The 288,358-nt window shown below is 36.4% G+C and overlaps 1 non-coding gene and 1 pseudogene across 1 annotated transcript; one reads left to right on the forward strand and one right to left on the reverse strand.

The window, feature by feature from the left end:
* Positions 1–11,034: 11,034 nt before the first annotated feature.
* On the reverse strand, positions 11,035–177,296 carry LOC110134022 (heterogeneous nuclear ribonucleoprotein K pseudogene; annotated as a pseudogene).
* Positions 177,297–229,755: 52,459 nt separating this feature from the next.
* TRNAC-ACA (transfer RNA cysteine (anticodon ACA)) lies at positions 229,756–229,827 on the forward strand. The gene has a single exon. It is a non-coding gene; the product is annotated as a tRNA-Cys (tRNA).
* Positions 229,828–288,358: the final 58,531 nt, after the last annotated feature.

Raw genomic sequence — 288,358 nt, forward strand, 5'->3', positions numbered from 1 at the left:
TATAATCTGATACAGTCTGGATTATAAAGTAGGTTTGTGTGGCTCAAATACTTTATTCTTTGCACTATATAATTAAATAAATATATATATAAATCAGGGACTTTTTATTACTAAAAGTTGGCTTTGTAATATTTTCATGACCCACATAACCACAATGTTGTGATCACACACCCAGAACTAGACATCCTGGAATGTGAAGTCACGTGGATTTTAGGAGCATCACTATAAACAAAGCTAGTGGAGGTGATGGAATTCCAGTTGAGCTATTTTAAATCCCAAAAGATGACACTGTTAAAGTGCTGCACTCAATATGCCAGCAATTCTGGAAAACTCAGGAGTGGCCACAGGACTGGAAAAAGTCCATTTTCATTCCAATCCCAAAGAAAGACAATGTTAAAGAAGGTTAAAACTATTGCACATTTGCACTCATCTCGCATGCTGGCAAAGCCATGCTTGAAATTTTACAAGTTGGGCTTCAACATTACGTGAAATGTTAAATTCCAGATGATCAGCCTGGAGTTAGAAAAGGCAGAGGAACCAGAGATCAAATAACCAATATCTGCTGGATCATCAAAAAAGCAAGAGAGAATGGGAAGGACTAGAGATCTCTTCAAGAAAATTAGAGATTACAGGAACATTTCATGCAAAGATGGGCTCAATAAAGGGCAGAAATGGTATAGACCTGACAGAAGCAGAAGATATTAAGAGGTGGCAAGAATACACAGAAGAACTGTACAAAAAAGATCTTCATGACCCAGATAATTATGATGGTGAGATCACTCACCTAAAGCCAGACATCCTGGAATGTGAAGTCAAATGGGCCTTAGGAAGCATCACTATGAATAAAGCTAGTGGAGAGGATGGAATTCCAGTTGAACTATTTCAAATCCTAAAAGATGATGCTGTGAAAGTACTGCACTCAATATGCCAGCAAATTTGGAAAACTCAGCAGTGGCCACAGGACTGGAAAATGTCAGTTTTCATTCCAATCCCAAAGAATGGAAATGCCAAAGAATGCTCAAACTACTGCACAATTGCACTCATCTCACAGGCTAGTAAAGTAATGCTCAAAGTTCTCCAAGCCAGGCTTTAGCAATACATGAACTGTGAGCTTCCAGATGTTCAAGCTGGTTTTAGAAAAGGCAGAGGAACCAGAGATCAAATTGCCAACATCCACTGGATAATCAAAAAAGCAAGAGAGTTTCAGAAAAACATCTATTTCTGCTTTATTGACTATGCCAAAGCCTTTGACTGTATAGATCACAATAAACTGTGGAAAATTCTGAAAGAGATGGGAATACCAGACCATCTATCTGCCTCTTGAGAAACTTATATGCAGGTCAGGAAGCAACAGTTAGAACTGGATATGGAACAACAGACTGGTTCCAAATAGGTAAAGGAGTACGTCAAGGCTGTATATTTTCACCCTGATTATTTATTATTATTTAACTTATATGCAGAGTACATCATGAAAAATGCTGGGCTGGATGGAGCACAAGCTGGAATCAAGATTGCTGAGAGAACTATCAATAACCTCAGATATGCAGATGACACCACCCTTACCGCAGAAAGTGAAGAGGAGCTAAAAAACCTCTTGATGAAAGTGAAAGAGGAGAGTGAAAAAGTTGGCTTAAAGCTCAACATTCAGAAAACTAAGATCAAGGCATCTGGTCCCATCACTTCATGGCAAATAGACAGATAAACAGTGGAAACAGTGGCAGAATTTATTTTGGGGGGCTCAAAAATCACTGCAGATGGTGACTGCAGCCATGAAATTAAAAGACACTTGCTCCTTGGAAGGAAAGTTATGAACAACTTAGATAGCATATCAAAAAGCAGAGACATTACTTTGCCAACAAAGTCCATCTAGTCTAGGCTATGATTTTTCCAGTGGTCATGTATGGATGTGAAAGTTGGACTATACAGAGGGCTGAGTGCAAAAGAATTGATGCTTTTGAACTGTGGTAGATCCAACCAGTCCATCCTAAAGGAGATCAGTCTTGGGTGTTCATTGGAAGGTCTGATGTTGAAGCTGAAACTCCAATACTTTGGGCACCTGATGTGAAGAACTGACTCATTTGAAAAGACCCTGATGCTGGGAAAGATTGGGGGCAGAAGGAGAAGGGGATGATACAGAGTGAGATGGTTGGATGGCATCACCGACTCAATGGACATGAGTTTGGGTAGGCTCTGAGAGTTGGTGTTGTACAGGGAGGCCTGGCATGCTGCAGCTCATGGGGTCATAAAGAGTTGGACACGACTGAGTGACTGAACTGAACTGAACTGAACTACTCCTTGAAAGAAAAACTATGGCAAGCCTAGACTGCACATTAAAAGTGGAGACTTTACTTTGCCAACAAATGTCCATCTAGTCAAAGCTATGGTTTTTCCAGCAGTCATGTGTGGATGTGAGTGTTGAACCATAAAGAAAGCTGAGCACCAAAGAACTGATTCTTTTAAATTGTGGTGCTGGAGAAGACTCTTGCAAATCCCTTGGACAGCAAAGAAATCAAAGCAATCAATCCTAAAAGAAATCAGTACTGAATATTCATTGCTGAGGCTGAAGCTCCAATATTTTGGCCACCTGACAGGAAGAGCTGACTCATTGTAAAAGATCCTGATGGCGGAAAAGGCTGAGGGCAAGATAAAGGGGCAACAGAGGACAAGATGGTTGGGTGGCATCACTGACTCAGTAGACATGCATTTGAGCAAACTCAGGGAAATAGTGAAGGGCAGGGAAGTCTGGAGTGCTGAATTTTGTCATGAAGAGTCAGGTAAGACTCTTGCCTGACAAATGAACTACAACAAATGCTCTTGTCAGCATCTATAAGATCCACTGAGGGGCTTCCCAGGTGACACAAGGGGTAAAGAACCTGCCTGTCAATGCTGGAGACATAAGAAACATGATTTCCATCCCTGGGCTACGAAATTCTCTAGATAAGTCAATGGCAACCCACTTTTGTATACTTGCCTGGAGAATCCCATGGACAGATGAGCCTGGTGGGCTACAGTCCATGGAGTTGCAAAGAGCCAGACAGCACTGAACCAGCTTAGTATGCAGGCACACAGAGTGGTCGAAGAATGAACACTGGAGGGATGAAGTTTTTCCATATCCACTTTAAAATTGATTAAGAGAAAATTCTGCTTGTCTAAAGGCAAGGCAGGAGCTTTTCAGCATGCTGCCTCCATTTGCAAGTCTTAAAAATGTATAATTTCTTATATACCACTATTAGTCATATTTTGTCCAATTATCACAAAACTCCAGACTTACAGTGATTCACAATGTCCCAAAAAAGCAATTTCCATACAAACTGTCATGTCTCCTTCTATAGCTGTGATTTTCCATCTCTTTCAAATTATGGAATAGCAGTAGGTCATAACGATCCCGTTTCCCTAGAATAGTCTCTGAACATTTCTGTCATCTTTGTTATAGAGAAAGGTTGCTCTCTTCTGAGATCTCTGATTATTAACCTTCGATTTTCTCATGAAGTGCCTGTTCTCTCTACCTTTGGCCACAGAAAGAGTAAAAGTAGCCTATGGCTCCTCCTTTGTTAGAAGCCAATAATCTGAATGCTATGCTCATTTCTCTATCATATTCTTCTAGTACCCAGATTGCTCTCACATAACAACCTGCAAAAGCTATTAATTACCTTTTTCACTGTTATTCATTCCACTCAAATCATCTTCCATTCCTCCCCGGATTAAATTTCACAGTCAATCATTATATTCATTCTTTTATATACACCATCATTACCCTTAACTGACTGCCTTTTTAAACTCTGTCCTCAAGAACAGAACTGCAGGTAACCCTTCTCAAACATCAAAACCAGCCACCTTCTATCTTCTCCCTCTGATCTATATACTTTGTGTAATATCATGATTTATAGTAAGAAATATATATGTTCTCTTTGCCTGTGGTTCCTGGCTTGTAGCTTCCAAAACCTTGGAATTTCCTGAGCAATAAGAGCAACAGGGACACCTTTTATAATAAAATTCAATCTCTTGCTGTATGTTCCTAAAATTGCTTTGGTGCCAAAAAGGTGAAATAGGCGTTTTGTTAATAAAAATCAGCTCCCTTCCACCACACATTGGATTTCTGTCAATGAGGTGAACTTTGGAAAGCAAAGTAAGGGAGTTGACTTTCAGGAGATCCAACCTCATGATTTGAGCATTGAAACTTTGTGTCTGGCTCTCCTGACCTCTGAAGAAAGGAGGGGAGCTGTAAATTGAATCAACTGCAAATGGCCAGTGATTTAATTTAATCAAATATGCTTAGGTAATGAAGCCTCCATAAAAATTAAACAAAACTGAAATTGGAGAGCCTCTGGGTTTGTAAATATGTTTTGAGATGAGAGAGTAACACTCTCAGAGAGAACAAGGAAGCTCTGCATTCTTTCCCAACACTTTGTCCTATGCATTTCTTCCATCAGGCTGGTCCTTAAGTACACTCTACAATACTAAGCTGGAAATCTAGTAAGTGAAATGTTTCTCTGAGTTCTGTGAGCCTTTCTAGGAAATTTCTAAGAAATCAATTGAACCAAAGGAAGGGACATCATTTGAACTTCCAATCTACAGCACAGGTTGCACAGGTGACAACATGGATTTGTGACTGGCATGTGAAGTGTGGAGAAGGAGAGCAGTTTTGTGGGGCTGAGTCTTTACCTGTGAGACTGACACTGTCTTGGGATACATAGTATGAGAATTGAGTTGAATTACTGAACACTCAGGTGGTGATGGAAAATGGCTTGATGGTTTGATAGAAACTTTCCTTCCCCCACACACATTGGAATTAGTGACCAGAATCTTTATTTTGTTTAGAAGTAGTCTTTTTAAGACTCAATACTTAAAGCAGACTACAGTTTCTTACATTGTGACTTCTATATTATGCTCTTTCCTACTTCCTTTCTTCATTTAAAGGAAGCTGCAATGATCCCTTGGTATAAAAAGAAATACAGTTTAGATAGGAAGGTAACACCTTGAATTTCATCAATGCCTGAAGGCATTGGCATTTTTGCTTTGTTGGGGCAAAAATTCTAAAGGGAGATTTCTCCAAAATTTTCAGGCTATAGTCTCCATCTCCTGCTAAGATTGCTACTTCAGTCATTGGTTGTAACTGATTGAATATAGAAAGTAGGAAAAAAGCTTTTCTTCTTTCAGCCCTACAAGTTTGTGTTAGGTTGATTCTTATGGATGGTGATAGAAGAAGTGAATTCTCCTTCTCTGCTTTTAGGCTTTCTAGCTCTAGATTGAGTTCATCTTACTCTTTAAACATGTGAAGAATAAAAGAATTTGAGTTTCTGACTAGTATTATTGCTTCAGGACTATCTACTTAAGTGTACTGCAGAAATAGGCAACATACTCAGTTTCTGAAAAAGGACCTAACACTACAGCTTTAGTTGACAAGTGGAATCCTTCTAAAAAAAAACAAAGGTAAAATTTTCCAAGTCTTTTATATCACACTAACAGTTTCTGAGTGTACAATATCTAAGCAATTTGCTGGTCACTCCTACTAAACCTATGATATATGTCTTTTCTTTTAGAGACAACACAACAATTCAAGATCAAATTCATTAACAATTAGGCTTCAATTTGTCTTTGAATGATGTAACTCCCCTATAATAGTATTAAACAAGATGAGTTTTATTCCTTTCTCATACAAATGTTTTGAGTTAGGTAATTTTTATTTTTTAAATTTTCTTGCTTTTTTGCGCTTGACATGCTTCACAATGGTTATCTTATTTTTCAAAATGGCTTACTCAATGACTTATAAAACACAAACACTTTCTCACAATTACTGAAACTTGTATACATCACTTTTGCTCACATTCCCAATAAAATAAATCAGTGTTATCACCACTTATAGCTGCAAGAGTGCCTAGGGAATGTAGTCTTGATTTTAGCAGTTATGTTCACGGCTACATATTGATTTGTCATAGAATTTGAGAAAACATATTGAATAAAAATAACCTGACTCTGCCCATTGTTTTTGTGGAATGTCTAAATTTATCATTTGTTAGATACAGAGCTTTTGAAAAGTTCCTTAACCTTTGCTAAACTCAGTTTTACTGCTTACAAAATAATTAAGGTGATAATTCAAAAGAATTTATTTTAATATAAATAGTGTCAACTTAAAAAAAAATCCAAATCTAAAGTTTGAGATTTATGTTTTATTTGGTGGGAATTTTTAGGGCTTAAAGGCCAGAATACAGCATTTCAAGTAACCCTGAGAGAAGTGCTCTGAGGCAGTGGTGGGAAGAGTCAGGTTATATAGAAGTTTGCAACAAAGGGCAAGTAGACTGAACATCAGAAGATCATTGCTAATTAAGAAAAAAATCAGATATCTCAAGTTAAGAAATTTAGTTCTTTCTGTGTATGGGAAGATTCAAGAGTCTAGGCTCAGTGAAATCATTACATTCATATGTATCTCAGTTAACTGGGGCCAGTATCCTGCATTTTTCCTATCCCCAAGCTTGACAAGAAGTGGCTATAGACTGATGGCTACTAGATAGCAGATATTATTCTCGCTGCTGGGTAATCTCTGGGCTCAGAAATTTACATTTGGAGGGCCAGGATCACTGATGGCTGTGGCATCCTTGTTTATTGGCATGGCAGGAAATACTCCATTTTTCAGTCTCTCCTCATGGTAAAGAAATTTGACCAGTTAGGGAGATATTTTATGACTAATTTTTGTCCTATGGTGCTGGGATGTTCATCCTAGATCAGCTGAAAGTTCTGCCACTCCAGGTGTTAATTTGTGGATAAGACCTATTGATAGATAATAAAAGATTTTCTGGATCTTCTATCTTCTAACCTATTAGGATCCAGGAGATACTTCCCTTGTTGTTCTTCTTGTACTTATAATCACATCATTATAATTATTGATTGTATAGAGATCTATATATTTGATTAATTACTTTAAGTCATCTAGTCACCATTACATTTGTTGGAGGCCTGGATACATAGTGTAAGAGATGATAATCTTATTAAAAAGAAGAAGAAGAAGAAGAAGTAATGTAGTTAGTAACATTGACAAAGTCATAGTGTAGTGGGGAGACAATGGCATAAACAATTTGGAAACAAAGAGCAAATTAAAACAGTTATTAGTATAACTAGTTGCAATCTAGTTGTAGTAAACCATAAGTCCATAGGAGAACCAGCTGGAGAAGCCAAATTTTGGCAGGATCAGGTAGAGGGGAAAAGATAACTGCTTTAATTTTGTTTACAGAGACATACTTTATCAACTTTTAGGTCAAGGCATAAGGGAGAAAACGTTACTGGGAAACAGATTTAAGCTAGTATATTTTTCAAAGTCAAAGTTATTAATCACATTTATCAGTTTGCTTAGTCCCATCTAATTGATTTCTGTCAATTTGCTGTAATCAGGTTTTTTATTAGTTTGTCATTTATTATCCAGCTCAATGACATTACTTAAAGGCTCTCAGAAACTTACATTTGTTTAAATAATTCTTTTAATTTTTAATGAGTCTTTTTGAAAACCTCCATTTTGTAAAAACAGTGTAAAATTGTGATAGTTTATAAAGGACAAAATGTAAAGTAGCGTGGTTAAAAATTTGAGAACAATGCAATTAACAGGAAATGGATATTTCTGAAACATATAACATTTTAGGATAATCACTGCAATTATGACTGATAACATTATATCAGGACATATCAGATGTTAGGGATTTCATGTAAATTTTGGATTTATCTTAATGACCTTTATCCATACATTGCAGCCTAAAGCTTACCTCCAATCATTTGACCATGTTTCTAAATTAAAAATATGAAATAAACTTAGTTTACCATTCTTTTCTGGAATGTCGCACAGATGTTTCTTTGAAGTAGCCCAGAGTTAAAGAAGACTAAAACAGCTTAGTAAAACTTTGATATTTGGGAAGTTAGTTAGAAGTATCAAAAATGTTTTAAAACACAACAGGATCATAGATCAGTGAAAGAATACTTATTTAACCAGCTATAAAAACAAAACAAAACAAAACAGAAAACAAGTGTAGATCACTTAAGAGTGCAAAAACACACAGTTTGTTATCAAAAAGGAGCACTTCTAACAGAGAGAAAACAAATTGTAATCCTGCACTAGTTCATTCAACAAAATCCATTTGATTAACTTTAATCTAAATTTAGTTAATCCTGAGTATATATAAAGCTTTTTTTCTCTTTCCACAATCTTCCATCACTTTCTGTATCTAGTTTGTCTCTCATTTTCCATCAAATAAGACTAACTCATTCCTTCTTTTTCTTAAAAAAAAAAAAAGTAATGCCATTCCTCAAACTTTTTTTACTGAAAACACACATTCTACTTTGCCCTGTTTACTGAGATGCTACTATATTGTTTTTAGTAGTTTTAAATTATATGTTTAAATTGGAATCCTCAACTCTTAAAACCCTAATCTTTTTGTAAAAATTAAGAAGTAAGCAATTATGAACAGTTTTTCACATGCATTCTATAGATTGGTGAGCATAAACACCAGTAAAATTTTTTAAAACAATTGCCTTTTTTATAGAGAACATCTCAGGGTGACACCAAATATTTCTATTAATAGTCCTAAATACCTTTAATTTCTCTGTTTAGTAACTGATATCTCTGAGTCTTTTAGCTATTTAACAAATGTCCATCACTTAAATTAACACAGTTTTAGAACTTTAAGTTACCAAATATCTAAAGAGATCATTTTGAGTAGGCATTTCTAAGATATAATTATTTTAAAGAGTTTATCCCAAAGTTCTTATATCATATTTACTTTAGTTTATGTTATTTTCCTTGTAACAGATATAGTAAGTCTTATTTATTAAGCCTGAGTAAACTGAAGTATTATGCTTAGTTTTTGATGACTTTTAATGACATGTCTTATATTCATTAGATCAACAAACATTAGGAATAGATATCAATTTAATATTGAATAGTTCTCAGTTCACATGAATTTGAAAGCTGTTTTGGCCAGTTTCTTTAAATGTAAGCACTTTTTATTAAAAATAAATAGAGCTCTTTATAAATCCAATTTTGATAATAACTTTTAGAAGTAGAGATATCTCATATGTAAAATTTGTACACAGACACAAGCAGTCAAAGCTAGGGATCTCATGGCTTCACTTAAAAGCTAGTTATGAGTCAGGTATTAGGGTATACACTTACTAGCTTACAAACAGTTGGAGTACATTAAAGTTGTTTGTTCAGATGACTAAAGCTTACTATCTGTGCTGAGGGATCATTCCCAGCGATTTGAATTTTAAAACTGCCACTTTCCCCCTCTTCGTTTCAGGTCCTGTCTGATTGAGTTAAATAAGGCCTTGTAGCCTATATTTACATTTCTGGCTTTTAGAGATTTGCAAGAGAAAGTCAGTTGTTTTTAGTTTCCCAAAGAATGATTCTTTCAGCTAAAGATACTAGTATCAATGACAAGATTCTAATGAAACAAATTTGTTTTGCTGGTATTATGTTTTAGAATTTTAGAGCTTAATTTATCATGTTTTCAAAGGTTTGTATGAGGCACTCAGCAAACATCTTTCTAAGGCTACAAATTAAACCCAAAGTAAAATCACTATCTTTATCTTATTAGCCCTTGTATGTTAATTTCTATTTTTTTTAACATAATTTAAGATTATTTTATTTCCTTACAAGAGGAACTTTTTAACAAACATTGCAGGTGTCAATCAACCCTTGTTCAAAATAGGGCACACATCAAATCTAGCATTATGGGTTTTCTTTGGCAGTGAACTTTTAACTATTTATACAAAAGCCAAGAGATGCCACACAAAACATCCACGGGAATTCTTTTCATCTTTTTTGGAATTGTTCACAAACATTTCCTACATTACCCAACATACAACAGAGGAATGGTACATCTTTTTCTTTCAATGTGCATACGGTGGAAAAACAAGAATACATACATACATATGTATATATTTTACAAAGTTTAGCTAAGAGACACAACTAATCTGATAGTTTAAATCTATAAGTGAGAAATTATCTAATAAAAGCAATCAGAGTTTAGAATCAGTTACTTCCATAACCAAGTATTATTCTGATTAATAAAACTTGCTATTAAGCTTCTGGTATATACTTATACTACTATTCCATCAATTATGTTGCTCCCCACCTTGGTTCTTCACAAACAGAAAATCATTGCAAAGTAGGGGCAAGTATTTGTAAAAACAAACAAAAATCCCCAGCTTATTATAAGCATGAATGTGTGGTGGAATTTCCTCCCAAGCAATGGGCTTTCAAATTGTTAAGAATCACAAGAACTGAGTGTATCAAGACATTTTGCCTAAGTTCAAGAAGAGATGCTATTTATTTATATCCAACAGAGGACTGATAATTAAACTTAGTGTTCCATTTGAGGGTAGGTTGGGGGGAATTCAGCCATTTGAAAATGACCATCTTAAAAAAAATGACCACCAAAAATAAGTTCACTAAATTTATTTTAAAAATCATAAAATGTTTCTTACAAAAGAGCATTACATTCTGCACACTGCTCTGAATAGAAGCCAGAAACATATGGACTACTGTTACTTTTCCTCCCTGCCCCACCACCTCAAATGTTACAGTGACCACAAAGCAAAATGTTCACAATAATTACATGGGCGGGGATGGGGACCTCTTTAAACTACCAACAATGAACAAAAACTAAAATTCACACACTCTGCTGCTGTTTCAAAATTTCAATGTTAGTTTTTGGACACCCTCCCCCACCCCCAATCCTGTTTGTAAGGAACTAAAACATTACATCTGGTGAATAGCAAAGATTTTACTACATCTCAAATGCAGAACACCTATGAAGCAGAGGAATATTGGCTTTTTAAACAGAAGCAGATTAAAAAAAAAAAAAAAAAAAGATGCAGGACTCCTTCAGATCTTCACTGCTGCTGCTGCTGCTGCTGCTAAGTCGCTTCAGTCTGTCTGGCTCTGTGCGACCCCATGGAGGGCAGCCCGCCAGGCTCCTCTGTCCGCAGGTTTCTCTAGGCAAGTGTACTGGAGTGGGTTGCCATTTCCCTCCCATCAGTTCTTCACTAGTCTTAGAAAAACTTTCCAGAATACTGCTTCACACTGATCTGCAGCAAATACTGTGCGTTCTGTATCTGGTCCTGTGTTCCTGTAAAGGTAATGATCTGATCTTTGGATCCTTCTAAAGGCTTGTCAATTTTGATCAAAGCTTTTGACTCATGATGGATTTGTTTACTCCGCTTACCACCTTTGCCAATAAGATCCAGCCAAATCTTTGGGAATATTTACTTGTGTAGTAATAATAGGTCCACCAAGATCACCATATGAGGCACGACCCCCTTCATAGGAATAATCATATCCAGAGCCACCCTGTGGTTCGGAAGCCATTTGCCACTCTGGTGGTCTCCATGTATCTATTGCAGAGTCCCAGGTTTCATCAGCACTGAGACCAATCATTCCATGATAACGGTCTTCAGGTCTCCCTCTTCTGTAATAGGCCATTAGATCTCCTCCTTTAGGTGGTGGTGGTGGTGGAAGAGGAAAATTCTGAGCTCTACTACCAGCCCTACCACCTCCTTCAGGAGCGGGTGGTGGAGGTCCTTGATGAGGTCTCATATCATCATAATCTCCTATGGAGGGAGGCATGGGACACCCACTCAGACCAGGTGGCATTCCATCAAAGCCACCTCTTCCCTGAATGGGGACTCCCACAGAACATCCATGGCGGTCATCAAACATCATTGTAAAATCACCGTAGTCACAGGTTTCATCATAAAAATTGGGATGGTGAGGCTGAGTGTGTCCTTTGATGGGAAACTCAGATACAAGATCAAGGATGATCTTTATGCACTCTCCAAACCTATCAGGTTTTCCTCCGATAAGAATGACTCTGTCAGTAGATTGAGGACAACATTCCTGGAAAAGCTTGATTGTTGTCTGAGTGTTCTCTCGAAGTTCTTTGATTTTAGCACCTTTGACTCCTGCAGGGCTCTGATGAATCAACAGTCTCATCTCACAGTCAAAGTCGCTTCCTTTATAGTGTTGGCAATTTAAGCATTCCACATCAGATTCGAGCGGGAGCTGGCTGGTTGCAGTGGATGATGGCAACTGCAGGCTGTCTTCCAAGGTAGGGATGACTTTCTTCAGAATTTCTCCAATCATTTCAATATCAGCACTGATACTCAATATGCGTTGGGGGTCACTGCCATCTGGGACTGAAACACTGGCATTGTAGTCTATACGAAGAGCCTTAATATTCTTGTTCCCTTTTTCTATCACTGCTGCAGCATTCTTGCTCTGAAGCAGAATGCATAATTCAACCATCTCATCAGTGTTTCTAGATCTTTTAATAGCTTGTTCCCCTTCCATATCTTCAGCAGGGCATTTACCAAATTCAATACTGGTTTTGGTAAAGGTTTCCTCTTTTCATTTTCCATTCTCTTGTATTCAAGGGAAACACCAGTCAGTCATTAAATATATCTTTTCAGAGAACTGGTCTGGGCGGGACCAATTGATACCCTAGTGCTGTAGTATCCCTGCAAGGCTGCTGTCCCTATGCCACAGTGCTTCCTCAGCCGGTCACAGTGAGACAGGGAACATAGTTTCTAGTTTTTATTTACTTTATATAGCTCAGATAACTCTCTGATAAACCTAGACAGTGTATTAAAAAGCAGAGATATCACTTTGTCAACAAAGGTCTATATAATCAAAGATTTTTTTTTTTTTTCTAATAGTCGTGTATGGATGTGAGAGTTGAACCATAAAGAAAGCTGAGTGCCTAAGAACTGATGCTTTCAAATTGTGGTTCTGGAGAAGACTCTTGAGAGTCCCTTGGACAGCAAGGAGATCAAAACAATCAATCTTAAAGGAAATCAGTCCTTAATATTCATTGGAAGGACTGATGCTGAAGCTGAAATTCTAATAATTTGGGGACCTGATAGGAAGAGCTGATTCATTGTGAAAGACCCTGATGCTGGGAAAAATTGAGGGCAAGAAGAGAAGGAAGCAACAGAGGACAAGATGGTTGGGTGGCATCACTGACTCAATAGACATGAGTTTGAGCAAACTCAGGGAGATAGTGAAGGACAGGGAAGCCTGGAGTGCTGCAGTTCATGAGTCACAGACAGTCAGACCAGAGTTAGCAACTTTGCAACAGGAAATGCTCTTATTGACATCTGTAAGACACATTGAGGGGCTTTGCAGGTGGCACTAGTGGTAAAGAACCCACCTATCAATGCTGAAGACATAAGAGACATAGGTTTGATCCTGGGTTGGGAAGACTCCCTGGAGAAGGAAATGGCAACCCACTTCAGTATACTTGCCTGGAGAATCCCATGGACAAGGAGCCTGGTGGGTTACAGTCCATGGAGTAGCAAAGTCAGGCATTACTGAGCAACTAACACTGACACTGTCAAGACCAATTGAGGGGAAGCCAAGACCACAAAGGAAGCTTTGCAAATGAGTTTTCTTACTCTTAAACAATAGAAGGATTTTTTGTTTGTTTGTTTTGTTTTTGAAATGCAGCTGTTTATAATGTGAGCACTCTAGATTCACTAATTGGTTTCTCCAGTTTTAAAGGGTCCATCACTTATTTATCAATAAAACATACATCAATAGTGATTTAAATAATTAAGACACAAAAGATTGCTCCATAGGAGAGTCAGGGAGGATGTAACCTAAATCCAGGGAATTTACTCTCAAAAATAGTATGGCAAAAGCCAAGTTTTCAAAACATAAACAAACAAAACACACAAATATAAAATGTTCTGGAAAGATCAGTTAGAACATTTTCATCTCAGAGACACCAAGAAATGGAAGTTTCCCCCAGAAGGTCTTTGTTTAAGGTTTTATTGGCTTTTAGCCTTAATTGCACAGGCAACAAAAGAGTCCACTTAAGTTTTAGGGTGAGAGTTCCTTTAATTTCCAATTGAGTAAAAAGTTGTAAGTTTTGGATGTACATTTACTTAGCTGGGGTATTGCCAATTTCTTGTTCCTTTTTCTTTTATTTAGACACCTTGATTTCCCATCTGAAATCAGTTTGTGGAGATAAAATTGCTAGTGACAACAGTGTGGTGGGCCAGTGTGTGCTGCTTGAGAGCTTAACTTCTCTGCTTTTGCCCCAGAGTTGTTTTAGCCCTGTTACATGCCTTGGGTCTCCCAGTAGAGTATAAGGCCTCCATGGTCAGTCCTTATGTGCATTTCTTGTTGAGTAGTTTGTTAATTATATCAGTGAGTTTCCCTATAGGAACAAGCCAAGCCATGTGAGGGCTTGCCTCTACCAAGTTTCTCAGACACCTGAGACAGCCATTGCCAGTCAGGAGGAGAGAATCCCTTCTTCAGAGATCAGAAGGTCTCATAAGATTTCAGTTTTATTTTAACAAACTCTATTAAGGTAGCCAACTCAAGGAAAAATGGCAGGCAAGTCTTCCCCCAAATAACTCAGTCCAAACTTGCTCAGTGTTTAACTGGGCAAGTCTTCCCAGTTTCTAAACTAAGGCTAACCACTAAGTATCCAAACTGAATCTTCCCAGTGCCTTAGCCCTGAGGAACATCTGGGCAGCTCCTAAACTGAGCAGGACTTCCCTGTCCTTCAACTGAGGATATCCAACCCACTGTCTATACTGAGAAATCTAGATACCATTTCTCAAAAACAGGTTTCTAGGATAACTGATTCCCCCACTGAATAAAACTCAGGATCATCAACCAATATAGGAAATCCAAGAACTAGGAGAGACTCACTCAAATCCTTCTGGATTCCCTAAGGTGATGTATGGGCACAAGAAGCCTCTGCTGGTACCAAGGCTCTGGATCTTCAGAGAGTTCACAGAGAGGGGAGGAGTCTACTCTGGGTCCCTTCATGGTCACCAAAAATGTTGACTTAAAAACAGAAAGTTATGGGTTTTTTTGGTGGGAATTTTTATGACTTTAAGTCTGAGAGATAGCATTTCAAATAACCCTGAGATAACTTCTCCAAGGAGGCATGGGGAAGAGTCAGATTATATAGAGGATTGCAATCACAAGTAATCCAAACATCAAAAGATTATTGTTAATTAATGAAACCTCTATGCAGGACAAGAAGCAATAGTTAGATATAGATGTGGAACAAGGCTATATATTATAACCCTGCTTATTTAACTTATATGCAGAATATATCATGTGAAATGTCAAGTTGGATGACTCACAAACTGGAATCAACATTGCTGGGAGAAATATCAACAACCTCAGATATGCATATGATATCACTAATGGCAGAAAGTGAAGAGAAACTAAAGAGACTCCTGATGGAGGTTAAAGAGGAGAGTGAAAAGGCTGGCTTAAAATGCTACTTTCAAAATATGGAGATCATGACATCTGGTCCCATCACTTCATGGCAAAGATTTTGGGAAAAGTGACATACTTTATTTTCTTGGGCTCCAAAATCAATATGTATAGTGACTGCAGACACAAAATTTAAAGACACTTGTTCCTTGGAAAAAATTTAGGACAAAACTAAACAGTGTATTAAAAAGCAGAAACATCACTTTGCCAACAAAAGTCCACCTAGTCAAAGCTACGATTTTTCAGTAGTCATGTGTGGATATGAGAGTTGAACCATAAAGAAGGCTGAGTGAGTGAGTGAGTGAAAGTCACTCAGTCATGTCCGACTCTTTGTGACCCCATGGACTATACACAGAATTCTCCAGGCCAGAAAACTGGAGTGGGTTGCCTTTTCCTTCTCCAGGGGATCTTCCCAACCCGGGATCAAACCCAGGCCTCCTGCATTGCAGGTAGATTATTCACCAGATGAGCCACAAGAGAAGAAAGCTGAGCACCTAAGAATTGATGCTTTAGAATAGTGGTGCTGGAGAAGCCTCTTGAGAATCCCTTGAACAGCAAGGAGCTCAGTCAATCCTAAAGGAAATCAACCCTGAATATTCATTTCAAGGAGTGATGCTGAAGCTGAAACTAAAGCTCCAATACTTTGGCCACCTGATGCAAAGAGACCTGACTAATTGGAAAAGACCCTGATTCTGGAAAAGACTGAAAGCAGGAGGAGAAGGGAGTGACAGAGGAGCAGAGTGTTGGATGACATCACTGACTCAATGGATATGAGTTTGAGCAAGCTCCAGAGTTGATGAGGGACAGAGAAGCCTGGTGTGCTACAGTCCATGGGGTTGCAAAGTGTCAGGCACAGCTTAGTGACTGAAACACATCAACAGCAACAAAAGGAAAACCAGGTATCTCAAATTGAAAAATTTGGCACTTTCTATGTATGGCAAGATGCAAGAGTCTAAGATCAGTGTAATCATTCCTTTCTTAAGTATCTCAAGCTATCCTGCATTTTTCACATCCTCCCAAGCTAAATAGGGAGTGGCTGCAGCTAAATGGTTGCTGGATAGCAGATATTATTCTCCCAACTGGGCATCCTCTGGACTCAGAAATTCACCTTTTGAGACATAGGATCACTGATGGCTGTGACATACTTGTTTACTGGCATGACAAGAATTACTCCATTTCTCAATGGTTTCAAATACTGTGAAATATTAATGTCAATATAGTGGCTTTCCTGACAGCTCAGCTGGTAAATAATCCACCTGCAATGCAGGAGACCTCACATCGATTGCTGGGTTGGGAAGATCCACTGGAGAAGGGATAGGCTACCCACTCAACTAATCTTGGCCTTCCTTTGTGGTTCAGCTGGTAAAGACTCTGCCTGCAGTGTGGGAGACCTGGGTTCGATCCCTGGGTTAGGAAGATCCCCTGGAAAAGGGAAAGTCTACCCACTCCAATATTCTGGCCTAGAGAACTCCATGGGCTGTATAGTCCATGGTGTTGCAAAGAGTCAGACACTTCACTTCATGTGTATTTTCATATAATTCTCACACCATATATATATATATATATATATATATATATATATATATATATAATATTATTGCATGATTCAAACAATATATATACATATATATATACACACAACCTCTATAATGATATATATATCAACCCCAGTCTTACACCTATGTTTTCCTGATTCCCACTTGTTCTCTATAATCAAAGATATTTCCAAAATCAAAATTTTGATCTCTGTTCATTCTTATTTTTTCTTTTTTTAAAAATTTATTTATTTATTTCCATTTATTTTTATTAGTTGGAGGCTAATTACCCTACAATATTGTAGTGGTTTCTGCCATACATTGACACGAAATCAGCCATGGATTCACATGTGTTCCGCATCCTGAACCACCCTCCCACCCCTTCCCCATCGCATCCCCCTGGGTCATCCCAGTGCACCAGTCCCAAGCACTTGTTTCCTGCATCCAACCTGGACTGGTGATCTGTTTCACACTTGATAATATAAGACTTCCAAATCCCTGTTAATCCTGGTTAAGGCAAATTATGTAGTATGTCTTATATCCAAATGAAAATCCATTTAATTTGTTTTGCACACACACACACACACACACACACATACACACACATATATGTATGTATATATAATTTCAGTTTCTAGAAAAGACATTATTTGATTTTCTGTGTCCCTTTACTACTCTTTCATTTTGCTGGAAATACCTGTCTGTTTCCATTCAGGTTTTACATATTAGTCTAATATCCCTTGCCATTATTGGTCCTACATTGGTAAGTAAAGCAAATATCATTCTTGTTCTCATGGAATTTCTATTCTCACAATTAAGTAAGACTTAGGAGTAATAAACAAACAGACAAAATCATTCTTTTTAAATAGGAGATATTCAAAAATAATATTATTAAGTGCAAAATAAGGTGATAGTAGTTAAGGAATAACTTCTGGTAGAGATAACCTAAATTATGACCTGAAGAATGAAAGGATAAAGAAAATCAGACGTAAAGTATCTGAAATGGGAAAGAACATAGCATATACTAGAGTCAATCAGAGAACTACTGACTCTAGAAAATAGTGAGTCATGGAGAGAGTAAAGTGACAGTAGAGAAGCAAAAATAGGCCAGACAAGAGTCAGTCCCATTGTCTATTTTAGTCTAAGTCAATGAGAGATATTGGACAGATAAGTGGCATGACCTCATGTTTTGGTGTTTTGAAGAGAGTAGTTTGGAGAAGAGCAAGAATGGCAGAGGAGTCAAATGTGGGTAGAAGAGTCATACTTGATAGAAAATATATATATATTAAAGTGCTTGTTTCAGCTAGTTTAAGACCTGGATTTTGTGTTCATGCAGTTAATGGTGATTTAGCCATCTCTTTCTGTGATTTGATTTTTTTTTTCCTAAGAAAATTTAGCTGTCCAAGTTTTGAGTTTCAGCAATCATTAAAAAAAAAAAAAAAGGCACTGTTAAAGATAGACAAAAATGCTTGATAAAGAAAGATATTTGAGTTTGAATGTTGGAATATTTTCAGTCACATATAAATTAAGATGTAGAAGTGTAAGGAATTAACTATATTTGCAGTACACTTATGAAAATGATCATGGAACATAGAATCTATGCTATAGAAGGTTAGGCTAATGGAATTTATATATTAGGTGAATGAAATGATGGGCTTGATGGATTAGATATTGATGAATTCAAAGTTTTGTAGCACTGAAAATCCAAAGCACATGAACTTGAGTACTGAGTGATGGTTCTCAAAGAGTGTGTGCATGCTCTTAGTTGCTCAGTCATATCCAACTCTTCACAGCACAATGAACTGCAGCCTTCCAGGCTCCTCTGATCATGTGAAATACTTGAATCATACAATCCTAGGTGGTATTGTTATTAGTGATCATGGGCTCTGTGGTTTGTAACTGAGGGTGAGTGGTTATATATAGGAAAAACTGGAAATGAAAAATATAAACTCTTGGATGAATCCTCCACATTGAAGTTGAAGACATTGATGTCACAGGAATAGTGGAAGAGAAGAATAATGAATAAAGTATTCTTAAATCTCCCATGTAAAGATTACAGAGGGATCAATAGATCCCTGAACTCCTGCATTGGAGAGAGGAAGAGAAAACAGATCTTTAAATAAAAGATAACATTTTAAGCACACAGTTTTAGAGAATGGAGTTAGAGAAATGGTTTGGGTATCATAACTGATATCAAGGAGAACAGATATCTCAATTGTTGGCTATGATATGTTTAAGACAAAAAAGACTCCATGGAAAGAGTTGCAAGGAATTCTTATCATTTTTTTCTAATTACTCTGCATTTTATTTAGAGTTATAAAATCTATTAAATGTTTCAGTTTGCAAATTGTTATTTGAATAAAGAGCATATTTTATACATTTTACCAAGATTGTTGGTCAGCTTGTTTTATTTTTTGTCTACAATTTTAAAACTCAGATAAAACTTTGTTTTCAGTCATATTTTTAATAGAGGATAAAAGCGGAGTTGCACTGTGTATTTTTTCACTAATGTTAGTTCGTTCCTCTCTTAATTCACAATTCTCAATAAAATGACCTTCTTCTCATTGTTTTATTGTATTGTGTTTTGCTTCAGATAATTTATTATTCAAAGCATATCCTATTAAACATAATTCTTTGTAACCTGGGTTGCCTTTCATGTGAAAAGTTTCATTCATCTTACAAGAAATGATGATTTTGTACTTATTGCATGTAAAGCATTATATTACATTCAACCAGCTGAGGAAAAGACAAAAGCACTGCTCTGTGGTGAAAGAGCCTACAGTGTAACTTGCCTCATCTTTAAACCTTCTTTCTTTGAAAGAACTTAAGTGCTTTATTCCAATTTTCATAATTAGAGTTAGAATATCATGATTAGAATTTTGACTGACAGAGAATGTCCCAGAGACATTATTGATAATAAAATAGTTCTTACCAGGTACTAGGGACTAGGCTAAATATTTCTCATTTGTTATGACAAAAACATCATACTTATAACAGCAGTATTAGTGGGGTGCTACTAGTCAAATCACTATTTTAGCTATGAAATTACTAATTCTTAATGATGTAATATGTCCAAAATAAAGTCAGTAAGTGACTCAGGTCACACAAACAACATAAGTCTGTTAAAAAACTCCTCATATCTAACAATTATTCTCAATAACTACTTGTAGTTATTTCTACTTTCCTGTATTCACTTGGTAGAATCATCTCTATTTGTTGTGCTTTAATATTTGGTCCATTTTAATATACATGTGTAAGGGTTTTAAAAATATGTGTCATTTTCATATATATTTTTCAAAATTAAGTATGACAATGATAATATACATTCAATTAATTTATAAAATTAGGGACCAAATGATAAAAAGCAAATAGAACATCAAGGTGTTGAACATGAGCTTTGTGACATATTTCTTTCTTCTCTTTCTCTCTCACTTATTTCAATTTTTGCCTCAGATACTTGATCTCAACTAGCCTAGCATTCATTTGCCTGCAAAAGATATAATTAAAACTCAAGTGTTAATCATTAATTATGTGTGTGTGTGTGCTCAGTTGTGTCCAACTCTTTGAGATCCAATGTACTGTAACCTGCCAGGCTCCTCTGTCCATGGAATTTTCCAGGCAAGAATACTGAAGTAGGTTGCCATTTCCTACTCCAAGGTATCTTCCTGATCTAGAGATCAAAACTTCATCTCTTGTGTCTCCTGCGTTGACAGGCAGATTCTTTACTACAGTGTCACACAGGAAGCCCATTAATCACTATATTACTACTTAATTAAATGCCAAGATAATTGTGACAACTAAGTTTCATAAACTCTATACTGAATGAGTAGTTTGCTAATGGTAGTATTGTGTCTAGTGGTAGTAGAAGCAGTAATGTGTGTATGCACTGGGCGGCAGTGTGGGGTTAGTGTAGTTACACTCTCCCTTTGTCCTACATTTCTGTTCTTCTCTTTCTAGTTGTCGTAGTTACTAGCACACCAAGTTAAATTCTTTTGAGTAGGAGATTTTTGTAGAAGTGTTCCCTTGGGATTTGAAATCTGATTTTTAAAAGAAAAGGAATAGTTTGCAAAAGAAACAAACAGGTATAACATGGATATATAATAATATTATATATATATTATATATATATTATATATAATATATATATATATATTATATATTATATTATTATATATAATTTATTTAGAGGCACAAATAGTTTAAAAAGCAATTTCTCCATAACAGTTGTAGAGGACTGAGGTCCCCTTTAAAAATAAAGAATAGCAATGCCCTTTGAAAAGTATGAAGCTAACTTTGCTATGTCTATAAATTTTTCTTTGATTTTACTAAAACATGCTGTATTTCTTGGGAAATTTATTTGCTTTTCCTCTGAAATTCCATTTCACCTTTTAATTATATGGTAAATTTTGAACTAGATATTTAATGTAGTAACTAAATAGCAACTCTGGCTGACAAAAAAATAGATGAAAGCCAGAGTTATCCAACATGCACAACATAAATAATTCATTTTTATAACTCAAAGAGGCAAGGAAAGTTGCTAGTAAGTGTTTTGTACTGATTATCAGAAGAACTGATGATTGGAAAAAGCTTTCTAAAAATGTAGGACACTACAACCTAAATATTGCCATGGAGACAGTAGCTGGCATAGCAAAAGAATAATTGCAAAGAAAAATATGCCAGAGTTTATGGGGGGAAAGATGGAAGGACTATTATATGAAGTAAAGTAATTAGAAAAAATGTGTGATTTTCACTTAAAGAAAGGTAAGGAATAATAGCAAAGCTAGAGTGGTAACATATTTGTAGTATCATGGTTAAACAAAGTTAGAGAGCATAGAAAGAAATGCTAGAGATATGAGAAATTTAAGGTGATAAATGAATGATGTAATGTTAATACATTCAAAGTTATGAGTGATAAAATATTGAAAGGACTATATCGAAAATAATATGCACTATGTTTTAAAAACTGTTGACCAGCATATTGTAAAATAAAGATTGAAGGAGCTCTAAAGGACTTATGAAGTTTGTTAAAATTCTTCAAGCATGTGAATTCTAATTTGCTCTTGAAGTTGTCTGGTAAATATTAACTCCTTATACATTGTTATCTTTATATTGTTGTTTTTCTAAGTGATCACACCTAAATTAAGATTGAAATGTTAACTTTTAAAAGAACTTATGACTTAAAATGCATTTCTTACTGAAAAAACATGCCATTTATGATGAAGTCAATTCATTAGAAGTCATTTGGTCAAGGACAGTTTGCTTAGCTCTTTAAGAAACACAGTCCATGGTGTCTCGCGGAGTTGGACATTACTGATCAACTAACATTTTCACTTTAAAAAACATGGGCCAAATCTCTTCATTTTCTCAACTTCATGAATATTTCTAACAGCATGTGAAAATATAGAAAAGAGATTCATTATTCTTTAAAACTTACTTTGCTGTGTTTGATAGGCTTGACATTTTTTTCAGTACTCAAAAATATATGGGATAGAAAAACATTCCTTTTTTCTGAAAGAGTTGAAAATTGTATCAGAATGTAGTTGACTCTGCTCTAAAGAAGCCTACAATTACCTAATGTTGGCTACCAGAAGTCATGACCAAGTTAACATAAAGTAGAAGAAGAAGAAAAAGAAGAAAAAAAAAGCTTTCTTTCTAAATGTATCCTGAAATCTCAGTTGTTTTTTTTTTTTTTTTATCTGCAGTATATATATTTACTTTATCAAAACATCATTCAAAATTGTGGAAATGTCATTGACAAAAGCATGGAGGGAAATATTATGCTATTTGTGAGTAACATGTTTTTATTTTCCTTCACTTGTGGCTCATATGTGAAGAATCTGCCTGCAATGTAGGAGACCTTGCTTCAATTCCTGGGTCAGGAAGACCCCCTGGAGGAGGAAATGACAACCCACTCCAGTATTCTTATCTGGAGAATCCCATGGACAGAGGAGCCTGGCAGGTTACAGTCCATGGGGTTGCAAGAGTCAGAACTACCACTATTCCCTGTATAATCACCCACACAATAAAGTAGGATATGTGGAACCATGCTATGGTAAATAGAAATATAGATTTGAATGGTGAAGTTCCATGGCACTCCCCAGCTACAAAGTGGCCATCTGGTAAATTCCATATGTGATTATGTATATACTTGTATTATCTTTAAAGTGAGAGCCAAATATCCATTTAAAGGATGTATAAGTTAAACTATTAAAATATTTTATTACAATGTTTTATGAGTTATAATCCTATAAACTACAATGCTTAACAGTCATGTTCTTATTTATAATTATTCCCTTACTCCCAAATATGTAAGAATGTCTTGCCTTTTATATCACTTGAAAATATCCCTTCTTCTTTCTATTTAATTAATAATGTCAAAGAGAAAAAAAATAGTAACTTACTTTTAAACAGTAATTATTTATTCTTTGAAGCAGTATTTATTCCTGCAAAGATCACTGCTTTGGTACATGATTTTGTTGTAGGAAAAGAAGGCACATGAGGAACAAATTGACTGACTTTTTCTTTACAAGCTCAGTCAAGTTTTTGATTAAAAAAAGCAAAACAGAACAGAATCTAAGTCCCATGACTGTCTATGTAAACAATAAATATGTATTGAAGTCCAACTAAAACCTTTCTAAGGATTAAGTACATTAAATTATCAAGATGACATTGCATCCACAGTCACTATCATCTTTATTTCAGAATAAGAATAAATTATATTTATGCTATATTCTCCCAAATATTTCTTAAGAACATCTGCTTATATCAAGACTGTTTGTTTTGGTTCTTGCTAGCTTATACATTAATTTCCACAAAATATATTTTTAAAGTCAAATGAAATTTTAAAATTATCTCAGTGGAAAAGATATATATAGGTATAGTTGAGTATCAACACGTTGCAGATTTCAGTCTCATTAAAATCCTCTGATGCTCTTTTACAGCTGTTAGTGTGGTTTCTATATATGAAACTTGCTGGTAATGAATTTATGTTATAGGATGAAAGATTCCCAGGTTGTAAGTTAGCATTTTGCAGCTTCACTCAGGTTTCCCCCCACCCTTCTTAATAAACCATCTGAGTATCTCATAATTATACCACAAACAGTGGCACCCCTTCAATTTTGATTACTCATGGTTTTGAAATATGTTTAAAATGAAGAATATAGCACACAACTAAATAGAAAACATAGAGAGTAAAAAAAAAAAAAAAAAACTAACTGAAACATAAACCTGCAATTTAAGCTTGAAGTAGCAACAATGATTAAAAGTAAATGGAAGACTACAACTAGAAGCATTTATCAACTTATTTTGATTGTACAATGATAAATGATTTTATAAATGACGAGTCATTGTTGTTTTTAAGCTGTCATGTAGCTCTTTAATAAGAATCTGAGAAATGTATGGGATATTTATGACAAATTACACTGAAATAATGCATATGTATTAAGCACCTACTCTGTTGCCCTCACTATTTAATTTTATGATATCAAATCTCCCTATTAGAATGAAGACATAACATGGCTGAGGTATAGCTCACACTTTTTTCTCTGAGTCACAAACCCATCCAGTATACATTTCCCTTGTCCCCAATGGTTTAAAAATAATGCAAATACTTGGGAATTGTCAGAATTCCCACATTGATTACTTGGCCTATGGAGTAAGAATCCCTATGATAAAGAAGGCATCATGGAAGCCTATGATACTTCTTTCACCCTGGCCAGGATATTGAATTAAAAACACTATACTGGCATGAATGACAATGCACCCATAAGATGCAGGGTACATGTTTCCCATCATGACCGAATTTAATCACTGTCTTTCCCCTCAGAAAAGCAAGATGGATGCTGGAAGGTAAGAGTGGACTTCTGGACACTCAACCAATTAGTAACCCTAATTGCAATTATAAATATATTACTTTATTAGACTAGGATAATGTGGCCTCTGGTACAGATAAAAGATATTTTATCAAACAAATATGCTTTGTAATATTCTATAAGGGAGAAGAAAACTGAGTTTTGATTAACAAAAGACAGCCTGTAGTATGCATTGATAGTCTTCTCTAAGGGTTATGTTATTTCTCATCTTATGTAAATTATCACCCAAAGGGATGTGAACTATCTGTATGTTCTGAAGGCACCATGTTAATTGACAATGAACAAATGTTAACAAGTAATCTTGGAAGCCTTGTTGAAGAATGTATACTTTCAGTCAGTTCATCAGTCGCTCACTTGTATCCGACTCTTTGCAACCCCAAATATCGCAGCACTCCAGGCCTCCCTGTCGATCACCAACTCCTGGAGTTTACTCAGACTCATGTCCATCGAGTCGGTGATGCCATCCAGCCATCTCATCCTCTGTCGTTCCCTTCTCCTCCTGCCCCCAATCCCTCCCATCATCAGGGTCTTTTCCAATGAGTCAACTCTTCACCATGAGATGGTCAAAGTATTGGAGTTTCAGCTTCAGCATCAGTCCTTCTAATGAACACCCAGGACTGATCTCTTTTAGAATGGACTGGTTGGATCGCCCTGCAGTCCAAGGGACTCTCAAGCATCTTCTCCCACACCATAGTTCAAAAGCATCGATTTTTCAGCTCTCAGCTTTCTTAAGAGTCCAACTCTCACATCCATACATGACCACTGGAAAAACCATAACCTTGACTAGACAGACCTTTGTTGGCAATGTAATGTCTCTGCTTTTTAATATACTATCTAAGTTGGTCATAACTTTCCTTCCAAAGAGTAACCGTCTTTTAATTTCATGGCTGCAATAACCATCTGCAGTGATTTTGGAGCTCAAAAAATAAAGTCTGATACTGTTTCCACTGTTTCCCTATCTATTTGCCATGAAGTAATGGGACCAGATGCCATGATATTAGTTTTCTGAATGTTGAGCTTTAAGCCAACTTTCTCACTTTCCTCTTTCAGTTTCATCAAGAGGCTTTTTAGTTCCTCTTCACTTTCTGCCATAAGGGTGGTGTCATCTGCATATCTGAGGCTATTGATATTTCTCCCAGCAATCCTGATTCCACCTTGGGCTTCTTCCAGCCCAGCATTTCACATGATGTACTCTGCATATAAGTTAAACTAGGAGGATGACAATATACAGCCTTTACAGGGTGGAAAATGAAAATATAAAAGATCAAGAGTAATATTTAAAGGTTAGTAATTTAGGTCATGCTAGGCATTCACTGTTGGTAAAATTGTAGAACTAGGAATATTCTACATTGCTAGTGAGATTGTGAGTTGGTACAACCACCCTAACGATTAGCTAAGTTTCTTGTAAACATAATTTCTGCTTGACCTTGATATTCCACTCCTGGGTATTTACTCTAGAGAAATGGAAAATTCACACAAAAACCTGAAAACAAGTATTTACAGCAGTTCTATTTAAGAGTGAAAGAAAGTGAAAGTGAAGTTTTTCAGTCGTGTCCTACTCTTTGCGACCCTGTGGACTGTAGCCTACCAAGCTCCTCCGTCCTTGGGATTCTTCAGGCAAGAATACTGAAGTGGGTTGTCATTTCCTTCTCCAACTGTACCAAATTCACTGGAAATTGCCCCCAAATTCTTCAATTGATGAATGAATAAACAAACTGTAACATATCCATACAGTGAAACTTTTCTTGGCAATTAAATGGAATGAACTATTTAAAACTGGGACAGTTTGGATAAATCTCAAAGACATTATCCTGATTGGAAGAAGTCAATCTCAAAGGTTACATGCTGTATAATTCCATTTATATGACATTCTCAAAAAGACAAAATCATGGTGCTGAAAAGCATATGGTGCTATATATTATGGATCAGGGGAAACTTTAGTAAAGGAATTTGGGGTAAGTGATGAAACTGTTCTGTAAACTGACTTTGATGTTTATCACACAAATATTAGGGCTTTCCTGGTGGTTCAGCTGGTAAAGAATCCACCTGCAATGCAGGAGACCTGGGTTTAACCTCTGGCCTGGGTTGGGAAGAGCCCCTGGTAAAGAGAATGGCTAACCTCTCCAGTATTCTGGCTTGGAGAATTGCATGGACTGAATAGTCCATGAGGTCACAAAGAATCAGACATGACTGACTTTCACTTTTCACTTTCACACAAATATTAAAGTTCATAGACCAAAATAAGTAGGAAGAAGCTGAAACTCCAATACTTTAGCCACCTCATGTGAAGAGTTGACTCATTGAAAAAGACCCTGATTCTGGGAGGGATTGGGAGCAGGAGGAAAAGGGAATGACAGAGCATGAGATGGCTGGATGGCATCACCGACTCAATGGACTTGAGTTTGAGTAGACTCCGGGGGTTTGTAATGGACAGGGAGGCCTGGCATGCTGTGATTCATGGGGTCGCAAAGAGTCAGACACGACTGAGTGACTGAACTGAACTGAATCATCAAAAATGTTTTTTAGTTAAAAAGAAAATTATAAATTGTGTCTCTCCCTCAAACTGGTAAGAATTTAGCTCAAGCCTGAACATCCTCTTTCACTTCTGGAGGAAGCATGCTCCACATAAGAACATGCACCACAACTGATCTGGCCTACCACAAAGTGATAAGCAAAGCTGCCAACTTTGAATTTTACTTATTACAGGAAAGAACACTGAAGCAAGCCTATTTTATGATATAAGCAACTTCTCTACTTGGGCTATATTACCTGACACAGTTTAAGGTACTAGAAGATAAGCTTCTAATGCATATGGTTAGATAATTTGTAGAATTTATGGCAAGGTCTTAGAGGAAGGAGTGTCTGGAGACCCTTCCTCCAGTGGACCTTGGTTCTTGGTAAGGACACCAAGAAGAATCTAAGGTCTTCTGCATTGCGAGAAAGTTCATTAACAGTAAGGAGAGAAAGAACAATAAGGAACAAAGAGTTGGACACAACTGAGCACTTACAAAGAATGAACAAAGTGAATACCTCAAGGAGAGGCAGGCTGTGCCAAGGGACAAAAATGGCCCTGAAGGGCTGGAGTACAGTGTTTTTAAGGAAGGATTATTTGAGTAATCCAAGGGGGTAATTGACTGACAGCTTTGATTGACAGCTATAGGTTATATAACAGGATGCTCTACCACACACTTCTTCCCATAATTCTGACTATTATAATTAGATCTATGTATTCATGGGATATTTATGAGCAGTTAACGAGTACAATGATCACCAAAATTAACTTTAATACAGTATAGTGTGAAGTGTGTGCATATGTTAAAGAAGAGAAAATCCCTCCAGTTGAGGGGTAGGGATTTTATTATGGCCCTTTGACTATTTTGGGGAGCTAGTGGTAAAAGGCCCACCAGCCAATCCAGGAGACGTAAGAGACAGTGGTTGGATCCTTGGGTCAGGAAGATCCACAGAAGGGCATGTTAACCCACTCCCGCATTTTTGTCTGGAGAATTCACGGACAGAGGAGCCTGGTGGGCTACAGTCAGTAGGGTTGTAAAGAGTCAGACATGACTGAAGCAACTTAGCAAGCACTAGTATTCTTGGAGTACCAATGGACATATTAAAGGCAGGGCTGGTAAACTTCTTGGTGGGATTAGGCAGCTATTGGATGGTTAGCTGAAAGGGCCACCTTTCCTTGCTCTCAGCCAATTTCCTGCTTATCAGTTCCAACAGAAATATCATAGTGCAAAATCCCAGGTTATGGAGCAAGGCCATGCCATCTGAGGTGGATAGTTAAGTATCTTTAGAAAACAATAGTTGTCCTAGTACTAGATTTTGGCCGACATGGTGAACCTCATGGGGGTACATGAAGTATTCACACATTTAAAACTTCTCTTGATGAATTGGGATCTTTTAGACCCTAGAGTTATGAAGTTGAACTAGCCCAGCAACAATCTATAGGAAAATAGAAGTACTCTATCAGGATCAGGTATGAGCAGCGAACATCATGCATAAGCTACATGAGCAAATAGCCCAGACATCTAGGCCACTCACTACAATCTGAATTATATCAGCACTTCTTCAAAAGGTTTATGAATGAATCAGCTTGTGTGCATGCACACGTGTGTGTGTGTGTGTGTGTGTGTGACAGAGAGAGAAATGTATGTCTACGTTAGTTTTGGTATTAGAATAATGCTAGCCTCATAGTATGAGTTAGAAAGTACTTCTACTTTCTGGAAGTGTTCCTAAAGAAGTGCTGTGTTTTCTTTCAGTACTGTTTGGTAGAATCTACTAGTAAAATGATCTTGGATTCAGGTTTTCTCTTTAGAAATATTTTTAACCACAAATTTATTTATTTTTAATAAATATAGATTAACTATTCTTGAGTTAGTTTTGGTAGTTTGTAACTTTTAAGGAATTGGTCCAATTGTTTTATGTTGTAGAGTTTAATAATATAAAGTTGTTCATAATACTTCCTTATATTAATTTCAGCATCTGTGAGATCATTAGTGATGTGATATCTTCTGCCTCATTTCTAATATTGACAACTTTGATCTAAATTTTTCCTTGGTTAACTTACAAAGAGATTTATAATAATCTGTAGTCTTATATTACAAAGTTTCATGGGACATTTTGGGCAATAACATTAATTTTTAATTATAATGTGGCCTTCAAAGATCTGCTATTTCCTTCAGAGTGGTAAAAAGTGAGCTGATAAAATAATAGTCTTTTTATTTTTTTTTCTCTCTATGGAGTATTATACATGGGAGATGTCCCAGTTTACTGAGTTTTGTGATTTGAATGTCATTCTTACCATACAGGCAAAACAAATGCTTATTTTCCCTTAAAGTTTATGGTAAATGAATGAAAATATCTCAAAATAAGTGACTTTTTGATAAATCTTGACTTACTGACTGATAGTGGTAAAGGGGTTTTTGTGGCTTTGGATATGAAGCATAATGTCAGTTGTCTAATATGTTCAGATTAGATTTCTATAATATCTTATTTTTTCCTGTAAAATGTGGTTTCTATATCAATATCATGAATTTATCCTTCATCTTAATTCTTGAATACTTGTGCTCTGTAGATGTGTGTCTTCTTTTTTAACATCAGCCAATTCATGCCCTTATGGGCATGCCCTTTTCAAACCTCTTACTTCCAAATTGCATGCTAATGTAAACCATATCAATCCCCCTCTATCATTCCCTTGGTGACTCTGCTCACATTTTCAGGTCATACTTGTACAAGCATGCTTTAATTATCTATCTAGTTGCCCCTAACACATCTTACAAGGCCTGTTTCTTCTGTGTTTAGTGCAGGGATTGACTGAGAGCAAAATCAATGGGAAATTGTAAATCGATTCTATAGTCTTTGTCCTTACTAAAGTCTGAAAAAATATATTTTTTTTCCAGTGACTATTACAGAAATTCTTATGAAAAAGAAGTCACTGTGACTTTCTTATCAGTTTTGATTTATTTATTTTTTTTAATTTACAAGTAAAATTGCAAGGGGTAAGATCTTTGCTCTGTACCCATCTGTTTCAGTATTTCCTCCCCTCTCTCCCTCTTTCACCCTCTCCTTTCTCTCTTTCTCTCTAATGGATGAAATGAGATATCTATGTTCTTCTTTCAAAAATATGAAAATATATTATTACAATTTTTAGCACACTATTTTCCCTATTTCAAATCATAACTATAATTTCAATAAATCAAGGGAAAATATAATTTATAATCATTTAAAAGACAGAAAATGGAAAATCAGTATTTTGTTATGTATGTGATTTATACAAGCAAACATCTAAAATAATTGTTTATAAAATTATACATCTAGTTGGTATATGTATTAAAATCTAATTTAATAACAAAAAGTAAATGAACTTCTTAATACTCTCAAAGCTCAAAGTTTTAAAAGTCACTCATGTATATGTGTTAGTATGCTGTAATGTTCTTTATCTTTCTGGCTTATTTTACTCTGTATAATAGTCTCCAGTTTCATCCATCTCATAAAACTGATTCAAATGAATTATTTTTTTTTCATTTATTTTTATTAGTTGGAGGCTAATTACTTTACAACATTGCAGTGGTTTTTGTCATACATTGACATGAATTAGCCATGGATTTACATGTATTCCCCATCCCGGTCCCCCCTCCCACCTCCCTCTCCACCTGATCCCCCTGGGTCTTCCCAGCGCATCAGGTCTGAGCACTTATCTCATGCATCCAACCTGGGCTGGTGATCTGTTTCACCCTAGATAATATACATATTTCGATGCTGTTCTCTTGAAACATCCCACCCTTGCCTTCTCCCACAGAGTCCACAAGTCTGTTCTATACATCTGAGTCTCTTTTTCTGTTTTGCATATAGGGTTATCGTTACCATCTTTCTAAATTCCATATATATGTGTTAGTATACTGTAATGGTCTTTATCTTTCTGGCTTACTTCGCTTTGCATATAGGGTTATCGTTACCATCTTTCTAAATTCCATATATATATGTTAGTATACTGTAATGGTCTTTATCTTTCTGGCTTACTTCACTCTGTATAATGGGCTCCAGTTTCATCCATCTCATTAGAACTGATTCAAATGAATTCTGTTTAATGGCTGAGTAATATTCCATGGTGTATATGTTCTAGGAAGACTCAGAGGGATTGGGTAGAGAGGGAGGTGGGAGGGGGTATCGGGATGGGGAATACATGTAATTCCAAGGCTGATTCATGTCAATGTATGACAAAACCCACTACAATATTGTAAAATAATTAGCCTCCAACTAATAAAAATAAATGAAAAAAAAATAAATAAATAAAAGTCGCTCATGACCATTATGGGCTCAAATGATAAAGAATCTGCCTGCAATGCAGGAGACTTGGGTGGAGAAGCAAATGGCTGCTCACTCCTGTATTCTTGTGTGGAAAATTCCATGGACACTGGAGCCTGGTGGTCTATTGTCTATGCGATCACAAAGAATCAGGCACAACTGAATGACTAACACGTTCACATTTATGACCATTATGAGATCATATATTTAGTTACTCAGCTATTCACATTCAGTGCTTAAGCGGGAAGAAAGCAACAGGTTTTGTTTTGTTTTGTTTTTTATTCTTATGGATAAATCAATATTCCATTTTTCTGGGAAAAAGTTATATGCTTTAAATGTTTCAAATAAGGAAAATAGGTGTTTAAACTGAACATGATATTTTGGCTATTCATAACTTGTGTTTTGATAATGTCCTCTTCACCCTGTTGATGAAGGAAGGATTTCTGCCCTAGGGTTAGGGAATGGCCTAACCCTAACATGGCACCCAGCACCGCATAGATGAGATGGACAGCCATTCATAGTCACATGTACTCACAATCCTATGTGGAGGACACTTTATAACATGAGGGACACATGGGGGTTGCATTCTGGAGCAGACTGAACAAGCAGTTACTATGGAAACATTCTTCATAATAACTTAGCAAGAAGTGGGATGATTCCTGGTTCCAGTGGGAAGATGTGGTTTTCTTCTTTGAATAATTCAGTAGACTAGCAGGGAACTGAAGCCTGCTTTTCAACAATAAGCAGGCACTAATCATCTCCCAATCAACCCAAGGAGGCTTATTTGGTGAGAGTGTCCTTATCCATGAGGTTCAGAGGGAGAGGGAGCTTGCACTTAAGCTACCTGACACCCTCAGGATTTCATATGTCAAGGTTCAGACCTCCCACTACAACTTGCAACATGAATAGTTAGAGAGATGGAGTGATAGATATACTTTTTACTGTAATCATGTAATTTAAAAAAATCACAGCAGTTGTCTTTTTGATTGGAAATTTAGGAAATAAGTAAGAATATGTTTCTTGCCATCTAGCTTCTCCAACATTGAATTAAAAAATGTAATGCAATTGAAGTATAATTGACTTACAATGTTGTATTAATTTCTACCACCACATCAGATTTTTGTAAAGAATAATTTTGTGTATCTTTTTGAGATTTATAGCATACACATTCTATTTTTTGTCTATAATTCTGTTTAACCTCAGTTGTATATTTAAGTAAATGCAAAAATCACTAATCCTTTTAAAAGTGCTGATAAAACATGGTGATGGTGGTATAGTCACTAAGCCATGTTTGACTCTTGAGACCCCATAGACTGTAGCCCTCCAGGCTTCTCTGTCCATGGGATGTCCCAGACAAGAATACTAGACTAGGTGGCTATTTCATTTTCCAGCGTATCTTCCTAATCCAAGGGTTGGCCCTGTGTTTCCTATATTGCAGGCAGTCTCCTGCATTATAGGCTGATTCTTTACCACTGAACCACCAAGGATTCCCTGTTGACATATTGTACTAGTTCTCATTTTGATTATCATCTTCTTGTCTGGACAATATAATTGAGTTGTGTTGTGCTTGATTTTCTTTTCTTCCAAGAAGATTTCCTAAGTACTGTAATTCCTTGTCTGCTTCAGTTTGTCTTTGTTTGACATCATATTTTAATGTTTATATTTTTCCTGTATACATTATTTTCCCAACTCTTCTCTCTCAATATATTCTGCTGTAGGAGACAGGAAGAATAAAAGAAAAGCAGACCCTGGCAAGGGCCACAAAAGAAATTTATAATTATTGATAAACTGGATGCTATAAGGCATGAGACTCTTGGAACAAGTCCTGAGGGAACAGCTCATATACTTGAAAACAAGATATGATCCTGGGGTCAGAAAACTGACCCCAGACTGTTTCTTAACTGGCATCTCAGAGTCACATGTTTTATGTATCTGGAGGAAAATCTATAGATATGAATATTAGTCTTAGTTATGGATTTGTTATTGATTACTGTTTCTTGGTTCAATCAGTTCAGTTCAGTTCAGTTGCTCAGTCATGTCCAACTCATTGCGACCCCATGGATCATAGCACACCAGGCCTCCCTGTCCATCACCAACTCCTGGAATTTACTCAGACTCATGTCCATCGAATTGGTGATGCCATCCAGCCATGTCATCCTCTGTCCCCTTCCCCTCCTGCCCCCAATTCCTCCCAACATCAGGGTCTTTTCCAATGAGTCAACTCTTCACCATGAGGTGGCCAAAGTATTGGAGTTTCAGCTTCAGCATCAGTCTTTCCAATGAACACCCAGGACTGATCTCTTTTAGGATAGACTGGTTGGATCGCCTTGCAGTCCAAGGGACTCTCAAGCATCTCCAACACCACAGGTCAAAAGCATAAATTTTTTGGCACTCAGCTTTTTTCACAGTCCAACTCACACATCCATACATGACCACTGGAAAAACCATAGCCTTGACTAGACAGACCTGTGTTGGCAATGTAATGTCTTTGTTTTTTAATATGCTGTCTAGGTTGGTCATAACTTTCCTTCCAAGGAGTAAGTGTCTTTTAATTTCATGGCTGCAATCACCAACTGCAGTGATTTGTGAACCCCCCCAAAAATGAATTCTGACACTGTTTCCACTGTTTCCCCATCTATTTGCCATAAAGTGATGGGACCAGATGCCATGATCTTAGTTTTCTGAATGTTAAGCTTTAAGCCAGCTTTTTCACTCTCCTCTTTCACTTTCATCAAGAGGCTCTTTAGTTCCTATTCACTTTCTGCCATAAGGGTGGTGTCATCTGCATATCTGAGGTTATTGATATTTCTCTCGGCAATCTTGATTCCCGCTTGTGTTTCTTCCAGCCCAGCATTTCTTATGATGTACTCTGCATATAAGTTAAGCAATCAGGCTGACAATATACACCCTTGGCATACTCCTTTTCCTATTTGGAAACAGTCTGTTGTTCCATGTCCAGTTCTAACTGTTGCTTCCTGACCTGCATATAGGTTTCTCAAGAGGCAGGTCAGGTGGTTTGGTATGCCCATCTGTTTCAGACTTTTCTGCAGTTTATTGTGATCCACACAGTTAAAGCCTTTGGCAATAAAGCAGAAATAGATGTTTTTCTGGAACTCTCTTGTTGTGTTGATGATCCAGTGGATGTTGGTAATTTGATCTCTGGTTCCTCTGCCTTTTCTAAAACCAGCTTGAACATCTGGAAGTTCACAGTTCACATATTGCTGAAGCCTGGCTTGGAGAATTTTGAGCACTACTTTACTAGCGTGTGAGGTGAGGGCAATTGTGTGGTAGTTTAAGCATTTTTTGGCATTTGCTTTCTTTGAGATTGGAATGAAAACTGACCTTTTCCAGTCCTGTGGCCACTGCTGAGTTTTCCAAGTTTGCTGGCATATTGAGTGCTGCACTTTCACAGCATCATCTTTCAGGATTTGAAATAGCTCCACTAGAATTCCATCACCTCTACTAGCTTTGTTCATAGTGATCCTTCCTAAGGCCCACCTGACTTCACATTCCAGGATGTCTGGCTCTAGGTGAGTGATCACACCATCATGATTATCTGGGTTGTGAAGGTCTTTTTTGTACAGTTCTGTGTATGTCTGCCACCTCTTCTTAATATCTTCTACTTCTGTTAGGTCCATACCATTTCTGTCCTTTATTAACCCCATCTTTGCATGAAATGTTCCCTTGGTATCTCTAATTTTCTTGAAGACTCTACACATGGACATCACCAGATGATCAACACTGAAGTCAGGTTGATTATATTCTTTGCAGCCAAAGATGGAAAAGCTCTATACAGTCAGCAAAACAAGACCGGGAGCTGACTGTGGCTCAGATCATGAACTCCTTACTGCCAAATTCAAACTTAAATTGAAGAAAGTAGCAAAAATCAATAGACCATTCAGGTATGACCTAAATCAAATACCTTATGACTATATAGTGGAAGTGAGAAATAGATTTAAGGGACTAGATCTGATAGACAGAGTGTCTGATGAACTATGGACGGAGGTTCGTGACCTTGTACAGGAGACAGGGATCAAGACCATCCTCATGGAAAACAAATGCAAAAAGGCAAAACAGTTGTCTGAGGAGGTCTTACAAATAGCTGTGAAAAGAAGAGAAGTGAAAAGCAAAGGAGAAAAGGAAAGATATTTCCATTTGAATGCAGAGTTCCAAAGAATAGCAAGGAGTGATAAGAATGCCTTCCTCAGCGATCAATGCAAAGAAATAAAGGAAAACAACAGAATGGGAAAGACTAGAGATCTCTTCAAGAAAAATTAGAGATACCAAGGGAATATTTCATGCAAAGATGGGGTCAATAAAGAATAAAGGTTTCTTGGTTACTCAATGGTTAATAATCACTTTGTTCTTTGTCCCTGAAGGGGATATGAGTTATTGCTTAACTCCCTGCACATTCTTTCCTTCATGGCTGAGAGTATAATAAAGCTGGTATGGATTCAGTTTCAGCACCTTCACCTGGGAGTGGTGATGATCCCCTGATGTTCTCCTTTCACTGAACTCTTGTGTCTTCTTTCTCATTCTCTCACCACATCACACTTTTGGAAATTCTGCTTGCTGAGCTGGACTTGACATTCTGCTATCAAGTACTCATTTGCTTTTATTTTTCTTAGCAACAGCTGGTATTTATCTTGGTATCCTGAGTCCTACCTCACTCTAGTCTGAACTGGCTGGCCTGCAGTCCCTCTGTGAGGCTGTTATTCCCTGATCTTCCTTCTTATTATTTTTTGTTGTTGTTCTTGTTTTTATCTTTTTCTTGTTGGAAGAGACAAAATAAGTTGTTTCTTTTTTATTCTCAACTTACCCACTATTAAACATTCACTTAAGTGTCTTTTTTTTTTCCATTTATTTTTATTAGTTGGAGGCTAACTACTTTACAATATTGTAGTGGGTTTTGCCATACATTGACATAAATCAGCCATGGATTTACACGTGTTCCCCATCCCAATCCCCCCTCCCGCCTCACTCTCCATCCCATCCCTCTGGATGCACCAGCCCTGAGCACTTGTCTCATGCATCCAACCTGGGCTGGTGATCTGTTTCACCCTTGATAGTATACTTGTTTCAAAGCTATTCTCTCAGAACATCCCACCCTCGCCTTCTCCCACAGAGTCCCAAAGTCTGTTCTATACATCTGTGTCTCTTTTTCTGTTTTGCATATAGGGTTATCATTACCATCTTTTTAAATTCCTAATATATGCTTTAGTATACTGTATTGATGTTTATCTTAAGTGTCTTTTAATTTTGTTTTCATTATTGCCCAGCTAAGAAGGATGCTTTAAACATTTTCCACTAATCTCCCCTCAACACATAGAATTTTAATACAACAGATATAGTGTGTTTTAATCAGAAAATGAGGAAGGCATTTTTTCTTCCCCAGAACTAATTTTCACCCTCTTGGGAATGATTTTGTTCCATCACAAATGCATTATCTACTCTACTGTTGTTGTTGTTTAGTTGCTCAATCATGTCTTGACACTTTTGCAACCTCAGAGATGGCAGCCCAGCAGGATCCTCTGTCTATAGAATTTCCCAGGCAAGAATATTGGAATGGGTTGCCATTTCCTTCTCCAGGAGATCTTCTTGACTCAGGGATTGAACCTATGTCTCTTGTGTCTCCTCCAATGGCAGGAGGATTTTTTAGCACTTGGAAGCCCCCATCTATTCTATTATAATGCAATAAACCCAGAAACTTTCTGAGAAAAAAGGAATGATAATTATTTTCAATAATATATTAAAATATATAGTTTTTTTAATTTAAAAATCCTACTCTTTCCACCACCAGAAAAACTATTTAATTATCCTTACAAGTTAAGCAGATCTTTAAAAAATTTAAAAAAAAATTAAAAAAAGGAAAAGAAACATAAAAATAGATAAAGAGCAATGGAAAGGGAAATATCAGATACTTGTGGCCAAGCAGATAGTTCAAAACTATAGGTAAGGTTTTATTTCTTAATCAGGGAGACGGTTCCTTGCTCTTCACTTTATTGTTAAATTGTTATGCCACTAATCTGCTGTGTTGTAAGAAAAGGGATTTTTATATTTACTCTATAACTGACTTCAGTCTGACTTCTGCCTCCTTCATTCCGTTATGCTTGCTTAATTTCAGACTGTTATTCAACAGCTGTGCACAGCTATGTCCCTACAGTTTGCTGAAGTATTGAAAGACTGCCATACTGGGAAATACTTGCTGCTATGAGCTCAGGAGTCCCCTCCCACTGTGTGGTTTGTTCCATCACCTCTTTTAATATCCAAAGCTTTTTTTAAGTCTAGCATGTAAAGGGTTAATGCTTGGCATAATAGATGCTCTCCATGACCCTGTTCTGGGACTGGAATACTGTCTATCCTGATTGATTGCTAAACATTGCTAATATGGTTGTTAATTATGTAGAATATTATTTTGGCTTATATCCACATCACCAGCTGTGTCCATGATGCCAAATTTATGGTCCTTTTCTTTACTCCTCTAGCTTACCCTTTCAGTAATGCTTGTCACAAGTGGCTACCCACTCTGTCTTAAAGCTGTCTGCCTCCTAAACTTTGATTATGCCAACCTCTTCTGTGTTTTCCTTCTAAGGTCTGCCAGTACCTTCTCTTTCTCTTAGGCCCCAATTTTTTGGAGTTTCCTCATGACATGCATTAAGATTATTAATGATTTATCTGTCATTCATAAGACAATTTTAAACAGGATGATCAAGGAAGGACTCAGTTTAAAAATTATTATTTAAAGCAATGTTTCACCTCATTTGTTTATTCATATATATATATATACACACATATATATATGCCTTGATATTTATTGCTATGCTATACCAAATGCATTCAGATGATACTGTGCTTTTTTTAACATTTAAATTGCATTTAAATATTTTTAATTTTTTTAATTAATTTCTTCCTGCTTGCCTCCAATACTTGCCTTCACTTTAGTCATCATCCATGTTTCATTCATGAACTAACAGAACCTTTCACATTTTCCCTTGTGCTTTTACAGTGTTTAAAAATAGACACACATACACACATATACACAAGTCATAGCTTTGAAAATGATTATGGTATTATTTTCACTTATCTGATTCATGTTTTAAAATACCTTTAAAAAGGGTATTTTTTTCTAGCCTAAATGGCATAATTCTAACCCACTTATTTTAATGAATGTGTAATATTCTATGGGATAAAAATTGTCATTCATTTCCCTACTGGTAAGCACTTACTTTCCATTTTTGTGAATAAAAGAAAATGGTGTATCAAACATATTTTTAAATGAACTATGGGTGTTTGTGCTTTTCCTTATTTTTATGAGATCTATCCATGGAGGTCTTCAAAGGACCAACCTATATACATCTTTGTGGTTTAAGTAGATGTATCTGTATTCATTATAAAACAGCTGGGGCATGACATAAATCTATCAGTAGAAGAACCTTCCCTGAACATGTTTAAGAAAAGTCTTTCCTGGCCTTTTTTACTCTATATTTTACCAAGGTACTAAAAAGAGGGCATGGCAACCCATTCCAGTATTCTTGCATGGAGAATCCCCATGAACAGAGAAATCTGACAGGCTATAGTCCATGGGGTTGTAAAACGTCAGACATGACTGAAGCAACTTAGCACTCGACCGGGCACTACAGTGTCATTAAAAAAAAAAAAAATATAGGAATGAAACTTGGGAACTCTACCTTTTTGTGTCTATGACATTTGTCCACTATGTAAAGAACATATTTTTCTCTATAAATTTATTCAGTTTCCTTAATCCATAGTTTTGGATTTGACATGCATTCAGTTTTCTAGGGTGAATATATGTAAGACAGATTGTAGACACTGATGAACAATTCACGTCATTTCAAACTGCTACTAAGGAATAAGAAAAGGTCATAGTGAAAGCAAAATCAAACGATTTTCCACAATTTTCTCAATTCTTGTCTCCTGAAGTTCTTCAAATAAGGACAAAAGCATTTCTTAATAAAACTCATTTTCCAAACTTTTGGTGGCTAAGAGAAAAAGTCAGCTTCTTTCCTAATGCAGATTCCATAGTAGCCAGAATTAAAGAAAATGTGTTTTTTTTTTTTGTTTGTTTTTTTTATGACCTAGACATATGGCAGAGATTAGAAAATGGATAGGAAAAGGTTCTGATTGACTGGCTAATATTCTAATGAAGTAGATTAATCAATGTAAATCACATAGCTCCATTAAAATTGTGTTTCAAATTGCTAATTTCATTTTCTTCCAGCAGAGAAAATGCCAGTCTTTTCCCTCATAGTAAAACTGTCTTGTTATAACAACTAAGCAACTCCAGAGTTACAGTTATTGTGGAACATCTGGTAACTACAAGACGTGGCTCCTTAGAGAAAACCACATCACTGAAAAATAAGAACTTGCTCAACCTAGCTCTATTTCATGTTTTGTTATCTCTAGAGTCTGGCTGCCTCATAATATAGTAATCACTTTCCTTTGGCTCCATAAAAGAAACCACAGATGCTACAACTTGCTATAATTGGAACAGCTTATCATAAATAAATAATCAAAATAACAATATATGTATAAACTATATGCATGTTTTAAAGGTTGGATTGAAAAGAAATTACAAGATTCTTACCTAAGTCAATAAGATGATGCCTATGACATTTGTTTTTTAAGAAATCGGAGGAGAGAATGAATTCTACTCCTGACCTCATTATTTTTTCATTCAAACTGTATAACTTCTTTCAAAATTTATCCCAACAATAAAATTACAAAGAGCTGGAAGTGCAGCAATTTTTTTTTTTTTTGCATTACTGTCATCTGACTAATTTATAATGTAACTTCAGGGTAATTTAATGTTTTTCCATGTTTCTATTTTAAATAGATATTAGACATATTCCAGAATGTGATATCATCTTCTACTTCTACAACAATTCTTTTTGTATCTGATATCATGCTCCTAAAGTTTACTCAAATTTTATTTTCTTGAGTTGGACATTGCATCAGCTAAATAGAACAAATTCTATAATTTGTTCAGTAAATTCCTCTAAAGCTTAAAATTAATATTTTTGTGCATTTTTAATTTACATAATCTTATCAATTTCTTCTGAATTATAAGGACATGAAGAGTAAGGCAGTAAGCAGTTTGGATATCAAGCATCAAGGATGAGTTAATTCACTATGTGTGTGAGGAAAACAAAGTGAGAGAGAATATTTAGGGTGTAAATAATATCTGATTGGTTTAAATCCAAGAGAATCTTCTGAAACAACTGTGAAATCTAAAAAGTTCCATATCATAGTAGAACTTTCAGAAATTATATAATAATTATTGTGTACAATTATGTACTAATTATGTAATAATATTGTTTCTCATTATAATCAGATTAACTTTACCATTGGCTGGAATACATGAAGAGTTTAAATACCATACATTGAAGAAAAATCCAAGTAGAAAAGAAAATTCCAATTATCCAGTAAGATAATTAAAGCATTTGTGTTGGTTTTTTTTTTAATTTCAATATCAGTATTTATTTTTTTTTTCATTTGAGTGGTTGGCCATCAAGATACAAACAAGTATGAATATGATTATTTTTTAATTGGAGCATAATTGTTTTATAGGATTTTGTTGTTTTCTGTGTAATTGATGAAGATTTGGTACCAATATTTAACAGGCAATGTCTTTCTTTTCTATTGGTACTTCTAATCTTTATGTTGTGTTAATAATACACTTTACTTGTATTTTGTTCAGGAAAATATTTTGAAAGCCTGAATCTTAAGAGATGTAAGGCCAATCTTGAATAAGACCCCAAAGACCTAATAATGGTCAGGACCATAGTGAATGCAGCAAAATCAGTCTAGCTTTTTCTTTCTTCTCTACTGATTGGCAACTTCAGCAACGCAGATATATTTATACAAAATTGTCTTTGAAAAATAAATTTGAATAGCTCTAAATTTTGGTAAAACACCATGCTCTGATGATTTTTATAAAATACACACAGATTAAAATGCAGTTTTCCACACAAAATGTAAGAACTGCTTTCAGAATTAGCACATATCTATCACTTATTAATTTCTTCTCTACAGAATGATTCCTATATTCAAAAAGACAAATGATCAATTGCCTTTCAGGTGTATTCTTAACTGGGCTTTTGTCTTAATATCTGTCTACATGATAAATAGTAATTAGAGCTTACTTATGATTTATTTTCTTGCATTTTGAATATGCAGTAGCTGAATCACAACTAAAGCAACTTTCAAAAGAAGAGTAGAAAGATAATTTAATCTTTTATATTCTAGAGTAAAATTTGGAACAAATTCATATACTGACTCATTTTGGTTTTCTAATAATTGCCTTTTTAAAAAATTTTTAGAACTATGTGTTATCTTATAAACCCAAATTAAATGTTTGAGTATCTACAAAATCCAGCATATACTGTAATTCTGTTCCAATTACAATAATGTTCTCTTTATGCATGGAAGGGAAGAACATGTTCATCTTAGTTACTTATCTACTAAGATTTGGCCTATGTCATTAAGACTCCTTCAAAGCAAGGGTTGTAATCCTTTCAACTGATGAAGCAGATGTTGCATTAAGAGGATGTGCAATTTGTGTCATCATTTTATTGACTCAGAGCTCCTGAAGATTCAGCTAGTTATTGTAACCGCTCACAAATATCTTCTTTTTGCATTTATAATAGACCTAAAGTATCAAGTACTAAAAACTCCCAACTACAATCTAGTAGAAATATTTTGAGCCTGAAAGGTGACATCAGATTGTGGTAAGAATATAGATTATGTATTAACTGGTCTCTAAGGCCCAATCTGCCTTTTCTACCCTCTGATTAGTATAGACAGGTATTCAAGAAGGGGAAAGTTGCAAAGTGAGCTTTATTTAAATTTTAATGAAATAATTTGCTCCTCCTAGCAGTTTTTTTTATCAAATTAGTGATGTTTCTTCAATATGCATAAATATTAAATTTGCCTAATACAGTACAAAATTGTTTTATTAAGAACGCTCATGTTGCAATAATGTGAAAAGAGAACTAATGCAATATAGCACTAATTCAATTTGATGAAAGTTACTGATACAGAAAAGCAGCTCATTTTCCCATGTGGATGTCAAAAATATCTACCATGCCTCACTTCAAAGAATTTCTCCATTAAAACTAAAAATATTCTAGCCAATTGTATGACAGATTGAAGACTTCAATATAGTCTATAGAGACAAGCAGATCCAGACTTAGCTCTAATTGAGAGGGGAGCTGTTTATTTAATGATCTGAGGAATATGTAAAAGAGAGGTAAATCTGGGTAATGAATAATATAAAACAGTATTTAATGGGAGAATCATAATGAGAATGGGAAATATTTGAAAATGGAAAAGTTGCTATCTCAAGGAAAAGGAGAAATTAAATATAAGAATGCCAAAGGTAAATTTATTTTGTAATTTCACTGAAGATTGGCTGTGATAATAAAGGTCACAGATATGTACATGTCCTTATTGCTATAAGGATGTATATTTCTCAACCAGTCCTCAAATTTTTTTCTTTGTCTATTTCTATGATTAGTTGAATTGTGTCTGCAAAAAGTAATTCACATCTGCCCTTTGTCAGTCACCATTTATTTTGTCTTACAGTGCAAAATTATTCCTGCTAAATGAAAAGGATCATGTTTATCTATCATCCAAGCTAAATATCTTTCCTCATTTGAAATTCTGCTGAGTTTTTTCCTTTTCTTAAACCAGTATAGTTACAGTTTTTAGACATGAATGGAGGCACTAAGTATTGATTATTGACAGTGAATTCTTTCTATGTTTGGTTCTTAATAAATCATAGGGAAGGACTTAATATAAACTGATTATAAAAATATCATGATGATTATAAAAATATATCAAGGCTGACAAGAGTTTTAGAATTAAATCACACAGCTATACCCACATATAAAATACTCATGTGTGTTATGTTTCACCTATCTCAACTACTACAGTTGCAGATGTATCAAATATCTTTTTTTATTTTCTTTACTATGTATTGAAAAACAATCATTTCCTATTTCTTCAGCTTTCCATTATATATATATATATATTTCATTTATTTTTATTAGTTGGAGGCTAATTACTTTACAATATTGTAGTGGTTTTTGACATACATTGACTTGAATCAGCCATGGCTTTAGATGTGTTCCCCATTATGTTTTAACTTCCATTTATTCTTCCATTCATATCTAAACTTGAATTTAAATGTTATCTTCTTATATCATTTTTGAAAATCCAAAGTTGAAATATGTTCTTAATTATAAATATTCCATTTATGATAGATGCAACTTTATATTATAGCTTCTTTTCATTAGAATGCTGTTCTGTAAGATGAGACATTTCCCCCCCCTTCTCTATTAAGAAGTATCTGGCAATGTCTGATACATAATGCATGCACATTAATTGCTTTAATTTTATTTTAATTGTCAACAAGTTTACCTTAAGGTGTTTTTAATCAGAAACCTCATTTTTAACATATGATTCACTATTTTTCTTGTTTTTTGCCTTATTGAGTTATAGTTGATTTACAATGTTATGTTAGTTTCAGTTATGTCTCTATCTATTTTTCATTACAGTTTATTATAGTATATTGAATATAATTCCCTATGCTATATGAAAGGATCTTCTTGTTTATCTATTCCATATATAATAGTTTGCATCTGCTAGTCCTAAAATCCCAATGCAATCCTACCCCACTTGTCTCCCCTTTACTATATTAAATATCAATGTTGTGCTAAAATAAAACTTATTATTCTTCTTTTGGGCTTTCCTGGTGGCTCAGTCGGTAACGAATCTGCCTGCAATTCAGGAGACAACCTGCAGTGCAGGAGACTGTAGTTTGATCCCTGGGTCAGGAAGATCCGCTGAAAAGGAAATGGCAACCCGCTCCAGTATTCTTGCTTAGGAAATCTCATGGACAGAGGATCATGGAGGGTTACAGTCCCTGAGGTAACAAGAGCCAGTCACAACTGAGTGACTAAACCACAACATTCTTCTTTTAAAATTTCTAATCTTTACCTTTTCTCTGCTTCTGTTTATCACATGTAATCCTCTTTTAACAATCCTTACTTGCTTTCTACAAGGCTGGGCTCAAAAGTAATGGACATAAAACTAGTATTCCTATTTAGTTTTACAGCTTCATGCTCTTGCAAAAGAATTAGTAAGATGGCATCCTGGTGGGCTACAGTCCATGGGGTCGCAAAGAGTCAGACTCGACTGAGCGACTTCATTTCACTTCTTCATGCACATGAAGGTGTTAATAAACATCTGCTTATTAAATAAAGGATTTCTGGGTGCTTGCTTATGGGATTTGAATTTAAAGAGAAAAAAAAGAGAGAAGAGCTGACATTTCAATTGTGTACATGAATCCTATATATAAGGAAGAATCTGTGAATTATTTATTCTATATCTAAATCAAACTTGAGAATATGTTAAATCAGGATAAAGAAGATAAAATGTTTGGTTTTTACCATGCTTACTTTTACAATAGTGATCTTACAATTGTCCACTGGTCTTCTGTATCTTGTTTTACTTTGTAAGTTTATTGGACCCATTCTAATGATGAAATACTCAGTGTTTTATTGAGAGCAAATGCATAAAGTAAACATTTCATTCACAGGAAAAAATATTCCTTAAATATCTAGCACAATAAGATAAATTTGTGAGGTAATTTCTTAGGTGTTAACATAAAAAGTTAAGAAAGTAGATTTAATAAGAATTTTCTATTTTAAGAGAGACAACTCTCATTCTTTCTTATCAGGATTTTTTTTTTTTTTTGAATTGCATTCTTTGCAAATACAAATATCTTTATCTAGGTCTTCTATGTTTTGAAATACTGAAGAAAGATTGGTTTTATCCAAATGATTTCTAAAAATTTTAGTTATGCTGACTTTTACTAGGATGTGTGAAAATGGAAGTAGGAAAAATCTCATTCAGCCTCTCAATATTTAATGGCTCAAAAATTTTCTATCACATTTAGTAATGCTCATGCTAGTCTCCACACATTTTCCCCTAGTACAGATGAAAAATATTTTATAAAATTATTTTAAATCCCAAACTGTTTTTATTTAAGAATTCTAAGTTTTCTTTTCTTTAGAAAACCAAGACTTCCTCTTTTTTGTTTAAATTCAGCAAATACCTCTTTGTTAATCATGAAAAATCAGAGCTTTACATAGAACAAAGCATACATGTGCTGACTTCTGATCTCAGATACTTATAAAAATCTATTTGACTGAGATTAGACAAATAATTTATAAAAATTAAGTGCATAAGTTTAAAGAATTACATAACTAAACAAAGTTTAGCATAATTACTATTATTCCATCAGTTCAGTTCATTAGCTCAGTCGTGTCTGACTCTTTGTGACCCCATGGACTGCAACATGTCAGGCTTCCCTGTCCAACACCAACTCGTGGAGTTTACTCAAACTCATGTCCATCGAGTCTGTGATGCCATCCAACCATCTCATCTTCTGTCATCACGTTCTCCTCCTGCCTTCAATCTTTCTCAGCATCAGGGTCTTTTACAATGAGTCATTTCTTCCTGTCAGGTGGCCAAATACTAGAGTTTCAGCTTCAGCATCAGTCCTTCCGATGAATATTCAGGACTGATTTCCTTTAGGATTGACTGGTTGTATCTCCTTGCAGTCCACAGGACTCTCAAGTGTCTTCTCCAACATCACAGTTCAAAAGCATCAATTATTTCGCATTCAGTTTTGTTCACATTCCTACTCCTACATCCATATATGACTACTAGAAAAACCATAGCTTTGACTAGACAGACCTTTGTCAGCAGAGTAATGTCTCTGCTTTCTAATATGCTGTCTAGATTAGTCACAGTTTTTCTTCCAAGGAGCGGATGGCTTTTAATTTCATGGCTGCAGTCACAATCTACAGTGATTTGGGAGCCCAAGATAATAAAGTCTCTTACTGTTTTCATTTTTTCCCCAGCTATTTGCCATGAAGTGATGGGACTGGACGGTATAATCTTAGTTTTTTGAATGTTGAGTTTTAAGCCAAATTTTTCACTCTCCTCTTTCACTTTCATCAAGAAATAAACATCTTATAAAAAGATACAATTCTACCTTAACTTCCCTGAAGGATATATGTCTTCCCTACACCTATTTTATTTGTCCACTCTAATTCCACCCATCATATCTTTCAAATTACAGTTTTATCTTACTTAATTTTGAACTCCTTTTTGACTATTTCCACCCACTAATCTGAGTTTTGATCTAACAGTTGTTGTTATGAGGAGGTTATACATACATATATATATATATACATATACACACATACACACACACACACACACACATATATAATCACTGTGAAAAGATTACACAATTTTTTATTAAATTTATGTGAAAATTTTTCATTTTTGTGAAAAAATTGCATGAATCTGTCATAATCTATTTGCCCCCTGTACTTTTAATGGTAATTTTATGATTTCCTTTTTTGGCTATTATGGAAAAGTCACTTTGAATATATATTACTTGTCTCTTGGGGTACATGTGTTCAATATTTTCTGTATTATAAATGCCCAGCACTAGAACTGTTGAGGCATTAAAAAAATGAGCATGTGGAGTTTTAATAGGCTATGGTAACATTTTCTAAAATAATATTAATTTATACTTTGGAAAAAAGACTGTATTTCCTGATGTTTTTCTTTTATTTTCATAATTTTACTCTTTACCAATTGTTTTTATCTTAGTGATTATTGATAATAATATTGAACATTTATTTCCATTCAATTATTATTTAATCTTACATAAAACCTTATAGTACTGTTCATAAAGATCTTACATTCCTTTTTGGTTTTGATTTAATTGGGGCTCAAATAGGACTTTATTTATTTCAAAAATGAATAGATTTAAAATAGGGAATTAGATACTTGGTTTATATGTCCTAGTTCTTAATTCTTTATCTTATGAAAGTGTTTTTGCCATTCACCTCTATTTTTCAGGTCTCTGAATGGAGACTGTCCACTTCATGAAGTGCTAAATAAAGTTTGTTTGTATCAATTAAATTGTCTTTTTCAATAATTTTTGATATTTTTTTTTTTTTTTTTTGGCAAGAAGGAATGGAATGAAGTTGACTGCTAATAGCCTAAAGGTAATAAATTATACAGGCAAGGGGCTCACTGAACATTTTGAGCTCACTGCTTCTGGTTGCTGTTACCAAGGCTTGATGGGGTAATTCACTGATATTTGAGCTCTGCTTCCTTGTGTGTGGCTCTCCAATTCAAGCTTTTTTTTTTTTTTTTCCAAAATATAAAGTAAAATCTGAAAAGTCTCTGTGGCTTGTTAAATTTACCAGAAAGGTTTTAGGACCCTGTACAGTTTCCAGGGTAGTTATATTGGAAGTCAGTAATAGTTGCAGACTTTAGGAGACTCACATATCTTCAAGGTAAGTCCAAAGAAAAACCTAGGGGAGACTTGGGAAAATAAACTAAGACAAGAAATTCAGACTGTTTTTACCAATGGCAAATCAAAATCTAAGTAGACACAAAAGTTGGACTCTTAACCTTTAAGTTATCTGTCACTATAAAGATTTATCTTTGAGAAAGTGGTAATAAATTTATTGTTAATGATAACCTTGGAAGCCAAAGCTACAAAACTGGTGGGAGTGAGATTGAACACTTAAACCCTGTTAGAGTGCTCAGCCACTTAATTCTGACTACCTTGCTAAGATAAACTGGTCATAGAACAAGTTATAGCTACACTAAGTCACACAACTTCAAGAAAATTTTCATTTGTAAGACATCATAAAATCCCCAATCCAGTTTCACATCCTCCTTAAACATTAGTTTGGCCACAAGAGACCCAAGGCTTAGCTAAAGAAATAAGATCCTCAAGTGTCAAAGAATTAAGTGTGCTACCCTCTGACAAACTTGCTTATTTTATGTTTTAGAAGCTGCAGATCTCTACCAAAATCTTCCAAAACCTTACAAGAAAATGTAGAGCTAAAATTGCTATTATGGGGAAAATTCCAAATTGTCAAGACCATTCATTTAAGAATTGCAGTTGAAAGCAAGCTTCCTGAATTAAACAAACAGAATAAGATATCTATTGTAATTAGTGTGCAGAAGAAAGGCTTCAAAATTCTAAAATTATTTCACTGAAAGGTTTATTTGAAAAGGCTAATGAAAAAAAGAACAGCTCAACATGGCAGAATGGACTACATGAGCTCACCCCTTCTTATAAAAACATCAAAATCACAACTAGCTGCTGAACATCTATCAACAATAAAACAACAAAGATCCTGCCACCTAACAAAACAGATACACTCTTTGGTTGTAAGAAATACGTCCAAAGAGAAAGAGGAAGTCACAACAAAATGATAGAACAGGCACAATTGTGATAAAATTAATCTGATATCCACCAGATGCGAGACCTGCAAATTGAAAACAAATTATATTCCAGAAGTTATCCTACAGTAGGGAAGTTCTGAGCCCCATGTCAGGCTTTCCAGCTGAGAAGGCTGGCAATGGGAAGAGGAGCCCCTAGAGAACTGAAAGCCAACGAGTTTGATTGCAAGAATTCCAAAGACAGGGAAACAGAAAATCCATTCTTGAAGGATGCACACAAAGTGTCATGCACACCAGGAACCAAGAGAAAAAGGCAGTGACCCTATAAGAGACTGTGCCATACCTACCTCCCCTACCTTCTTGTATTGGGGGATCCCTGCAGGGTCAGAGTGTAGCTGTGGTTCATGGCATAAACAAATTGGCATCGGCAGTTTTGGGAAGTACTAATTTATTGGAGCCCTCCCAGAGGCTGCTATTAGCCCCACCAAACAACAGGTAGTCTCCAGTGGTAGGTTGCCTCAGGACAAAAAATTAACAGGGAAGAAACAAAGGCCCATTCATCATCAGAAAAGTGGCTCAAGGTCTCCCTGAGCATGGCATCACCCTCCAGAGGTAAAAGTCCCAGCTTCATCCATCACTGGGTGGGAACAATCCCTCCCATCAGGAAAGCTGCACAAATCTCTTAGAAAACGTGTGGAGCTGGAGAAGACACTTGAAAGTCCCTTGAAAAGCAAGGAGATCAAGCCAGTCAATCTTAAGGGAGATCAACTCTGAATATTCACTGGAAGGACTGATGTTGAAGCTGAAGCTTCAGTATTTTGGTCATCTGATGCAAACAGATGACTCACTGTAAAAGTCTCTGATGCTGGGAAAGATCGAGGGCATAACGAGAAGAGGGCATCAAATGAGATGGCTGGATGGCATCACTGATGCAATGGAGATTAACTTGGGCAGACTCCAGGAGATGGTGAGGGACAGGGAGGCCTTGCATGCTGCAGTCCATGGGGTTGCTGAGTCGGACATGACTGGGAGACTGAACAACAACTCCTCTGCATAGAAGTTAAATAAACAAAGTGATATAATACAGGCTTGACATACTCCTTTCCCAATTATGAACCAGCCCATTGTTCCATGTCTGATTCTAGCTAGTACATGAAGAAATATTAATATAGGTTTCTTCTTCTTGACCTGCATACAGGTTTCTCAGAAGACAGATAAGTTGGTTTGGTATTCCAATCTCTTTAAGAATTTTCCACTTTGCTGTGATCCACACAACCAAAGGCTTCCAGGTAGTCAATGAAGGAGTAGATATATTTATGAAATTCCCTTGCTCTTTCTATGACCCAATGGATGTTGGCAACTTGATCTCTGGTCCCTGTGTCTTTTCTAAATCTAGCTTGTACATCTGGAAGTTCTTGGTTCATGTACTGTTGAAACATAGTTGAAGGATTTTGAATAGTACCTTACTAGCATGTGAACTGAACTCAATTGCATGGTAGTTTGAACATTTTTTGGCATTGCCCTTCTAGGGAGTGAAAAGAAAACACAATTTCCAGTCCTGTAGCCACTGTTGAATTTTCCAATTTCGTTGGCATATTGCGTGCAGCAGTTTAACAGGATCATCTTTAGGATTTTAAGTAGCTCTATTGGAATTCCATCGCCTCCACTAGCTTTGTTCACAGTAGAGCTTCCTAAGGATCACTTGACTTCACACTCCTGGATGTCTGTCTCTATGTGAGTGATCACTTCATCATGGTAATTTAGGTCATTAAGATCCTTTCTGTAGAGCTCTTCTTTGTATTCTTGCCACTTCTTAATATCTTCTGCTTCTGTTAGGTCTATATTGTTTCTGTCCTTTTTGTGCCCATCTTTGGTATCTTCAATTTTCCTGAAGAGATCTCTGGTCTTTCCCATTCTCTTGTTTCCTCTATTTCTTTGTCCTGTTCACTGAAGAAGGTTTTCTCATCTCTCCTTGTTATTCTTTAGAACTCTGTATTCAGATGGGTATATCTTTCTTTTTCTCCTTTGCCTTTTACTTCTCTTCTTTTCTCAGTTATTTATAAGGCTTCTTCAGATGACCATTTTACCTTGCTGCGTTTCTTTTCTTGTGGATGGCTTTGATCACCAGCTCTGGTACAATGTTACTAACCTCCATCCATAGTTCCTCAGTCACTCTATCAGATCCAATACCTTGAATTTATTTGTCACTTCCACTGTGTAATCATAAGGGATTTTATTTAGGGCCTACCTGAATGGTCTAGTGGTTTTCCCTACTTTCTTAAATTTAAGACTGAATTTTGCAATAAGGAGCTCATGACTTGAGTCACAGTCAGCTCCTGGTCTTGTTTCTGCTGAATTTGTAGAGCTTCTCCATCTTTGACTGCAAATAATATAATTAATCTGATTTCAGGATTAACTATCTGGTGATGTCCATGTGTAGAGTTGTCCCTTGTGTTGCTGGAAGAAGGTGTTTTTTTATGACCAGTTTGTTCTCTTGGAAAATTCTTTTAACCTTTGCCCTGCTTCATTTTGTGCCCCAAGGTCAAAACTGCCTACTATTTCAGGTCTCTCCTGACTTCCTACTTTTGCATTCTAGTCCCCTATGGTGAAAAGGACATCTTTTTTAGGTGTTAGTTCTAGAAGGTCTTCTAGGTATTCATAGAACCATTCAAGTCACTTTCTTACACATTAGTGGTTGCAGCATAGACTTGGATTACTGTGATTAATAGGTCTCTTAGATTTAATTGAAAATAATAATCAAAGTTCTTTCTCCTTAGAACACTTAATTTCTAGTGAAAACTAAGAATTAAGCAATTGTAGGTTATCTGTTATAAGAGCATTTTGTGATTGATAAATTTTTAAACACTAATAAATTCTAAAAATATATCCTTCATTAAACTAAAAATTTTAATGTGGCATGTTGACTGAAAAGATGTACAACCTGAGAGCTGTGAATTCAATTTTATTTGGGGGCAAATGAGGACAGCAGCCTGGGAGCCAGCACCTCAAATCACTCTGAAAGACTGCTCCGAAGAGGTGATGGGGAAGATCACTATCTAAGATTTTGGTGAAGGGGGCAGTTCAGGGCAATCAAGTGCTTCATTTACAAAAGTTTTTCTGCTAGTCACGAGCAGCTGATGGCACCATGAAGACATTTGCTGATTTTCTAGATATGAAGAGATGCAAGGATTGTCATCATGAAATTAGTTCCTGAAAACACCTGTTTCACCAGTTTCCCTGAAGCACATTGTGCTCACTCCCCGTCCTGAATTCCCTTCAGGGAGCGTTGAGGGTCGGCAGTGGCAGCAGCTGAGGGTTCAGTATCTGCAGGGAAAAATGACACATACCCTTGTTGTTATTCAGTCACTGGCAAATGCTCTTGGCAAACGTTTTTAAATGAATACAGGAGGTTTGGGGATTGGTTAAAAGGATAGGTAGGCTTTTTCTGTTCTTATAAAGACTCAGTTTGTAAGACAAGAGTAGTTGTCTTTAATTTATCAGAGAATTGGGTGTCAGCCTGAATGATATCAAGGAAATGACCCATAAATCTAACTGTATTATCTTGGATTTACTTCTTTAAATCAGTGTGGTTTTCAACTGTAATGAGGACATAATGAGCAAAAGTTTACATTCAGACCCCAGAGAGTCCACCTTTCCTATCCTTCTTTGACAGCCTCTAGAACCACTGTTACATCTAGATTTATATCTTCCTGTCAGCTTGGAGGTTCCTGCTTTTCTTTGTCACCACAAGGATCCTCGCTGTTCACATATGTATGGTTTCCCCATACTTGGCCTCTGCCCCTCTTTCTTTCTTTATATCTAGCTATCTGCCTGTTTTAACACTAGGAATATTTACTATTTGTCCTGATGAAACTTTACTATTCATAAAACTATATTGTGCCTGTCAACTAAAAACTGGTACTTGCCTATCAACTAAAAATTGGCACTTGACAAGAGCATTTGCTAGTGACTGAAAAACAAGAAAGGGCAAGTGCCATCTCTGTAGAGATTGAACTAGCCATCAAGCCCTGATGCAATGACACTTCCCATTAAGGCTTAATGAGGATAAAAGGAACTCAAAGTGGATAAATCTATGTTCAGTAATTAATGTTTCAGTGTTTTATCTTATTTGGAAATGATCAAGATATTTGATGAATATCCATCATTTAATTATTACAGTATAACTTCAGGGTTTCAAGTTATCAAAAGGATTATGGAAAACACTTTTAAAAACATATATCATAAAGCATAGTAATTGCTGTATAGTTTCAATTGGTTGCAATTTACCAGACAATCCACTGGAGTCCTGTCAACCCTTGTTCATGGATCTGAAGTTTATTTTCTAAGTCTGTGAGTCTGTTTATGTTTTGTAAATAAGCTTATTTGTATCATTTTTACTTTAGATTTCACATATAAGTGATATCATGTGAAATTCATCTTTGTCCGACTTACTTCACTTAGTATGAACAATGTCTAGGTACATGCCAGGATAAAGTGAAAGTCTCTTAGTCATGTCCTACTCTTTGTGACCCCATGGACTGTAGTGCACCAGTATCCTCTATCCATGGAATTGTCTAGGCAAGAATTCTGGAGTGGGTTGCCATTCCCATCTCCAGGGGATCTTCCCAATCTGGGGATCAAACCCAGGTTTCCCACATTGCAGGCAGATTCTTTACATTATTTCACTCTTTTTGATGTCTGAGTAATATTCCATTGTATGTATGTATCACTACTCCTTTATCCATTTCTCTATGAATGCATATTTAGGTTGCTTTCATGTCTTATTTATTGTAAACCGTGTTACAAAGAACCTTGTGGTGTGTGGATACTTTGGATCATATATTTCTTTTAATATATGAACAAAATTGGGATTGCAGGGTCATAACATATCTTTATTTTTAGTTTTTGTTGTTGTTGTTGTTGTTTGAGTAACCTCCTATACTCTTTTTTTTTTTTTTTTTAACTTTCTCTGATTCTATTTTCTTTTTTTTTTTTTTAATTTTTATTAGTTGGAGGCTAATTACTTTACATCATTACAGTAGTTTTTGTTATACATTGATATGAATTAGCCATGGATTTACATGCATTCCCCATCCCAGTCCCCCCTCCCACCTCCCTCTCCACCCGATCCCTCTGGGTCTTCTTGATGGTAATGTAAGTTGGTACAGTCATTGTTATAATACCAATTTACATTCCCACCAACAGTATAGGATGGTGTCCTTCTCTCTACCCCTTGTCCAGCATATATTGTTTAAAGACTTTTTGGTGGCATTCTGACCTGTGTGAGCTGATACCTTATTGTAGTTTTGATTTACATTTCTCTAATACTTTGGCCGCCTCATACGAAGAATTGACTCATTGGAAAAGACCCTGATGCTGGGAGGGAGTGGGGGCAAGAGGAGAAGGGGACGATAGAGGATGAGATGGCTGGATGGCACCACCAACTCGATGGGCATGAGTTTGAGTAAGCTCCGGGAGTTTGTGATGGACAGGGAGGCCTGGCGTGCTATGATTCATGGGGTCACAAAGAGTCGGACACGACTGAGTGAGTGAACTAAACTGAACTGAATAATTAGCAACAAGGAACATCTTTTCATCTGCATCTTAGCCATTTGTGTGTCTTATTTGGAGAGATGCCTATTAAGGTCTTATGCGCATTTGCCCATTTTTTGTTTGTTTTTATGATATTAAACCTCATGAGTTGGTTGTAAGTTTGGAGGCAAATCTCTTATTGATTGCATAGTTTGCAAATATTTCTCCCATTCTGTGGGCTGTCTTTTCACGTTGTTTATGGTTTCCATTGCTTGCCAAAGCTTTTCAGCTTAATTAGATCCCATTTGTTTATTTTTATTTTTATTTCCATTACTTTTGAAGACAGATTGAAAAACAAAATTGATGTGATTTATGTCAAAGAGTGTTCTGTGTATGTTTCCCTTATAGAGTTGTATAGTGTCTGTTCTCACATTTAGCTCTTTAATTCATTTTGAGATTATTTTTGTATATGGTGTTTAAAAGTGTTGGAACTTCTTCTTTTTTTAAATGTAGTTTTCCAGTTTTCCAAGAAGCATTTATTGAAGAGACTGTGTTTCCTCCATTGTATGGTCTTGTCTCCTTCATCAAAGATTAATAGACCATAGATATATGGGTTTATTTCTGGACTTTCTATTATGTTCTTTTGATCTGTATTTCTATTTCTGTGCCAGAATTTTACTGTTTGGATAACTATACCTTTGTAATAGTATCTGCCTTCAGACAGCCTGATTCCTCCATTCCATTTTTATTTGTTAAGATTGCTTAGAGTATTCAGGGTCTTTTGTGTCTCCACATAATATTTTTTATTTTAGTTCTGTGAAAAATACCATTGGTAATTTTATAGAGATTGCATTGAGTCTGTAGGTTACCATACATAGTATAATCTTCTAGTCAAAGAGCATGGTATTTCTTTCCATCTGTTTCTGTTGTCTTTGATTTCTTTTATAGGCATCTTAGAGTTTTAGGGAGGACAGGTCTTTGTTTTCCTTAGTTAGGTTTATTGTTAGGTATTTTTGATTGATTGATTTTTTATGTAATTATATATGTGATTGTTTCTTTAATTTTTATTTCTCATCTGTTGTTTTTAGTGTTTAGAAATGCAACAGACTTCTGTGTATAATTTTGTAACTTGCAGCTTTATCAAATTTATTGATGAATTCTAGTAATTTTCTAGAAGTGTTTTCAGAATTTTCTTTGTGTATTATCATGTCATCTGCAAACAATGACAGTTCTTCTTTTCCAATTTTGATTCCTTTTATTTCTTTTTTCCCTCTTGTTTCCAAAGCTATGTTGAATAAAAGCAATGAGAGTGTACATGCTTGTCTTGTTCCTGATCTTAGAGGAAATGCTTTCAGCATTTTACATCAAGTATGATGTTAGCTGTCAGTTTGTCATGTAGAGTCTCTATTATATTGAGGAATGTACTCTCTATGAACACTTTCTGGGGAGTTTTTATCATAAATGTGTATTTAATTTTGTCAAAATTGTGCCTGCATCTACTGAGATGACTGTATGCTTTAGTCAATTTGTTGATGCTATATGTCACACTGATTGAGTTCTGGATACTGAAATGTACTTGCATCTCTGGGATAAATCCTACTTGATCATGGTGTATGATCCTTTTAATGTATTGTAGGATTCAGATTTCCAGTTTTTTTGAGGATTTTTGCATCTATATTCATCAGTGATATTGGCCAGTTGCTTTTATTTTTTGTGGCATTTTTTTTTTTTCCTTCTAGTTTTGGTATTTGGGCAATGGCAGCTTCTTAGAATGAGTTTGCTAGCTTTCCTTCCTCTACAATTTTTTGGAACAGTTTCAGAAGGATAGGTGTTAAATATTCCCTAAATGTTTGATAGAAACCACATGTGAAGCCCTCAGGTTCTGGACTTTCATTTGTTGTGAGTTCTTAAATCACAGTTTCAACTTCAGTACTTATGATTGGTCTGTTTTTATTTTCTGTTCCTCCCTGGTTCTGTCTTGTGAGATTAGACATTTCTAAGAATTTGTTATTTCTTCTAGATTGTCTGTTTTATTGGCATACAGTTGCTTGTACTAATCTCTTATGATCTTTTGTATTTCTGGGATGTCAATTGTAATTTTTCCTTTTCCATTTATAATTTTACTGATTTTAGTCCTCTTCCCCCCTCCCCACTTTTTTATTATGAGTCTGATTAAAGATTTATCAATTTTGTTTGCCTTTACAGAAAAATAGCTTTTGGTTTCATTGATCTTTGCTATTGATTTCTTCATCTTTATTTTACTTATTACTGCTCTGATCATTATATTATCTTTCCTTTTACTAAATTTGTATTTTTTTCATTCTTCTTTCTCTAGTTGCTCTAGGTGTAAGTTTAGGTTGTTTATTTATTTGAGATGCGTCTTTCGCCCTGAAGTAGACTTTTTAACGCTACAAACTCCCCTCTTAGATTTGCTTTTGTTGCACCCCATAGGTTTTGATTGTGGCACTTTTGTTTTCATTTGTCTCTAGGTTTTTTTTTTTTTTTAATTTCTCCTTTGATTCTTCAGTGATCCATTTGCTGTTTAGTAGCATACTATTTAGGCTCCACTGGTTCGTGGTTGTTACAGTTTTTCTTTTTCTTGTTTCTTTCTAAACTCAGTGTTGTGGTTGGAAAGGATGCTTGATATGATTTCAATTTTTTAAAATTTAATGGAGTTTGCTTTATAGTTCAGCATGTTGTCAATCCTGGAGAATGTTCCATGCACACATGAGAAGAATAAATATTCTACTTCTTTTGGATAGCATGCTCTATAAATATCAATTAAATCCATCTGGCTTAATGTGTCATTTAAGACTTGTGTTTCTTTTTTGCTTTTCTGACTGAATGATCTGTCCATTGATAAAAATAAGATGTTAAAGTCCTCCACTATTACTTGATTACTGTCAATTTCTTCCTTAATGGTTATTAGTAATAACCTTTTATATTGAGGTGCTCCTATATTGGGTGCATTTATATTTATAGTTGCTTTATCTTCTTCTTGGATTGACCCCTTGATCATTATGCAGTTTTGTCTAATATGAGTATTTTTATACTCACTTTGCTTTGATTTCCATTTGTGTGGAATATCATTTTCCATCCCCTCATTTTCAGTCTCTATTTGTTCCTAGGTCTGAAATGGATCTCTTGTAGACAGTATTTACACAGGCCTTGTTTGTGTATTCATTCATCAATTCTATGTCTTTTGTTTGGAAGATTAAATTCACTTACATTCAAGATAATGGGAGTTCCCTTGTATGTTATTTGTTGGTTTTCCATTGTTGCTTTTTTATGTTTTTTATCTTTTCTTTTTGTCAATTTGATTACTATATGTCTTGGCATTTCTTGGGTTTATCATGCCTGGGACTCTCTGTTCTTCCTGGACATAGATGATCATGTCCTTTCTTATGTTAGGAGAAAGTGGTATTAACCTTTCAAATATTTCCTCACATCCTTTTTCTCTCTTCTTCTGTGACCCTTATAATGTGAATGTTGGTGCATTTAATGTTTTCCTAGAGATCTGTTAGAATACCTTCACTTCTTTTCATCCTTTTTATTTTTATTCTGTTCTGTGGTAGACTTCTACTATTCTGTCTTCCAGTTTACTTTTCTTCTGTCTCACTTTTTCTGCTGTTAATTCCTTCAAATGTATTTTTCAATTCCATTATTGTATTGCACATCTCTGGTTGTTTGTTCTTTAGTTCTTTCCAGTCTTTTCAAAATATTTATTGCATCTTTTCAATCCTTGCCTCCATTCTTTTTCCAAGATCTTTGATCATCTTCACTATTATTATTCTGAATTATTTTTTTTTCTGGTAGATTGGCTATCTCCACTTCACTTATTTGTTCTTCTAGTGTTTCATTTTGTTCTTTCATAAGGAACATATTTCTCTGCCTTCTCATTTTGGCTAACTTTCTGTGATTGTGATCTCCACTACACAGATTGCAGGGTTGTGGTTCTCACTTTCTGTCTGCAGAGGCTTGCTTTACTATGAAGCTTTTACAAAAGTGAGATTCAAGGAAACAACCCTACCAAGTACTCTTGATCACTGGCACTTCTGCCAAGTTATAAGTTGTCAGCACCCCCTCTGGTCCTGTATAAATGTCAAAGACCTCAAAATCAAGTTGGCTAGGAAGAAAAATAGTTACAATGAGGTAGATTGCTTCATTCCAAAACATCAGATCAAGAACTTTTTTTTTTTTTCATTTCTCCTTCCCTCTGTGACCATCCTTTTCCTGATTCTTATACCATGAAGTTTTTCATAATTCTCTTTTATCCACTTTTGCCTTACCCTGGTCTGGGAAGTTGGCATTGTTCAGCATGGTCAGGTCATTTAAAAAGATACTAATCTAGCATCCAACTAACTGTTGGATTTACTGTGGTTTTGGTGATCCTATAGTCCTGCCCATTAAGAACTTCTCCCTAATTTCCAATGCCTCTATTTCCTTGAAACAAACTTGCTGGACAAACACCTCTGGGAAGATAAAGACACAGCTATGTGAAATATATAAACAGACCAACTGGCTTAAAGAAATATTCACTATTTAGGATCATATCTTTGACTTATTTGCTTCTAGGTGATTTGGGTCATGGGTAACCTGGCTCAGGAGTGCTCTCCAAACAGCAGGCATTGTTGTGTTGTTAATAATTATAACATCTCCTTAGCATGCTACATTCACTCAAAAGTTGTAAATGCATGTGTGCAGTCACTGACAAGCCAACAAAGCTTAAACAGGCAGGAAAGACCTCATTCAAGACTTATGCAATAAAGGCAAGGTATTCAATTCAATTCCACTAAGATGAAAGGGTGGAAAATATTTAATTTTAAATGCTAGGAAAAGCTAATGGCATTTTTAAGTTCTAGGATAAGCTAATAGAAAAGTGCAAGAGGATATAAGGAGAATAATTGATCAACATGATGGGGCTATCTGTATTTTCTAATTGTCACTTTTCAGAGTTAGGTTCCTACCTTCTCATAGAAAACTGGAGATGGGGTGTTATTATTCATGTCTATTCTATTTCACAGAAATGGCTCCCCTGGTCCTGAGAAAAACATTTTGGGATAGAGAAGATTAACATCTCTAAAGAGCAGTAAGAGTTTGAAATTAGAAGTTTCCTAAACTAAATGTTTTAAGAAAAGGAAGGTGAAGTAAGAAGAAAGTTTAGACAGGCTGCGGGGAAACTTAAGGCCGTCTTGGTCACTGCCTAGATCAGGATGCTTCAGGGAACTATTATCTATCTGAATTTTACAGATGAGCAACAGTGCTAAAGAAGATAATTCACAGCACTGCAAAACATGTTCTTTTTAAAGCCAGACTACTCATCTATGCTTAAAAGATTAACTTACCTGCTAAATATGTAGACTACTCATCTCTGCATAAAAGACTAACTTATCCTCTAAGTTAGTCTAAAGACAAGCTTATCCTCTAACTTGGTGCACATCACAAGTTTTGATTTGTGATATTCTTGCTGCTGTTTAATCAAAATGTTTTCTAATTATATTATGATCTTTTATTTGATGCACTAATTTTCAAAAATGAAATTTCTAGTTAACATCCTGCACTTAATTTCTAGTAAACTTTCGTTCTTCCCAAAATATGTTATTCTTATTTAAATTCTTTGCATTTATTTGCTCAAAATTTATGTTCAAATAATTGGTAAATGTTGGTAAATATTTATGCATAATTGAAAACTGTTGGAGAGTAAAATGTTCTCTGTACAGCCAATTAAAGCAAATACATTATTCTTTTATTCTTGTCAAAATCATTATTCCTACTGACATATTTTGTGCAATTTTTATATCAATTATTAAAGAAAGCCATATTACTCATGCACCCCAATGTTCATCGCAGCAATGTTTATCATAGCCAGGACATGGAAGCAACCTAGATGCCCATCAGCAGATGAATGGATAAGGAAGCTGTGGTACATATACACCATGGAATATTACTCAGCCATTAAAAAAGAATTCATTTGAATCAGTTCTAATGAGATGGATGAAACTGGAGCCCATTATACAGAGTGAAGTAAGCCAGAAAGATAAAGACCATTACAGTATACTAACACATATATATGGAATTTAGAAAGATGGTAACGATAACCCTATATGCAAAACAGAAAAGGAGACACAGATGTACAGAACAGACTTTTGGACTCTGTGGGAGAAGGCGAGGGTGGGATGTTTCAAGAGAACAGCAACGAAACGTGTATATTATCTAGGGTGAAACAGATCACCAGCCCAGGTTGGATGCATGAGACAAGTGCTTGGGCCTGGTGCACTGGGAAGACCCAGAGGGATCGGGCGGAGAGGGAGGTGGGAGGGGGGGATCGGGATGGGGAATATATGTAAGTCCATGGCTGATTCATGTCAATGTATGACAAAACCCACTACAATTAAAAAATAATAATAATAAAATAAAGAAAGCCGTGTTACTATCTCCCACTGAAGACAGATTTTTATTCTTCTTCCTGTAATTCTGTCGCGACTTGCTTTATACATTGTGAAATTATTTTATATACTCTAAGTGGATTATCATATTGGTAAATTAAATATTTCATTATATTATATTTTCTCTAACAATACTTTATATCCTTCAAGGTGTTTGCTTTAGATGAATATAGTTAAACTATTTTCTTTTGGTTGCACTTTTATTGGTGCAACTTGATCTATAGCTTGCCATTGAAATTTTGTGTATTATTTGCATTACTTGTGAAGAGTTTGGTTTTTATTAAAGTCTATTAAATTTGTCTATTATGAGAGTATTAAATACATCCCATTACACTTACTAATTAACTACATTTGATTAATACAAATATTTGTTTAATTTATTGAATGTTATCTATTTTTAAGGTTTTATAAATATTTTCATATTTCTTACACTTATTTGAATAAATTTGAATCACTCAATTATTATCACCATTATTTTCAAATTTTTCTAAATTTCAATTTATTTATGAAAGAGCTCAATAATTATAGCAAGAATAATTAACTTCAGTTCAGTTCAGTCACTCAGTCCTGTCAGACTCTGCGACCCCATGGACTGAAGCACATCAAGCTTCACTGTCCAGCACCAACTCCTGGAACTTGCTAAAACTCATGCCCATTGAGCTGGGAATGCCAACCAACCATCTCATCCTCTGTTGTCCCCTTCTCCTGCCTCTATTTTTGCCAGATCACAGTCTTTTCCAATGAGTCAGTTCTTCACATCAGGTGTCCAAAGTATTGGAGCTTCAGCCTCAGCAACAGTAATTCCAATGAATATGTAGGACTGATTTCCTTTAGGATTGACTGGTGGTTTGAACTCCTTGCAGTGTGTGGGACTCTCTAGAGTCTCCAACACCACATTTCAAAACATCAATTCTTTGGTGCTCCGCTTTCTTTATGTTTTAACTCTCACATCCATACATGACCATCGGAAAAACCATATCTTTGTCTAGATGGACTTTTATCAGCAAAGTAATGTCTCTGCTTTTTAATATGCTGTCCAGGTTGGCCATAACTTTTCAACCAAGGAGCAAGCCTGTTCTAATGTTATGGGTGCAGTCACCATCTGTAGTGATTTTGGAGCCCAAGTAAAGAAAGTCTTTCACTGTTTCCATTGTTGCCCCATTATTTTCCATGAAGTGATGAGACCAGATGCTATGATCTTTGTTTTTTTTGATGTTGAGTTTTAAGTAAGCTTTTTCACTCTCCACTTTCATTTTCATCAGAAGATTCTTTAGTTTCTCCTCGTTTTCTGCCCTAAGAGTGGTGTCATCTTCATATCTGAGGTTCTTGATATTTCTCCCTGAAATCTTGATTCCAGCTTGAGCTTCATCCAGGCCTGTATTGCATTATGTACTCTGAATATACCCACAGTCTCTCACATCAGGAAGCTTCCATAAGCCTCTTATCCTTATCCCTCAGGGAGCAGATAGAATGAAAACCACAATCACAGATAAATAATCCAACTGACCACATGGAACACAGCCTTGTCTGACTCAATGAAACTATGAGTCATACCCTGAAGGGCCATCCAAGATGGATGGGTCATGGTAGAGAGTTCATAAAAAAAAAGTGGTGCACTGGAAAAGGGAATGGTGGACCACTCCAGTATTCTTGCCTTGAGAACCCCATGAACAGTATGAAAAGGCAAAAAGATATGACACTGAAAGATGAACTAACAAGGTCAGTAGGTGCCTAATATGCTACTGAGAGAAGAGTGAAAAAATAACACCAGAAAGAATGAAGAGACTAAGCCAAAGCAACAACACCACACAGTTGTTGATGTGACTGTGATGGAAGTTAAGTCTGATGCTATAAGGAGCAATATTGCATAGGAACCTGGAATGTTAAGTCTATGAATCAAGGGAAATTAGAAGCGGTCAAACAGGAGATGGCAAGAGTGAACCTTGACATTCTAAGAAGCAGTAAACTAAAATGATCTGGAACGGGTGAATTTAACTCAGATGACCATTACACCTATTACTGTAGGCAAGAATCCCTTAGAAGAAATGGAGTAGCCATCATAGTCAACAAAAGAGTCTGAAATGCAGTACTTGGATGCAATTGCAAAAATGACAGAAATGAACTCTGTTCTTTCCCAAGGCAAACCATTCAATATCACAGTAATCCAAGTCTATGCCTCAACCACTAAAGCCAAAGAAGCAGAAGTTGAATGGTCCTATGAAGACCTAAAAGACTTTCTAAAACTAACAGCCAAAAAAAGGTTATTTTCATTATAGGGAACTGGAATGCAAAAGTAGGAAGTCAAGAGATACCTGGAGTAACAGGCAAATTTGACCTTGGAGTACAAAATGAAGCTGGGCAAAGTCTAACAGAGTTTTGCTAAGAGAACACACTGGTCATATCAAACACCTTCTTCTAACAACACAAGAGACAACTCTACACATGGACATCACCAGATTGTCAATATCAAAATCATATTGATTAAATTCTTTGTAGCCAAAGATGGAGGAGTTCTATACAGTCAGCAAAAACAAGACTGGGAGCTGACTGTGGCTCAGATCATGAACTCCTTATTGCCAAATTCAGACTAAAATTAAAGAAAGTAGAGGAATCCACTAGACCATTCAGGCATGACCTAAGTCAAATCTCTTAAGATTATACAGTGGAAGTGACAAATAGATTCAAGGTATTAGACCTGATAGAGTGCCTGAAGAACAATGAATGGAGGTTTGCAACATTGTATAGGAGGCAGTAATCAATACCATCCTCAAGAAAGATAAATGCAAAAAGGCAAAACAGTTTTCTAAGGAGCTCTTACAGATAGCGGAGAAAGGGAAAGAAGCCAAAGGTATAGGAGAAAAGAAAAGATATACCCATTTCAATGCAGAGTTTCAAAGAATAGCAAGGAGACATAAGAAAGCCTTTCTCAGTGATCAATGCAAAGAAAGAGAGGAAAACAATAGCATGGAAAAGACTAGAAATCTCTTCAAGAAAATTAGAGATACTAAGGAAACATTGCATGTAAAGATGGGCACAATAAAGAACAGAAATAAGGTGAACCTAACAGAAGCAGAAGATATTATGAAGAGGTGGCAAGAATACTCAGACTATACAAAAATGATCATCATGACCCAGATGACCACGATGATGTGATTACTCACTTAGAGCCAGAAATCCTGGAATGTGAAGTCGAATGGACCTTAGGAAGCATAACTACAAACAAAGATTGTGGAGGTAATGGAATTCCAGTTGAACTATTTCAAATGAGTCCTTGCATTGTTCACGAGGAAGATGGAGATAATTAAAAACTTTGTAGTGCAGTAAGTTAATTATTCCAGTTGAGCTAGTCCAAATCCTAAAAAAATGATGCTGTTAAAATGCTACACTCAATATGCCAGTAAATTTGGAAAACTCAGCAGTGGCCACAGGGCTGGAAAAGTTCAGTTTTTATTCCAGTCCCAAAGAAAGGCAATGCCAAAGAATGTTCAAATTACCACACAATTGCACTTGTGCCACATGATAAAGTAATGTTCAAAATTCTCCAAGCCAGGCTTCAACAGTACATGACCTGGTACATGATCACTTCTGGATGTTCAAGCTGGATTTAGAAAAGGCAGCGGACCCAGAAATCAAATTGCCAACATCTGTTGGATCACCAAAAAAGCAAGAGAGTTCCAGAAAAGCATCTATTTCTGTTTTATTGACTATGCCAAAGCCTTTGACTGTGTGGATCAAAGCAAATGGTGGAAATTCTTCAAGATATGGGAATATCAGACCACCTGATTTCCCTCTTGAGAAACCTGTATGCAGGTCAGGAAGCAACAGTTAGAACTGGACATGGAACAGCAGACTGGTTCCAAATAGGAAAAGGAGTGTGTCAAGGCTGTATATTGTCACCCTGCTTATTTAACTTATATGCAGATTACATCATGCAAAATGCTGGATGGGATGAAGCATTAGCTGGAATCAAGATTGCTGGAAGAAATACCAATAATCTCAGGTATGCAGGTGACACCACCCTTGTGGCAGAAAGTGAAGAGGAACTAAAAAGCCTCTTGATGAAAGTGAAAGAGGAGAGTGAAAAAATTGGCTTAAAGCTCAACATTCAGAAAACTAAGATCATGGCATCCGGTCCCATCCCTTCATGGGAAATAGACAGGAAAACAGTGTCAGACTGTATTTTTGGGGGCTCCAAAATCACTGCAGATGGTGATTGTAGCCATGGAATTAAAAGACGCTTACTCCTTGGAAGGAAAGTTATGACCAACCTAGACAGCACATTAAAAAGCAGAGACATCACTTTGCCAACAGAAGTCCATCTAGACAAGGCTATGATTTTTCCAGTGGTCATGTATGGATGTGAGAGTTGGACTGTAAAGAAAGCTGAGCACCGAAGAAATTGATGCTTTTGAACTGTGGTGTTGGAGAAGACTCTTGAGTGTCCCTTGGACTGCAAAGAGATCCAACCAGTCTATCCTAAAGGAGATCAGTCCTGGGTGCTCATTGGAAGGACTGATGCTGAAGCTGAAACTCCAATACTTTGGCCACCTCATGCAAAGAGTTGACTCATTGGAAAAGATCCTGAAGCTGGGAGGGAGTGGGGGCAGGAGAAGAAGGGGACGACAGAGGGTTAGATGGCTGGATGGCATCACCAACTCGACGGACAAGTGTTTAAGTAAACTAAGGGAGTTGGTGATGGACAGGGAGTCCTGGCAAGCTGCAATTCATGGGGTCGCAAAGAGTCGGACAAGACTGAGTGACTGAACTGAACTGAACTGAATCAACAGTACATAAAGTCATCATTGCCAGACTTTAAACAGCATTACAATTTTGCCAAATGGATATATCCAGGTAAATCATGCCACATTATGTCATAGAACAGTCTCTGATGACTAGAATGTCCTCATATATTTCCATTTCAGTCAATTTCTACCCAATCCCCCCACCTGCAATCCTTCCCAGGTAAGCATTGTTTTGGTATCTTTTTTTAAAAAAGTCAGACCACATAAATATATTTTATTATTGCTGTTGTTTATTTTGCCTACTTCCCAGAATAATTTCTGAGTGAAAGTGATGCCAGTTTTTTTAGTTTGAAAATTATTTTCTGAACGGCCATAATTTCTTGACATCATCGAATAGGTAACTCTCTCTCCTTTATTTAATCCCTCCTTAAGTCCTCTACCACAATTTTAAATCTTCAAAGAAGTATCCCCACTCCAGCTGTCTCGGGACATCTTCATTTCTCCAAAGATATATTTTCCTTGATATACCAAATTCATAAACCTAATTTTATTTATATATTTGGCCACTCAGTATGGCATGTGGGAACTTACTTCCCCACCAGGAATCAAGCCAGTGTCCCCTGCATTGAAAGCATGGAGTGTTAACTACTGGACAACCAAAGAAGTCAAAGCTAATTTTATTAAACATAAATGTGTTCCTAGTGGTGTTTACTTGTTGGCTTTAACAAACAAAGTAGAAAATGTGACAGAGAGCATTTAGGCATCTTCATCTTACAGTGTGATTAGGTTTTTTGATTATGTGACTGGTTTTCATACTTCCAAATTCAGTAAATATAATATAAAATAATATTTTATATATTTTATCAAAAATATTAAATAGCTTATTTTAGTAATTACTTGGTGATTTATGATGATTGGGATATTAAAATTGATAGTTCCAAGGATAAATTAATCATACTTATAAGGTACATTTATGTGACTTAAAAATGTTTGAATTTACATGAAAATTCATGCCTACCAAATCACAATTTGTTGTAATTATGTGTCTCCTTAGGGAAAACATGTGCCTACTACAAGAGGTGTTGGCAATCATTGTCAGTATTGTGATTATACCCTTTATAGTGTCCCTTCCTAATTCAGAGGGCAGGCATGATTTTTTCTTACTCTGTTAATAATTTCTCTTCAATAATCCAGAAATTTTGTTTCAATAGTTTATTTTATCATGTTGACTTTTTGGTAGTGAGATTAATCTGTCTGATTTCCTTACTTCTAGCTCAATATTATGCTCCAATAATCATATAATCATCCCCTTTAAAGTGGTAGTAAAAACCTAATTTTGCCCATATTTCTATTCTTCAAACATGGAAAAGGCTTTTTTTTTTTTTTTTAATCCATGGAAATGGAAAAGTTCCAAGTAGAGCTTTTTAAAGCCTTCTTATTTTGTTTTGTTTTGTTTACATTACTACTCACCCTATAATTGTACAACAAAAATCTCCTACCAGTACAAACACAGAAATGATGTACTATTATACTGTAGGACTATTGTAGTAAAATGTAGAATTATATATTCTTTTGAATGTGATGTGATGTAAAAATATAAAACCAAGTGAAATTTATATATTTCTTCTGTTTATTGTTGACCCAGTTCCATTTGATTCACTCCTTTCATTCATGAATTCATGTTTTATCCGCATCTCCATACCCTTTGATGAATGAACTCAAATTTTCAACCAAACGTATTTTGAAAAGTAACAGTGACTTGTTTCAGCAGTGGTTTTCAAGTTTTTCATGGTTTGGTTAGTGGTTTTAATTAATTTGTTAATCAAAGATTATTTATGTGGATGTACGCAGGAAATTATAAATACAAACATCTGTGAAACAGTTAAAACTTATTTAGTTTGAAATGTGTCAATTAAATTTTCCAAATTGTATGGCTAGATTGGTATAACAAGCAACCACCGATCCATATCTCCACAAGTTTCCGTCCTGTTGGCCAGTCTTAGAAATCTCAAATTTACCAACCCCCACAATTGTATCAATTCCTAAAAATAAAAATAACTCATCTTTCCATCTGCATCTCAGGTGCCCCTAGGTGTTCATGGGAAATTTGCTCTAGAATTCCAAAGATATCAAAATCTTCAGATACTCAAGTTGCTTATATAAAATGGCAAAGCACAATCAACCCTCAGTCTCTGTGGGTTCCATTTCTAGGGATACAGATACACACACACATACACATATTCTGTTGCTCTAGAGAATCTTTACTCAAAAAAACATGTAACTTTAAGCTAGAAACACACACTTAGAATCTGAGATTATTAATTTTTAAGACTAGGCAATATTGAGAGCCTGTTTGAGGTGTGGGTTTACTAGTTTAACATGAATTCAGTGCATACAGTATGCAGTTTTCTCCATTAATGATGCTCCGTGAAGGCACAGAAACAGCATCATAATTGCATTTCTGCCAGTTGACTTTTAAATAATGAAATCCAGAAATTTGAACTATTTATTTAAATGTCTAGTTTTCTTTATTCTTTGAGATTTTTGAACTTTGGGGAAACTGAAAAGTATATCATAGAGTAAGTAAATTCACTGTCAGTTGATTGTTAGCAATGTGGCAGAAGTGTTTTGAGATAATTTATTTAGAAGTATCTAAAAAAAAGTAGATCAAAAGCATTTCTTGAAACATCAAAAAAAGTTGGAGTTTTAGAAATAGTGAAAATAAAATTGAATTAATTGATTTCTTGTCATAATGACTTTGAGTAACAGTTTCAATGGTATGCTTAGAAATTACCAGAGATTTTGTGATTTGGGCAATTACTATTTTGGTGCTGAGAATTTGATTATGTGACTTTGGGAGCAAATGTCAACAGTGAAGAGGATAAAAATATCCTTGGAAGTTCAGAGATCAAGCAATTATGACCCCAAGTGTGTAAAATGTATACATATGGGCAATTTGAAAGCCCTTTTGTATATGATGCTTTCTGGACTTCCTTTCTTACTTAGGAAGACCTCCACACAGTACATCTTAAACTATTATTTCATGCCTTCTTTATGTTCACTTAACTTTTGTTATTTTCAATTATTAAGCATAGTTCAAGTTTATTTTCATATATGGTATGAGGTAGAGATCTAACACAAATTATTTTTACCTAATATATTTTAGAACTCTTTAAAAATTGTGGTCCTTTAGATGGTGACTACTTGTTATTTAACAAAATTTTTAAAATATATGTGCATTTATCCTTTGCAAATAGTATTTTCATTTAGGAATAAAAGTAAACTATTCAGAAATATGTGATGAATTCCTTTAGCAAAACCGCCCACCTCATGAGAAATTAGGATAGTTATATTATTTCATCAAATTTGGCTGGGACATTTTACCCAGTCACTTGCAACTGAGAACAGCTGAGACTTACTTCTGATGACAGATAGACATCCAAATAACTTGTTCTCAAAGTTGACAGTAACATTTTCTTTTTAAAAGATTACTTAAAATTATAATTTAAATAATTTGAAAGACTTATAAGACCATTATAGTTCTGCTTTCAGAAAAGATGGTTTATCTTTCAGAAGATCAACTGATCTAAAGGGAATAAGAGAATTCCATTGACAAGACAAAGTAATAAACAAATTAAATATACTTAAAGGCATCAGAAATCTTCTAAGGCAGCAAGGATTGAGAAAATACAAGTCAAGGAAAATGAGAATTGTGCTAAAATTTGGTATGGCATTCTTCAGCAGCCAGGGCTTCCAATGTGGCACTAGTCATAAAGAATCCATCTGCCAACACAGGAGACCCAAGAAACATCTTCCCTGGGTTGGGAAGATCCCTTGAAATAGGAAGTGGCAACCTACTCCAGTATTCTTGACTGGAGAACTCCATGTTCAGTACAGCCTTGGCAGGCTACAGTCCACGACTGAGTGACTGAACAAACACACTCTGTAGCAGCTATTTCCCTTAGGACATTCTTGAAATCTGAGAACACAGCAAAGTCTTATGATTTCAACAAAGTCCTGCAGGGATGATCTGATACTAAGAAATAGAAGGAAAAAATCTTGTAGCAATTTTTAAGACAAAAAAGATAACAAACCTGTACTTGAGGGACCTGAATCATAGTTCAGTTTGGATATACATCAGTGTTGCATAACACCCTAGACTCAGTTGGAACTAGTACATGGATATGCTTGATGGCTAGACATGAAACAGAATAGAGATCAATCCAAAACATAAAACACATTTTTGTTATTTTGGTCTGGATTTAATTAAGGTGATCAGTCACTCTATTTTTCTAGCAATGGTGATTTGATTTAGTTGCTTAGTCTTGTCTGACTCTTGAGAACCTATGTTGGGCTGTAGCCCACCAGGCTCCTCTGTCAATGAGATTTCCCAGGCAAGAATACTGGAACGGGTTGCCATTCCTTCTCCAAGGGGTCTTCCTGACCCAAGGTTCAAACCCAGGTCTCCTGCACTGCAGGTGGATTCTTTACCAACTGAGCTACAAGAGAAGCCATCTGTATTCCTTGCAAAGGGAAAGCTTAATTCTCTAGGTCAAAAGAAAGAATCACATTGCATAAGGGAACATCAACTAACCTAAAGCCAAAAATAAAATAAAATAAAACCAAGCAGAACTACTTTGTTGATCCAGATTTCAGAATTTTCAGACACATCTTTAAAGTGATTCAGGTCAACCTATTTACAAAAATAGAGAATAATACATTAAAAAAAAATGTTTAGTCACTCAGTCATGATTGCTTCTTTGCAACCCTATGGACTTCAGCATACCAGGTTTCTCTCAGAATTTGCTCATACTCATGTCCATTGAGTCAGTGATGCCATCCAACCATCTCATCCTCTGTCATTACTTCTCCTACTGCCCTCAGTCTTTTCCAAAATCAGGACCTTTTTCCAATGAGTCAGATATTTGCATCAGGTGGCCAAAGGATTGGAGCTTCAGTTTCATCTGTCCTTCCAATGAATATTCAGGGTTGATTTCTTGAATATTCATGGGATATGAATTTGGTGATTTTCAAACCAGGGTGTGGTTGGTCCTCATGCTGTCCTAGGGACTCTCAAGAGTCTTCAGCACCACAGTTCAAAAGTATCAATTCTTTGGTGCTCAGTCTTCTTCAGGGTACACCTGTCACATCCATACATGACTACTTGAAAAACAATGGTTTTGATTATGCAGATTTTTGTCAATAAAAAGTGAACATGAATAGCATCAGCTACTTAAAATATACCAAAAAAAAAAATTCAAATGTTCATTGTAGAAGTAGAAAATATAGTAACCAAAAGAAAATGCACAATAAATATATTTAAAAGCAAGTTAGTTGGAGCAGAACAGAAGATAGGCAAACTGAAAGATCAGAAAGACATATGGATAGAGGTCCAAATAAGGAAAGGATGCAAATAGATAGAAAGGGGGGGGGAGTGTGAGACAGAACTACAAGCCAAGGGTCCCCAATCCCCGGACCACGAACTGGTACTGTTAGGAAACAGGCCACACACCTGGAAGTGAGCAGTGTACTAGCAAGCAAACATTCATCTGTTTTTACAGACGCTCATTGCTTGTATTACTGCCTGAGCTCTGCTTCCTGTCAGACCAGGAGCAGCATTAGATTCTCATAGGAGTGTGAACCCTACTGTGAACTGCATTTATAAGGGGTCTGGGTTGAACACTATGAGAATATAATGCCTGGTGACCTGAGATGAAGCTGGGGAGTGGCTGAAAATACAAGTTATCATTAGCAGAGAAGTCTTCACAGAGACCATAATAAATCAATTGCTTGCAGATTCATATTAGAACCCTAGCAGTGAGTGGCAAGTGACAACTAAGTTGCACCTTGTGGCAGGTGTTACAGTGGCAATGAGTCTGTGTACTTCAATTGTACAAATGTATATGGTGGCAAGTATTATGTCAGAATCTGACACTTACTTTAGTCCATGCAGAGCCTACTCATTGTTTTGTTTACTTCCCATCCGTACCTCTTTCCTTCACTGAGCACTTGTCTCAGACACAGTTTTGGTAAGCTATGCTGTGCTGTGCTTAGTCACTCAGTCCTATCTGACTCTTTACAACCCCATGAACTGTAGCTCTCCAGGCTTTTCCATCCATGGGGATTCTTCAGGCAAGAATAGTAGAGTGGGTTGCCATGTCCTCCTCTTGGGGATCTTCCCGACCCAGGGATTGTATCCAGGCATTCCACATTGCAGGCAGATTCTTTACCATCTGAGAAACCAGAGAAGCCCAAGAATATAGCCCTACCCTTCTCCAGGGGATCTTCCCAACTCAGGAATCAAACTGGAGTCTCCTGGATTGCAGGTGGATTTGTTACCAGCTGAGTTACCAGGGAAGCCCCTTTGGTAAACTAGTCCTAGCCAAAATGAGCGAAAATAAATGTCTCTAGAGAGTTTCTTTGAAAAAGGAGAAAGATCCAATGATGTACTTAGCAGAGTGCTCTAAGTACAGCAGAGTACTCTGACTGCTAACAAAAAGAATATTGCATTTAAAAGGAAATGCCAAGAGTCCTACTTAAATTATGGGCTCAGTTCATTGCAACAGGTGATTCAGGATCTCCAATTTGGCTTTGTATAAAAGATGGTGACCAACTATCCAATGAAGCCATGAACCTTTCAAAACCACTTTGCCAAATTGAAGCCAAGCACCCTGCATTAAAAGACAAGCCTTTGGAATTTTTCAAAAGAAAAAATAAGTGAACATGAAGAAAAAAAAATTATTAAAGTCCTCCTTTTCATCAAATGTGTCTGTACAGAGAGCATCATTCTTCCTGGTTAACCACATAGCTAAAGTTAAGAAGCCCTTTAACATTGGTAAAGAGATGATCCTGCCTGCTGCCAAGGATATTTGCCATGAAATTTTAGGAGAGGCTGCAGTTCAAAAGGTGGCATGTGTTCCTCTTTTGGCTGGCAGCATAACTAGACAAGTTGATGAAATAGAAGAGGATATTGAGGCACAATTATTAGAGAGAATTAATGGGTCACTGTGGTACGCAATCCTGGTTGGTGAATCTACCAATGCTGACAAAAAGGCAATAATGTTTGTTTTTGTGTAATATAATTTTCAGGAAGATGTACGTGAGGATGTATTATGTTTAGTTTTGTTGCTAACCAACACCACAGCTGCAGAAATATTATTACATATCAGGAAAAGTGAACTGGTTCTTTTGTCTTGGTATATGCATGGATGGATTGGCTGTAATGACTGGATGGCTTTCTGGTTTCACAACTTGAGTCAAAAAAAGTTGTTTCTGAATGTGAATTGATGCAATCTGTCATCCATAGAGAAATCCTGGCTAGCTGAAAAGTGTCAACTGAATTTAATAATGCTTTGCAAAATGTGATTAAAATTATTAACCACATTAAAGTACATGTCTTTAACCCAGGTCTTTTCATGCAGTGAGGAGATGAACACAGAACATACATGTATTCTCTTATACAGAAGAGGGAGATGACTTTCTAAAGGTAGGTCAGTGGCCAGAGCTTTTGAGTTACCAGGGCTGCTCTAGAGATTTCTTTTAGAAGAGCAGCCACCATTGGCAGCACATTTCAGTGACACATAATGTGTCACAAAACTTCCATCATATTCAATCTCTCAATGAATTCAATCTGTCTGTTCAGGGAAGAATAACAACTGTGTCAACTCAGCAGATAAAATGGCTACTTTCAAAGCCAACTTGAAATTATGAGGGTAAAGACTAAACATTGAAATTTTTGACATGTTCCAACAAACATTAGCAGAGATTTTGAAAGAGACCAAACCGGAGTCTTCTTTTCTCCCAGGTGGTGCATAAACAAATATCTCAGCTTTCAAAATAGTTTGATACTGCTTCCCAACCACAAAAGACTCCACAAATAGGGAGGAATTGATCCCTGAACCATTTGTGAAAAAACCAGTTGAATCAACTTTGTCCATGCTAGAAGATGATCAACTGCTTGAGATCTAAATGACAGTGGTCTTAAAAGTATGTTTGAGACAACTTCAAATCTCCATACATTCTGGTCTAAACTCAGTAAAAACACTGAAAAACCTGCTTCTGTTTCCAACATTCTTTGTGAAACAGGATTTTTTGTACTGCAACAATCAAAAAAGATCATGGAATAGGCTGGATATAAGCAACCCAGTTCTGGTGTCTCTGTCTTTCATCACCTTGGAATGGGACTGTTTAGTTGTAGGAAAACAAGCTCAAGGTTCCCACTGATTCTGCATTACAGTGAGTTGCAAAATTATTTCATATCACAATGTAGTAATAATATAAATCAAGAGCACAATAAATGTAATGTGACTGAATAATCCTGAAGCCATTCTCCCTCCACCCCAGACCATGGGAAAATTATTTTCCACAAAACTGTTCCCTGGTGCCAACAATGTTGGAGACTACTGCTACCAGGGACACAGTGAGAAAATCTTTCATATTATTAAATAAAATTTCAGAAGAGGGATGGAAAGAAGGAGAAAGAGAGCAACAGACAAAATAAGACTAAAACTATATTCAAGAATGTTGCAATTGATAGGTTTCCAAAATTCACAAATGCACTCAAATCACAGAAAGAAACTGCAAATATCAATCACAATAAATACAAAGAAAACTAGAGGCAAAGGATATCTTCCAAGCAGCCAAAGGAAAAAAATATATATATATCATGTTATCTTTAAAGAAACAAAGAATAAAAATTCAAAACTAAATTTCATATATGTTGAAAATCTGAAGCTTTTGATCCCATCTTTAAAGTGACTTGTACAAAGAACTCTACAACCCGCCTCCCCAAAACAAAAGTCCTATAAAAATGAAGTCAAAATAAAGACATGCTATGCCAAACAAAATCTATACGCTTTCAACATCAGTAAACCTGCACTAAAAGAACGTCCAAAGAGAGTCATTCAGGAAGAAAGAAAATAATACTAGACTGAAATCCTGCAGGAAGGAATGAATTAAAGGTAACTAAAATTAAATATGCATATAAAGAAATACTGACTGTAAAAAGCTATTAATAAAACTAGTATGCCAAATTTAACACAAATATAGAATCAAAGAATATGGTAATTTTGGAGTGATAGCAAAAATGATCAGTAATACTTTTTAACTAACTAAATTTGCCTTTTTTTATGTTATATAAACAGGCAACAGCAAAAAATTAGATAGAAGTCTATTAATATTTTAAAAAGGAGAAAAATTGAGTAACAACAAAGACATCACCCTTATTTGACACTCAGTCACTGCTAATATTGCTGCTGCTCCTAAGTCGTTTCAGTCGTGTCTGACTCTCTGCGACCCCATAGACGGCAGCTCACGAGGCTCCCCTGTCTCTGGGATTCTCCAGATAAGAATACTGGAGTGGGTTGCCATTTCCTTCTCCAATGCATGAAAGTAAAAAGTGAAAGTGAAGTTGCTCAGTCCTGTCTGACTCCTAGTGACCCCGTGGACTGCAGCCTACCAGGCTCCTCCGTCCATGGGATTTTCCAGGCTAATACTGAAATGATTGAAAAATATAACTGGCTTTTTTGAGCCTAATAATTCATATCCATAGCAACCTCTGTAAGAATTTTTATTCTAGTCTAATAAACCTTCTATAAATATGGTTTTGTTAGACATCTTTGAACATTTACATTTGACAAGCACTTACATTTTCTCATGTATAATACTGAAAAAGGATTTTCCTCCTAAAGCCTATTTTAATCATGAAAATTATTTTTTGATCCAATGAATTCACTTTTTACACCTTTTAAGCTACATTGTTGTCTTTATTAGAATGAATAGCTAAAAATGATCCTATTATCACAAGCTTTCAGAAAATCTAACAATTGATAACTAGAGGAAGATTATATTAATTTACTTGCCATCGGCTTTTGACATAACTACTGTCTTGGGGCTTTACTTCTTATTAAAGAAAGGAAAGGCAAAGTTGAATGCTGGAACTTTCATTAATTACCACTATGAACCAATGATAAAGATACATGTGGTAATTTCCCCAGATTTTCAAAACTCATAGACTCAACTTGATATTTTCCCAAAAATCATATCTTTAATATTGAACAATGGCAATTCTATGTAGCATACCATATTATAGTAAATGATTGACTTTCCAGAGAAGCAAATTTAGTATTATTCAAAAGTTTCTTAGTATTTGCAATTAAGTAAGTTTACTTTAAAGCAAGCTTGTTATTATATTAAACACTATTCAACAGTATTTGTGGTTTTAAAAAAATACTATTAATGAGTGGGGGACTATTAATGAATATTTGCTATTTAAATAAATTTGAATAATAAATTTCAGACTTTTTTTTTTTGGCGGGGGGGCAATATCCCAAAGCAGAATATAGCTGTATTTAAATATACATGAAGGAATCGGACAGGGAGAGTCTTTCTCCCCCCCCACCAAATTCTTCAAAAGATCATTTGAATACTGAGCAACTTCCACAAAACAACTTCTGAACACTAGCAGAAGACACCAGACACCCGGAAAGGCAGCCTGTTCTCTGAAAGGAGATAGACAAAATATAAAAGACAAAAAGAGAGACAAAAGAGTCGGGGACTAGACCTGTCCTGGGGAAAGAGTCATCGAAGAGAAGTTTCCACACAGTAGGAAACCTGCTCACAGGTGGGTCTGTGGAGAGTTTTGGAATCTCATAAGGCAAAAATAAATGAGAGGGAAAAAGAAAAAAATCACAGAATACATGCCTAACTGCAACTCCAGAAAAGAACTTTCCTGCAAAAAGCTCTAACCTAACAACCTAACCACCTGTGTACCAGCTCCTGCCTGCCCAGAGGCAGAGAGGCAGGCTTGAGACAACCAGAGCCAGAGGCAAAAGACTGCTACAATCTCAGCTCCAGAGACGACATCTTCCACCAAACTGTGAGCAGGCTCCCAGCTGCTAACCACATCTTCCTGAGATCCTGGTTGGTTGATGTCTGGCAGGAGGGTCGCAACCTGAGATCAGCTCTCGAAAGGAGACATATGGCACTCCTGAGACAGTGCTCTCATGGGACACCTGAGAAACTGAGCGTCTGGGACTGGGGAGGTGATTAAGATGCATGGCCCACCTGGGACAGTGTGCTCACCAAGCACCTGGTTGCCTGAGCTGCTCAGACCTGGGAAGGGCACAAACACATGCCCAAACCACAGAGACTGAGCCAGAACTGTGTCTGAGTGTCTCCTGTGGAGGTCAGCAGTGACCTGCTGCAGGGGCTCTGGGTGCAGTAGACTTGGATAAGACATAAACCCTCCTGGGGGATGTCACTATTAACCCCACCATAGAACCACCAGACCTTACACAGGACTGGGGAAACAGACTCTTGGAGGGCACAAACAAATCCTTGTGCACACCAGGAGCCAGGAGAAAGGAGCAGTGTCCAGCAATGAGTGCATGGGACCCTTGGAAGGAGGTCCCATTATCTTCATTACCTCCACCATGGTTTGGCCTAAGGTCAAGTAACAGGGAGGGAACACAGCCCTGCCCAACAACAGAAAATTGGATTAAAGATTTACTGAACATGTCCCTGCCCATCAGAACAAGACCTAGTTTCCCTTCTGTCAGTCTCTCCCATCAGGAAGCTTCCATAAGCCTCTTATCTTTATCCATCAGATGGCAGAAAGAAAGAAAAATTACAAACACAGAAAATTAACCAAACTGCCACAGCCTTGTCTAACTTAATGAAATGCTGAGCAATGCCATGTATGGTCAACCAAGATGGATGGGTCATGGTGGAGAGTTCTGACAAACCATAGTCCACTGGAGAAGGGAATGGTGAACCACTTCTTTATTCTTGCCTTGAGAACCCCATGAACAGTATGAAAAGGCAAAATGATAGGATACTGAAAGAGGAACTCCCCAGGTCAGTAGGTGCCCAATATCCTACTGGAGCTCAGTGGAGAAATAACTCCAGAAAGAATGAGGGGATAGAGCCAACGCAACAACAATACCCAGTTGTGGATGTGACTGGTGATAAAAGCAAAGTCTGACACTGTATAAAGCAATATTGCATAAAACCTGGAATGTTAGATCTATGAATCAAGGCAAATTGAGAGTGGTTAAACAGGAGATGGCAAGAGTGAACATTGATATTTTAGAAATCGATGAACTAAAATGAACTAGAATAGGTGAACTTAACTCAGATGACCATTACATCTATTACTGTGGACAAGAATCCCTTAGAAGAAGTGGAGTAGCCATCATATTCACCAAAAGAGTCCAAAATCCTACTTGGATGCATTCTCAAAAATGAAAGAATGAAGTCTGTTCATTTCCAAGGCAAACCATTCAGTATCACAGCAATCCAAGTCTATGTACTGACAGTAATGATGAAGAAGTTTAAATTGAATGGTTCTATGAAGACTTATAAGACCTTCCAGATTTAACACCCAAAAAAGATGTCCTCTTCTTAATAGGGGCCTGGAATGCAAAAGTAGGAAGTCAAGAGCTGCCTGGAATTAGAGGCTAATTTGGCCTTGGAGTACAAAATGAAGCAGGGTGAAGACTAACAGAGTTTTGCCAAGAGAACAATCTCGTCATGGCAAACGCCCTCTTCCAACAACACAAGAGAAGACACAACACATGGGCAACAACAGATGGTCAATACTGAAATCAGGTTGATTATATTCTATGCAGCCAAAGATGGAGAAGCTCTATACAGTCAAAAGAAACAAGACTGGGAGGTGACTGTGGCTCAGACCATGAACTCCTTATTGACAAATTCAGACTTAAATTTAAAAAGGTAGAGAAAACCACTAGACCATTCAGCTATGTCCTAAATCAAATCCCTTACAATTATATAGTGGAAGTGAAAAATAGATTCAAGGGATTAGATCTGACAGACAGAGTGCCTGAAGAACTATGGATAGAGGTTTGTGACATTTTATGGGAGGCAGTGATCAAGACCATCTCCAAGAAAAAGAAATGCTAAAAGGCAAAGTAGTTGTCAGAGGAGGCCTTACAAATAGCTGAGAAAGGAAGAGAAGCTAAAGGCAAAGAAGCAAAGGAAAGATATATCCATTTGAATGCAGAGTTCCAAAGAATAACACAGAGATGTAAGAAAGCCTTCCTCAGTGAACAATGCAAAGAAAGAGAGGAAAACAATAGAATGCAAAAGGCTAGAGAGTTCTTCAAGAAAATTAGAGATACCAAGGGAACATTTCATGCAAAGATGGGCACAACAAAGGACAGAAATTGTATGGGCCTAACAGAAGCAGAACATATTAAGAGATGGCAAGAATACACAGAAGAACTGTACAAAAAAGATCTTCACCACCCAGATAATCACAATGGTGATTACCTAGAGCCAGACATCCTGGAATGTGAAGTCAAGTGGGCCTTAGAAAGTATCACTATGAACAATTCCAGTGGAGGTGATGAAATTCAAGTTGAGCTATTTCAAATCCTGAAAGATGATGCTGTGAAAATGCTGCACTCAATATGCCTGCCAATCTGAAAAACTTAAGACAGGACTGGAAAAGGTCAGTTTTCATTCCAGTCCCAAAGAAAGGCAATGCCAAAGAATGTTCAAACTACTGCACAATTGCACTCATCTCACACACTAGCAAAGTAATGCTCAAAATTCTCCATGACAGACTTTAACAGTACGTGAACGGTGAACTTCCAGATGTTCAAGCTGGTTTTAGAAAAGGCAGAGGAACCAGAGAACAAATTGCTAACATGCACTGGGTCATTGAAAAAGCAAGACAATTCCAGAAAAACATCTATTTTTGTTTTATTGACTATGCCAAATTCTTTGACTGTGAAGATCACAACAAACTGTGGAAAATTCTTAAAGTGATGAGAATACCAGACCACCTGACCTGCCTTCTGAGAAATCTGTATGCAGGTGAGGAAGCAACAGTCAGAACTCTCCATGAAACAACAGACTGATTCCAAATCGGGAAAGGAGTATGTCATGGCTGTATATTGTCACACTGCTTATTTAACTTATATGCAGAGTACCTCATGCAAAATGCTGGATGGGATGAAGCACAAACTGGCATTAAGATTGCCAGGAGAAATATCAGTAACGTCAGATATGCAGATGATACCACCCTTATGGCAGAAAGTGAAGAAGAACTAAAGGGCCTTTTGATGAAAGTGAAAGAGGACAGTGAAAAAGTTGGCTTAAAACTCAACATTCAGAAAACAAAGATCATGACATCCGGCCCCATCAATTCATGACAAATAGGTGGGATAACAATGGAAACAGTGAGAGAGTTTATTTTTTTGAGTTCCAACATCACTGAGGATGGTGACTGCAGCCTTGAAATTAAAAGACACATGCTCCTTGGAAGAAAAGTTATAGCCAACCTAGACAGCATATTAAAAAGCAGAGACAGTACTTTACCAAAAAAGGTCCCTCTAGTCAGAGCTATGATTTTTCCAGTAGTCATGTATAGATATGAGAGTTGGGCTGTAAAGAAAGCTGATTGCGAAGAACTGATGCTTTCAAACTCTGTTATTGGAGAAGACTCCTTAGAGTCCATTGGACTACAAGGAGATCCAATCAGTCACTCCTAAAGGAAATCAGTCCTGAATATTCATTTGAAAGACCAATGCTGAAGCTGAAACTTTGGTCACTAATGCGAAGAATGCACTCATTGAAAAAGGCCCCTGATGCTGGGAAAGATTCAAATAGGGATGTGAAGGGGATGACAGCGGATGAGATTGTTGGATGGCATAACTGACGCGATGGGCATGAGTTTGAGTAGGCTCCAGGATTTGGTGATGGATAGGAAGCCTAGCATTTTTCAGTCCTTGGGGTTGCAAAGAGTCAGACACGACTGAGCAACTGAACTGAGCTGATAAATATACACATATATTCCTAAATTTACTAGTCAAGCAAATAAAAATATAGGATGTAATAGATAATATTTCTAGAGCCGCCACAAGTAACTAAATGCTGCTCAAAATAAATTCCATTTCATGAGTATTTACACACAAAATTTGGTCATTGAGGCCAGCTTGTCGATACTGTTCTCAAACTATAAGCCAAGAATTCTGTGGTCTGCTTATAAGAAGGGTGTATTTGAGCATAGTAGACCAATGCTTTTACTGAAAACTAGAAATAAGTAAACAAAAATTATAGTTGTGTATAAAATTATATAAAAAGATATTGGTGACCAAAATTATAAATTGCAAATGCACATAAATGTATATATGTTTAGTAAATGTGTGTGTATTTTTATTTATGTCTATTGAGCCATCTCCAGCCAGGAGATTAAGGAGATTAATTGATATTCAGAAGGCAAAAGGTCACATCTGAGAAACTGAACATTAGAATCTGATAGATTCTGATTTAAAAACCTGAGAATACTCCATAGGAAAGAAAAAAGAGCCAGAGGTTCAGTGAGTATGATCACAACATCAGCCAAGTACAATTTAATTAAATTCATGATTAGAATGAAGTAATGTGCCTATCAGAAAAATTCAAGCATGATGAAGTATAACAAGTATAGATTATATTTAATTAAGTTATTATCAGGCTATAACTAAATGTAGGTATATAATGATAAACACTGGAAAATAATTTTTAAAGAAAACATCTTGAAATTGAAAGCATCTAGAAAAAAGGAAATATCATTATTATTTTAAGAGTAAAATTAAAACTGACAGTTTACCTTAGAAATATAAAAGCCAGAAGAAACATTTAAAAAAATATCTTTAACATGAAATAATAAAATTTTGTCAATGTAAAAATTTCATCATTTTTGAAAAAATGAACTCCAAACTAGTATGTGTTGGAAGAAAGAAAAGTTACTAGGATTTGTCAGTAGACCTATACAAAATACTAAAAAGAAGAAGTACTAAAGATAATTCTTCAAGGAATATTAAAAAGAAATTCTAAGGAAATACTAAAGAGAATTCTTCAAGATGAAAAGAAAATAATTCCAGATATACTTAAAAAAAAAAAGATAATCCTGAAAAACATATCTTTGTGGATAATTTTCTAACATGTAACTGTAATTGAATGTGAGATTCTATTAAGTATAGACCAAAATCCAACTAAATTATATACCGAAATCCAGCTAAACTATCTTGAGATCTTTCCATTTTTCATAAAGTGGTTAGAAGTAAAAATTTCAAGCAGTGACTAAGCAGTCTATGTCAATTATAGAATATAGTAATAAATTATAAATTAACATGTAACTAACAAGATACTAGGAATAATGAAATTCTTTAAAAGAAAATCTTGATTAATCCAAAATAAAACGCAAAGTAGAAACAGCAAAACAAGTTGCAACAATAGAAAGCAAAAGAAAGCTTATAGATTTAAACTAAGTATAGCAATAATTACACAATAATATAAAGAGAAAATATTCCAAGTATTATGAAAAGTAATTTTTAGTAGGGAAGTAAACAAAAATCTGTTTCTTAAGAGCAGATGTTATAAGTTAGAGTAAAGATAAGTATGTAGCATGCAAAAATGCATCAGAAAAATGCTGATGTACCTAACTCATTAGATGAAAGAGACAGCGACAAGAACCTTACCATTGTAAATGAGGTATTTCACATTATAGTCTTAAATCATGAGTCATATAAAATAATTATAAATTAATATGTTCCTAATAACATAATTTTATAAAGGAAAATTAACAAAATTTAAAAAAAGGAATTAGAAAATATGTTTTTTCACAGGAAATCAAAAAGATTTCTGTCCAAGGCTCACATCAGCATGACTGAGCATAGTGGATACTTCCAATATTATCGAAGCTTCCAATATTACTGGAGCTCAAGCTCAGTACATGGACTTCCAAGATTATAGAGGAGCATAGGAAACAAAGGGGATAATTGAGCTGTGTCTCTTAGAAACTTCCACAAAGATCTCTGTTGCTCAGAGCCTTCTTAAATTCAGTTATTCTCCTGGTAACCTTGCAACTAGAGGCTAATAGAATTCCCAGATGTGATACAGTTAGGGAAATCAAATAGTCTTGTTTAGGCTTCAGAGACAAAACAGAGTATTCCTCTGATCTTGCTTCTAACCTGCCTGGACACTGCCTTCACTGGGAGTGACTGGGAGTGACTGCCTGCTGTGAGTCCAAGACTTGTAGTACAATAGATAAGATGGGGGGGGAATCTTGAGATTACTGAGCCCCTGGAGGAAGCCTGGCCAACTAAGCCCCAGGCTTAGCAACAGTCCGAGTTTTACCAGAAAAAACAAACAGCATTAACATGAAACTAGGCTTGGAATTTGGTCACAGATTGATGATGATATCAGTTTACCTCCATCCTGGGATTATAAGAAGGAAACCCAAACTGCAATCTTTGAAGTCTCACCCATGAGGCAGACATGCTGTCTGGAACGCTTTCCCAACTGGAACTCCAGATGTGCTCTGACATGGGACTTCCCAGGGCTGTTTAACTCTGGATGCTTGTTAAAACCCAATTTGATGATATTCTCTGCTCTTCCTATTTCTCTTTTCTTTCAATGTTAGTATGTTGAAAATATGCTAGATAATTCTCTAATAAATATTTGTATTATTTGTATATGAGTGGCTTATTTTGTTAACATATCCTTTGAACCTGAGATGAAAGTGAAAACTTTAGAAACAGATACGTGATTTCTCCAGAAACCAAACATCTCAAACAATAACTTTGGAGCTTTCAAATACAACATATTTTTGGTGTCAAAATAATATTTCTATTAAAGTCAAAGTTATATAAGTAGTCTACCATTTTTGTGGGATCTGTACTTTAGTCAGGCTAATTCACACTAGCATTCAACAAACCCTATGAAATTTCTTCACAATCTTCAGCCCATTTTATCCATACTTATGCAAGTGGCCTTGGTGCACTACTGTGAGTTTCACCAAGAGATCTTTTGTTCTGTCATTTTTAATCAAAATCCTCTCCTTTACCTACACTTATTTTAATAAGCATGGATTCTAAAAGGCCTGAAGCTTCTTCTTTTATAATATCATCAGAATTAAAAGTCAGGCTAAATTAATACATTAAAATCCTTTAAAGTTTTGAGTTATTGTTGGCATAGCTAGATTACTAATGTCTTTATAGACATCTATTAGAATTATAGTATAATAATTTCACCAGTGTTCAGATTGCTGCATGTGTATGTACTAAGTTGCTTCAGGCAAGTTTGACTCTTTGCAGTGCTATGGATTGTAGCCCACCAGGTTCCTCTGTCCATGGGATTCTTCAGGCAAGAATATTGGAGTGGAGACTTCCCTGGTGGTCTAGTGGCTAGGACTGAGCTCCCATTGCAGGGAGTCCAGGTTCAATTCCCTGGTCAGGGAACCAGATCCCACATGCCACCCTAACACCACAACTAGAGAAGCCTGCATGACACAATGAAAACTCAGCACAAACTAATTTTTTTTTTTTTTTAAAGAATATGGAGTGGGTTGCCATGCCTTCCTCCAGGGAAGCTGGCCCAGGGATCAAATCTGTGTCTCTTGCATTTCCGGCATTGGCATATGGGTTTTAACACTGACACTGAAGTAGAAATTACTAGGAAGTCAATGTAGAACTTTCATACCATGTTTTCAGTAAATATATTCCTCCACTGTCCTGAATTCCTGGAATGTGTCTTTAGTCTGATAAATTATCAGCACTCAGATCCAGGGAAGGGCTGTAATTAAATTCTGTTCCATATGCTTGAGGGAAAAACAACTGGTAATCCTTAATCTTAAATCCATACATCTGGTCCATGTTAAAACGGCCAGAGGACATGAAAAATGTTGGTGACTTAATCCAAGGATCACAAAAGTCATAAAGATGTTAAGTATCTTGACCTTTAAATTGATTGGTTAGAAATAATGTGATTTAAGGAAGGATATAAAAACTGCTGTAAGTCCCACCTGGGGTGACTCTTTACCCCCTCTCAGTGCCTGTGCTGAGAGCTTTGTACTTTCCTCCTCTTTAATAAATCCTATTTGCTTGCTACCATGAGTGTTTAGGTATTTCTGGATTCCATTCTTTGGCTCTGTGGACAAGAACCCAGATTCCTGTCTCATCTTTTGGGGGCTTGTCCTGGCTTCCTCAACGCCTATTCAAGGTAAGCACAGACACTCACTTTCAATTTATCTCTTGTTACTTAAACTAACTGCATGGTCTCTTGAGCCACTCTTTGTCTCACAAGTTTGAATGAGTTCCGAATGCAGACGGAGTTAGTAAACAGTGGCCTCAGGTCTTGGTATTGGCCAGCTGATTGACCTGGAGGTGCTGAGAGAAACCTCTGCAAGCCTGCTGCCTCAGAGAGAACTACAGGACATTTACAGTTTCTCTTTCCTAACATCTAGAGGTTGTGAGATTTTTCACTTAAGGTAGGATCATTTTGGAGCATGTGTAAATACTACTAACCTTTTGCACTGCATAGCTTGCTTTAGGGGAACTCCAGTTCACGCATACCCAATGTTTAGGAGCATAGGAAGTTCACCAACCTAGGGTTTCACTCCTTCCATCTTTAAGTGGAAAGGAAGATAAGACAAGAAGAGGAGAAAGGCCCAGGGCACCCACCTAAAAGTAGTCAAGCCTGGGTGCACTCCAAAGTTGAGGGAAGCATATGTTATGGGTGCTGCTTTGCTCCCACTCCACAAGGAGGGGATGCCCTCTCTCTGAGGAACCAGAGAAAAGACAAAGAGTGCTGGAAACTGGTCTTCTCTCTTTCAAATGAGAGCAACCTCTTCGAGTCCCATACCTGACTCAAAGTGGAGGCATTTGACATGTATACTGAAGAACTGGAAGACGTTTGACCCTCAGACCCTTTTAAAGAAGCGTATGATCTTTTTCTGCACTAAGGCATGGCCTCGATATAATCTAATGGTGAAGAATACCCTACACCCACCCCCCAGGCCCAAGGTCCACTTTATTATAATACCATCATCCAACTAGACCTCTTTAGTAGACGAGAAGGAAAAGGTCACAAAGCCCATATATACAAGTTTTCTTTGTCTTGAGAAAAAAACACCCTCTTATTCAGAAGTTGTGCACTTGTTCCCTCTATGCTGCCTATAAGTTGCCCCAATGTTATGACCAACCTAGACAGCGTATTAAAAAGTAGAGACATTACTTTGCCAACAAAGGTCCATCTAGTCAAGGCTATGGTTTTTACAGTAGTCATGTATGGATGTGAGAGTTGGACTATAAAGAAAGCTGAGTGATGAAGAATTGATGCTTTTGAACTGTGGTGTTGGAGTAGACTCTTGAGTCCCTTGGATTGCAAGGCAATCCAACCAGTCCATCCTAACAGAGATAAGTCCTGAGTGTTCATTGGAAGGACTAATGCTGAAGTTGAAACTCCAATACTTTGGTCACCTGATGTGAAGAACTGACTCATTGGAAAAGACCCTGATGCTGGGAAAGGTTGAAGGCAGGAGGAGAAGGGGATGACAGAGGATAGGGAAATGAATGATATGTTACTAGCATGCAGGGTAGCTCTGACAGTGAATCAACCCAGTTACCTACAGGACTCCAGGCAGTGTCCATAGCTGATCCTAATCTGGCACACAACAAAGACAATGATGACTGTAAGAGAGTTCAGTTTATCACTTACATTAAGGAAGGCTTAAAAAAAATTACCAACTAAACCCTTAAACTACTCCAAACTAAGTGGAATGACACAGGAAAAGAAGGAAAATCCCACAGCTTTTCTGGAAAGGTTCAGGGAGGCATTGAGAAAACATACTTATTTGGATACAGATTCCCCAGAGGGCCAACTTATTCTTAAAGACAAATTTACTACTCAATCAGCTACAGATATTTGAAGGAAACTCCAGAAATTGGTCTTCTGCCCCAATATGGATTTAGAGTGTATTCTAGGAGCTGCCACAACAGTATTCTTCAAGAGAGATCAGGAGGGATGTAAGGAAAAAGAGAGGAGAGATAAGAGAAATGCCAAAGGTTTTATTATGGCCCTACATTAGCTCCAAACCTTAGGGCTCCAAAGTCGGGAGGACAATAACAAAAACCTGGAGCCTGTTTCTGTTGTGGCAAGGATGAATAATGCCCCCAAGGCAAGCATAAGCAATCACCTAGGCCTTGCCCCACTTGCAAAGGAGATCACTGGAATAGTAACTGTCCCCAGGGATGTAGGTTTCAGGGGTCAGAAACTGAGACGCAGGATCAAGACTGACAGGGTCCAGAGCTTCCCACTTTGGCTCCTGTCCTCATCGCCCCACAGGAGACTTGGCTGACTCTAATTGTAGGAGGCCATTCTTTTAACTTCCTACTCGATACAGGAGCCACTTTTTCAGCTCTCCTTTCTAATCTTGGTCGTCCTTCTACTAGGTCAGCTACTATACCTGGCATTTCTGGAAGGATGATTACAAAATTCTTTACACAACAGTTGACTTGTAACTGGGATTCCATTCTTTTTTTCTCATGCCTTTCTGATAATACCAGAAAGCCCAACCCTGATGCTAGGAAGAGATATTCTATCTAAAATGCAAGCATCAATTCATATGGAAATGGAATCTACAGAAAATTTATGCTTACCCCTGAGAGAAGTAGAAATTAACCTGAAGTCTGGGCAACCAGAGGAAAGATAGGAGGAGCCATCTCAGCTGAACTAGTAAAGATAACTCTTAAAAATCCTGATAACTTTCCTCACCAGAAACAATACCTCTATAACCAGAGGCAAAAGAGGGACTCATTCCCTTGATTGAAAACTTCAGAGTGGGTCCCAGGTCTCAGGGGTCTAGTCGTGCTGTATAGTTGGAGAAGTCTTGAGACTACTGGAAGAATAAAACTGAAATCCAGAAGCAGGAGACTTAAGCCCAAAACCTGAGAACACCAGAAAACTCCTGACTACACGGAACATTAAGTAATAAAAGACCATCCAAAAGCCTCCATACCTACACTGAAACCAACCACCACCCAAGAGCCACTAAGTTCTAGAACAAGATATACCACGCAAGTTCTCCAGCAACGCAGGAACATAGCCCTGAGCATCAATATACAAGCTGCCCAAAGTCATACCTAACACATAGACCCATCTCAAAACTCATTACTGGGCACTCCACTGCACTCCAGAGAGAAGAAATCCAGTTCCATGCACCAGAATACTGATGCAAGCTTCCCTAACCAGGAAACCTTGACAAACCAATCGTCCAACCCAACCCACTGGGTGAAACCTCTACATTAAAAAGGAACCACAGACCACCAGAATACAGAAAGCCCACTCCAGACACAGGAATCTAAAGAAGATGAAAAGGCAGAGAAATACTCAACAGGTAAAGGAACATGAAAAATGCCCACCAAGTCTAACAAAAGAGGAGGAGATAGGGAATCTACCTGAAAAATAATTTTGAATAATGATAATAAAAATGATCCAAAATCTTGAAAACAAAATGGAGTTACAGATAAATAGCCTGGAGACAAAGATTGAGAAGATGCAAGAAATGTTTAATAAGGACCTAAAAGAAAGAGTCAATTAAAAATCAATAATGCAATAAATGAGATCAAAAACACTCTGGAGGGAACCAAGAGTAGAATAACAGAGACAGAAGATAGGATAAGTGAGGTAGAAGATAAAATGGTGGAAATAAATGAAGCAGAGAGGAAAAAAGAAAAAAGAATCAAAAGAAATGAGGACAACCTCAGGGACCTCTGGGACAATGTGAAATGCCCCAACATTCTTCTAGGAGTCCCAGAAGAAGAAGACAAAAAGAAAGGCCATGAGAAAATACTCAAGGAGATAATAGCTGAAAACTTCCCTAAAATGGGGAAGGAAATAGCCACCTAAGTCCAAGAAGCCCAGAGAGTCTCAAACAGGATAAACCCAAGGTGAAACACTCCAAGACACATATTAATCAAATTAACAAAGATCAAACACAAAGAACAATTATTAAAAGCAGCAAGGGAGAAACAACAAATAACACACAAAGGGATTCCCATAAGGATAACAGCTGATCTATCAATAGAAACCTTTCAGGCCAGAAGGAAATGGCAGGACACACTTCAAATAATGAAAAGGAATAACCTACAACCTAGATTACTGTACCCAGCAAGGATCTCATTCAGATATGAAGGAGAACTCAAAAGCTTTACAGACAAGCAAAAGCTGAGAGAATTCAGCACTACCAAACCAGCTCTTCAACAAATGCTAAAGGATCTTCTCTAGACAGGAAACACAGAAAGGTTGTATAAACGTGAACCCAAAACAACAAAGTAAATGGCAACGGGACTATACTTACCAATAATTACCTTAAATGTAAATGAGTTGAATGCCCCAACCAAAAGAAAAAGACTGGCTGAATGGATATAAAAACAAGACCCCTATATATGCTGTCTTATAAGAGACCCACCTCAAAACAAGGGACACATACAGACTAAAAAGTGAAGGACTGGAAAAAAAATATTTCATGCAAATGGAGACCAAAAGAAAGCAGGAGTCACAATACTAATATCAGATAAAATAGACTTTCAAATAAAGGCTGTGAAAAGAGACAAAGAAGGACACTACATAATGATCAAAGGATCAATCCAAGAAGAAGACATAACAATTATAAATATATATGCACCCAACATAGGAGCACTCCAGTATGTAAGGCAAACGCTAATGAGTATGAAAGAGGAAATTAATAGTAACACAATAATAGTGGGAGACTTTATTACCCCACTCACAACTATGGATAGACGAACTAAACAGAAAATTAACAAGGAAACACAAACTTTAAATGACACAATGGACCAGCTAGACCTAGTCGATATCTATAGGATATTTCACCCCAAAACAATCAACTTCATCTTTTCTTCAGTGCACACGGTACCTTCTCCATAATAGATCACATCCTTGGCCATAAATCTAGCCTTGGTAAATTCAAAAACATTGAAATCATTCCAGTCATCTTTTCTGATGACAGTGCAAGATTAGATCTCAATTACGGGAAAAAAAAATATGAAAAATTCAAACATATGGAGGCTAAATAACATGCTTCTGAATAACCAACAAATCATAGAAGAAATAAAAAAAGAAATCAAAATATGCATAGAAACGAATGAAAGTGAAAACACAACAACCCAAAACCTATGGGACACTGTAAAAGCAGTGTTAAGGGGAAGGTTCATAGCATTACAGGCTTACCTCAAGAAACAAGAAAAAAGTCAAATAAATAACCTAATGTACACCTAAAGCACCTAGAGAAGAACGAAATGAAGAACCCCAGGCTTAGTAGAAGAAAAGAAATCTTAAAAATTAGGGCAGAAATAAATGCAAAAAAACACTAAACAGACCATAGCAAAAATCAACAAAGCTAAAAGCTGGTTTTATGAAAAAATAAACAAAATTGACAAACCGTTAGCAAGACTCATTAAGAAACAAAGGGAGAAGAACCAAATTACCGAAATTAGAAATGAAAAGGGAGAGATCACCACAGACAACACTGAAATACAAAGGATCATAAGAGACTGCTACCAGCAGGTCTATGCCAATAAAATGGACAATTTGGAAGAAATGGAAAAATTCTTAGAAAAGTATAACTTTCCAAAACTGAACCAGAAAGAAATAGAAGACCTTAATAGACCCATCACAAGCAAGGAAATAGAAACTGTAATTGGAGATCTTCCAGGTAACAAAAGCCCAGGACCAGATGGCTTCACAGCTGAATTCTACCAAAGATTTAGAGAAGAGCTAACACCTATCTTACTCAAACTCTTCCAGAAAATTGCAGAAGAAGGTAAATTTCCAAACTCATTTGATGAGGCCACCATCACCCTAACTCCAAAACCAGACAAAGATGCCACAAAAAAAAAAAAAAAGAAAGAAAGAAAGAAAACTACAGGCCAATATCACTGATGAACATAGATGCAAAAATCCTTAACAAAATTCTAGCAAGCAGAATCCAACAACATATTAAAAAAATCATACATCATGACCAAGTGGGCTTTATTCCAGGAATGCAAGGATTCTTCAATATCCACAAATCAATCAATGTAATACACCACATTAGCAAATTGAAAGATAAAAACCATATGATTATCTCAATAGATGCAGAAAAAGCCTTTGACAAAATTCAACATCCTTTTATGATTAAAACTCTCCAGAAAGCAGGAATAGAAGGAACATACCTCAACATAATAAAAGCTATATATGACAAACCCACAGCAAGCGTTACCCTCAATGGTGAAAAATTGAAAGTATTTCCCCTGAAATAAGGAACAAGACAAGGGTGCCCACTCTCACCACTACTATTCAACATAGTTTTGGAAGTTTTGGCCACAGCAATCAGAGCAGAAAAAGAAGTAAAAGGAATCCAGATAGGAAAAGAAGAAGTAAAACTCTCACTGTTTGTAGATGACATGATCCTCTACATAGAAAACCCTAAACACTCTACCAGAAAATTACTAGAGCTAATCAACAAATATAGTAAAGTTGCAGGATATAAAATGAACTCACAGAAATCCCTTGCGTTCCTATACACTAACATTGAGAAAACAGAAAGAGAAATTAAGGAAACAATATGATTCACCATTGCAACAAAAAGAATAAAATACTTAGGAATATGTCTACCTAAAGAAACAAAAGACCTATACATAGAAAACTATAAAACACTGATGAAAGAAATCAAAGAGGACACAAGCAGATGGAGAAATATACTGTGTTCATGGATTGGAAGAATCAATATTGTTAAAATGGCTATACTACCCGAAGAAATCTATAGATTCAATGCAATCCCTATCAAGCTACCAATGGTATTTTTTCACAGAACTAGAACAAATAATTTCACAATTCATATGAAAATACAAAAAACCTCGAATAGCCAAAGTAATCTTGAGAAAGAAGAATGGAACTGGAGGAATCAACCTGCCTGACTTCAGACTATACTACAAAGCCACAGTCATCAAGACAGTATGATACTGGCACAAAGACAGAAATATAGATCATATAGGGTTATCATTACCATCTTTCTAAATTCCATATATATGTGCTAGTATGCTGTAATGTTCTTTATCTTTCTGGCTTACTTCACTCTGTATAAAGGGCTCCAGTTTCATCCATTTCATTAGAACTGATTCAAATGAATTCTTTTTAATGGCTGAGTAATATTCCAGGGAGGGGGGATCAGGATGGGGAATACGTGTAAATCCATGGCTGATTCATGTCACTGTATGACAAAACCCACTACAATACTGTAAAGTAATTAGCTTCCAACTAATAAAAATAAATGAAAAAAAAAAAAAAAGAAATATAGATCAATGGAACAGAATAGAAAGCCCAGAGATAAATCCACGAATCCATGGACACCTTATCTTCGACAAAAGAGGCAAGAATATACAATGGAAAAAAGACAACCTCTTTAACAAGTGGTGCTGGGAAAACTGGTCAACCACTTGTAAAAGAATGAAACTAGAACACTTTCTAACACCATACACAAAAATAAGTTCAAAATGGATTAAAGATCTAAATGTAAGACCAGAGATAGGATAAAACTCCTAGAGGAGAACATAGGCAAAACCCTCTCCGACATAAATCACAGCAGGACCCTCTACGACCCACCTCCAAGAATATTGGAAATAAAAGCAAAAATAAACAAATGGGACCTAATGAAACTTAAAAAGCTTTTGCACAACAAAGGAAACTATAAGCAAGGTGAAAAGACAGCCCTCAGATTGGGAGAAAATAATAGCAAACGTAGCAATAGACAAAGGATTAATCTCAAAAATATACAAGCAACTCCTCCAGCTCAACTCCAGAAAAATAAATGACCCAATCAAAAAATGGGCCAAAGAACTAAACAGACATTTCTCCAAAGAAGACATACAGATGGCTAACAAACACATGAAAAGATGCTCAACATCACTCATTATCAGAGAAATGCAAATCAAAACCACAATGAGGTACCATTACACGCCAGTCAGGATGGCTGCTATCCAAAAGTCTACAAGCAATAATGCTGGAGAGGGTGTGGAGAAAAGGGAACCCTCTTACACTGTTGGTGGGCATGCAAACTAGTACAGCCGCTATGGAGAACAATATGGAGATTTCTTTAAAAACTGGAAATAGAACTGCCATATGACCCAGCAATCCCACTTCTGGGCATGCACACAGAGGAAACCAGATCTGAAAGAGACACGTGCACCCCAATGTTCAATGCAGCACTGTTTATCATAGCCAGGACATGGAAGCAACCTAGATGTCCATCAGCAGACGAATGGATAAGGAAGCTGTGGTACATATACACCATGGAATATTATTCAGCCATTAAAAAGAATTCATTTGAATCAGTTCTAATGAGATGGATGAAACTGGAGCCCATTATACAGAGTGAAGTAAGCCAGAAAGATAAAGACCATTACAGTAGACTAACACATATATATGGAATTTAGAAAGATGGTAATGATAACCCTATATGCAAAACAAAAAAAGAGACACAGATGTACAGAACAGACTTTTGGACTCTGTGGGAGAAGGTGAGGGTGGGATGTTTCAAGAGAACAGCATCGAAACATGTATATTATCTAGGGTGAAACAGATCACCAGCCCAGGCTGAATGCATGAGACAAGTGCTCGGACCTGGTGCACTGGGAAGACCTAGAGGAATCGGGTGGAGATGGAGGACCGGGATGGGGAATATATGTAAATCCATGGCTGATTCATGTCAATGTATGACAAAAACCACTACAATATTGTAAAGTAATTAGCCTCCAACTAATAAAAATAAATGCTAAGGAAAAAAAAAAAAAGAAGAAAACTTCAAAGGGCAGAGGCTCTTAATCAAATGAACAGTCATTGTAATACCCATATTCTGGGAGTCCAAAAGTCTATTGGGGAATGGCATCTAGTTCAGGATCTCTGCCTCATTAATGAGGCTGCAATTCCACTACATCCTGTCATTCCTAACTTCTATAATCTACTCTCCCAAATCCCATAAACAGCCACTTATTTTACCATTTTAGATTTGAAGGATGCCTTTTTATTCATACCCTTAGTTCAGAGTTCACAGGTTTTGCTTGCTTTTGAGGATCCGTTTGATCCCACTACTCAATTAACTGGGGCAGAGCTTCCATAACGATTCAGAAATAGCACTCAGTTGCTCGGGCAGGCTTTGGCCAAAGACGTAGCTGCATTTCAGACAACTGAAGCTATAGTAGTCATTCAATATGTAGATGATATTCTCCTTTGTGCTGACACAGAGAAAATACGTTACCAAGCCACCTGTGATAACCTTAGCTATCTCGCTCGATGTGGCTCTGTTAATTCAGTTGTTAAGTCATATCCGACTCTTTGTGACTGCATAGACTGCAGCAAGTCAAGCTTCCCTGTTCATCACCAACTCTTGAAGCTTGCTCAAACTCATTTCCATCAAGTCAGTCATGCCACACATCCATCTCATCCTCTATCATCCCCTTTTCCTCCTGCCTTCAATCTTTCCCAGCATAAGGGTCTTTTCCAAAGAGTCAGTTTTTGCATCAGTTAGCCAAAGTATTGGAGTTCCACCTTTAGCATCAGTCTTTCCAATGAATATTAAGGGCAGATTTTCCTTATGATTGATTGGTTTGATGTCCTTGAAGTCCAAGGGAATTTCAAGAGTCTTCTCCAACACCACAGTTCCAAAGCATCACCTCTTCAGTGCTCAGCTTTCTTTATAGTCCAACTCTCACATCCAAACATGACTACTGAAAAATCCATAGCTTTGGCTAGGTGGATCTTGTTGCAAAGTAATGTCTCTGCTTTTTAAGATGCTGTCTAGTCTTTTCATAGCTTTTCTTCCAAGTAGCTAGCATCTTTTAATTTCATGGCTACACTGTAGTCATAATCCACAGTGATTTTGGAGCCCAAAAATATAAAGTGTCTCACTATTTCTATTGTTGCCCCATCCATTTGCCATGAAGTGATGTGACTGGATGCCATGATCCTAGTTTTCTAATTGTTGATCTTTAAGCCAACTTTTTCACTCTCCTCTTTCACTTTCATCAAGAGACTCCTTATTTCTTCTTCACTTTCTGCCATGAGGGTGGTGTCATCTGTGTATCTGAGGTGATTGATATTTCTCCTGGCAATCTTGATTCCAGCTTGTGCTTATCCAGGCTGGCATTTCACCTGATGTACTCTACATATAAGTTAAATCATCAGTGCAACGATATACAACCTTGAAGTACTCTTTTCCCAATGTGCAACCAGTCTGTTGTTCCATGTTAGATTTGGACTGTTGCTTATTGAGCTGCCTACAGATTTCTCAGGAGGCAGGTAAGATGGTCTGATATTGGCATCTTTTTAAGAATTTTCCACACTTTGCTGTGATCGTCACTACCAAACGCTTTAGCATAGTCAATAAAGCAGACATAGATGTTTTTTTCTGGAACCTTCTTGCTTTTTCAATGATCTCAATTTGATCTCTGGTTTCTCTGCCTTTTCTAAATCCAGCTTGACCATTTGAAAGTTCATGGTTCATGTATTTTTGAAGCTTGGTTTAGAGAATTTTGAGCATTACTTTGCTAGATTGTGAGATGAGTATAATTGTGTGGTAGTTTGAGCATTGTTTGACACTGCTTTTATGGGGAGTTAGAATGAAGACTAACCCTTTCCAGTTCTGTGTACCCTGTTGAGTTTTCCAAATTTGCTGGTATATTGAAAGCAGCATTTTAACAGAATAATCTTATAAGATTTGAAATAGCTCAACTGGAATTCCTTCACCTCCACTAGCTTTATTTGTAGTGATGCTTCCTAAGGCCCACTTAACTTCCCATTGCTGGATATCTGGCTCTAGGTGGGTGATCACATCATCATTTTTATCTGGGTCATGAAGATCTTTTTTGTATAGTTATGTGTATTTTGCCACTTATTTTTAGTATTTTCTGCTTCTGTTAGGTCCATACCATTTCTGTCCTTTATTGTGCACATCTTTGCATGAAATTTTCCCTTAATATCTTTATTTTCCTTGAAGAGATTTCTAGGCTTTCCCATTCTATTGTTATCTTCTATCTCTTTGCATTGATCACTGAGGAAGGCTTCTTATCTCACTGTGCTATTCTTTGGGACTCTGCATTCAAATGGGTATATTTTTCCTTTTCTTTGCCTTTGGCTTTTCTTCTTTTCTTAGCTATTTGTAAGGCCTCCTCAGACAACCATTTTGCCTTTCAGTATTTCTTTTTCTTGGAGATGGTCTTGATCACTGCCTCCTGTACAATGTCACAAAACTCCATCCATAGTTCTTCAGGCACTCTATCAGGTCTAATTCTTTGAATTTATTTGTTACTTCCACTGTATAATCATATGGGATTTGATTTAGGTCATACCTGAATGGTCTAGAGGTTTCCCCTACTTTCTTCAATTTAAGTCTGAGTTTGGCAATAAGCAGTTGATGATCTGAGCCATAGTCGGCCTCCAGTCTTGTTTCTTTTGACGGTATAGAGCTTCTCCATCTTTGGCTGCAATGAATCTGATTTCACTATTGTCAATGTGTAGAGTCATCGCTTCTGTTGTTGGAAGAGGTTGTTCGTTATGACCAGTGCGTTCTCTCAGCAAGACTCTTTTAGTCTTTGCTCTGCTTCATGTTGTACTCCACAGCCAAATTTGCCTGTTACTCCAGGTACCTCTTGACTTCCTTCTTTTGCATTGCAGTCCCCTATAAAGAAAAGGACGTCTTTTTTGGGTGTTAGTTCTAGAAAGTATTGTTCAACTTCAGCTTCTTCAGCATTAATGACTGTGGCATAGACTCGGACTACTGCAATATTGAATGATTTGCCGTGGAAATGAATAGAGATCATTTTGTCATTTTTGAGATTGCAACCACGTACTGCATTTCTGACTCTTTTGTTGACTATGAGGGCTACTCCATCTCTTCTAAAGGATTCTTGCCCACAGTAGTAGATGGTCATCTGAATTAAATTTTCCCATTTCAGACCATTTAGTTCACTGATTCCTAAAATGTCAATGTTCACTCTTGCCATCTCTTGTTTTTATCACTTCCCATTTACCTTGCTTCATGGACCTAACATTTCAGTTTCCTATGCAATATTGTCCTTTACAGCACCAGACTTTACTTCCATCACCTGTTATATCCATATTTGGGCATTGTTTTTGCGTTGACTCTGTCTCTTCATTCTTTCTGGAATTATTTCTGCACTCTTCTCCAGTAGCATATTGGGCACCTACAAACCTGGGAGTTCATTTTCAGTGTCCTATCTTTTGCTTTTTTATACTGTCCTTGGGGTTCTCAAGGCAAGAATACTGAGGTTGTTTGCCATTCCCTTCTCCAGTGGACCACGTTTTTTCAGAACTCTCTGCCATGACCTGTCCATCTTGGGTAGCCCTACGTGGAATGGCTCATAGTTACATTGATGTAGCTACAAGATACCAAAATCAAAAAACTCAAATACGCCAACATGAATCAAATATTTAGGAATCAAACTCTCCCATGGAGTTTGAGTTCAGGGCAAAGAAAGAATGGAACCCATTTTACAACATCCTCTCCCTAATACTCTCAGACAGCTCCAAGGTTTCTTTCGCATAACTGGATACTGTATTCCTGGATATGGAGAGCTGGCTTGACCTTTGTATAAGTTATTAAAAGAGACTTAACAATCAGGACAAAAGGTATTACAACGGGAACCTGGAGAAATACATGTGCTTAAGACTTTAAAACAGGCTCTTTATCAGGGTCCTGCTCTCAGTCTGCCTACAGGAGACCAATTTAAACGTTTTGTAAGAGAGAAATCAGGAATAACCCTAGGAGTTCTAACTCAGACGAAAGGAAGCTCACAACAACCTGTTTCTTATTTAAGTAAAGAGCTCAATTCTATAGCCCAAGGATGGCCACATTGTCTATTAATAGTGGCCTCAGTAGCTCTATTAATTTCTGAAGCCACTAAGTCAATTATAGGCCAAGATCTGACAATCTATACTTCACATGATATCTCTGGAATTTTAAACTCTAAGGGAGAGCTATGACTTTCTGACAATCAGCTTCGTGGATACCAATCCCTTCTTTCTTAGAAGGACCCGTAATTCAGCTGAAATCTTGCTCAACCTTTAATCTCACAACATTCCTTCCTGAGTCATTACAGAAGCCAGAACATGATTACCATGAAGTCTTATCTTTAAATTACTCATCCAGGGAGGACTTAAAAGATAAGCCTTTAGAAAATCCTGATGAAACTATGTTTACAAATGGCTTCTCCTTCATGGGAAAAGGAGAATGTAAGGTAGGATATGCAATGGTTGCATTATCTAAAATTTTAGAAAGTAATCTTCTACCCTCTGGAACTAGTGCTCAATTATCTGAATTGATTGCTTTAACCAGAGCCTTAGAGATGAGTCCCGACAAGAGAATGAATATCTATGCTGACTAAATATACTTACTTAGTATTTCATGCTCATTCTGCTATCTGGAAGGAAAGAAACTTTAAGACCTCAGATGGAAGTTCTATTAAATACTGCCAAGAAATTATGCACATCTTAGATGCAATTAAACTACCCAAAGAAGTGGCAGTGATACACTGCCGGGGCCATCAAAGGGGTGATTCTGACATAACAGAGGGAAGTAGGAGAGCTGACCGACAAGCAAAAGAGGCAGCCACCCAGTCTTTTAATACTCAGGCTTCTTTCTTGTGGGATAAGTTCCCCACTGACATAAAACCCCAGTATTCTTCCAAGGAACATCAGCACTCTCTCTCTTGTGGAGATACTCTACTCCTCTCTGGATGGCTTCAAACAGAAGATGAAAAATTTGTATTGCCCATAGCACCCAATGGAAAAATTCTTAAAACTCTACATCAAACTTTCCCTTTGGAAATTGAAAATACTTACTGACTTGCTAAGAGTCCTTTCAAGGGAAAAGGATTAATAAAAACTATAAGCCAGATTGTCAAAAGATGTGAATTCTGTCAAAAGAGTAATCCCATAACAACCTGTCAGCTCTCCCTTAGAGTGTACAGGAAGATATCCTGCAGAGGACTGGCAGATAGACTTGACTCATATACCAAAACCTGAGGGACATCAATACCTACTGTTTTGGGTTGATACTTTTACCGGGTGGATAGAGGCTTTCCCTTGTAGAACAGAACAAGAAAAAGAAGTTTTTAAAACTTTAATGCATGAAATCATTCCTCACTTTTTCCTGCCACTCATGATTCAAAGTGGCAATGGCCCTTCCTTTTTAAACTTACAGTAACACAGGGCATCTCCTAGGCCCCAGGAATCTAGTTTCATTTACATTGTGCCTGGAAGCCTCAATCCTCTGAGAAGGTAGAAAAAGCTAATGATATAACTGAGACATTTATGAAAACACTTACAAGCTACTCACCTTTCCTGGACTTCATTACTTCCTTTAGCTCTAGTGAGAATAAGAAACACTCCACAGTCACTGGAACTTAAGCCTTTTGAAATGTTATATGGGAGGCCATTTCTCAAAAATGATTTACTTCTACTCCAAGAAAGGGCTGAACTAACAAAATATGTTACTTTAACTTCTTTTTGAAAACAGCTACAATCCCTAGAAAATAGGATCTCACAACCAAAAGAAAGCAAAAGGTCCTTATAGAATCCTGGGAACCTGGTATTAGTAAAGACTATTCCTGGCAATATTTCCAGCTTAGCTTCCAAATGGGAGGGGCCATTTTCTATTATTCTCTCTTCACCCACTGCTGTTAACTTATAGTTATTCATGTCTGGATTCATCACACAAAGATAAAGCCTTGGAAGTCTCCTGGAGAAAATCACAAGGACCATCCAACACCCCCAGTGGAAAATTCAAAGGAAAATTATCAGTGTTTGGAATATCAATATACCCCCTTAGAAGGATTTGAAAGGACTGTTCAAGAAATGCCCAGATAAGTAATTCTTCTAACAGAACATGCTCAGACACACATTACTCTATTTTGTTCTTCTTAATGTAATAATGGCCTGTCAAGTCCCTTTAGATTAGACACAGGATAATGTTTTCATTTCATGGGCACATTCTTATGCAATGTTCCAAAATTGATCAGACTGTTGGGTCTGTGGAGTCCTATCATTATCCTCCAATCATGGACTGCCTTGGTTAGTGTCACCCTTAGATGGATCCGATTTTCAAAAAAAATGAAGAGTCAAGTCCAGGCAATGGTTGATCCCACTTCTCCTTTTGGGACCACCCTATGGAACTGGATATCAACTTCTATGTGGTATAAACCCCTGGTTCTGATCAGATGCCTTGTTTTACTCTTATTGCTTTTTTGGCCCTTGTATTCTAAATTGCCTCTCTTGCTTTGTAATATCTCACATAGAAACTGTCAAACTTCACATGGTTATGGAAATGGAGCCTAAGATGATATACTGAGGTCCACTAGGTCATCCCACTGGTGGAGACCTGACTGCCATCCCTTAATGACACCCCTACATAGCTTGAGAAGCCAGATCAGTCATCTTTCCCCTTTACCTATAATGGCAGTTAGAGTCTCCATCTCTAGAGGGAGCGAATTGAGGTAGAAATTACTATGCAGTCAGTATAGAGCTCTGAGACCTCAGTTTTGTTTTCAGTAAGCATCCCACTCCATTGCCCTGAATTCCTGGAATGTGTCTTTAGTCTAATAAACCATCAGCACTCAGATCCAGGGAAGGGCAGTAATTAAATTCTGTTCCATATGCTTGAGCAAGTTGTGATCATTAATCTTAAATCTGCATATCTGGACCATGTTAAAATGGCCAAAGGGCATGAAAAAGTGTGGTGACTTTGTCCAAGAATCAAGAGAAGCCATAAAGATGTTAAATATCTTGACCATTAAATTGATTGAGTATAAATAATGTGATTTAAGGAAGGATATAAAAACTACTGTAAGTCCCACCTTGGTGTGACTCCTTACCCCCTCTCAGTGCCTATGCTGAGAGCTTTGTACTTTTCTCCTCTTTAATAAATCATATTTGCTTGCTATGTTGAGTGTTTGTGGATTCCATTCTTCAGCTCTGCAGATAAGAGCTCCGATTCCCATCTCAACACCATTAGCAACACAGTGAAACAAAAGTGAGTAGATAAATGAACAATATTACATGCTTTCTCATCATTCATTCCCAATGGTTGAAGCTATACCATGAGATTGGCAAAGAGGTCCACATATTACTCTCCCTAGTGTACCTCCTTATTTCCAACAGAGTCTCATAAGGAGCTGAGAATCCCTTTTAATGAAGCATCAAGTATCACTTGGGCCAAAGGCATAGAATTATAGGAAACTTTACTAGCATAATATATATATAAAAAAAAAGGTGACCACATGCTCAATATTTTACCACCCTTAGAAGAAGAGTTCACAAGTATCAAAGGAAAACTGGACAATTAAATTATTAAGGCATATTTGAACTCCATCTCTATTCCACTTAATTGTAATTTTGTCACATGTCCATATTTTTTAAAAAGCTGCATCTAACTGTGAACCCTGAGAAAGATTAAATAAACCCTTCCAATTGACAGTATCTTAATCAAGAAAGGGAGCCTCCCAGGTGGCTCAATAGTAAAGAATCTGCCTGCCAATTCAGGTGACTAAGGAAATGTGGGCTCAATCCCTGGGTTGGGAAGAACACCTGGAGTAGGAAATAGCAATACACATCAGCATTCTTGCCTGGAAAATTCCATGGACAGAGGAGCCTGGTGGGCTGCTGTCCATTGGGTCACAAAGAATCAGTTGCAACTGATTATTATCATGTTCAATAAGCATGCTCAATAATCAAGAGAAGCAGTGTTGTGGAGAAGAAATCAATTCTGATTCCATATTAGAAGCTGTTTATTTGAATTTCTTTTTGTTGCTTTTGTTCTAATGTGTGCTAAGTCACTTCAGTCATGTCTGATGCTTTGCAACCCTGTAGACTGTAGCCTACCAGGCTCCTCTGTCTGTGGGATTCTCCAGACAAGAATATTGAACTGAGTTACCAGGACCTTCCAACCCAGGGATCTAACCCACCTCTTTTATGTTTCCTGCATTGGCAAGTGAGTTCTTTACCACTAGCACCACTTGGGAAGCCTTAGATTTGCTATTATAATCATATAAAATAGCCTGCCTCAGAGGACCCTGTCCCTCTGCTTGATTGTAAAATAAAGTGACTCTGTTCAACTCATAAAGAAATAATCTAACCCTCACCACCTGTGAATAGGTACAACAAAAAGAAGATATTACACACCTCTTCCAAAGACAGGTCATTTCTGGAGATGTTTAGCAAGACTGGAGACCCTTTCACTTTACTTCCCCATTGACTCTCTCTCTCTTTGATTTTACTTCCTCACTGCTTCTCCCTCTCTATTCTAGCTTTCGACTTTAGTTCTTAACACTTCTTTCTGACTCTAAAAAAGAAAATGGCATCCAGACTCTGACAAGATGGTTACTCTGAGACACTAGTCTGCCATCTTCCCAACCAGCCACATTTCCAAAAAAGTTGTGATCCTTGTCTCAACAACTCATCTCTCAAGTTCATTGACCTGTCCTGCAGTAAGCAGAGCAAGCATGGATTTGGTAACAGTAGCTTCCTTTTCATTAATTTATAAAACCTATTTCAAAAGAGGCTCAGTAAAAGTATCCCAACAGAAGGTTGCCTAGGGAGAGCCACAAAATAATTTAACTGTTGATTGAATATTCCCATATTTCAGAAGTCTCTTGATTCCATGCAGTTGTACACTATACTGTATTTTTATTATGATACAGGTCATACTTCAATCAAAGCTCCTTTTAGGTAACATCTCTCTCCTTTTTAGACTGACCCATCAGCCATAACAAGGTGGTTCTGGAAACCTGGAGCTATTTTTTCTTTTACTTTCCAATTCACCAGAGCAGACAGAAGCAGCTAACATACTGTATTACTTGCTTATCTTATACATGTCTGATTTTTTTCTAATACTTTTAGCCATCTCCTCAACTATGAATTTGCCACCTACAAGTACCACAAATATGTTTCCATCAGTAATCACAGTTCTTGAGCAGCCTCAAAGCAAAGATTCTCAACCACTTCTTTCCTCTTTCTCTCATCCATCTCCTGAATTTTTCACTTTCCTAAACTGAGACTCTGTCCCCATAAAACACCAACTTTCCATTCCTCCTATCTACCTTCTCACCCCTGGGACCTCTGACATCTATCATTGTGCTTTCTGACTCTATGAACTTGACTATTCTAGGTATTTCATAGGTGCAGACAAATGCTGTATGATTCCAAGTGTTCTTTATTGGTCACAGAGTGTCGCCTTATTTTTGGATTATGAACCACAAAGTAATGAGCAATGTGTCCCTGTTTGAGCAACACCAAGACAGAATTTCACAAAAAGGACTTTATATCCCAATGATCACATAGTGAAAACCAGTCTATCACTAAACAATGTTGACAAGATAGTACAAAGTGCCTCTAGGAGACTTTTGATGTAAAGACTGTTCTAAAAGGACTAGGCAACCATATTCAGATTTTTACTAAGGGTCAGTTCCAGATTGCAGATATTCTTGGGGATTAAGCATAGAGCTACCTCAATCTAGATGTAAAACAGTTATATACTTACATGTGTGTTAATTTCATGCTTTGTACCCTTGCCTGGAGAATTCCATGGGCAGAGGAGCCTGGTGGGCTGGAATCCATGGGGTCACAAAGTCAGGCATGACTAAGTGACTTTCAGTTTCACTTCAACTGTATGAGAATATACCATTAGCTATATACTTTTATGTTCTCATTAGCAATGTAGATTTTTTACCAGCTGAGCTACCAGGGAAGCAACAGTTAGAACTGGACATGGAATAACAGACTGGTTCCAAATTGGGAAAAGAGTACATCAAGGCTATATATTAGTCACCCTGCTTATTTAACTTATATGCAGAACACATCATGTGAAATACTGGGCTGGATGAAACACAAATCAACCAGCTCAGATATGCAGATAGCATCATCCTCATGGCAGAAAGTGAAGAACTAAAGAGCCTCTTGATGAAAGTGAAAGAGGAGAGTGAAAAATCTGGCTTAAAACTCAACATTCAGAAAACGAAGATCATGGCATCTGGTCCCACCACTTCATAACAATCAGATGAGGAAGTAATGGAAACAGAGGGAAAGTTTATTTTTGGGGGTTCCAAAATCATTGTAGATGGTGACTGCAGCCATGAAATTAAAAGATGCTTGCTCCTTGGAAGAAAAGTTATGACCAAACGAGACAGCATATTAAAAAGCAGAAACATTACTTTGACAACAAAGATCCATTTAGTCAAAGGTATGTTGTTTCCAGTAGCCATGTATGGATGTGAGAGTTGAACTATAAAGAAAGCTGAATGCTGAAGAATTGATGCTTTTGAACTGTGGTGTTGGAGAAAACTCTTGAGAGTCCCTTGGGCTGCAAAGAGATCAAACCTGTCAATCTTAAAGGAAATCAGTCATTAATATTCATTGGAAGGATTGATGCTGAATCTGAAACTTCAACAATTTGTTCACCTGATGCAAAGAGCTGACTCATTGGAAAAGACCCTGATTCTGGTAAAGATTGAAGGCAGGAGAAGGGAACAACAGAGAATGAGATGATTGGATGTCATCACTAACTCATTGGACATGAGTTTGAGCAAGCTCTGAGAATTGGTGATGGACAGGGAAGTCTGACGTGCTACAGTCCACGGGGTCACAAAGAGTTGGACAAAACTGAGTGACTAAGCTGAGCAATGTAGAATATTCAGTTCTTTCACATCTTTGCCAATACTTTGTATTATAACTTCTTTCTTCATTTCCTTCTTTCTTTCTTTCTTTCTTTTTTTTTTTTTCTACTAGCCACTGTAATAGCTGTGCAGAGGTATTTCACAGTGAAATAAATTTGTGTTGCCCTAATCACAAAGTGGTGGAAAGTACTGAGCGACTGAACTGAACTGAATGATGAATGATGATGGTGTGTTTGTCTTACGTGCTTGTTTGCAATCCATACATCTTCTTTACTGAAATGTCGAGTCAAGTTACTTGCTCAAATGTTTTTTATTAGGTCCTTTTCCTAATATTGGGTTTCAAAATATATTTTGTTTTATTTTTATAGAAATATATTCCTGATATGAGTCATTGATAAGACATATGTTGATAAACATTTCCTTTCAATTCTGACCTTATAAACAATTTATTAATATCTTTTAAGAACAGAAATATTTTATTTTGACAAAGTTTAATGTATTATTTTCTTTTACAGCCTATGTTTTAAATTAATTATTTTAATTGGAAGATAATTACTTTGCAATATTGTGATGTTTTTTTCCATACATCAGTGGAAATCGGCCACAGAAAAACATGTTTCCCCATCCTGAACCACTCCCCCCACCATCTCCCTCCCCACTCTATCCCTCTGGGTTTTCCCAGAGCAGTATCTTTGGGTACCCTGTTTCATGAATCGAATTTACACTGGTCATCTCTTTTACATGTGGTAATGTACACGTTTCAATGCTATTCTCTCAAAGCATCCTACCCTGTATTCTCCCACTGAGTCCAACATCTGTTTTCTACATCTGTGTTTCCTTTGCTGCCCTGCATGTAGGATTTTTGTTACTGTCTTTCTAAATTCCATATATATGTATTAATATACATTATTTGCCTTTCTCTTTCTGACTTACTTTACACTGTATAATAGGCTCCAGGTTCATCCACCTTATTAGAACTGGCTCAAATGTGTTCCTTTTTATAGCTGATAATATTCCATTGTGTATATGTACCACAACTTCTTTATCCTTTCATCTGACATTGGACATTTAGGTTGGTTCCATGTCCTAACTATAGTAAATAGTGTTGCAATAAACATTGGAGTAAATGTGTCTCTTTCAATTCTTGTTTCCTTGGTGTCTATGCCCAGTAGTGGGACCCCTGGGTCATATAACAGTTCTAGACACAGGTTTTTAAGTAATAAAAACATAGTTTCTCAATAATGACTGTACCAGTGTGCCTTCCCACCAGCAGTATAAGAGGGTTCCATTTTCTCCACAACTTCTCCAGCATTTATTGTTTGTAAACATTTTGATGATGGCCATTCTGACTGGTATGAGATGATATCTCATTTTGGTTTTGATTTGCATTTCTCTAATAATGAGTGAGCATCTTTTCATGTGTTTATTAGCCATCTGTGTGTCTTCTTTGGAGAAATGGCTGTTTAGATCTTTTGCCAATTTTTTGGTTGGGTTGTTTGCTTCTCTGGTATTGAGCTACAACTTATGTATCATATATAGTTTGGAGTATATATGTATGTGTGTATATATATATATATAACCATATATATATATATATATGATTAATTGTCAGTTGTTTCATTTGCTATTATTTTTTCCCATTCTAAAGGCCGTCTTTTCACCTTGTTTGTAGTTTCCTTTTTTGTGCAAAAGCTTTTAAGTTTAATTAGGTGCCATTTTCTTATTTTTATGTTCATAACTCTGGGAGGTGATTCCTAGAAGATCTTGCTGTGATTTATGTTGGAGAGTGTTCTGCTTATGTTTTTCTCTAAGAGTTTTATAGTTTCTGGTCTTACATTTAAATCTTTAATCCAATTTGAGTTTATTTTTGTGTGTGGTGTTAGAAAGTATTCCACTTTCATTCTTTTGCACATAGTTGACCAGTTCACAGCTCCACTCGTTGAAGAGACTGTCTTTTTTCCTTTGCATAATTTTGCCTCCTTATGGATTTTTGTTCCATTATCTATGTTTTTATCTTTGTCAGTATCAAACAGTCTTGATGATTGTAAATTTGTAGTATAGTCTGAAGTCAGGAAGGTTGACTCCTTCAGTTCCATTCTTCTTTCTCAAGATTGTTTTGTCTATTTGGGGTATTTTGTGTTTCCATACAAATCGTGAAATTATTTGTTTTAGTTCTGTGAAAAATATTATTGGTAGTTTGGTAGAGATTGTGTTGAATCTATAGATTGCTTTGGGTAGTACACTAATTTTCACTATGCTGATTCTTCCAATCCATGAACATGGTTTCTATTTTTCCATCTATTTGGGTCATCTTTGATTTCTTTCATCAGTGTTTTTTAACTTTCTGTGTACAGGTCTTTTGTTTCTTAGTTAAATTTATTCCTAAGTACTTTACACTTTTCATTGCAATAGCGAATGGAATTGTTTCCTTAATTTATCTTTCTGATTTTCGATTGTTAGTGTATAGGAATGCAAGGGATTTCTGTGTATTGATTTTATATCCTGAAACTTTACTATATTCATGGACTAGTTCTAGTAACTTTCTGGTGGCATCTTTAGGATTTTCTATGTAGAGCATCTTGTCATCTGTAAAGAGTGAGAGTTCTACTTCTTTTCCAATCTGGATTCCATTTATTTCTTTTTCTTCTCTTATTGCTGTGGTTATGAATTTCAAAACTATGTTGAACAGTAGTGGTGAGAGTGGGCACAGATTTTACTGAACCCCATAAGTTTTGAGTTGTTGTGTTTTCATTATCATATCTTTCTATGCATATTTTGATTTCTTTTGATTTCAGTTTTTTTCTCTTTCATTTTTTATTTCTTCAGTGATCTGTTTGTTATTCAGAAGCATGTTGTTTAGCCTCCATATGTTTGTGCTTTATTGTTTTTTTTTCCCCTGTAGTTCTTATGTAGTTTTACAGCGTTGTGATTAGAAGAGATGCTTGAAACAATTTCAATTTATTAAAATTGAATTTAAAATTTAAATTTTAAATTTACCAAAGCGAGATTCATGATCTAGGATTTGATCTATCCAGGAGAATGCTCCATGTGCACTTCAGAAAAAGGTGAAATCCATTGTTTTTGGTTGGAATGCCCTGTAGATATAAATTAGTCTAACTTGTCCAATGTATCATTTAAAGCTTGTGTTTCCTTGTTAATTTTCTGTCTGAATGATCTGTCCATTGGTGTGAGTGGGGTATTAAATCCTCCACTATTATTGTGCTACTGTCAATATCCCCTTCAATTTTGTTAGTATTTGCCTTATGTATTGAAGTGTTCCTTTGTTGGGTGCAAACATATTTGTTATATCTTCTTCTTGTATTGATCCCTTGATCATTATGTAGTGTCCTTCTTGTCTCTAATTATGGTCTTTATTTTAAAGTCTATTTTATCTGATATGAGTGTTGCTACTCCCACTTTCTTTTGGTCTCCATTGACATGAAATATCTCATTCCAGCCCCTCATTTTCAGGCTCTGTGTGTCCCTAGGTTTGAGGTGGGTCTCTTGTAGACCAAATCTATTGGAGTCTTGTTTGTTTGTTTGTTTTTTAAATCCATTCAGCCAGTCTCTGTCTTTTGATTGGAACATTTAATCCATTCAAGTTTAAGGAAATTATTGATAAGTATGATCCTATTACCATTTACTTTATTGCTTTGGGCTCACTTTTATAAACCTTTCCTGTGTTTCCTGTCTAGAGAAGATACTTTAGCATTTGTTGAAAAGCTGGCTTGGTGTTGCTGAATTCTTTCAGCTTTTGCTTGCCTGTAAAGCTTTGATTTCTGAATCTCAGTGAGGTCCTTGCTGGGTAGAGTAATCTTGATTGTAGGCTTTTCCCTTTCATCACTTTAACTATATCCTGCCATTCCCTTCTGGCCTGGAGAGTTTCTGTTGAAAGATCAGCTGTTATCCTTATGGGGATCCACCTGTATATTATGTGTTACCTTTCCCTTGCTGCTTTTAATATTTGCACATTGTGTTTAATTTTTGTTAGTTTGACTATTATGTGCCTTGGTGTGATTTGCCTTGGGTTTATCCTGTATGGGACTCTCTGGGCTTCTTGGACTTGAGTAGCTATTTCCTTACCCATTTAGAGAAGTTTCCAACTATTATCTCCTCAAATATTTTCTCACTCCCCTTCCTTTGGTTTTCTTCTGGGATGCCTATCATTCAGATGCTAGGGTGTTTAATATTGTCCCAGAGGTCTCTGAGGCTATCTAGGCTATAAAAATAAAAGTTAAAAGAGTAATAAAGAACCATACTAGGACTGTTTGAGGGGAAAGAGAGAATGGGGAAGAAAGGGGGAAAAAAGAGAAAAAGGAATACATTTAAAAGAAATTTAAAAATAAGATTTTTAAATGTTCAAAAAACAACAATAATAATGTATCTTCCAGGTCCACCTGCTTGGATCACAAGGGCACAGTCCAAGTGGTCTGTGCATGTCCTCAGAGTAGCTGATGTCAGACTGTGACACTCCTGGCAGATATGAACCATCCAGGATCCCAGGAAGATGTGGTTAGCACCCTGCTCACCGTTGGGCAGGAGATGCATTCCCTGGGACTGAGATTGCAGCAGCCCCTTGACTTCTGCCTCTGGCTGTCGCACATCTGTCTCGCTGCCTCTGCGGAGGACTATAAATGCCAACCAGCTTGCTCTCCTTTGGTATTCACTAGGGCACAATCCTTTGTTCTGTGAGAGCTCCAGGGGTCACAATGCATTGTTAGAGCCTTCCCACAGGAAAGGTCCTTTGTTTGTCTTTCAGGCATTCCCACTGTTTGAGAGGCTATGTCACATTAGTCCCCTCACAGTGAACTCAGGGCATTCAACCACAGTCCTTATCCTAATAAGTGATGATGCCGCCACCAGTGCATTCTCACCCAGTCCCCATTTTCTGCCAGCAGATGATTTTCTTTTCTTTCCTTTTAGGTAATGCTACCCTCTGAGATCCCATTGTTCCCCACGGACCCAGCCTGTGAGAGGGTTTCCTACTGTGTGGAAACTTCTCTTCCTTTACAACTCCTTCCTCAGAGTGGGTCCCTATCCCTAAATCTTTTGTCTCTCTTTCCATCTTTATATTTTGTCCTACCTTATTTTGAAGAGGTTGGTTTGCCTTTCTGGGTATTGGGGTCCTCTGCCAATGTTCAAAAGTTGTTTTGTGGAAGTTGCGCCACATGCAAATGATCTTTCGATGTATTGGTGGGGGAAAAAGTGGTCTCCCCATCCTATTTCTCTGCTTTCTCTGGAATGTCCCCTCTACAGCTTATTTATGGTGTCACTGTCTATCAAAGATGTGCTAACTCAAATCACAAACATTTTTCTGTTATATTTTCTTCCAGAAATTTTATATCTTCTAGTTCAGTTCAGTTCAGTCGCTCAGTTGTGTCCGACTCTTTGCAACCCCATGAATCGCAGCATGCTAGGCCTCCCTGTCCATCACAAACTCCCAAAGTTTACTCAAACTCATGCCCATCGAATTGGTGATGCCATCCAGGCATCTCATCCTCTGTCGCCCCCTTCTCCTCCTGCCCCCAATCCCTCCCAGAATCAGGGTCTTTTCCAATGAGTCAGCTCTTTGCATCAGGTGGCCAAAGTATTGGAGTTTCAGCTTTAGCATCAGTCCTTCCAATGAACATCCAGGACTGATCTCCTTTAGGATGGACTGGTTGGATCTCCTTGCAGTCCAAGGGACTCTCAAGAGTCTTCTCCAACACCATAGTTCAAAAGCATCAATTTTTCAGTGCTCAGCTTTCCTCCCAGTCTAACTCTCACATCCATACATGACCGCTGGAAAAACCATAGCCTTGACCAGACAGACCTTTGTTGACAAAGTAATGTCTCCGCTTTTATATGCTATCTAGGTTGGTCATAACTTTCCTTCCAAGGAGTAAGCATCTTTTAATTTCATGGCTGCAATCACAGTCTACAGTGATTTTGGAGCCCAAAAATATAAAGTCTGACACTGTTTTCACTGTCTCCCCATCTATTTCCCATGAAGTGATGGGACCAGATTCCATGGTCTGTTTTCTGAATGCTGAACTTTAAGCCAACTTTTTCACTCTCCTCTTTCACTTTCATCAAGAGGCTTTTTAGCTCTTCTTCACTTTTTGCCATAAGCGTGGTGTCATCTGCATATCTGAAGTTATTGATATATCTCCCAGCAATCTTGATTCCAGCTTGTGCTTCTTCCAGCCCAACCTTTCTCATGATGTACTCTGCATATAAGTTAAACAAGCAGGGTGACAATATACAGCCTTGACGTACTCCTTTTCCTATTTGGAACCAGTCTGTTGTTCCATGTCCAGTTCTAACTGTTGCATCCTGACCTGCATACACATTTCTCAAGAGGCAGGTCAGGTGGTCTGGTATTCCCATCTCTTTCAGAATTTTCCTTTAGTTTTATTAAAATCTATAGACAATTTTTATCAGCTTATTTGAGAAATAATTTATGGTAATGATCCATTTTGAGTTAATGCTTCCCAGCTGGCTCAGTGCTAAAGAATTCACCTGTCAATGTAGGAGTTGAAGGGAATGCAGGTTCCATCCCTGGGTTGAGAAGATACCCTGGAGAAGGAAATGACAGCCCACTCCAGTATTCTTGCCTGGAAAATCCCATGGACAGAGGAGTCTTGTGGGCTACAATTCATGGGGTCACAATAGAGTCAGAGGTGACTTTGAAACTAAACACACATGCACACACACATGCTTATGTTATAAAGTATTAGTCAATGTATGCATACATTTTTGCTGTTCAGTCCAACTCTTTGCAACCCCATGGCCAGCAGCAAGCCAGGCTTCCCTGTCCTTCATTATCCCCTGGAGTTTGGTCAAATGTGTACATAATTATGGTTATAATTATGGGACACTTTTTGCACCAATGGTTGTCCAACTTTTTAAGTACTATTTCTTGAAGACTATACACTGCCCATTGAAATACATTTCATCTTTGTTTGAAATCAATTGACCACATACATGTGGATATATTTTTGGACTGTCTATCTCAGGGTTTAGTAAACTATGACCCATGGGCCAATTGTGGCCTAATACTTGTTTTTACCAGGAAAGCTGATTAGAACAAGGCCAAGATCATTTATTTACATAACACCTATGATTGCTTCCATGCTGCTATGTTAGAGTTGAGTTGTGAAAGAGGCTTTTGACCTACAAAACCTTTTTTTTTAATTTTAAAAATTAAAAAAAAAAAAACACCTTTTTTTAAAAATCTGACTCTTTACAGTAAAATTTTGCCAGCCATATTCTAGGGTCTTTTTAAAAAGAATTCCAAACTGCCTTGTTTGTGATTTTTTTTTTTTTTTTAGTGAATGTAAATAGTAATATTTTGAGTAATAATTTGAGTTCTCCAATTTTATTTATTTATTTATTTTTTCGAAATTTCACATATTCTTTTTTTCATTTATTTTTATTATTTATTTTTAAATTTTTATTATTATTGTAATTACTCTACAATATTGTAGTGGTTTTTGTCATACATGTTTCAATGCTGTTCTCTTGAAACATCCCACCCTTGCCTTCTCCCACAGAGTCCACAAGTCTGTTCTGTACATCTGTGTCTCTTTTTCTGTTTTGCATATAGGGTTACCGTTACCATCTTTCTAAATTCCATATATATGTGTAGGTATACTGTAATGGTCTTTATCTTTCTGGTTTATTTCACTCTGTATAATGGGCTCCAGTTTCTACAAGCAATAAATGCTGGAGAGGATGTGGAGAAAAGGGAACCCTCTTACACTGTTGGTGGGAATGCAAACTAGTACAGCCGCTATGGAGAACAGTGTGGAGATTTCTTAAAAAAACTGGAAATAGAACTGCCATATGACCCAGAAATCCCACTTCTGGGCATACACACTGAGGAAACCAGATCTGAAAGAGACACATGCACCCCAATGTTCATCGCAGCACTGTTTATCATAGCCAGGACATGGAAGCAACCTAGATGCCCATTAGCAGACGAATGGATAAGGAAGCTATGGTACATATACACCATGGAATATTACTCAGCCATTAAAAAGAATTCATTTGAATCAGTTCTAATGAGATGGATGAAAGTTTCACATATTCTTGCCCTTTCTAAGCACATTTTAAAATTAGTCTATTGATTTCTACAACAAAAATTCTGCTGTGACTTTCACTGGGATCTCAATGAGTTTATAGATCAATTTAGGGTACATTGACAATATTCTGACTCCTGATCCATGAATACAGTATGTAGCTTCTGTTCTTTGTGTATTTAAAAAGAGATTGACAATATTTTGAATTTAGACCACATATAATTTGCAAAATTTTTGTTATACTTATGTATAAATATTCTATGTTTATGGGTTCTTTTTTAATGAATAATATTTTCAAGGTGGCTTACTTGGTGGAGCGAGTGGTAAAAAATCTGCCTGCCATTGCAGGAGATGTGAAGAGATGTAGGTTCCATCTCTGGGCCAAGAAGAATGCTTGGAGGAGGAAATGACAAACTGATCCAGTATTCTTGCCTGGAGAATCCCTTGAACTGAGTCTGGTGGGTTACAGTCCATAGAGTTGCAAAGAGTTGGGCCTGACTGAAGCAAACTATCATGTAAGCACATTCTAGGTTTATGGGTATTATTTTAATGAGTAATATTTTATGTATCAGTTTCCTGTGGTTGCTTGAGCATATATAAAAATGTAGCTGATTATTGAATATTAATCTAGTATCCTCTAACCTTGCTCACTCAATCACTCTCATTAATTTTTGTGTACATTATTTGCTTTGACATGTAGAAAATCCTATGTTCTATGGATATAGGCATTTTATTTATTTATTTCAAATCTTTATATTTCTGTGTTTTCTTGCTTAGTTCACTGGTTAGGAACTCCACTACACTGTTAAATACAGTGAAAGAAAATATCCTTTCCTTATTCCTGATATACTGAATATGCTTCTAGATTTTCCTCATTTAAATATATTAGGTGGAATTGCCTTTATAAATAGTTTTTATCAAGTTAATTTCCTTTAATTCTTAATTTGTTAATAATCTGTTGTCATAGATCAATGCTGAATATATTAAAAATATTCTCTATGCACTGATGCAAGCATATGTTTTTTTCTTTAACATGTTAATGATTACATAAACATTTATAGTCAAATATTTAACCAAATTTGCATTTCTGCTTATTCTACTTGATTGATCATGATATATTATATTTTTATGTATTGCTGGATTGGATTTACTATTTTTTTATTGAACATTTTGTGCCTATGCTCATGAGGGATATTGTTTTGAAGTCAGGAGATTGGTTACCTTTGAATATTAATGGCTGGGCTAAGGCATAAATAAGTCCTCTCAAGTGCTGGTACTGTTTTGTATCTTGATCTTCATGGTAGATATATTTCTGTGTTTTCTTCTTGGAGCTCCAGTCTTATACAGTTTTTGCACTTTGCTTATGTTATACATCAACATATAATGAGAAAAAAATTTATCTGAGTAATCCATTTTGGGAATAAATTTTCATTTTCACCAGGATATTGCACAACCTCAAAAACCACTCTAACCAAGACAACAGAATTTCTACTCTTTAGGAGCCAAAGCTACTAGGTGTAGGACTTGCATTATAGTTTCTGTAAACACACATCCTGATGCACTATGTATCTAGAAAGCTCTTACTTAAAAGGCTATTTTATAAACTGAGAGGATAACAGGCAGGAAGGCCAGGGGTCTCCAAAGAGAGGAAATAGGCTGCAAGTGTCAGACATTTTTTCTCTCTTTCTTAAGCTGCAGGAAGAAACAAACTAATGTTATATTTCTTTTTTTCCCCTTCTCTATACAAATTTAAAAAGAGGTTTCTCTTAAAATTCTCTGGTGCCATAATGACACACAGTTCCACCTGAACTTAACTTTTCTCAAACTTTGAGTTAACCAATGAATTTTTCTTATGGCAATGCTTGTCTTAAGCTATGTTAATGTAAAATGTATTTACCCTAGACTCTGTTTTCAAGTTGGTTCGCCTAAAGGCTCAGAGCCTACTTGGCAAACCAGTATGTTATACTCATACATTGTTCTCCTAATCTGTGTTAGTGAAACTATATATTTGTATGGAAATCTTCCTTTCTTCAAGATTCATGTCAATCATTTTATGGCCCCGGATGATTCACCTGGTGCCAATGTTATCTCAAAATGCATGTTGTGGGTGAGGTGCCTAGTGCCATTCTCTGAGTTTTGAGAAATTTCCTTTTTTAATTAGCAGACTGCTAGTAGCTATATAACATCCAGCTAAAGACTGGATGGGGTACTTAAGGGGGATACTCTTTCTTCCTCCTTTTTATGTCTATGTCAGAAGCTTTCTCTCTTTTACTTTAACAAAACTTTATTACACAAAAGCTCTGAGCAACCAAGCCTCGTCTCTGGCCCTGGATTGAATTCTCTTCCAGGAGTCAAGAATCCCAGCATCTTTTGCCTTTCATGGTTCAGCAAGCTTTCAGAATCATCATAGATTTTCTTCTTTTCATAGCAATTAGTCAACAGGTCTTATGACTCTAGCTTTTGCTAATAGATCTATACAGACATTAAGTTTACCAGTCAGAAGGATACTGTCTCTCTCTTAAGTACAGACCATTCCTGTAAGTTATAAGCCCCTTCCTGGAGTCCACTTAGTTAACCCAAGCCAACTCTGACTCATTTCAGAGGAATAAAGATGTTCAACCAACAAACAAAAGATCCATCTGCAGTGTAGAATCTCAAGATGCAAAAGAAGAGTCCTTAGTAGTCTAAATGCCTTCTCATCTACCAGGAAAATTGTTATTCCCATTTAATTTGTTACTATTATTTAAATAAAAAATTTAAAAAAAAGAGTAAAGAATATCTAAAGTTTCAGTTATAATTGACCAAGTCAGAAGCTCCTTAATTGTATGTATTTTCATACCCTTAAATGTCCATGTGTTTAATCACTTCTGCTCCTGATCCAACATCTCAATGTCAGACTTTCATCCAATTTTATCCTATTACAAGTGCAAGAACATCTGTTGCATGACTAAGAATTATATTTACAGATGCAAACTCACTAACAATTTCCCTCAGCTTTTTACTAAGAAGCAGACACATGTTGAGATTAATGACCTTCTCAAGGGAAAGTTGTTTATTCTTTCATAGTTGTGGAAAAGGAATCTCTGGTCTTCTGCATCCTCATTGGCAATGATCTCCCCATCATGATATTATGCATCCTAATCACCATCTTTAATCCATTATACAATTTAGTCCTCACTCACTGTTCATAATATTTTTAAGATGAAGTTATTAATCATTCTTCCTGCCATTTGCCTTGACCTTCTCAATTCCCAACACTTTAGCTCAGCTGCACATTATCTTCCCAATTTTTCTATCATGTACTGACATTTTTTAATTATCCAGAATCATTGTACTTCTGAAATTAGGAAACAGTAAACTCTAGAATATAATTTTTTTCCTTGCATCTCTAATACTCATTCACTCTTATTTACCCATATCTTTTTTCTTACATATCCTGTATTGTCCAGTATCAATGTGGTCAAAATGAGAACTACATTACCCAGAAACTCCTTCTCTGTCTGACTTTTCCAATAGTCATGTATGGATGTGAGAGTTGAACCATAAAGAAGGCCAAGTGCCAAAGAACTGATGCTTTTGAACTGTGATGTTGGAGAAGACTCTTGAGAGTCCTTTGGAGGAGATCAAACCAGTCAATCCTAAAGCAAATAAATCCTGAATATCCATTGAAAGGACTGGTGCTGAAGCTGAGGCTCTAATACTTTGGCTAACTGATGCGAAGATCCAAATCATTAGAAAAGACCCTATTCATTAGAAAATACCCTGATGCTGGGAAAGATAAAGCAGTAGGAGAAGGGGATGTTAGAGAGTGAGATGGTTGGATGGCATCACCACCTCAAAGGACATGAGTTTGAGTAAGCTCGGGGAGATGGTGAAGGACAGGGAAGCCTGGTGTGTTTAGTTCATGGGATCACAAAGAGTTGGATACGACTGAGCAATTGAACAAAATGGGTTAGAGTTGAAGTGAGCTAAAGGTTGAGTGGAATTTGGAAGATAAAAGTGAAAAGACTTTACTTGTAGAAGATCATTGACATTAGATATGCTGGTGAATTGATAAAGAACTTCATCTCACTTATTCTATCACCACTTTGACTGCTTGTCCTGATTATCCACAACTGTGCCATACTCAACACCAAATACAGTAATGTTGTTATTCAGTCACTAAGTCATGTCTGACTCTATGAGACTATGGACTGCCAGGCTCCTCTGTCCTCCACTATCTTCTGGAGTTTGCTCTAATTCATGTCCATTGAGTTGGTGATGCTATCTAACCATCTCAACCTCTGTCGTCCCGTTCTTATTTTGCTTTCAATATTTCCCAGGACAGAGAAAAAGTAACATGACTAATGAAGCTAATTTTCCTGAAACTAGGGAATTTCTTCAGAAATGACACTTCCTTGATAAAACCAGTACAGTCTCTGGAAAATTGGATTATATGGTTACACCAGAAATTATTTCTCAATGACATTGTCATGGCTAGCTTGAAAATATGATCCTAGTAAATTAAGTTTATCTGTTTAATTAATAAATAAAGATCATTATACTCTTCTTAATGAGGTCTAATGCTAAATTTGAGATTTCCTCTGAGGGATTCATATAATGTTACAGAAAAATTATTGGCACTAAATGTCATCACTTCTATAATAATCAGAAGAGATTAAGAAGAGATGGCAACAATACACAGAACAACTATACAAAAAGCCTTAAAGACCTGGATAACCACAATGATGTGGCCACTCATTTACAGTCAGACATCCTGGAGTGTGAAGTCAAGTGGGCCTTAGGCAGCATTACTACTAACAAAGCTTGAGGAAGTGAAGGAATTCATTCCAGCTGAGCTATCTCAAATTCTAAAAGATGATGCTCTTAAAGTGCTACACTCAATATACTAGCATATTTGGAAAACTCAGCACTGGTCATAGGACTGGAAAAAGTCAATGTTCATTTCAATTTCAAAGAAAGGCAATGCTAAAGAAAGTTCAAACTACAGTACAACTGCGCTGATTTCATATGCTATTAAAATTATGTTCAAAGTCCTTCAAGTTAGGCTTCAGCTGTAGGTAAACTTAGAACTTCCAGATGTACAAACTGGGTTTAGAAAAGGCAGAAGAATCAAAGATCAAATTGCCAACATTTGTTGGATCGTAGAGGAAGCAAGGGAATTCCTGAAAAATATCCGCTTCTGCTTCATTGACTATGCTAAAGATTTTGATTGTATCGATCACAATAGTGAAAAACTCTTAAATCGATGATAATACCAGACCACTTTACCTATCTCCTGAAAAATTTGTATGAGGGTCAAGACACCACAGTTAGAACTTGACATGGAACAATGGACTGATTTGAAATTGGGAAAAGAGTAGGAACAGATTGTGTACTGTCACCCTGCTTATTTATCTTATATGTGGAGTACATCATGCAAAATTCCAGGCTGGATGAATCATAAGATAGAATATAGACATATCACTCTAATTGCAAAAAGAGAAGAGGAGCTAGAGGAGCCTCTTCATGAAGGTGAAAGAACAAATGAATAAGCTGGCTTGAATCTTAACATTTAAAAAACCAAGGTCATGGCATTCCATCACACTATTTCATGGCAAATGGAAAGTGAAAAAGTGGAAGCAGTGACAGATTTTATTTTCCTGGGTTCCAAAATCACTGTGGACAGTGACTAGGGCCATAAAATAAAAGACACTTACTCCTTGGAAAGAAAGCTATGACAAACCTAGAGAGCATATTAAACACTAAAGACATCACTTTGCAGACAAAGGTCTGTATAATTAAAACTGTGGTTTTTCCAGTAGACATGTACAGATGTGAGATTTGGTCCACAAAGAAGGCTAAACACAGAAGAATTGATGCTTTTGAATTGTGGTCCTGGAGAAGACTCTTGAGAGTCCCTTGGACTGCAAGGAGATCAAACCAGTCAATCCTAAAGGAAATCAGTCCTGAATATTCATTGGAAGGACTGATACTGAAGCTAAACCTCCAATACTTTGGCCACCTGATGCAAAGAGCCAACTCACTTGAAAAGACCCTGATGATGGAAAAGGTTGAAGGTAAAAGGAGAAGGAGTTGGGAGAGATGAGGATAGTTAGACATCATCACTGACTTAATGGACATGAATTTAAGAAATTCTGGGAACTAGTGAATGACATGGAGAAGGAAATGGCAGCCCACTCCAGTATTCTTGCCCAGAGAATCCTGTGGACAGAGGAGCCTGGTGGGCTGCCCTCTATGGAGTTGCACAGAGTCGGACACGACTGAAGTGACTTAGCAGCAGCAGTAAACGACAGAGGAACCTGGTGTGCTGCCATCCATAAGGTCATAAAGAGTCAGACACAACTTTGTGACTGAACAACAACAAAAACATTGATAGATTTACATACCTAATTTAATGCATACAAATTTAATTATAGGATTTATTATTGTATAACATAATTAAAGAGTATATCCCTAAATTTAGAATATTTGGAAAAATAATAATAATATAGAAAGTATGAAGAATGAGATCATGTGGAAAAAGAAAAGAAATTAATTCTCTCATAATTCATAACAGGGTTTGAATAACAATCTTAAAAATTAACAAGTGAATAAGTGTATTTTGTAAATATATTTTACAAAGGCAGAAAGGTAACTGTTAAAGGAGATTAAATGATAATACACTGAAAAAGAAATCAAAGAAAACATAAATGGGTGGCTATAAAATCCAAAGAGAATATCAGAAAATATTTAATGCAAAAGCATCAAAAGAAAGAATTTGCAAAAAGTAAAGAAGCAGGATTTAAACAAAGAATTTTACATGTAAATGTAGGTGCAGTAACCTATTGGATCTATAAAAAAATCTTTGCATTATAAGATATAATGTAGTGATTGGGAGGTTTGAATTGCAAGAACAGATGAAAAGCAGGACAACACCAAAAAGTCAAGTTAGAATTTTCTCATATAAATATAAGTTTAAATTCAAGATAACAACTGTTAAATGAAACATAGAAAGACACAGAAAATATAATCACAGGGTTAATTTGATCTCATGAAGTTTTATAAGCCAAATATCATAGTATGAAAATACATCATGAAATATTTATGTAAACTATACAAAAAAGCTAAATGATATTCAGTATTAGCATATATTTTTGTTCATCCCTCTCAAACATTGTTTTAATAGAAAAGAAGTTAGTAAAATATAAAGAATATGAATATAATATTTTTTGTTATTTAACTATCAGGGAAGTTTTAAACTCTGTTTTATATTGGAGTAATACTTTCTAGGGACAAAAGGAAGATTTATCAAATGTGACCGTATGTTTCACCAAAAACAAAGGTTACATACATTTCAAAAGGTAAATTGTTGAAGAAAACATTTTGTGGATATACTGAATAAAAATGAGCAAGAAAAAAAAAAAAAAATGAGCAAGAAACATTGAAATCAGTTATAAGTAAACATCAAAATGATCTGGAAATTGAAAACATGATTGTTATAAATTCTTTTAGATAGCCATAATGTGAAAGAGAAAAATATGAGCTGATAATCCTGAATAGCTAGAAAATAATAAAAAAAATTCTATGAGTAAATGTAAATTAGAAGATGAGATACCCCATATGATAGCCAGAATATTTCATATTTGTATTGTATATGTGTATCCACAAAATTATTCAAATATAAAAGATTTAGAGCAAACCTTATGTGTATTGTCTCTTTAAGATGTGTAAGGAACTTTTCTTGAATCAATTTGTTTAATTTATTCAACAAATATTTATTTACCAGATGATATTCTATGTACTAGGAATAAAATGATTTCATAAATGCAGAGAATGTCTGTGGTGGGGGTGGTGGGAGAGGATTGGTCTGCAAATTAAAAAAAAGAAAGGAAATTCATTAGTGATATATACTGAAAAGAAGAAAGAAAGGAGAAAGAAAAAGAAGCTGTTGATCCAGGTTGATGTGATTTACAACTGTTGGCAAGAGGAGATTAAAAGTCTGATTTTGATTTGGTGGTGATGGGAGGAGATAATTTTGAGTTTGGACTTAACTGTCAGTAAGTAGTCAACAATGATAATTCTCTAGGGCAAAGAATTACAGACTAAGGGAAAATTGCAAAGTGCGAAGATAAATAAAAGATAAATAAAATAAGCTTGAAGATTAGAAAATTAGCTTCTTTGGTGAAAATAGCTTGGAGAGAGTCAGTAGGCCCACACCATCCAGGAATTATCTTTGATAAAGCAAGTCTTGGGCACATAGAATCTCTTTCAACCTTTATAAATCATCTCACATCAAAATACATTTTATAACTTCAACATTGTACAGTCACATTATTTTCTGTATTGTTTAAAAATAAACAGCAAATGTATAATATAGTAAAGTACATAAAATGTGATAAAATTATAGGAAAGCCAGATATTAGTAATAATATAAAGCTAAGTTTGCTTATAAGTCAGTTTGTTTTACTTAGTTATGATAGTGTTCGATAAAATTTTATTTCTCAATGTTGAGGTTTCTTTAAGTGAAATCAGAGCTGCTGAAGTTACTGCACTAGAAAGCATAAAATATTTTCTGTACTTAACATGGTATTTTTAAAAGAAACATTAACTCCCAGCTTCTTCTAATTAAGAAACTGAAATACCATACTGAGTCCCTCAGGAGACTAATGTCTTTTCCATGTTCCATTTCATGCCCAAGGAACTAAAACAGGGAGCACAAAAATATAATAGTAGTTACTACCTTGATAGGGAAATCACTTTAAGAAACCCTCATGATCCTGGTTGCATTGGATGAATTATCTATTTTGTTTTTCGGGACTTTGTTCATACATAATTGCTGGAGAAAATGATGAGCTACAGATAGTCCAGGATTTTTATGGCACTAGGCAGAAAGCAAGTTTGTTTGCTTTTGCACATGCATGCAGGTAAGTTTTACAACTTAAAGAATAAAAATAACTTCTGTGCAGAGATAACACAGCTCATCTGTTAAAATATGGAGTAAAAACAAACTCAAAGAGCCTTTTGGTCTAACAAATAAGGATTTATAATAAATAATGTTACTGCCAAATGACAGATGTAGGACAATGGCAGTTTAGCTGATATGTGAACATAAAAAATGTTTTAGACTGGAAACCACAGGTCACTACTCTTTTTCATTATTTGCTTAAAATAAATTACAACTTAAAATCAGGTTGAAAGTGAAAGTGATAGTCATTTAGTCACATCCAACATTTTGCAACCCCGTGGATCAGTCTCCTCTGGCCATGGAATTCTCCAGGCAAGAATACTGGAGTGGGTTGCCATTTGCTTCTCCATGGAATCTTCTGGAGCTAGGGATTGTACCTGCATCTCCTACACTGGAGGTGGATTCTTTTTTTCATTTATTTTTTATTAGTTTCTTTACCATCTGAGCCACCAGGGAAGCCCAAAATCAAGCTAGCAAAATCAAGTCTATGTATCTGTTAATTTATGATTAGGGCTTTATCTGTTGAATTTTAGGTATAAGAAAAGTAGGTTTTAGACTGAAAAGTAAAATGTTGTCTTCCAAATTAAACAAAGTTAAAGTAAACTAATAATTGAATTAGACATATGTGAAAAACTATGGTAAGACAGCTATTTTTTTTCTTTGTATTAACTGTCATTCAAAATATTATCATAAATGAGAGGACTTGTTAATGATGGAGATTTGGTCTTGTGGGGGCCCAGAGGCAGGCCACTCCAAAATACTCTGAAGTAGCATATTGATTATTTAGAATTAAATTTACTTAAGAAACCATTTATTTAAGATGGACGCCGTCTCCCTGAGAGCAGGAAATAAATTTCTCCTGTTAAAGGTGCCCTTCTTGCATCTGGAGGTAGAGGACATCCTTATCTCCAGAGATAGGGAATTGAGGGCTCAGAAGTCTGAATAAACCTTATTACTTCTTTACTAATTTTCTATCCAAGCCCAAAATGTTTATATTCTTCACTAATTAAGCGTCTAAAACCAAAGTTACTTTTTCCTGTCAATTGCTCACAAATTTATTGCTTCTTTGTTTAAAAAAGTTTAGAATCTGCGGAATCAGAAAATATATTTTATTGAAAAGAATATATGAAAACTATGTAACCATTGGAGAGATGTTAATAGAACTTTGTTCATGTTAGTATCATGCCAATTATTATTGATTATTTATAATTTAATAATTATCAATATATATTAATGATAGCATTTATTAATATAATACACTGATAATTATTGATGCTTTATGTTACATTAATATAATGTAAGGAGTTTGAGACACAAAAGTGCATATATATTATATCCCCTGATAAAAATATGCATGGACAAAAGTAAGAAATAAAACAACCTAAAAGTTAAAACCATTTTCTCTTTGAGGTGTTTAAGAATAGTTTCCTTTTGTTTTTTTTCCTCCTGCATTATTTTTAAATTCTGCATTTCTATGAAGAGCATATGCTAAATTATATATACATGTTTTTCAACTCATGGAGATATTTAGAGTCTAATGTAATCATGGAAATCAACTAGGGAAAATATTTTAGAGTTTGCATAATAATATGCAACTTCCTATGCAAAGTGCTTTAATTTTATTTTGTTTAGCCTACATAAAATTTGAATTCTATGGGAAAATACTTAGATGTATTACATATTGTCATAAGATACATGATAGTAAAGAAATAAGAAAATGCTTGCAAAATAGCTACCTTAATTTATTAAGCTAATTGAATATAAATATTTAAGATAATTCATATGCTTTTGCCAAATATTTGGAAAGAATAAAGTTTTTAGTTACTTCTATTCTTATATTAAACATTTTTATTTTATATTCATATGAAAACCATCCATATTTCTTACAAAAAACTGAGAATTTTAAAACATAAAACATTTTCTTTTCTCACTACACTAGGTGTTGTTACTCATACTCTTAGAAGAATATGTCCTTTGGTTGCTTGTCTGAGAGCAATGATGATTTTTCTCTTCTGTCCCACTTTCTTGCAACATTTCTCTAACTGACTCAAGTATGAACTTCTTAACATTTTGGCTGTGCATAAAGGCTTAGAATGTGGCAATAATTTTAAAGTCATGCTCCCTTTCATCCCGTGAGTTGTTATTCATTATTCATTTAATGAAAAAGCATTCATTAAACCCTATTATACTTTATGTATTTGGCAGATGTAAACCCCACGCCCCCCTCCCCAGGAAATGAACCTGTACACTTGACTTCCTAAGTACAGGCTTTAATTAGCTGAGCAGCACCAGACAAATTTACAAATACCATCTACAGGTATCCGTACACTGGGATCATACTCAGAGGCATCTATCTGTTCATAATTCACATATGCAAATTAGGTCACCACTAGGAAATATACATCATACATTCTGTGAATGAGAAGTTTCTTAAATACCATCTAGCCCATGTAGGAAATAGCATCTGCAGTTTCTGGGTCAATTATCAGTTTACTTATTGGTTTCAGGATATAATATAGCCTAGCCAATTCAAACAATATTCGGGCACTACTTGATACCACAATTGAGAACAACTGTTGAGACTAAATCTTTTGTTCTCCTCAAACCTATTATTATCAGTGACTGTTGAAATATGAACCCCAACTCTTCCATCCCACATTCATACTTGACCTTACCACCATTTGCTTCCTTAGAATTGATCCAAACTTCTCTTTCTTTCCTAAACTTGGATTCATTGGTTTTGTCCCTGGGAACTATTATCACATAGTTAAGTTTCCCATATCTCTGAGCTATAAACAAAGTCCCAGTGCCTGCCTTTCTGTCTTAACTGAAATTTAGCTTACACTTCATGCGAACCTCCTTTGAGGTCCCTCCCATATACCTTTCACACTTGCTTCAAACTTCCTTTTTTAATTTTTTAATAAAGTTAATTTTTATGAAAACACAGTTGATTTATAATGTTGTGTTAGTTTCTGCTACACAGAAAAGTGGATCATCTATATGTATATATATATTTTCACTTTTTTAGATTCTTTTCCCATATAGGCCATTACAGTATATTGAGTAGAGTTCCCTGTGCTATACCATGTGCCCCTGTTTATTATATGTGCAGTATTAATAGCATGTTTATGTCAATCTGAATCTCCCCATTTTCCCCTCCACCTCCTTTCCTCCCATGGTAAGCGTAAGTTTGTTTTCTATATCTGTGACTCTAATTCTGCTTTGTAATTATTCACAAATGGTGTAATCATTTGCACCATTTTTTTAAAATTTAGATTCCACATATAAGCTATATCATGTGATATTGTCTTTCTCTGTCTTATTTACTTCATTCAGTGTGACAGTCTCTAGGTTCATCAATATTGCTGCAAATGGTATTGTTTCCTTCTTTGTTTATGGTTGAATAATATTCCATTACATATATGTACCACTTCTTCTTTATCCATTTCTCTTGTCGATGGACATTTAGGTTCCTTCCATGTCCTCGCTATTATAATCAGTGCTTCAGTGAACATGGAGGTACATGTGACCTTTTGAATTATGGCTTTCTCCAGATATATGCTCAGGAGTGGCTTCCTTTAAAACATCGTGTTTCATTGTTTCATTGAAGTCTAAACAATTGTGTCAGTTTTACCCTAAACACCTCATTGTTGTATTTACTTACTGGCATTTGACCTTAGGTAAAGGCTGTGGTTTTTCCAGAGGTCATGTATGGATGTGAGAGTTGAACTATCAGGAAAGCTGAGTGATGAAAAATTGATGCTTTTGAACTATGGTGCTGGAGAAGACTCTTGAGAGTCCCTTGGACTGCAAGGAGATCCAACCAGTCCATCCTAAAGGAGATCAGTCCTGAGTGTTCATTGGAAGGACTGATGCTGAAGGTAAACTCCAATACTTTGGCCACCTCATGCGAAGAGTTGACTCATTGGAAAATACCCTGATGCTGGGAGGGATTGGGGGCAGGAGAAGAAGGGGACGACAGAGGATGAGATGGCTGGATGGCATCACCAACTCGATGGGCATAAGTTTGAGTAAACTCAGGGAGTTTGTGATGGACAGGGAGTCCTGGCGTGCTGCGATTCATGGAGTCACAAAGAGTCGGACACGACTGAGCGACTGAACTGAACTGAACTGAAAGACATATTCTTTAAAAACCTAATAACTGGTTCACAGCTCTTATCCATAATCTATGCACTTAATTTTAGGGATGTTTTCAAAATGCATATTGACATTTCCAAAATTTCAAGCCTCTTAGCTCCTTGATGGTGAAGGAAATGGCAATCCACTCCAGTATTCTTGCCTGGAGAATTCCATGGCTAGAGGAACCTGGCAGGCTACAGTCCATGGGGTCACAAGAGTCGGACATGATTTAGCGACTAAACCACCACCACCACTAGCTCCTTGATGTCCTTTTCTTTAAAGAACTGTCCTCACTGAAGCCCACTAATCCCTGCTCACTCCTTGATGCATAGGTTTTTTTCTGTATATCTACTAAATGTTTTACTGTTTGGTCAAACTTCCTTTTTTTTTTTTTTTTAATTTCCACTAAAGCCATTTTTAAAACAATGAGTCTCAATGATTCTTTAATGTATAGATTTTAATTTATTTTATTTAAAATTCAATTTGTAAAATGAGCTATCCAACATGGCCAAGAAAATATTATAAACAGTGTGTAAAGAAACTTTGATGAATAAAAATTTGGGAAAATCAATAATAAAATAAGTGAAAAATACTACACTGTAACTAAACTGCAACTACATTTTCTCTGTTAATGCATCTGGGATTTAGCTTCTACAAACTAAGGAATCTTCTAAATAATGTCATTTTTTTCCTCCATCTCTACTGAGAGATAAATGATATATAACATTTTGTAAGTTTAAAGTTTACAAATGATGACTTGATGCGTGTATATATTGCAAAATGTTAACCACAATATGTTTAGTTAACACGTCTATTGCCTGACATAATTACAATGTTTGTTGTAGCGAAAACATTTGATATCTATGTTTTCCAAGTGTATATGCAACACAGTTAACTATATTCACTACACTGTGTGTTGTATTCTAACAACTTATTAACTAGAAGTTAATCTCTTTGATCAGTATCTCCCAATTACTCCACCTCACACACAGGCAGCTACTATTATACTTTCTGTTTCTGGAGTTTGTCTTTTTTTAAAGTTCATACACAATGACATCATATGGTATTTATCTTTTTCTATCTGACTTACTCCACTACTATAATTCTCAAAATATCCATTTTTGTTACAAGTGTCAGGATTACCTTCTTTTTCTGCTATTGTGTGTGTTTGTGTATAACACTTTCTTTATCAGTTCATTGTTAGGTGGACACTTAATTTGTATCCACATTGTAGCTATCATGAATAGTGACACAATGAGTATAAGACTGCAGATATAGTTTTGAGATCCTGATTTCATTTCTTTTTGATATATATCCAGAAGTGGGTTTGCTGCATCACATGGCAGTTCTAGTTTTAATTTTTTGAGGAAGTTCCATACTGTTTTGCAAAATGACTGCACCAATTTACTTTCCCCTCAGGGGTGCACATGTTTCTTTTTTGCATATTTTCACATTGATAATAGTCATCCAAATGGGTGTGGTTTTATTTGCAATTTCAGGATGATTAGTGATATTAAGCATCTTTGGCCATTTGAATACCTTCTTCAGAAAAATGTCTGCTCATGTTCTCTACCCACTTACAATCAGATCTTTTTATTTTTTTTTAAATTGAGTTGTGGGAGTTCATATATTTTGGATATTAACACCTTATCTGACATGGTTTGCAAATATTTTCTCCATTATATTTATATATATGTCATTTTATTTTTATTATTTCTTTGCTATGCGGAAACCTTTTAGTTTGTTGTAGTTGTAGTTGTTTGTTTTGCTTTTGTTGCTTGTGCTTTAGTTGTATACAAATAAATCATAGCTGAGATCAGGGCCAAGGAGATTTTTCTCCATATTTTCTTCTAGGAACTTTATGGTTTCAAGACTTATGTTTAAAATTTTAACCCACATCAAGTCAATTTTCATGACTGGTATAAGGGTTCAATGTCACTTCTTTTATATGAATAACATTTTCCCCACAATTTTATTGGAAAGACTATCCTGTCCCCAATTGAGAATTCTTGATTCTTTTGTGAAATATGCATGGATATATTTCTGGGCTCTCCATTCTACTTCATTAATCCATGTGTCTTGTTTTTATGTCATTGCCATACTCTTTTGATTGCAGTAGATTTGTGCTATAGTTTGGAATCAAGAAGTGTGATATCTCCAGTGTTGCATTTTTCCCTCAAGATAGTTTTAGCTATTGAGAGTTTTTCGTGAGTCCCTACAAACTTTAGGATTTTTTTGTTCTACTTCTGTGGAAAGTGTCATTGAATTTTTTAAAATGTTTGCATTGAATCTGTAAACTGCTTTGTGTAGAAAGGACATTTTAATGATATCAATTATTTTGATAATGAACATAGGACATCTTTAACTTAATTTGTCACATGAAATTTTTTTTATCAAAATCTTATAGCTTTCTTTCATTTCCTTGGCTAAATTTCTTTAGATCCTGGATAAAAGAGATGTTACAAACTTATAAAAATAATAATAAGTCCTGGGTGAAAATTCAGCTAAATATCACTCTCAAAATTCATACATACCTCATAAAAATTGAAACAAGAATATTAAGGAAAATTAGTCAGTTTGGAGAATTAGAGATGTGTATTGTCATAAAAACTTCCCAGTGGACTACTGGTAAATTACCCACCTGTCAAAGCATGAAACATGTGAGAGGTGGATTTGATCACTGAGTAGGGAAGATCCTCTGGAGGAGGGCATGGCAACTCACTCCAATATTCTTTCCTGGGAATCCCATGGACAGAGGAGCCTGGTGGGCTACAATCCATGGGGTTGCAAAGAGTTGGACATGACTGAGGCAACTTAGCATGTGTGCTAAAGCACACAAAACTAAAGCCATATGTGTGTGTGTGTGTGCGCATGAGTGAGTTTAAGAATTATACACAGATATACATTTAAATTTCTCTGTTCTTGTGTGTGTGTATGTATGTGCATGTCCACTATTTCAAAAATAGTGCTCATCTTTGGCATTAAGAGAGATGAGGACAGAGAATAGGTCATTGGATTTATCTCAAGGATGTTGTTTATTAGATCAACCCTAGTGCCTAAAATTGGGTGTAAAGAAGTCTAATTAGTGTGAGTTATGGAGAGAATAGGGAGTAAAGAAACACAGATAGAGTGTATACATTTCTACCTCATGAAAATTTGCTGTAAAGAGGAGACAAATGAAGCTGCAGCAAAAATGAACATTTTTTTAAGAAGATAAATATTTGATACATATAAATACTAACTGGGATGATGTAGTAGATAGGAGAAACTGATGTGATAAAGCAAGATAGTTATAGATGTGATACCCTCAAGAATTTATGAGAGAATAGCATCTAGAATATCAGAAATGCTTTAATTTCTTTAATTCCAGCCAGAATTCTTCTTCACTTACTAGAGACAAATGGACAGAATTGATCTGAAGATGAAGGGCGTTCCTTTTAATAAAAATAGGTCATTAGGTGAAAGTTGTGAGGACCTAGAGCTTTGAGAGAGGAAGGTATTAAATAGCCCTCTTGGAAGATATTACTGAAGGTTTTGGTAAGGTGCTATACCAAAGATCTTAAAACTTAGTGACTTGCAAAAGACAGATTAAAAACTTGTGTGGGTTATTCTTTTTTTTTTTTTTTAACTCTGTAATTTTCCTGGCAGGTAAGGGGACTCTTTTGCTCGTAGACATTCAGAACCTGAGCTAGAAGTGCAGGTCTACCACCACCAACAATAGCTTCCACTATTATTTCAATCGTTATTACTTTCTAGCCTGCCAGAAGATATAAAATAAAAGACTAAAGTTTACTTCATCACATTGTACTGTTTACAATTGACTTGTGGCTATCTCTAGCAAAGAATGCCCTCAAAACATAATCTAAGAAGTTATGTCATCACTTAAAACTTTAGGAAAGGGACTTTTAATATTTTAGGAAGTATGATCTAGGAAGATGACAAGGATTCATACAATGAGAGTTAGCTGTCTATGTCAGAAAGTACATCAGAAAGAAAACTTACTAAGGAAAACATTAAGAATATAAAGCCATATAGGAAGTCCTTTTGAACATGATAATCATAAACTGAGTCAGCTTATGTTCTTCAACTGCTCTCTTAATAATTTATTGGAGAGAAAATATAGACCAGGGGATGTTATGAGCACTAATGACAGTACAATAAATAATTCATATGATCTTTTATTTCATGGAGTCATTTAATTCCAGTAGGTAAAATATATTATACATAATATACAGTTAAACAACAAATGTATCAGAAAATAAAAAGCACAATGAAAGAAATTAAATACTAAGGGAAGAAATTCCCTTTGCTGAGAGGGTACTTATGGTGAGACTTGAAAGAACAAGAAAAAAGAAAGAAAAGATGCCAGTTGTGGAATCATAAGGTAGCAAGCAGTATATTCCTGTTAGCGACTATTTGGTACAAAGACATAAATGAGAAATAACTGTGTTAAAACTAAATAAACAAAAAAAAAAAATAGGGGGGCAATGACATTAAATCAAGTGCATTGGGGGAAGAATGATGGGACTAAAATTTCACATGTAATTGGAGACAAATCATGTAAGGATTTAAAGACTGATGGAAGCTTGGATTTTTCAGTGAAAATAAAGTTGTTTTGTAAATTATTGTTTGAATGATGTGATCCAATTTTATTTTAAAAATGTATCCAAGATTAGAGTTTTCTAAAAGTAAAGAGAAGGGTTCTACCATTCACCCATCGTTATATGGCCACCCCTCCCACAAAAACTTGAAAACATCTATAAAATATTTGTATACAAGTATTTATAGTAGTATCAATATCCTGATAGCTTTGATCTGGAAACAACCCAAATGTCTATCAGTAGGTAGTGAAAGTGTCATTCTCTCAGTCATGTCTGACTCTTTTGTTACCCCACGGACTGTAGCTTGTCAGGCTCCTCTGTCCATGAAATTCTCCAGGCAAGAATAATGGAGTGGGTAGCCATTCCCTTCTCCAGGGGACCTTCCAGACTCAGGGATTAAATGTGGGTCTCTTGCATTACAGGTAGCTTCTTTATCATATGAGTCACCAGAAAAGCCCCAAGTGTTGTATATGTATGTTCATGTGTATGTGTATGTATATGTGTATGTCAGATCCTTTTCAACCCTTTCAATTGTACCCTCAAGGGTACACTGTTCATGGTATTTTTCAAGCAAGAATACTGGAGCATCAGTAGGTAGATGGATAGACAAATTGTAGTGTATTTACCATAATACTCAGTAATAAAAAGTTATACATTATGGTGTACATACAAATTTCTCAAACTCAAAAATGTTAAATGCAAGAAGTCTGATTTAAAAGAGTTCATAGTGTTTAATTCAGTTTCATGAAATTCTCAACATATGATGTCTAATTTATGGTACTAGAAAGAAGGTCAGATATTAACTAAGTCTGCACTGTAAAAAGGAATGAATGAATATTTTGAGTTGAAAATATTCTCTGTCTTATTTGTGGTGTGGGTTACTGCTACTGCTAAGTCACTTCAGTCATGTCTGACTCTGTGTGACCCCGTAGATGGCAGCCCACCAAGCTCCTCCGTCCCTGGGATTCTCCAGGCAATAACACTGGAGTGGGTTGCCATTTCCTTCTCTAATGCATGAAACAAAAAAGTGAAAGTGAAGTCACTCAGTCGTGTCTGACTCTTGTGGTGTGGATTACATAGGGTTATATATTCATCAAAATTCACCACACTTTGCACTTTAAAATATGCATTTCATTGTAATTAAATTATATCTCATTAGAGTTTTGTGGGTTTTTTTTTTTTTTTTGCTATTGCTGTAAATGAAAAGGATCAAGGTAATTAATTATGACTGAAAGCTCATTTCCTATTTTTATTAAAATATAGTTGATTTACAATATGTATTGGTTTCACCAGGTACTACAGTGGTAAAGAATCCACCTGCCAATGCAGGAGACATAAGAGATGTGGGTTCGATCCGTGGGTCAGGAAGATTCCCTGGAGTAGAAAATAGCAACCCGCTCCAGTATTCTTGAATGAAAAATTTCATGGACGAGAGGAGTCTGGTGGGCTACAGTTCATGGGGTCACAAAGAGTCAGAAACAACTAAGTGCTAGCATTTATTGGTTTCAGGTGTAAAATATAGTGATTCAATGTTTTTATAGGCTATACTCCTTTTAAAGTTATAAAATATTAGCTGAATTCTCTTTACTGTACATTATATTCTTGTATCATATTTATTTTCTACCTAGTAGTGAGACAGCCAATTCCTTTGCAGGTTGATCAGAAGCCTGGGGTCCTGGAGGAGAGAAGGGTCTGGGGTTCTCGAGGAGAAGGAGAGGCCAAATATGTTCTTTTTTTTTTTCCTCTACATTCCTCAGTCTTAGTCACATAAAATGGTTTTTTTCTTTAAGCCCAGAACTGATGTTTACACAACAAACAACTCAGTTTAAACTCTGTACTAGGTATTATATAGCAACAATGTATCCTGCTTGAGGACAGGTTCTCCTTTCTGAAAACCTTCTAACTAATCCGAATATTTTAGAATGTATATTATGGGAGTGGGTCTGGTAGGATCTTTCTGTTGTTAAATTCTAATCCTATAAATTCTCCATGCCAGGCTTCAGCAATACATAAACCATGAGCTTCCAGATGTTCAAGCTGGTTTTAGAAAATGCAGAGGAACCAGAAATCAAATTGCCAAATTCGCTGGATCATCGAAAAAGCAAGAGTTATAGGAAAAAAAAAAAAAAACTATTTCTATTTTATTGATTATGCCAAAGCCTTTGACTGTGTGGATAGCAATACTATGTGGAAAATTCTAAAAGAGATGAAAATGCCAGATCACCTGACCTGCCTCTTGAGAAACCTGTATGCAGGTCAGGAAGCAACAGTTAGAACTGGACATAGAAGAACAGACTGGTTCCAAGTAGGAAAAGGAGTACGTCAAGGCTGTATATGGTCATCCTGCGTATTTAACTTCTATGCAGAGTACATCATGAGAAACGCTGGGCTGGAGGAAGGACATGCTGGAATCAAGATTGCCGGGAGAAATATCAATAAACTCAGATATGCAGATGGCACCATCCTTATGGCAGAAAGTGAGGAAGAACTAAAGAGCCTCTTGATGAAACTGAAAGAGGAGAGTAAAAAAGTTGACTTAAAGCTCAGCATTCAGAAAACTAAGATCATGGCATCTGGTCCCATCACTTCATGGAAAATAGATGGGGAAAGAGTGGAAACAGTGGCTGACTTTATTTTGGGGGGCTCCAAAATCTCTGCAGATGGTGATTGCAGCCATGAAATTAAAAGACACTTACTCCTTGGAAGGAAAGTTTGACCAACCTAGACATCATATTAAAAAGCAGAGACATTACTTTGTCAACAAAGGTCTGTCTAGTCAAAGCTATGGTTTTTCCAGTGGTCATGTATGGATGTAAGAGTTGGACTATAAAGAAAGCTGAGCACTGAAGAATTGATGGTTTTGAACTGTGGTGTTGGAGAAAACTCTTGAGAGGTCCTTGGACTGCAAGGAGATTCAATCAGTCCATCCTAAAGGAGATCAGTCCTGGGTATTCATTGGAAGAACTGATGTTGAAGCTGAAATTCCAATACTTTGGCCACCTGATGTGAAGAGCTGAATCATTTGAAAAAACCTTGATGCTAGGAAAGATTGAGGGCAGGGGGAGAAGGGGACGACAAAGGGTGAGATGGTTGGATGGCATCACCGACTCAATAGATATGAGTTTGGATAAACTCCCAGAGTTGGTGATGGACAGGGAGGCCTGGCATGCTGCGATTCATGGGGTTGCAAAGAGTCGGACACAACTGAGAGACTGAACTGAACTAAATCCTGTTATCCTAAAATGTAAATTGTGGTAGTGGGTCTGGTAAAATTTTTACAACTTTGAGACATTCTTTTGATTAATTTTAATAGCAAATTTTTGAAAATTTATAGAACTCCCTTGCCAACACTAGCAAGCGGGGAACTCTCTGTTCCCCTTCTGATGTCTATTTCAGAAGCTTTCTTTGTCCCTGTTTCATACTTTAATAAAACTCTCCTACACAAAAGTTCTTGAGTGATCAAACCTTGTCCCTGGTCCTGAAGTTAAATCTTCAGAGATCACAGATCCAACATTGTTTGCCCTAAGCTATCAGTAGTTTTTATCTCTTAATCCTCTTCCCCTGTCTTGCCCCACATCCTACTATTTCCTAAACAGTAACCACTAGTTTATTCTATGTATGTATGAATCTATATATTTTTTGTTTATTATATTATTCGTTGTACTTTTTAGGTTCCTCATATAAGTGAAAACATACATTATTTGTCTTTCTATTTCTCACTTTGCTAGAAATAATACCCTCCAGGTCATCAATGTTGCTGCAAATGGTAGAATTTTATTCTTTTTTTAAATAGCTGAACAGTATTCTGTTGTGTGTATGTGTGTGTCTATATCTCACATCTTCTTTTACCATTTCTTTTTTAGTGGACACTTAGTGTAGTTCCATACTATTATTACTTTTGAATCGAACTGGGGTCTCCTGCATTGAAGGCAGATTCTCTACCAACTAAACTATTAGGCAAGCCCATCTATTGAAGAGCCTATCTTTTCTGAACTGCATAATTTTGCCTTCTTTCTGTAGATTAATTGACTACATGGGCATGTGTTTACTTCTGGGCTTTCTATTCTGTCCCATTGATCTATGAGTCTGTTTTTGTGATCATGCCATACTGTTTTGATGTTTATAACTTTGTAGTATTGTCTGGAATCAAAGAGCATAATACTTCCAGCTTTTGTTTCTCTCAATATTAGTTTGGCTATTCAGGGTCTTTTGTGATTCTATGAAAAAAAACTTTAAACATCCTCTGAGCATGTGGAGCAACAGGAGCCCTTATTTATTGATGGTGTGAGTGAAAAAAAAAAATGACATTGCCACTTTGAAAGACAGTTTAGCATTTTTTACACCACTAAGCATACTCTTAGCATGCAAATAAGCAATCATGCTGCTTGGTATTTTCCTATAAAATTTCTTAACATATGTCCACACAAATCTTGCACACAATTTTATGACAGCTTTATTCATTATTGTAAAAATTTGAAAGCAACCAAGACATCCTTCAGTAAGGGAAGTGATAAGTGAATTGTGAAATATCAACACACTGAAACATTTTTCAGTGCTGAGAAATGAGCTACCAAGCAACAACAAGACATGAAAGAAACTTAAATGTATATGACTAAGTAAAGAAATCAATCTGAAAAAGCTACCCACTGTATGATTCCCACATTAAAGAAAAGGAAAACTATGGGAAAAAGTAAAAAGATCAATGGCTGCCAGAGTTTTGGGATGGGTGGGTTGCGGAAGGATAAGTAGGTAGAACACAAAGGATTTTTAGGGTAATGAAAATGTTGTATATTACTATATAATGGTAGATACATACCATTTAAACATTTTTCAAACCCATAGAATGTGTAACACTAAGAATGAATCCTAATGTAAAATTATGGACTTTGGGTGACAATGTTATGTCCATGTAGGTTCATCAGTTGTAACAAATGTACCATTCTGGTGGGGGATGTTGATAATGGAGGAGACTCTACATGTCTCATAAATGTGATTGTGTTATTTAGTCTCTAAGTCATGTACAAATGCAAACGAGTTCTAAGCCACCAGAGAAGCTTAGCTTCTTAGTTTTCCATTTAATAATTTTGTGACCTTTAGTGTCCAAAGATATATTGTGATTTTAATTTTCAGGTCTATGGAGTATAATTTTGGTTTGTTTGCTTTTTAAGATACAACACAAGTAATATGATATGCAATACCATAGTAAAGAAACAAATAAGTAAATGATTAATTCAATCAGCTTATACAGTTCAAACCCAATCTTTCTCCCTGATTGTAACATGTCTTTTTTTTTTTTTTCTAAATTTCTTGACTCACGTACATGTGTATAGGTATGTGTGTAGATCTTCAAATTGCAGTTTTTAACTATCATAGTTCTACCAAGGAGCAAGAACATTCATATCTTTTGAACATATTCTTACTGATTTTCCCCATCATTGATACCTATTTTAGATGGAAATGATAAATAAATGAACGTATTTTAGATAAACTATCTTTAAATTATTTCATTTAGACAAATTCTACCTCCTCCAGTCACATGCTGCTGTTTGTGAGTTTAAGCTCATGTGGCTTGCTGTACCACAGGCCAATAAATCAAGAGACAAGATGTTGAGGCAAGGAATAGACACTTTATTCATAAAGTCAGCAGACCAAGGATATGGTGGCCTAGAGTCCTAAAAATAATATCCTACCTGAGCTAGAATTCAGGCTGTCTTTTATATGAAAAGTAGGGTAGGAGTGTGGTTGGTTGTTACAAACTTCCTGATTCCAACCAGACCCCAGAGTGGTTGTGTTTATCATTTATTCTTGCAGATGTCCATGTAGGTCTGGTCATAATGTTTCTGCAAACCACCAACAAGACAGATGTTATTCTCTATTCTGCAGTGTTTTCAACTCCTCAACATCAGTTGTAAAAAACAAAATAATACCTGAAATAAAATTTTTGTATAAAATAAAATGTACATATCTCCCTTTAATCTATTAGCTTTTTTAAGGACAAGCTAACTCCGCTGGAAGTAAAGCATTTAGAAATTTTAATATACTACTGTATTCTTTCAAAAAGGGACTGAAAAGTGTGAGCAATGGTCCATCTCTCCTAACAATTTCTAACTCTTATAGAAAGAAAGGCAAAAGATAAGTAAGATGCTTGGCATGGTAGATTTTAAAACTAAAACAAAATGTTTATTTAATTTATGGATAAGGGCTTTTTAAAGTATGTTATTCCTTATTTTTTCAGATATAAAAAAATTTCAAAGCATTTTCAATAATTCAGATGTTAAGAAACTGCTAGAGTTCTTTATTAACATTCCAATTTACTAAGTACAAACATAGTGAATTCTTAACGTGAAGAACAATTCTCTGAATAAGCTGATTAATGCCCAACTCTCCAGTTTAAACTAATCTCCTCAAATTATTTCCTCAACCCTAGGACATTTATATAGGTTGCCACTTCTATGAGGAAGCTGTAAAAATATTTTCTCACACAGTTAATGACTACTCTTTCTTCAAATCTCACATCAGTCTTCACTTCCTTAAGGGAGTAACTCCAACTTCTCCTTATAAGAATATGTCTCATCATACATTGGCATAACTCTGATTAATGAAGGTATCCACTAAATTATCAATTCAGAGAATAAGTTTTTTATTTATTTATTTTTGTCTCCACATCATCATCAACTAATAGAGATTTGGCAATTATAAACATTTCTATGACTATCACCAGATCAAACAACACAAAGAATTGCACATCACAAGTCAGCCAATATCTCTCATAGCTCATTTATATGAACTTATATTAGAACAGAGATGGACATATTATAAAGATTTTGAATGACACACCTAGATAGTTTATTAAAAAGTAGGGACATCACTTTGCAGACAAAGGTCCGTATAGTCAAAGCTATTTTTCCAGTAGTCATGTTCACATGTGAGAGTTGGACCATAAAGAAAGCTAAGCATCAAAGAATTGATGCTTTCAAGCAATGATGCTGGAGAAGACTGTTGAGAGTCCCTTGGACAGCAAGAAGATAACACCAGTCAATCCTAAAGGAAATCAACCCTGAATAGTCATTAGGAGAACTGATACTGAAGCTGAAGCTCCAGTATTTTGGACACCTGGTATGAACAACCGACTCATTGGAAAAGATCCTGATGCTGAGAAAGACTGAAGGAAGGAGGAGAAGGGGCCAACAGAGGGTGAGATAGTTTGATGACATCACTACTCAATGGACATGAGTTTGGGCCAGCTCTGGGAAATAGAGAAGGACAGGGAAGCCTGGTGTGCTTTGGTCCATTGGGACACAAAGAGTTGGACATGACTGAATGACTGAACAGCAACAGCAACAACAATAATAATAATAATAAAACAAGGATCAGGTGATAAGTGAATACATGCTTAAGTAAAAGAAGAGCTAAGGTGAAAGTGAACAGATGTATAACTAGTTGAAAATTATAGTAGTTATATAAACTGATAAATGAAGGAAATAAATTAACAGCACTACAGAGTTTACACAATTTATCATCGCCATTTGAAATCATTGAAAAAGGGCATTTTTGAATTTATTATTTTATCAAAAGCTCTCTGTATGGTATAATTTAGAGTTACAAATATCTAAAAATAGAACAATAACTCAATTATAAAAGCACTGAGAGAAAATTTCAAGACCCTGACCCAAATCATATGCAGATTCAAGAGGAAGTAGAGTACTAAGACTTTCTAAATCATCTTACTTTACTTATCCAAGGAGAGAATATAAGGAAATAGATGGAAGTGAAATCTGGAATTGCCTTCTCAGTTTTCTTCTGGCCCTAAACTTCTAATTTCTTAGTGGTAGTTTTCAGGATACTGAAAAAAAAATCCATAAAAATAAATTATGGTATCCATGGAAACCTTTTCATGAGTTTGTTTGGAACCTGAATATGACTGTCTATATTTTTGGTAGAGGATGAACTATGCTACCTGTAAAAGCAATATTAAAAGTACCCTAGGGAGAAGGAAATAGAATGAGTGATCTTTTTGTGGTGTGATTATAGACATTAGTCTTTTAGCTGAAAATAACCATGTGTTATAGGAAGAAGAAAAGTGTGCACTCAAATAATCAGTAGCTTTGGGAAAAATTACACCAATATTTGAAGGCCAGTGTGTACATCTGATGCATCATGCCAAGTTAACTGTATTTTTCTCTTATTATTACAGTTCTTACTTATTCAGTGCTTTCTTAGTGATTCACACAGTTTTTAATATCTGTTATAACTTATAAAGTACATTTATTAAATATGCACTGTGTCATGGTGTGCTTTATTTTATGCAATATAAGTGACATAACATGAAAATTTTATTTTCAATAAACTAGGATCTAAGGTGGATATGCATATGTAGATTTATACATATGTGCATTAGGAAAATCTACATTTCAAATTTTAGTTTTATATAGGAACTTGTAACATTTAACCATGAATCAGAGTAAATTTGACATGGTAAAGTAGGAGATGGCAAGAGTGAACATCAACATCTTAGAAATCAGTGAACTAAAATGGATAGAACAGCATAATTTAATTCAGATGGACACTATATTTCCTCCTGTGGGCAAGGACCCTTTAGAAGAAATGGAGTAGCCCTCCTAGTCAATAAGAGTTTAAACTGCAATTCTTTTTTTTTTTTTTCATATACTCTTGTAGGTTATTTTATTTATTTATTTATTTTTTATTATTATTATTTTTTCCATTTATTTTTATTAGTTGGAGGCTAATTACTTTACATCATTACAGTAGTTTTTGTTATACATTGAAATGAATTAGCCATGGATTTACATGTATTCCCCATCCCAGTCCCCCCTCCCGCCTGCCTCTCCACCCGATCCCTAGTGCAATCTCAAAAGTAACAGAATGATCTCAGTTGGTTTCTAAGGCAAATCATTCATCATCACAATAATCCAAGTCTATGCCCCAACTATTAATACCAAAGAAGCTGAAGATGACTAGTTCCATAAAGACCTATGACACCTTCTAGAATTATTGATAGAACCAAAAAAGTGTCCTTTTCACCATAGGATATTGTAATGCAAAAGAAGAAAGTCAAGAAACACCCAGAAAAACAGACAAGTTTGGCATACAGTAAAAAAAAAAAAAATAAAGCAGGACAAAAACAATAAAGTTTTGTCAAGAGAACACACTGGTCACAGCAAACACCTTTTTCCAATAATCCAGGAGATGACTCTACATATGAACATCACCAGATGGTCAATATCTAAGTCAGATTGATTATGTTCTAAGCAGCCAAAGATAGAGAAGCTCTAGATAGATAGCAAAAACAAGACCTTGAACTGACTGTGGTTCAGATCATGAGCCCCTTATTGCAAGATTCAGCCTTAAACTGAAGCAAGTAAAGTAAGGAAAACCATTAGGAAATTCAGTGATGACCCAAAGCAAAGCACAAATGATTACACATTGGAGGTGACAGATAGACCCAAAGAATTACATCTTGTAAACAAGAGTGCCTGAAAAACTACGGACAGAGGTTCATAACATTGTACAGGAGAAAGAAACCAAAACCATCCCAAAGAAAAAGAAATACAAGAGAGCAAAGTGGCTATCTGTTGAGGCTTTACAAACATCTGAGGCAGAAAGAGAAGTGAAAGACAAGGGAAAGAAAGGAAAAAGTATATACCCAACTGAATGCAGAATTTCAGAGAATAGTAAGGAAGATAACAGAGCCTTCTTAAGCAAACAACACAAATAACTAGGGGAAAACAATAGGATTGGAAAGACGAGAGATTGCTCCAAGAAAACTGGAGATATCAAGGGAACATTTCATGCAAAGATGGGCACAATAAATGACAGAAACAACAAGGATCTAACAGAAGCAGAAGAGATTAAAAAGAGGTGGAAAAAATACACAGAAGAACCACACAAATAAAGGTCTTAATCTCCCAGAAAACTACAATAGTGTGGTCACTCATCTGCAGTCAGACATCCTGGAGTGTGAAGTCAACTGGGCTTAGAAAGCATTATTACCAACAAAGCTGGTAGAGGTGTTGGAATTCCAGATATTACAAATCCTAAAAGATGATGTTATTGAAGTGTTGCACTCAATATCTCAGCAAGTTTGGAAAACTCAGCAGAGGCCACAACTGGAAAAAGTCAGTTTTTGTTCCAATATGAAAGAAGCACAAGGTCAAAGATGATTCAAATTACTGCATAATTGCACTCATTTCACAAGCTAGCAAGGTCATGTTCAAAATCCTTCAAGCTAGGTTCCAGCAGTATGTGAACTGGAAAATTCCAGATGTACAAGTTAGGTTTGGAAAAGGCAGAGGAACCAGAGATCAAATTGCCAACATTTGTTGAATTATGGAGAAAGCAAGAGAGTTCCAGGAAAACATCTAATTCTGCCTTATTGACTATGCCAAAGCCTTTGACTGTGTGGATCACGACAAACTGTGGAAAATTCTTAAAGAGATGGGAATACCAGATAACCTGATCTGCCTCCTGAGAAATCTGTGTGTCAGTCAAGAAGTAACAGTTAGAACTTGACTTGGGACAACTGACTGGTTCTCAATCAGGAAAGGAGTGCATCAAGGCTGTATATTGTCATCCTGCTTATTTAACTTATATGCAGAGTACATCATGAGAAATGCTGGGCTGGAGGAAGCACAAGCTGGAATCAAGATGGCCAGGAGAAATATCAATAACCTCAGATATGAAACCTCCCTTATGGCAGAAAGCACAGAAGGACTTAAGAGTCTCTTGATGAAGGTGAAAGAGGAGAGTGAAAAATTTGACTTAAAACTCAACATTCAGAAAACTAAGATTATGGCATCTGGTCCAATCAGTTCATGTTAAATAGATGGGGAAACAATGGAAACAGTGAGAGAGAGACTTTATTTTTGAGGGCTGCAAAATCATTAAAGATGGTGACTCCAGCCATGAAATTAAAAGACACTTGCTCCTTGGAATAAAAGTTATGACCAACCTAGATATCACATTAAAAAGCAGAGACATTACTTTGGCAACAAAGGTGTGCCTAGACAAGGCTATGGTTTTTCCATTAGTCATGTATGGATGTGAGAGTTGGACTATAAAGAAAGCTGAATGTCGAAGAAATGATGCTTTTGAACTGTGGTGTGGAGACAACTCTTGAGAGTTCTTTGGACAGCAAGGTGGTCCAGCCAATCCATTCTAAAGGAAATCAGTCCTGAATATTCATTGGAAGGACTGAGGCTGAAGCTGAAACACCAATACTTGGCCACCTGATGCAAAGATCTGACTCATTTGAAAAGGCCCTCATGCTAGAAATGATTGAAGGTACAAGGAGAAGGGAATGAAAGAGGATGAGATGGTTGGATGGAATCACCAACTCAATGGAAATGAGTTTGAGTAATGGTGTGATCACTCACCTAGAGCCAGACATCCTGGAGTGTGAAGTCAAATGGGCCTTAGGAAGCATCACTATGAATAAGGCTAGTGGAGGTGATGGAATTCTAGTTGAGTTATTTCAAATCCTGAAAGATGATGCTCTGAAAGTGCTGCACTCAATTATGCCAGCAAATTTGGAAAACTCAGCAGTGGCCACAGGACTGGAAAAGATCAGTTTTCATTCCAATCCCAAAAAAAGGCAATGCCAAAGATTGCTCAAAGTACCACACAATTGCACTCATCTCACATACTAGTAAAGTGATGCTTAAAATTTTTCAAGCCAGGCTTCAACAATAGATGAACCGTGAACATCCAGGTGTTCAAGCTGGTTTTGGAAAAGGCAAGAAGAACCAGAGATCAAATTGCCAACATCCGATGGATCATCAAAAAAGCAAGAGAGTTCCGGAAAAACATCTATTTCTGCTTTATTGACTATGCCAAAGCCTTTGACTGTGTGGATCACAAGAAACTGGAAAATTCTGAAAGAGGTAGGAATACCAGACCACCTGACCTGCTTCTTGAGAAGCCTGTTTGCAGGCCAGGAAGCAACAATTAGAACTGGACATAGAACAGCATACTGGTTCCAAATAGGAAAAGGAGTATGTCAAGGCTGTATTTTGTCACCCTGCTTATTTAATTTATATGCAGAGTATATCATGAGAAACGCTGGGCTGGAGGAAGCACAAGCTGGAATCAAGATGGCTGGGAAAAATGTCAGTAACCTCAGATATGCAGATGGTACCATCCTTGTGGCAGAAAGAGAAGAACTAAAGAACCTCTTGATGAAAGTGAGAGAATGGAAATGTTGTCTTAAAGCTTAACATTCAGAAAACTAAGATCATGACATCCTATCCCATCACTTCATGGAAAATAGACGGGGAAAGAGTGGAAACAGTGGCTGACTTTATCTTTCTGGGCTCCAAAATCACTGCAGATGGTGATTGCAGCCACAAAATTAAAAGACGCTTACTCTTTGGAAGGAAAGTTATGACCAACCCAGAAAGCATATTGAAAAGCAGAGACATTAGTTTGTCCTCAAAGGTCTGTCTAGGCAAGGCTATGGTTTTTCCAGTAGTCATGTATGGTGTAAGAGTTGGACTATAAAGAAAGCTGAATGCCGAAGAATTGATGGTTTTGAACTGTGATGTTGAAGATTCTTGAGAGTCCCTTGGACTGCAAGGTGATCCAACCAGTCCATCCTAAAAGAGATCAGTTCTGGGTGTTCATTGGAAAGACTGATGTTGAATCTAAATTTCCAATACTTCGGCCACCTGATGGGAAGAGTTGACTCATTGGAAAAGACTCTGATGCTGGGGAAGATTGAGGTCAGGAGGAGAAGGGGACAACAGAGGATGAGATGTTTGGATGGCATCACCCACTCAATGGACATGGGTTTGGGTGGACTCTGGGAGTTGGTGATGAACAGGGAGACCTGGTGTCCTGCGGTTCATGGAGTCTCAATGAGTCAGACCCAACTGAGCGACTGAACTGAACTGAACTGAAGCTCCAGAGCTTGATGATGGACAGGAAAGTCTGGCATGCTGCAGTCCATGGGGTCGCAAAGAGTCAGATGTGACTGAACGATTGAACTGAACTGAACTAATATTCTATAAAGTCACTACTAAAACTGAGTTAGCAAATACTAAACCATTCCCCCTGGTGGAATGTGTATGTGTATATATATATATATTCAGAAAGAGAGATAGAGAGAGAGAGGTATATATATATTCAAATAAGTGATAATTTATAGATTATAATCTCAAATCCTAAAATCTACTCATTTTGGTAGATTATATTTTCTTTGCAAAACAGAAGGGTCTTGCTTGCAGCCACTCCAGTATCAGGTGCCAGAATTTGAATTCCAACTCCATCCAACTAGCCCCATAAATAGAGCTTTTCACATTTCACTATGCTTCTCTCTACCCATCATCTCCATTCTCTGATCATCCCGTATGAGAGCTGAAAGCCTAGCAGTGTCTTTTTGAATGTGAGCTAGGAATGTGGCATTGTGGAAGGAAACACCAAGCTTTTCATTCCTCTGTGCATGTCCCTGAAGTGTTGCAAATGTTTGTGAGTATTAATTTTAGGATAATAAACACATTTTACCAAGCCTGCAGATTTGAAAATACAGAATCTGGGAATTATGAGAATCAACTGCACCGTTATGAATTTGAATCTGTCATCATTATGGCTTACAGCAAATTATTATTCTAATAATATGGATGAAGTATATTTCATCTATATTATTAGAATAATTATCTCCTACATAGGATGTTATTCAATCCTAAATTCCTTACATATTTATTTTCTATAGGCACATCAAATCTACTTGTACCTTGAATGAAATCATTATTGCAAACTGATAAAATCTTTAGTGTTTGAAAGATTATCTGAGTGTCCCTTTATCTCTCTTACATAGATTAGTTTGAGTTTAGTGACTCTGACTCTTTAAATCTTCCACCACTGGCATGAAGCACACTGAGTTATTTTGGGGACACACATTTGTTTCATCTTTCAATTCTTCCTGTATATTAATCAGATGGTATAAATTATTAATACTCTATTATACATGCTGTATTCAGATTTTTATATAATAATTAGAGTATACAAAAAGTTTAAAACTACAAAAATACATAAATGCTTTAAAGATTAGCAGACTGAGATTGAAAAGAGGTGGGAGTTTCATTTTGTTTCATTTGATGTATATCAGTGGTAGAGATTGAAGCTTAAAGGGTTTCTTCTATCTTCCAGATTAGTGATTCAACATCACTGCACTACTCCTGGACACTTTTATTTTCCAGAAAGCAGTACATTTAATAGAAATATATTGAGAGTCAAAGAGTCTTGGAATCTATTTTTTTCTCTTAAACAACTCATCCTTAAATAATAAAATTATTTTCTTACAATAAAAGACAATCTTTAAGTGTATAGAGTTTCACAAATGACTGCACTTAAGTAAGCATGAATCCAATGAAGATACACAACATTTCTATCACTCTGGAAAGTTTTCTTATGTCATTTTTTAGTCACTTCTGCCAACAAAGATAATCATTCTTCTCATTTCCATCATCATTATTCAGTTCTGGAATATCAAGTACCTGGAATACAGAAGGGCTCTTCTTTATTATCTGTTTATTTTGTTCAGCATAATGTTTCTGGCATTCCCTAGGTTATGCATCAACAGGTGCCTTTTTTTCTCTTTATCTTCAGTTTGCATGATTTCTGTTGACCTGATCAGATTTATTGATTTTTTTCTTCTCTTGTGTCCAGCCTACTCTATATCCAAACCCGTATTTTTTTTTTAATATATGTGGATTTTTGGTTTTCAGGATTTTCATGTGATTCTACTTTTGTCAATTTATGAAGTTCCTATTTAATACATTTCAATCGATTCTTTAAAATATCTATTTAAATTATTTTCTGCCAGTTTAAATATTTGAGCTGCCTTCTGCTCTAATTTTCAGTTCAGTTCAGTTCAGTCACACAGTCATGTCCAACTCTTTTCAGCCCCATGGATTGCAGCATGCCAGGCTTCCCTGTTCATCACCAACTCCTGGAGCTTTTTCATACTCATATCCATCAAGCTGGTGATGCCATCAAATTATTTCATCCATTGTCGTCCACTTCTCCTCCTGCCTTCAATCTTCCCAGCATCAGGGTCTTTTCCAATGAGTCAGTTCTTCCATTCAGGTGTCCAAAGTATTGAAGTTACAGCTTCAGCATCAGTCCTTTGAATTACTATTCAGGGTTGATTTCCTTTCAGATTGACTGGGTTTATTTCCCTGTAGTTCAAGGGACTTTCAAGAGTCTTCTCCAACAACACAGCTAAAAAGCATCAATTCTTCTGTGCTCAGCTTTCTTTGTGGTCCAACTCTCACATCCATATATGACTACTGGAAAAACCATAGCTTTGATTAGATGGACCTTTGTCTGCCAAGTGAAGTCTTTGCTTTTTAATATGCTGTCTAGTTTGGTCATAGCTTTTTTTCCCAAGGAATAAGCATTTTTTTAATTTCATGACTGCAGTCACCATCTGCAGTGATTTTTGAGTCCAAGAAAATAAAGTCTGTCACTATTTCTGTTTTTTCTCCATCAATTTGCCATGAAGTCATGGAATGGATGCCACAATCTTCCTTTTTAGAATTTTTAGTTTTAAGCTAGCTTTTTCACTCTCTTTCATTTCCATCAAGAACTTCTTTTGTTCTTCTTTGCTTTCTTCCATGAGGGTGATGTCTTCTGTGTATCTGAGGTTATTAATATTTTTCTCAGCAATCTTGATTCCAGCTTGTGCTTCATCCAGCTTGCCTTTCACATAATGAACTCTTCCTATAAGAAAAATAAGCTGTGTGACAATATACAGTTTTGATGTACTCCTTTCCCAATTTGGAACCAGTCTGCTGTTCCATGTCAGATTCTAACTATTGCTTCTTGAGCTACCTACAGATTTCTCAGAAGTAAGGTTAGGTCATCTGGTATTTCCAACCAAGAATTTTCCAGCGTGTTGTGATCCACACAGTCAAAGACTTTGACTTAGTCAATAAAGAAGAAGTAGATGGTTTTCTGGAACTCTCTTGTTTTTTCTATGATCGGATGGATGTTGGCAATTTGACCTCTGGTTTCTCGGCCTTTCTAAATCCAGCTTGAACATCTGGAATTTCTCTGTTCACATACTATTGAAGCCTTGCTTGCAGAGTTTTGAGCATTACTGGTAGCAGGTGAGATGAGTGCAATTTTGTGGTAGTTTGAACACCCTTTGGCTTTCTTTACAATTGGAACGAATACTGAACTTTTCCAGTCCTATGACAAAAATGAGCTTTCCGAATTTGCTGGTGTGTTGAGTGGAGCAGTTTCACAGTATCATCTTTTAGAATTTGAAATAGTTCAGCTGGAATTCCATCATTTCCACTAGCTTTGTTTGTAGTGAGGTTTCCTAAGGTCCACTTGACCTCACTTTCCAGGATATCTGGCTTTAAGTGAGTGATCACATCATCGTGGTTATGTGGGTAATTAAAATCATTTTTTGTATAGATCTTCTATGAATTCTTGCCACCTCTTTTAATATCTTCTGCTTCTGTTAGGTCCATAACGTTTTTGTCCTTTCTTGTGCCCATCTTTGCATGAAATGTTCCCTCAGTATCTCTAATTTTCCTGAAGAGATCTCTAGTTTTTCCATGTTGTCATTTTCCCCTATTTCTTTCTTTTGATCATTACAATGTTCAATGAGAGATAAGATAGAGATAGATAATAAATAAGAAAAATAAGAGAGATAAGAAAGTCTCCCCTTACTATTCTTTGGAACTTTACTTTCAGATGGGTATATCATTTCTTTTCTCCTTTGCCTTTGGGTATTCATCTTTTCTCAACTATTTGTAAGGCCTCCTCAGACAACACTTTTGCCCTTTTGCATTTCTTTTTCTTGGGGATGGTCTTGATCCCTGCCTTCTGCACAATGTCAGGAACCTCTGTCCATAGTTCATCAGGCACTCTATCTATCAGATCTAATCCCTTGATCTATTTGACACTTCCACTGTACAATCATAAGGAATTTGATTTAGGTCATGGAAGAATGACCTAGTGGTTTTCACTGCTTTATTCAATTTAAGTCTGAATTTGGCAATAAGGTTTTTATGATGTGAGCCACAGTCGACTCCTAGTTTTGCTTTTGTTGACTGTATAGAGCTTCTCCATCTTTGGCTGTAAAGAATATAATCAGTCTGATTTCCATTGACCACCTGGTGATGTCCATGTGGAGAGATGACTCTTGCGTTGTTGAAAGTGGTGTTTGCTATGACCAGAGTTTTCTCTTGGCAAAACTCTGTTATCCTTTGTCCTACTTCATTTTGTACTCCAAGGCCAAACTTGCCTGTTACTCCAGGTATCTCTTGACTTCCTACTTTTCATTCCAGTCCCCTATGATGAAAGGACATCTTTTTGGGGTGTTAGTTCTAGAAGGCTTTGTAGGTCTTCCTAGAGCCATTCAACTTCAGCTTCTTCAGCATTAGTGGTTTATGCATAGACTTGGATTACTATGATATTAAATGGCTTGCCTTGGAAATGAACAGAGTTCATTCTGTCATTTTTGAGACTGCATCTAAATAATGCATTTCAGGCTCTTTGCCGACTATGCAGTCCATTTCTTCTAAGGGATTTTTGCCCATGGTAATATATATAACGGCCATTTCCTATTTGACCACTTCCAATTTAGCTGGATTCATAGACCTAAACTTCCAGGTTCCTATGCAATATTGTTGCTTACAGAATCGAACTTTACTTCCATCACCAGTCACATCCACAATTGGGTGTTGTTTTTGCTTTGGCTCTATCTCTTCCTTCTTTCTGGAGTTATATCTCCATTCTTCTCAAGTATTATACTGGGCACCTACCAACCTGGGAAGTTCATCTTTCAGTGTCATATCTTTTTTTTCCTTTTCATACTGTCTATGGGGTTCTCGAGGAAAGAATACTGAAGGGGTTTTTATCATTCCCTTCTCCAGTGGACAACCTTTTGTCAGAAGACTCCACATGACCAGTCCATCTTGGGTGTCCCTACATGGCATGGCTCAGAGTTTCACTGAGTTAGATAAGGCTGTGGTCCATATGATCAGCTTTATTAGTGTTCTGTGATTGTGGTTTTCATTCTGTCTGCTCTCTGATGGAGAAGGATAAGAGGCTTATGGAAGCTTCCTGATGGGAGAGACTGACTGTGGCTGAAACTGGGTCTTGTTCTTATGGGCAGGACCATGTTCAGTAAATCTTTAATCCAATTTTCTGTTGATGTATGGGGCTGTGTTCCCTCCTTTTTTGACCTGATACCAAACTATGGTAGGGGTAATGAAGATAATGGTCAGCTTCTTCAAAAGTATTTGTACCGGCTCAGTTGCATTCAGGGTCCCTGACCCTGCAGCAGGCCACTGTCAAACCATGTCTCTGCTGGAGACTCCTGGACACTCACAGGCAAGTCTTGGTCAGTCTCTTGCTTTATTCTATTGACTTATTTATCTTGTATGGGCCACATTTTCTTGTCTTGTCTAATAAATATATGCCATTTCACCAGTATTTAGAAATGGATATGTAATAAAGTGGGTTTTGTTGTCTTCCCCTAGAGAGTTTCATCTGTTCTAGTGAATACTTTATCAGTCCTCAGCTTTTTCCTATGTATGCTTAGTTTTATTCTTTCTTATACATGTCTCAGTTTCTTGTTTCTAGATTTCAAAGTTTTCAGTGTTCTTATAGAAAGCCTGAATGTCATCAAGCCCTTTTAACTTTCTGGGACACTAACTCCCAAGTGTCTACTTCCTTAGGGTGGAAAAAGTGAAAATGAAAGTGTTAGTCACCCAGTCATGTTCATCTTTTTGTGACCCCATAGAGCATAGGGGGATCTATGCCAGGCTCCTCTGTCAGTGGAATTCTGTAGGCAAAAATACTGGAGTGGGTAGTCATTCCCTTCTTGAGAGGATCTTCCTGAGTCTCCTGCATTGCAAGCAGATACTTTGCTATCTGAAACACCCTCCTTATGGAGGACAGCTACTTATATATCTGCTCTTCAGTCCCTTGAGCTCTTGCAGTTCTAGCTTAGTGGTAAGTGAAGGACTGAGTGGAGTTTTATACAGATTTGGGTCCATTTGGGGGGCTCTCTCTTCTGACAGTTCTGTATTAATTTCCAGTCACTCTGATGACACAAAACTCTATCCTCTGACTTCTCAGAACAAATCCTCTGATCTCTCTGACTCTCTGCTTGAAATCTAGTCATTGTTCCACATTGTGAACTTAGAAGGGCTCTCATGAAAATATACATATACATGTGGATCTCATCCAATGGGTTTCCTTCTTGGAAAGATTATATTCACTAAAGTACTGCTTACTTTTTATCTATTTTTTTAAGTACCTTCAAAATTGTTTCCTATATTTTTCCTGAGTTTACTGTTGCTACAAGTAGAAGTATTAGTCCAGTAAAAGCAAATTACTGGAAGACTAATGCATTTTTAAAGACCAAACAAATTACAACTGAACTCTTTCAGACTTCCCATCTTTGAGAAGTTGCAGCAACTTCTTCCAATTATTTTAAGTAGGACTATTTTGAGGCAAACTGAGGCAATTTATGGAGTTACACTTCAGGATACTCAGAAAAAAACTACAATCATGAAACAAAATCTCATTGCTATTCTTTTTCCAATTTGTTACTCTCCAAATAAAGGACAGAAATGGTAGGGACCTAACAGAAGCAGAAGATATTAAGAAGAGGTGGCAAGAATACACAGAAGAACTGTACAAAAAAGATCTTCATGACCCAGATAATCACAATGGTGTGATCACTCACCTAAAGCCAGACATCCTGGAATGTGAAGTCAAGTGGGCCTTAGGAAGCATCACTATGAACAAAGCTAGTGGAGGTGATGGAATTCCAGTTGAGCTATTTCAAATCCTGAAAGATGATGCTGTGAATGTGCTGCACTTAATATGCCAGGAAATATGGAAAACTCAGTAGTGGAAAAGGTCAGTTTCCATTCCAATCCCAAAAAAAGGCAATGCCAAAGAATGCTCAAACAGCACACAATTGCACTTATTTCACATGCTAGTAAAGTGATGCTTAAACTTCTCCAAGCCATGCTTCAGCAATAAGTGAACCGTGAACTTCCAAGCGTTCAAGCTGGATTTAGAAAAGGCAGAGGAACCAGAGATCAAATTGCCAACATCTGATGGATCATCAAAAAAGCAAGAGAATTCCAGAAAAAAAAAAAAAAAAAAAAAAACATCTATTTCTGCTTTATTGACTATGCCATAGCCTTTGACTGTGTGGATCACAACAAACTGTGGAAAATTCTGAAAGACATGGGAATAACAGACTGATCTGCCTCTTGAGAAACCTGTATGCAGGTCAGGAAGCAACAGTTAGAACTGGACATGGATCAACAGACTGGTTCCAAACAGGAAAAAGAGTACGTCAAGGCTATATATTTTCATCCTGCTTATTTAACTTCTATGCAGAGTACATCATGAGAAATGCTGGGCTGGAGGAAGCACAAGCTGGAATCAAGGTGGCCAGGAGAAATATCAGTAACCTCAGATATGCAGATGACACCATCTTTGTGGCAGAAAGTGAGGAAGAATTAAGGAGCCTCTTGATGAAAGTGAAAGAGGAGAGTAAAAATGTTGGCTTAAAGCTCAGCATTCAGAAAACTAAGGTCATGGCATCCGATCCCATCACTCCATGGCAGATAGATGAGGAAAGAGTGGAAACAGTGGCTGACTTTATTTTTCTGGGCTCCAAAATCACTGCAGATGGTGATTGCAACAGTGAAATTAAAAGACACTTACTCCTTGGAAGGAAGGTTATGACCAACCTAGACAACATATTAAAAAGCAGAGACATTGATTTGTCAACAAAGGTCTGTCAAATGAAGGCTATGATTTTTCTAGTAGTCATGTAAGGATGTGAGTGTTGGACTATAAAGAAAGCTGAGCACTGAGGAATGGATGATTTTGAACTGTGGTGTTGGAGAAGACTCTTGAGAGTCCCTTGGACTGCAAGGAGATCCAACCAGTCCATTTTAAAGGATATCTGTCCTGGATATTCATTGGAAAGATTGATGTTGAATCTGAAGCTCCAATACTTTGGCTACCTGGTGTGAAGAGCTGACTCATTGGAAAAGACCCTGATGCTGGGAAAGATTGAGGTCAGGAAGAGAAGGGGACGACAGAGGATGAGATGGTTGGATGGCATCATTGACTCTATGGACATGGGTTTGGGTGGACTCCAGGAATTGGTAATGGACAGGGAGGCCTGGTGTGCTGCAGTTCATGGGGACACAGAGAGTCGGACACTACCGAGCGACTGAACTGAAAGCTACAGTTGTTAAAAAAAAAATTAAAATGCTCACTTTCCTCTAAGAATATGAAAAAGCACAGTTAAACCTGTTTAAAATACTAGGGTCATATGTACAAATTGGAAGATATATTAAGAATTTGAGTCCATTTCCCTTGTGGCTCAGCTGGTAAAGAATATGCCTGCAGTGCAGGAGACCTGGGTTCAACCCATGGTTGGGAAGATCCCCTGGAAAAGGGAAAAGCTATGCTCTCCAGTATTCTGGCCTAGAGAATTCAATGGACTGTATAGTTATGGGGTCGCACATGACTGTGTAACTTTCACTTCACTTTGGCTGTTGCAGTCATGGTATGGACTTAAAAAAAAAAAAAGCCTGCATTAAATAGAAGGAAATTGTTTGTCCAATTTAAAAGCTATCAAATTTCATCATCTACTTATTTGGAAATAAACATAGTAATCCTTATCTTATTCTTATTTCACAACAGTCACTGATCTAATTTTAGAGAAGATTAACTTATTGGTAGTTAAATAACTGTACAAATACTTTATCCCACTTTCCTTGGTTTAAACTTAACTGAAGTATGTTGAATTAAATGAATCACATTGAGAAAATTATAAGGATTAGATTGGTTTAATAGTAACTCAAATTGTCTATAATATGTCATGTTTACTCAGTCATAGCTTTCAAGTTTCATAGATAATTATATAGGATTCATGGCGACATTTAGTGACATTTTGAAGCAGCAGCATTTATCATTATTTTAATAAATTAGGATCTAAAACAAGCTATTGTAACTTGACATTTGACCTGCAAAGTGAAAAGATTTCTTAATGCCAAGTCACTCAATTGATATACGATGACCCCTAAATGATCTGGGATAATTGACTAATTACTCTTATTATATGGGTACCTTTGATAAAATGAGAATTTTCATCATATAGTTCTAATTTTCTCTTAACCACTATTACTTTCTGTATACAATCTGAAACTGAGTTTTGGCCAAGATATGTTATCAATCAAAATATTATGTTTCTCTCAGATATATCTAAAAACATCTCCCACTTCATACTGTATTTTTCTACCATAATTTTGGATTCTACTACAGTTTTTTCTTCTCTCTCTTCACCAATTGTAAAGGCAGAAAATTACATTTTTGTTGGGCTTTTACAATTTCTCTTTGGTGAGAAGAGTAAAGGTCAGGCAGCATTCCATTTTAGGAAGATAGTTAAATGGCTGACATTAAAGTGTCTGCCAAAATGATGGAGTAGAATTCATTTTTACTTTTCAGTGAAACCATATGAAAACACAAATAAAAGCACTAGCTACCTTTAATGTTGTAATTAAAATTATTTTGTTTGTTTGTTTTTGCCTCCTGAGTCAAATGTATTATCAACCACTTATGTTACCTTCAATGTCTTTTTAAAATAGCTTTAAAATCTGAGGTATATAAATATAATTTTAAATACAAAACAATCTTATTTATTAGGAAAATAAATGTTTAAAGCTATGTGTTCAATATTTAACTCTTTACCTTGTTCTTTTAAATAGCTGAAAAAATTATTTAAGATGCAATTGGGTCAAATGCGACACCATCTACTTCTATAAGGCAAATGTAAGAAAACTTCTTAATCTGTAGTTTGTAGTGTGTCAAATGAAAAGAAATACACTATTCTCTGTGTTTGACATATTTTTACCTTTTTAACTGTTGGGTATTAAATCTAAATATAGGGAATAATAGCCACTATAACTGCAACGATGAAAATAATAATGAAAGTGAAAACTACCATAATAATAGTTTCCATTGATTGAATACTAATTACAGGCCAAGTACAATGATTAATTATTTAATTAAATGAGCTTTTGTATTTTAGTAGTCCAATAACTTTTAAAGACTATTATGATAACAATTTTATAACCTGGGACAAAAGTAATAATTATTTATTCATATAAAATGAATTTTAAAGTTATCAAACTGGTCTAAACTTCAATTCCAATAAGTATTCAAGGATAGCATAGAAAGTATTTACTCTGTTTCATAATTTGATGCAAATATTTTCTTGTTATAAGAAGCAGTAGATTGCACAGAGGAAAGGCCATAAATATTGAGGAAGCAAGCCTGAGTCTGAGTTGTTGTTCAGCCACATTGTGCCAAATTCTTAACTTCTTATTTTCAAATCTATTTAAAACATTTATTTCATAGAAAATAAGTTTATTGTTGGTGTTATAGCAGTAGGAAAGTCAGAAAGGCAAGCAGAATATACATTGATGTAAAACACAGCAACACTGGCTGTTGCTTTATCCGTGAAGAAAGAAGTCCATGGTCACATACCCTGGCTTTCACAGATAGTGACATCAACGCCTGCTGGGGGGCCAAAGTGAATGACTGTAAGCCTGGTGATGAAGAGAACGAGTTATTGTGAAAACAAACAAGCAAACAAATACATACTTTTTCCTAACTACATTGAAATAACTTCAGAAGTAAGATTATAATATAACCATAATTGACCATACATAACTTTGTATAATTCTCTATATATGCATATGTAAATTTTATGTATTTCCTTCACACTTTTCCATATATGTTATATTCTCTACAGCCACCAATGAACTTAGAAATATCTGAGGTATCATTCTGCAGCTGTATCAGTCATCAACTCAGTGCACCTAAGCTTTGTTTAATGCTTTGTTTTCAAAGCATGTTTTATTTCTTTTCCTTTTTCTCTGATTGAGAAATCAGTATGAGTGTTACTCTGGACCTGGAGGCAAAATGTGCTACAGAACATTTTTTTCTGCCTTTAAGAATTAAAAATTGAATCATTAAATAAAAACTTGTAAAGAAGAAAAAAAGAAATAATAAAGTTTGTATGTGACCAATTAAAATCCTTGTGTCAGACTAACAATTCCAGAGATGGAATTGAGATTGAGGGAAAGTATGGAAACACAGAGGTCAGCTGACACTTCATTGGCATTCATTAAAAATGGATTTATATGGACAAAATGATAAAAATAAATTGTTTACTACCTTATCTGCATTAGTTTTTATATTTTGCCCTACATGTCAAATCTTATAAGTCTTTTGTTTCTTGGTATATTTCTTAGGTTTTACTCCAAGTATTCTGGATTCCTGATACTTTTGAGTTTCTGGGTCTTTCCCAATGAGTCAGTTCTTTGTATCAGGTGGCCAAAGTGTTGGAGCTTCAGCATCAGTCTTTCCAATGAATATTCAGGACTGATTTCCTTTAGGATTGACTGATTTGATCTTGTAGCTGTCCAAGGGACTCCAAACAGTCTTCTCCAACACCACAGTTCAAAAGTATCCATTCTTCAGCACTCAGCTATTTTATGGTCTAACTTTTACATCCGTATATGACTACTGGAAAAAACATAGCTTTGCCTACAGGGACCTTTGTCAGCACAGCAATGTCTCTGTTTTTAATATGCTGTCTAGGTTGGTTATAGCTTTTCTTCCAAGGAGCAAGTGTCTTTTAATTTCATGGCTACAGTGATTTTGGAGCCCAAGAAAATAAAATCTGTCACTGTTTCCATTGTTTCCCCATCTATTTTCCATGAGTGATGAGACCAGATGCCATGATCTTTGTTTTTTGAATGTTGAGTTTTAAGTCAGCTTTTTCACTCTTCTCTTTCACTTTCATCAAGAGGCTTTTTAGTTCTTCTTCGCTTTCTGTCATGTGTGTTATCATCTGCATATCTGAAGTTATTGATATTTCTCCCTGCAATCTTGATTCCTGCTTGTGTAGTATATATATAGCATAATATATATTATACATATTATTTATATATATGTATACAAAGGCATACATTGTATGCCTTGATACACTTAGTAAAGGGTGAGAAAGAACATCAAAAAAAAAAAAAAAAGAAGAGATGGACAAATTGCAAAACATAAACTAAATGAAATGCAGGTACTGAATATGAAATAGCAAAATTAAAAAAAAAAAACTAGATATACATAAAAAATTTTCATATAGTCCATTTGTTTTTAAATATGGCTGGTGCACTGGGAAGACCCAGAGGGATGGGATGGAGAGGGAGGCGGGAGGGGGGATCGGGATGAGGAACACATGTAAATCCATGGCTGATTCATGCCAATGTATGGCAAAAACCACTACAATATTGTAAAGTAATTAGCCTCCAACTAATAAAAATAAATGGAAAAATAAATAAATAAATATGGATACTCATTGGAAACATATCTGGAGCCCTGGCAAAAAAAAAAAGAAAAAAGAAAAATGTAATACCTGGACATTTGTATTTTCAAAACATTTCAAGGTGATTCTGATATGCATATGGATTTTGAAAACTAATTACAGGTTTTTCTATTAAATGACAGTTTGGTTGACATAGAATTCTATAATTTTTTCTGTTGACCAATTGTGATACAATAGTATTGAGTAATAGTTACCTAATCACAACAGTAAAAGATGTATATGAGTTTTCACTATCAATAGCCAACAAAAAATAAAAGGTAATTACAATTGTAAGCCCTAACAGTAACATGATTAACTAACAATGTAAAGTAATTACATAAGATTTGGGGGTCAAACAGTGATGTGGTAAGTGGAATTGCAAATATACACATGTTTTCATCTGTTCAGCCAGTGTATGTCTTTTGGTTGGTGCATTTAATCCATGTATATTTAAGGTAATTATCAATATCTATGATCCTATTATCATTTTCTTACTTGCTTTGGGTTTATTTTCTGTAGGTAAGGCTTTTCCTTTTCTTGTTTTCTGCCTAAAGAAGCTTCATTCCACATTGGTTGTAAAGCTGGTTTGGTGGTGCTAAATTCTATTAACTTTTGACTCATTGGAAAAGACCCAGCAACAGGAGAGTATCAGTAAACCAGAATAATTATAGTAAAATTTAAAAAAAAATGTACCCACAAGAAACAAAAGATATATAAGGATTGACATGTAGGGCAAAAATTTAAAACAAATGCAGATAAATAATAAAAAATTTATCTTTATCATTTTATTTTGTCCATATAAATCTACTTTTAATGAATGCCAATGAAGTGTCAGCTGACCTCCATGTCTCCATACTTTCCCTCAATCTCAATTCCATCTCTGGAATTGTTAGTCTGACACAAGGATTTTAATTGGTCACATACAAACTTTATTATTTCTTTTTTTTCTTCTTTACAAGTTTTTATTTTATGATTCAATTTTTAATTCTTAGAGGCAAAAAAATGTTCTGTAGCACATTTTACCTCTAGGTCCGGAGTAACATTCTTAACCCTTGCTTGTTTGGAAATCTTTTGATTTCTCCATCAAATCTGAAGGAGATTCTTGCTGGGTAGAGTATTCTTGTTTGTAGGTTCTTCCCTTTCATCACTTTAAATATGTCATACCATTTCCTTCTGGGTTGTAGAGTTTATGTTGAGAAATCAGCTGATAACTTGATGGAAGTTCCCTTGTATGGTATTTGTCATTTTCACTTGCTGCTTTTAATAGTTTATCTAACACTTTTATTAAGTCTAGCAATTTACACAAATGACTTCATTTAATTCTCCAAAACAAAAGACAGAGGTTGAATATTCTCACAATGAAGCTTTTGTGGAAAACTAATGCTTCATTAATTTTCCCTTAGAAATTATAGAAATTCATACTTAAACATATACTTTTTGTAATGCTTGATTTCAGAGGCCATATACATTACTTAATAATAACTTGGTGTCTGGAATCAGATAGGTATGGATTTGAAAGCTGTTTCAACTTACTTCAAATTTAGCAAGGTATTTAATTTCTCTAAGCTTCAACTTCTGTAACTTAAAAATAAAGATAATAATGAAACCTACCAAAGAAACTTGCCATGATGACTGAGTTAGATAGCATTTAATGCATAATCTGCCATATACTAAGTGCTCAATAAATATAATCTGTTTCTATAAAACATCATTAGACTAAATTTTCCTCTGTGCTGGGCTGCCAAACTACAATGATATAACCTCAGCCTGAATTTAAAAAGAAAAAGTCAAGATAATACATATAAATGTATTGATCAAAGGCTTTTTAAGACTTATGCCTCAAGAATCAATCTATAAACAATTTTAGTTAATATTATCCCTAGAACAAATAAAACCTTATGTGCTTCAGGACACAGGAAAGAAGCAGTGCTTCATTGAGTATTCTAAAGCCTTTAATTGCATGGATCACAACAAAAATATGTCAGCAAATTTGGAAAATTCAGCAGTGGCCACAGGACTAGAAAAAGTCAGTTTTCATCCCAATCCCAAAGAAAGGCAATACCAAAGAATGTTCAAACTATCACACAACACACTTGCACTCATCTCACATGCTAGCAAAGTAATGTTCAAAGTTCTTCAAGCTAGGCTTCAACAATATGTAAACTGAAAACTTCCAGATGTTTGAGCTGGATTTAGAAAAGGCAGGGGAACCAGAGATCAAATTGCCAGGATCCTTTGGATCATTGGAAAAGCAAGAGAGTTCCAGAAAGACATCTACTTCTGCTTTATTGATCACATCAAAGCCTTTGACTGTGTGCATCACAACGCACTGTGGCAAATTCTTAAAGAGATGGGAATACCAGACCACCAGACCACCTGACCTGCCTCCTGAGAAATCTGCTTGCAGGTCAAGAAGCATCAGCTAAAGCCAGATATGGAACAAGGGACTGGTTCCAAATTGGGAAAGGAGTACATCAAGACTGTATATTGTCACACTGTTTATTTAAATTATATGCAGAGTGTATCATGTGAAATGCCAGGCTGGATGAAGCACAGGCTGGAATCAAGCTTGCTGGGAGAAATATCAATAACCTCAAATGACACCACCCTCATCACAGAAAGTGAAGAGGAACTAAAGAGTCTCTTGATGAAAATGAAAGAGGAGAGTGAAAAAGCTGGCTGAAATCTCAACATTCAAAAAATGAAGATCATGGCATCTGGTCCCATCACTTCATGGAAAATAGATGGGGAAACAATGGAAACAGTGACAAATTTTATTTTGGACGTCTCCAAAATCACTGCAGATGGTGGTTGCAACAATGAAATTAAAAGATGCTTGCTCCTTGGAAGGAAAATTATGACCAACCTAGACAGCATATTGAGAAGCAGAGACATTGCTTTACCGACAAAGGTCTATCTAGACTAAGCTATGTTTTTTTTTCAGTAGTCATGTATGGATGTGTGAGTTGGTCTATAAAGAAAGCTGAGCACCAAAGAATTGATGTTTTTGAACTGTGTTGTTGAATAAGACTCTTGAGAGTTCATTGGACTGCAAGTAGATCCAGCCAGTCAATCCTAAAGGAAATCAGTACTGAATATTTATTAGAGGGACTGATGCTGCAGCTGAAGCTCCAATACTTTGGCCACCAAATGTGAAAAACTGAATTATTGGAAAATACCCTAATGTTGGGAAAGATTGAGGACAGGAAGATAAGAGAAGGACAGAGGATGAGAGGGTTGGATGGCATCACTGACTAATGGACATGAATTTGAGCAAGCTCTGTGAGTTGGTGATGGACAGGGAAGTCTGGTGTGCTGCAGTCATTGTCTTAAACAGTCAGACACGATTGAGCAACTGAACTGATGATATATATATATATAGATAAAGATTTAAGGTTTATATATATATCTATATATAAGGTTTACGAATTTTTGCCTAACTAAAAATTTTATGAAATTTGAAATCCACTTGTTTTTCTTAGTATGCATAGAATGGCAGATATCCAATTAAAAAGAAAAAAAAAGATTTGCAACAAGCTAGAAAGGTTTATTGTGTAGCAAAGGAACAATAATCAATGTCTTGTAATAACCTCTAATGGTAAATAAATTCAAATATTATATGTTTTTATGCATAACTGAATCCCACACTTATAAATAATTCTACTCTTTGAAATTTCATAATGTCTATCTTTTTGAAAGTTTTTCTAAATATCTGATGGATATCTAATAACAATTTATGAAATACAAAATTTTAAATATATTTTTGTAGGATATGATTAATATAGGTTAATTAAATATAAAACTATTATATTTAAACTATTAATGATATCATTCAAAATGTGCCCATTCTTATTTTTTCTGCACTTGATAAAATATTCTCAGAGAAATTCTAGTATGTCACTATGATTATATATTTTTTCTTTTCAATTATATTCCTTCTGATTTTTGCTTTATGTATCTTTGTTTTTTGTTGTTATGTGTCTAAGGGTTTACAATGTATAGTTTCTTTGTGAACTGTACCTTTTATCATTAAAAATATTTATCTTTTCTTCATTTAAAATAAATAAGTTTTTAAAAAGAAAGTAGAAAATCTAGACCATTCTCAGAAAACATTGATTGGAAAACAGGAAATGGTTTCAGTATTTGCCTCAGAAACTTCTTCAAAATTCATTTATCTGAAAAACAGTTTGCTGAACTAGCCCTCTTATCAAGAAAGTAGGTTGCCTAATTAATAGGTCAGCCTCTGATAATTTTTGCTCAGTGGTTCAAGTTTTTTTTTTTTTTTTCCAACTATTTATTCATTAAGACTTGTCTTGACCAGAGACTTTATTAAGAATCTTTTCAATGATGCTCAGGAGATGATTCTGATCATAGCAACATGATGCAGTAGAACATGAACTTGCCTCCTTCTTAAAGAAACACCAAAATCACAACTAACTGCTGAAAAAAATCAACAAGAACAACAGCAACAAAAAAATGCTAGAGCTTACCATAAAGGGATACTCTACATTCAAATGTAAACAGAAGATTATAGTGAGATGGTTCAGTTCAGTTCATTGCAGGGGCATAATTGCAAGGACTTAAATCCCTTACTTGCTGGGTGGGCAACTCACAAACTGAAAAAAATTATACCACAGCGGTTATCATATAGGAGTGAAACTTCTGAGCTCCATGTCAGGCTTCTTAGCCTAGGGGTCTGGCAACATGATGAGGAATCCCCAGAGAAGCTAGATCTATAGCCCAGTGGGACTTCCACAGTATTGAGGGAAATAAAGACTCCACTGTTGGAGGGTGCACACAAAGTCTCATGATCACCAGGATCCATGGGGAAAAAAGTAGTGAGCCCATAGGATACTGTGCCAGACCTATGTGCTAGTATTGAAAGGCCTCATTCAGGAGAGTGGGGAAACGATGGCTCACTGAGGGTTCAAAGACACTGGCAGCAACAGTTCAGGGAGGTGCCTATTGATGTGAGCCTTCCTTGAGGGTGACATTAACCCCAGAAAACAGCTGTTAGGGTCCAGTGTTCGGTCACCTCAGGCCAAACAACCAACAGAATGGGTACATAACTCCACTCATCAGCAGACAAGAGGATTAAATTTTTACTGAGCATAGCCCTGCCCACCAGAGGGACAAGACCCACTCTTACTCACTCCATCAGGAGGCTTGCACAAACTGCTTAGAAAGCCTGATCCACCAGGGTGTAGATAGAAGAGGATAGAAGAACTATAATGCTGCAGCCCATAGAACAGAATCCACAATTACAGAAAATTAAACAAAATGGAATGGCAAGGGTATATGTCAGAGATGAAGTAACAATATAAAACTCCAGAAAACAAATTAAGTGAATTGAGGATAAACAGCCATTCAGAAAAAGAATTCAGAGTAGTGAGAGTGAAGATGATCCAGATTTTGGGGGGAAATTGAGGCAAGAATTGAGAAGAGGAGGAAACGGCAACCCATTCCAGTATTCTTGCCTGGAAAACTTCATGGATGCAGGTGTTTGGCTGGCTACAGTACATGTAGTCACAAAGAGTCAGACACAACTGAGCATCTGAGCACCAAGAACTGAGAAGATGCAAGAAGGATTTAACAACAACCCAGAACAACTCAAAAACAAGCAAGGATAAACAATATAGTAACGGAAATGAGAAATACACTGGAAGGGATCAATAGCAGAATATTTGGAGTAGAAAAATGGATAAGTGACCTGGAAGACATAATGGTGGAAACCAGTGCCATGGAACAGAATGAAGAAAAAAGAATGAAAAGAACTGAAAACAGTAACAGATCTCTGGGACAACATCAAATACACCAAAATTCACATTATAGAGATGCCAGGAAAAGAAGAGAGAGAGATAATTGCTGATAACTTGGCTAACATGAGAAAAGAAACCCAAGTCTGGGAAGGGTAGCGACTCCCAGGAAAGGTAAACGGAAGGAGGAACATGATGGGACAAATAGTAATCAAACTGACAAAAACTAAAGACAAAGGAAAAAAATACTTAAAGTAACAAGGAAAAACTGATAAATAACATACAAGAGAATTCCCATGAATTTATTAGCTCATTTCTCAGCAGAAATTCTGCTGAATTGAAAGTGATGAAAGGGAAGAACCTCCAACAAAACACTCTAGCCAGCAAGGCTCTCAATCAGATTTGATGAAGAAAATAAAGGCTCCATAGACAGGCGAAAGAGAATTCAGCAACACCAGATTTGTTTTTCAATAAATGCTAAAGGAATTTCCCTAAGAGTGTAAGAGGCCACCAACTCAAGCTCCTGCATATATACATTGCTATATCAAAACTTCATAGGAACAACAAACCCACAAAATGCCAAACACACACACACAAAGCAACCCCAAAACAAGTCTAAAAACAGTCATTAAACCACAGGAGAACAAGAAAGGAAGTGAAGAAAAGAGACCTACAAAAACAAACCCCAAACAATTAAGAAAATGGTAATAGGAACTTACATATTGATAATTACCTCAAATGTGAGTAGATTAAATGTCCCAACATAAAGACATAGACTGGCTGAATACAAAAAACAAATCCGTATAAATACTGTCTGCAAGAGACACATATCAGATGTAGGAAAACATACAAACTGAAAGTGAGAGAATGGAAAAATCTATTCCTTGCTAATGGAGATCAAAAGTAACGTGGAGTAGCAGTATTCCTATCAGGAAAAAGGACTTTAAAATAACAATTGCTATAAGATACAAAGAAGGACACCATGTAATTATCAAGAAATCAGTCCAAGAAATAGCTATAACAATTATAAATATATATTAACCCAACAGAGGAACACCTCAATATATAAGACAAAATTATGCCATAAAGAGACAAATTGGTCTTCCCTGGTGGTACAGTGCTAAAGAACCTGACTTCAATATGGAAGATGCAGGTTCAAGCCCTGGGTGGAAAGGCCCCCTGGAAGTAAGCATGGCAACATACTCCAGGATTCTTGACTGGAGAAACCCATGGACTGAGGAGCCTGGCAGACTACAGTCCATGGGGTTGCAAAGAGTCAGCCATGACTAAAGTGACTGAGCACACACAACAGTACATAATGACAGTAGGAGATCTTAATATCCAATTTTCATCAATTGACATGTCATCCAGAAAATCAAAAAAGAAACACAAGTCTTAAATGACACATTTATCACAGTTGGCCTTAACTGATGCATATATAGAGAGCAATGGATAGCAGCAGAATACATATTCTTCTCACGTGCACGTGGAACATTCTCCAGGACTGACCAAATGTTGGACCACAAAGAAGCCTCAGGAAATTTAAGAAAATTGTAATAATGTCAAACATCATTTCTTTTTTTTTTTTTCAAACATCATTTCTGACCACAACACTGAGATTAGAAATAAACTCCAAGCAAAAGAAAGCAAAACAAACAAACAAAAAAAACCTATGAAACTATGAGGATAAACAATATGCTACTAAACACCCAGTGGATCACTGAAGAGAACAAAGAGGAAATTTAAAAAATTCCAACATAAAAATGAAAATGAAAACACAATCCAAAACTGATGGGATGCATCAAAAACAGTTCTAAAAGGGATGCTTATAGCAGTGCAATTTTACCGAAAGAAAAAAGAACACTTAAATAACCTAATATTACAAATAATACAAATAATATTACAAATAATAAAACTAATAGAGAAAGAAAAACAAACAAAACCTAAAGTCAACAGAAGGAAAAAAAAAAAAAATACTAGAACAGAAGTAAATGAAATAGACACAAAGTACATGATAACAAGGATCAATGAAACTAAAAGCTGGTTCTTTGTAAATATAAAAAAAATTGATAAACCTTTAGCTGGACCTATCAAGAAAAATAGCAAGAGGACTCAAATCAATAAAATTAGAAATGTAAAAGGAGAAGTTACAAATGACATCACAGCAATAGAAAAAAATCGTGAGACTACTACAAACAACTATATGCCAAGACTGAACCAGAAAGAGATTGAAAATATGAACTGACCAGTCACAAATATTGAAATTGAAACTGATTAAAAACTTCTAACAAACTCAAGTCCAGTGCTAGATGACTTCACATTTGAATTTCATCAAACACTTAGAAAAGAGTTTAATCAAGCCTTCTGAAACTCTTCCAAAAAACTGTAGAGGAGGTAGCACTCCCAAACTTAGTATGTTAGTCCATCATCACCCTGATACCAAAATCATACAAACACACCACATGAAAAAGAAAATTATAGCCCAATATCACTGATTAGCATAGATGAAGACACAATAAAATACTAGCAATCCAAATTCAAAAATACATTAAAATACATCATGATCAAGTAGGTTTTATCCCAGGGATGCAAGGATTTTTCAATATCTGTAAATCAATCAATGTGATACACCATATCAACAAATTTAACAGTAAAAATAAAATCATCTCAATACTTACAGAAAAAGATTTTGAGAAAATTCATACCTATTTATGACAAAACCTCTCCAGAAAGTGAGCATAGAGAAAACATACTCAAAATAATAAAGGTCATATACAACAAACCTACAGCTAACATCATACTCAATGGTGAAAAACTAAAAGCATTCCTTTAAAATCACCAACAAGATAAGGATGTCCACTCTTGCCACTTCCATTCAACATAGCTTGCAAGTCCTAACTACAACAATGAGAGAAGAAAAAGCCATATATGGGTTCCAAATAGGAAAAGAAGATGATAAACTCCCACTGTTTGCAGATAACATAATACTATATACATAGAAAACCCAGAAGACACCACTATAAAGCTACTAGAGCTCATCAATTTGACAAAGTTTCAGGTTTCAAATTAATTTACAGAAATATGTTGCATTTCTATATGCTAACAACGAAAGAACAGAAAGGGAAATTCAAGAAGCAATCCAGTTTACCCTCACGTCAGAAAGAATAAAGGACTTGGAATAATCTGTACTCCAAAAACTATAATACAGTGATGAAAGAAACTGAAGATGACACGAACATGAAAAGATACACTATGTTCTTGGGTTAGAAGAATCAATATTATGAAAATGAATATATTACCCAAAGAGATCTGCAGATTCAATGCAACCCTTATTTAATTATCAATTGCATTCTCCACTTAACAAGAACAAATAATCTAAAAAGTTGTATGAATACATAAAAAAACCCCAATGGCCAGAACAATCTTGAGAAAGAAAAATGGAGCTGGAGGAGTCAAGCTCCCTGACTTCAGACTTTACTGTAATACTACAGTAATTAAGACAGTAAGCTACTTGCACAAATATAGAAATATAGATAAATGGAACAGGATAAAAAGACCAGAGATAAATCCATACACCTATGGTCAATTAATCTACAACAAAGGAGGCAACACTATACAAGACAACAAAGACAGTATCTTCAATAAATGATACTGGAAAAATTGGACAACAATAAAAAAGCAGTAAAAATAGAAAACTCTTTAACATCATACACAAAAATAAACTCAAAATGGATTAAAGACTTAAATGAGAGAGTAGATATTATAAAAGTCTTAGAGAAAGACATAATCAGAACACCCTCTGACAAAAATCACAGCAAGATCTTTTTACCCACCTTTTTACTCCTACTTTCTCAGTTCAGTTCAATTCAGTTGCTCAGTCACGTCTAACTCTTTGAAACCCCATGGACTGCAATGTGTCAGGCTTTCCTGACCAACATCACTACTGGAGCTTGCTCAAGTTCTTGTCCATTGATTCAGTGATGCCATGCAACCATCTCATCCTCTGTTGTCCCTTTCTCCTCCTGCCTTCAATCTTTCCCAGCATCATAGTCTTTTCCAATGAGTCAGTTCTTTGCATCAGGTGGCCAAAGTAATGCAGTTTCAGCTTCAGCCTAAGTCCTTCCAATGAATATTCAGGACTGATTTCCTTCAGGATTGACTGATTTGCTCTCCTTGCAGTTCAAGGGACTCTCAAGAGTCATCTCCAACACCACAGCTCAAAAGCATCAATTCTTCGGTGCTCAGCTTTCTCTATAATCCAATTCTCACATCCACACATGACTACTGGAAAAACCATAGCTTGACTAGAAGGATCTTTGTTGGAAAAGTAATATCTCTGCTTTTTAACATGTTGTCTAGGTTGGTCATAGCTTTTCTACCAAGAAGTAAGTGTCCTTTAATCTCATGGCTGCAGTCACCATCCTTCAGTGGTGGAGCCCCAAAAAATAAAGTGTCACTGTTTCCATTGTTTCCCGATCTAGTTGCCATGAAGTGATGTGACCGGATGCCATGATCTTAGTTTTCTGAATGTTGAGTTTTAAGCCAGCTTTTTCACTCTCCTCTTTCACTTTCATCAAGAGGCTATTTAGTTCCTCTTTGCTTTCTGCCATAATGGTGGTGTCATCTGTGTATGTGATGTTATTAATATTTCTCCCAGGAGTCTTGATTCCAGCTTGTGCTTTATCCAGCCTCGCATCTCGTATGATATACTCTGCATATAATTTAAATATGCAGCGTGGTACTATACAGCCTTGATGTATTCAATTCCCAATTCGGAAATAGTCTGTTGTTCCCTGTCCAGTTCTAACTGTTGCTTCTTGACCTGCATACAGATTTCTCAGGAGGCAGGTAGGGTGGTCTGGTATTCCTATCTCTTGAAGAATTTTCCACAGTTCATAGTGAACTACACAGGCAAAGGCTTTAACATAATCAATAAAGCATTAGATGTTCTTCTAGTTTTTTCTTCTTCTTCTTTTTCTTTCTTTTTTTTTTTTTTTTTTTTTTTATGATCCAATGGATGCTGGCTATTTGATCTCTGATTCTTCTGCCTTTTCTAACTCCAGCTTGAACATCTCAAATTTCATGGTTCACCAACAGTTGAAGTCTGGCTTGGAAAATTTGAGCATTACTTTGCTAGCATGTGAGATGAGTGCAATTGTGTGGTAGCTGGAGCATTTTTTGTCATTGCCTTTCTTTGGAATTGGAATGAATATTGACCTTTTCCATTCCTGTAGCCACTTCTGATTTTTCCAAACTGGCTGGCATATTGAATGCAGCACTTTAACAACATCATCATTTAGGATTTTATATTGGGCTTCCCTGGTGGCTCAGAGGTTAAGGTGTCTGCCTGCAATCTAGGAGACCGTGGTTCAATCTCTGGGTTGGGAAGCTCCCCTGGAGAAGGAAATGGCAACCCACTCCAGTATTATTGCCTGGAGAATCCAATGGACGGAGGAGCCTGGTGGGTCCACAGGGTCGCAAAGAGTCAGACACGACTGAGCGACTTCACTTTTACTTTTCACTTTTTCTATTGCTCAACTGGAATTCCATCACCTCCATTACCTTTATTTACAGTGATACTTCCTAAGTCCCATTTGACTTTTTCTTCCAGGATGTCTGGCTCTGGGTGAGTGATCCTACCATCGTGGGTATCTGGGCCATGAAGATCTTTTTTTATAAGTTCTTCTGTGGATTATTGCCACCTCTTCTTAATACTTTCTGCTTCTGTTAGGCCCATACCATTTCTGTCCTTTACTGTACTCATCTTGCATAAAATATTCCCTTGGTACCTCTGATTTTCTTGAGGATAACTCTAGTGTTTCCTATCCTTATTGTTTTTCTCTATTTCTTTGCACTGATCCCTGAGGAAGTCTTTCTTATCTCTCCTTGCTATTTTTTGGAACTCTGCATTCAAATGGGTATATCTTTCCTTTTCTCCTTTGCCTTTAACTTCTCTTCTTTTCTTAGCTATCTGTAAGGCCTCCTCAGACAACCTTTTTGCCTTTTTGCATTTCGTTTTCTTGGGGGTGGTCTTGATCACTGCCTCCTGTACAATGTCATGAACCTCTGTCCATATATCTTCTGGCACTCTGTCTATCAGATGTAACCCCTTGATTCTATTTGTAACTTCCACTGTATAATCATAAGGGTTTTGATTTAGGTCATAACTGAATGGTCTAGTGATTTTCCATAGTTCCTTCAATTTAAGTCTGAATTTGACAATAGGGAATTCATGATCAGATTTTTGCTGACTATATAGAGCTTCTCCATTTTTGGCTGCTAAGAATATAATCAATCTGATTTCGGTAATGACCATCTAGTGATGTCCACGTGTAGAGTCTTCTCCTGTGCTGTTGAAAGAGGGTGTCTGCTATGACTAGTGCATTCTCTTGAAGAACTCTGTTAGCCTTTTCCCTGCTTGACTGTGTATTCGAAGGCTAAACTTGCCTTTTACTCCAGGCATCTCTTGACTCCCTACTTTTGCATTCCAGTCCCCTATGATGAAAAAGACACCTTTGGGGTGTTCTAGAAGGTCTTCTTCTTTACAGAAACATTCAGCTTCAGCTTCTTCAGCTACTAGTTGTGGCATAGACTTGGATTACTGTGATATTGAGTGGTTTGCCTTGGAAATGAAAAGAGACCATTCTTTCTTTTTTGAGAATACACCCGAGTACTGCATTTATCACTCTTTTGTTGAGTATGAGGGCTACTCCATATCTTCTAAGGGATCCTTGCCCAGATTAGTAGATATAGTGGTCATTTGAATTAAATCCACCCATTTCAGTCCACTGATTCCTAAAATGTTGATGTTCACTCTTGAAATCTTCTGTTTGACCACTTCAAATTTGCCTTGATTCATTTACCTAACATTGCAGGTCCCTATGCAATATTGCTCTTTACAGCATAGAACTTTACTTCCATCACCAGTCACATACACAACTTGGTGTTGTTTTTGCTTTGGCTTCATTTTTTCTGGATTTATTTCTACACTGATCTCCAGTAGCATATCAGGCACCTACCAACCTGGGGAGTTCATCTTTCAGTGCCATATCTTTTTGCCTTTTCATACTATTCATGGGGTTCCCAAGGCAAGAATACTGAAGTAAACATACAGAAGGCCGTGATCCTACCTCCTAGAGTACTGATAACAGAAACCAACGTAATCAAATGGTACCTATTTAAACTCAGATGCTTTTTCAAAGCAAATGAAGACATAAACAAAATGAAAAGACATCCACAGAATGGAACAGGAAATATTTGGAAATGATGTGACTGACAAGGGACTACCTCCAAACTTAAGAAATAGTTCATGTGACTTAATACCATCAAAACAAAAGCCTAATAAAAAAAAATGGGCAGAAGACCTAAGCATACATTTCTCCAAAGAGGACAGACAGATGACCAAGATGCACATTGAATGATGTTCAAAATCACTTATTGTTAACAAAACGCAAATCAAAGCTATAATATGATATTATCTCACACCAGTTAGAATGATGATCATCAAAAAATCTGCAAAAAAAAAAAAAATATTGGAATGGGTGTGAAGAGAATGGGACCCTCCTATATTGTTGGTGAAAATGTATATTTGTGCAGCCAGTATGGAAGACAATATGGAAGCTCCTTAAGATACTAAAAATGAAGCTACCATCACATTCCTGAACATATACTTGGAAAAAAGCATGGTCCAAAGTGATACATGCATCCTGATGTTCATTGCACTATTTTTTTTTTTTTACAACAGCCAAGACCTATAAGCAATCTAAATGTCCATCAACAGAAGAATGAATAAAGAAGATGCAGTATTTGCATATATAGTACCACAATGGAATATTACTCAGCCATTAAAAAGAATGAAATAATGCCTTTAACAGCAACATGGAGGCACCTACAGACTGTCACAGTGAGTGAAGTAAGTCAGACAGAGAAAGAGAAGTATCATACAATATTTTCTATATTGTGTTCAATTGTATATTGGAATAAAAAAATTGATTAAAAAAAATCGATTCAAATAAACTTTTTACCAAACAGAAACAGACTTACAGACTTAGATAATGAACTTATGGTTGTCAGTGAGGAAGAGTGAGGGGGGGAGATAGTTAGAGATTTGGGGCTTGACATATACACTCTGCTGTATTTAAATAGATAACCAACGTGTTAGCAAGTACAATAGCACAGGGAACTCTATTCAATATTTTGTAATAACCTAATTAGGAAAAGAATTTGAAAAATAAATACATATGTATATGTATAATTTAAGCACTTGGTATACATTTGAAACTAACAAAACATTGTTAATAAACAGTACTCCAATATAAGGCAATGAGTTTTAAAAATGGAAGATAATTCCTAGTACACTGAAATAATAGTATCTGTGAGTCTCCTGTAAAATATGAATAAACAAAATCTAATCAAGAGATAGCATCAGACAAATCCACATTGTAGATTTTCCCATAAAATAACTCATTGGTGCTCCCCAAAATTTCAAGGATAATGTTAAGTCAAGAAAGTCAGTGAAAGTAGATGAAGTTTTTCAATTTAGGGCACCAGATTGAAATGGCATGGAGGTGGTGTTCTTTTCATGGCATAAACATGAAATTTCAATGCCTTTAATATGTATCTTTGATACCAGCATGGTCTCAACATTAATTTTGCAATTTTGACAATTTTAATGTGGTTACATAAGAGCATATCCTTGATTTTAGGAAAAAAACAAACAAACAAGCAAACAAGAATTTAGGGATCAAGTGGTACCATGTTTGCCTCTTACTCTCTCAGATCAGAATATCTCTGTGTACTTATGTGGAGAAGAGAGAAGTACAGAGGGAAGCAGAGAAATCAAATGTGGTAAAATACAAACATGCAGAGTCTGAGTGTTTGACAAATATTTGGACAACTTTTCTGTATACCCCAAATTATTTCAAAACATGTTAAAAAAAAAAAAAACCTTGTTCCAAGACCCTCACTTTATGTATCCACAGACAAAGAAAAATCACTGAATAAAATTTTGGCTTAGCTGTGAAAAATACAAAGGGTATGATTACACATATTTTATGTTTAAGTTGAAAGACAGTAGATATTTTAACCATGTGATTATATGTTATGTTATAATATCACAAATAATATGAAGAAAAAGGACCCTGGGAAAGCCTATCGGTGGGACATTGCAGTTATAGTGAGGTCAAAGCAGTCTTCGCTGAGAAGATAGCACTTGAACAATAGCCTAAGAAAGTTAAAATCATAGTGATTTTCAGAGTATATCATTACAGGCAGAGCAATACAGCAGTGCAATATCAGAATGGCTATCTAGGGGATCCAAGTTAGTAAGAAGGCCATTGAGACTAGAATGGAGGTACAGAATTTAGTTGAATAAATTTCCTGTGGTTGATATTGAAAACGAACAATGAGAATATCAATGAAAGTATTTTCTAGACCATTAAAACATGAGAGGGTAAAGAGAGAAATGAGGAAAGAAAGGTCATGAGTTGACTTACATTTTCAAAGGATTAGACTTGTGGGAATCAATGGCAAAGGAGCAATGGTGGTACCGGGGAGAGCAATTAGAAAGCAATTGTATCAAGGGAAGAGATAATAGACTGTAGTCGTAATAATGAAGGCTAGATTAGGTTGATCAGTAACCAAATGTATTCTAAAGGAAATATCAAATTGATTTTTAATTGCTTTGCTGTGGTATTACTACAAACACAGTTAGTGGAGGGTACGGAATTCCAGTTGAGCTATTTCAAATCCTGAAAGATGATGCTGTGAAAGTGTTGCACTCAATATGCCAGCAAATTTGGAAAACTCAGCAGTGGCCATGGGACTGGAAAGGATCAGTTTTCATTCCAATCCTGAAGAAAGGCAATACCAAAGAGTGCTCAAACTACTGCACAATTGAACTCATCTCACATGTTAGCAAAGTAATGCTCAAAATTCTCCAAGCAAGTCCTAAGCAATACATGAACACCTCCCAGAAACTTGTAAATAAAAGCAAAAATGGGACCTAATTAAACTTAAAAGCTTTTGCACAACAAAGGAAACTATAAGCAAGGTGAAAAGACAGCCCTCAGATTGGGAGAAAATAATAGCAAACGAAGCAACAGACACTGTTCTCCATAGTGGCTGTACTAGTTTGCATTCCCACCAACAGTGTAAGAGGGCTCCTTTTCTCAACACCCTCTCCAGCATTTACTGCTTGTAGACTTTTGGATAGCAGCCATCCTGACTGGCGTGTAATGGTACCTCATTGTGGTTTTGATTTGCATTTCTCTGATAATGAATGATGTTGAGCATCTTTTCATGTGTTTGTTAGCCATCTGTATGTCTTCTTTGGAGAAATGTCTGTTTAGTTCTTTGGCCCATTTTTTGATTGGATCATTTATTTATCTGGAGTTAAGCTGGAGGAGTTGCTTGTATATTTTTGAGATTAATCCTTTGTCTGTTGCTTCGCTTGCTATTATTTTCTCCCAATCTGAGGGCTGTCTTTTCACCTTGCTTATAGTTTCCTTTGCTGTGCAAAAGCTTTTAAGTTTCATTAGGTCCCATTTGTTTATTTATGCTTTTATTTCCAATATTCTGGGAGGTGGGCCATAGAGGATCCTGCTGTGATTCATGTCGGAGAATGTTTTGCCTATATTCTCCTCTAGGAGTTTTATAGTTTCTGTTCTTACATTTAGATCTTTAATCCATTTTGAGCTTATTTTTGTGTATGGTGTTAGAAAGTGTTCTAGTTTCATTCTTTTACAAGTGGTTGACCAGTTTTCCCAGCACCACTTGTTAAAGAGGTTGTCTTTTTTCCATTGTATATCCTTGCCTCCTTTGTCGAAGATAAGGTGTCCATAGGTTCGTGGATTTATCTCTGGGCTTTCTATTTTGTTCCATTGATCTATATTTCTGTCTTTGTGCCAATACCATACTGTCTTGATGACTGTGGCTTTGTAGTAGAGTCTGAAGTCAGGCAGGTTGATTCCTCCAGTCCCATTCTTCTTTCTCAAGATTACTTTGGCTATTCGAGGTTTTTTGTATTTCCATACAAATTGTGAAATTATTTGTTCTAGTTCTGTGAAAAATACCGTTGGTAGTTTGATAGGGATTGCATTGAATCTATAGATTGCTTTGGGTAGTATAGCCATTTTGACAATATTGATTCTTCCAATCCATGAACACGGTATGTTTCTCCATCTGTTTGTGTCCTCTGATTTCTTTCATCAGTGTTTTATAGTTTTCTACGTATAGATCTTTTGTTTCTCTAGGTAGATATACTCCTAAGTATTTTATTCTATTTGTTGCAATGGTGAATGGTATTGTTTCCTTAATTTCTCTTTCTGTTTTCTCATTGTTAGTGTATAGGAATGCAAGGGATTTCTGTGTGTTAATTTTATATCCTGCAACTTTACTATATTCGTTGATTAGCTCTAGTAATTTTCTGGTAGAGTCTTTGGGGTTTTCTATGTAGAGGATCATGTGTCATCTGCAAACAGCGAGAGTTTCACTTCTTCTTTTTCTATCTGGATTCCTTTTACTTCTTTTTCTGCTCTGATTGCTGTGGCCAAAACTTCCAAAACTATGTTGAATAGTAGTAGGGAGTGTGGGCACCCTTGTCTTGTTCCTGATTTCAGGGGAAATGCTTTCAATTTTTCACCATTGAAAGTAATGCTTGCTGTGGGTTTGTCATATATAGCTTTTATTATGTTGAGGTATGTTCCTTCTATGCCTGCTTTCTGGAGAGTTTTAATCATAAATGGGTGTTGAATTTTGTCAAAGGCTTTCTCTGCATCTATTGAGATAATCATATGATTTTTATCTTTCAATTTGTTAATGTGGTGTATTACATTGATTGATTTGAGGCTATTAAAGAATCCTTGCATTCCTGGGATAAAGCCCACTTGGTCATGGTGTATGATTTTTTAAAGATGTTGTTGGATTCTGTTTGCTAGGATTTTGTTAAGGATTTTTGCATCTATGCTCATCAGTGATATTGGCCAGTAGTTTTCTTTTTTTGTGGCATCTTTGTCTGGTTTTGGAGTTAGGGTGATGGTGACCTCATAGAATGAGTTTGGAAGTTTACCTTCTTCTGCAATTTTCTGGAAGAGTTTGAGTAATATAGGTGTTAGCTCTTCCCTAAATTTTTGGTAGAATTCAGCTGTGAAGCCATCTGGTCCTGGGCTTTTGTTTGCTGGAAGATTTCTGATTACAGTTTCGATTTCCTTGCTTGTGATGGGTCTGTTAAGATCTTCTATTTCTTCCTGGTTCAGTTTTGAAAGTTATACTTTTCTAAGAATTTGCCCATTTCTTCCAAGTTGTCTATTTTATTGGCATAGAGCTGCTGGTAGTAGTCCCTTATGATCCTTCGTATTTCAGTGTTGTCTGTTGTGATCTCTCCATTTTCATTTCTGATTTTGTTAATTTGGTTCTTCTTTGTTTCTTAATGAGTCTTGCTAATGGTTTGTCAATTTTGTTTATTTTTTCAAAAAATCAGCTTTTAGCTTTGTTGATTTTTTTCTATGGTCTCTTTAGTTTCTTTTGCATTTATTTCTGCCCTAATTTTTAAGATTTCTTTCCTTCTACTAACCCTGGGGTTCTTCATGTCTTCCTTCTCTAATTGCTTTAGGTGTAGAGTTAGGTTATTTATTTGACTTTTTTCTTGTTTCTTGAGGTAAACCTGTAATGCTATGAATCTTCCCCTTAGCACTGCTTTTGCAGTGTCCCATAGATTTTGGGTTGTTGTGTTTTCACTTTCATTCATTTCTATGCATATTTTGATTTCTTTTTTTATTTCTTCTATGATTTGTTGGTTATTCAGAAGCGTGTTATTTAGCCTCCATATGTTTGAATTTTTAATATTTTTTTTCCCTGTAATTGAGATCTAATCTTACTGCACAGTGGTCAGAAAAGATGACTGGAATGATTTCAATTTTTTTTAATTTACCAAGGCTAGATTTATCACCCAGGATGTGATCTACTCTGGAGAATGTTCCATGTGCACTTGAGAAAAAGGTGAAGTTGATTGTTTTGGGGTGAAATGTCTTATAGATATCAATTAGGTCTAACTGGTCCATTGTGTCATTTAAGGTTTGTGTTTCCTTGTTAGTTTTCTGTTTAGTTGATCTATTCATAGTTGTGAGTGGGGTATTAAAGTCTCCCATTATTACTGCATTACTATTAATTTCCTCTTTCATATTCATTAGCATTTGCCTTACATATTGTGGTGCTCCTATGTTGGGTGCATATATATTTATAATTGTTACATCTTCTTCTTGGATTGATCCTTTGATCATTATGTAGTGTCCTTCTTTGTCTCTTTTCACAGCCTTTATTTTAAAATTTATTTTATCTGATATGAGTATTGTGACTCCTGCTTTCTTTTGTTCTCCGTTTGCATGAAATACTTTTTTCCAGCCCTTCGCTTTTAGTCTGTATGCGTCTCTTGTTTTGAGGTGGGTCTCTTGTAGATAGCATATATAGGGGTCTTGTTTTTGTATTCATTCAGCCAGTCTTTGTCTTTTGGTTGGGGCATTCAACCCATTTACATTTAAGGTAATTATTGATAGGTGTGGCCCCGTTGCCATTTACTTTGTTGTTTTGAGTTCACGTTTATACAACCTTTCTGCACTTCCTGTCTAGAGAAGATCCTTTAGCATTTGTTGAAGAGCTGGTTTGGTAGTGCTGAATTCTCTCAGCTTTTGCCTGTCTGTGAAGCTTTTGAATTCTCCTTCATATCTGAATGAGATCCTTGCTGGGTACAATAATTTAGGTTGTAGGTTATTGTCTTTCATTACTTCACGTATGTCCTGCCATTCCCTTCTGGCCTGAAAGGTTTCTATTGATAGATCAGCTGCTATCCTTATGGGAATCCCTTTGTGTGTTATTTGTTGTTTCTCCCTTGCTGCTTTTAATATTTGTTTTTTGTGTTTGATCTTTGTTAATCTGATTTACATATGTCTTGGGGTGTTTCACCTTGGGTTTATCCTGTTTGGGATTCTCTGGGTTTCTTGGACTTGGGTGGCTATTTCCTTCCCCATTTTAGGGAAGTTTTCAGCTATTATCTCCTTGAGTATTTTCTCATGGCCTTTCTTTTTGTCTTTTTCTTCTGGGACTCCTATGATTTGAATGTTGGGGCATTTCACATTGTCCCAGAGGTCCCTGAAGTTGTCCTCATTTCTTTTGATTCTTTTTTCTTTTTTCCTCTCTGCTTCATTTATTTCCACCATTTTATCTTCTACCTCACTTATCCTATCTTCTGTCTCTGTTATTCTACTCTTTGTTCCCTCCACAGTGTTTTTGATCTCATTTATTGCATTATTCATTTTTAATTGATTCTTTTTTATTTCTTTCAGGTCCTTATTAAACATTTCTTGCAGCTTCTCAATCTTTGTCTCCAGGCTATTTATCTGTAACTCCATTTTATTTTCAAGATTTTGGATCATTTTTATTATCATTATTCAAAATTATTTTTCAGGTAGATTCCCTATCTCCTCCTCTTTTGTTTGACTTGGTGGGCATTTTTCATGTTCCTTTACCTGTTGGGTATTTCTCTGCCTTTTCATCTTGTTTAGATTGCTGTGTCTGGAGTGGGCTTTCTGTATTCTGGAGGTCTGTGGTTCCTTTTTATTGTGGAGGTTTTACCCAGTGGGTGGGGTTGGACGATTGGCTTGTCAAAGTTTCCTGGTTAGGGGAGCTTGCATCGGTGTTCTGGTGTGTGGAACTCAATTTCTTCTCTCTGGAGTGCAATGGAGTGCCCAGTAATGAGTTTTGCGATGGGTCTATGTGTTAGGTGTGACTTTGGGCAGCCTGTATATTGCTGTTCATACATATAGGCATACATACATACATACATACATACATACATATGTTCCTGCATTGCTGGAGAATTTACATGGTATGTCTTGCTCTGAAACTTACTGGCTCGTGGGTGGTGGTTGGTTTCAGTGTAGGTATGGAGGCTTTTGGACAGTCTCTTATTTCTTAATGTTCCATGTAGTGAGGAGTTTTCTGGTGTTCTCTGGTTTTGGGCTTAAGTCTCCTGCCTCTGGATTTCAGTTTTATTCTTCCAGTAGTCTCAAGACTTCTCCAACTATACAGCACTGATAGTAAAACTTCTAGGTTAATGGTGAAAAGATTCTCCCCTGTGAGGGACACCTAGAGAGTTTCACAGAGTTACATGAAAAAGAGGAGAGGGAGGATGGAGATAGAGATGAGCACGAGGAGAAAAAGGGGGACTCAAGAGGAGAGAGACAGATCTACGCAGTTGTCTGTTCCCAGAGTGTTCTCCATAGCCCAGACACCTACAAAGATTCACAGAATTGGATTGGTAAGAGAAGAGGAAAGGAGGAAATAGAGGTGTTTTGAGGTAGAAAATGGAGAGTCAAGATTGGGAGAGAATAATCAACACACTCCTGAATAAAAATGGGAACTGAATATTGGATTCTTAAATATCCACAATTTATATCATATACTGAAAAACAAAGATTAAAAATCTAGAGTAGAGGCAATACTCTTAAAAATACAATATTAAAAACAAAAATAAAAACATAAAAAATTTTAGAAATATATATGCAGTTCAGTTTAAAAATAGGGCTTCTCTCTCTCTCTTTTTTTTTTTTTTTTTTGCAAGGTTATAGTGTAATGAAAATGAAAATTAAATTAAGGAGTAATAGAGGACTTTATAAGGAAATAAGAGAAAAAGAAAAATAGAAAAAAGAAGAGAAAAAGGAAAAATAAAGAACAAGAAAAAACTTTTTTCCTAATTAAAAAAATCATAAAAATCTATGAAAATGAAAGTTAAGGAGTAATGGGGGAGTAATAGGGAATTTTAAAAGAAAATAAAAGAGAAAAAAGAAAGAAGAAAAAAAATTTTTTAATTAAATAAAAAAAGTAAAAATATATCTAGGAATTTCTCTGGAGCTGTTGCGGTCAGTGTGGATTCGGTTCAGTTTCAGATAGCTCCTTGTTCCAGCTTACACTTCTCGATATCTACAGGCCCCTTCCGGTGTAGTCGGTGTTATCTACAGGGATTTTAATCTGTTGCACCGGTCCCTTTTGAAGCGGTTCCCTTTGTTTATTTGGCTTCTGTTTGCAGGTCTTTTCAGTGCCTAATTTCCACCCTGACACAGGCGGGCGGAGGTGGACTCTTGCTAAGGTTGCTAGTTCCGTCACACTGTGGGGAGGGACTGGCACTGTTTTCCCCGTCTACGCTGCTCAGGCTCCCGGCTGCTCTATATGGAGCATGCCCTGCGCTGCGATTCCAGCCCTCGGGTGTTCCACAATAGCGCGGACTCAGCTGCGCCTGCATTTTGTGCCTTCCCTGCCGGAGCGGCTCAGCCAGCCAGGAGCTTGACAGGCGCACTCTCCCCGGGTGTGACGCGGCTTCTCCCCTCCGTGTCCCCAGCCCCAGTCCCCGCCCGCGCCGGTTGGGTGCATGCGCCCTGTGTCTCGCCACGACCCTCCCAGTGGATGTCTACCATCCAGAATCTCAGGAGGTCTTTGGTTAGAAATTGGAGGCCTGTTTGCAGTGTGGTAGGGGATGCAGTCCTTGGGGCCGAGGCTGCCCCTTTCCCCTCCCCCCTGCCTCCTGCCTCTGGCGGGGCTGGGCCGGTCCGCAGCCTGCGAGCTCTTCTCTGGACTTGCTCAGACCCTTTGTTCTGCGAATGGCTGGCAGTGTGTTCGGGCCGGTTAATTTTCTCTCTCTCTCTTGCTATCCCACAGTTTAAGTTGGTAACTCACAAAAGCTCCCTCCGATTGTCCTCAGGGCACTTACCCTAAGTAATGCCGCCTGCTCCTCTCCGTTCCACCCCCACTTGCTGGTGGCGGATGCGGGCGTCTGGGGGTACTTTTCTGCTGGGAGTTGCTTTTAGGTACGTAATCTGTGGGTTTTATTTATTCTTCCCCTCCCAGTTAGGTTGCCCTCCAAGATTCAAAAACTTCCCCCAGACCCACCAGTGCAAGGGTTTCCTGGAGTTTGGAAACTTCTTCTATTAAGACTCCCTTCCTGGGATGGATCTCCATCCCTAGCTCTTTTGTCTCTCTTTTTATCTTTTATATTTTGTCCTACCTCCTTTCGAAGACAATGGGCTGCTTTTCTGGGCGCCTGATGACCTCAGCTAACGATCAGAAGTTGTTTTGTGAAGTTTACTCTGCGTTCAATTGTTCTTTCAATGAATTTGTAGGGGAGAAAGTGGTTTCCCCGTCCTATTCCTCCGCCATCTTGGCTCCTCCCTCCTAATACTGCTTATTTATTATGCCAAAACCTTTGACTGTGCAGATCACAATTAACTGTAGATAATTCTTAAAGAGATGGGAATACCAGAACACCTTAACTGTCTCCTGAGAAATATGTATGCAGGTCAAGAGCAACAGTTAGAACTAGATATGGAACAGACTGATTCCAAATTGGGAAAGGAGTACGTTAAGGGTGTACACTGTTACCCTGCTTATTTAACTTACATGCAGATTACATCATGCGAGATGCTGGGCTGGATGAAGCACAAGTTGGGATTAAGACTCCTGGGGGTAATATCAATCACGTCAGGTATGCAGATGCCACCCTTATGGCAGAAAGTGAAGAGCAACTAATTAGTCTTTTGATGAAATTCAAAGAGGAAGGTGAAAAAACTGGCTTAAAACTCCACATTCAGAAATCCAAGACCATAGGATCTGGTCCCATCAGTTCAGTTCAGTTCAGTCACTCAGTCATGTCTGACTCTTTGCGACCCCATGAACTGCAGGACGTCAGGCCTCCCTGTCCATCACCAACTCCCGGAGTTCACTCAAACTCATGTCCATTGAGTTGGTGATGCCATCCAGCCATCTCATGCTCTGTCATCCCCTTCTCCTCCTGCCCCCAATCTCTCCCAGCATCAGGGTCTTTTCAAATGAGTCAGTCCTTCACAGCAGGTGGCCAAAGTACTGGAGTTTCAGCTTCAAAATCAGTCCTTCCAATGAACACCCAGGACTGATCTCCTTTAGGAAGGACTGGTTGGATCTCCTTGCAGTCCAAGTGACGCTCAAGAGTCTTCTCCAACACCACAGTTCAAAAGCATCAATTTTTCAGCTCTCAGCCTTCTTCACAATCCAACTCTGGCATCCATACATGACCACTGGAAAAACCATAGCCTTGACTACATGGACCTTTGTTGGCAATGTAATGTCTCTGCTTTCTAATATGCTATATAGGTTGGTCATAACTTTCCTCCCAAGGAGTAAGCGTCTTTCAGTTTCATGGCTGCAATCACCATCTGCAGTGATTTTGGAGCCCCCCAAAATAAAGTCTGACACTGTTTCCCCATCTATTTGCCATGAAGTGATAGGACCAGATGCCATGATCTTAGTTTTCTGAATGTTGAGCTTTAAGCCAACTTTTTCACTCTCCTCTTTCACTTTCATCAATAGGCTCTTAGTTCCTCTTCACTTTCACTTCATGGAATAAGAGGGGGAGCAATTGAAACAGTGACAGACTTTATTTTGGGGGGTTCCAAAATCTTTGCAGATGGTGACTGCAGTCATGAAATTAAAGGATACTTGCTCCTTGGAAGAAAAGCCATGGCCAACCTAGACAGCATATTAAAAAGCAGAGACATTATTTTACTGACAAAGGTCCATGTAGTCAAGGCTATGGTTTTTCCAGTAGCATGTATGGATGTGAAAGTTGGACCATAAGGAATGCTGAGCACTGAAGAATTGAAGCTTTTGAACTGTGGTGTTGGAGAAGACTGTTGAACTGCAAGGAGATCCTACCAGCCAATCCTAAAGCAAATCAGTCCTGAATATTCATTGGAAGGACTGATGCTGAAGCTGAAATTCTAATACTTTGGCCACCTGATGCGAAGAACTGACTCATTGGAAAAGACCCAGATGCTGATAAAGATTGAAGGCGGAGAAGGGGACAATAGAGAATGAGATTAGATGGTTGAATGGCATCACCGACTTGATGGACATGAGCTTGAGCAAGGTCCAGTTGTTCGTGATGGACAGGGAAGCCTGGTTTGCTTCAGTCCATTAGGTTTCAAAGAGTTGGACATGATTGAGCAACTGAACTGACTGACTAACTGAGTCATTCTATATTTCCGATTCAGTATTAAGCTCTTTGTGCAAATTACATTTTAGACCTTTCTAACATGTTGGTATTAGTCTTATAAATAGATTACAAAATGTCCACTCATATAGTTTCTCTTTATTTTCTCATTTATATGCAGAACAACACTGGTGAAGAAATTTAAATGGTCACCTTTAATAGAATATTTTTATCTAAGTAATCTGTTGGTGCAACCATTGTCTACTGGCTATTCGCTGAAGACACAGGAATTTTTTCATAGAAATAATTGGTGCAAGAATGATTCACCTTATATAATCAATTTATACAGAAAGTACTACTGTGTACTATAGCAAACTGAGATAAAATAAAATTATATTTATTTCACATTACTCTCCAGTTTTTTAAATCAAATTAAAGCTAAGGTTAAAATTTACTAATGGGAAAATCTTAAGAAATGTGTAATTTACCTCACTGAATGCATTTGGAAAAAAAATACTACTCAGTATAAAATGTACTTGAATGTTTCCTTTTAAGAGAAAATGCTGAATAACATCTAGCAAGTAACATTGAATGTTTACTATAAAGATCAATTTATCCATGCTCTTTGCACATTCCTTTTTAAAAAAATATTGAAAGGTATTACCACCATATCCATTTTAGACATAAGAAATCAGTGGCAAAAAAATATCAAATATTGCCTAAGACAATGCTATTTTTAAAATATAGACAAGTTTTAGAACATTTCCTTTTCTTAACTGTTCTCATGAATTGGAGATTTACTTTTTTTTTTCCTTTTAGAGAAACAATTATTCTCATCGGTACTATAAAAACTCCAAAATATGCAAAAAACTTTTTAAAGTCTTTTTCATTATAGTCCATTGGGTATGATTTTTTTCCCGTCTTCGTATTTAACCAGTGTTGCTAGAAACAAAGTCAGACTATATTACTGAAAATGAGTTGTGAACATCATTCTGTATATGTGCCATATTTCGGTATAGTATTTTTATGACATTAATATTATTAGAAATTCCATAAACATGTCATTCATTATATTGTACTGTGTATATTGATTCAGCACTTCCCTTGAAATTCCAGTGACTGCACTGAATCTTTCAACTAATCTTAGTTGTTTTGTTAAATGGTACAAAATGGACTAAAATAAATTTCAGTCACCACAGACTCAAAATGGAAATTTCAAAGTTTTCACTCCATTATGAATCGACATCATGTTCTCTTCAGCTTACATGTACTACATTAGTGAAAATTGATGCAAAGCATTTAAAAGTGCTTTTAGCCTCGAAGTGATTTTCATAAGAATCATCGAAACTGAGATCTCATCTAGAGAAGATAGTTGATTTGAATATGTTAGTGTCTTACCTGACATTTAATTCAGCGTCATGGATCATTCTAAGTGAAAGTCGCTCAGTCATGTCTGATTCTTTGCAACCCCATGGACTATACAGTCCATGAAAGTCTCCAGGCCAGAATACTGGAGTAGATAGTCAAACATTCTCCAGGGGATCTTCCCAACCCAGGGATCGAACCCTGGCCCCCCATATTGCAGGCAGGTCCTTTACCAGCTGAGCCACAAGGGAAGCCCCATGGATCATTAAACATTCACGAAGAATTCAAGCATAAGTCTCTAGTTACAATTTAGCATGTAGAAATCTTTAAAAAGGGAACCCTTTGAAAATGTGGCTATCTTGCCCCACTCAAATATAATATTTGTACTAAATTGTCACACTCAGATAATACTGATGAACAACAGGGTTTATTAATAATTATCTCAAAATTTTATCTAGCAGTGATTGTTTTCACTTCAAAATTCTCTTTAAATTTGAAGCATGTGGCTTATTTAGTTATGTCAAGAATGAATAAACACATGTATAACAAATTTATTGTTCAAAAAAGAAATGAAAACTTTAGAAATATATGTTCGTATCATAGTCTCAAGCTATTATAGAATATTTGTAGTTAAAGGAAAACATTTAATGCAATTAACCTTCATAAATATTTATTGACTATTGGCAGTTTTAAAAATATCTGGTAAGTAACATTATGTACTACTAACACTAGCTATCTGAACATATTTTTTCTAATTGAATATATTAAATGAATCTTCCCAATCTAGGGATCAAACCCAGGTCTCCCACACTGCAGGTGGATTCTTTACCAGCTGAGCCACAGGGGAAGCCCAAGAATACTGGAGTAGGTAACCTATCCTTTCTCCAGCCAACCTTCCCAACCCAAGAATTGAATGCAGGGTCTCCTGCATTGTAGGTGGATTCTTTACCAACGGAGCTATTAGGGAAGCACCGTGACTTGAATATCGAAGGTCATTTCTTTATTTTAAAATGACATTTATATAATAAATGAGGAAATTAAGTTCTGCACAACTTCTACTCACTTATTATGCTTAGAGCTAACACTTTCACTATATACGGCATCTCCAGATGGCAAGTACATCACTGAGAGATTGGGAAAACTAGTAGAATTAATTACAGTTGCAGGAAAAGTTAACTTGGAAGCAAAGTTAACTTGGAAGCAAAACCATTAATATTTTGAATATGAATCTGGTTACAATTGTTTGAACTACCGAAGAACTTTCCTATCTAACTCTGACTCCTGAGCCTCTTGCATGTTGTAACTGCTCAGTCTCAATTAAGACCCACATATGAAATTTAGATTTATCCCCAAGAAGTCCATCTGGAGCAACTGATGTTGGTCCATTGTTCAATCTTGGTGTCCATTTATAAACCATGAAGATAGGTATCTAAGTCAGTTGATTAAACAGACACTTCTATACTTTTTGCTGAATGCATTGCAAAATTTAATACCAAAAGCTTGTGAGATTTAAGATGACTTTCTGTTGCAACCATATCCAACCAATAATAACCTTCAGGAAAAGTTCTTGGGAGATTATTTCAGCTACGTATTGACTAGTCTCAGTTACTTCAGTAGAAATTAAAGAATAAGCCATTGTCTTCAATTCAGTAAAAGCAAAAACCTTAAACTTATACTTAGGTGTAAACAGATGGATGCCATCATTGTCATATAAGCTCAGAAATCTGGAAAGAGCTAATATGTGATGCATGTGTGAAACAATTGTGAGGAAAACTATGATAAAGAACATAGTCTTCCAGTTCATTTATTTTAATTTTCAGTTTATCTCTTGTGGAAGAAAATGCACATTCAGAAGTTTGCAGAAATCAAAAGTGTATGAGTCAATGAATCTATGTCAATTTTTATTACTAAATATTAAGAAGTTATTAAAACATAAGACTGGGCATATTACTCATCACTTATTAGAATATCTATTCTTGAACAAGGACTACAGAGACACATTTCAAGTGGAAAACCTGGGGACAATGTCAGTGGAAAGTCACTCTTTAATGTTGAAAATAATAACATTTAGCACATAGTGAGTGAGTGGCAATGGTAATGTATAGGAAACCACTTTAAGAAATGGTTTGTATATGTTTCCTGTGGAGTCTTTTGAAAACCTGAATCCAATTAGGGCAACCTGATTTTATCATCTGCAATGTAACTAAAGAAAGTGCTTGCCTAATCGATTTTGTTGTAACCTTGCTTTCTGAAGCAATGCTAGATTAATGGAAGGATGATACTTTTCAATCAGAGTTGCAAAGAAGATTTTAAAGAATTAGGATTTATCAGTGTACCTATAGCACTTTCTAAGAAACAGCATAGTCTGACAAAATGGTTAGGATTCTAATTCTTTGGGAGAAGAAAAAGGAAGTAATTCTATTAAAAGTTCAGAATAATTATTCTTCATGACTTGTTACTTGCTAATGAAGCATATTTCTTAATGCTATTTGACCATCCAATATAGTCTTAATGCAAAATAAGACACAATGACCATAAAACATTCTTTTCCTTTATGCCTAATAAAATTTCTATTTTTACTCTGTATTATCTTATTTCCCTTCCCTCCTTCTTTCTTTCTTTCTCTCTTTCTATTATCTAAAAGCCAACTCAAAAATACTGTCATTGTCACACTTCTTCATGTGGGCATCATAATTCTGAGGTTTAATTATCAATTGGTAGAATTAGACTACTGAGTTATAAAATATTAGGTGTAAAATAAAGAAAAAATAAAAACCAAGAATAACTTGATTTAAATGTGAAGTATATTAAAAGTTTTATTTCTCTATTGTCTTTAAACTATATATACTGACATTTGAGTTAATTGTTGCAAGGCTGTCTGATTCCCTTATCTAATTAACTTTTAATCTATCCCTGTATCTTGATATTATTCTAATGGAAGAACATTGAGAACAGTGTTCCCCATTCAAAAATAAGATTACGTTATTTGGTAATTTCCTTTTCTTATAATAACACGATGCCTGGGTGTCATGTAATTTTTTTTTTTAATTCCCAAATTTCTTTGACATCTTATGAAAATGGACACAGTCAACTTTGAGTTTAAAATTCTTTTTCACATTATAACACTTGTATGGAAATGCAAAGTTTATAAACCATTGTTATTTCACGTACACACATATACAGCACTTACTTTTGAATTGGATTTTCAGAAGGAATTTCATTTTTTTTCTTAAATTGTAAAAGGAATGTGCATTCTAAGTCATTTCAGTCATGTCTGACTATTTTTGACCCCATGGACTGTAGCCCACCAGGCTTCTCTGTTCATGAGGTTTTCCACATAAAAATACTGGAGCGTGTTGTCATTTCCTTCTCCATGGAATCTTCCTGACATAGGATTGAACCTGTGTATCATCCTGCATTGGCAGGTGAGTGCTTCACTGCTAGCACCACCTGGGGAGCCCATAAAAGCAATATGTGGTGGTGATGGTTTAGTTGCTTAGTGGTTTCCGACTCTTCCCATCTCATGGACTGTAGTCTACCAGCTTCCTCTCTCCATGGAATTCTCCAGGCAAGAATACTGAAGTGTGTTGCCATTTTCTTCTGCAAAAAGGACTATGTGGGCATAATTAAAAATAAAATGAGGCAAAAATATGTAAAAAGACAGTTAATAGATCCCATACTGTAATTATCCTTTTCTCTCTGAGATAACCAATCTATCTTCTAGCATGTATCTCACAGTCTTTTCATTTTGTTTTCATAGTGTTTGACATTATCACACAGCATACCTCTTGATTTATTTTTACATAGGAGGGGAATGTAATACCACCTTTGGATAATACTTTCAGTACTGTGATTCTTAACATTCAATATGACTGAATGACAGGGTCTCTCAGAACAAACTAATTTCTTTTTGTTTATTAATAACTGTAATATTGTAGTTTATTTTATCAAAACTATTTTCATCCATATTTTAAAAGGGCTTCCTGCTCTTGATAGTGGCAGACCTATTTGTATTTATTGTTTAAAAATTGAGGAAGTGAAAATGTCTGTCCCTTCTCTCTTGTCCTAGTATTAAAGAGCTACAGCAGTCACATGATAACTCAGTTGGTAAAGAATCTGCCTGCAATGAGGGAGTCCTGGGTTCAATCCCTGGATTGGGAAGATTCCCTGGAAAAGGGAAAGGCTACCCTCTCCAGTATTCTAGCCTGGAGAATTCCATGGTCTGTATAATCCATGGGGTCGCAAAGAGTTGGAAAGAGCTGACTTTCACTTTCACCTTCATAGTAGTCACAGAGGGCTTCCTCGGTGGCTCAGCAGCAAAGAATCCACCTTAAAGAATCCACCTGCAATACAGGAGTCACAGGAGATGCAGGTTCAATCCCTGGGTCAGAAAGATTCCCTGGAAGAGGTCATGGCAATCCACTCCAGTATTCTTGTCTGGAGAATCCCATGAACTGAAGGGCCTGGTGGGCTACAGTCCACGGGTTGCAAAGAGTCAGGCATGACTAAAGTGACTTCTCACACACACACACACACACACACACACACACACACACACACGCAGCAATCACAGATCAGAATCAAGACCATTGAAGCAAGTTAGATACCGCACACCTTTGTCAGTTTGTAGTCTGTACTATGTAGATGCAGTCTTACTTTGTAGATGGAGCAATTTTCTAGATTAAGTGACCAGTTTTTGAGGCTTTATACTCTCTGAGCTTCTAAAGACATTTACCAGATTTAAAAACAAACAAACACAAAAACATGTAAATAGTGAAAATTAGGGGCTTCCCTCCTAAGTAGGAATGCCAGATAACTTCTGTTTGATTTGAATTTCAGTTAAATAATGCATACATTTTAATATAAATATGTCCCCAAAATTGTATATACTTGTGTCTGTGTCCCCCCGCCCCCTGCCAAATTGCTATCTGTCTAAAATTCACATTGATAAGGCATGTTGTAATTTTATTTGTCAGATGTGGCAACTTTGTTCCTGAGGAAATACTTTTTCTTCAGCTCTTTCTCTTTCACTGTTATTTTCATGGATCATTCAAACAGGCTTCCATGTTTCTCTTGTACAGCATACAAACTTCAGTTTTCTCTCTGCTGCCTGTCTATTTGTCCCAATCCATACACCTGATATTGTTTATTTTCCTTGTAATTATACAATGTTTTTCACAAAAAGTATGTAAGTTACTTCGAGAGGGGGTCCAGTGCTCATGTAAATTGTATTTTTTTTTTCTTTCAAATCCCACTTTTCCATTGCTAGTACATAAAAAAGCAAATGACTTTTGTGGTATAAACTTTACATCCTGCAACTTTCTATTACCACTTACTACTTCCAGAAGTTTTTGTTTGGTTGGTTTTTCCTTATTATTTGTCATTTTCTAGATAAATAATCATGTCATCTGCAAACAAATATAGTTGTATATCTTTCTTCCTAATCTTTTTGCTTCTCATTTTCTTTTCTATCTTATTGCATTTGCTTTCATACCTACATTAAATGAATTTGGTAAGAGGGATATCCTTATCTCATTACTGGTATAGGGGTGAAAGCATCGAGTTTCTCAGCAATAAGTATGCTAACTGCAGATATTTTATAGATCCAACTTATCCAGCTAAGGAAATTCCTCTTGGTTTCATTTTTCTAGAAGTTTTATCATCAAAGGATGTTGGTTAATTGTCAAGTGCCTCTTCTGCCTCTATAAATATAATCATATAACAACTAGGTTGTTCTGCTTTTTGGATTATATCAAAGTGTGACATTTAGACACAGTATGTTAATTTCTAGTATTTTTCTATTTTCAGTTGACAGTGAAGAAGTAACCATTCAGGACACTGTTGTATGCCAGAGAGAGAAGACAAGTAGTTGTGATTAATGCAGAAGTAAAAAGTGATTGCACAAATCAAAAAAGAGAAGATGGTCTAAGGAAATATAAACAGCATCATGATGAAATTACATCTATTAAGGGTTTTGTTATTGCTGTTTCCCTGCTTAGTTTTCAAGTATATATCAATGTCTTTTTTAGACAAAAAATGTATAACTAACTTGTTTAAGAAAAAAGTCATTTAAAAATACTTAAACTGGTTCATATAAACACTTTCTATAGGACAATATTCATAGATACAGTAAATATATGCAAACTTTAATAAATTTAACAAAAGTTTAAGCATTTTAACTAAGAAATAACTTTGTTTAATGTGATACATTGACATTCAAATTTTATTTCCACATCATAAGTTGTGTCAAAATACTGATTTTCAAAATTATAATTTCGCCCCTACTTCCAAATAATGCTTGTACAGTTCTACAATTTCAACATGCTGTTCATCCTCTTTTTATTATTTATATTTCCTTTATTGATACACATGAAGGTATAGAAATATGATTTTTACTTTCATTTTTAATATGCAATTATTTCACTATTAATTTGCATCTATTGACAATAAGACAGTAAAATTATTCATAGTGTTTTTATTATTATTGGGTTTTTTTCTACTTTTCAAAACTTTGTCAAATAAGTGGCAAAAGTTGTGCCAATTTCTTGACTTCTACCCATGATAAACATGGCTTATTATTTGAATGCTTAATTAGAAGAATTGATCATGCTCATAAGCATAAGTAGGTAACTGCTAATATAATATTTTAGGGACACTGAAATAATGACTTTGCCTTGCACCAAAATATCTGACCCTGTTGTACTAACATTTTCAATAATAACCTGCCTAGTATTTTCAGCATATATAAGATCATCACTCCTAGAGGTCTCAAATTCTCAAAATTTATTTGGTTATGCATTTATCACTGTTGACATTCACCCCTTGTACCTTAAGCTCATTTCAAAATTCTGGAATACCATCCTGTTTTATATTTAGCTTTATTTATCCTGTTTACATATTTAGCTTTAATTTTCATGCTTAGCTATGGAGTCTGGCCTCTACATCTTTCATTTCCATTCTATTTTAATTATGTCATTTTTCAGAGCATTACTCTGTGATATCACAAGTGATCATAGTTCCTATTCCAAGGCATCCCTCCAAAATACTTAAAAATTTCTATCATTACTTCATTCTTTCTTTGGGCTGACATTTCCTTGCCATAGCTGACATTCACCTGCCACAGTTTTAGCCCAGTGTAAAAGAAGTCAAATTAAGCCAGAAAATTTATAAAACCAAAATTATTGAGCATGTAAAATATAGCAGTCACTGTTATGGCTTTTAGGGACCCATTAAGCTTTTGCCTTTTGTGATGTCACTAACAAGGGAGTATTGCTTATATACTGAATAATATTTCTCCCAGGGAAAAAGTGAAAGTGAAAGGTACTCAGGCATGTCCAACCATTTGCAATCCCATGGCCTATACAGTCCATGGAATTCTCCAGGCCAGAATACTGGAATGGGTAGCTTTTCCCTTCTCCAAGGGATCATTCTCCCAGGGAACCTTTAGTAATTAAGTTTTAGCAGAAATTTGCTTTGGAGGAGTCTTATTTAACAGCAAAGTTGTTAAAGGCCTTCCTTTTATTATTTGGACATTATCTAAAGCAAATATTAGGAAGTGTAGTCTTTGAGAAATGTGGTGCATTCAGGTGTCTGGAGAGTTAGACATATCTTCTCTGGAGAATCAATCTTCTTTTTGCAATGGCAAGCTGCAAAGAATGACAAATTCATAAAATAAGGTTTAAATGAGTTTCAAAATACATGAATATGGTAAGAATAATTATTAGACAAAACTTGTTCTAATTGTCTGTGTATGTATATGTTTATATTTAATAGCTTTGATGCATGATATATTTCTAATTATGGGCCAAAATGCTTAAGAGATTAAGTTATAAAGTTAGACTGAGCTGGATACAGAGGTGAGTCTAAAAATGTGTAGCTGAGAAGACCTGACAGAAAATGTAAACTATATGTTATGTAAGATTTATATCTCCAAATCCACTAACTATTCCAAGTCAATATCCAATCATATGGCAAACTATGCAATCTAAGAAAGAAGGAAATAGGAATCAAATTTGCTTTAGTTTATTTACATAATAATATTTTTATGAAATATTTTCCTTATAAAGCTAACAACAAAGTCTAGATTTATTTTTAATTCAGATTCTAAGTTGCTAAAATGTACTTTTCCTCCCAAGAAACCACTTTTAGTGGTTTCAGGTTTGAAATAGTTTGCAACAAAAGTTGACCTAAAACTCATAGCATAAGCATTTATTTTTAATTATTTTACATAGACTTATGGGTGTATGGTTATATTTTATTCTAAATATTAATTTGCACAGCAATAATTTGATATGTAATTAATTAAAAGGAAACTGTTTTTAAACATTCGTGTTTTTAAACTGGAGAATTTCAATACTTCTCTAAATGCAATTTTTTCATTGTATATAAACTCGTAGATCATATAAACATAGATAATTTGAAACCAGACTTCCTTCAGCAATTCTTTGGTGTAAAAATTAAAACCAATTCAAAAACATGGTTTTCATCCATAATACAAAATACAGAGAAAATACAAATATTATAGCAAATTCAGGAGAAAAACACACACACACAAACAAGTTTGTGGAAAGGAAAAATTTCCAACTTTCCATATATTTCCAAATGCCATGAAAAGATCTAAAAATATGTATATATGGGAGGGTGATCCTTACTCCCAGAATAAACAGCAAGCTTTGCCTTTTAGAGAATATTTGAAGATGAAACCAAGAACAATAAAGACATCAAAAGGGGCTATGTTGATCTTCATAATAAAATAAGCGGTGAGCTCATTTTCTGAAATTAAAGTTGGAGTTCTTCCCGCTTAGGGTTGCTGTATATAGCAAAGGAAAATACAGGATCCATAGTTATATGAATAACAAATATATACATATATACACAAATATATATTGAGTTATAAATATATTATTTATATATAAAGTTAAGTATGTTTATGTAGCATATGGAATGTGCTTATACATATATACAAACACATATATATATGCATATATGTATATATATATAAAGTTAAGTATATTTATGTAACATGTGTAACATATGTACCATATGGAATGTGCTTATACACACACACACACACACACACACACACACACATATATATATATATACATATATATACAGTTTATCTGGAATTAAGAATTTAATCAAAGTCATTTTATTATTTAGAAACCTCACCCTATTCCTCTCTGGAAAGGTAATAAATATTTGGAATTCTCTTTCTGATGAGAACAAAATTAATTTGATTTGAATAAAGTGATTAATCAAATCCTAGGAGAAGCACTTGAATTAATTAGAGGGATATTTTTGTGTTTGTTTTTAATATAGTCCACATTGCAAGGTGACCTTCTTATTCAATGCTTAAAGAAACATTTAAGCAATGTTTCTTCAGAAAAAGTGAACCCTTTTCTTCAAATCTTAAAATGCAGAAAAGAAAGTAGGTTTTTAAGTTTATATCAACTTTGGAATTGTCAGTGTGAGTGTGATGTAATCATTAAAATACTAGTATTAGTTTAATCAAAGAAAAGATTATTGAATGTATCTTGTTAAAGAGAATGTTTAGAGAAGATAGTTATTGAGGAAAATAGTTATTTGATAAGAGAACAGAATAATGACAAAGGAAATATAAAGGCAGCTAAACATTAAAGAATGAAACTGGATCAGGGATTGGGGCACACATTTCTTAAGTTATAAGCTTAATAGTTGAGTTGTTACTGCCTGCAAATTTGCTTATGACTTCCATCTGTTTATCCAGTTTTATTAAATAGTGATAGAAAACTGTGTAAAGTGAAATCAAGTTCTTGAACAATATTTTTGAAAATAAAAATCCTTGAAAATTTTTGGAGCAGTGTCTAAGTTTACAAATGATAAGAACTGGTATAAATTTAGAGTGAAGACAGATTGTTGAATAAGGTGTTAGAAAATTGGTGAGAAAGTAGCAGTTGAGAATGAGAAAATGCCCAAATTGTTGGCTTAGTAATATCAGAAAACTACAGTTAGAGAAAGAATTTTGAGACTTCAAGTAAAAGAGGTATTTCACTTTAATTGAAAGAGTAAAGTTTGCTCAAATAATTTGAGAATATAGAAATATTTGTAGTTAATTTATGTATAAGGTACAAAAGAATAAGCTAAGCATTCTATGACTATGACTATGAATCATGACTATGAGCCATGACTATGAATCACAGGGTCAGTTGCTCAGTCAAGTCCGATTCTTTGCAACCCCACGGACTGTAGACCACCAGGTTCCTCTGTCCATGAGATTCTCCAGGCAGGAATACTGGGGTGGGTTGCCATGAATCACAGGGGGAAAGTAAAATATACTTAAAAAGCAAAGAGATGTGTCACCTCACACATGAGGAAGGAGGTTGTGTGTAACAATTTTCAAACTGCATCAAGCAATCAGTGATAAAATGCTTGTTGTTTTGCAAGTCCCAAATGCTTTGTGCTTTGGAGATTAACTGTGTTATTGGAAGGTGACTGACATTGATTAAAAATTAATTTAACTATGAACCTTCTTGGAGAAGGAAATGGCAACCCACTCCAGTGTTCTTGCCTGGAGAATCTAAGGGACAGGGGAGCCTGGTGGGCTGCCGTCTATGGGTTCACACAGAGTTGGACAAGACTGAAGCAACTTAGCAGCAGCAGCAGAATAAACCTTCTAAAATGACCACCTGAACTTTTAAGAAAAATGCTCTAAGAAAAACCTCTAAGAAAAAGGTCCTTAGAAAGTAACTATATTTTAGCTTAGTTGAAGTCTCAGGCTAAGATGTTAGAATTTGCAATAACTTCTCTGAATAAAAAGTGACAGTAAAAAGTAAAACTATGGACATTATAGTAAAAAATGCTATGGTAGCAACTCAAAATTGTTCAAAAGAGAGAATATTGGACTAAATCACATTTGAAATATATTAGATATTATATCTCTTTTTATGTTTTTGTTTGTAAGAACCAGTTTAATGTAACTGGCTCAAGTTTCAAAAATACTATATAACACCCAGACAATAGAAGATTCTGACAATTACTAGAAAAGCACAAGCTTTGTGTTATATTGATATGTATATAGTGACAACAGATAACTTATCTGATCAATATCAACACATAATGCTGTGTCAGTTGATGCACAGTAGTCAAGAGAATATTTTTAAGTTCACACAAGTCTGCTAAATTTGAAGTTTAGTTTTGCTACTTACAAAGTTTCTAACCTTAAGTGAATATCTAATCTCTATAAGACTCAGCTGTATATCCTAAAAATATAACAACACATACTTCATATTTTTGTTATAGAGATTTAATAAGATGATGTATGTCAAGTATTTAATTCATACTAAATGTTACTGTTGTCAATGCTATTTTCAGATACTGAAGATTCCCACAAAGTTACGTGACAGTTTACTAACAAGTGTAAAATTTGAATTTTATGAGGTTTATTAGTTCAATTACAAAGTTAAGTTCATATCATGAAAGCAACTGCTTTTGAATAATGCATTTGAAATGAACACATTTTTCTTCATTACTAATATTCAAGCTGTATTTTCCCAATTTAGGTCTAGTTAATTTTATTAGTGTTTCTCAAATTTAACACAAAATCACATATAATGTTTTCAAATTCATAGGTTGATTAGCGAACCCAATGACATAATACTAATGCCCATAATTATAACATGTGTTATTTCTCTCAAAAATACATATTTTGATCTAGAAATAGAGCCTACTGACTACTGAATAGCAAGTAGCTTAGTTTGGACAAAATTTAAGATGAATTTATTATGCTCATTATATGGTGCTTAAAAATATAAGTTAAATACCACTGACTTTTACTAATGAAAATATTTTTGAATATTTAAAAATAAGAACATTAATATAAGAATAGTACTTTAATTAATACATTTATATTTATCAGAAAATTATATCTCTACTTTGTGTAAAACAGTAGCCAGAAATAATCTTTGAAATATTACTCAGCCATAATGCCATTTGCAGCAACATGAATGGACCTAGAGAGTATCATACTGAATGAAGTATATGTAAATCAGTGAAGTAGATCAGAGAAAGACTGATATCATATGGTATTGCTTATATGTGGAATCAAAAATTGATTCAAATGAACTTATTTACAAACAGAAATAGGGTCACAAATGTAGAAAACAAATTTTGGTTGCTGGAAGGGAAACAGACTGGGGAGAGATAAATTGAAAGATTAGGATTGACAAATACACACTACTCTATATAAAATTGGTAGTTAATAAGGATCTACTGTATAGCACAGATAACTCTTCTCAATACTCTGTAATGACTATGTGGATGTGTTAAGTTGCTTTAGTCATGTCCAACTCTCTGTGACCCTATGGACCATAGCCAACCAGGCTCCTCTGCCCATGGGATTCTCCAGGCAAGAATACTGGAGCGGGTTGCCGGGCCCTCCTCCAGGGCATCTTCCTGACCCAGGTATTGAACCTGCATCTCATGTTTTGTGCATTGGCAGGTGGGTTGTTTACCATTAGCACCACCTGAGACACACAATGACTATATGGGAACAGAATCTGAAAAGATTGGAGATATATATATATATATATATATATATATATATATATATAGGGCTTCTAATGTTGCTCAACAGTAATGAGTCTGATTGCCGATGCAAGTCCCACAGGAGACATGGGCACAATCCTTGAGTCAGGAAGATTCCCTGGAGGAGGAAATGGAAACCCACTCCAATATTCTTGGCAGGATAATCCCAGGGACAGAGGAGGCTTACAGGCTAAAGGCCATCAGGTCACAAAGAGTCAGACACAACTGAGTGGCTGAGCATGCACACACATGTATATGTATAACTGGCTCACTATGCTGAACATCAGAAACTAACACAAAAATGTAAATCAACTACACTCCAATAAGTTTTCTTTTAAGACATCTTCTTAAATAGGAAATTTAATAAATAATTTAATTAAATATTATAGTTTAAATGATAAATTTTAAAAAAAATAGAAATTTTACTTTCAATAAAGTGGTTAGAGAAGGAATATGCATAAACATAATAAAGGTCATATATGACAAGTCCACAGCTAGCATCATAGTCAATGCCTAGGGAAAAATTTAATCAAGGAAGTAAAAAAAAAAATTTTACACTGAAAATTATAAAACATTTATGAAAGATATTAAAAATCACCATAATGTTATCCCTTCTAACAACATATAAAGATATTGCATATTAGTGACTATATTATCCCATTGTCCATCTCAGATTGTGAGTAATTTATTTTTAAACTAGAAGTTTGTACTTCTTAATATTTCTTGCCTATTTCTTAAATTACCCACTCTGGTAGCCTCTTGCTAGTTCTCTGTATCTATGATTGTTTTTATTTTCTGATGTTTGTTCATTTGTTTGTTTTTCAGACTCAACATATACTTGAAATCATACAATATTTGTCTTCCTCTAGCTGACTTATTTCACCTAGCATAATACCCTCTAGGTCCATCCCTGTTGTCACAAATGGTAAGAATTCGCTCTTTTTATAGCTGAGCAATATTTCATTGTGCTATATCTTGGAGAATTTAGTGTTTTTATTTTCTTTGGGAAAATACTCAGGAGTGGAACTGCTGGATCATATGATGGTTCTATTTCTAATATTTTGAGGAATACCTATACTGTTTCCTGTAGTGACTACACTAATTTACACAGAAAAAGGGATAGAATTTGTATTTACCAGAGTTAAAGAGTGATTGAAGGAGTTGGATAAAGGTGGTCAAAATGTACAAACTTCCAGTTATAAAGTTGTAATGTTCAGTTCAGTTGCTCAGTCATGTCCGACTCTTTGTGACCCCATAAATTGCAGCATGCCAGGCCTCCCTGTCCGTCACCAACTCCCGGAGTTTACTCAAACTCATACCCATGGAGTCGGTGATGCCATCTGGTCATCTCATCCTCTGTCATCCCCTTCTCCTCTCACCTTCAATTTTTCCCAGCATCAGTGTCTTTTCCAATGAGTCAGTTCTTGGCATTAGTGGCCAAATTATTGGAGTTTCAGCTTCAGCATCAGGCCTTCCACTGAACACCCAGGACTGATCTCCTTTAGGATGGACTGGTTGGATCTCCTTGCAGTCCAAGGGACTCTCAAGAGTCTTCTCCAACACCACAGTTCAAAAGCATCAATTTTTTGGCACTCAGCTTTCCTCACAGTCCAACTCTCACATCCATATATGACCACTGGAAAAACCATAGCTTTGACCAGACGGACCTTTGTTGGCAAAGTAATGTCTCTGCTCTTTAATATGTTATCTAGGTTGGTCATAAATTTCCTTCCAAGGAATAAGCATCTTTTCATTTCATGGCTGCAGTCACCATCTGCAGTGATTTTGGAGCCCCCAAAAATAAAGTCTGACACTGTTTCCACTGTCTCCCCATCTATTTGACATGAAGTGATATCATGAAGTTGTAATGTACAACATTATTAATATAATTAACACTGCTCTATCTTATATTTCAAAGTTAAGAGAGTAAAACCTAAGAGTTCTCATCACAAAGAAAAAATATATTCTTTATTTTCCTTTCATTTGTATCTATATGGATGATGCCATCCAACCATCTTGTCCTCTGTCATTGAATGACATCACTGACTCAATGGACACGAGTTTGAGCAAGCTCTGGGAGATGGTGAAAGACAGGTAGCCGGGCATGCTGCAGTCCACGGGTTCTCAAAGAGTCAAACACGACTGAGAGGCTGAACAATATGAGATGATGGATAGTGACAACAAACTTTTTCTCATTATTTCATGATGTATTTAAGTCAAATCATTATACCACACACCTTAAACTCATGCAGTGTTATATGTAAATTGTTGTTCAGTCTCCCAGTCATGTCTGACTCTTTGTGACCCCATGGCCTGCAGCACAACAGGCCTCCCTGCCCCTCACCATCTCCCAAAGTTTGCTCAAGTTCATGTCCTTTGCATTAGTGACGTCATGCAGCCATCTCATCCTTTGATGCCGTCTTCTCCTTCTATCCTCAATCTTTCCCAGAATCAGGGACTTTTCCAATAAGTTAGTTGTTTGCACCAGATGATAAAAATATTGGACTTTCAGCTTAAGCATCAGTCCTTTCAATGAGTATTCAGGGTTGATTTCCCTTAAATATGACTTGTTTGATCTCCTTGCTGTCCAAGGTCTTTCAGGAGTCTTCTCTGGCACCAATTCTTTGGTGTTCTGCCTTCTTTACTTTCCAGTGCTCACAAATATATGTGACCACTGGGAGGACCATAGCCTTGACTATATGGACCTTTGCTGGCAGAGTAATGTCTCTGCTTTTCAACACATTGTCTAGGTTTGTCATAGCTTTTCTGCCAAGAAGTAACCATCTTCTGATTTCATGGCTGCAGTTCCTGGTAGCTAAGATAGTACTTGTATTCTCAACAACAATGAAAAGTAAATATGTGAAATGATAAAGGGATTGATATGTTAACTCAATGATGGAATTTTTTTAACAAAGTATATGTATATCAAATCATTTTCACAGTTTGTCACAATTTTAATTTTCAATTACATTTCCATAAATCAAAATAAATCATAGAAATTTTACTTTCAGATAAAGAACTGACAACAGTCATTCTAAAATTCTAAAATATATCAGTTTTATTGTTTTTATTCAAGTTTTATTAAGATGTAGTTGACATACAGCACTGCATAAATTTATAGCATGCAGCATAGTATTTGATTTATATACATCACAAATTGATCATCACAATAAGCTTACTGGATATCCATTATTTAATATAGGTATAAAATTAAAGAAGCAGAAAAAAATATTCTTATAACAAGACTTAGGATTTATTTTCTTAACAACTTTCATATATATCATATCTGAGAAGGCAATGGCACCCCACTCCAGTACTCTTGCCTGGAAAATCCCATGGATGGAGAAGCCTGGTAGGCTGCAGTCCATGGGATCGCTGAGTCGGACATGACTGAGATACTTCACTTTCACTTTTCACTTTCATCCATTGGAGAAGGAAATGGCAAGCCACTCCAGAGTTCTTGCCTGGAGAATTCCAGGGATGGCAGAGCCTGGTGGGCTGCCATCTATGGGGTCGTCCAGAGTCAGACACGACTGAAGCGACTTAGCAGCAGCAGCAGCAGCTGCAGTGTTAATGATTCTTGAGTTTTAAATTGCAAAAATGATATAACTAACCTTCTTAGCAAGTGTCTTCAACTTGACTTTAATTTGGGTAGCAGTGATGTATGAGCATTCCAACTTATCAATAAAGATGCTCGATGATAAATGAAGATAAATGCATACCTTGTTTTCTTTCCTACTTAGAGGTTTGAAAGCATTCATTAAACAGTTAGCACATGTGGTATAAAATATTGAAGTTGGTCTGTATTTTGTGCCCTCTAAGTATCGACTTAGGACTGAAGTATGGCTAGGAAATCACTATGCTATTGACTATCTCTACACTTGTTTTTAAGGAGTATGTATTTTTATTTCAGAAATTTTGAAGTCTTTAATTTTTATTTGGCTTATTCCTTTATTATATATATCACATATTGGAAATTAGACATACTTAAATGAGAAGAGTTTAAAGAAACTGAAATAACTTGCATATTCATAACAGTTTTGATGGTGGAAAGTTTTTGTATGCTTCTATAACATATCTTATTTCTTTCTCAGTATCCATAGAACAAAAAATCTCAAGAAACTTGATTTTTTCATATATCAACCTATATATAACAATGAAATAAAATAAAATTATTATTTTTTCTTTTAAATGAATTCTCTTTAAAATGTTAAGTTTATATATGCTGGATTAGTATAGGAAAGCTTTAAATAATAAAGTAGTTGATTTCAGGAGAGTTCAAACACAGGTTTCTATTTCATTACAGAGAAGAAATTTCCACTTTAGGAAGGTGAAAAACATTTGAGATTTTTCCACACAGTCATGACTTTCATATTAACTAAGTTTGCTATCCTTATATGTATCTGTACAGTGCTTTATTGACTATGCCAAAGCCTTTGACTGTGTGGATCACAATAAACTGTGGAAAATTCTTTAAGAGATGAGAATACCAGGCCACCTTACCTGCCTCCTGAGAAATCTGCGTGCAAATCAAAAAGCAACAATTAGAACTGGACATGGAACAACTACTGGTTCCAAATAGGGAAAGGAGTATGTCAAGGCTGTATAATGTCACCCTGCTTATTTAACTTATATGCAGAGTATATCATGAGAAATGCTGGACTGGATGAAGCACAAGCTGGAATCAAGATTGCCAGGAGAAATATCAATAACATCAGATATGCAGATGACACTACCCTTATGGCAGGAAGGGAAGAAGAACTAAAGAGCCTCTTGATGAAAGTGAAAGAGGAGAGTGAAAAAGTTGGCTTAAAGCTCAACATTCAGAAAACTAAGATCATGGCATCCAGTCCCATCACTTCATGGCAAATGATGAGTAAACAATGCAAACAGTGACAGATTTATTTTTGGGGGGTTCCAAAATCACTGCAGATGGTGACTGCAGCCATGAAATTAAAAGACGCTTGTTCTTTGGGAGAAAAGTTATGACCAACCTTGACAGCGTATTAAAAAGCAGAGACTTCAGTTTGCCAACAAAGGTCTGTCCAGTAAAAGCTATGGTTTTTCCAGTGGTCATGTATGGATGTGAGAGTTGGACCATAAAGAAAGCTGAGTGCCAAAGAATTGATGCTTTTGAACTGTGGTGTGGAGAAGACTCTTGAGAATCCCTTGGACTGTGAGGAGATCAAACCAGTCAATCCTAAAGGAAATCAGTCCTGAATATTCATTGGAAGGACTGATGCTGAAGCTGAAACTCCAATACTTTGGCCACATGATGTGAAGAACTGACTCATTGGAAAAGACCCTGATGCTGGGAAAAATTGAAGGTGGGAGGAGAAGGGGACGGCAGAGGATGAGATGATTGGATGGCATCACCGACTCAATAGACATGAGTTCGAGTAAGCTCCAGGAGTTGGACAGGGAAGCCTGGCAAGCTGCAATATATGTGGTTGCACAGGGCCTAACATGACTGAGCAGTTGAACTGAACTGAACTGAAGATGAAGTAGTTAAAGAGACAGAAATGCAATTAGGGAATTTTTCCTTCTGTAAATATCAGGAACTTTAAAGTCTTAACTCCACCTCTTTTGAAAGTTCCATCTCATCCTCCCCATTTTATAGATATATAGTTTGCTCTATATCACATTTATTCATATGGGACTGAGATAATTAAAACATTCTATGAGGCTTTAAAAATGTCAAATTGAGACAATACAGCCCTTCAAGGAATATCAGTTTGATTTCATTTTGTTGACAGTGGGAGAAGGGAAGGTGAATGAGGGGAAAAGAGAATGAGTGAGAGAGAGAGGCTCATGGTATTACTAACCTAAGATAAATTGTACAGCAAACTGATACTAAAATCTCCTTTATTTTTTCTTTGATTGTAAAATAAATTATAAAAATCTTATTTTATCTGATATGTTAGCCACTGAGTAACATTTTACCAAAATTTTTGAAGTAAGCCCTCTTAAAAACTAAAGACTGAATATCTCTTAATCCAGTATCATGTCTGAAGAACAAGACTTTAGATCCCAATAGTATACTATAAATAATGCTACCATCTCATCTTCTCTCAGGATTATACAATATTCATATTAAATTACAAAGACACTCTTCAAGCTGATTTTCTTTCTGTATTTTATAAGATTATTTAAAATAAAGGATAAGTAAATATCTCATTCTTCAGAATAATAACTTAAAAAATTTTGTAACAAATGTTTTTAATATTTCAAATACCTCATTATCTGAAAACTACAGTTGATGCCTTGATCATTCTTTATATTTGTAAATGTGTTTAATGTTTCACATAACATGCATAAACATAAGCAGAAGTAATATTAATTAAATGAAAGCAGCATATTAAAAGAAAATGCCATTAGCATTGTGATAAATATTTTAGCATATTATTTGATTTGATCATTAAAAGTTTCTCTCAGAAAATATTAAGTACATTTTTCTGGTCAGTTAACTCAAAAGATGTTTGATACTTTACTAAATGACACAAAACTAATTGAAAATCAAATTTTCCTGCCTCCAGTCTATATGTTCATATTAACTAAACTATACTTCCCCAAAGTTAACAACAGATTTTGTAGTAAAAAGCCTTGACCTACAAATGGTAATTCCCTATCTCTATCAAAACTGTCTTCCTCATACATATTTTACTGTAAATACTCACTCATATGCTCAGGACTACCCGGACTTGAGACCAATTCTAAAGTTTGGAAGATGTATATAAAGATTCCTTAAAACTTGAGCTAACTATCAAGCTACTCTTACTTGTGCTTTCATTTTATTATTCAAACCCTTTGTCTATAGCCCTACTTCTTCTGCCCAAGATAGGTGGGGTTCCTTATCTCAGGTGATTATCATTCTAAACTGTATTCAGGTGATCCATGTATCTTTTCCTTATCTTAGCTAAATTTCTTCAACCTGAGACCTTGCTTATTTAAGTATACAACTGTTTTCATAATTTGAACTTCCTCTTATATTTTCCTCATTTTCATGTAAATTCTTTAGATTTGAGCTCCACTCCTTTGCCATATCATGCCTTCCATTATTACTATTATCAGGTAAAATTTGGAGGAACATCTAGATTTCCTCTGTGACTAATCAATGATTCTGTTAAGTTTCTTCTCATTTTTATCATGAATAAAAGGTCACAAGAAGTTCTATTCATGTTAAACAGCATAAACTTTGAAAATTCTATATATTTTCTTTTAACTTTTTCCCATCTTCCCTTACATACCTACATATAGAAGGAGTTCACAATTATAATTTTATAATTTTACTTCATTCATGCAATTTAAGGTGAACAACTCCCATAATTTTATTCCCTTTTAAGGAATGCATTACTTACACAACCATTCATTGACAAGTGTATAAATTATATGATTGATTGCCAATGAAAAACATTTCTTCTTAAGCCATAGACAAAATCATTTGATAATGTATATTCAAAGAATAATTAAAATATACATGTATTGAATGAAACTTAAAGGAAATATTTATATTATTTCTTTGATATTCTTGCTATGTAACTTCACTAAGATTATAAATAAAACACTCAATTCACATATTAAAATACATATTTATATAATTTTTCTAGTTACAGATCAAATAACTCTAATATATTACAAATAATCTTTATTCTGAAAATATTTGTGCATTAAATTGTTTTACTATATTTTTATAATTCACTGTGAATAAATCAACAAATGAATATATGAGTTGAATCTATCAAACCCAAGGGTGACACAGAAAAGACTTTTTAAAGTTGTGATTTAATTAAATTTTCATTCAGTACAATACTTATGATAACATGTTTATTGCTCATGCCATGTCCTACTGTGCAATGAGACACACGAGACAGTAAATATGGAATTAAATGCCAATTGGTTGCAGCTTTGTAAACACATAAAATGTCAAATGGCGTAAAAGCTCTTGAGTCCTACTATTGCCAATTGTCGTCTCTGGCATGTTTTATTCTACATTGCTTTAAAGTAGCTGTAGCTGATATTACTTTAAACTCCAAATTCCTTGTACCTAAGAAAAACTAATTTTTTTAAATTATAAGATTCTTAGAAATTATACTGATTTTTTTACTTAGTTAATAAAATTTTGATCAGTAATTATTTTCAAGTACCAAATTTTAATAGAAAGTTCTTTATATGGTCTGAAAATTGTAGAAAACAAAAGTGTACTATCAAATTACAATCACTTTTAAAAAAGAACATTTATTTTTTATTAGCAATAATTTTAAGTATCAAAATTTCTTCTTTTTTATGAATTATATTTCTCTTACTTTCTAACTTTACTTAACCTCATCTTTAATTAAGACCAGAGAAGGAAATGGCAACCCACTCCAGTATTTTTGCCTGAAAAATCCCATGGACAGAGGAGCCTGGCAGGCTACAGTCCATGGAGTTGCACAGAGTTGGACATGACCGAGCGACTTCACTTCACTTTTAATCAAGAAAAATAGGTATTCTTATGACATTTTAAAATTTTATTCTTGTGAGAATTGCAAATGTCCTCCCTGCCACTGATATATTGGCTTTCATAGTAAACAATCAATATTAGATTACAAACAACAACAACAGAAAAGGTTAATCAGAATTAGACAAAGTAAATCTTATCAAATTATTGTGAAATCCATTCTTTTCTTTTGAGAAATTACTCCATTCCTCAAATTTTAGCTTGAATTCATGAATGTTTTTTGTTTGTTCTGTCCTTTTATTGGAGTATAATTGACATATGGGTTTTCCCAATGGCTCAAGCAGTAAAAACTCCACCTGTAATGCACAAGATGCAGGTTTGACCCCTGGGTTGGGAAGATGCCCTGGAGAAGGAAATGGCAAAGCACTCCTATATTCTTGCCTGGAAAATCTCATGGATGGAGAAGCCTGGTGGGCTACATACAGTCCACAGGTTCACAGAGAGTCAGATATGACCTCACGTGATCCTTTGTATGTATGAGCACTGGGGAATTCCCTGGTTGCTTGCATAGTAAAGAATCTCTCAGTAATGCAGGAAATCAGCTTCGATCCCTGAACTGTGAAGGTCCCCTGGAGAAGGAAATGGCTACCCACTCCAGTATTCTTGCCTAGAAAAATCCATGGATAAGGAGCCTGGTAGGTTACAGTCCATAGGGTTGCAAAGAGTCAGACACAACTGAGCTTATAACACACACATGAAGACCGGGTATCTTTAAAAATTAGTGTATTCATTTTCTGTTAATAACAATTTACATTTCCATCAGCAGCGTACAACTGTTTTCTTATCTCCACATGCTCACTGACATTTGTTATTTGTTGTCTTTTCGAGTATAGCAATTCTGACAGCTGTGAGATAATATTTCTTTGTAGATTTGATTTGCCTTTCCCTGATTAGAAAGGCTGAGCATCTTCTCACAGGTCTCACATAGCTATGTGAATGTCTTCTATGTGACTATGTGAAAAAAAAAAAAAAAAGTCTATTCAGGTCTTCTGCCCACTTTTTAATGGGATTGTTCAGTTTTTTGATGTTGAGTCATGTAAGTGAAGTCACTCAGTCATGTCTGACTCTTTGCAACCCCATGGACTATAGCCTACCAGGCTCCTTTGTCCATGGAATTTTCCAGGCAAGAGTACTGGAGTGGGTTGCCATTTGAGTTGCGTAAAGTCTTTATATATTTTGGGTATAAATTCCTATCAAATATATCATTTTCAAATATTTTCTCCCATTCAGTAGACTGCCACTTCTTTTTGTTGAAAAATTCCCTTACTATTCAGAAAATTTTTAGTTTGATGCAGTTCCATTTGTTTATTTTTGTATTTTGTTTCCCTTGCCTAAGGAGGCTGAAATTTAAAATTACTGCAGAGAGCAACCAAGATGGTGGAGGTATCCTGAGCTTACCTCTTTTCACAAGCACACCAAAATCACAACTATCTGCAAAATAATAATTGATGAAAAACACTAGAACCTACCAGAACTGATTTTTTTTTTTTTTTTTTTTTTTTTACAAATAAAGACATAAAGAGCCACAACGATACAGGTAAGAGGCAGATTTATAATAGAATAAAATCCTATAACCCCTGGAAGGGTGATCTATGAACTGGAGAATAATTGTTTTGCATTAATTCTCCCACAGACGTAAGAGTTCTAAAGCCCACATCAGGCTCCGCAACCTGGGGGATCCAGCACTGGGAGAATGAGACCACAGAGCATTTGGCTTTAAAGGTCAATGGGGCTTAACTGCAGAAGCCCCACAGAATTGGAAGAAATAGAGACTTCACTCTTTAAAGGCAAACACAATATCTCACATGCACAGGGGCCTAGGGCAAGAGCAGTTATTTAATAGGAGTTTGGGCCAGACTTAAATACTTATCTTAGCAAATCTCTTGGAGAAGTTGGGGCAAGTTGTGACTCCCCCAAGGTAGCAGACATATTTGGGAAAATTCAGTTGTATCAACACTTCTGCTGGCGGCTGCCCTCTTGCCCCATTAGTGCCAAGACCTGGCCCCATCCATCAGCCTGTAGATGCAAGTGCAGGAAAACCTCAGGCAAACAACTAACTGGGTGGAGATACAGCTTTGCTCACCAGCAGGTAGGCTGCCTAGAGACTTTCTGAGCCCACAACCATCTCTAGAAATAGAACAACCATTTCATCTAGAAATGATCCTGGCTACCAGAAGCCCAAGACCCAGTTCCACCCACCAGTGGGTAGGCACTGGCCCTTCCATCCAGGAAGCCTGCATTCATCTCTAAACCAGCCTTACTAAGTGCCAGACAAAAGACACAAGAAAACTATGTTCCTACAGCCTGCAGACCAAGCTCAATGACAGCATCCCGGACCCTACACTGAGACCAGCTGGGCCCTGGCCTTGCGACTAGCAAACCAACCCAAACTTAAGGACACACCAATTCCCATACTCAGCTGTATTAGGAACTGCACCCCCAACAAACAATCTGAAACAAACTCTAGGATCCCTGGTCCCTGCACCCAGACTCTAGGAACCAGCTCTGCCTGCCAGGAGCCCACCACTAAACAAGGATCTGGCTCTAATTGCCCAGTGAATGGGCAGCAGCCTTTGGGACCCTGACTCTGACCATCAGTAAACTAGCACTAACCCCAGCACTACTAAGCTTCTGAAACCAGCCACTTCATGACAAGGCCCTGGTTGCCCTGCAGCCAGCAGGATCCACACAAGGCATGGTCCAGCAACCAACCAGACTAGAAGCCAACTACAACATACCCACATAGTCAGCCCACCCCAATAGAAGAACTCTCACAGTCTTTTAAGGGGGAATCCCTGGAGCATGTACCTTGGGCAGCAAGAGGGCAGTACAGTGCTGGGATGTATAGAATGTGCTCTAAAGTAGGACACCTCCCCAAGGTTGAGAAAGATATCTAAGCTACCACATATATAAAAATACAAATAGCAACTTAGACAAAATGAAGTGGTAGGAGATTATGTCTCAGACAATGAAATAAGATAAAACCCCAGAAGAACTAAGTGAAATAGAGATAGGCAGTCTAATTGAGAGAGTTCAGAATAATGTTTGTGAAAATGATCAAAAAACTCAGGAGGAGAATAAATGAACAGAGTGAGAAGTCAGATTTTTTTTTTTTTTTAACAAAGAGAAGCTATAAAGAAAAAACAGAGATAAAGAATACAATAACTGAAATGCCAAATATATGGAAATGAATCAATAGTAGATGAAATGATTCAGGAGAATAAATCAGTGAACTGGAAGACAGACTAGTTGAAATCACTGCTGATGAACAGTGGTGCAGGGGGGAGAAGAGAAAAGCAATGAGGACAGTTTAAGAGACAGATGAGACTATATAAAGTACCTGGATATTCTCATTATAATAGAGGTTCCAGAAGAAAAGAGAAAAGAAAAAGTGCCTAAGAAAAATATTTGCAGACATAATAACTGAAAGCTTCCTTAACTTGGGAAAGGATAGTGTCACTCAAGTTCAGGAAGTTCAGATTTCCATATGGGATTAACCAAAAGAGGAATAAACTATGACACATTGTAATGAAAATGACTAAAAATGAAAATAAATGGATTGCTAAAAGAAGCAAGGGAAAAGCAGCACATAACATACAAGGGAATTCCCATAGGTTATAAGCTGAATTTTTTGGAAGAAACTTCAGGCCAGAAAGAAGTAGCACAACATATTTAAAGTAATAAAAAGGAAAAACAAATCTGCAACCAAGTAAACTCTACCCAGCAAGTCTGCCATTTGTTCATCTGATGGAGAAATCAAAGACTTTACAGAGAGCAAAAGAGAAAATATTTCAACATTTCCAAACCAAATTTACATCAAATATTAAAGTAAATTCTCTAGGTGAAAAAGAAAAGCCCACAACTAGAAAAAAGAAAATTATAAAATGAAAAAAACTCACCACTAAAAACAAACATACAGTAAAGGTAGGAAACTATTCACACACAAAGCTAGTAGGAAGAGTGAAAGACAAAAGAAGTAAAATTAAAAAAAAAAAGAAGTAAAATGACCTATTGTCACAATAAGCAGTTAAGGAATATATAAAACAATTAGATGTAAACTATATTAAAAGCAGTTGTCATGAGGGGAGGATAAATGAAGGGTTATTTAAATGCATTTGAAATTAAGTGATCAGCAATTGAAAACAATCATGTGTGTGTGTGCATGTTTGTGTGTGTGTGTATATATACACACACACATATAGACTGTTATACAAAAAAAAAATTCATGGTAACAGCAAACCAAGAAATCTATAATAGATACACACACACAAGGAAGTAAAGAGAATCCAAACATAACCCTAAATATAGTCATCAAAATGTAAGAGAAAAAAAAATATGAAAGGGTAAGAAAGAACTACAAAAAAAAAAAATTCAAAACAATGCACAAAATGACAGTAAGAATAATCATATCAATAATTACTTTAAATGTAAATAGATTAAATGATCCAACTGAAATATATACAGTGGCTGAATGGATAGAAAAAACATATATCCTGCCTACAAGAAACACAGTATGCCATGCAAATGGACATAAATAGAAAGCAAAAGTAGTGCTATTTATATAAGACAAATAAACTTTAAAAATGAAGACTGTTAGAAAAAACAAATAGGGACAGTACTTAATGATCTCAGAATCAATCCAAGAAGTAGATATAACAATGTCAAATATATATGTCACCAACATAGGAGCACCACAGTGCATAAGGCAAACATTAGCAGACACAAGGGGAGAAATCAACAATGACACCATAATAGTAGGTAACTTTAGCACTCCATTTACAACAGTGGACAGCTTTTCAAGACAGAAAATCAATAAGGAAACACAGGCCATAATTACTGTCACACATTAGACTGAAAGAACCTGATTGATACATACAAAGCATTCCATCTGAAAGTGGAAGAATGCATATACTTTTCAGCTGCATAAAATATTCCCTAGGATAGATTACATGCTATACAAAAAAAAAAAAAAAAAATCCTGGATAAATTTAAGAAATTGAAATAATATCAAGCAATTTTTTGAAAAAAAGCTATGGTTTTTTCCAGTAGTAATGTATGCATGTGAGAGTTGGACTATATAGAAAGATGAGCATGCATAATTGATGTTTTTAAACTGTAGTGTTGGAGAAGACTCTTGAGAGTCCTTTGGATTGCAAGAAGATCAAACCAGTCAATCCTAAAGGAAATCAGTCCTGAATATTCGTTGGAAGGACTGATGCTGAAGCTGAATCTCCAATACTTTGGCCACCTGATGTGAAAAACTGACTCATTGGAGAAGAACCCAATGCTGGGAAAGATTGAAGCCATGAGAAGAAGGAGACGACAGAGGATGAGATGGTTGTGTGGCATCACTGAGTCGATGGGCATGAGTTTGAGCAAGTTCCGGGAGTTGGTGATGGACAGGGAAGCCTGACATGCTACAGTCCATGGGTCGGACACAACTGAGCGACTGAGCTGAAATTTTCCAACATCAGTGGAATGGTGGGGGAGGGAGGGGTAAAAGAAGAGTTTGAGATTAACAGGTAGCACCTGTTAATATATATGATATATATATGATATATATATATCATATATATATATAAAATATATAAGCAACAAAGACCTATGGCAAAGCACAGAGAACAGTACACAATATTTGCAATAACATGCAATATAAGTGCCCCACTCCAGTACTCTTGCCTGGAAAATCCCATGGACGGAGGAGCCTGGTGGGCTGCAGTCCATGGGGTTGCGAAGAGTCGGACACAACTGAAGCGACTTAGCAGCAGCAGCAGCAATATAAGTGAACCTAAAAAAGAATATATACATATATTCAAATAACATATATGTATTCATAACAAATGCATATACACACACAGACACATATAAAACTGAATCACAGTGTTATACCCTGAAACTAACACAACACTCTGAATTAAATAGACTTCAATAAAAAATAATAAAAGAAAATATTTTAAATTTGAAAATTTAAAACTTAAAGAACTTTCTTTCTCAAAATAAAACAGTACACAAAAATCAATTAGTCATTGCCTAGAGTTAAAGTTAGTTAGGGGTAGGGGACAGATTTTAACTGCTAATGGGCAATACTTTTTTGAGGAAAATTTTCTAGATTTTATTGTTGTTATGGCCAAATATTTAAACATAATAAAAATGTTGAATGGTTCATTAAATGAACTGTATGATATACTATGTCTCAATAAAACAGTTAAAATGAAGCAGTATGTTAAAGAGCCAAATATCAATCAGAGTGTAATATTTCAAAATAGTGTGAGAGTAACTGTCTATATACAACAGAGAGGAGTTGAGAGTCTGATAAAGAATACAGAATGCATAAAATTATGTATAGGAAAATGATCTGTTGCATGATATGAAGAGAAGGCAAACAATGGACATGAAAAAATAAGAGAGCAGAAAAGCCATATTTAAACTATTCAAGAATGTTTATGGAAATCTGTATCAAGATGGCAGAACAGGAAGATTCTGAGCTTACCTCCAGACACAGACACACAAAACTACAACTACATATAGGACAACTATCCCTTAGAATGATTTGGAGACAGGTAGGAAAGATTTATGTTCTTGCTGTTCAGTCACTAAGTTATGTCTGTCTCTTTGTGACCCTATGGACTGCAGCATGACAGGCTTCCCAGAGTTTGCTCAAACTCATGTCTGTCGAGTTGGTGATGCCATCTAACCATCACATTCTGTCATCACATTCTCCTCATGTCTTAAATCTTTCCTAGTAACAGAGTCTTTTCGAGTGAGTCGGCTCTTGGCATGAGGTTACCAAAGTACTGGAGCTTCAGCTTCAGTATCAGTCCTTCCCTTGAACATTTAGAGTTGATGGAATGACTGATTTTGACCACCTTGCTTTCCAAGGGAGTCTCAAGAGTCTACTCCAGCACCAGAGTTTGAAGGCATCAATTCTTTGGTTCTCAGCCTCTTTTATTGTCCAGCTCTCACACCCATACATGATTACAGGCAAAAAACATAGCTTCGACTCTACAGCAAAGTAAGGTCAGCAAAGTAAGGTCTCCACTTTTTAATATGCTGTCTAGTTTTATAAGTCTTCTTCCAAGGAGCAAGCTGCATACCTGCAGTCACTGTCCACAGTGATTTTGGAGCTTCCTAAAATAAGATCTGTTACTGTTTCCATTATTTCCCCATCCATTTGCGAGGAACTGATGGGACTGGATGCCATAATCTTAGTTTTTTGAATGTTGAGGTTTAAGTCAGACTTTTCACTCTCCTCTTTCAGTTTTATCAATAGACTCTTTAATTCCTCTTCACTTTTGTCATTGGGGTGGTGTCATCTGTATATCTGACGTCATTGATATTTCTCCCTGCCATCTTGATTCCAACCTGTGGTTCATCCATTCTGGCATTTTGCATGATGTACTTTGCATATAAGTTAAAATGAGCAGAGTGACACTATAGAGCCTTGATGTACTGCTTTCCTGATTTGGAATCAGTCCATTTTTCCATGTCCAGTTCTAACTGTTGCTTCTTGATCTGCATACCCATTTCTCAGGAGGCAGGTAAGGTGGTCTGGTATTCCCATCTCTTTAAGAATTTTCCAGTTTGTTGTGATCCACACAGTCAAAAGTTTTAGTGTACTCAAGAAGAGGAAGTAGATTCTTTCTGGAATTCTCTTGGTTTTTCTATGGTCCAATGGATGTTGGTAATTTTATCTCTGGTTCTTCTGCTTTTTCTAAATCCAAATTGTATATCTGGAAGGTTTTGGTTCACATACTGTTGAAGCCTTGCTTGAAGGATTTTGAGTATTACTTTGCTAGCTTGTGAAATGAGTACAATTGTGAGATAATTCGAACATTTTTGGCCTTGCCCTTATTTGGGATTGGACGAAAACTGACTTTCCAGTCCTACGGCCACTGTTGAGTTTTCCAAATTTGCTGGCATATTGAGTGCAGCACTGTAACAGCATCATCTTGTAGGATTTGAAATATCTCAACTGGAATTCCATCACTTCCCTAGTTTTGTTCATAGTGATGTTTCTTTAGACCCACTCGACTTCACACTCCAGGATGTCTGGCTCTAGGTGAATGATCCCACCCACGTGGCTATCCAGGTCATTATGAGTTCGTTTGTTTTTTAATAGTTCTTCTGTGAATTTTTGCCACCTCGGCTTACTGTCTTCAACTTCTGTCAGGCCCATAACATTTCTGTCCTTTATTGTGTTCATTTTGCATGAAATATTCCCTTGATATCTCTAATATTTTTGAAGAGGTCTCTAGTCTTTCCCATTCTATTGCTTTCCTCTATTTATTTGCATTGTTCACTTAAAAAAAGTCTTTCTTATATCTTTTTGCTCTTCTCTCAGAGTTTGCTCAAATTCACCTTCATTGAATCTGTGATGCTTTTCAACCATCTTATCCTCTGTGAATCCTTCTTTTGTTTTCAATCTTTCCCAGTCAGGGTCTTTTCCAATGAGTTGGTTCTTTGCATAAGATGGCTAAATTATTGGAGCTTCATCTACAGCACAGTCCTCTTTGGAAGTCACAGAAAAAGGACAGAAGGGTACAGAAGACCTATTAAAAGAAACTAGTAGTTGAAAACTTTCCTAGTCTAGCAAAAGAAACAAATTCCAAGTCCAGAAATCACATAGATTTCCAAAGAAGTTGAACCAAATGAAACCTACAACAATACATATTATAATTAAAACAACAAATATTAAAGATAAAAAGAGAATCTTAAAAACAAGAGAAAAGCAACTACTCATAAACAAGGAACATCCCAAGAGACTTTCCAGTTGATTTCTCAGCCTAAACTTCACAGGCCAGACAGGAGAAGAATGTCATATTTAAAGAATTGATTGGAGAAAAAAAGAAAAAATACAACCATGAAAACTATACCTAGAAACATGATCATTCAGAATTGAAGGATCTTTAGTTTCCCAAGCTTACCAAGTGGCTTAGATGGTAAAGAGTCCACCTGCAATGTAGAAAACATGGGTTTGATCCCTAGATCAGGAAGACCCCCTGGAGAAGGAAATGGAAACCCACTGCACTATCCTTGCCAGGACAATTCCATGGAAAAAGGAGACTGGTGGCCTACAGTCCATGTGGTCATGAAGAGTCAGACATGACCAAGCACACCTACAGCATATTTTCCCAGTTAAGCTAAAAAAAAAAAAAAAAAAAAAAAAAAAACCACAACTTAAAAAAAGATCACATTTCTAATCTTACTAGAAATATTAAAAGGACTTATTTAAATGAAAAATAAAAGGTCATAACCAGAAATAAGAAAATTATAGAAAACATCTCACTGGGAATATTGAACATATAATAAACTTAGTGGACCAACAACCTATAAATCTAGCATAAAAGTTAAAAGTAGTATGAAGTAGTAAAATCATATACATCTAAAACAGCAATTTTAGCAATACACATAACAAAAAGTAGATAATATGGTCAGAAGCATAAAACAAATTGATGTGAAGATATTCTATACCTCTAGATTGGAAGAATCAATATTGTTAAACTGCCTGCACTATCAGAGGCAATCTACAAATTCAATGAGATTCCTGTCAAAATACCAGGGAATTGTTCATAGAGCTGGAACAAATAATCATAAAATTTGTATCAAATATCAAAAAAAAAAAAAGCTGTATCAAATATCAACAGACTCTGAATAGCCAAAATAACTTTAAGAAAGAAAAACAAGACCGAGTCAAATGATGGAATAGGAGGATATGGAATTTGACTCTCTCTACAAGTACATCAGGAATATATCTACACATAGAACAATACTTATCAAACACTTGCTGCACACTAGTAGGGTATCTCAGAAACCCCAAAGGACAAGAAAAGTCCATGTACAACCTGGTAGGATGAAAGGAAGGAAAAAGAGAACTCTTGATGGAATCTGCACCTCTGAGGGGATAGCTGAAGGGAAACAGGTTGCTGTACTCGGGATAGTCCTCCCACTGTTAGGAGGATCAGCTGGGACACAGAGGGAGCTTCGGGAGCAAAGAGGAGAGTGCAGCAACCAGTGTGTGGCAGACAGGACAGAGTAAGAACTTCATGGATTTTCTGTGCTGCAGCCCTGTGGCCTCCAGACTGAGTTGTATGTCTGCTGTTGTGCAAAGAGGTTGGGTGCTGGGATGTGGGATTTGAAGAGTGGGCCCATGAAGAGGACAACTGCTGGCTACAAAGAACCTGAAGGAACAAGAGTAAGGTGCTCTACAGGGACAGGATGGAGAGGTTTGTAGAAGCCCAACCTGTCATACAAGCAGGGTGGCATTGTTGAGTGGCACAAAAGGGGCAGGACTACTACTGCAGTCCCCTTCCCCTTGTTCTGGTCCTCCTGCTATCATGTGCTAGAAGAGGCACATATCTGAGCAGGCACATCTGCTCCTCCCCTAAGTGTCCTTCAGTTCTGCCAGGCCCAGGTGGGTTTGCATGCCTATTCCCACCAGAGCCTCCTTTGATTTGTCAGCCCTACTGGGCTCATGTACCAGGCCTCTTGACACCTTGGCACCCTCCCACCTGGGCAGGAACATGTGTTCTGGGGCAGCCTCAGGAGCAAAGGTCAGTACAAGGAATGCACACAGAGATGGGGCTGAAACCACAACTGAGTCCCAGAGGTCATGTGGCTAAGGAAAAAGAGCTGAAATCTCTCCTCATATCTACAGGAACCACAGACTCATACCCCTGTTGCTCTCTGTGTTTATAAACTCAGTACCTACAGAACATCCAAATGGATGAGTGCTTCCACAGATGGGATGTGTCTAATTTTAATAGGTGTGAATTTGTAGGTATGTGCATGTAGGGATTGGACAAGGTCATAATCTGAGATGCCTCCATAGCTCCCACAGTGGATCCAGATACACAATTACTACAGTATGGGACAGGACTTTGGTGGATCTATGCTGATGATCTGATGAAAACAATGCCTGAGACACCAGGATCAAGTACTGGCATACCCACAATTAAGGTGGGGCTGAAAGCAGTTCCAAAAACAGCATAATTTGTAAGCCAGCGCAATAGGCGAAAAGTGACACTTGTTCACAGATGAACAACTCCAGAGAAGGAAAACTCAGTGGCTTCTCTCCCAGTGGAAGTTCCCTGTCCTAACTACCTCAAACCAAAGATCAGAAACACAGCTCAGAAACAGATCCGGGGGCCTCTGCTCCAACAATTAAGGATAAGACCCTACCCTTGACAGAACAGAAAAACACAAAGCAAAGGGGGAAAACCAATAAATATCCATCATAGGCTCAGGTCACTACAACATAAGTCACACTTCCAACCATCAGGCTAATGATACACTGTATACACTGATAATAAATGTGACACTCATTCATACTGAAAATAGGCCTCACACCAAAAAATGCTAAACAAACAGAGACTATACAGGGATGTTTCCACATAAAGATAGCCCTTCAAAATACTCTGAGCATCAGGCATTGGGAAGAATAACCCTAGAAACATTTGACTTTGAAGGCCACTGGGGCCTCAGTACAGGGCTAAGAGAAACAGAAATGTCATTTTTGGAAAGTGCACACAAGACCTCACATGCCCTGGAACCAAGTGCAAATCAATAACTCAATAAGTTCCAGGGCTAGATGTAATTAGGCATTCCAGAGTATCTCCTTGGAAACTGGGGGTTGGATATAGTTCACTGTGGGGGCAAGGACACTGGTGGCAGAGGCCCCAGAGAATATTGATAGATTTGAGTTCTCTTGCAGGTCCCTATTTCAGCACCAAGATGCAGGCCCACAAAACAGCTTACAGGCTCCAGAACTGGAACACCTGAGGCCACACAACTAAAATGAAAAGAACATAGCACCACAAATAAGAAGATATACAACCTAAAGTCTTACTGAGCCCAAAGCTGCCTCAAAACACACCTCTTTTCCATGACTCTGACCATCAGAGGGAAAAGATCTAGGTCCAACCACTAGAGGGCAGACACCAGTCTCTTCCCTCAGGAAGACTGCACAAATTCCTGGACCAGCGTCACTTACCAGGGTCCAGACACGAGAAGCGAGAGGAATTACAGTCCTGCAACCTACGAAGCTCAGGACCTTCAGATTATGAGATTTACACACTGATCACTATGCTGAGAAGGCACTAAAAGCCTTTTGATGAGGGTGAAAGAGGAATGAAAAAGCTGGCTTCAAGCTTAACGTTCAAAAAACTAACATCATGGCACAAAGTCCCATCATTTCATGGCAAATAGAGGGGAGAAAAGTGGAAACAATGACAGATTTTATTTTATTGGGCTTCAAAATCACTGCAGAAGGTGATGGCAGCAATGAAATTAATAAAAACTTGCTCCTTAAAAGGAAAGCTATGCCAAACCTAGACAGCATATTAAAAACAAAGAACAAAACAAACAAACAAAAAAACAGAGACATCATTTAACTAACAAAGGTTCACATAGTTAAAGTTATAATTTTTCCAATAGTCATATACAGATGTGAAAGTTGAACCATAAATAAGACTCAGTGTTGAAGAATTGATGCTTTTGAATTGTGGTACTGGGGAGGACACCTGAGAATCCCTTGGACAACAATCAATCCTAATGGAAATCAACCCTGACTATTCATTGGAAGGACTGATGCTAAAGCTGAAGCTCCAATACTTTGGCTTCCTGATGTAAAGAGCCTATTCGTTTCTTGGGAGTTGCAAATGAAGGAACAAAATAGCAATCCGCAAGAAGAACTAAATTAACAGGAGATAGTCAATCTATTTTAAAAAGAATTTAAAATCAGTAGAGATGAACCAAAATCTCAGGAAATGGTTGGAGGCCCATATCAAGAAGAAGCAAGAAAAGTTTAACAAGGAGCTAAAATATTTAAAGAACAAATAAAGAGATAAACACTACCATATCTGAAATGAAGAATAAGCAAGAAAGAAGCAATTAGAATAGCCGAGGCAGAGGAATAAATTGGTGAGCTGAAAGATACTGTAGTTCAGTCGCCAAGGCTTGTCTGACTCTTTGAGACCCCATGAACTGCAGCATGCCAGGCTTCCTGGTCCTTCACTATCTCCCAGAGTTTGCTCAAATTCCTGTCCATTGAGTTGGTGATCCTATCTAACCATTTCATCTGTCATGTTCTTCTCCTTTTGCCTTCAATCTTTCCCAGCATCAGGGTCTTTTTCTATGAGTCATCTCTTCAGGTGGCCAAAGTATTGGAGCTTCAGCTTAAGGATCAGTCCTTTCAATGAAAATTCAGTGTTGATTTCCTTTAAGATTGATTGGTTTGATCTCCTTGTTGTCCAAGGGACTCTCAAGAGTCTTCTTCAGCACCACACTTTGGAAGCATCAATTCTTTGGTGATCAGCCTTCTCTATGGTCCAACTCTCACTGAGCTGGAAGATAGAGTGATGGAAATCACTACCATATAAGAGAATAAAGAAAAAAGTAAAAAGAAATGAAGACAGTCTTAGAAATCTCTGAAAGTGAAAATGGAAGTTGCTCAGTTGTGTCACGACCCCATAACTACAAAGACCATGTGATTCTCCAGGCCAGAATACTGGAGTGGATAGCCTTTCCCTTCTCCGGGGTATCTTCCCAACCTAGGGATAAAACCCAGGTCTCCTACATTGCAGGCTGATTCTTTACCAGCTGAGCCAAAAGGGAAACCCAAGAATACCAGAGTGGGTAGCCTATCCCTTCTCCAGCAGATTGTCCCAACTCAGGAATCAAACTGGGGTCTCCTGCATTGTGGCTGGATTCTTTACCAACTGAGCTATCAGGGAAGCCCCACTAAATGTCTGAGATAATATCAAATACATCAACATTCTAATCAAAGTGGTCCTGGAAGAAGAGAAAGAGAAAGAGCCTGAGAAAATATTTGAAGATACTATAGCTGAAAAGTTCAATAACATTAGAAACAAAATACTCACTCAAGCCCAGGAAGCACAGAGAACTCCATACAGGATGAACTCAAGGAGGGACACACCAAGACACATTAACCAAATTGACATAAATTAAAGGCAAAAAATAAATAAATAAATAAATAAATAAATAAATAAATAAAAACAACAAGGGAAAAGTAACAACATAAAAAGGAATCCCTATAATCATATCAGCTGATTTTTCAGCAGAAATATTGCAAGCCACAAGGGAGTGGCACAATGTACTTAAAGTAATGAAAGGGGAAAATATGATATGCCTGAGTAATCTACCAGTAAGCTGCTCATTTAGATTCAATGGAGAAATCAAAAGCTTTACAAATAACCAAAATCTAATGCAATTCAGAACCAGGAAACCAGCCTTACAAAAATGCTAATGGAAATTTTCTCAAAAAAAACGTTAACAAGAAATGAATCCAAAACAATCAAGAGAATGTCAACAGAAACAAATATTGATAACTAAAATGTAAATGGGTTAAACATTCTAACCAAGAGACATAGACAGACTGAATGGATAAAAAGCAAGACATGGATATATACTATATACAAGAGACTTACTTTAGATCTGTAGACACATACAGACTGAAAGTAAGGGGATGGAAAAAAGTATTCCAACAAATAGAAGCCAAAAGAAAGCTGGAGTAGCAATACTTATATCAAACAAAGCAAGCTTTCAAATAAAGGCTATTAGGGGTTTCCCTGATTGACTAGTCATTAATAATCTGCCCTCCCACTGCAAGGACACAAGTTCTATCCCTGGTTGGGGAACTAAGATCCCAGAAGCCACATGGAATGGCCATAAAATAAAATAAAGTAGTTGCAAGAGATAATAAAAGAAATTACATAATGATCAAGGGATCCAACCAAAAGTAGATATAACAATTGTAAATACATTTGCACTCAACATGGTAATACCTCAATACAGAAGCTGAGTACTAACAGTTAAAGGGGAAATCATCAGTAGCCCAATAATAGTGGGGACTTTAAGACATCACTAACACTAATGAACAGATCATCCAGATAGAAAATAACTAAGGAAATACAAATGACACATTAGACCAGGTAGTCTATATTGGTACTAATAGTACATTTCATTCAAAAGCAGCAGAATACAGTTTCTTCTTAATAAGGTCACATAGAACATTCTCTAGGACAGATCGGCATCTGGGTGACAAGTCAAGCCTCAGTAAGTTTCAGAAAAGTGAAATGTGAAGAGTAGTCCCTGCTCACCAAAATTAGAGAGAGCTCACATGCAACAGTGAAGGCCCAGCAGAGCCAAATATACTTCCCTTGTGGCTCAGCTAATAAAGATTCTGCCTGCAATGCAGGAGACCTGGATTCAATCCCTCAGTTGGGAAGATCCCCTGGAGAAGGGAAAGATTACCCACTCTAGTATTCTGGCTTGGAGAATTCCATGGACTCCATGGGACTGCAAAGTCAGATACATGAACCACTTTCACTTTAGCCAGAATCATCAGGAGAAAAAACAAGAGGACTCGAATGAATATGATTAGAAAAGAAAAAGAAGAAGTTACAATGGCAACCACATAAATATTAATACAAACAATCATAAGAGACTACAACAAGAAACTATATGCCAATAAAATGGAAAATCTAGAATAGATAAGTTCTTAGAAAAGTACAGCCTTCTAAGACAGAACCAGGAAGAAGTAGAAAACATGAACAGACCAATAATAAGTATGCAATTTGAAAACCATGATTAAAAATCTTCCAGCAAATAGAAGTCCAGGGCCAGATGGCTTCACAAGTGAATTCTATCAAATACTAGGGAAGATTTAACACCTATCTTCTCAAACTTTTATTAAAATTGCAGAGAAGAGAACACATCTAAGCTCATTTACAAAGCCACCATCAATCTGATACAAAATCAAAGATATCACAAAGAAAAAAAATAAAAATAAAAGAAAGTTACAAGGCAATAGCCCTAATGAACATAGAAAGAGAAAAGTGAAAAAAAGTGAAGTTGCTCAGTCATGTCCAACTATTTATGACCCCATGAGTATACAGACCATGGAATTGTCCAGGACAGAATACTGGAGTGGGTAGCCTATCCCTTCTCCAGCGGATCTTCCTGACCCAGGAATCAAACCGATGTCTCCTGCATTTCAGGTGATTCTTTACCAACTGAAATATGAGAGAAGTTCATAAAAACAGGAGTTCTCAGCTAAATAATAGCAAACAGGATCCAAGAACACATCAAAAGTATCATACACCATGATCAAGTGAAATTTATTCCAAGATACAAGGATTCTTCAGTATACACAAATCAATCAATGTCTCACACTGTATTGTCAGAATGAGAGATAAAAACCACATGATCATCTGAGTAGATGCAAAAAAAAAAAAAAAAAAAGCTTTTGACAAAATTAAATACATGTTTATGATACAAATTCTCCAGAAAGCAGCAAGAGAGGGAATCTACCTCAACTTAATAAAGGCCATTTAAAAAAACCAACAGTAAACATTATTTTCAATATTGAAAAATAAAGACTTTTCTCTACAATCAGGAACAAGACAAGGTTGCCCACTCTTACCATTATTCTTCAACATAGTTTTGGACGTCTTAACCACTGTAAACAAAAAACAAAAACAAGTTTAAAACTTCAGATTGGAAAAGAAAAGTTAAACTAAAACTCTCATTGTTTACAGATGTCATATTACTATAAATAGAAAACCCGAAAGATGCCACCAGAAAATTACCAGAGTTAATCAAAGAATGTAGTATAGCTGCAGGATATAAAATTAATACACAGAAATCCCTTCCTTGCATTCCTTTACACCGTCAATGAAAAATCAGAAAGAAAAATTAGGAAACAATCCCATTCACTATTACAACAACAACAAAAAGTGAAATACCTAAGAATAAACCTACCTAAGGAGGCAAAAGATCTAGACACAAAAAAACAGCGAAATACTGATGAAAAAATCAAAGGTGAAACACACAAAACATGAAGAGATATGCCATGTTCTTAGATTTGAAGCTATGAATTCAACACAATCCCTATCAAATTACCAATATAATTGGTACTAATTTATGCTAATTATCAAATTAGAACACATTTTGTACAATTTGTATGGAACACAAAAGACTCATAATAGTTAAGCAATCTTGAGAAACAAGAACTGTAAGAAGAATTAGGCTCCCTGACTTCAGAGTATACCAAAAAGTTATAGTAATCAAAACAGTATGGTACTATCACAAAAACAGAAATATAGGACAATGAAACAGGATAAAGGTTCAGACATAAACTCACATACCTATGGCCAACTAAGTTCAGTCAGTCAGTTCAGTTGCTCAGTCATGTTTGACTCTTTGCGAACCCATGAATCGCAGCACACCAGGCCTCCATGTTCATCACAAACTCCCAGAGTTTATTCAAACTCGTGTCCATCAAGTCGATGATGCCATCCAGCAGTCTCATCCTCTGTCGTCCCCTTCTCCTCCTGCCCCCAATCCCTCCCAGCATCAGGGTCTTTTCCAATGAGTCAACTCTTCGCATGAGGTGGCCAAACTATTGGAGTTTCAGCTTCAGTATCAGTCCTTCCAGTGAACACCCAGGACTTATCTCCTTCAGGATGGACTGGTTGGATCTCTTTGCAGTCCAAGAGACTCTCAAGAGTCTTCTCCAACATCATAGTTCAAAAGCATCAATTTTTCAGCACTCAGCTTTGTTTATAAACCAACTCTCACATCCATACATGACCACTGGAAAAACCATAGCCTTGACTAGATGGACCTTTGTTGGCAAAGTAATGTCTCTGCTTTTTAATATGCTATCTAGGTTGGTCATAACTGTCCTTCCAAGGAGTAAGCGCCTTTTAATTTCATGGATGCAGTCATCATCTGCAGTGATTTTGGAGCCCCCAAAAATAAAGTCTGATACTGTTTCCACTGTCTCCCCATCTATTTCCCATGAGGTGATGGCACCAGATGTCATGATCTCAGCTTTCTGAATGTTGAGCTTTAACCCAACTTTTTCACTCTACTCTTTCACTTTCATCAAGAGGCTTTTTAGTTCCTCTTCACTTTCTGCCATAAGGGTGGTGTCATCTGAATATCTGAGGCTATTGATATTTCTCCTGGCAATCTTGATTCCACCTTGGGCTTGTTCAAGCCCCGCGTTTCTCACGATGTACTATGCATATAAGTTAAATAAGCAGGGTGACAATATACAGACTTGATGTACTCCTTTTCCTATTTGGAACCAGTCTGTTGTTCCATGTATAGTTCAAACTGTTGCTTCCTGACCTGCATACAGGTTTCTCAAGAGGCAGGTTAGGTGGTTTGGTATTCCCATCTCTTTCAAATTTTCCACACTTTATTGTGATCCATACTGTTGAAGGATTTGGTGTAGTCAATAAAGCAGAACTATATGTTTTTCTGGAACTCTTTTGCTTTTTCAATAATGCAGTGGGTGTTGACAATTTGATCTCTGCTTCCTCTACCTTTTCTAAAACCAGCTTGAACATCTGTAAGTTCACGGTTCATCTATTGTTGTAGCCAGGCTTAGAGAATTTTGAGCATCACTTTACTAGCGTGTGAGATGAGTGCAATTGTGCAGTAGTTTGAGCATTCTTTGGCATTGCCTTTCTTAGGGATTGGAATGAAAACATCTTTTCCAGTCCTGTGGCCACTGCTGAGTTTTCCAAATATGCTGGCTTATTGAGTGCAGCACTTTCAAAGCATCATCTTTCAGGATTTGAAATAGCTCCACTGGAATTCCTTCACATCCACTAGCTTTGTTCATAGTGATGCTTTCTAAGGCCCACTTGACTTCACTTTTCAGGACAACTGGCTCTAGGTGAGTGATCACACCACTGTGATTATCTGGGTCATGAAGATCTTTTTTGTACAGTTCTTCTGTGTATTCTTGTCACCTCTACTTAATATCTTCTGCTTCTGTTAGGTCCATACCACTTCTGTACTTTTTCGAACCCATCTTTGCATGAAATGTACCTTTGGTATCTCTAATTTTCTTGACGAGATCTCTAGTCTTTCCCATTCTGTTGTTTTCCTCTATTTCTTTGCATTGATCACTGAGGGAGGCTTTCTTATCTCTCCTGGCTATTCTTTGGAACTCTGCATTCAAATGGCAATATCTTTCCCTTTCTCCTTTGCTTTTAGCTTCTCTTCATTTCACAGCTATTTGTAAGGCCTCCTCAGACAACCATTTTGCCTTTTTGTGTTTCTTTTCCAAGGGGATGGTCTTAATCCATGTCTCCTGTACAATTTCACAAACCTCCGTCCATAGTTCACCAGGCTCTCTGTCTATCGGATCCAGTCTCTTAAATCTATTTCTCATTTCCACTGTATAGTCATAAGGGATTTGATTTAGGTCATACCTGAATGGTCTAGTGGTTATCCCTACTCTCTTCAGTTTAAGTCTGAATTTGGCAATAAGGAGTTCATGATCTAAGCCACAGTCAGCTCCCTGTCTTGTTTTTCCTGACTGTATAGAGCTTCTTCATCTGTGGCTGCAAAGAATATAATCAGTCTGATTTTGGTGTCAACCATCTGGTGATGTCCATGTGTAGAGTCTTCTCTTGGGTTGTTGGAAGAGGGTGTTTTCTATGACCAGTGTGTTCTCTTGGCAAAACTCTATTAGCCTTTGCCCTGCTTCATTCCGTACTCCAAGGTCAAATTTGCCTGTTACTCCAGGTGTTTCTTGACTCCCTACTTTTGCATTCCAGTCCCCTATAATGAAAAGGACATCTTTTTTGGGTGTTAGTTCTAAAAGGTCTTGTAGGTCTTCATAGCACCATTCAACTTTGGCTTCTTCAGCACTACTGGTTGGGGCATAGGCTTGGTTTACTGAATTGAATGGTTTGCCTTGGAAACGAACAGAGGTCATTCTGTTGTTTTTGAGATTGCATCCAAGTACTGCAGTTTGGACTCTTTATTTGACTATGATGGCTACTCCATTTCTTGCAAGGGATTCCTGCCCACACTAGTAGATATAATGGTCATCTGAGTTAAATTCACCCATTCAAGTCCATTTTAGTTGGCTGATTCCTAGAATGTTGACATTCACTCTTGCCATCTCCTGTTTGACCACTTCCAATTTGCCTTGATTCATGGACTTAGCATTCCTCGTTCCTATGCAATATTGCTCTTTGTAGCATCGGACCTTGCTTTTATCACCAGTCCCATCCACAACTGGGTGTTGTTTTTGCTTTGGCTGCATCCCTTCATTCTTTCTGGAGTTATTTCTACACTGATCTCCAGTAGCATATTTGGCACCTACCGACCTGGGGAGTTCCTCTTTCAGTATCCTATCATTTTACCTTCTCATACTGTTCATGGGGTTCTCAAGGCAAGCATTTTGAAGTGGTTTGCCATTCCCTTCTCCAGTGGACCACATTCTGTCAGACCTCTCCACCATGACCCAACTGTCTTGGGTGGCCCCACACGGCATGGCTTAGTTTCATTGAGTTAGACAAGACTGTGGTCCTGTGATCAGATTGGCTAGTTTTCTGTGATTATGGTTTTAGTGTGTCTGCCCTCTGATGCCCTCTTGCAACATCTACCATCTTAGTAGGGTTTCTCTTACCTTGGACATGGGGTATCTCTTCAGGGCTGCTCCAGCAAAGCACAGCTGCTGCTCCTTGCCTTGGACGAGGGGTATCTTCTCATGGCCGCCCTTGCTGACCTTGAACGTGGAGTAGCTCCTCTAGGCCCTCCTGCCCCTGACCTCTGGGGTGGGGTAGTTCCTCTCAGCTGCCACCCCTGAGCTCGGGTGTTGATAGCTCTTCTTGGCCACCTCTCCTGCGCTGTCGTCTATGACAAATGAGGCAAGGCCATACAATACTGAAAAGACATTCTCTTCAATAAGTGGTGCAGGTAAAAGTGGACGGTTACTTGTAAAAAAATAAAATGAAAACATTTTCTACTATCCTTCACAAAAAACTCTAAAAAATAGATTAAAGTTATAAATGTAAGACTGGATGATATAAAACTCTCAGTGGGAAATATAGGCAGAACACTTTGACATAAATCACAATATCTCTTTTTATTCACCTCCTAGAGTAGTCAAAAAAAAAAAAAAAAAGACAAAAACATATGGGACCCAATTAAACTTAAATGGCTTTTCACAGCAAAAGAAACCCTAAATAAAATGAAAATATAACCCACAGGAAGAAAGAAAATATTTGAAAATTAAGTAACTGACATGGGATTAATCTTCCAACTATACAAACAACTCATGTAGGTCAATGACAAAAACCAAACGACAAAATCAGAAAATGCTCAGAAGATCTAAATAGACGTTTTTCCAAAAAAGACATACATAGGCCCAAAGTGCACATGAAAATGTGCTGAGCATCACTAATTATTAGAAAAATGGAAATATAAACTACAATGTGGTATCACTTCACACTAGTCAGAATGGCCAAGATAAAATAATGCACAAACAGTAAATGCTGGAGAGCATTAAGGTAGTTAAAATTGTTAAAGCCTGATCGGGATGGAGAATACATGTAAATCCATGGCTAATTCATGTCAATGTATGACAAAAACCACTACAATATTGTAAAGTAATTAGCCTCCAACTAATAAAAATAAAAATAAATAAATAAAAATAAATAAAACCACACAAAAAATTCTTAAAGCCACTATGGAAAACAGTATGGAGGTTCATTAAAAAGTAAAAATAAAGCTGCTATATCATCTAGCAATTCCACTAATGGATGTCTACCTTGAGAAAACTGCATTTCAAGAAGATATATGCACCCCAATGTTTATTATAGCACTATTTACAATAGCTAAGATATGGATGCAACCTGCAATCCATCCATTGACAGAGGATGGATAAAGATGTGGTATATATGTACAATGAAATATCACTCAGTCATGAAGATTGAAATGATGCCATTTGTAGCAACATGGACAAACATAGAAATTATACTGAAAGAAGTAAGTCAGACAGAGGACACATATCATATGAGATCACTTATATGTGGAATCTAAAAAAAAAATGGTGCAAATGAACTTATTTACAAAACAGAAGTAGAGTTACAAATGTAGAAAATAACCTAATGATTCCCTGAGTGAAAGCAAGGAAGGTTTGTATAAATTAGGTGAACAAAATTGGCATATATATAATATTAAACATAAAATAGATTACTAATCAGGACCTACTGTATAGCATAAGGAACTCTATTTAGTACCCTCTAATGGCCTGTATGGGAAAATAATCTAAAAAATAGTGGATAAATGTATACATACAGGTGATTCACTGCAGTATACATTAGAAATTAATGCAAAATTGTAGATCTACTATACATCAACAAGAATTTTTAAAAAGTGACAAACACATTTGAAAAATATATTATGGGAAAAAAAAGGCAAACAATGGCAGCACAATTTTACACATGCTAAATAGCTATAAAATGCATTAACCATACAAATGATAAAAACTACAACACTGGAATAAATATTACTATACTGCAAACAATACTGCAATACTTAAATAGAGACATATTACAATTTAATGAAAAAGGAAAGAAAAGCAATGTTGGAGGTAGTTGGCCTTCTGATTTCAAAATATAATATGAAGTCATAATAATCAAAAATTGTATGGTACTGGCACAAAAACAGACACATATATCAATAGAACTGAATAAGGATTCCAGAAAAGCACTATACTTGTATATGACAAATTTGGTACCGAGGAACCAAGAACATACAGTGGGGAAGAGTCTGTTCTATAAATGTTTTTGGGAAAACTGGACAACTACATGCAAAAGAGTGAAACTAGATCACCTGCTTATACCATGTACAAAAATAAACTCAAAATTGATTAGATATTTAAATGTAAGACCAAAAAACCCATGAATCTCCTAGAAGAAAACCTGGATAGTATGCTCTTTGACTAGCTCTTCATAATTAGTTTTACTGTATTTAAATTGAATTTAGAATTGACATAATGCTATATTAGTTTCAAGCATACAGCACAGCAATTTAGTTATATATACATATATATTCTTTTATCAGGTTATTTTCCTTTACAGGTTTATTACAAGGTATTGAACATAGTTACCTTTGCCTACAGTAAGTTTGTGTTATTTATCTATTTTATATATAGTAATGTGTGTCTATTTTTTCCAAAGTCCTAATTCAACCCTTCCCAACTTTCCCCTTTGGTAACCATAAATTTGTCTTATATTTTTCGGATTTTATTTCTGTTTTGTAAATCAGTTCATTTTTAAAATTTTTTTTTATGTTTCACAAATAATGAATATTACACAATATTTGTTTTTGTCTGACTTACTTTATTCAGTATGATAATCTCTCAGTCAATCTATGTTGCTGCAAATAGCATTATTTCATTCTTTGATAGATAAGTAATATTCCTTTGTGCATATACATATGTATACACAGTGTATATATGTATGTGTGTATCCATTCATATATTCTTTATTCATTCATTTGTTGATGTACATTGACACTTGTCTACATCTTGACGTTTATAAAAAGTGCTGTTATGAACATTGGGGTGCATGCGTTTTTCTTTTATTTATTATTAAAGTTTTTTTTTTTTTTTTAAGGAACTAAAATAGAGCAATGATATGAGGTGGGAGGGGGGTTCAGGATGGGGAACACATGTAAATCCATGGCTGATTCATGTCAATGTATGGCAAAAATCACTACAATATTGTAAAGTGATTAGCCTCCAACTAATAAAAATAATTGGGGAAAAAATAAAAAGTAAAAGTACCCATAAAAAAATTAAAGCATTTATATTTTATGGATATATACCCAAGAGTGGAACTGCTGGATCATATAGTAACTCTGGAAAACCCAGCAGTGGCCACAGGATTGGAAAAGTTCAACCTTCATCCCAATTTCCAAGAAGGACAGTACAAAAGAATGTTCAAACCACTGGACAGTTGCACTTATCCCCCATGCTAGTAAGGTTATGTTCAGAATTCTCCAAGTTAGGCTTAAGCATTACACTAACTGAGAACTTCCAGATATTCAAGCCGGGTTTAGAAAACACAGAGGAACCAGAGATTAAATTGCCAACATTCAGTGGAACTTAGAGAAAACAAGGAAATTCCAGCAAAACACCTACCTCTGTTTCACTGACTATGCTAAAGCCTTTAACTTTGTGGATGATAACCAACTGTGGAAAACTCTTAAAGGCATGGGAATATAAGATTGTCTTACTTGTCTTCTGAGAAACCTGTATATAGGTCAAGAAACAACAGTTAGAACCCTGTATAGAACAACTGACTGGCTCAAGATTGAGAAAGGAGCACAACAAAGCTATTCATTGCCACCCTGTTTATATAACTTATACACAGATCACATGTGAAATGCTGGGATGGATGAGTTACAAGAAGGAATCAAGATTGCTAGGAGAAATATCAAAACCCTCAGATATGCAGATGATACAACTCTAAAGGTAGAAAGTGAAGAGGAACTAAAGAATCTCTTGATGAGGCTGAAGGAGGAGAATGAAAAAAACTGGCTTAAAGCTCTATATTTTTGAAATCTCAATATTTATTAAATATTCTCAAAACTGAGATCATGGGAACCAGTCCCATCACTTTATGGCAAAGAGAAAGGGAAAAAGTGGCAGCAGTGACAGATTTCTTCTACTTGGGCTCTAAAAACAATGCAGATGATGACCGCAGCCTCGAAATTAGAAGACGACTGAATCTTGGCAGGGAAGCTATGAAAAATTTAGACCATGTGTTATAATGCAAAGACATCAGTTTGCCGACCGTTGTCCATATAGTCAAGGTTATAGTCTTGCCAATAGTCATGCACAGATGTGAGAGCTGGAAAACAAAGAAGGCAGACTACCAAAGAATTGACCTTGTTTATAGAACAAGAAAGTTGAAGAGACTTTTTTTTTTTTTTTTCTTTTCTGGGAAAAACCCATTCAAAAAAGGCAAAATTGAGTATTTAATGAAAACTTTTAAAAACATCAACTGATAATACATAACTAAAATAAACAATTACCTTTACTCTCATCCAGGATTATAGTAAAAAATGTTGAGTTTAGGTATTTATTAGTGATAAAATTGATTTAGAAATTCAAAATCAAGCTTCAATTACTACGTTTTCCTTGAAGGTTTACCTATGCAGATACTTAGACATTACACTGAATCATTTCTAACCATTATATATTTAGTCAATTCAAACACAATTTGAGGGAATCGCTCCCTAAATACAGCCTAAGATCAAAAAAGCAATTTTATCAGAATAATCAGGGGTCAAGATATTTTTGCTTTGTTTTATTTTCAGTGCAAAACCATAGGCCCTACCTCAAATATAAATAAGATTGTCTACATGTACAACACAAGTAAACAAATTGCTAATAAACTTGCCCAAGGCAGCCTAGGAGAGATCACAGATATGCTACAAAATAACCACAGAGGCTTTTCAAACCCTGGAACATGCACCCTTGATGCACAGCTATGTCCTCAAGTGAGAACTGACAGCCAGGAGCCTATTAAAAATTCATAAATATTCCTTATATACATATATATGATTATGGGGAAGATATATGCAATAGAGCCTGTTGTTAAGTAACTTGCAATTGTCAATCAAAACTCAGTCCATGCCCACCTAGATGAATATGTAAAAACCCTGTCTTGAAAACCCCAAAGGAACCCTCTTACACTGTTGGTGGGAATGCAAATTAGTACAGCCACTATGGAAAACAGTGTGGAGATTTCTTAAAAAGCTGGAGATAGAACTGCCATATGACCCAGCAATCCCACTTCTGGGCATACACACCAAGGAAACCAGATCTGAAAGAGACACGTGCACCCCAATGTTCATCACAGCACTGTTTATAATAGCCAGGACATGGAAGCAACCCAGATGCCCATCAGCAGACGAATGGATGAGGAAGCTGTGGTACATATACACCATGGAATATTACTCAGCCATTAAAAAGAATTCATTTGAATCAGTTCTAATGAGATGGATGAAACTGGAGCCCATTATACAGAGCGAAGTAAGCCAGAAAGATAAAGACCATTGCAGTATACTAACACATATATATGGACTTTAGAAAGATGGTAACGATAACCCTATATGCAAAACAGAAAAAGAGACTCAGATGTATAGAACAGACTTGTGGACTCTGGGAGAAGGCGAGGGTGGGATGTTTCAAGAGAACAGCATTGAAACATGTATATTATCTAGGGTGAAACAGATCACCAGCCCAGGTTGGGTGCATGAGACAAGTGCTCGGGCCTGGTGCACTGGGAAGACCCAGAGGGATCGGGTGGAGAGGGAGGTGGGAGGGGGGACTGGGATGGGGAATACATGTAAATCCATGGCTAATTCATTTCAATGTATGACAAAAACTACTGTAATGATGTAAAGTAATTAGCCTCCAACTAATAAAAATAAATGAAAAAAAAATAAATAAAATAAAACCCCAAAGTTCATTATTCCAGCACCAGTGTCTCTCTTGGCTTGGCCCACGTCTCACCTGAGGTGTTCTTTCTTTAATATTTTTTTTTTTTTTTTTTTTTTTGGCCACAGGTAAGATCTTAGATTCTTCTTTGAGTCCTTACCAAGAACTTTGAGTTCTTCTTTGAGTCCTCTGATGCAAAGTCCTCTTTGACTCTCCCTATTGGGTAACATTTTGGTGCCATGACTTGGATACATGTAAGTATATGGCTTCCTCTTTCTTTGCTTTACCTGGGTACAAAAGACCAACCTATTTTTTTCTTCACTCACTCTTGCTTTCTTTTCGGTGTTTTATCAGTCAAGTAGCTCTCTACTTCCTAACTCTTCTTCACCTGACCAGTGCCAGATTCTGAGTCTTCCCTTTGGACCAGCTTTGGTGTTCCAGGTAAGCCCTTCACTCCATATGGACAGGAAAATCCTAAAACCTGACTAGCTACCAGGTATCCGGGCCATTTCTAGTTTGGTTCAAGAAAAGGACATCCTCTCCAACTACTGTAGGGTGATAGACCATACACCAGGCTCCCTATTATGACTCTGGAACACCAGGTCCTCTAATTGTCCTGCTATCTTCCAGATGGAAAATGGGCCATCTGTTCCCAAGGGGACACCCTTGTCCTCCTGGTCCCGTTATGCTGAGAAACCTTGTTCATATTTTTTAAGTTTTATAATTGGTATCCTTTTTGTGGTAGAGTTCTGCCTGTCCAACTGCCCTGGCAAATCTCTGCTGACATTGTGGGCATAGTGGAGTGCTTAAGCCTTGAAATACAAAGAACCTCCATTGGCTGAGACTCCAGCCTTAGCTTACTTAGTGAGGTTTTTAAAAACAGAAAGAAAAGACTGGAGCTTATAATTTTTCCCTCCTCCTCTATCTTTATAATGTAACAATTCTTATTTGAGCTCCAGGGGCTTGAATCTCTCCACTTTGTCTTTGCAATGTAACTATTTTGCCTGAGTTCTCAGGAACTGAAGACTTCCCTGGTGGCTCAGATGGTAAAGCATCTGCCTACAGTGCAGGAGACCTGGGTTCGATCCCTGGGTGGGGAAGATCCTCTGGAGAAGGAAATGGCCACTCCAGTGCTTTTGCCTGGGCAATCCCATGGACAGAGGAGCCTTGTAGGCTACAAGTAGTCCATGGGGTCACAAGAGTCAGAACAACTGAGCGACTTCACTTTACTTCACTTCTCAGTAACTGTCTGATTTATCTGCAATCTCCCAAACTGAAGAAAAAGAGGGGGGTAGTAAATTAAAGCAGGAAAACTATGAGATCTCTGATTCTATGGAAATCGGCTTCTCTGGTTAAATTTTGGGGTTTAATTAATACAGACCTGTCTTTAGGGTAGTCAAGTGAGAGTGAAAGTCGCTCAGTCATGTATGACTCCTTCTTCTTGCATCCCCATGTACTATACAGTCCTCAACATGAAGTATAATGCTTTTATTATACCCAGGGTTACTGATAGTCAATAAGTGCATGTTGTTTTTGTTATGAAATCTGACAACAGGGAACATAACGTTACAAAATTAAAATTTTACTTAAACATAACCTGGAAAACAACTTCTTGGCAAACTCTATAGGAATAATTATATTTTGGAAATATCCATCTAAAGCAGTATCTCCAGATTTTGGTAAATTTGAAGCTAAATTAAGTTCAATGAAAGGATTTCACTGAATATCCAGGTCATTTCATATAAGATAAAATAAACAAAAAACTACTACCCCTCCCAAGGATCATGACTTTTTGGTCCATAAATTACAGGTACCACATAAAGCCATATTTACTCTAGTCTCTAATAGTTGCTCATTCCCTACCATCTACATGGGGTGGGACACAATAAACCTCCCTGATCACTTTACATTTCTCACACAATTACTTTTCTGGGGCAACAAAACCATTTTTTAAAGTTCTATGCAGCTTCCAGTGTCTACACAGGCAAATTGGGACCCCCTTTTGCCTATGGAGGTCAGCTGGGATTCCGGTGAATCAGTAACAGTCTACTCCAACCACACTCTACTCCAATTCATATAGAGCTAACTTACTCTCCAAGCCAGGCTTCAGTAATATGTGAACTGTGAACTTCCAGATGTTCAAGCTGGTTTTAGAAAAAGCAGAGGAACCAGAGATCAAATTGTCAACATCCACTGGATCATCAAAAAAGCAAGAGAGTTCCAGAAAAACATCTATTTCTGCCTTATTGACTATGCCAAAGCCTTTCACTATGTGGGTCACAATAAACTGTGGAAAATTCTAAAAGAGATGGGAATACCAGACCAACTGACTTGCCTCTTGAAAAATCTGTATGCAGGTCAGGAAGCAACAGTTAGAACTGGACAGGGGACAACAGACTGATTCCAAATAGGAAAAGGAGTACGACAAGGCTTTATATTGTCACCTTACTTATTTAACTTATATGCAGAGTACATCATGAGAAACGCTGGGCTGGATGATGCACAAACTGGAATCAAGATTGCTGGGAGATATATCAGTAACCTCAGATATGCAGAATATACCACCCTTATGGCAGAAAGTGAAGAACTAAAGAGCCTCTCAATGAAAGTGAAAGAAGAGAGTAAAAAAGTTGGCTTAAAGCTCAACATACATAAAACTAAGGTCATGCCATCTGGTCCCATCACTTCATGGTAAACAGATGGGGAAACAGTGGCTGACTTTATTTTTCTGGACTCTAAAATCACTGCAGATGGTGATTGCAGCCATGAAATTAAAAAAATGCTTACTCCTTGGATGGAAAGTTATGACCAACCTAGACAGCATATTAAAAAGCAGAGACATTACTTTGTCAGCAAAAGTCCATCCAATCAAGGCTATGGTTTTTCCAGTGGTCATGTATGGATGTCAGATTTGGACTATAAAGAAGATTGAACACAGAAGAACTGATGCTTTTGAACTGTGGTGTTGGAGAAGACTCTTGAGAGTCCCTTGGACTGCAAGGAGATCCAACCAGTCCATCCTAAAGGAGATCAGTCCTGGGTGTTCATTGGAAGGACTCATGTTGAAGCTGAAGCTTCAATACTTTGGCCACCTGATTCGAAGAGCTGACTCATTGGAAAAGATCCTGATGCTGGGAAAGATTGAGGGCAGAACGAGAAGGGGACAACAGAGGATGAGATGGTTGGATGGCATCACCGACTCAATGGATATGGGTTTGGGTGGACTTCGGGAGTTGTTGATGGACAGGGAGGCCTGCATGCTGTGATTCATGGGGTCGCAAAGAGTCGGACATTAAAGAGCGACTGAACTGAACTTACTCTCATCTCAAAGCCTGTTTTTCATCTGTGGGACCTCCGCTTACATGTACCTGCCCCTGAAGTGGAAAGGAAAATGTTTTCTATGCTACATCATACTCAGTGTTAACTAGGTTGTCTGATACTCCCCAATACCCCATAAAATGATCCATTTCTGAACCAGAACACAGAAGGTACCAGACCAGAGGGACCTATCCTCATTCCTCTCATCTCTGTCCTAACAAACATTGCTGGAAGAGTGACAGGGAGTATCACAATACACTCAATTCACCCAGGCCATCCTAAGTTGTCTTCAAGCCTGGCCAAACTACACACCCAAATTGACTCCTTGTCAGGCATAGTTCTCTAAACTATATGATCACTCAAATGCTTGACTAAAGCCAAAGGAGTCACACGCACCTACTTAGGAGATGCATATTGCTTTTATATCAATAGATCAGGACTGATCACAAAAATTATTTGAAACTAATCAAATCCTGGATGAGGTCACCACAGGATCATTCAGTCCATCAAGGATATGCTCCTACTGTGGGTATGGCCTATAGTTACTCCCCTCATATGAATCTTCTTAATTCTACAGTTTGCTTCCTGTTTCCTAAACTTGGTGGTGGTGGTTTAGTCATTAAGTCATATCCAACTCTTGTGATCCCATAGACTGTAACCCGCCAGGCTCCTCTGTCCATGAGATTCTCCAGGCAAGAATACTGGAGTGGGTTGCTAATTCTTTCTCCCGGGGAACTTCTTGACCCAGGAATTGAACCCAGTCTACTGCATTGCAGGCAGATGATTTACCAACTGAGCTATGAGGGAAGCCCATTTCCTAAACTTACTCACTTAATTTATTTCTTCTCCTGTCAACAAGATTCAGGCTTAACTTCTGATACAACATGAATACCAACTCCTGACCCCTCTAATAAATTCCTTACACCATTTCCCCTTGGATGGACATCAGCAGTCCTTACCAGCTCCTCTCATTGACAGCTAGCAAATGATGGGCACTCAAGGCTTGTCTTTGCCCTAGGGTGGCAGAAAGAATGAATGATGCTCATTTCCCAATGAATTTAAGTCCACACACTTGAGGGGGGCATGCTAGGTAGGAAGTTAGCATGAGTAAGGAGGGGTGGCCTAGCCAAAAAATTTTCAAGCTGATCTCCAAACCCTACCTAAGACAGGCCCCAGTGCAGCCCAGGAGAGCTCACAGATATGCTGCAGATTAACCACAGAGACTTTTCATGCTCTGGTATATGAGCTCTAGGCACTGTGGATACAAACTAACCACAGGGACGTCTCAAACTCTGGCACATGTGCCCTGGATGCACAGCTATGTGCATTTCAGTGTGACCAGGTGACCTTGGACAGCCTATAAAAGGCCCATAAATATTTTATATGTACATATATCTAATTATAACTGACTGAATTATGGGAAAGATATGCACAATAAAGCCTGTTGTTGTGTAACTTGCAACTGCCAATCAAAACTCTCAGCCCATGCCTACCTAGATGAATATGTAAAAGCACTGTCTTGAAAACCCCTAACTTCATTGTTCCAGTATCAGTGTCTCTCTTGGCTTGGCCCATGTCTTGCTTGAGATGTTTATTCTGTTCTTTCTTCAAGAGACTTGTTTTTGCCACAGGTAAGCCATCAGATTCTTCTTTGAGCCTTACCAAGAACTGAGGCCCACAAGGAAGGGTCCACTGCAACTTTCCCTATCTGTTAGCAATATTAAACATCCTGTATATAAAAAAGCAAACAAACAAAAAACGTGTTAATTATATAACATACAAATTATAACCAGAAATTATGAGTCATAGTTTTCTTATTTAAATATTATCAATGTATTTAATTTCCAAAATATTTTCCCCAATTTTGTCCTTTTAAAAAATGCTCTCTGCTTTTCTTACATTTAAGTGGCATATATAAAAAGTCAATACAAAAAGGAGGACTCTTATGAAGTGAACTTTATTATATAAAAGAATTCACACATTTCTTCAAGTATTGCATCAGTGGAATGAAATTAAATTCAGTTATTTCACCTTGAAGGAGTGACAGTGTAATTCAGACAAACAGTGAAAGCACACTTATAAAAATAAGTTCAAGTAATAACCACCCACATCCAGTCAGTTCACTTACTTCATCAAGGAAATCAAAATCACTCTTTTCTCTCCAACTATTGAAGTAAACCATGTAAAATTACTATACTAGGTTTGCAGTAACTTTTGCTATCCTTTGAGAAAAAGAGCAGTTTAGCTTGATTATTTGAAAATTTAAATACATCATTCTTATTTCTTTACTGTTTCTTACTCAATAAATTCTAAGAAAATAAAGTGATAGCAAATATTTACCAAATATAAAAAAGAAATCTAGACCTTCATATGTAAATTGTTTCATGAAAGTAAAATGAAAGATATTAACCCTTAATAAGTTTGAATTTTACCCAAGGACAATTTAAAATATATATCATCATTGTAAAAAAGGAGCCAAATGAGTAAACATAGTAAATTTAATTGGAATTCAGAGTAAAATTTTGTATAGAAATGCTAAGCCTACATAAGTGGATGTTTATTATGATCAGCTTTAAATATTTTAATATCCTCATGCAGTCATTAGCAAATAATATAGAGTTGAGACAGACTGAAGTGAAAGGCCTAAAATATTTAACATGGAAGAAATAGAGTGGATGCAAGACAAGATAAGAAAATAATAGACCACTTTATGAAATAATCTGCCTTTTAAACTCCATATATGCAAGGTCCTATTATCAATGAGTAGCCTTGAATAGTTGGAGAGAAGTGAAGCCAAGTTAGGCATCAACTGTGATACACAGATTAAATAAGTGACAACAAAGATTTAAAAGACAAGAAATCTAATAAAATATTGAGGTAGATTTGCCATATAAGAATCTAATATAGAATGATCTGGGGAAAGGAAAGGAAAATGATGTGCTAGATATACCCAGTAGGAAAGATAATAGACATTGCCAATTTGATGTATATGTATATAACATGGATTTATATCTAATTGTGTGGATAAGAAACAAAACACACACATAGTGGTCAAAAGTGTCACTCTGAGAGGCAAATTCTAAGGTTATATCTTATTCACACTTTATTATTTTGGGTAAGTGATCTACCATTTTTATATCTTAATTTCTTTATCTATGAAATGAGTATAATTGCTGCATCTCTTGATAGGTTCTTGTGTGACAAATAACAGATTTTAGAGCATTAAGAAAGTTCATGGCTCATAGTAACCATTATTAAGTATTAAGGATTACTATTGGTAACATTATTGAAAATTTTATGAGAGTAATATACAATTTATTTGTCACATCATGGTAATCCTTAGAATGTGGATATGAATTAATTGTCTTTCTTTCTGTATTTCACATTCACTTATCCAAATCTGCCTCACTTCTGCATGCTTTTAAAACATTACTATGAAAAAAAAAATTACTATGATATTATCTTTTCACAAAAATTTAAAAGTTGCTTTCAAATCATACAGTTGAAATTTTGTACTGGCAAATTATATATAGTAAAAATAGAATAAAAATAATACAAAGGGTAACATATTTAATACATAGATTGACTGGATAGCTTGTGGATGTGCATGCATGCTCAGTCATGTCCAACTCTTTGAGACCCCACGGGCTGTAGCCCACCAGAATCCTCTGTCCACGGAATTCTCCAGGCAAGAATATTGGAGTGCCATTTCCTCCTCCAGGGGATCTTTCTGACCCAGGAATTGAACCCACTTCTTCTGTGTCTTCTGCATTTACAGGTGGATTCTTTACCACTGACCCACCTGGGAAGCCTCCCTTATAAAACAGAAATGAATAAATTAGTCATGATTTTCTACCTATTTCATTTAAATAAGTAATAGTGACCATAAAAATATGATTATTAAAAATAATAATAATAATAGCTAAATTCATAAGAGGTATACTTCAGCAATATAATTATAGAATTTGTTAGCCTTCTTTTTCACATTTTCCAGGAAGAATCATATGACTCAAAGCGACTCTTCTGCTGTATTCCTAAGTACAATCAGAGAAAACTCCCAGAATTTCATGGTGCATTTTATATTTCCTACCATTTGCAAAGTAGTCTGGAAGTCAGTTCTATAATATCACTTCTTAACTCAGATCTTAAATCAGGTCTAACATCTGTAATGCTGAAAGAAAGGTCATAAGGAAAATAATTTTTCATGGTAAATGGTTAGTAATTATAACATTCTAAAACTGAGGACTCAAAACGCTTTAGTATCTGTAGACAGAAAGAGCAAAAACAAGCAATATTTAACTATGTATTTAAGGAGAAAAGAATCACCTTCTTTTTGAACAGATTATTTATCACAGTGTCACTGCTCCTGTGATGAATTGAATGCTTGATATTGTTATAGAAAATCAATTGGATTCAATCTGAGAAAGTTGTGTTATATGTATTCACACGTGACAGTCACATAAATCAGTAATTTTTGAGAAAGAAAATTCAACCCCAAATAAAATGAAATTCATTTGTCTACTTTTTAAGCCAGATGTGATTGTTACTTTATTTTCCTTTAGAAGGCATTACTTGCAAAATTGACTTTGAGCTGCCCAGTAAGGTCTAGCATTGCAGAATATCTCTTTACAAAAATCTGATTAGAAAACATCTTTTCAAATCATTTCCATCTTGTTTATAGAACAAGAAAGATGAAAGCTTTTTTTTTTTTCTTTTGTTTTCTTTTCTAGGAATAAAACATTTGAAAAGGCAAAGTTGAGTATTTAATAAAAAAATTTAAAAGCATTAACTGATAATACATAACTAAAATTAAGAAAAAAATTACCTATTAGTTTCATCCAGCATTATAGTAAAAATGATGAGATTAGATATTGATTAGTGATAAAATAGACTTAGAAATTCAAAATCACACTTCAGTTACTACACCTTCCTCTAAGTTTTATATATGTAGATACTTTGACATTACCCTGAATCATTTTTGACCATTATGCATTTAGCAAATTCAAGCATGATTTGAGAGAATCCCTCCCTGAATACAGCCTAAGATCCAAATAGAAAGTTTATCAGAATAATCAGGGGTCAAGATATTTTTGTTTTGTTTTGTTTTCAGTGCAAAACCAAAACCATAGGCCCTAACTCAAATCTAAATAAGATTGAATATACGGAACAAATATATATATTGATAATAAGCTTGTCCATGGTTTTCATGTTCACCGAAGTTGACAACAGCACCATATATTAAACGAACTGGTCTTCTTGCCCCTTTATCACTTTGTACCTTATTCAAGACAGATTTCAATTTCCTATAACTTCATACAACTGTCTCAGACAGTCTCAGCCAATGGGGCTCTCTTTCCAGAACTTTAGTAATTTGTAATTTTAAACTACATGTTCTGCATGGCCCCAAACTAGCCATATTAATGTAAACTGACTGTGATAGGATTATAATGAGCATTTAAGGGGTATAATTTACTGGAGAAGGGAACGACAGATGGGTTGGTTTGATGGCATTACTGACTCATGAGTTTGGCCAAGCTCTGGAATATGGTCAAGGGCAGGGAAGCCTGGTGTGCTGCAGTCCATGGGGCCACAAAAAATCAGACACAACAGAGCAATTGAATAACATCAATAATATGTATACACTCATGGGAGCTTCTTCACAATCAACATTAGTAAACATATGCTCACACTTAAACATTTTTTCCCACCTTTTCCATCTCCAGGTATTCAGAAATCTTTTTAGTTAGCTGAGGCTGAATTTTTTGAACGTATATTTCTTTATTTTTAATTGGTTGATGATTGCTTTGGTTTGACTTCTGTCATACATCATCATTAATTAACCACAGGTGTGTATATGTCCCCTTCCTCTTTAATTTCCCTCCAACCTCCCATCCTTTCCCACTCCTCTAAGTTATTACAGAGCACCAGCTTGAATTCCCAGTGTCATACACAAATTTCCATTGGCTGTCTCTTTTGCATATGCCAGTGTTTATGCTCCCATACTACTCTCTCCATTCATCTCACCCTCTCCTTCCTTTCCCCTACCCTGTCCATAAGTCTGTTCTGTACATCTGCATCTCTATTGCTGCCCAGTGAATAGGTTTATCAGTGCCATGTTTCTAGATTACATACATATGAACGAAGAGAATATATATATATATTTCTCTGAAAGAGAAATATATATATATATATATATATATATATATATATATATATATATATTTCAGACTCTTTCAGACTCACTTCAATCTGTATAATAGGCTCTGATTTTTAACTTTCTTCTATCTTCAGTCCAGTTCGGTCACTCAGTCGTGCCGGACTGTTTGTGATCCCATGGACTGCATCTGGCCAGGCTTCCCTGTCTGTCATCAACTCTCAGATATTGCTCAAATGCAAGTCCATCGAGTTGGTGATGCCATTCAACCATTGCATCCTCTGTCATCCCCTTCTTCTCCTGCCTTCTATATTTCCCAGCATCAGGGTCTTTTCAAATGAGTCAGCTCTCCGCAATCAGGTGGCCAAAGTATTGGAGTTTGACTGATCTCCTTTAGGATGGACTGGTTGGGTCTCCTTGCAGTCCAATGGACTCTCAAGAGTATTTCATTGCCATGGTTCAAACGCATCAATTCTTTGGCACTTAGCTTTCTTTATAGTCCAACTCTCACATTCATGCCTGACTACTGGGAAAACCATAGCTTTGACTAGAGGGACCTTTGACAGCAAAGTAATGTCTCTGCTTTTTAATATTCTGTCTAGGTTGGTCAGAGCTTTTCTTCCAAGGAGCAGGTGATTTCTTTTCTTTTTTCTTTTCTTTCTCTTTTTTTTTTTTTTAAATTTCATGACTGCTGTCACTATCTACAGTTATTTTAGAGGCCAAGAAAATTAAGTCTGTCACTGTGTCCATTGTTTTCCCATCTATTTGCCATGAAGTGATGGGGCTGGATGCCAAGATCTTCATTTTTTGAATTTTGAGTTTTAAGCCAGCTTTTCACCCTCCTTTTTCACTTTCATCAAGAGGCTGTTTAGTTACTCTTTGCTTTCTGCCATAACGGTGGTGTTATTTGCATATCTGAGGTTATTGATATTTCTTTCAGCAATCTTGATTCCAGCTTGTGCTTCATCCAGCCTGGTGTTTCACATGGTGTACCCTTCATATAAGTTAAATAAGCAGGATGACAACATACAGCTTTGACAAACTCCTTTCCCAATTTGGAATCAAACTGTTGTCCCATGTCTGACTTTAACTATTGCTTCTTAACCTGCATACAGATTTCTCAAGAGGCAGGTCAGGTGGTCTGGTATTCCCATCTTTTTAAGAAATTTCCACACTTTGTTGTGATCCACACAAAGGCTTTTAAATAGTCAATAAAGAAGAAATAGATGTCTTTCTGGAACAGTCTTGCTTTTTCTGTGATCCAACAGATGTTGGTAATTTGATCTCTTATTCCCATGTGTTTTCTAAATCCAGCTTGAACATCTGGATTCCCAGTTCATGTTCTGTTGGAGCCTGGCTTGAAGAATTTTGAGCATTACTTTGCTAACATTTGAGATGAGTGCAATTGTGCAATAGTTTGGACACTCTTTGTCATTGCCTTTCATTTGGATTGCAATAAAAACTGACCTTTTACCAGTCCTGTGGCCACTGTTGCATTTTCCAAGTTTGCTGGCATATTGAGTGCAGCACTTTAATAGCATCATCTTTTAGGATTTAAAATATTTCAGCTGGAAATCCATCTACTCCACTAGCTTTGTTTGTAGTGATGAAACATCAAGGCCTACTTGAATTTGGACACCAGGATGTCTGGCTCTAAGTGAGTAATCATATTGACAGGGAGTTTTTGATGGGAGGATTCCTATGTGCTGTCTCTCATGAGTCCTTTGTCCCTCTTCAAGCAGAACAGCACGCTGCTCCCAGGGACTGAGATCCTTGTGTGAGGCAGGCTTGGGTCTCCTTTAGTAAACATTCTCTTTATGACAAAACTGCTTAGCCTCACTCCCCTTTCTTGAGATATGGATTGTCTCCTGACCTTGTGACTAACATTACCCCTTTTTCCCTTGGTAATGGTTGCTGTATGTTCGGTTTTCTGATCTCTATTATTCCCGAAAGAAGTTTCTTGTACCACAGCCTCTATATACTCATAGAAAAATCATTAAAGCACCTTTACTCCATCATAGCTTAGGTCCCCGTGTCTTTTTTGTTTCTCTCTCTGTCTCTGGCTGATTCTCTGGAGCGTGGAGACCTGTCGTGCTCACTTTCCTGCCCGGGCTTCTAAGACCCTCTCGAGAAGTCACTTTGTGCCTTCATCCCCTCGAGGGGGAGCCTGGTGCCTTTGTGAGCGATGCAAGTCCTGTGTCAAGGGCCTTATTGATCCTCTGTGTAAACCAGGGAATATCAGCCTCTTTCTCTCTTTTACTTTCTTACCGTTGACTCCGTACCACCAGGTTCCAGTCCATTAAAGGACCCCAACACGTGGCACCAAGAACAGGGACACTGTCTTGTAGCATTTAGGGTGGAGTGACTCAGGACCTATTAAGGTAGGTAAGTGCTAAGACATGGGTCAAACGGCTTGAAAGCCTCATCATTTTTCTACTTTACTTCACCACTTCTTTACATTTCAGGGACTTCTGGTTTCATGTCAATGAATAGAGGCTTGCCTTCAAACAGTAGTTGAACATAATCCTTAGTTTCCTCATAAATGCAGTTTTGACTTATAAATTTGGCTCCGGGTCAAAGAAAATGTTAAATGAGCAGCCAAACAAGGAAAAACTATTCCAATTGATCTCTAGCCCCTATGCGCTCTTATTAAAGCTGTAATTCTGCCATTTCAAGGTAAATTCTAGCCCTTCCAATATTCAGCAACAGACAGAACACTTATTACATAAATAAAAATTAAATGATAAAACTTTACAAAAGGCCCAATTAAAACAACACAAAATATTTCAAGATTTTCTTACTAACCCTGTCCCAGCTGCTCCAAATACTCCTCCTCTGCCAACAGTTGCAATTCCGAAAGTCTCTCCTTTTTTGGAACCTAAGGAAAGTTATGCTAATTTTTTAGCTAGATTAGAAACTGCTGTTTCCTGTACTGTAATTGGAGAAGAAACCAAGAAGCAGCTAGAGAAATTACTTGCTGATGAGATTGCAAATCAAAAATGTCAAAGAACTATTGCTACAATTCGTGAGACTCGGACTATTACTGATTATTTGAAGGTTTGTCACAATCTAAGATTAAAAATTCAAAAGATGCAAATACTAGCTGAAACAATGGCTACCACCTTTAAAAAGGGATATGAAAGATACTTTACATATGGAGATAAAAACCATTTAAAAAGGGACTGCCCTAAGAAGGGCAGTAAAGAAGGGCAATAAAAAACCTCCAAAAATTCACCCTTGCTGCCATGGAGGAATTCATTGGGCCAAAATTGTAAATCTAAATTTGATACTGAAGGAAAACCTATTCCAAGAAACTCCAAAGAGGGGACCTCCCAGGTCCCCTACAACAAAAAAGAGGGGCAAATTCTATCTTTTCCCTCAAACCCTCAACATCCAGCAGTGCTGTCTTAATATAACAGCCCTAAATGATTTTTTCCTTTACCCTTAAGCAGTCCCTTCTATAATACCTATGGACTTTTTGGACCCCTGCCCCCACAAACCTTCAGTCTTTTACTTGGCCAATCTAATTTGGCTTCTGAAGGAATTACTGTTCACCCTGGAATAATTAATTCAAATTATAAAGGAGAGATTCAAATTATGATGTCATCTCAGATTCTATGGCAATTCAAAAAGGGGGACAAAATTGCTCAATTATTTCTTTTGCCTTATATTTCTATTAACTCCTCTAATAATGTATGGACAGGCAAATTTGGCAATATAGATAAAAAACAATCTTTATGGACATCATTGGTATATGAATATGCCCGGCCAAATATAAATATCAAAATTAATGGTAAAAGATTGTCTGGCCTTCTCAACACTAGATCTAATATTACTGTTATTTCCAAACACTTATGGCCCAAATACTGGCCTATACAAAGTTTTTTGCTAAACTGCAGGAATTTCTCAAACCAAAGTACAGGAAATTTATCAAAATATTCAAATCTACACATATGATAGACCAAAAGACCAACCTACTACATTAAGACCTTATATGATAGATGAATCCCTTAATCTAATAGGAAGGGACTTATGCAATCGCAAACTCAGATATACATTCCACATTTTTCCTAGGGGCCACTGCTCATTTTACAAACAAAACAATTTTTAAAATAATTAAGAAAAATGACAAGCCTATTTATTTATTTATTTTTATTTTTGACAAGCTTATTTAGACAGAGCAATGGCCCCTAACGAAAGAAAAATTGCAAGCTACTAAAGAACTTATAAACACACAATTATAATTGAAACATATTGAGGAATCTTGCTCTTCTTGGAACTCTCCTATTTTTGTTATAAAAAAGAAATCTAACAAATGGTGTCTCTTAAAAAAAGTTAATGCATCTATGAAACCTATGGGTGCATTACAACGAGAGATCCCATCACCTATTACTATTCCTCAAAATTGGCATATTATTATTACTGATTCAAAAGATTGATTTTTTAATATGCCTTTACACCCTTTAGACTGGGAGAGACTAACTTTTTCTCTCCCTTATCCTAATCATATCGGGCCTCATAAAAGATTTCAGTAGACTATGTTACCTCAAGGTATGCTTAAAGTCCTGCTACTGCTGCTGCTAAGTCACTTCAGTCATGTCCTACTCTATGTGACCCCATAGACGTCAACCCACCAGGCTCCTCCATCCATGGGATTTTCCAGGCAAGAGTACTGGAACGGGGTGCCATTGCCTTCTCCGTAACAGTCCTAGTATTTGTGAAAATTTTGTAGCCAAGGCTTTACTTCCTATGTGACAGCAATTCCCTCATGCATATATCATTAATAATATACTATAACTACAAAAAGGAAAAATGATGTTTTTGACACTGAATGGCCATGATATTCTTTAGACTCCAGAGAAAACTGATTAAAATAAAATCTTTTTTTAAAATTGCAAAATGGGTTCTTCTTACACGTGCAATTAGGCAAAGGTTAACTTGTAAAAATACTTTTTTGAAGCTCCAGTTCTGCCTGGGAAACAAAAATAGTCCTAAGAAAAAACCTAAAGTTAACTCATAATTTCCTTGGGATATACAGTCCACTCTATCTAGGACTCCATCCATAAAAAAAATTGGTGGAACTCAAAATAAATAAATAAAACAAACAATATTTTAAATTTCAAATGGAGAACTATGCTTATTTATCTAAAGTTATCTATGTCTCAATATATGTCTTTGTTTTTGGATAATATGAAGTTAATAAACTCTATTTAAATTCAACTTCACATGAACTGAAAAATATTCAGTATTAAATATAATGTTTATTTAAATATAAATGTAATTTCAATATAATTATTTGTTAATCTAGTAGGGACATGTCTTAAGTCATCAACATTATATAATACTTTTGTTATGCCTAGGTTTAGGGTAAGATAAATTGTCAAAAAAAGGTAATTCTTTATAATATATATATATATATATATATATATATATATATGAGATGAAAACTTTTAGATAAGCTCTATTAAAAAAATTGTATTTTTAATATAATAATCTATCATTATAATCTACTATTAAAATCTAAAACAATCTCTTAGGACTGGGGTAACTTAGGTTTCTGTAGTTATACTAAACTAAATAATAAAAGTTTATTAAATAACTAGGTCATTTAAAAGTGAAGTAAGATTTTAAAACATTAATTACTGAACACTAACTTACTCTTACAAAAAGTTTTCCTTACAGAAAAACTAAAGAGATTTTAAGCTTTTAATAAAAATTAATATATATTTATATAAAAATATATATATATAATATATAATATGATTTAATAAATACATTCACCAATATATAAAATACTAACATACAAGACACTTCAAGTTTCTAAAGAAAAGTAAAATATATGCTTTTAATAGAAAGATATAAGAAATGGCAAATAAAATGATGAATACAAAAATATTAAAAAGGTTTATAACAAATGAAAGAAAAGTTTATGGCAAATACATGTAACTCATTGTCCTGAACTTTCTTTCTCTTCCTTCTTACATGTCTCGATCAATACAAATTCTTCTTTTCTAGAGGCAATACCTCTCCAAGGTAAAACTATACAACGTGTTATAACCCACCTATCAACTTACTTTGTGATAATGAGAACACCTAAATCTATAACAACAGAAAATGGCCCTGCCTATATTTCTAAGCAGTCCAAACAATTTTCACATTCCTTCTCTATTAAAGAGATTACAGACATTTCTTATAATCCACAAACACAAGACATAATTAAACAAATACATTACACACCGTAACTGCAAATAAAAAATTAAATAAGAGGAAATACACAGGAACACTTTTATCTTCCTTATCCAGAACAACGCCCAAGGTCAGGGGTGGTGGCCAGGAGGAGCAACCCCACCTCCCAGGAGCGGCTGCTGTGCAGGCACAGGAGGGCCAAGAGGAGCTACTACATGTTCAAGGTCAGGAGGGGCGGCCGTGATAAGATACCCCTCGTCCAAGGTAAGGAGCAGCCGCTGCGCTTTGCTGGAGCACCCTGAAGAGATACCCCATGTCCAAGGTAAGAGAAACCCTAGTAAGACGGTAGGAGTTGCAAGAGGGCATCAGAGGGCAGGCACACTAAAACCATAATCACAGAAAACTAGCCAATCTGATCACAAGACCACAGTCTTGTCTAACTCAATGAAACTAATCCATGCCGTGTGGGGCCACCCAAGACAGTTGGGTCATGGTGGAGAGGTCTGACAGAATGTGGTCCACTGGAGAAGGGAATGGCAAACCACTTCAGAATGCTTGCCTTGAGAACCCCATGAACAGTAGGAAAAGGCAAAATGATAGGACTGAAAGAGGAACTCCCCAGGTTGGTAGGTATCCAATATGTTACTGGAGATCAGTGAAGAAATAACTTCAGAAACAATGAAGGGATGCAGCCAAAGCAAAAACATCACCCAGTTGTGGATGGGACTGGTGAGAGAAGCAAGGTCTGAGGCTGTAAAGAGCCATATTGCATAGGAACCTGGAATGTTAGGTCCATGAATCAAGGCAAATTGAAAATGGTCAAACAGGAGATGGCAAGAGTGAATGTCGACATTCGAGAAATCAGCAAACTAAAATGGACTGGAATGGGTGGATTTAACTCAGATGACCATTATATCTACTACTGGGGGCAGGAATCCCTTAGAAGAAATGGAGTAGCCATCATGGTCAACAAAAGAGTCCAAAATGCAGTACTTGGATACAATCTCAAAAACAAACAGAATGACCTCTGTTTGTTTCCAAGGCAAACCATTCAATATCACAGTAATCCAAGCCTATACCCCAACCAGTAATGCTGAAGAAACCAAAGTTGAATGGTTCTATGAAGACCTTCAACACTTTTTAGAATGAACACCCAAAAAAGATATCCTTTTCATTATAGGGGACTGGAATGCAAAAGTAAGAAGTCAAGAAACACCTGGAGTAACAGGAAAGTTTGGCCTTGGAGTACGGAATGAAGCAGGGCAAAGGCTAACAGAGTTTTGCAAAGAGAACACACTGGTCATAGCAAACAACTTCCAACAGCACAAGAGAAGACTCTACACATGGACATCACCAGATGGTCAACATTGAAATCAGACTGATTATATTCTTTGCAGCCAAAGATGAAGAAGCTCTATACAGTCAGCAAAAAAAAAAAAAAAAAGATTAGGAGCAGATGGTGGCTCAGATCATGAACTCCTTATTGCCAAATTCAGACTTAAACTGAAAAGAGTAGGGATAATCACTAGACCTTTCAGGTATGAACTAAATCAAATCCCTTATCACTATATAGTGGAAATGAGAAATAGATTTAAGGGACTAGATCTGATAGACAGAGAGCCTGGTGAACTATGGATGGAGATTTGTGGCATTGTACAGGAGACAGGGATTAAGACCATCCCCATGGAAATGAAATGCAAAAAGGCAAAATGGCTGTCTGAGAAGGCCTTACAAATAGCTGTGAAATGAAAACAAGTGAAAAGGAAAGGAAAGGAGAATAGGAAAGATATTCTCATTTGAATGCAGAGTTCCAAAGAATAACCAGGAGAGATAAGAAAGCCTTCCTCAGGGATCAATGCAAAGAAATAGAGGAAAACAACAGAATGGGAAAGACTAGAAAAGTCTTCAAGAAAATTAGAGATACCAAGGGAACTTTCCACACAAAGATGGGTTCGAAAAAGGACAGAAATGGTATGGACCTAACAGAAGCAGACGATATTAAGAAGAGGCAGCAACAATATACAGAAAAACTGTACAAAAAGATCTTCATGACCCAGATAATCACAATGGTGTGATCACTCACCTAGAGCCAGTTGTCCCAGATAGTGAAGTCAAGTGGGCCTTAGAAAGCATCACTATGAACAAAGCTAGTGGAGGTCATGGAATTCCAGTGGAGCTACTTCAAATCCTGAAAGATGATGCTGTGAAAGTGCTGCACTCAATATGCCAGCAAATTTGGAAAACTCAGCAGTAGCCAAAGGACTGGAAAAGATCAGTTTTCATTCCAATCCCTAAGAAAGGCAATGCGGAAGAATGCCCAAACTACCGCATAATTGTACTCATCTCACATGTTAGTAAAGTAATGCTCAAAATTCTCCAAGCCAGGCTTCAGTAATACATGAACCGTGAACTTCCAGATGTTCAAGCTGGTTTTAGAAAAGGCAGAGGAACCAGAGATCAAATTGCCAACATCTGCTGGATCATCGAAAATGCAAGAGAGTTCCAGAAACACGTCTATTTCTGCTTTATTGACTATGCCAAAGCCTTTGACTGTGTTTATCACAATAAACTGTGGAAAATTCATCAAGAGATGGGCATACCAGACCACCTGGCGTGCCTCTTGAGAAACTTGTAAGCAACAGTTAGAACTGGACATGAAAAAACAGACTGGTTCCAAATAGGAAAAAGAGTACATCAAGGCTATATATTGTCACCCTGCTTATTTAACTTATATGCAGAGTACTTCATGAGAAATGCTGGGCTGGAAGAAGCCCAAGGTGGAATCAGGATTGCCTGGAGAAATATCAATAGCCTCAGATATCCAGATGACACCACCTTTATGGCAGAAAGTGAAGAGGAACTAAAAAGCCTCTTGATGAAAGTGAAAGAGGAGAGTGAAAAAGTTGACTTAAAGCTCAACATTCGGAAAACTAAGATCGTGGCATCTGGTGCCATCACCTCATGGGAAATAGATGGGGAGACAGTGGAAGCAGTGTCATAGTTTATTTTTGGGGCTCCAAAATCACTGCAGATGGTGATTGCAGCCATGAAATTAAAAGACGCTTACTCCCTGGAAGGAAAGTTATGACCAACCTAGATGGCATATTAAAAAGCAGAGACATTACTTTGCCAACAAAAGTCTGTCTGGTCAAGGTTACAGTTTTTCCTGTGGTCATGTATGGATTTGAGATTTGGACTGTGAGGAAAGCTGAATGCTGAATAATTGATGCTTTTGAACTATGGTGTTGGAGAAGACTCTTGAGGGTCCCTTGGACTGCAGGGAGTTCCAACCAGTCCATCCTAAAGGAGATCAGTCCTGGGTGTTCATTGGAAGAACTGATGCTGAAGCTGAAACTCCAATACTTTGACCACCTCATGCGAAGAGTTGACTCATTGGAAAAAAACCTGATGCTGGAAGGGATTGGGGGCAGGAGGAGAAGGGGACGACAGAGAATGAGATGGCTTGATGGCATCACTGACTCAATGGGCATTAGTTTGAGTAAACTCTGGGAGTTGGTGATTGACAGGGAGGCCTGGAGTGCTGATTCATGGGGTCACAAAGAGTTGGATACGACTGAGCAACTGAACTGAACTGAACTGAATGCAATGTATTCTTTAAGCCTATAAGTATTTTTAATATAACTTTATTTCTGTTTCCAGTATGTAAGATTCTTAAAACAAGACAACATCAACTTCAATGCCTGTTTCACAATACAAAAGGAAAAGAATATTAAAAAGACACCATTTGCTGAATAAGTTATTTGTTCCTCAGAATATCAAATGTGCAAAATATTCACCTTCTTTTCAGGTCTGTCTTGAAATATAATCATCTTCTTTAACACACTGAACAGAGAGATTCAACAGTTGCCAGTTTGAATTTCTTTCCAAGGACAAAGTCAGATATATTTGCATGTGAGCAACATTTCCTTTGTCAAGTTGTTCTGCATCACCTTTTCAATAATTTCACTTAGGAAAAAATATTTAAATGTTTACTCCTAATCCTTTGCCCCCAAAACACAAGCCACTTAAAACACAGTCAGATCCCATTTGTTTTTATATCAGGAAAAATGTATGTACTGTATGAAGAGAAAATCAACCCATTAATTCAAAACCACAGCCAAATACCAGTCCCAAACAGATTTCTGAATGATCTTTTTCTTTTGGACTGAAATATTTCCTAAGAATGTTTTCATCATTATCACTTTCCTTTCTTTTTATAACTATTGTTAATATAGCCTTATTTATTTTAAATTTTTTTAAACTTACTGCAAGGAGATGTTTTGACAAAAACAAAAAGACATTTTGAAACATTAAGGGATACCTCCCTTCGTTTGCCCGTTTGATATCAAGACGGGTTAACTAATCAATGGAAATCTAAGAAAATAATCATACAGGGAAATGGGTATGCTTCTATTTCTCCAGATAGATCCAATAAACTCACATGACTTCCTCTTCAGAAGATTCAACCAAAGGGGGGCCCCCAATAATCAGACTAGAGACGAAACAACAAAAACTCCAGGAGGAAAGAATTCCAATACAAGCCATGGCAACTTTAAAAATTTCCAAAAAACACCACACTCAACGTCATTGACCTTATGATCTCCCCACTTGGAGACAGATAAAAACCCTTACTAGTCAAACTGAAAACCTGATTTCTCAACAGGGAATCCTAATAATGTTTTTCTTCACTATGCTTGCTTTGCTTGCTTTTGCTTCCCCCGCTCAGGCTGACTTGATTGATCACACTTATTGGGCTTATACACCTAACCCCCCTTTTTCATTGTAGGTTATAAAATGGATGGATATAAGACCAATCATATCCACTAATGACTCAACACATATGCCCCCTCCTTGGAACTTGAAGGGGCCCTCTCATCCTGAAGAAAAAACAAACAAACAAACTAGCTAATTAATATCTCTCTAGGTTATGAAGCCTTTCCTTTATGTATGGGTCAAACAGAGTTATGCATAAACATTATCTGACAAACTTGGGCTCTCTCCCTGCCTCCAAAAGAGAACTTTTGGACGCTGCTTAGATTATTTACTGCCGTTTCTTTATCCGTGAATCATGTTTATACTATTAAACTTTTAGGGAAAGAATTTTAAAAAAGAACAAAGAACACTATGCCAAGGGCTTACTAACAAGAACTTTAAATATATCCCTGTTCATTGGGACAAATGTCAGGCCAAATCAGGAAAATTAGCCAAATCAGGAAAATTAATGTTTGTGGCCAATCATACAATTGTTGATTGGGGATCCCATGGCATGTGGTTATCTAACTGCTCAGATGATACTAACAGCACTGTATGTGATTACATTACTCAAGTGGCATGGAAGGTTACCAATACTACAATGGAGCATTACCATGACAAAGGACTTCTTGGATGGCATGATGGTGGAATGGCCCTCCTCGTCCTCGAATCATCCTTGATGAACAGACTGGGCCTGAAAAATGGGACATCTGGAAACTTGCTGCAAGCACTGAGGATCTTGGGACTTGGACCAGAAATTTCACAGAACCAGTCGTAGTGATAGCAATTATTTCTTTCACTATAATCAATCATATTTTATACAAGCCTGTGTTCCATTTCCTTTTGTTGTAGCTACAGGAAATTTACAATTCAATAAAATTTTAGGTTCTATAACTTGCATAAATTGTAAATTATATACTTGTCTTAACTCCTCTATTTCCTTAAAAAATAACTCCCTTTTGATTCTTCGATCTCGACATAATCTGTGATTACCAATAAATCTCCAATAGCCCTGGGAAGAAGGTCCCATGGCTGGACTTACTTCCTGGTTATTTACTAAATTGCTCCAGCAAACTAAACGATTCATTGGATGGCTGATTTTTAGTATTTTGGGATTAATAGCTATTTGTACCACTACTGCTGTCACTGATGTTGCTTTACAAATCTCTATTCAGACACATAATTTTATTCAAAATTGGACTAAAGATGCCCATATTATGTGGGCCACTCAGGCTCAGATAAATGAGGATATTCAAGAAGAAAGACAGGAACTGAGAACAGCCATTAAATGGGCTGGAGATCAATTAATAGATGTACAAAAACAGGTGATGCTAAAATGTGATTGGGATTCTACTCAATTTTGTGTTACTCCTGTTCATTTAAATAATAGTGCCTACAACTGGGAACAAATAAAATTTCATTTACAAAACATACATGATAATGCCTCTCTAAATGTACAATTATTACAAAAAGAAATATTTGAAACCTTTTCTAATAATCTGCTAGGCTGTGGTCCATGGGGTCGCTAAGAGTGGGACACGACTGAGCGACTTCACTTTCACTTTTCACTTTCACACATTGGAGAAGGAAATGGCAACCCACTCCAGAGTTCTTGCCTGGAGAATCCCAGGAATGGGGAAGCCTGGTGGGCTGCAGTCTATGGGATCACAGAGTCGGACACAACTGAAGTGACTTAGCAGCAGCAGCTTCCACTAGTATGGAAACTTTAGCTAAATAATTAGCTGATCAATTATCTGGGCTAGACCCATGTGGATGGTTTCAAAGCCTTACTTATAGCATTGGGTCTGGAACTATAATTTTGGTGATTGTCTTAACAGTTATATTTGTTGTCTACCATTGTCTTCATGCAAAGATTGTCAGAACTAAACAAACTCTGATGGTCAGAACTCTTCTTACAAATATTATAGATAAATAAGGGCAAATTGTCAGGGAGTGTTTCGACGGGAGGATTCCTCTGTGCTGTCTCTCATGAGTCCTTTGTCCCTCTTCAAGCAGAACAGCACGCTGCTCCCAGGGACTGAGATCCTTGTGTGAGGCAGGCTTGGGTCTCCTTTAGTAAACATTCTCTTTGTGACAAAACTGCTTAGCCTCACTCCCCTTTCTTGAGATATGGATTGTCTCCTGACCTTGTGACTAACATTACCCCTTGTTCCCTTGGTAATGGTTGCTGTATGTTTGGTTTGCTGAACTCTCTCATTCCCGACAGCAGTTTCTTGTACTGCAGCCTCTATACACTCATAGAAAAATCATTAAAGCACCTTTATTCCATTAGACCTTAGGTCCCGGGTTTTTTTTGTTTCTCTCTCTGTCTCTGGCTGATTCTCTGGAGCGTGGAGACCTGTCGTGCACACTTTCCTGCCCTGGCTTCTAAGAACCTCTTGAGAAGGCACTTTGTGCCTTCACCCCTTCGAGGGGGCGCCTAGTGGCCTCGTGAGTGATGCAAGTCCTGTGTCAAGGACGTTATTGGTCCTCTGTATAAGCCAGGGAATATCAGCCTCTTTCTCTTGTACTTTCTTACCATCAACTCCGTACCACTAAGTTCCAGTCCATTAAAGGACCCCAACATCACACCATCGGAGTTATCTGGGTCTTTAAGATATTTTTTTGCATAGTTCTTTCCTATATTCTTGTCACCTTTTCTTAATATTATCTGCTTCTGTTAGTTCCATACCATTTCAATACTTTATTGTGTCCATCTCTTCAAGAAAATTTCCCTTGGTATCTCTAATTTTCTTGAAGAGATCTCTAGTTTTTCCCATTCTATTGTTTTCCTCTATTTCTTTGCATTAATCACAAAGGAAGGTTCTCTTATCTTTCCTTGCTTTCCTTGGAACTCTGCCTTCATATGGGTATATCTTTTGTTTTCTCCATTGCCTTTACTACTCTTCTTTTCTCATGCATTTGTAAGGCCTCCTCAGACAGCCATTTTGCCTTTTTCTATTTCTTTTTCTTCAGAATGATCTTGATCACTGCCTCTTGTATAATGCCATGAACTGTCCATAGTTCTTCAGGCACTTTGTCTCTCAGATCTAATCCCTTAAATCTACTTATCACTTCCACTATATAATTATAAGGGATTTGACTTAGGTCATACTTGAATGATCTAGTGGTTTTTCCCTATTTTCTTCAATTTAAGTCTTAATTTTGCAATGAGGATTTCAGGATCTGAGCCATAGTCATCTGGCCTTGTTTCTCCTGACTCTGTAGAACTTCTCTGTCTTTGGCTGCAAAGAATTTAATCAATACGATTTTGGTATTGACCATCTGGTGATGTCCATGTGTAGAGTTGTCTTTTGTGTTGTTGGAAGAGGGTGTTTGCTATGAACAATGCATTCTTTTGGCAAAACTCTGTTAGCCTTTGCCCTGCTTCATTTTGTACTCCAAGGCCAAACAAGGCCTGTTACTCCTGGTATCTCTTGACTTTGTACTTGAGCATTACAGTCCCCTATGATGAAAAAGACATCTTTTTGGCATATTGGTTCTAGAAAGTCTTGTAGGTCCTCATAGAACCATCCTTCTTCAGTTTCATTGTCATTAGAGTTTGGGGTGTAGGGTTGGATTACAGTGATATTGAATGGTTTGCCTTGGAAATGAACAGAGATCATTCTGTCATTTTTAAGATTGCACCCAAGTACTGTATTTCAGACTCTTTTATTGACTATGGGGGCTGCTCCATTTCTTCTAAGGGATTTTGGGTCACAGTTGTAGATATAATGGTCATATGAATTAAATTTGCCCATCCCAGTCCATTTTACTTCAGATTCTTAAAATGTCCATGTTCACTCTGGTTTGACCTGTTCATCATCTTGTTTGACTTGTTCATCTCCTGTTTGACCACTTCCAATTTAGCTTTATTCATGGAACTAACATTCCAGATTCCTAGCAATATTGTTCTTTACAGCTTGGTCTTTACTTTCATCACCAGTCACATCTACACCTGAGTGTTGTTTTCACTTTGGCTCCATCTCTTCATTCTCTCTGAAGTTATTTCTCCACTCTTAAGTAGCATATTGGGAACCTACTGACCTGAGAAGTTCATCTTTCAGTCTTATATCTTTTTTGCCTTTTCATATTCTTCATACGTTACATACGGTTCTTCTATCTTAGTGAGGTAGAAATTGTTAGATCATCAGTGTAGAACTCTGATACCTCTGTCTTGTTTTCAGTAAACATCTTTCTCCATTAACCTAAAACAATAACCTTTGTCTCAAATTCCTGTAATGTGACCTTGGTGTGATAAATTATCAGCACTCAGATCCATGGGGTGGGAGTTATTAACTTCTGCTCCTTATGTCTGAGGGGAAAGCAACTGGAGATCATTAATCTTAAGCCCATATATCTGGTCCATTGTTAAATGGACAGGGGGTATGAAAATGGTAGCAACCTAATCCTAGGATCAGGAGAAGCCATAAAGAAGTTAAGTTAATCATTTTGAACTTTAACTGATTGGGTAGAAACAATGTGATTTAAGAACAGGAGCTAAAAAATAATATACAGATTAATAATGGTAAAAATAAAAAACTGCTCTAATCCACACCTTTTGGGGGACTCTACCCTCTCCCAGTATCTATGCTGAAGTTTTTGTACTTACTTCCCTTTAATAAATTCTATTAGCTTGTTACCATGAGTGTTTGTGTGTTCATGGATTCCATTCTTCAGCTCTGCTAACAAGAACACAGTCCCCATTTCATTAGCCCATTCTTTATAGCTCTTAATACATATGACTAAATGTTCCTTAGAAGAAATTAGTGTTTATTTTTTTTCTGCTTATTCCCACAGTGTTTCACTGTACCTAATATATATTAGGTTGTCAATAAGCTTTATTGAGGAAAAAATTAATGAGAGGTTAGTTATGAAAATTTATTATACAGGGAAATACATAGTAAGAAAATGTATACTTAATAACATAAGAACATAGATTGTGGATATCTGATTAGTGTTATGCAGCACTACAAACAAGATAAGGGGTGATCAGTAACTATTCTGTATATAAATAATAAATAAGCAATTATAGGGGATTCAGTTCAAGATGGCAGAGTAGAAAGATGGGCACTCATCCCCTCCTGTGAAACCACCAAAATCACAACTAGTTGTTGGGCAGCCATTGACAGGAGGATGCTGGAACCCACTAAAAAAATGATACCCCACATCCAAAGGTAAAGAAGATTGTAAGTCGGGCCTAACAGGATAATATAATTTCTCATAAACCCCCAGGATGGTTGATCCACAAACTGGAGAATAAAAACACCAAAGATTTTCTCCCACTCCTTTGAAGGTTCACAACCCCATGTTGGGCTTCCCAGCCTGGGAACCTAGGAATGCTCAGGGAATCTGACCTTAAGGGCCAGTGGGATTTGATTACAAGACTTTCACAGGACTAGAGGAAATGGAGACTCCAATCCTGAAAGGTACAAACAAAACCTCACGTACACCAAGATTCAGAGGAAAGGAAAAATGTCTCCACAGGAAACTGAACCAAAACTACCTGCTAGTGTTGGAGGGTTTCCTTTGGAGACCTAGATCAGCAGGGGTTCACCAAAGGGATGGGGTATTGCAGCAGTTGTCTGGGAATGTCTCCTTCAGTGTAAACTCTCTTGGAGAGTTAACCCTGCCATAGGGTTAACCTACCATAACCTATAATAACCCTACCATAGACCCAAGGGCTGGGTCTCCTCAGACCAAAAAACTACATGGAGGGATTCCAATCCCACCATCAGCAGATAATTGTATTAAAGCTGACCAAGGTCCTGCCCACCTGAACAAGACCCAGTTTTCCCCACAACCAATCCCTCCAATCAGAAAGTTTACACAAGCCTCAGCCTCTTCCATAGGAGGGCAGACAAGAGAAGCTAGAAGACCCACAAGCCCACAGTGACTAAAACAAAATCACATTACAGAAAGTCATTCAGCATGTAAAAGCAGTAAGCTAAGTCCCAGATGAAGGAACACGATGAAACCCCAGAGAAACAATGTGAAGTAGAGATTGGCAACCTTACAGAAAAATAATTCAGAATAGTGATAATGAATATGACTCATGATTTAGGAAAAAGAATGGAGGCAAAGATGAAAAGATGCAAGAGATGTTTACCAAAGACCTTCAAGTACTAAAGAACAAACATAGATGAATAATAGGCTAGAAAGAATGCACACCAGAATAACTAAGGCAGAAGCACTAAGACAGAATTGTGGCAATCACTGCCTCAGAACAGAATATAGAGAAAAGAATGAAAAGAATTGAAGACAACCTAAGAGACTTCTGAGACAATATTAAACACATGAATATTTGCATTATACATGTCCCAGAAGGAGAAGAGAGAGAGAAAGGACTTGAGAAAATATTTGAAGAGACAGTAGCTGAAAACTTCCCTAATATGGGAAAGGAAATGGTCAACCAAGTACAGGAATCACAGAGAATCCCTGGCAGGATAAACCCAAGGAGGAACACACCTAGACACATAGTAATCAAGCTGGTAAAAATTAAAGACAGAGGTAAACTATTAAAAGTAACAAGTGAAAAACGACAAATAAGATAGAAGGGAACTCCCATCAGAGTATCAGCTGGTTTTTCAACAGAAACACTACAAGACAGAAGGGAACGGCATGACATATTTAAAGTGATGAAAGGGAAGAACCTACGACCAAGGATCCTCTAGCCAGCAAGAATCAAAATTCGATGGAGAAATCAAAAGCTTTCCACACAGCAAAAGTTAAGAGAATTTAGTACCACCAAACCAGCAAATGCTAAATGAACTTCTCTAGGCAAGAAACAATAGAAGGAAAAGCCCTACCTACGGAAAATAAACCCAAAACAATTTTGAAAATGGTAATAGGATCGTGTGCTGTATGCTCTACTTAGTTGCTCAGTTGTGTCCAACTCTTTGGGACCCCATGAACTGAAGCTTACCAGGCTCATCTGTCCATGGGATTATCCAGGCAAGCATACTGGAGGGGTTGCCATATGCTCCTCCAGGGGATCTTCCCAACCCAGGATCAAGCCCAGGTCTCCCACATTGCAGGCAGATTTTTCAGCAGCTGAGCTACCAGAGAAGCTCATATACATATACATACATACATACATACATACATACAAACATACATACATACATGCACACATATCTATCTATCTATCTATCTATCTATCTGTCTGTCTGTCTATCTATCTATATACATGCATGCATGCTCAGTTGCTCAGTTATGTCTGACTTTTTATGACCCCATGGGACCCCATGAACTGTAGTTTGCCTGGTTCCTCTGTCCATGGGATTATCCCCAGCAAGAATACTACAGTGAGTTGCCATTTCCTCTTCCGGGGGATCATCCTGATCCAGGGATTGAACTGTCATCACCTGTGTCTCATACATTGTAGGTGGATTCTTTACCACTGTGCCACTAGGGAAGCCCCATATATATCAATAATTACTGTAAATGTAAATGGACTAAATGTACCAACCAAAAAACATAGACTGGCTAAACAGATGAAAACATGTGCATGTATGCATTTCCACTTACCATATCATTCTGTTTGACCCACCAAATTGTATGTAACTATTTTATATTGTTAGATTAACCATGTTCCTATTATGGATTGCAATTGTAATTATCTTTTTTTTTTAAATCTGGCTATTTATTGTGAAAACTAATAGTTTGTCAATAACAACAACAACAACAATAATAGAATTGTATATCTCCAAAGCTATGATTTAATAGAAAAACCTGAAATCACTTTTTAAAATCCATATGCTTGTCAGAATTACCTTGGAGTTTTTTGACAAATACAAATGTCCAGGTATTCCTTTTTTATTTTGCAAGAACTCCAGATATGTCTCTAATGAGCTCCAATGTTTAAAATCAATGGGATTGTATGAGTATCTTACTTTTATCTAGCTTTTTTTTCCTCACATTTTCTATTTCATCTTCAGTGCTCTCATTTCATTTAGTTTATATTTTTCAATTTCTCCATCTCTTCTACTTTTTTTTTTTTTTTATGTTCTTTCTCAAGCCTGTGTCAAACATAATAGAAAATTTTTGTATACATTATTGTTCAGATGCTCAGTTGTGTCTAACACTTTGAAACACCATGGACGGCAGCATGTCTGGATTCCCAACCCTTCACTATCTACTTGAGTTTGCGCAAACTCATGTCCATTGAGTCTGTGATGCCATCCACTAGATAATGACATCCTCTGTCATCTCTTTCTCCTCCTGTTTTCAGTCTTTCCCAGCATCAGTGTCTTTTCTAAGGAGTTGGCTCTTCACATCAGGTGGCCAAAGTGTTGGAGCTTCAGCTTCAGCATCAGTCCTTCCAATGAATATTCAGAATTGATTTCTTTTAGGACTGACTGGTTTGATCTCCTTGCAGTTCAAGGGACTCTCAAGAGTCTTCTCCAACACCACAGTACAAAAGCATCATTTCTTCGGTATTCAACTTTCTTTCTGGTCCAACTCACTTTTATACATCACTACTGGGAAAACCATATCTTTGACTAGACAGACATTTGTCAGCAAAGTAATGTCTCTGCTTTTTAATATACTGCCTAGGTTTGTCATAGCTTTTCTTCTAAGGAGTAAGTGTATTTTAATTTCATGGCTGCAGTCACCATCTGCAGTGATTTTGGAGCCCCAGAAAATAATTCCTATAACTGTTTCCATTGTTTCCCCATCTATTTGCCAAGAAGTGATGGGACCGGACGCCATGAACTTCATTTTTTGAATGTTGAGTTTTAAACCATTTTTTTTCACTCTCCTTTTTCACTTTCATCAAGAGTCTCTTTAGTTCCTCTTCACTTTCTGCCTTAAGGGTGGTGTCATTTGCATATCTGAGGTTCTTGATATTTCTCCTGGCAATCTTGTTTCCATCTTTCTCTTCATTTAAGCCCAGCATTTCACATGATATATTCTGCATGTAAGTTAAATTAGCAGGGTGACAATATACAGTCTTGATGTACTCGTCTCCCAATTTTGAACCACTCTGTTGTTCCATGTCCAGTTCTAACTGTTGCTTCTTGACCAGCATACAGATTTCTCAGGAGGCAGGTAAGGTGGTCTGATACTCCCATATCTTTAAGAATTGTCCACAGTTTCTTGTGATACACATGGTCAAAGGTTTTAGTATAGTCAATGAAGCAGAAGTAGATTTTTTTTTTTTCCTGAAATTCTCTTGCTTTTTGTTTGATTCAGCAGATGTTTGCAATTTGGTCTCTGGTTCCTCCTCCTTTACTAAATCCAGCTTGAAGATCTAGAAGTTCTTGGCTCATGTACTGATGTACACATATAAGTAAAGAATATGTGTGCTATATATATATATATTACATATATATATATGTAATATATATATGTAATATATAATATAATATATATATGTTATAATTATGGATTTTTGCCCAACTAAAAACTTTGACATTTGGGTTTTACTTGTTTGACTTAGTATGAAGAGCATACTAGATTTCTAATAAAAAAATATTTATATATATATTTATATATATACAACAAGCAGAAAAGGCTTACTGTATGCCACAGGGAACAATGGTCAATATCTTGTAATAACCTATAATGGAAAATATGTTCAAAAATAATATACGTGTATATGTATAACTGGGTCACATATATATAAAACAATTCCACTGTTTCAAATTTTGTAATGTTTATATTTTTGCCAGCTTTTCTAAATGTCTCATAGATATTTAGTAACAATTTGTGAGATAAACCATCTTAAATATATTTGTATAGATTTGATTAGCATAAAGGAGTTAATTATAAATCTGTTCTATCAAATTATTGTCATTATTTGTCAATAATTGTCATAATTATTGATTAATTATGTCATTAATTATTAATGACATTATTCAAGATGCTCCAATTCTTATTTTTTATGCATTTGATAAAATATTCTCAGAAAAATGTTAATATGTTTCACTGACTCTATATTTTTTATTTTCCCTTATACTTCTTTTGATTTTTGTTTCATGTATATTTGTTTCTTTGTCATTAAGATGTCTAATGGTTTATAAAGTATTTCTTTGTAAATTATACCTTTTATCATTAGAAATAGTCACCTTTGTTTCACTTAAAATAAATTTTAAAAGAACAATAAATAGACAGTTATAGCAACAGTTGTTAAGCATTATACAAAGAAAAAATACTTTATGGTCTAGGAAACAGGGACTTCATAGAACCCTGAATTTAAGAGATAGTTAATTTATTTAAAGTCATTAGAATTAGTTTAAGTGCTTTCCTACAACCCATGCTTTACTCCAGTCTTATAAGAAAATGCCCAGTAAGCAAAATCAAAGGCAAATTTAAAACACATATTGTGAGAATTGAAGGAATCAAATGTTAAGTATCAACTCCCATCATATAATTTAATGTAAATATGGAAGTATTCCATTATTTAGAATATTGACAAGTTAGAAATTAAATTATTTAAAGATAATGTAGCCTTTATGGAATTAATATACACAGAACATTAGATACTACTTTGGTTAAATATCATTAAAATGTTTATGCTACTGTCTAATTTCATAAATAAAAATTGTCAAGTAAACAAAAAGTACATATAAAGACACTATTATAACACCACACTGCGTATTTTCAAAATTGGAGTAATAGAGCTATTATGTTTTAGAGAATATTGACTAATTGACATTTAAATTATTTAGATATAGAAGATGGCAGAGGAAGAGGACAGGGAGACCACTTTCTGCCCCACAAATTCATCAAAAGATCATTTGAATGCTGAGCAACTTCCACAAAACAACTTTTGAATGCTGGTGGAGGACACCAGGCAACCAGAAAGGCAGCCCATTCTCTTCAAAAAGAGGTAGGGTGAAATATAAAAGACAAAAAGAGAGACAAAATAGTTAAGGATGGAGACCCATCCTGGGGAGGAAGTCATGAAGCAGTTGTTTCCAAATAGCACGAAACCCTCTCACCAGCGGATCTGTGGGGAGTTTTGTAATCTCAGAGGGAAACATAACCGGAAGAAAGGAAAAAACAAAAACAAAAACAAAAAACTCACAGAATAGGCTGCTAACCTCAACTCCCAGTGGAGAAGTAGCCCAGACTCTCACCTCTGCCACCAGAGAGTGGGGGCTGGACAGGGAGGTGCGGATTGCATGCTTAATAAAGACTGGGCCTGAATGCCCTGAGGACAGTCTGAGGGAGCTAACATGAGACAGCAACCCAAACTGTGGGATACCCAGAGAGAGAGAGAGAGAGAGAGAGAGAGAGAACTTTCCCCAAAAAAAGCTCTAACTTAAGGTGCAGCCTGGCCCACTCACAGAACAAAGGATTGAGTGAATACCAAAGGAGAGCTAGGTGGCTGTGGACCGGTCCATCACCCTGCTGGAGGCAGAGAGGCAGGCCGACAACAGCCAGAGCCAGAAAGCTAGGGGCAATCCTGGCACCAGAGATGGCATCCTCGAACAAATTGAGCAGGCTCCCAGTTGCTAACCAAATCTTCCTGGGATCCTGGACGGTTGACATCTGCCTGTAGGGTCGCATCCTGAGATCAGCTCCCCAGAGGAGACACATGGCATCCCTGAGATGGTGCTCTTGTGGGGCACCCGGGAAACCAAGTGGCTGGGACTGGGGAGGTTATTAAGATGCACAGCCCACCTGGGGCAGTGTGCTCACCAAGTACCTAGTCTCCTGAGCTGCTCGAACCTGGGAAGGGCACAAAACGCACGCCCAACTGAATCTGTGCCTTTGTGGACTACCTGAGAACCTGAACCTGAGCAGCTTAGACCTGGGGAGTGCACAAAATGCAGGGCCCACTTTGGAAAGATCCCCTGCAGAGCAACCTGGAGCCTGAGCAGTGTAGACCAGGAAAGCACATGCCATACATGAGCTGGGAAACCCCCAGCGTGGTCCATACATTGTGAGCACTCCCCACACACGCTAGTAATATTTGTTTGCAGTGTTCCTCCCTCCCCACAACACAACTGAACAAGTGAGCCTAAATAAGTGACCACCTTCACCCTGTTGTGTCAGGGCAGAAATTAGACACTGATGAGACTTGAAAACAGAGAAAGCCAAAATAAATAAGGAAGAGGGAACTGCTCTGGAAGTGACAGGTGCAACAGATTAAAACCCTGTAGTTAGCATTGACTAACCATTGGAAGGGACCTATAGACCTTGAGAAGAGGTATAAGCTGGAACAAGGAGCTATCTGCAGCTGAACTGACCCCACACTACAGTCAACAGCTCCAAAGAAATTCCTAGATATATTTTTACTACTATCACTATTTAAGCTTTTTTTTTACAAAAGTAAATTTCTTTATTACTCTTTTAATTTTAATTTTTATAGCCTATTATTACCTTGCAAAAGCAAAGTCCTTGTTTTTAAAGCAAATTTCATGCACACACACACACACACATATATATACACATATATATTATAACTTTTGTGATTGATTTTGGTTTATATTTTTAATTTTTCAGTTTTGAGAGTCTCACTCTACTATATATTTTTAATCTTTGCTTTTTGGTATTTGTTATCAATTCTGTATCATTAAGAATCTAATTTTCAGTGCCCATTTTTACTTAGGGGTGTGATTACTGGCTTGATTGTTCTCTCCCCTCTTGACCCTCCTTTTTTTCCCCCAGGTCACCTTTATCTCCTTTCGCCCCCTTCTCCTCTCTACTTAACTCAGTATATCTCTCTGAGTGTTCCAGGCTGTGAAGAACACTTAGGAAACTGATTACTGGCTAGACTGGTCTCTCTCCTTTTGACTCCCCCCTTCTCCTTCTGGTCACCTCTATCTCCCTCCTCCCTCTTCTCTTCTGCATGTAACTCTGTGAAGCTCTCTGGATGTTCCTCACTGTGGAGAATCTTTTTACCATAATGTAGGTGTTTTATCATTGATGTTGTATAGATGGAGAAGTCTTGAGGCTACTGTAAGAATAAGACTAAAAGCCAGAGGCAGGAGGCTTAAATCCAAAACTTGAGAACACCAAATAACTCCTAATTCTAGGGAACATTAATAAACAAGAACTCATCCAAAAGCCTTCATGCCTACACTGAAAGCAAGCCCACCCAAGAGTCAACAAGTTCCATAGCAAGAGATACCATGCTAACCCTCCAGTACTGCAAGAACACAGCCCTGAGCATTAATATACAGGCTACCGAAGTCACACCAAACATATAGACACCTCAAAATTCACTACTGGACACTTCGTTACACTCCAGAGAGAAGAGACCCAGCTCCACCCACCAGAACACAGACACAAGCTACCCTTACCAAGAAACCTTGACAAGCCACTAGTCCAACCCCACCGACAGGGGGCAACCTCTACAATAAAAAGGAACCACAAACTTCCAGCCTACTGAAAGGGCACCCCAAACACAGCGATCTTAACAAAATAAATAAGCAGATAAATATTTAGCAATAAAGGAACATGATAAATGCCCACCAAATCAAACAAAAGAGGAGGAGATAGGGAGTCTACTGAAAAATAATTCAGAATAATGATAGTAAAGATGATCCAAAATCTTGAAAACAAAATGGAGTTACAGATAAATAAACTAGAGACAAGGATCGAAAAGATTCAATGAATGTTTAACAAGGGCCAGAAGAAATAAAAAAGAGTCAGTCAATAATGAATAATGCAATAACTGAAATCAAAAGTACTCTGGAGGGTACAAACAGTAGAATAACTGAGACGGAAGATACGATAAGTGAGGTCGAAGATAGAGTGGTGGAGATAAATGAAGTAGAGAGGGAAAAAGAAAAAAAAAAGAGAGAAGAATAAAATGAAATGAGGACAAGCTCAGAGACCTTGTTAACCCTAACAATGTTAAACACACCAACATTCAAATCATATGAGTCCCAGAAGAAGAAAACAAAAAGAAAGGCCATGAGTAAATACTTGAGGAGATAATAATTGAAAACTTCCCTAAAATGGGGAAGTAAAAAGCCACCCAAGTCCAAGAAACTCAGAGAGTCCCAAACAGGGTAAACCCAAGGCAAAACACCCCAGGACACATATTAATCAAATCACATATTAATAAAATTGAACCCAGGTCTCCTGCATTGTAGGCAGATGCTTTACCATCTGAGCTACCAGGGAAGCCCAATAATCAAATTAATGAAGATCAAACACAAAGAGCAAATATTAAGAGCAGCAAGGGAAAAGAAACAAATAACACACAGGGGATTCCCATAAGGATAATGGCTGATCTTTCAATAGAAACTCTTCAGGCCAGAAGGAAATGGCAGGACATACTTCAAGTGTTGAAAGAGAAAAACCTACAGTCCAGATTACTATACCCAGCAAAGATCTCATTCAAATATGAAGGAGAACTCAAAAGCTTTACAGACAAGCTAAAGCTGAGAGAATTCAGCACCACCAAACCAGCTCTTCAAAAAATGCTAAAGGATCTTCTCTAGAGAGGAAACACAGAAAAGGTTTATAAACTCAAACCCAAAGCAACAGTGTAAAGTGACAACAGGATCATACTTATCATTAATTACCTTAAATGTAAATGAGTTGAATGCCCCAATCAAAAGACAAAGACTGGCTTATTGGATACAGAAACAAGACCCCTATATATGCTGTCTACAAGAAACCCACCTCAAACCAAGGGACACATACATACAGACTGAAAGTGAAGGGCTGGAAAAAGATATTTCTTGCAAATGGACACCAAAAGAAAGCCAGAGTAGCAATAGTCATAGCAGGTAAAATAGACTTTGAAATAAAGTCCGTGAAAAGAGACAAAGAAGGACACTACATTATGATGAAAGGATCAATCCATGAAGAAAATGTAACAATCCAAGAAGAAGATGTAAAAATTATAAATATATTTGCACTGAACATAGGAGCACCACAATGTGAAAGGCAAATGCCAACAAGTATGAAAGGGGAAAGTAACAGTAACACAATCATAGTGGGAGACTTTAATACCCTTTCACACCTATGGATAGATCAACTAAACAAAAAATTAGCAAGGAAACACAAACTTTAAATGATAAAATGGACTAGTTAGATCTAATTGATATCTATAGGACATTTCATCACAAAACAATGAATTTCATCTTTATCTCAAGTGCACACAGAACATTCTCCAGAATAGATCACATCCTGGGCCATAAATCAAGCCTTGGTAAACTCAAAAAAAAATGAAATCATTTCAAGCATATTTTCTGATCACAATGTGGTAAGATTAAATATCAACTACAGGGAAACAAACTAGTAAAAATACAAACATATGGAGGCTAAGTATCACACTTCTGAAAAACCAACAAATCACAGAAGAAATAAAAAAGAAATCAAAATATGCATAGAAATAAATGAAAATGAAAACATGGCAACCCAAAACTGATGGGATTCAGTAAAAGCAGTGCTAAGGAGTAGGTACATAACATTCCAAGCTTACCTCAAGGAACAAGAGAAACATCAAATAAATAAGCTAATTTTACACTTAAGGCAACTAGAAAAAGAAGAAATGAAGAAGCCCAGGGTTAGTAGAAAGAAAAAAAAAAATCATAAAAGTTAAGGCAGAAATAAATGAGAAAGAGACAAAGAAGACTATAGCAAAAATCAACAAAACAAAAAGCTGGTGCCTTGAGAAGATAAACAAAATAGACAAACCATAAGCCAGCCTCATCAAGAAAAAAGGGATAAGAATCAGTTCAGTAAAATTAGAAATGAAAAAGAAGACACCACAACAGACAACAATGAAATACAAAGGATCATAAGAGACTACTATCAAACAATAAATGCCAGTAAAATGGACAACTTGGAAAAAAAATGAACGGATTCTTAGAAAAATATACCCTTCCAGAACTGAACCAGGAAGAAATAGAAAACTTTTGGAGACCCTTCACAAGAACAGAAATTGAAACTGTAATAAAAAATTTCCCAACAAACAAAAGCCCAGGACCAGATGGCTTCACATATGATTGTACCAAAAATTTAGAGAAGAGCTGACAACTATCCTACTCAAACTCTTCCAAAAAATTGCAGAGGAACGTAAATTCCCAAACTCATTTTATGAGGCCACCCTCACCCTATACCAAAACCAGACAAAGATGCCACAAAAAGAGAAAACTATAGGCCAATATCACTGATGAACACAGATGCAAAAATCCTCAACAAAATTCTAGCAAACAGAATCTAACAACATATTAAAAAGTTCATACACCATGACCAAGTGGGCTTTATACCAGAGATGCAAGGATTCTTCAATGTTAACAAATCAATCAATGTGCTACGCCACATTAACAAATTGAAAGATAAAAACCCAATGATTATCTCAATAGATGCATGAAAAGCCTTTGACAAAATTCAACATCCATTTATGATAAAAATCCTCCATAAAGCAGGCATAGAAAGGATGTACCTCAACATAAAAAAGCCATGTATGGTAAACTCACAGCAAACATTTTTTTCAATGGTAAAAAATTGAAAGTACTCTCCCTAAAGTCAGAAACAAGACAAGGGTGCCCACTCTCACCACTACTATTCAACATAGTTGGGGAAGTTTTAGCTACAGCAATCAGAGAAGGAAAAGAAATAAAAGAATGAAAAAGAAGAAGTAAAACTCTCACTGTTTGAAGATGACATGATCCTCTACATAGAAAACTCTAAAGATACCACCAGAATATTACTAGAGCTAATCAATGAATATAGTAAAGTTGCAGGATATAAAATTAACACATAGAAATTCTTTTCATTCTGATACACTAACAATGAGAAAACAGAAAGAAAAACTAAGGAAACAATTCTATTCACCATTGCAATGAAAGGAATAAAATACTTAGGAATAAATCTACCTAAAGAAACAAAAGACCTACATATAGAAAACTATAAAACACTGATGAAAGAAATCGAAGATGACACAAATAGATGGAGAAATATACCATGTTCGTGGATCAGAAGAATCAATATAGTGAAAATGAGTATACTACCAGAAGGAATTTATAAATTCAATGCAATCCCTATGAAGCTACCAATGGCATTTCTCAGAGAAATAGAACAAATACTCTCACAATTTGTATGGAAATACAAAAAACAAACAAACAAACAAAAAAAAACCCCTTGAATAGCCAAAGAAATCTTGAGAAAAAAGAATGAAACTGGAGGAATCAACCTGCCTGACTTCAAACTATACTACAAAGCTACAGTCATTAAGACAGTATGGTACTGGAACAAAGACAGAAATATAGATCAATGGAACAAAATAGGAAGCTCAGAGATAAATCTATGCAATATGGACACCTTATCCTTGACAAAGGAGGCAAGTATATACAATGGAGATAAGACAATCTCTTTAACAAGTGGTGCTGGGAAAACTGGCCAACCACTTGTAAAAGAATGAACTAGAACACTTTCTAACACCATACCCAAAAATAAACTCAACATGGATTAAAGATCTAAATGTCAGACCAGAAACTATAAAACTCCTAGAGGAAAAAATAGGCAAAACACTCTGACATAAATCACAGCAGGATCCTCTATGACCCACCTCTCCAGAGTAATGGAAATAAAAGCAAAAATAAAACAAGTTGGACCTAATTAAACTTAAAAGCTTTGCACAGTGAAGGAAATTATAAGCAAAGTGAAAAGACAACCTTCAGAATGGGAGAAAATAGTAGTAGATGAAGCAACTGACAAAAAATTAATCTCAAAAATATGCAATACAAGCAGCTCATGTAGCTCAATACCAGAAAAATAAATGACCCAATCAAGAAATGGGCCAAAAAACTAAACAGACATTTCTCCAAAGAAGACATACAGATGGATAACAAACACATGAAAAGATGCTCAACATCACTCATTACCAGAGAAATGCAAATCAAAACTACAATGAGGTAACATTTCACGCTGGTCAGAGTGGCTGCTATCAAAAAGCATACAAACAATAGATGCTGGAGAGGGTGTGGAGAAAAGGGAACCCTCTTACACTGTTGGTGGAAACAAAAACTAGTACAGCCACTATGGAGAAAAGTGTGGAGATTCCTTAAAACCTGGAAATAGAACTGGCCTATGACCCAGAAAATCCACTGCTGGGCATACACACTGAGGAAACCAGAATTAAAAGAGACGCGTGTACCCCAGTGTTGATTGCAGCATTGTTTACAATAGCTAGGACATGTTTGCAACTTATATGCCCATCCACAGATGAATGGATAAGAAAGCTGTGGTACATATACACAATGGGATATCACTCAGCTATTAAAAAGAATGCATTTGAATAAGTTCTACCGAGGTGGATGAAAGTGGAGCCAATTACACAGAGTGAAGTAAGTCGGAAAGAAAATCAGCAATACAGTATACTAACACACACATATATATATAGGATTTAGAAAGATGGCGTTGATGACCCTATATGTGAGACAGCAAAAGTGACATAGAGATAAAGAACACACTCTTGGACTCTGTGGGAATAGGAGTGGGATGATTTGAGGGAATAGTATTGAAACATGTATATTACCATAAGTGAAATAGATCACCAGTCCAGGTTTAGTGCATGAGACAAGGAGCTCAGGGCCCTTGCACTGGGATGACCCTGAGGAATGGGATGTGGACGGTGATGGGAGGGGGTTCAGCATGGGGGACACATGTACACCCATGGCTGATTCACATCAATGAGTGACAAAAGCCACTACAATATTGTAAAATAATTAGCCTCCAATCAAAATAAATAAACTACAAATTTATTTAGATGTAGTGTAAGCTCTGTTATTTGAAAGTAATATCCTTTCAAGAAAATATCTTTTAAATATACTTCTAAGTTAAATTTTGAGAAATTACAGTCTATGTTACATAGAAACACTACAGTTAAAACATAATTTCTGTTTTTGAAAGCATTTCATTTTGTTTAATGTAAAATAAAGTTATAAATATTAAATAAAATGCAATATTGTAAAACTGATCTTTTGAATTTCACTTGTGTCCTTCAATTAATGTGGTGTGCATGCGTTCTAAGTCACTTTAGTTGTGTCCACCTCATTGTGATCCCATGAACTGTAACCTGCCGAGCTCCTCTGTCCATGGGTTCTCCAGGTAAGAATACTGGAGTAGGTTGCCATTTCCTTTTCCAAAGTCAATACCTTGTGTTGGGTAAAAATCTAGAATTCCAGAGACAAAACACCTTGGTTCAAATCTGAGCTCAGTCACTTTCTGGTTGTGTAGCCCTATGCAAGTTCCAACCAGTTCATTCTAAAGGAGATCAGTCCTGGATGTTCATTGGAAGGACTGATGCTGAAGCTGAAACTCCAGTACTTTGGCCACCTCATGTGAAGAGCTGACTCATTGGAAAAGACCCTGATGCTGGGAGGGATTGGGGGCAGGAAGAGAAGGGGATAACAGAGGATGAGATGGTTGGATGGCATCACCGACTCAATAGACATGAGTTTGAGTAAACTCCAGGAGTTGGTGATGGACAGGGAAGCCTGGCGTGCTGTGATTCATGGGGTCGCAAAGAGTCAGACACGACAGCTACTGAACTGAACTGAACTGATGCAAGTTCCTAGCCTCTCTAAGATACTTTACCATCATCATGTGTAAAATTGTTAAAGAAATAGTACTTTCCTCCTAGCTATTGAAAGTATTAAAAAGTAATGGATATGAAAAAGTTAGCTTAATATAATAAAATTAAATTAATTGTTTCCTACTATTAAGCACAGATAATAGGCTAACATTCAACTGTATGCACAATCAAAAGATGGCTACAACTGGCATGCTCTTGTTTGTCTAAATAATATCACTTTGTAAAAATTGTAATAAATTGCTATCAAGGAGCCTTCAGAACAATAACTGTAAACTTGCTCTTATACCACTTATTTTGAGACAAAATAACCAGGTCAAGAGAGTTTTATTTTTAATGAACAGATAACAGATATGTCTTTATGATTCACACTCTCAATGCCTCAGGAGATAAATAATCTCCTGTTTACATCCTCATTTTATATGTTTTTAATAAGATTTCTGAGAGCATTGTAGTAAATATAGTAATCCTCTACATACAAACCTTTGAACTGCAAACTCTCAAAGGTGCAATTGTGTGTTTGAATATCTAATCACATAAGTTAGTTCATGTTTCTGGCATATATTGTTATGTACTTGCATCTTCTATAAGTGGTTGTGTTTTGTGTACTTTATTGTATAGTTCTTATAGAGTGCAGTAGTGTAGTATCTTTGATTCAAGCCCATGATGTCTGGAAGCAAGTGTAAAAGCAGTGTTGATGTACATGATACTGCTAAGAAGAGATTTACAAGTCAGAAAATGGCAAGGGAATTTTCTTTATTTGAGGAGACACTGTTAGTTTTTGAACCATAGGGCCCATATGTAGAAAGGTATACAAAGGTTGCAGAACCTGTTCAGAACGCAATCCAGTGCTACCACGTCATTTATTATGTGCTACTACCCAGACATAATTGGGTCATTATTTCAAGGGGTACATAGAACTGAATTCAGCAGGGAACAAGGATCTGTGCCATCAACATTAGACATGAGTCAAATTGCAGATTGTGTTTTGCCTCCTACTGCTGACAATCCTTCACCTCTACTATTTCTCATCTCCTCTCTTGCAGTCAGTAACTCTTGCCTGTTCACTTGATGCAAACCCCTATATGCCAGCTGTTGTGTTATGTGGCCCTATTTTTCAATGTATTGTACTGAAAGATTAAAACACGTTTTCTTTATTTTTTGTTTGCTTTTAATGTATTATTGTTTGAAATGTATTACAAACCTATCATGGTGCAGTACTATATAGCGAAACATGTTAGTTGTAGACCTAAGCTAACTTTGCTGGACTTATGAGCAAATTTGACTTATGGACCTGCTCTCAGAATAGAATTCATTTGTATGCCAGGGATTTATCATATTATTTGACTGAGAGTCAAACTTTTCCTGAAATAATTTACTATTTTATTATTATTAATTACCAATAATTAAATGTTTCCCAGATGTCTACCACTTTTCTAAGTGCTTTACATATGCTATTTCACTAATTTAGCAGTTTCAGACAGTGAGAATTATCTTCATCTTAGTGATGAAAATACTGAGCCTCAGAAATCATAAGAAAGCTGTTAAAGGTAGCACAACATAGTACTGAGCCAGCACTGGAGTCACGGCTTTTTGTCTTCAATGCCCTCTTCATGTGTACACACCAGAGACATTCAATCACGTGGCAAAGAAGGATTCTGTCTGTATTTTGTCATCGAAAGGGAAAGTCTTAGTTACTCAGTAATGTCCAACTTTTTGTGACCCTATGGACTGTAACCCCCATCAGGTTCCTCTGTTCATGGAATTTTCTCCAGGCAAGAATACATGGTGGATTTCCATTCCCTTTTCCAGGGGATATTCCTGACCCAAGTCTCCTGCATTGCAGGCAGATTCTTTACCAACTGAACCACCAGAGAAGTCCCATCTGTCTTTAGTTGTAAACTTAATCCACCATTCTTGACAATTTTTAGACCTATATATATGAAGGATATTTGAATGGATATATCCAAATATTGAACATATATTAACATGTGAACAAATTGTAGCATACATATTACTTTTTCCTCCTGTAAAATCAGAGATTATTTGTCAAATACTGAAAAGTTTGGTGTGGAAATTTTTAGCACCATGAGAAAGATAAGACATATTCTTTTGCTTTTTCCCCCTGGTATTCCAGGACATAGAAACTTTTTTCTCATCCAGGACTTCTTCCCTGTTATTGGGTTTTCTATACTTTAATATATATATTTTTAAAAAAGGATATAATGACAACTTCTCCATCAGAAGTAAGCTTCAACGAGAGTTATAAAAATCACACACATGAAACAGAAAAACGCTTCAATATCTATAGTCCTGTTTAAACACCAAGATGGATTTCAGATAAGGTCAAAATGCTGTCAAATCAAGAAATATTTACTGACTTTGGTAAATTTTTAATCTATAAAATAACTTCCCACATCCCTTGTATGTTGCAGAATAAAATCTAGATATAATAGTTATGGAACTTATTATTAAGTACTTCATTTTCAACTAATGATTGTTTTAGTATGTTGAAACTAATAAAAATGCTCTTTGGTGTAAACCAGAAAATAGCATATCATTACTAAAAGGCCTGTGGAAAATCAATGTACTTATATCTTTTTTTTTTTTTTTCTCTCAATGCAGAGATGTACACCTGTGAATCCCCATGGAAGCAAGCGCAACTGCAAAATGTACAAAGACCCTTTTTTCCCTTCAGGCATAATAAAATGCAATTTTAACTTTTTGAAATTAGTCTGAGAATGCCATGACCCTTAGGAAACTCTGTCTGCAAAACATCAGCTCACCAAACATTAGCCTCTGAGACTGTGAGCTGCAGACACTCAACAGGCCTGCAGTTTTATGTGACATACAGTTTAATATAGAATCCTTAGATAAAATTTGAAATTTCATTGATCTTTGAAAGCCACGAGGAAACTAATAAAATTCTAGTATGGAATTCTGACTTAGTTAAAACTTCTGCTAAGTAAATTGATAGTGTCTAGAAATTAATGAGCATATATATGATATTGTGGGAAAATTGCATGATAGGCAGTAATTATAAAATATATTTTAAAGACATATTCCCATGCTTTCTTTTATGGTCTAACTTCCCTCAATTTTTTAAAAATTTAATTAGCTGGAATAACAACAAAATCATAAAAATCTTGAAGATATATTAAAAAATGCATATTTCCAAAACTTATTATGATTGTATAAAATATTTTCCAACTTAGATCATGACTTTAAGGGATTATTTTACTTGAATCCATATATTTTACTGTATTTAAAGGAATAAGGGATAAATAAAAAACAAAAAAATCAAAATAGAGCAATTAAACAGTAGTTTCCTCCATAGCTATCTAGGTCTTAAATTTGCATATATGTTTTTTAAACATCATTACCTCTTTTTAATAAAAAGTATGAATAATAGTGATGTTTAAATGGCAAAATATTTCTTCATTCAATAGTGTTTTTAATTCTCTTCACAAAGCCAGTAAATTTTGACATTCATCTTTTTTGGTGTCACTTAATATTAACCAGCAAGTGATTAAAATCTGAATGACAATTTCTCTTTCTCTGGCATAAGTATTTTCTAAAATATGATCAAAAAATTATTTGGGGATTTTAAGTCACTTTTATATTTATTTTTAATTTAATAATTAAATGTTTGTAAAATTCTGTCTGATATCCAAGCAAAATGGCAAGATGAATATCTAACATAATTGAAGAATATCATTTTTGCTGTAAGTTTTGCAGTGTACTAATAATTTTGGAAAATTTGGAGTTGCCTTAGTTTCTGGTTCCATACAAAGGAGATTGGGAGTTGCCAATCCATCTGAATAATAAGGATGAAGTTGAATAGACTGAAATATCAATAGCACTTCTTGGATCCATAACAGAGATGAGGACACTGTTCCCGAGATTGGAGAGAGAAACAGGCAAATACAGATAGACACCGATTCCTGAAGCAGGGACTCACAGCAAAATCCACTGCTGGACTTGTACCAGGGATGGAAAAGCTGAACTATAATTGATAAATTACTGAAGGTTCAGTATGGACAAGTCTAGGAGTTAAAAGTCCTAAGGAAACACATTCATAGGGAATCCCTCACAGTTTTGTGAGTTTTACCTCCTAAATCTCAACTGGTAGATATCAAAGGAAAATCTCAGATTTTCAAATTCTCAAATCTGAAATTATATGGATTTCAGTAGGGGAAAAATGAAGAGAGCCAAAAAGATAGGGTACTAAAAGATGAATTCCCCATGTTGGTAGGTGCCCAATATCATACTGGAGAAGAGTGGAGAAATAGCTTCAGAAGAAATAAAGAGGCTAAGCCAAAGCAGAAATAATGCCCAGTTATTGATGTGTCTGGTGGTGAAAGTAAAGTCAAAAGCTGTAAAAACAGTATTGAATAGGAACCTAGAATGTTAGGTCCATGAATCAAGACAAATTGGAAGTGGCCAAAAAGGAGGTGGCAAGAGTGAACATTGACATTTTAGGAATCAATGATTTAAAATGGAGAGGAATTGGTGAATTTACTTCAGATGATCATTGTATCTACTACTGTGAGCAAAAATCCCTTAGAAGAAATGGAGCAGCTCTGACAGTCAAAAAAAAGAATCTAAAATGCAGTACTTTGGGTGCAATCTAAAAAGTGACATAATGATCTCTGCTCATTTCCAAGACAAACCATTCAATATTAGAGTGTATGCCCCAAATTCTAATGTACTTGAAGTCTATGCCCCCAAAACTAATATAGAAAAAGCTGATGTTAACTGGCTCTATGAAGACCTATGAGACGTTCCAGAACTAAAACTGGAAAAAAAAAAAAAAAATGTCTTTTTCATCATCGGGAAATGGACTACTAAAGTACAAAGCCAAGAGGTACCAGGAGTAACAGGCAAGTTTGGCCTTGGAGTACAAAATGAAGCAGGGCAAAGACTAATAAAGTTTAGCCAAGAAAATACACTGATCATACCAACACCCTCTTCCAACAGCACAAGATAAGACAATACATATGGACATCACTAGAAGGTCAAGATCAAAATCAGATTGATTATATTCATGCAGTTGAAGATGGATAAGTACTGTACAGTCAGCAAAAGCAAGACTGAGAGTGAACTATGGGTCAGATCACGAAGTCCTTATTGCAAAATTCAGACATAAATTGAAAAAAGTATGGAAAATCACTATACCATCCAGGTATGACCTAAATCAAATCACTTATGATTATACAGTGGAAGTGAAAAATAGATTCAACAGACTAGACCTGACAGAGTGCCTGATAAACTATGGACAGAGGTTCATAACATTGCACAGGTGGTGGTAATTAAAGTCATCCCCAAGAAAAAGAAACACAAAAAGACAGAAATGTTTGTTTGAGGAGGCCTTACAAATAACTGAGACAGGATGAGAAGTGAAAGGCAAAGGAGAAAAGGAAAGATATACTCAAATGAATGTAGAGTTCCAAAGGATAACAAGAAGAGATAAGAAAGCCTTCCTAACTATCAAGGCAAAGAAATAAAGGAAAACAATAAGATGGGAAAGACTAGAGATCTCTTTAAGAATATTAGAGATGACAAGGAATTATTTCATGCAAAGATGAGCATAATAAAGGACAGAATTGGTATGATATAATGGAAGCAGAAAATATTAATAAGAGTTGGCAACATACACAGACTAACTATATAAAAATGATTTTAATGACCTAGATAACCATGAGAGTAGTATCACTCACTTAGAGCCAGACATCCTGGAGTGTGAAGTCGGGTGGGCCTTAGGAGGAATCACTATAAGCAAACCTAGTGGAGGTAATGGAATTCTAGCTGAAATGTTTCAAATTCTAAAAGATGATGCTGTTAAAGTGTTGCACTCAGTATGCCAACAAATATGGAAAATTCAACAGTGGTCACAGGACTGGAAAAGGTCAGTATTCATTTCAATTCCAAAGAAAGGCAATGCCAAAGTATGTTCAAACTACCACACAATTGCACTTATCTCACACAGTAGCAAAGTAATACTCAAAATTCTCCAAGCTGGGCTTCAGCAGTACATGAGCTAAGGACTTTCAGATGTTCCGGATGGATTTAGAAAAGCCAGAGCGACCAGGGATCAAATTGACAACATCCACTGGACAATAGAAAAAGCAAGAAAATTCCAAAAAAAAAAAAAAACATAACTACTTCTGCTTCATCTATTGTGTTAACATCTTTGACTGTGTGGATCTCAACACTGGAAAATTCTTAAAAAGGTAGGAATAACAGGCTACTTTAACTGCCCTATGAGAAATCTGTATGCAAGTCAAGAAGTAACAGTTAGAACTGGACATGGAACAAAGCTCTGGTTCAAAATTTTGAAAGGGGTGCCTCAAAGCTGTATATTGTCACCCTGCTTATCTAATTTTAGAACCTCTTAATGAAGGTGAAAGAGGAAAGAAAAAAAGCTGGCTTAAAGCTCAACATTCAGAAAATGAAGATCATGGCATCTGGCCACATTATTTCATGGCAAATAGTGAAACAATGGAAACAGTGGCAGACTATTTTCTTGAGGTCCAAAATCACTGCAAATGATGACTGCAGTCATGAAATTTAAAAATAAACTAAAATAAGCACTTGCTCCTTGGAAGAAAAGCTATGACAAACCTAGCCCACATATTAAAAATCAGAGACATTGCTTTGTCAACAAAGGCCCTTCTAGTGCAAGCTATGTTTTTTTTTTTTTCTATTAGTCATGTATGGATGTGAGAGTTGGACCATAAAGAATGCACAGTGCCAAAGAATTGATGCTTTTGAACTATGGTATTAGGAAAGACACTTGATCATCCCTTGGGTAGTAAGGAGATCAAAACAGTCAATCCTAAAAGAAATCAATCCCGAGTATACATTGGAAGGACTGATGTTAAAGCTGAAACTCCAATACTTTGGCCAACTGATGTAAAGAACTGACTCATTGGAAAAGATCTTAATGCTAGGAAAGATTGAAGGCCATAGGAGAAGGGGATAACAGGAGACATAATGGTCGGATGACACCATCAACTAAATGTATATGAGTTTGAGCAAGCTCCAGGTGATGATGAAATAGGAGGAATCTGGCATGCTGCAATCCATGGGGTCACAAAGAGTCAGACATGACTGAGTTTCTGAATGATGAAGGGGCACAAAAGGAACCACCTTAAAAAAAAATGAGTGCTTTATTATTTTAACAATGCCTGTTCCCAGGAAAAGCTGATTTAATTGGGCATTCAATTCAGTTCAGTCGTTCAGTCGTGCCCGACTCTTTGCGACCACATGAATCGCAGCACACCAGGCCTCCCTGTCCATCACCAACTCCTGGAGTTTACTTAAACTCATGCCCTTCCAGTCGGTGATGCCATCCAGCCATCTCATCCTCTGTCTTCCCCTTCTCCTCCTGCCCCCAATCCTTCCCAGCATCAGGGTCTTTTCCAGTGAGTCAACTCTTTGCATCAGGTGGCCAAAGTATTGGAGTTTCAGCTTCAGCATCAGTCCTTCCAATGAACACCCAGGACTGATCTCCTTTCGGATGGACTGGTTGGATCTCCTTGCAGTCCAAGGGATTCTCAAGACTCTTCCCAACACCACAGTTGAAAAACATCAATTTTTTGGTGCTCAGCTTTCTTCAAAGTCCAACTCTTACATCCATACATGACCACTGGAAAAACCATAGCTTTGACGAGACAGACCTTTGTTGGCAAAGTAATGTCTCTGCTTTTTAATATGCTATCTATGTTGGTCATAACTTTCCTGCCAAGGAGTAAGTGTCTTTTAATTTCAAGGCTGTAGTCACCATATGCAGTGATTTTGGAGCCCCCAAAAATAAAGTCTGACACGGTTTCCACTGTCTCCCCATATATTTCCCATGAAGTGATGGGACCAGATGCCATAATCTTAATTTTCTGAATGTTGAGCTCTAAGCCAACTTTTTCACTCTCCTCTTTCACTTTCATCAAGAGGCTTTTTAGTTCCTCTTCATTTTCTGCCATAAGGGTGGTGTCATCTGCATATCTGAGGCTATTGATATTTCTCCTGGCAATCTTTATTCCACCTTGGGCTTCATCCAGCCCAGCGTTTCTCATGATGTACTCTGCATATAAGTTAAATAAGCAGGGTGACAATATACAGACTTAACGTACTCCTCTTCCTATTTGGAACCAGTCTGTTGTTCCATATCTAGTTCTAACTGTTGCTTCCTAACCTGCATACAGGTTTCTCAAGAGGCAGGTCACGTGGTCTGGTATTCCCATCTCCTTCAGAATTTTCCACAGTTTATTGTGATTCACACAGTCAAAGGCTTTGGCATAGTCAGTAAAGCAGAAATAGATGTTTTTCTGGAACTCTCTTGCTTTTTTGATGATCCAGTGGATGTTGACAATTTGATCTCTGGTTCCTCTTCCTTTTCTAAAACCAGCTTGAACATCTGGAAATTCACAATTCACGTATTGCTGAAGCCTGGCTTGGAGAATTTTGAGCATTACTTACTAGCATGTCAGATGAGTGCAATTGTGTGGTCGTTTGAGCATTCTTTGGGATTGCCTTTCTTAGGGATTGAAATGAAAACTGATCTTTTCCAGTCCTGTGGCCACTGCGGAGTTTCCCAAATTTGCTGGCATATTGATTGCAGCACTTTTACAATATCATCTTTCAGGATTTGAAATAGCTCAACTGCAATTCCATCACATCCACTAGCTTTGTTCGTAGTGATGCTTTCTAAGGCCCACCTGACTTCACATTCCAGGATGTCTGGCTCTTGGTGTGTGATCACACCACTGTGATTTTCTGGGTCATGAGGATCTTTTTTGTACAGTTCTTCTGTGTATTCTTGCCACCTCTTCTTAGTATCTTCTGCTTCTATTAGGTCCATATTATTTCTGTCCTTTATGGAACCCATCTTTGCATGAAACGTTCCCTTCATATCTCTAATTTTCTTGAAGAGATTTTTAGTCTTTCCCATTCTGTTGTTTTCCTCCATTTCTTTGCATTGATCACTGAGGAAGGTTTTCTTATGTCTCCTGGCTATTCTTGGGAACTCTGCATTCAAGTGGGAATATCTGTCCTTTTCTCCTTTGCTTTTCACTTTTCTTCATTTCACAGCTACTTGTAAGGCCTCCTCAGACAACCATTTTGCCTCTTTGCATTTCTTTTCCATGGGGATGGTCTTGATCCCTGTCTCCTGTACAATGTCAGGAACCTCCGTTCATAGTTCATCAGGCTCTGTGTCTGTCAGATCTAGTCCCTTAAATCTATTTCTCATTTCCATTGTATAGTCATACGGGATTTGATTTAGTTCATACCTGAATGGTCTAGCGGTTTTCCCTACTTTCTTCAGTATAAGTTTGAATTTGGCAATAAGAAATTCATGATCTGAGCCACAGTCAGCTCCTGGTCTTGTTTTTGCTGACTGTATAGAGCTTCTTCATCTTTGGCTGCAAAGAATATAATCAGTCCGATTTCAGTGTTGACCACCTGGTGATATCCATGTGTAGAGTCTTCTCTTGTGTTGTTGGAAGAGGGTGTTTGCTATTGAAAGGTTGTTGCTGAACAATAAGATGCCGGGATTCTTGGCCTCCGAAGGAGAGGAATTCAATCCGGGGCCAGCGACGGGGCTGAATTGCTCAGAGCTTTTGTGTAGTAAAGTTTTATTAAAGTATAAAGGAGATAGAGAAAGCTTCTGACATAGGCATCAGAAGGGAACAGAAAGAGTACCCCCCCTGCTAGTCTTTAGCTGTGTGTTGTATAGTCACTCGCAGTCTGTTAATGAAAAGAAAGGAATGTCATAAAATTTAGAATGGCACCAGATAATTCATCTCTGGCCATAAATGATTGACTTGAATCTTGTAGAAGGGCAGATTACCAAACAAATAGTTTCGTTTACATAGATTAGGGAAACAATATCTGAGTAAGTATGTTGGGCCATTTGGCGGAACTTAGAGTCTGGGGTAAATTAACATATCTTAAGACAAACATTTCCATAAGAAAAAAATTATTGGTTAACTCAATGTTTGAGAATAGTTAGCTTCAGGTGAAACCAGGTGTCATGGCAGCACAGCATCTTAAGAGAAACCTCCTTTTAAATTTGTATAGAGAAGAAAAAAATATCGCTAGTCTGTTTCCTCCTGCTGCTTAAGAGAGATAAAAATGTCTGGCACTTGCAGCCTATTTCCTCTCTTTGGAGACCCCTGGCCTTCCTACCTGTTACCCTCTCACTATGACCAGTGCGTTCTCTAGGCAAAACTCTATTAACCTTTGCCCCTGCTTCATTCTGTACTCCAAGGCCAAATTTGCCTGTTACTCCAGGTGTTTCTTGACTTCCTACTTTTTCATTCCAGTCCCCTATAATGAGAAGGACATCTTTTTTTGGGTGTTAGTTCTAAAAGGTCTGTAGGTCTTCATAGAACCATTCAACTTCAGCTTCTTTAGCGTTGCTGGTTGGGGCATAGGCTTGGATTACTGTGATATTGAATGGTTTGCCTTGAAACGAACAGAGATCTTTCTGTCATTTTTGAGATTGCATCCAAGTACTGCTTTTCAGACTCTTTTGTTGACCATGATGGTTTCTCCATTTCTTCTAATGGATTCCTGCCCACAGTAGTACATATAATGGTCATCCGAGTTAAATTCACCTATTCCATTCCATTTTAGTTCGCTGATTCCCAGAATGTTGACATTCACTCTTGCCATCTCCTGTTTGACCACTTCCAATTTTCCTTGATTCATGGACCTAACATTCCAGATTCCTATGCAATATTGCTCTTTACAGCATCGGACCTTGCTTCTGTCACCAGTCCCATCCACAACTGGGTGTTGTTTTTGCTTTGGCTGCATCCCTTCATTCTTTCTGGAGTTATTTCTCCACTGATCTCCAGTAGCATATTTGGCATCTACTGACCTGGGGAGTTCCTCTTTCCGTATCCTATGATTTTGCTTTCTCATACTGTTAATGGGGTTCTCAAGGCAAAAATACTGAAGACGTTTGCCATTCCCTTCTCCAGTGAACCACATTTGTCAGACCTCTCCATCATGACCTGACTGTCTTGGGGGCTGGGAAGCGTGCCAGCTGCAATAGACTGGGCAGAAGCCTGGCAGTGAGGAACTACTCCTCGCCCAAGGTCAGACGTAGTGACTGAGAGCGCCAGGCTGCAACAGTGTAGGAGTGGCAGAAGAGAGGAGCTTCCCCACATCCGAGGTCAGGAGCGGTGGCCGAGAGGAGATAACCCAACTCTGAGTTCAGGGGCGGCAACCCAGTGGAGCTACCCCACCTCCAAAGAGCAGCTGCTGCGGGGTGCAAGAGGACTGAGAGGAGATACTCCACGTTTAAGGTCAGGAGGGGCAGTGGTGAGAAGATACTCTTCCTCCAAAGTAAGGAGCAGTGGCTGTGCTTTGCTGGAGCAGCCGTGAAGAAATACTCTATGTCCAAGGTAAGAAAAACCCAAGTAAGATGGTAGGTTTTGCAAGAGGGCATCAGAGGGCACACACTAAAACCATAATCACAGAAAACTAGCCAATCTGATCACAGGACCACAGTCGTGTCTAACTCAATGAAACTAAGCCATGCCGCGTGGGACCACCCAATTGGGCATTATCAGAGCTTACTTAATCTTGAGGCAGAAAAATTTCCAACTTATTCAGCTGTAGCCTTCTGCATAAGAGAAGAGTAATGCACAACTCCAATTCACTCTCATCATCCTGTTCCATACATAAAAGTGAGGGGAAAAAACTGAGAAACATTTGTGAAGTTCACAGCCAGAGACATAAGCTTATTGAAGACTTTGACCTAAGCATAGGATTATACAGTATTTCCCATCCCTCCTAAAACTCATGACCACATTACTAAAAGTCTATTCATAAGAGTTATTTTGATCCAATACACCATGTCTGACTCAAAAAAAAAAAAAAAATTACAAGTCATACTAATAGGCAAAAATACAATTTGAAAAGGCAGAGCAAGCATCAGAATCAGATATGAATGTCATAATTATCTGATGGAGAATATAAAAGATATGTGATTGATACACTGTACTTGATAAAATAGCATGCAATAATGGATAGGCAAAATAAGAACCGAGATGTAAATCCTAAGAAAGAACCAAAAACAAAAGTACAGATCAAAAACCTTTATTGGAAATGAAGGGAACTTTTGATTGCCTAATTATTGAAATGGACATAGCTAGAGGAAGAAAAAACCATTGAGCGTAAGGATATCTCAATAAAAGCCACACAAACCAAAAAGAAAAGAGAGTAACTAGGAAAAATAACATAATGCTCAAGAGTCTGGAACAACACAAAATATGTAACATATGCAATATTCATAGTGGATATTTTAGAAACTGAAGAAAGAAACAAAGAACTCAAGAAATATTTACATAATAAGGACTAAAACTTACCCCAAGTAATGTCAGACATCAAAACACAAATTCAGGAATCTCAGAAAATATACAGCAAGACAAATGTCCCTTTGGAAAAAGCAAAATTACAGAAAATCAAAGACAAAGAAAAAAATCCTGAAATCAGAAGTAAAGGAAATTACTTCATCTTTAAAAGAAATAATTATATGTAACCTCTCCAAAATCATACCAACAAGAAAAGAGTGGGGCAAAATGTTTAAAATGTTAAAAAAAAAAGAAAAGAAAAAGAAAAAAACTATCAATATAAAATTCTACACCCTTTGAACTTATCCTTCAAAAGTGAAGAAAAAAAAAAAATGCTCTCAAAAAAGCAAAAACTGAGTAACTGTGGGAAGAGGTAGTCCAAGATGGCAGAAGAAAAGGATGGGGAGACCGGGTTTTTTCCCACAAATTCATCAAAGGATCATTTGAGTATTGAGCAATTTCCACAAAACAACTTTTGAACACTGGCAGAGAACACCAGGAACCCCGAAGGCAGCCCATTCTCTTCAAAACGAAGTAGGACAAAATATAAAAGACAAAAACGGAGACAAAAGATTTAGGGATGGAGACCCACCCTGGGTAGGGAGACATAAAAGAGGAGAAGTTTCCACATAGTAGGATATGCTCTCACAGGTGGGTCTGTGGGGAGTTTTGGAATCTCAGAGGGCAACATAATCAGGAGGGGGAAAAAATGAAACAAAACAAAACAACAACAACAACAACAAAACAAACACAGAAACTGCCAGAGAAGTAGTCCAGACTCTCACATCTGCCACCAGCTAGTGGGGTCTGGGCAGAGAAGCTCAGGCTGCATCATTAGTCCTTAAGGTATGGACTGGGGCTGAATGCCCAACCCAGACTGTGGGCTTGCCAGAGTGGAAAAAAGAAAAAAAAAAAAAAACCTTTCCTGTCAAAAGGTTATAATGCAACACTGTGATCCTTGGTGAGCTCACAGAACAAAAGACTGAGTGAATACCAAAGAAGAGCTAGCTGGTTGCAAATAGACCCCTGCTCACCAGAGGCAGAGAGACAGGCATGCAACAGCCAGAGCTGGAAGGCAAGGGGCTGCTGTAATCTTGACCCCAGAGACTGCATCTTCCACCAAACTGTGAGCAGGCTCTCAGTTGCTAACCATGGCTTCCTAGGATCCTGGACCGATGACATTTGCCAGGAGTGTCACAGCCTAAGATCAGCTTCCCAGAGAAGACACATGGCACAGGTGAGATGGTGCTCTCACAACACTCCCAGGAAACCAAGCAACTGGGACCAGGGAGGTAATTAAGATGCACAGCTTGCCTGGAACAGTGTGCTTGCTGAGAACAGAGTTGCCTGAGCTGTTTGAACCTGGGAAGGGCACAAAACGCACAGTCCATCTGGGTCTGTACCGAAAATCTGAGCGGCTTAGAAGTGGGAAGGTCATGAAATGCAGGGTCCACTTGGGACAGTGCTCTTGCAGAATACCATGGAGTCTGAGCAGTATAGATCCAGAAAGTACATGCCACCTTGGGCTTTGGCAAACCCAGTGTGGTCCATAAACTGTGAGCACTCCCCACACATGCCATCAGTATTTGTTTGCGTTCCCCAGAACTCAACTGAACAAGTGAGCCTAAATAAGTGGTAACCTTCTCCTCCTTGTGTCAGGGCAGAAATTAGACACTGAAGAGACTTGCAAACAGAGGAAGCCAAAATAAACAAAGAAGAGGGACCCACTCTGGATGTGACAGGTACAACAGGTTAAAACCCTGTAGTTAAAACTGTGCATTGGAGGGGGCCCTATAGACCTCAAGAACGAGTAATAGTTGGAACAAGAAACTATTTGACACTGAACCAACCCCCCACTGCTCACAACACCTCCAGAGAAATTCCTAGATATAGTTTTACTATTATCACGTTTTAATTTTTTAAGTTAATTTCTTTATTACTCCTTTAATTTTCATTTTATAACTTACTATTGACTTTGTCAACAAAGGTCCGTCAAGTCAAGCCATGGTTTTTCCAGTAGTCATGTATGGATGTGAGAGTTGGACTATATAGAGAGCTGAGTGCCAAAGAATTGATGCCTTTGAACTGTGGTGTTGGAAAGACCCTTGAGAGTCCCTTGGACTGCAAGGAGGTCCAACCAGTCCATCCTAAAGGAGATCAATCCTGGGTATTCACTGGAAGGACTGATGTTGAAGCTGAAACTCCAATATTTGGCCACCTCATGCGAAGAGCTGACTCATTTGAAAAGACTCTGATGCTGGGAAAGATTGAGGGCGGGAGGAGAAGGGGATGACAGAGGATGAGATGGTTGGATGGCATCACCAACTCAATGGACATGAATTTGGGTGAACTCTGGGAGTTGGTGATGGAAAAGGAGGCCTGGCATTCTGCGGTTCATGGGGTAGCAAAGAGTCGGACATGACTGAGTGACTGAACTGAATTGAACCTAATATTAACTTGCAAAAAAAAAAAAAAAACCCTATTTTTAAAGCAAATTTCATATATATACTTCTTTTAATTTTTGTGACTGATTTTGTTTTGTATTTTTTATATTGTATTTTTGAGAATCTAATATATACCCTAGATTTTTAATTTTTGTTTTTAGTATTTTTTTTATCAATTTTATACCCCTAAAAATCTATTCTTCAATATCCATTTTCACTTAGGGACTTGATTACTGGCTTGATTGTTCTCTTACCTTTTGACTCTCCCTTTTCTCCTCAACATCACCTCTATGTCCTTCCTCCCCCTTCTCGTCTATACTGAGCTCTGTGAATCTCTCTGGGTATTCTGGGCTTTGGAGAATACTTAGGGAAGTGGTAACTGGTTAGATTTCTTTCTCCTTTGACTCCCATCTCTTCTCTTTCTCACCACCTCTATTTCACTACACCCTCTTCTCTTTTCTATATAATTCTGAGAATCTCTCTGGGTATTCCTTGCTGTGGAGAATATTTTTATTATTAGCCTAGATGGTTTATCATCTGTGCTGTATGGATGGTGAAGTCTTGAGACTACTGTAAGAATAAGACTGAAAGTCAGAGGCAGTAGGCTTAACAGCAAAACTTGAGAACATCAGAGATCTTCCAACTCCAGGGAAAATTAGTAGACAAGAGCTCACACAAAAGTCTCTGTAACTACACTGAATCCAAGCTCCACCCAAGAGCTAACAAGTTCCAATGCAAGACATACCACGATAATTCTCCAGAAAAACAGAAACACAACACCGAGCATTAAAAGACAGGTCACCCAAAACCATGCCAAACCCAAAGACACCCCAAAACTCACTACTGGACACTTCATTGCACTCCAGAGAGAAGAGATCCAGCTCCATTCACCAGAACTCAGACACAAGTTCCCCCAACCAGGAAACCTTGACAAGCCACTAGTCCAACCTCACCCACAGGGAGCAGTCTCCACAATAAAGAAAAACCACAGACTTCCAGCCAAAAGAAGGGGCTCCCCAAACACAGCAATCTAAACAAAATCCAAAGACAGAGACATATTAATCAGGTAAAGGAATATGAAAAATACCTACCAAACTAAACAAAAGAGGAGATAGGGAGTCTACCTGAAAAATAATTTAGAATAATGATAGTAAAGATGATCCAAAATCTTGAAGAAAAAAAATAAATGGAGCTACAGATAAGTAGACTAGAGACAAGGACTGAAAAGATGCAATGAATGTTTAACAAGGACCAGAAGAAATAAAGAAGAGTCAAATAATAATGAATAATAAAATAATTGAGATCAAAACCACCCTGGAGGGAAACAACAGTAGAATAACTGAGGCAGAAGAGAGGATACCTGAGGTGGAAGATAGAATGGTGGAAATAAGTGAAGCAGAGAGGAAAAAAGAAAAGATACTTAAAAGAAATTAGGACAACTTCAGAGATTTCTGGGGCAATATTAAATGCCCCAACATTCAAATAATATGTGTCAGAGAAGAAGACAACAAGGAAGGGCATGAGAAATTATTTGAGGAAAAAATAGTTGAAAATGTCCCTAAAATAGAGAAGGAAATAACAACCCAAGTCCAAGAAACCCAGACAGTACTAAACAATATAAAACCAAGGCAATACACCCCAATACACATATCAATCAAAGTAAAGAAGATCAAACGCAAATAGCAAATAGTAAAAGCAACAAGGGAAAAGCAACAAATAACACACAAGGAGATCCCCATATGGATAACAACTGATCTTTCAATATAAGCACTTCAGGTCAGACTGGAATGGCAGAATATTTGAAAAGTGATGAAAGAGAAAAACCTACAACCAAGATTAACTACTCTAATCAACAAGGATCTCATTCAGATATGGAGGAGAAATTAGAAGCTTTACAGCAAGCAAAATCTGAGAGAATTCAGCAACTCCAAACCACACTTCAACAAATGCTAAAGGATCTTCTCTAGACAGGAAACACAGAAAAGGTATATAAAATCAAACCCAAAACAACGAAGTAAATGGTAATGGGGTCATACTTATTAATAATTACCTTAAATGTAAATGAGCTAAATGCCCCAACCAAAAGACAAAGACTGGCTGAAAGGATGCAAAACCAAGACCCCAATAGATGGTGTCTACAGAAGATGCACATCAAACAAAGGGACACATACAGACAGAAAGTGAAGGGCTTGAAAATGATACTTATGAAAAAGGGAGACCAAAAGAAAGCAGTAGTAGAAATATTCATATCAGATAATATAGACTTTGCAATAAAAACCGTGAAAAGTGACAAAGAAAGATACTACATAATGATTAAATGATCAATCTAAGAAAAAGATTTAACAATTATAAATATATATTCACCCAACCTAGAGGAGAACCTCAAAATGTAAGGCAAATGCTAACAAGTATGAAAGGGGAAATTAACAGTAACACAATAATAGTGGGGGATTTAAATATCCCACTCACAACTTTGGATAGGACAAACAAACAGAAAATTAGCAAGCAAACACAAGGTTTAAATAATACAATGGATCACTTATACCTAATTTATATTTATAGGGCATTTCAACACAAAACAATGAATTTCACATATTTCCCAAGAGCACATAGAATATTCTCCAGGATTGACCACATGCTAGGCCATAAATTTAGCCCTGTTAAAACAACAACAACAACAACAACAAAAACTGAAATCATTTCAAGAATCTTTTCTGATCCCAATGTGGTAAGATTAGATGTCAACTATAGGGGAAAAAAAATTAAAAATGCAAACATAGAGAGGCTAAACAACATGCATCTGAATAACCTACAGGCCAAGGAAGATATCAAAGAGGAAATCAAAATATGCATAGAAACAAATGAAAACACAAAAACAAAAACCCAAATAGGATTCAGTGAAAACAGTGCTAAGAAGAAGGTTCATAGCAATACAAGTTTACTTCAAGAAACAAGAGAAACATCAAATACCCTAACTTTACATCTAAAGCAACTAGAAAAAGAAGACAAGTAGAACCCCAAAGTCAGTAGAAGGGGAAAAATCATAAAATCAGAGCAGAAATAAATGAAAAAGAAATGGAGACTAGCAAAAATCAGCAAAACTAAAAGCTGGTTCTTTGAGAAGAAGACAAATGAAATAGTTAAACCATTAGAAAGACTCATAAAAAAAAGGAAGATGAATCAATTCAACAAAATTAGAAATGAAAAGGGAGAAATCACAACAGACAACACAGAAATACAAAGGATCATACGAGATTACTATCAGCAACTATATGACAATAAAATGGAGAGTTTGGAAGAATTGGACAAATTCTTCATAAAGTGTAACTTTCAAAAACTGAACCAGGAAGATATAGAAAATCTTAACAGACCACAAGTACAGAATTCAAACTAATAAAAAATCTTCGACAAGCAAAATCCCAGGACCAAATGGCTTCACAGGTGAATTCTACAAAAAAATTTAGAGAAGAGCTAACGCCTATCCTGCTCAAAGTCTTCTAGAAAATTGCAGAGGAAGGTAAACTCCCAATCTCGAGACCATCATCACCTTAATACCAAAAGCAGACAAAGATGTCATCTAAAAAGAAAACTACAGGCCAGTATCACTGATGAACATAGGTTCAAAAATCCTCAACAAAATTCTAGCAAACAGAATCCAACAGCATATTAAAAAGATTACATATTATGACCAAGTGGTCTTTAAGGATGCAAGGAATCTTCAATATCCACTAATCAATGTGGTACACCATATTAACAACTTGAAAGATAAAAACCGCATGATTATCTCAATATATTTTCATGGATCAGAAGAATCAATATAGTGAAAATGAGTATAATACCCAAAGCAATCTATAGATTCAATGCAATCCCTATCAAGTTACTAATGGTATTTTTTCACAGAACTACAACAAATGATTTCACAATTTGTATGGAAACACACACACAAAAGAAACCTTGAATAGCCAAAGCAATCTTGAGAAAGAATGGAACTGGATGAATCAACCCTCCAGAATTCAGACTATACTACAAAGCTACAGTCATCAAGACAGTATGGTATTGACAGAAAGACATACATATAGACCATTAGAACAATTAGAAAGCCCAGATATGCATTCATGCACCTATGGAAACCTTATCTTTGACAAAGGAGGCAAAAATATACAATGGAGAAAAGGCAATCTCTTTAACAAGTGGCACTGGAAAAAGTGGTAAACAAACTATAAAGGAATGGAATTAGGACACTTTCTAACACTATTAGTTCAGTTTAGTCACTCAGGCATATCTGACTCTTTGGGACGCAATGGACTGCAACACTCCAGGCTTCCAAGTCCAAAATCAACTACCAGATCTTGCTCAAACTCATGTCCATTGAGTCAGTGATGCCATCAAACCATGTCATCCTCTGTTGTCCCCTTCTCTTCCTGCCTTCAGTCTTTCCCAGCATAAGGGTTTTTCCATAGAGTCAGTTCCTCAAATCAGGTGGCCAAAATATTAGAATTTCATCTTCAGCAACAATCCTTCCAATAAATATTCAGGATTGATGTCCTTTATGATTGACTGGTTTGATGTAATTGCTGTTCCAGGGATTCTCAAGAATCTTCTCCAACACCAGAGTCTAAAATCATCAATTCTTCAGCACTCAGCTATCTTTATCATCCACTCTTGCATCCACACATGACTATAGGAAAAACCATAGTTTTGATTAGATGGACCTTTGTTGGCAAAGTGATGTCTCTACTTTTTCACATGCTGTCTAGGATGGTCACAGCTTTTCTTCCAAGAAGCAAGCATCTTGTAATCTCAGGGCTTCACTCACCATTGGCAGTGATTTTGGAGCCCCCCCAAAATTGTTTCCCTTTGTTTCCATTATTTCCCCATTTATTTGCCATGAAGTGATGG

This window comes from Odocoileus virginianus, chromosome 8, assembly GCF_023699985.2.
Source record: "Odocoileus virginianus isolate 20LAN1187 ecotype Illinois chromosome 8, Ovbor_1.2, whole genome shotgun sequence".
NCBI classification, from domain to species: domain Eukaryota; kingdom Metazoa; phylum Chordata; class Mammalia; order Artiodactyla; family Cervidae; genus Odocoileus; species Odocoileus virginianus.